This window comes from Alosa pseudoharengus, unplaced genomic scaffold, assembly GCF_046254945.1.
Source record: "Alosa pseudoharengus isolate Yale_2024_CS ecotype anadromous, Long Island Sound unplaced genomic scaffold, YU_APseudo_1.1 YU_APseudo_1.1_scf_16, whole genome shotgun sequence".
Lineage (NCBI taxonomy): Eukaryota > Metazoa > Chordata > Actinopteri > Clupeiformes > Clupeidae > Alosa > Alosa pseudoharengus.
In genome coordinates this window covers 19,791,245-20,079,602 of record NW_027468630.1, presented here as the reverse complement: position 1 = coordinate 20,079,602, position 288,358 = coordinate 19,791,245, and the positions used below count along the sequence as shown (strand labels likewise).

At 44.0% G+C, this 288,358-nt stretch overlaps 12 protein-coding genes, 1 long non-coding RNA gene and 1 other non-coding gene across 21 annotated transcripts in view; 7 read left to right on the top strand and 7 right to left on the bottom strand.

The window, feature by feature from the left end:
- The window catches only part of lrrk1 (leucine-rich repeat kinase 1), a 57,405-nt gene extending 53,298 nt beyond the window's left edge, over positions 1-4,107 (bottom strand). For 3 of the 4 annotated variants that reach the window (XM_076287375.1, XM_076287376.1, XM_076287377.1), the window contains exons 1-3: positions 3,961-4,107; positions 3,430-3,503; positions 2,618-2,814 (exon numbers count right to left, since the gene is read on the bottom strand). In XM_076287375.1, the coding sequence (XP_076143490.1) occupies positions 2,618-2,693 (76 nt within the window). In that variant the 5' untranslated portion in view covers positions 2,694-2,814; positions 3,430-3,503; positions 3,961-4,107. Of the gene's footprint in view, positions 1-1,324; positions 1,532-2,617; positions 2,815-3,429; positions 3,504-3,960 lie in introns of those variants that run through there. The other variant, XM_076287378.1, reaches the window with a different exon arrangement.
- A 293-nt stretch (positions 4,108-4,400) lies between these two features.
- aldh1a3 (aldehyde dehydrogenase 1 family, member A3) lies at positions 4,401-17,807 on the bottom strand. Its single transcript, XM_076287373.1, has 13 exons — positions 17,689-17,807; positions 17,217-17,321; positions 16,902-17,042; positions 15,158-15,287; positions 13,107-13,168; positions 11,230-11,358; positions 10,679-10,792; positions 10,354-10,456; positions 8,585-8,769; positions 8,012-8,176; positions 7,283-7,440; positions 5,588-5,662; positions 4,401-5,409 (listed from the first exon to the last, which is right to left on the bottom strand). Exons 1-13 carry the CDS (start codon positions 17,782-17,784, stop codon positions 5,340-5,342), a joined length of 1,533 nt encoding a protein of 510 aa, XP_076143488.1. The 5' UTR covers positions 17,785-17,807; the 3' UTR covers positions 4,401-5,339.
- Positions 17,808-30,245: 12,438 nt separating this feature from the next.
- Positions 30,246-37,243, bottom strand: asb7 (ankyrin repeat and SOCS box containing 7). Of its 2 annotated transcripts, none has more exons than XM_076287371.1 (5): positions 36,980-37,243; positions 35,713-35,825; positions 35,317-35,568; positions 32,381-32,986; positions 30,246-31,001 (listed from the first exon to the last, which is right to left on the bottom strand). In XM_076287371.1, the coding sequence occupies exons 3-5, from the start codon at positions 35,525-35,527 to the stop codon at positions 30,862-30,864; spliced, it is 957 nt and encodes a 318-aa protein (XP_076143486.1). In that variant the 5' UTR covers positions 35,528-35,568; positions 35,713-35,825; positions 36,980-37,243; the 3' UTR covers positions 30,246-30,861. The 2 variants fall into 2 exon arrangements, with proteins under 2 accessions (XP_076143486.1, XP_076143487.1); XM_076287372.1 differs by lacking the exon at positions 36,980-37,243 and adding an exon at positions 36,761-36,971.
- Positions 37,244-47,548: 10,305 nt separating this feature from the next.
- On the bottom strand, positions 47,549-51,861 carry LOC143125249 (major histocompatibility complex class I-related protein 1-like). The gene is made up of 6 exons (XM_076286590.1): positions 51,852-51,861; positions 51,702-51,716; positions 51,213-51,392; positions 50,407-50,685; positions 49,793-50,074; positions 47,549-47,607 (listed from the first exon to the last, which is right to left on the bottom strand). The coding sequence occupies exons 1-6, from the start codon at positions 51,859-51,861 to the stop codon at positions 47,549-47,551; spliced, it is 825 nt and encodes a 274-aa protein (XP_076142705.1).
- Positions 51,862-52,760: 899 nt separating this feature from the next.
- Positions 52,761-56,099, top strand: lins1 (lines homolog 1). Its single transcript, XM_076288148.1, has 6 exons — positions 52,761-53,215; positions 53,311-53,400; positions 53,583-53,724; positions 53,860-54,423; positions 54,931-55,117; positions 55,287-56,099. The coding sequence occupies exons 1-6, from the start codon at positions 52,859-52,861 to the stop codon at positions 55,990-55,992; spliced, it is 2,046 nt and encodes a 681-aa protein (XP_076144263.1). The 5' UTR covers positions 52,761-52,858; the 3' UTR covers positions 55,993-56,099.
- Positions 56,100-57,818: 1,719 nt separating this feature from the next.
- Positions 57,819-91,963, top strand: cers3a (ceramide synthase 3a). The gene is made up of 11 exons (XM_076287370.1): positions 57,819-57,908; positions 59,704-59,889; positions 60,287-60,404; positions 81,104-81,222; positions 81,369-81,426; positions 83,527-83,577; positions 84,022-84,114; positions 84,228-84,356; positions 84,560-84,666; positions 86,743-86,896; positions 90,426-91,963. The coding sequence occupies exons 2-11, from the start codon at positions 59,717-59,719 to the stop codon at positions 90,549-90,551; spliced, it is 1,128 nt and encodes a 375-aa protein (XP_076143485.1). The 5' UTR covers positions 57,819-57,908; positions 59,704-59,716; the 3' UTR covers positions 90,552-91,963.
- A 2,718-nt stretch (positions 91,964-94,681) lies between these two features.
- adamts17 (ADAM metallopeptidase with thrombospondin type 1 motif, 17) lies at positions 94,682-169,956 on the top strand. Its single transcript, XM_076287369.1, has 23 exons — positions 94,682-94,796; positions 95,336-95,694; positions 99,103-99,268; positions 105,031-105,203; positions 108,239-108,322; positions 108,933-109,090; positions 112,742-112,785; positions 123,131-123,236; positions 128,261-128,401; positions 129,840-129,990; positions 132,578-132,679; positions 132,987-133,132; positions 139,559-139,728; positions 142,031-142,158; positions 147,744-147,864; positions 152,735-152,815; positions 155,020-155,177; positions 156,800-156,959; positions 160,481-160,616; positions 162,779-162,983; positions 163,280-163,432; positions 169,351-169,528; positions 169,717-169,956. Exons 1-23 carry the CDS (start codon positions 94,724-94,726, stop codon positions 169,866-169,868), a joined length of 3,345 nt encoding a protein of 1,114 aa, XP_076143484.1. The 5' UTR covers positions 94,682-94,723; the 3' UTR covers positions 169,869-169,956.
- trnad-guc (transfer RNA aspartic acid (anticodon GUC)) lies at positions 142,206-142,277 on the top strand. The gene has a single exon. It is a non-coding gene; the product is annotated as a tRNA-Asp (tRNA).
- Positions 169,957-205,431: 35,475 nt separating the features above from the next.
- minar1 (membrane integral NOTCH2 associated receptor 1) lies at positions 205,432-218,128 on the top strand. Its single transcript, XM_076288147.1, has 3 exons — positions 205,432-207,690; positions 213,873-214,124; positions 217,931-218,128. Exons 1-3 carry the CDS (start codon positions 205,432-205,434, stop codon positions 218,126-218,128), a joined length of 2,709 nt encoding a protein of 902 aa, XP_076144262.1.
- Positions 218,129-232,440: 14,312 nt separating this feature from the next.
- On the bottom strand, positions 232,441-233,811 carry LOC143126242 (uncharacterized). Its single transcript, XR_012987428.1, has 4 exons — positions 233,780-233,811; positions 233,455-233,613; positions 233,222-233,321; positions 232,441-232,786 (listed from the first exon to the last, which is right to left on the bottom strand). It is a non-coding gene; the product is annotated as an uncharacterized LOC143126242 (long non-coding RNA).
- Positions 233,812-243,854: 10,043 nt separating this feature from the next.
- Positions 243,855-250,963, bottom strand: mthfs (5,10-methenyltetrahydrofolate synthetase (5-formyltetrahydrofolate cyclo-ligase)). Of its 2 annotated transcripts, XM_076287368.1 has the most exons (4): positions 250,874-250,963; positions 249,414-249,627; positions 248,405-248,669; positions 243,855-244,678 (listed from the first exon to the last, which is right to left on the bottom strand). In XM_076287368.1, exons 2-4 carry the CDS (start codon positions 249,522-249,524, stop codon positions 244,455-244,457), a joined length of 600 nt encoding a protein of 199 aa, XP_076143483.1. In that variant the 5' UTR covers positions 249,525-249,627; positions 250,874-250,963; the 3' UTR covers positions 243,855-244,454. The 2 variants fall into 2 exon arrangements, with proteins under 2 accessions (XP_076143483.1, XP_076143482.1); XM_076287367.1 differs by lacking the exon at positions 250,874-250,963 and having other exon boundaries at positions 249,414-249,699.
- Positions 250,148-260,991, top strand: zfand6 (zinc finger, AN1-type domain 6). 3 transcript variants are annotated; one of them, XM_076287366.1, is made up of 6 exons: positions 250,148-250,336; positions 255,931-256,085; positions 258,143-258,257; positions 258,496-258,599; positions 259,787-259,903; positions 260,085-260,991. In XM_076287366.1, the coding sequence occupies exons 2-6, from the start codon at positions 255,935-255,937 to the stop codon at positions 260,231-260,233; spliced, it is 636 nt and encodes a 211-aa protein (XP_076143481.1). In that variant the 5' UTR covers positions 250,148-250,336; positions 255,931-255,934; the 3' UTR covers positions 260,234-260,991. The 3 variants fall into 3 exon arrangements, with proteins under 3 accessions (XP_076143481.1, XP_076143479.1, XP_076143480.1); XM_076287364.1 differs by having other exon boundaries at positions 258,140-258,257; positions 260,085-260,987; XM_076287365.1 differs by lacking the exon at positions 250,148-250,336 and adding an exon at positions 250,361-251,200 and having other exon boundaries at positions 258,140-258,257; positions 260,085-260,988.
- A 241-nt stretch (positions 260,992-261,232) lies between these two features.
- On the top strand, positions 261,233-271,816 carry fah (fumarylacetoacetate hydrolase (fumarylacetoacetase)). Its single transcript, XM_076287363.1, has 14 exons — positions 261,233-261,507; positions 261,723-261,833; positions 261,923-262,044; positions 262,324-262,373; positions 262,954-263,044; positions 263,987-264,084; positions 264,401-264,453; positions 265,100-265,199; positions 267,421-267,551; positions 268,259-268,334; positions 268,848-268,894; positions 269,499-269,600; positions 270,034-270,151; positions 271,139-271,816. The coding sequence occupies exons 1-14, from the start codon at positions 261,343-261,345 to the stop codon at positions 271,213-271,215; spliced, it is 1,341 nt and encodes a 446-aa protein (XP_076143478.1). The 5' UTR covers positions 261,233-261,342; the 3' UTR covers positions 271,216-271,816.
- Positions 271,817-276,701: 4,885 nt separating this feature from the next.
- Positions 276,702-277,544, bottom strand: ctxnd1 (cortexin domain containing 1). Its single transcript, XM_076288146.1, has one exon. It carries the CDS (start codon positions 277,516-277,518, stop codon positions 277,330-277,332), a length of 189 nt encoding a protein of 62 aa, XP_076144261.1. The 5' UTR covers positions 277,519-277,544; the 3' UTR covers positions 276,702-277,329.
- Between the last annotated feature and the right edge of the window lie 10,814 nt (positions 277,545-288,358).

Sequence of the window (288,358 nt, the reverse complement as noted above, 5' to 3'; positions counted from 1 at the left end):
TGTTCCCTGACATCAGTGACAGCGCAGTCCCCACTTAGGCTGAAGATTAAAGGAACCAAATCCCATTAAAAAATCTTCCCGATCATCTCTGGAACATTAGTGCTTCATAGAAAATAGATTATGGGTGGCGCTGTAATGAGATTTGTTAAACCTTAAGTAGTCTCCCAGAGTGAATGTTGACATGAGAAAGGAAGGAGCATCTGCTAGCGTAGCATCCATATTGTATGGATGTCCAAATGATCTCATGGAATTTATTTGCTTGCCTCTGTGACTCACTTATCTGCTTGTTTTTTTTATTTGTGAAAGAACAGGAGAAACAGGAGAAATAAGAATTTAAATGTGGATGTATGGTGCTTTTTAGAGACTTAAAAACGTCAGGGGTTAGTTAATGCTGTTGATTTTTCAGAATGTACTCAGTGCCTCATTAGCAAATAAAAGACGAAAATCTGCTTATTTGTTGCATTCGCTGATTGCATCAAGTGATCAAAAGCATGTTCACAAGACTGACTGAATGTTTCAGCATAGAGGTGAGATCCTTCCTTTACTGGATTGTGTGGTCTTAATTGTGGCTTTGATGAGCCATTAAGGCATACCTGCTATTGACATAACGTCTTTATTAAGGCACTAAGATTTAGGCAGGGATCACACTGACCAGCTGCTGCCTTCTCAAACTGAATGTGTTGTATGTTTAACTAACTGTTTTGCATCATTGCCCAATAAAGGAACAAATTGAAGTTATGCATTTCATGACATAACTTCTTGCTGATAAAGATTTAAAAAATGTTCAATGGTGTAATGAACACCAATAAGCTAATACCAGTAAATGACACAGATCACAGTTCACTGATAATAGTGCTATATCAGTGCACTGATGATATTTTCAACAACCCACTAGAGTTGAGTTACTATCATGTGATCAAGATAAGGGACTGTGACAGTCTTCTACTTCCTAACAAGTTCTGAAACAATGATAAGAATTTGAAGCCTATTTTTTTCTTTTTAAATTTTGCATTCTTAATTTGCCAAACCACTAAAAAATCGCCAAAAAGTATTCATATTTCTCAATACACTCAAGGCTATGCCACAAATACCACAAGCATTCAAAGAAAACAAATCTCCTGGATACTTTTACAAGCATCTCAAAATAGTACAGTTCTACTCAATAGATCCTATTCTGGCAGCTATGAACATAACTAAACCAACAGATTCCAGACCCACAACAAAGAGACCAGACCGCAAATCCTCTACAGACAGACCATGAACTGAACGGCAAGCTTTACGACTGACAATGAGTGCCTTCCCCTCTCATCAAAACACACCATACCTTGTCATATTGTGACGGCAGATCCAACCCTCTCTGCTTTATCCATGGCAGAACGACATCCTCCTGTCAACATCTCATGCCCCATAGCTTGTGGTTTTTAACTCCAGAATGAAACAAATGAAAATGAAACAAAAAAAAGAATCTCTATCGCCAAATCACTGCCATCCCTCTCCCTGTATCCCTCCACTGAAGAGGGGGAGAATGCCTCTGTGTCTCTCTCAGTGTTAGTGAGTATGCTCTCCCTGCCTGTCCTTAATGGCAAGGTTAGCCTGTGCTGGCTGCCTTCAGCCCCCTCTTCCCTACCCTTCCCTTCCCCACCTCCAGCCCCCTTTGCACGCTGAAACCCAACCCTCCCACAGCCTCCATGCACGGCCCCAGACGACTGGTACAAGGCGGGAGAAGAGGGCTACAGTACAGTAAGCGTCTGAATGACCTCAGAGCCTTATTTCATTGGCACGTCTGTACCCAGATGGCTTAAGCCGGCCCAGCGAGCCGATTAGCACAGTAGCCTCTTTATGCGACGTCAGGCGTGGGGCTGCCGCTGCCGCAACCCCCAGCTCTGTGCTGTGCTGACTGGATGGATGGCTGCACGCTCTGCAGAGAGAGTAGCCCTCTAAGCTGCTTTCACTTGTGGCCAATGGCTGCCTGTTTCTCCCACCGGCTGGAGTGGGGCTACACCATCTACTGGACATTGGGTGGTATAGATTGTGTGCTTGTGCCTATGCGAATACAGGTGCCTCTGTGAATTTAAAAATGACCACTGACTGTAGGGTATGCGTCACATAAATTCTGAATGATATATATATATATATATATATGACATGTGGAATGTCTCAGAACACTTGTGACAAGGACATACTTCTATCATCACTTCCCTTGTTCCATTATTATTAACACCCTACAATCGTGTGAGGGCGGGAGCAACCCTAGAGAATCAAATGAAGCCACAAGAGACAGCAGAAACAGTGCAGTGAAAGAGTGAGAAAAAAGTGAGAAAAAAGTGAGAAAAAAGTGAGAAGGCTGTTTTACACTGTAGCAAACCAAACCCTAACTGTACTGGTGACTTATCATTCAGTGCCTATTTACGGACAGAGGAGATGTGTTTCAGTTCTCACTTTTACATGTGGCAGCCCCGCAGGTTTCCTGAGCCCCTTCTAAGACACGTGCTGCGACCAAGACGTGGTTTACGAACATCTCAAGGACCCCGCAATCCCCGCCCCACACACACACACACACACCATCCTCCCCTTTGCTTTACCATTCCGTAATGTGAAAAGTGTCAAAAGATCTCACCATCTTGTTCCTGCTCGCCCATGCTACTTGCCACGGCTCCCTGGTCCTCTGAGACTCCTACAGACCAGTACGACATCTTTCATCTGATTTGCATGCCCTTCACACAACTCAGAGCATCCTCTTTATGAGCAAGTCATCTCATGATATGATGATGTGATCAGCCATGATATGGTACTGATATCCAGAAACCTAGCCTTCTGACAAAGCAAAACATCCAAAATCAGCCAGAGAAATATGAAAGAAAAACAACAGATGCTATTTGCCAAAAAGGAGAGATATTTTGTGTGTATAACATGTAGCCAGGTAGTAGGCCAACTGAATGCTTCCACTGAAAATGGTGTCATGCAAAGTTTCCTTCGGTCATTTACATGTCTGGCTCGCTTTCTGAGTAGGCCTTTGTGTGTATTAGGGTGCCATGGCTCAATGCCATAATGCAAACAATTTAAACCAAAACAACTGCACCCCAGACTAACTGACACTTTTTTTAATCTTAACTAGATAAGTCAGTTTTTGCTCCTTCCTCACCCCTTTCCACCTTCTATCTCATCATGCAGGCTACCCTTACATGTACCGGTATTTATGTATGGAGGGGCATGTCCTCTTCAAAGTACATTATGATTATGACCTTGACTGAAAGTGAACAGTAGAATGGGCTGAAATGATTCATTATCATTTAATAAGGATTTGCCCATATTAGGAATTGTGACACGCGTATTGAGGCAGGTACTGCTAATCCTAGGTTGTAAGAAACAGGTGAGTACAAATGCCTAGCATTGATGGCTGTGAATACCGCAAGAGCACAGCACACTTACAGTTCTGCCACAGTGCAATGAGATTACCAAGGCAGACGTGACTCATTTTTTCTTGGACTGGAACGCCGAAGTCACTGCACAGAAAAAAATATGGAATAAACACTGAATAAAATTGCCATTTCTACATCTTAGACATTTGAGGCAACAAGACAGGAAGATTGCTGTCTGCAACTATATGGGATAGACTAGACCCAAGATTATTCTAACATTATGAAGTTCACGTTGTTTTTATCAAGGCAACGTGAGACATGAGAAAACTTGCTCTTCGCGAAATGGAAAACACGACCCGAACTAACCAATTTTGTTTTCTTCACAGACGTATTCACAACGATCTCTAAAGAGCACAAAAAAGCAACAACTAGTAACCTGTTTGTATGCAGGTAATAAAAAACGGAAACTTTATTTTATAGCCTGCTGCTAACACTTCAACGTTACATTCACTCTGCGTGTTGTGTTAGGAGTCTTGAGTAAATCTTCAGGCTAGCCTATAGGCTTACCACATTCTTGTGTTAGTGTTTGTGAAATACTCACAGTAAACGTTGACGGGCATCATTGCCCTTTTTCTTTTGACATTAACCGTCGACTTTGACAGACCAGACCTAAGACCGTCGCGCAGAAAGAAGAGCCAGACTTCCTGATTTCTCTTCCAGTACTTCCACCTGGTTCTCTGGTTGCACTACACAGTTGTAGCCAACAGCATTGTGTTGAACCAGCAGGCTACCCGGATATGGGAATTGTAGCATTCTACAGTTATGAATGATTTGTGCTTGACCTCATCATGGTGTCAAAGTGGCAAATAGTGATAGCATAGGGTATACATAGCCATGAGTAGGCTATAGCACTTAATTCTACGCTAATGTTAGACTGACACGTATGTTTGACATTAGGCTATTAAGCAATGAATGTCCTTTTTTATGATTTGCACAATAAATTACCTCACCATTGAGTTCATACCAAGAATGTTTTTATTATTATTTTAGCAGTTAGATTTTAAAAGTTTTACAAAAAACGTTAATGACTAATCAATGAATTGTGAAAAAGTTTGCCATTTGGGTTGTAATAGTTACATTACATTCTCTGCAGGTAAAAAAAACAATTTAACAAACATTCTGCAAAGAGCAAAAGTACTTTCACTTGGTTCCAACAAGGTTTGCTGAGTGTACAGCAAATTGTCAAGCTATTAAAATACACTGATGACATCATGACATTTCATGAAGTTTCACATTATATTTGAAGTATCAGTACTAATTAATTATTTTCCATAAACCTGATCAATTTCCTGCCTGAATTAAAGCTTTAACAGATATCACCACACTATTTATAACTGTGGTACGAAGACAATTCAAAGAGAATTATTGAAACTGGTTTCCAACTCAAAGTAAAAACTGTACATTGGATGTAAATGTCCAAAATGCATCTTAGGCTACTTGGCAGTATAGAATAAAACAATCGCCTGGGAGACCTCTAATTATGTTATACATTTGATACAACATAGTATCATGCAATGTGGCTCAATCAAACAATATTAGACATAAACATATTTTCTTTTCCTTTGAGACATACTGTCCACAGTCCATTCACTGCAGGGGAGATAGTTTAACACTCTATAAAAAAAGACTGCCATTTAAGATCCAATGTTTTTTAAAAGATAAAGCAAAAAATACATTTACATTTGTACATAACATCTACAAAGATAAAAGAGGACAGACATGTAGCTTGCAGAGGTAAAGAAAGCGTTGCTTATGAGGAAAGGCTCCATAGTCGTGGTGCAGAACCATGGGCTCCAGACACGGTGTGCCTTAAACGTTCGGACCAAGCCACACTCTCGGAGCTAGTTGATGGTGGTTGTCAGAGGAAGTGCTGGTTTTCTTGCTGGGGCTGAGGGAAATGCAGTCTGGACCTTCACTTTCTCACAGCTTCTCCATGAGTTTGATGGTGACTGCTTTCACTTCAGAGTACTCAGCGAGAGCATACTCACCACTGCAAGGCCAAACACACACTTTAACTGTTGGGACGGTTTTATAGTTCCCACATTCATCCCAAAACACAATCTGGGTCAAATTAAATTGTTACTTCTTCGGGGATAAACAGAAAATATCAAAGTGCAAAGCAAGCATGTGATACATTTTTGATTAGATCTAACTGTAATTCTACTCACAGCTCTCGTCCATTTCCAGACATTTTGTAGCCTCCGAACGGAGCCTGGGCATGGAGAGCATTGTAGCAGTTCACCCTTGGGAGGAGGATGGGACACCATTACAAACACATTAACACAGTCACAGACAGATGTTATGCATTAACTTATTTTTGTGTTGAAACATATTATTTATCCAGCTAGACTTTTAGACTAGGAAAAAGTGCAATGGGCAAAAATAAAAATAAACGATTACACTTTACTTGACAGTGTCAACATGTGCAACCCAGTGACCTCACAGTGGTGTGGTCTAGAAGTGTGCTTCACATGCCTCATATGTAGATGAGTAGATGAGGAATGAGTAGGCCTATCTTAACTTCGGTAACACTTTACTTAACAGTATTTATCACCCGGAGAGAAGAAATACTCTTTTCTGATTGGCTGGCGGGGTGGCCTTTAATTCTGAATAACAGGACACCGTTCCATATCAATGCTTATGAATGGTAACTATAACAACCATAGTAGGACTACGGTTGCAGGCTTCGCAACAATGGAATCAACTGTAAACAAGCTAACTGTCCATGCTATCGGAAGTTGTACAACAAGCTGAACTTGAGCTTCTTTTTAAACGAAACCGCATGTTTCCTTTGCTTTACAGTGGCAACCGGGTGATAAGCGGGATAACTGCCTTCGAGGTGTGTCTTCGAGAGTTAGGTTTAGGGTTAGGTTTAGGGTTAGAGTTAGGGTTATGATTAGGGTAAGAGGTTAGGATTAGGGTTAGGTTTCATGTGTCATGACAGTGACAGCACACTTCTAGACCACACCACTCTGAGGTCACTGGGTTGATGTTTTATTTTTGCATAAGGAAAATCTGTGCTCACAGATTTATAATCCATTGTATCAGTTAACAAACCACACCCATAGAACTGTAAATCTACTCTATCATTTTAACAACCCATACCAAGTCAAATGCATGGATTGTTTACTTGTGGAAATGGATTACTCATAGAACCCACAGAGTGGATTTACAAAGCCATAAGTATGTTAAACATACTATGTAAAACTGTTAAACCGCAGGGGTGGATTACAAAACTATGAGCAAAATGAACACAAATCTATGGGGGAGTAAACCTTTATTGTTTAAACAAACCCATGGGGAAGTAAACAAGTATTAATATAGTGCCCACTTGAGGGCTCTCTAATGTATTTCGTTACAGAGTGGATGGTCAATGAGATGTTTCCATGTGTATCAAAAATGCAATTGTAGTTTTTCCATAGTCTGACCCTGACAGTTTCTTTATGAGCCTTACTATTATGTGGTGAAATGAGGAACCATATTATTTGCTTTCCTATCAATTTTATGTTTTGGTGATTCAAAGCGAAAGCTAAATCCAACATACAGCCAAGCCGTCTATCAGATCATGCACCTCGAAGGATCTGTTTGGAGCTGCTGTTCCAACACTCTGCTCCTACACCTGGCGGAGCACTCCCTGGTTAATTGTATAGTCTGTAAGAGGATTAGTAAGGGGAACTGTAGCACACGCAGCAGGTTTAAGTGCCCACGGGGACCCAGGTTCGATTCCCGCCTGGGGTCAAGTCCTGATCCCACCCCATCTCTCTCTTTCCCACTCGCTTCTTATCTCTCTCCACTTCCCTACCAATATAAAGGCAAAAAGCCCAAATAAATTAAATTAAACAATAATTAGTAAGGTCACTAACCAGACAGTTCCAGCCTGCAGGGCAGATGAGACGCTGAGTGCCCGGTCCACACTACGTGTGAACACGGCCGCTGCCAGACCATAATGTGTGTTGTTGGCCCTCGTGATCACTTCCTCCTGGCTCTTAAACCTCATGATACACAGGACAGGGCCAAAAATCTGCAAAGAGTTGAGCCCAACCAAACACAGTTAGGATACCACAGCATGCACAAATAGAAACACACATGTAGTAATGCTCTTGTTTTGGTCTTCCCATCATCTCTCAAAAATGGCCGGGACCAATTATGCACTATTTTGTTTAAGTTGTCTCATCTCATAAATTGTGACAATGTGCTAGTGACACCAATGTTAGAAAGCAGATGGTTGATGAAATCTTAGATTGGTGAAGTGTGACACTGTGGCTTTTTGGCCGCTAAATTCAGAGAGCTCTGACAGCCTAGTGAAAGACCTTCTCTTGGGTTTCACAAAATAATAAAAGCTGGGCTATTTTAGGTTTGACATCAGCTCCAAAAAACACTGAAAAACACTGTTTCTACTCATAAAACTCAAATCTCCATTGTTTCATTTCAACAACATAATGGCAATTGAAAACAAATGTAATTCTGCTGCCCTCCAGAAGGTGGCAGTATTGTACACACAATGACAACAGCAATTAGTTTCATCCAGCAAACAGTACGTAACTGCATGACCAAAATAATATGGAAAGTAACAGAGCTGCCCACTGCAGTACCTCTTCTTTGGCGATGCGCATGTGATCTTTGACCCCGGAAAAGATGGTGGGCTGGATGTAGAGGCCTTTGCCCTCGGCCGCCTGGCCTCCACATTCCACGGCAGCGCCCTCCCGCTTCCCACTCTCAATCAGCTCCATGATCTTATCAAACTGCTTCTGGTCAATCTAGAACAACAAGATTAAGAGCAAGAAAGGGAGAGATAGAGGGAGAGAGAGAGAGGAAGAGACGGAGAGAGGGAGGGAGAGAGAGAGATTCAGCGGGAATTGTTGGAATTGACAACCAATTTACGCAGTCAGTTAGCCATCACTATCAGGAAAGGAAGCAACCAATGCATTTGGAGCTATGGTAAATATTGGCATTATGAACAGCCTATTATAACATTCAAAGCTCACTTAGCCATCTATGCAGCTGTAGTTCTTCTTCTGACTCTACTGTCTGCTCCTTATAAAACAGGGTCTTCAGGTTTTTTGAGGGCTGTGTTAAAACACTATGAATTAACCACGCCGTAATCTGCCAAAGGCCTGAATGAACGGCCCCTTTGTGATGAGGTGGCGAGTGATAGTCCCCCTCACCTGTGGCCCGTGCGTTGTGAGCGGGTCCATGGGGTCTCCGGACACTATCCTCTTTGCCGCCTCCACGCTGAGACGCACAAACTCGTCGTACACCTTGTCCTCCACGAAGACGCGCGAGGCAGCCGTGCAGGCCTGACCCTGATTAAAGAAGGCTCCCTTCTGGGCCTCCTCCACTGCCAACTGCACTGCAAACACATTTTACATTTACATTTAGTCGTTTAGCACACGCTTTTATCCAAATGAGCAATAACATTCAAGCTACAATGCAGAGGAGATCATAGGTAGTAATTAATACTACATCAGTCAATATCAGAGGATGAGAGGATGCAGAGGTTTTAATCATAGACTGTAAAAAATAACCCTTAAAGGTGTACTGCCACACCGGTGTGAAAGGAATGTTGGAAAATGAACGTTCTAAAGAATATCTGGGTTCATTGAATTCAACCAGGGGCCATATTACAGAAACTTACCAACTCGAAAATCCTATCTTATCTGTTTGGTAACTACGGTAACAAGGGTTAGGATCGGATTTAGGAAAAAAGTCATTACAGAACGGCCGATCCTAAAGTCAGTGTTCTTATCTTAACTTAAGATAGGAAATGTGTATTACAGAAATATCCTAAGTTGCCAAAATCCTAAATAAACTGTTCTAACTTTAGGATGACCCATCAGCTCTCCTCTGTCAAATTAGTGTTACAAAAAAGTGAGATGGCAGCTCTTTTGTTAGTTGTTTGTAGCGCAGCAAAATGAAAATAGACGTAGGCCTAGGCCAAATGGTGATCGACGAAATATGTTTGTACAAAGGCTTTTGAGTGATCCCACGATGTTTTACGTTTCGACGATATAACACTTGTAAGCCGGTACAGGCTTCCCCGGGCCATGATCCTGGGTTTGACAGAGGAGCTACGACCTTTTTTGGAGAGGCCGACGCGCCGTCATGGGGCTCTGTCAGTTGTGAAGTGACATGATCCAACAACAAGTTTCATCTGTTGCTAGGTAACAGACATAAAAGCTGAACGTCGATGCTAGATCGCCTACTTAGGATATCTTAACCTGAGATAAGGTACCTTTATATGGCTATGGGTCTATAAGGCTCTGAATTCAACAAAGAATTTTAGAACCTTGAATTGTTGCGGAACGGAATCTTATGTTAGAATGTTCAAAAACCCACACAGTGTAGTAGACATTGAAAGTGGTAGAAGAAGAAGCAGGTAGAGCAGGGAAGGAAGAGAAGTGCAGGCTAGGTGTGTGATACGCAGGACTCAATGGACTGGCTGGACTACAGGCAAAAGTCTACTTCTGTGAGGAAGGCTGTGCTGACTTTCTACCTTTCAAATAAACACGGAGCATTTAAATGCATAACACAAGCATTTATTCATACATCCCTTTGATGTAGAAAGAAAAGGCTATATGGAGTCACTGTGCTCTGGGCTTGTCTAAGCAGATAGATATTTTTCTTTTCTTTTTGCTTGGTTAGTGTCCACATGGCTTTTTTTGTGGGATCTTAGGCTTTTACTATTGTACTGTCATAACTTTATACAGGCATCCTGCTAATCATAAATCATCAATAGCCTGTCAGCCTACTGAAAAAAACAATCCACCAACGACACACACAGCCCTTGTTAGACACCGATTATATTCATCATGAGTAACAGCATTAATATGAATGTTGTCACCAAACTGCTTGCTGTGGGTGTGACAATGCGATAGCATTTCAACCTTTTCAAACGTCAACACACAGATGTAGTATGACTAACCACATCACTCACAGTCTGAATCAGCAAAGACAATGCAGGGATTTTTCCCTCCCAGTTCCAGAGTCACTCTTTTCAGATTGCTCTTTGCAGCAGCTTCTTTGATCAACTGGCCCACCTGGAGGGAAAAAGCAGCAAGGACAATCCAGTCAGTAAAGACATCTATTAGTATGTCAACGATGACAATGACAAAAAACACACAACTAACCTCCCCCTGTATAAATGTGCACTTTAAGTAAATAAAAGTCTCTCTGGAAAACATTTCAGTGCGTATGCAACCTCAGACACTGGGCTCTAACAGTAACTGCCATACAGTACACAGCCAGATGAAAGAGCTTACTTCTGTGGAGCCGGTGAATGCCACTTTGTCGATGCTCATGTGGCTGGCGATGGCAGCGCCAACCGTGGGGCCAAACCCGGGTAGGATGTTCACGACTCCGGGGGGAAAGCCGGCCTGCGTGGCAAAGCCACAAAAATGTGAGTCATTAGGAGGGGAGCGGGGGCCGCGCTAACAATCATTACCAATGATAAAAGAGAAACGGCCTAATCACTTAAGACCGGGACTTTTTCCATGCACCCAAAAGAGTCCAGAACTAAATTGACTAATGGGCTACAAGTGAACCTAAATAGGTCAAAGAAAATGTCCCACGGGCGCTGGGTTGCTTTCCTGGCTGCTTTAGCTCAATGCCAATTTTTTTTTTGCTCGTGCTTTTATATTGGACAATATGTTTATCCTCTTCTCACTGCAAAAGAATGGCTGGCTATGGGAGGACCCTCAGTATCTGGGAATTATCTCTGCTCTGACTGCATGTGTGTGTGCCCCTACCCTCCCCCCTCCCCCAATCCACCCCACTGTCCCCCTTGCTGGCGAGTCCTGGGGCTTCACCTCACCTCCTTGACCAGTGCCCCCATGTGGAGAGCTGTGAGAGGGGTCTGCTCGGCTGGCTTGATGACCACCGTGTTGCCACAACACAGTGCAGGTGCAATCTTCCACGTGAACATCAACAGGGGCAAATTCCACTGAGAGCACAGACAGAAAAAGAAAAAAAAGAGATGAGAATTCTTATATATATATAGTTTTAGTTGTGTGTGTGTGTATATATATATATATATACATACATAGTTTCTGTGTATATATAGTTTTCCAAACCTCTGTGCACCTAGGGAATATAAGTGTGGCTAACATGCAGGCCCCGTCAGCAGAAATGAGCACGACGGCAACATGTTTACTTTTAATGCATTGTTAACTTTTACAGCATTTTGGATACAGTGATGGCAATTATGGAATTTTTTTAAGAGACTTGTACTCCAGAGAACAGCTTCCTGTTTTTCTCTCATACTGAGTCATAGGCTTTGAGTGCCAGTAGTGCTTTTAGTAATTACATTCAGTGCCTGAGTATGAGTTACACTTTATGATATAATCTCCCATGTCTAACAACAGTTTTGTTCTTTTTGTTGCCAAAGCAACATAAGAAGATACATGGCATTCTTTCACAGATAGACTTGAAAGATCACTTTTGCTCTAAATGTACAAAATATGCTCTTTCAAGAAACGGGTAATGCGATATGAATTGAGCGGAGCCAAACCAAGCCCCGATCTAATTACCCTGATTGCATTCGCTGTGATTATCAAAATCACAGATTACTTGGGGCTGCTAACATATAGCCTTCACAGAAACCACTTGTAATTGTACCCGTTGCTGTTGCGATTAGCAAGAGCTGAGATTAAGACTGAGTTTCAGGGGAAACAATTAGTGTGATGCGTGTTCTATTAATGAGCAAAGATTCCTGTGAAGTTAATACTGTGATGTAGGATCTGATGCACGGTTCTAAAGAGCTATATAAACTGACTCAAGGGGGCCACTCAGCCTGCCTGTGGCCTGCAGTGGAGGTGCGCTACAGGTAAGGATGTGTCAGAGTCGGAGCGGTATTGTGTCCCCCGTTCAGCTGACGCCTGTCGGGATTCGGTTTCAGCGCCAGCCCCGGCCTGGGCTCTGGCGCTGTAAGGAAACACCTGGACCGGAGTTCCCCCAAGTGCACGCAGCGTGTCTCCCTGCGGCGGTTCATGCCCTGATAGCATCGCGGCCTACACAGAGGGTCGGACAATAAGGGTGAAGTGCGGCGATCAGGGAGCAGAGAGAGCCCTCCTGCCCAGGAGTGGAGCGGGGGGAAAAGAAGGGCCTCAGTTACAACATAACTGAGTGTGCCAGCACAACAGGCTGTCTCTTATGAGAGGGAGGGAAGGAGGGAGGGAGAGAGGGAGGGAGGGAGGGAGAGAGAGAGAGAGGGAGGGGGAGGACAAGAGAGGCGAGGGTCCACAGGGTGCGTAGACGTGATGGGGGTGGTAGGAATAGGGTGTGTGTGTGGGGGGGGGGGGGTTGCTGGTGTTGCTGAGATTTGGTGGCACTCCTCCTCTCTCGATTTGGACTCAATGCCATGTGTTGTTCTCTGAGTCAGTCAGCTTGCCCTTTGCACTGCATTCGCTAGGTCCAGTTGAAAACGGGACTGCCTGCAGCGCAGACTGGAACGTTAAAAAACATTTGCATAGGAGCGATCACGACAGTGAGTCTGATTAGGAACCGTTTCAGACGGGATGTGCCATGACCTATCTGATTTGCTTAATTGAGATGCCATGCTTGCGTCACCCTTCCGTCTTCCCTATTACTACGCTACAATCCCCAGACTCGGCCACTCAGCTGGAAGGAGTGAAAAGAAAAAAAAAACAGCTGACAGTGGGTGGAAGAAAACAGGTCCTCTTTCATACTTACAGGAATAATTGCTCCGCAAACGCCGACAGGTTCATGTTTGGTGAAACACACAAAATTTTCATCTGTTTGAAGCACAAGAGACAACACGAAAAAGCAAAATGTTAACCACTGTTTTTAAATGCATTCTCAAACATGTGCCTTTGATATACCCCAGAGTTTTTTGTTTCAGGAGAGAGAGGTTCTTGGATGTGGGCACCGAAACCAAACACGAAAAAAAAAGAAAAGAAAACGCCAAAGCGCATCTCACAGCAGCCCACACAAAGATTTGGCCAGGAAGAGTGTATATATTTTACCAGAGATATAATGTCATGGGAGAGGGATAAAGTGTGAAAGGTGTAGGCAGCGGTTCAAACTCTTTGCGGATCTACCTTTGGCTCTGGTGCACACCTTTGTTCCCTGTCAGTAGTCTCCTTCTCCAGTTCTCCTCCACGTTGGAATCAGATATCCAGCCAGAGGTAATTTAAGGTAGCTCTGCCGCATTATTATTTTGTACTGCACTGTACTTTCTCTTTTGTAAACAGCGAGTTGGAATGATTAACCACATCCCGAGTCCACAAATGCCCAAGTCAAAAAAAAAAAAAAAAGAGTGAGAGAGAGAGAGAGACGCAGACAAATTGCAACCTGAGATCTGGACCTGTTGTGGATTGCGGCTAAATGAGATGTCAGAATTGCCGACATCTTTTCTGTGTTCTGTCTCCGAGTTCAGTGTTTTATGGCGCTAGAGGGGAAGTATTTGGGAGGCCTGGTACTTCAGGCAACAGGGCAGCAACAGCAGGTGTTTGGAAACACCAAGGGCTATAAAAACGTTTTTGGAAAATTGTTTTCTTTTTTAAGTACGTCTGTTGAGGAGAGATGGTAAGTGGAATTAAAGAGCCATATAATAAAAGTTTACAAACTCAATTGCGTCTCTAAATGCCAATTCAAATAAAGCAATATTTTCGCACAGTATGATGCCACATCAACAAAATCAATACACAACAGCCACGTTTTAAATCCTCTTTTCAGCAACAAATACTCTGCACACAAACATGGCAAATGCCAATATGTCAACCATTACAAAAAAAAACCTGACAAACAAAACCAAAAAAAAACAAAAAACATTTCGCCTGTCAGTGCTGATCTGATATATTATCAATACTTTAAATCTATGTTTGAATAACACCTCAGCCCTATTATGTGTTCTTATAGTCTACAGCAACTTCCTGCCTTATAACCTGACATTTGTAGTATCGTCTGCAGCAGGATATGTCAAACCCGTACTGATAATCTGCTAAATCCCGGTCCTCTCCTCTCTGACCTTCTCGAGTTTCTCCGTGCGGCTGTTCACCTGTGATTACAGACGGAGAGTCTCCCTCGCACAATGGCCAGCTCTGACACTCATTATCTCCTGTTTCTGGGTGATCCCTCAATACTGGTTATCAAAGGTTAAATTTACATGTTACCAGGGCAAAATGGCTCCGGGAACATTTAAGGGAAATTATTTTCATAAAATGGATGTGAGTGGGTGGGATTTTTTTTTGTCTGGACTGGGTCTTGGGGCGAGGAGGAGGCCACCGACCAAGAAGGGAAGCCATTTGAGGGGGGAGGGTGGGGTGGGGTGTGGGGGTTAAGTGAGCTGCACTCAAATCACGTCCTGGGTGCCCAATCCTATCAGAGCAACATCCCAGCACTGGCTGATGCACCTCAGTGATTATGATCAGAGCCTCTTCCTTTTCCTTTGTGCACTGGGCCCTTTCGTCTTTTAACACTTTATTTGAATCTAATCGGGAGGAAAGGGCCTAGCCTGTTTTGTCTATTTGATCCCCTGCGGTGTGGTAGAGACACAGTGGAAGGAGGGCGGTATTAGAGGGGACGAGATACCACCCAGGGCTCAAAAGAATTCACCAACCCTCCTGACTTGAGCCAGCGGCCATTAACTCATCTCCTTCAGGCTGCATTGTGGACGGCGAGACGCAGTGGTGCAAGCTGTGCAAGTGGCCACGAACAGAATAAAGCAATACACGACTGAATAGAATAGAATAGAATAGACTCACGAGAGAATGGACACTTACCCACTGGTAGTGATTTGCCATGGATCTTATCTGACCAGCCCGCGTAGTATCTCAGAGTTTTGATGCTCCCATCGAGGTCAATGAAAAAGGCATGTAGGAAGGGTTTACCAGTATCCATTGCTTCCAGGGTCTGAAAAGAAAATGACATTAAATGAGAATCAATCACCCGAAAAGACACTCGACAAATGTATAGCAAGTTACAAAGTATTTAAAATCACAGATGCTAAGTTGATTTGACCGACACAAATATTAAATCCAGGATTACCCCTCAAGTCACATTGAAGGGAATATTTGATAAATGCTTCGTAATGTAATGCACGAAGCGGTTGCTACAAAACAATGTTTTATGTGCAGCGTACATGCCAACAGTTTAATATGCTGCGGGAATTTGTGGATCCAGAAATGAAATAATAATAATAAGAAATAAATTCTTCTTTCCCCCTCAAACAGAGCACAATGGAGAGACGTGGACCAGGACCCAGGCATTAGTGGGTGCGTTTCTATAACCGCTGGCAGGACTGTGGCTTTTGTGGGCCAGGGTTGGCATGCACTGAAAGATTGGCCAACGCAACTGTAATAGATCATGCACTATGAACATCCTATTATTATATGCCCCGAAAACAAGCACCACAATTGCAGACTTCAAATATAACAATAAGGGCCTATCGCCACATTTACATACATTTCATTTCCCCAAAAAACGTATTCACCTGCTAATCTGTTAACCCTGATAACATCTACAACCAGAGACAACAAATGATTTGGCTCTGTAGCCTGCTATACATTTGGAGGAAGTTGACTCTGAATGAATGACTGAACTAGTCTTCTCATGTGCAATTGGCATACAAGTTAGAGTACTTTGCCTGATAATGTTTCTCCTCTTCTCTACATTTTCAGACCTTCCATATTAACCCATTTAAACCACTACAAATTAAGAGATAATCAGTGAACAGCTCACATAACCAAAGAGATCACATTTACCTTTTTGAACAGTCAATCTGTTTTGTATTTCCCCAAAACAGTGCTGGGACTTATTCTAATTAATGACGCGCCAGCAAAGAACTATAGAACATGTTTGCAATTAGCAGTCACATGCGATCCCAAAATATTACTTCACTCACATCTGTAAAATTTCATTCACAAATGTGTTCCCTAATGCAATCTGGCAGTTCAATGAAGTGAAAACTAAAACAAGCAGGGGTTTAATTACAAAAATTGTAATACTGCATTTAGAACCCAAAAAGTCACCAGTGTACAAGGAGAGGCAGAGGGGGTGTTTATGATGTCATGCGAAGAAATGCTGTTTTAGATTTTTGCTGTGCCCTTGGCTGTACCACGGGCTTCATCGTTCAGTTTTTTATTGGACTGGACAGTCTTACTGCTTCTCGTCAAAAAATGGTATTAACATTTGTATATGTGTGTGTGTGTGTGTGTGTGTGTGTGTGTGTGTGTGAAAGAAGGGGTTAGGGGTGTGTAAGGCAGGGGTGTGTCTATCATTTCTAAAAACATTTTATGAAGTTGATAGCAGTTTAGGACTATGAAATTATGACATGCTATGATATGTCAGTGATAACAGAAAGGGCATTTTCAAGAGCTCAATACTAGGATATACTGTGAAACTGCAGGGAAATGCGCTCGTCATGATAGGATGTTCTTTAAAGGTGGATGTTGTAGTACAGTCATTTTATGGGTAACCATGGTCACTAACTCTCTGTGTCGCAGAACACAGGGGAAAGAAACTCACTGCGAGCAGGACCCGGTCTCTCTCCATCAAGTCGGCCAATTTGTGCAGAAGTCTCCCCCGGCTGGAAACATCCAAGGTACGCCATGGTGATCCCCTCTGGCAAGCAGCTTTCGCAGCCTCCACGGCCTTATCCACATCCGCCTGACATTACGTTATATACATACATTAGCAACATGAAATCTTACATGAGCTTATTTTAGGAGAAACAAGCGAGTCACAAAACGAAGTAAGCCTGCACGGCACTTGCTGGCGGCCTAACAAGAATCTTCGGCCACATACACCTGTTGATTCAGAAGTGTGTGTCACATAGCCTACCTCATCTGCCTCCTCAACGTCGCAGATTTTCACACCTGTTGCCGGGTTAACTGTCTGAATTTTCTTTCCATTAACTGAGTTGTGCCATTCATTGTTGATAAAAATCTGTTGGATCAAAAACAGTTCTAACTGTCAATTGTAAAGTTGCCATTTAGAAAGAAAAGAAAAAAGCTTTTAAAAAGTGCTGGCCCAAATAGGCTCACAGAAGCATGAACAACATATTAACCTCTACTTGGCAAGATGAGAATTATTTAGCCTACTTTTAATGGTATGTATTAAGGTACAAAGTCTGGTCTTGATAAATAAATAATATAGGCCATATAAACAAACGGCAGATCACGAGCATGGCTCATGCCATGCAGAAATAAAGTTTACATATCGTCATCAGCGTCTGGGAAATCGAGTTCGACTATTCGTCTGGTAGCCTATTTCATCGAAGTTAAAATAGTAGGCTAAATATGAAACAGCTTACCTGTGTATGTTTCACCTCTAGCACTTTCATTGGCTGAGGAAAAGGGAAAACGTCCCCTTGAGAAAGTCCATTTTCTATAGTTCCGTTCTGTGCCATATTGCAATTGATGAAGACAGATAGTTGTGTACAGGGAGCTGTTGTTGACTGGACACTGTTTCATCCAGCAGGCTTTATAAGAAGTTTTGAGTTCCTCCCTCTCTGGACAAGCGAGTCCCAACCCCGCCCCTGTAAACATATTCATGGGCATTCACCGTTGGAGTCTCTAATAAGCTCAATTTAACACGTGAGTTCAATAAATACTACACAGTGGGCGAACGGAGAATAATGGAACAACATGCAACGAATAATACAAGTTAATTCAATAGTCTGTGGTGATTTTGCCTGAGACTCCCATCAGGTCTGAGAACTTTACTATTTTATTCAGAGCCATAGATGTAGGCTCCATGACTTTAACATGTGGAACATGTGGACTAGACTGTGTCAATTGTTGTTGGGTTTTTTTTTTGTTGGTTTTTTAAAATGCATGTCCAAAACCTTGTTTTGGATCAGGGTGTTTTTTGATGCTCCACACGAAAATATCTTTAATTCTTTACTCTCTCATGAAAACACTCTACAAATGTAGACACAACTATCACAATCTACAAAAACCCTACTGTTGTTCTTCTGTGATGGATGATTAATAACTAAAACAAAGATGAAAAAGACATGGAAAAACAAGCTGATACTGCTATAACTATGCTGGGAGTACCAAAATAGCTTGTCTCCCTTCACTCAGCCCAAAAAGATTACTGTATCCCCAAATTATTGGCAGTGTCCTACAGCCAGGCAATGGAAGTAATGAGTGTGAATTAATTCTTCAGCACAATATTTACATTGTAACAAAGTAGCTTTGATCTAGTTCTGGAGGGGGGATTGGGGGCGACTGCTGGCCAGTCATCAGCCGTGCAAAGGTGTGATGAGTTGTGATGTTCATCGTGAAGTTGGTTTTTGCACCTGGGCCTGGTGAAGTTGAATGGAGTTGAACACATGCAAACAAATGCTTTTGTTCGGGAGGACAAAGCCTTTCCCAGCTTTGGGCTCATACTCAAACACTGTTGCCATTGTTTCCTCTCCATTGCTTCTTGTCACTCTTCTTGTCAAAGTTTAATTAGGACAACGAGCTTTCGCAGGCCTATTTCTCACTTCAGCAACTTTCTAACACTTCCTAATGAGGCTGAGACCCAGAGTGATTGAGCGAAAGGAATGACAAGAAGGAATGGAGAGGGAAAGGGAGAAGTGGAAAGGTGGAGCTGGAAAAACTAATGGGGAAATCAGTTTCCGGCATGGGACAGACACAAGGAAAAGGAAAGGAAAGACGGTGGTATTTCCATTCTATGGAAATTGTAATTCATCTGCTCAATAAGGGCATAGTACAAAATACCCTTCATATTTATATATATATTTATATAACATATATATATATAATATATATAACATTATTATGTTTTATTATTATATATATATATATATATAAAAAACAACCGAGAAAAAACTATAACATAATATCATTATAATCTTTCACTTAATCTGACATTTTTTAAGCAAAGATAGTGGTGTTCAAAGTTATAGCCTAACCTCCATATTGTGGGAAAGTGGAGGCAGGTGCCCTCATCCTCCAAGCTTGGATGCCCTGGGTAATTGGACTTTCACACCTTTTAATGAAGGTCAAGTCTTCCCCCTCCCCAAGCACATCATGACTGAAAGGTTCCTTTGGTCATTAGCAAGCTAATTGTAACGTCTACAGTTGCATTTCTAACGCTACAGTGTTGTTGTGTTTTTTTCTATTTCACCAAAATAACAAATAACAACAAACTCCACACACTCCAAAGATCTTCAAGATGTTTTAAGACAAACAGTGAGTGAGTGAGCAGCTGGTGTGAGTGACTATAACGTCATGGATACTTTTCATAATAACAACAAGGTCCAGTGAAGTCAATAGAGAGAGAGAGAGAGAGTCAGTGAGAAACCTGCATTTGTCTGGTTTTAGTTTTGAGTCACACAGCGTAAACAGGACGGCCACCGTGGTACCCAACCAGCTGGCGCAGCGTGTCATCCTGCCTCTGCAGGAATTGTCTCAATGGGAGATCACTTGCAGGCTCTTAAGGACAATGTGATCACTAATGGGAAAGGCCGTTTCCCATTGCTGGGACTGTCTCTTTGTGTCTGTCTGTGGGACTGGCCCCGACTGAGGGGGTGTACAGCGGTCCGGCTGCCCATTGCTGGTGTGGAAGGGGAGGGCGAGCGATTGAGCGAGGGCGTCTCTCTGAGATAACTCCCTCCAGGTGTTCAGAGTTGGAAACAAAGACCCTTTTCAGACCCCTATGAGAATGAAGAGGTCTCCTGCTTGTTGCAAAATATACAGGATGAGAGGGAAGAGCAAAACTCGGGTAGATGCTAATATTCGGCTACAGTACCAAAACATGCGGTCAAGGAAAGAAAGCCACTCAATGAAAGTCGGCGGTGTCCGGCAACCTCATTAATTAGAGGACGGACAAAAACAAAAAGCATCGCAGATGTTCGTCGGTAGCTCCACTCCTGGGACGCACTGCACATGACTGTAGCCAACATGCTGGACTGACTGTGGACAACTGAGGCTCTTCATTGGGATTTTAATGTAAGCTGGAAGGCCAATAATTTCCACCATGTAAATGTGTTGTCTTCTAAATTTGTTCGTCTGTTTGAAGTTTTCATTTGAAGGATATTTTTTCCCCAAAGCAATCAGAAAATGCTTGAAGTAATAGTAAAATAGTTATTACTATTAGGAGATAGACAATCAGAGATAACACAACAAGACAGTTAACACAGGTCATCATTTTAAGAGCACATTTCTTTACAATGGAGCATTTTGATAGTCTCCAACCCATGTGGTTATTTGGGGATACACAACCACACAGACATAGGCCTTGAGGTCTCCTGGAGGTGTGTCCCTCCCTTTTTATCAGTGTGTATGATCTGTCTCTCTGTCAGGACTCCCTCTCATCCCAGCGCTGCCCTGTCAGGTCTCGGCCTTTGATGTAGGAAGCGATTCTTATCCCCACCATTTCTCACCAATTCAGATACCATCGAGCCGCTTATTCAGACCGCTTCAAGAGTGAGAGCGCACTTTGTGTCTCAGATCAGAGCAATTTGCAAGCTTTATTGAGAGAAAACGGACGAACAATGGGACCTTAGATATAGAATCTGTCATCGCCAGTTCTCCCCAGCTCAAGATTAGGTTTCATACTTGATGAAATTGCTCAGTTGTGAGCTGTAGTGTAAAACATTCCCTCACCATCCAGATTTTATTTATTTTTAAACAAACTGGAAAGAACATTTGTGCACACAAAGTTCTACATTATACATGATATTACTTTAAATTAATCTGACTGTACATGTGTTCCATATGTGTGCACATTTAAGCAATCAAGATGAAAACTATTTTATTCATCTTTGGCTTAAAATAATATTTACCATTGTAGGATTACACATGAAGCCATAAAAGATCTCTTAATCTTGATTGAGAGAGGCCCTTCAAAGAACAAGGAAAGTAGTTGCTCTACAAAGAGTTATGGTGATTATTAAAATGATAGTCAGAATCAACATGTTGTTCTATCTCTTCTATCTAAACAACATTACATTTGCTTTCAATCAGCTCTTTGAAATACGTTTTGCCTTGAGGTTACAGCAGTGTAATCTCGTAACAATGTAAGTGATCTCTAAATCACTTTGAAGAATGCTTTGACTTGGACACATGATTTTTATTTAACATTGTACCATTGAAATGAAGACATGTAATTAATGATTGATCATAGCGTATATCATGTTTCACCAAAAGTATGCTGAAATGTACAACAAGAAAAATAATCATTCACATAAATCACACAGAATTAATTTTAAAAGCTCAAACAAAAATGGATGCTAGGGGTCTACATGATGCCATCTTGATAAACTGATTTTTGTTTGTTCTTTCTTTGCAATTGGCAAAAATTCTCATGCAGAGCAGTATAAATTCAATGCTTTTGTAATACATACAATACAATTTATTATTGTAAAAACATATTTGGATGTTGTGTTTGTGTGTGTTTGATATGTGACTTTTGCAAATGAGTACTCTATCTGGGAACCCGAGTAACTAAGTGTCTGGATTTGTCTAAGACCCTAAAGGTCTGTCTGGCTATAATTGTTATCACATCTCTCAAGTGTGCGGTTCCATATTTGCCTTACAATTAAAACTCATTATCACGACACCAAGAGACCAAACATCTGTGTACAGACTGTTCATTCTGTGTCAATGGTGTATAGTATCTGACATTCACTTCCAAAACAAACATACTGTATTGAACTGTATACCGCAGACTAATTAGTCAGTCTCTATTTTATATACTGGGACTTTGAGAACCACATGACCTTTCAGACCCTGGTGGAAGTGAAGGAAGTTGTCAGAGGACCTGTCAACTGGAACAATTTTACTTAAGGCCTGGTCATTTGTGGAACCCAGCAGTCGGATGGGCACTCTAGACAGCTCGGGGTGAAGACCTCATCACAGAACATGACTCAAGCGATTTCCTGTCTGGTTGTAGACAGTGAGGTTTTTATGAAAACAAATATTGCACAGAAAAAAAAATGATAGACTTCCAAAAGCAATTTACATGCGAAGTGAAAAAAAACCCCACGAAAAACTAAAACATTGGAGGGAGGAGAAAAATCATGATGGTCATGATTGCAGCTGATCACTGAGCTTCACTGAGTGACGTTTTGAATTACACAAACCGTTGTTTTTCTTTCAGTTACCTATATTTGTATGATGGGCAGGGTAGTGATAGCCTCAAAAATGATCACTTCCTCTGCTTTCCGCTACAGTGGTCAACTGTTGGGTTGAAATGCAGTCTGCGAGATAGTGTGTCACGGGTGAGACTGTGCCGTGTCCCAGCGAGAGGCTGGTTATGTGGCCACATTGTCCGCGGATTCAGGGGCTCCTTGTCAAAAGCAGCCATCTAATGTGGAGGATTGAATGACTGAACGGTGTTTACATCTCCCTTTTGGCCTGGCTAGATTGTAAGCTGGAGCACAGGGAGAGTGTGAGTGCTTTTAGTAGCGGCATCAATGTTATCTTTTGTTTAGCGAAGTGCTTACCATGCACAACAGCGTTCGACTTATTACTCCAGCATGACAAGGATGTGGTTGTAATCTGTCTGAGATATTATCCCCCTGAGGATAATGAATAGGTGGGTGACTGATAAATCTTGTCATTAAAAAAAAGAAGAAAAATAAACAGTCAGGGATCGTCTTGATGTCTAATGAAACCCGAGCCCCTTTTCTCCAGATTTCACTCTAATAACACAAGGCTGAAGCCCTGAGATTTGTACGCAGTCAGCCTGTGCTAGTGGCTCTGTGGACCCACTCTACGACCATATTTCTTTCTCGTCGCTCGCAGTGCGCCTGTGGTTTTAGTCAGTGCACTTTAATCCATTTCAACAACTTCTCAGACTTGGCTATGAAATATGATGTTCCTTTTACCATTTTCTGGGAAAGAAATGTGGGAAAATGATGGCAAAAAAGCTCAAATAGTTATGTTTTAATTTCTACAGTTTTATTTAGACATCTATAATCATTTTCAAAGAATGGTTCACATATTTTTTTAGCGAGACGTGTGGCCTGTTAAGTGTTTTGAAAATGTCCATGCATTGTTATGCATCCATCTTATTATTAGTACTTAGTACAATGATGTAGTCTGTACATAAAAATGATAATGTTGACAAATCAGTATGTGTAAATACAGAACATATATTACAGCACATTTATAGCCGTGAAGCACTACTTTTACCACAGACTCCTTGTCTCATCAGGACAGTCAAAAAGTGAAATGCTTTCGCCCGTTTACCTTTTTATTTACCAAACCTAATGTACTGGTTTGCCCTCGATTCATTTGCTGACTGGCCATGTTATAGTCAAGGCTGTGTGGGAATCTGTGCTCCGCAGCACAGGCCTGTTCTTTTTTCATACTTCAGGTTTGTTTGGCAAAGTCAGCACCATGCTTATCTTAAACATGCTGCTCTACATTCAACATCCCTCTGGTTATTGTCCAGACAGGCCATTTCAGTCCTTTAGTTTTCAGCTTTTTAGAGATACATGCATGCCCTTAGATAAAGTTTTTTTTCTCCCCAAACTTGCCAGGAAACACAATACTTTCCCTGCATCACCATAGAAACAGTAACAGTAAATGAGATCAGCCTTTTTTAGTGCTGTAATGTTGGACCTTTTGGAAGGTCTCAAAAACATTCATTTGGACCTGTTTTTCGATGCCTCCTGCAAATCAATACTCTCTTTTTCTTCGTAAACCTAAACCACCCATCTCAGGCGGCGAGCGGACCATCTGGTATGGCATGCCGGTTCTCCTCCACTGTTCAGCTAGAACTATTTTGCTTGCATGAGTGAGTGTCCTGGATAATTGCTCCTAGTGTGGTCTGTCTGGCAGCGGAGATCTCGGGCCTTCGCTGAAACCCATCCAGCGTAGCTCTCACCCAAGCCAGGCCCAGTGCTCTTTGGCACACACTGACTGGGCTGTGCTCCCGTCCCAGGAGAGCGTGGTTCTCAACTGGCCTCGTCAGCCTTCGAGAGCCATGTCCAGCTTTTATTAACACTGATCAAATTATAATGTCACTCAATAGTTTGTCAGCTTCTATGGGAAAGACAAACGCAAAACCTTATCTGTGTGTCATTTTTGTTGTTGTTTCTTTTGTAAAGTAAATAAATAATTAAGAATCAGATTGGGCACTGCTCAGGATAGGAATGAAAAAAACAAAAAAAACTAGACAGACATCAGCCGAAAGACTGAAGGGGGGGCGGGAGGCAGTGGGAAATCCAAGTGAAAAGCAAACAATACTCTGGCTTTCTTGTCAAAAGGAAATCATGTGATCAGGTTTTCGAGGAGAGTGCTCTCGATGTAAAGAAGGTAAGCAAGAAGGATGAGAGAGTGTGTGCGTGGAGGGCCTTGATTTAAAACATATGCATGAGGCATTGTTGTGCAGCAGTGTACAGTATCCTTGATGAACAGGCTTGTTTTAGTGAAAGGGCGTTCTGGGCAAGTACCAACATATACCATTACACTCGCCAGCCTTGTATTTCTGGGCACTTCCTCCAACAAACATTGTTTTGTGCCACAAGGTAGACCGACTGGTTTTTATATTAAACCACAAGACCATGCCCATCAAGGGTGTTTAGTCAGGGTATTTGTGCTACCATATGTTAAAAGAAAAGGCCATTACTTCTCTATTGTCCTCCTATTCACATTTACAGCAAAGCATGAGTAGAAACATGTGTTTGAATAGTCTGCAGTGTCACTTGGTTTCTGCAGTGCAAAGCCATATGCTACCAAAATATGGCAAGCATCAAAAAACTATAATTCTACTATATAGAACATTCTCAAAACTGCAGTTTGAAGGAATATACAAAAAAATTGCTTAATTCCATTTCAAATACAACTTAATAGCTAAGTCAGTCATAAAATTAATTATGTAGCCAGGAACAGAACGATGTGCCACAAGTTTACATGATGAAACTGTGGCAGATCAAATGTAGTTATCTCCATGGCATCCTTATGGAAAACTACCAAAATGGCATGTGCCAGACATGTGGAATATTGAAAGGCAGCATATTTGATCTTCCCAAGCTGTCCTCCATACTTTAGGCACCACTAAACCACTATAACTCATCTATAACGACGTCCACTAATGAAGGGAATAAAGACTTTTCCCAAAGATCAAACACGCCTCCTCTGTGGGGCAACAGTGCCATTCATTTCACTATCTTTTTAACTACTCTGGGATTTTCCCCTCACGGCTGGACAATCAACCATTGAATGGTTGGAAAAGTCTGTCCTGGATTAAAAAAAAAAAAAGTTTTTTTTCTCATCTAAAGGCACAGGAAGTTGACTGACTTGTCCCTTTCAGGTATAGTCTAGTACGTACTACTGCTCTCCGCCAGATCCTTCTGCTCTTGCTTATCATTAACGTCTGCTTATAACTTCTGTTGAAGGACGAGCACATGTACATGTCTGTCGCATAGTCTATCCCTCCAGCCAGTAAAGGGGTGCTTGGGTTTGGCCCCCCCCCCCCCCGGGTCCCTGTGCACCTGTAGCGGGCGGCCATTAGGGCTTTGCGTTACATCGCGGCGGAGGCAGCGGCGGCACACAAAGCCATACAGTGTGCGGGAGGAGAGGAGCGGAGCGGAGAGGAGAGGCCGAGCTGCCGGTCGCGGGGCTTTTATTCCCCGAGCCCACAGCAGGAGGGCATTCCTTGGCCCTGGCCTTTCGCTCTGTTCTGCATGAACACACCGTGCATCTGCGCAGAGGTGCGCGGCTTTCAGCACAAAAATTAGGAGCTGATAAAACGGTAACAGAACAGCTGGGCCACGGTACCGGAGGCCCCCTTAAAGTCCAGAAAGAGGCCCCATTGTGTGCAAGGAGCGGCAGGGGCAGTGCGTCACACCGCGGCCTGGGATACACACTTGTCTCATAAATTTTGGGAGGAGGAGGGGGAGAAATAAAGAGTCTCTTGAGATATGGATGTGGAAGTGGTCCAGAGTGGCCCCTGGAATGTTGCTGCTTTTCTTGGAACCATAGTATGTCTGTTCATTAGGTTATAAAGCATCACCAGTGAGGACATATTAAATCACATCAATATGAAGACAGACACATCACAATCAAGGACCATAATAAAAACAGGCTCTACACTGCAGTAATGGCTCTGAATGCTCTGACAAAATAAAATATGGAACGTAATCGTAATGGCAGGGTTGCATCTCAGACCACACCTGTGCTCTATTCACCCAACAATTTTAACAGCAAAAATACAAATTTCTTATGTCAAACCAGCAATGAGCATTCTTGATCTAAACCTGGTGAACTAACTACCCAAAAGGCATACAAAAAGATTGCACACATCAACAACAGCACAGCTGTCTCTGACATAAGCTGCCAGCACTTTAAGTAGAGTCTTATGGTGATATAGTTGGCAACATCATGCATCATTGCTAAAAACAATTTGGGTCTTGTCCATAGATTGGGAGGCTAGTGGAAAGAGACACAGGTGTGCTTTTAGCCCTCCTTCATATGACCATAGACCATCAAAAGGAATTTGAAGATGACAAAAAAACATACCTTATTAGATGATCAATTCCAGCATACCGGTGCTTTAAGATACAAGTCTGCAATGTTCAAGACATACGAGTATAATTCTGATAAATTCCTGTAAAGGAAAATTAGTATTACTGAATAATTAGTTAAATGGCAGTAAATGCAAATACATTTGACATTTGTCCATATGTATTTTTCTTTTCTTTTTTACAATATCTACATGCAACACAAATATTGTTGCAATGTTTCGGAAAAGATTTGAGTAAGCATTATGTAAAAGAACAAAGCAGACCTCACAACTGATTACAATGTACACAACACTGAAAAACAGCTCTTAAGATAAGTGGTCAGATCTCCCAAATGTCACAAAGATAAAGAACCAAGCCATGATGTCATAAAATCCATGGAATGCCCTTTGCATGCCCCCACGCGCCCCTCCAGTGACTAGTCTTTCCACAAGACTATCACCAAGGCTTTTCCAACTTTCTTTCCAAGACAATCCACCATAATAAGTGTGGGGCTTCCTCAACTTAAAGCCAATGCTGCTGTGCTTAGCATTGAGAAAGGAGAGCAGCTCAAGGGTTCCTCCAGCCCATGTCAGGCCGCTCCCAACAGTGGGCACATTGTTCGCGCTGTCTGCCAGGTTACATGTCTACTGAGGAAAGCCATTGTCTTTATCATGTAATGTTACCTGCGATTCGATCAGCGATAGCTCCCTGTGTTTTTGTAAAGTAATACACAAATACTGTATATCACTGGTGCTCTTGGGTCACACAGGCACACACAGTTTGGTAGTTTCTTGGTATACAGACCAGGGAGACAAAAGCAAAAAGACAAAAAAAAAGTATTTCAATGTAAGTCAACATTCCTGAAAGAGAGGGAGGGAAGGTCTAAAAAGATGGAGAGAAAGGAAGAACTCCCCCCCACACACACACACTGCTCAAAGAGATCCATGTATCATGAAACATATTGACAAACTGCCAAGCTTGTGTAATTTCAGGCATCCTATCCCCTACATGTGAAGAATAGGGTTGTGTTTTTTTCCCCTCCCTCATGTAGTGCCAGCTGTAAAGCTAGAGCCGTTACAATGGGCCTCTCCTGCTCATGGTGTAGTGTGGCTCTTCACCCGAGGAGCCTGGCAGACGTTCAGCAGCGGCAGTGTAGGGGGGAAACTGCACCTGAAACAGGCTTCGCCACGATCACTATCGCGGCCGGAGATTTATTGCATGATGATACGGACGAGGGGAGGAAGCGAGAGTGCAAAGCAGAGGAAACAAACACTGAAGCCCATTCATAAAACGGTCTTATCAGCGCACCACACTGCCACACATGCGCCCCACACTGCTGGAGGATGTCTGATGGGTTTCACAATAGGAAGCACTTGGGAACGGGATCTCCACTCTGCCCAATTTGGATCAAGGTTAAGGAGTATTAACAAAATTGTAGGTTTTCTAAAAATAAAACTTATCTACATCCCCCCAGGTTTTCACTTTGAAATAACTGTTGAGACAGACTTGTGGACTTCAGTGTGTGTGTAGTTTGTTTACAAATGACTAGAAGACAAAAGATTATGCCAGGCTTTTTTTTATTCACACATTTTTTTACATGAACAATTCCGCAAACAGCATATTATGTACATTCAGTAGTTGATGGCATGGAAGACGCGGGATTATTTCATTGACTTTTCCGACTTAGCTCTTAGGTTCCCTGACAACAAATGAGCCATCTTAGGTCCTCCAAACTCTGCAGTGCCAAACGTTACAACAGCAACACACATGCCCCGTGACCGCTTTTGCACACAAAATAAATGCAAAACACATCCATATCTACACAATACACACACACACACACACACACACACGTCTCATACAAAAGCTTACAAAATGCTGCAGTATTCAAATAGACCCACAGGACTGCCTAAACTTTAATTTAAAAAAAAACGCAGTAAGACAAATGAACACTCCCTCCTTGTGACATTCTGTAAGTCTGTATTTCACTGTAATCCTACGCTTCATGCGACAACAATGGCAAAGGCAGCTGGTGGTTAAAGTACTTGTGGAGACGAACGTGTCTCTGAGAGAGATGCGGAGAGCCCACTCAAGTCACCAGTGTCTCGCACGGTTTTTTCTTTCTCTTCGTCTTAAAAATCAAAAGGCAGACAGACGAGCCGAATACTGAGGTTGAGACGCACACGCGGCACTTCGCCCAACAACGCAGCCTGTAACTCAGCAACGAGCAGCCATTCCGAGCAGAGGACAGACTGTGAATGTGGGGCGAGAAAAGGCCGACAGGGGTTTGACCTGTGAAGTCATGACTGCATTTAGTTTGGGTTACCAACAGCATGTGGGAGTAAATCAAAATGAGACTTTGTTCTCGACGCAGTCTATGAACACCATCGAAATATGAGCGACTGCTTCTCTTGTCCCATGAGAGGGTTTTGCCTGAGGGGGCAAAGAGTAAACTACCCATAACACCACAAAAGATGCCAAAGACTCAGCTAAAATACTCAACAAAATCAATATCTTATGGAGAGGAAAATGCAATTAAAGAATCTATTAATAAATCGTTCCAATAGAAAGTATCAATTCACTGTTCAATTTTGACAATGCAAACAAGAATTTCTGAAAACATATATTAAGGATATCCTATATACTTTTTTAGTGTGTGGAAAACAACCCCAAGTCAATATAATATTACATTGCAGTTTTGAAAATGGTCTTAATTCCAATGTCTAACTTTAAAGACTTCAAACAATCACATAAAAAGAAAGAGCAATTATACATGAGCCACACAAGACAAAAAAGCATGAGACTTTCAAAACACACTTTTGAAATTGAGTTTGTTTAAATAATTCTAGAAAAATATTTGCTGTACATATGCGACAATTATTTACATTTTCTTTGTTAATGATTCTAGACATGGATAAACAACTGAGAGATCTGTTAAACATGTGTTTGTTTGAGATTGCATTTGGCCACTTTCAACAACAAGCACTCGCTATGCCAAGATGCTGCTTTTTTAAAATTAAAAGTTAAACAATGATGTTGATGTCTGCTTTCTACAAAACGCTGATTTGGCGCTCGCTGTTTAAGGACAAATGAGCGCTCAAGCCAAACTTAAAACAATGCGATAGCCCCATCTCAGAAATTATATCAAGACAAAGCACCAGAACTGTGTGTAAAGAGATGCACATACTTGGGAAGTGTGGGAGTTCGCGCTCTCTCCCACAAACGAGTGTCCTGAATCACTGATCCATGGCTGAGGCGTATGAGCGGTGATGATTTTTGACAGAAACAGAGGCTTTTCTATACCAAGCTTCAATGTTTCTTTTTTTCTTCTTCCTTTTTTAAAACTCCAAACTCACTCACAGACGCCACCCCCCCCCCCCCCCCCACACCCCCTTCCAAAGATTATCTTTCATGTTTTTATTTAACGCCAAAGCAGCAAGGAGCTCTATAGAATGATCTAAGTCCAGGTTTCTAAAGTAATTCCATTCTGCATCAATAATAAAGCTCTTGGTACCTTATTAATAATGTCTAGTGTTGAGTAAGAGCGAAAGCCCCTGCTGATAGGGCACTAACCTCCTGAGACTGGGAGCAGGAGAACCTCTGGTCTATGGTCACTTGATTCAGATGACTGAAATTCAGACAAACTACACTTATGCTTTGGTGATTATGGAATGACACAAAATTAACCACCTGCCTATCTACTTGAGGAACAGAATTTTGTTGATTGCACTCCTGTACAAACTTCATTTAGGATACTGATTAGTTTCAGTGGTCAATAACGATACTTATCCAGATAAATATCCACACCATCGCAGCAACTGGGCTTAGCCACTTCTTCACTGACTTTTCATTGATTTTATAATCATATAGCTAAATAGAAATGTGCATTCATCTCATTTTGTATAAAAACTGTGCACCTGTTTTCAGAGTTCACGAGTAGAAAGGATAACAGTTTGCATAGTCTTAAGCAGAAGAAATGCTCCAACGCTATGTCATTAAGTGTTTTGGCTGCCATCAGACGTTGTCGAACTTGTGTTTTAAGTAGTCTTTCATGACCTTAGCGATAGGTAAATCCTCCAGGAACTTCAGGCTCTGCAGGCCTATACACTGTCGGATTTTGATTCTGCACATGTCCTGCAAAGTCCTGGGTTGTCCTAAAAAGGCAAGAAAGAAGGAAAATATTACAATCAAGCATCCCTACAAAAACCTTCTGCAACCTTCTGCACAATTACAGTAGAGACCACACATATTTGAAGTGCATTTCAGGTTACATCAACAACTAAAGCCTCCTTTCAGAGGCATGTTCTTGGATTGACTTCAGCACAAAGTATCCAATGAACATAATGCATCCTAGGTCATATATCCAATTAAGGAAAACAGACAGCGAGACAAACAGCCAGGAAAACTCCTCTGTCCCAGAGAGCTCTCAAGCCTCACAGACTTCAAGGCCACTGAACTCCCTTTATCTGTTATCTGCTACAGTTCAGAAGTTACCATGGGAAGGACTCTTTTCCGTAATACAGTATAAAAAAAAAGAAGAAAAATAAATAAATAAAAAAACATTTTATCAGGTTAATAAGGCAGCACACTCTGCTTGCTGTGCCACAGGCCGTACACACAAATGAAGCCAGCTGGAAAACCCACAACAAAGGCATAGCTGAGCAGGCCATCTGTGGGCCCTGTGTAGTGTCACTTCAAATGCTTAATTACATCCAATACCGCCGCTCTGCCAAACAACGGCCACGGACGGCCTGCTCGGAGGCTGGCGTGTCAATCACGTGGACGTCCGGACGGGGGGCTGACAGGACAGGAGACGCCCCCGTGAGGTAGTTAGGATGATCAATAAGCAGGGGGGAAAGATGATCGTGCCGGCCTGTCCAGAGCTGAGTGGGGGGGCTGACTTCACAGAGTGCGTCTGTCTCAGGACTGCGGCTTTGATATCTCGATATCAAAGTTCAGGGAGAACAATTGGAATAGAGGCATTGTGCTTACTGAATCATTAGCGCTTCAGGTAACACGCCGGCTCTCTTTTCACATGGCCGATTGTTCAGCGAGAGAGTGCTGCTGAGCTTTATGACGTTTCCCTTTACTTTCTGCTCGACCTACAATCCTACAGCTCAACGCATGTCTGACCAAAGCTGCAATCATACCAGCCTTTCATGCCGCATCATTACGGAGAGATCTGATCAAACTGCTGCTAAACAAAAAGCCAAAAACCTGCACTGCTGTTTGATGGCTGTTATTTTGCCATTATGCCATATAGACTGCAATGATACACTGTTCTGAGCCATAAAAACTCCAATGTGTCGCAATGTAATGAAAACTGGCTTTCTGTATGCCCTTAGGAAATACATACTTCAAGTGAAAAACTGGAAAGCAGCCAAGAACCCTTCCATCCCAACAGGACAGCATCAGATTCCAAGCCTCACCTGAACCACATACACACAGTAGAGCAGGCCACACTAGCCCGTGAAGGTAAACGCACATGGGGAGAGGGGAGGGGAGGACAGAGCAGGGGGTTGGGGACACCTACTGGTAACTTCCTGCAGAAAGTCCAGGCAGGGCCGGCTGATGCCCGACATGCTGACCGACACGGCCACTGGCGTCTGTCCCTCGTAGTTGCGCGTGTTGGTGTCGGCGCCGTAGGCGTAGAGCATCTGGGCGCAGAGCACGTCGTCGCGCAGCGCCGACAGGTGCAGTGGCGTCTGGCCATCCTCCAGGCGTCCCAGGTTGGTGTCGGCGCCGCGCTGCAGGAACATGCGGCAGTACGAGTGGTTGCCCTTGATGACGGCGTAGCGAAGCAGGAAGCCGTTCTGGATGTCGATGTTGGCGCTGTGGTCCAGCAGGATGCGCACGCAGCTGGAGCGCTCGCGGATGATGGCCAGCTGCAGCGGCGTGGTGCCCTTGTCGCTCAGCGGGTCCACCTCGGCGTGGAACTCCAGCAGCAGCCGCACGAACGAGTCGCGGCCGTAGTGCGCCGCCACGTGCAGCGGCGTCCAGCCGTCGTTGCTCTTGGCGTTGATGATGTCGCCGCGGTGCTCCGACTCCAGCATGAGGCGGGCGATGCGCGCTCGTCCGTGCATGGCCGCGTAGTGCAGCGCCGTGAAGCCCCCGATGAAGTCCTTCACCGTGGGGTCAGCTGCAGACACACACACACACAGACACACACACACACACACACAGAGGCAGGATGAGCTGACAGCCAGATGGGAGATTAAGGGGCCATCATGGGCCATGCTGGTAATGCACTTCAACAATCAGGAAGACCAAAGTGTGAAAGAGAGGCCATAGGTTAAGTCCTGCTATTTCAATTACCCAAGAAACACTCATTATTGCTTTGTTTAGCACAGAGAGAAAGAGAAAGAAAGTGAGTGAGAGGGAGGGAGAGCAGGAGGAAGAATGAGAGTGTGGAGATGAAACCTAGAAAAAAAAGGAGACCTAGAAACATTTTGGGGTAAAATAATTTTCACAAAAAAATAGCAAATATGCATGTTAGCATAGCCTTACATACTTACTCATTTGGCTGATGCTTTCAACCAAAGCCACTTACATACACTCTTACAAGGGCCAGTTTACACAGAGCGGGGTTAGGTGCCTTGCTCAAGAGCACAACGATGGAAGCCGAGAATTGAACCCTCAACATTTCTGGCTACTGCTTGATAGCCCAGCTCCTTAACCACTACCCTACACAGCTTTACACATCCTATACTTCCTAAGTGATAAATCCTGGTGGTATGAACTGACATACCCAGATAAGCACATACACTAATTGTATTGTAATCACTATGGTTTTCTGTTGAAGAGTTATGAGTAGAATTCTAGCCTAGTAAATCAAATTCACCATTTAAATTAGCCAAGAAAGCAGACCTTCAAGTTGCAATGAAGTGCAATGAAAACATCTGAAGCCTCAGTCCAGAACAAGCCTTGGCTGATGTGGAGACAGCAGAATGAGTGGCAGAGCAGGTTCACAGTACCATCTAGTGGCAACAAGCAATCACTACAATTCATCAATTTCACATCAAACCACACCAAGACCGGCTTCCATCCCAACTAGCTATTAGTGACCGTACTTATAAAAAAAACTACCCTGGGGGGGTTGGGGCAGCTTAGTTCATCCAATCATCCAGGGTGAATAGATCAACAATAGGCTAGGAAAATACATGAATTGTTTTGAGCTCATTAATCATTGTTAAGTGAGGGACAACCACTGTTTCATGCGATGAAAGTGAAGTGGTACAACATCATACAGAGATGTATGAATATCTGACGATTGGTTTGTTAGCAGTTGTTCAGAAATGTGCAAATGTGTCTTGTCAACTGACTCAAAAGTGAACATGCCATGACAGGGAGGAAGCTGGCAAGGTAATATTTTCAGTTAATAGATTACTAATGCATAGTTAATACCTTAATAAAGTATTATTTGAGTAATTGAAATAATACACAAGTTGACTACATGCAATTTGAACCAATGTAACTGACCTATAGAGCAATGGTCTGCTAGTAAACTTGGCTACTGACAAATCGACTCTGGACCATTCCAGAGGTGTGGGATTGACCTGGTTCTGATGTTCTTAAAGATTAACAATGCAGCCTACCTTCCTAACTATAGCAGTCACTGTAGCCTCATTGATATGCAATCAAAAACAATGAGGGGAGGGGAGCTATTTCATAACCCATTTTTAATGTACACAGGTTATGTCTGTACATAAACTATGTGTGTGCGTGGAAATGAGTCATTGAGTACCATTTTTTACATACATCCCTGACATGGCTTTTATGTCTTGTACTGACATACGTATTTATTGCTTTTATGTTAAATTAAATCACATGTCCCTATGTGTTCACACAGCCTACAGTCAAGTTCCAAAAGGTTACATCAAGGGTTACTGAAGTTCGCTTATTTATCATTATCATAGCATCATTCAACTTCTCATTGGATTCTGTACAATCATCTGCTGTAAAATGGAAAAAGCCTGCCTCAGATTAGTTTTTGGTAGTACTATATTCTTAAAATTCTCAACGGCGAAGAGCTAGTCAGAGCAAATATTCTTTGGACTGCCAATTAATGACCTGTGTGGTATGGTCTTAATGACAAATACGAAGAATTCCTTTTAAACTGAAATCAGAAAACAACATTATGGTCTCTTACCACAAGTACCACACAAAAAAAGCCTATACGTACCATCGACACAACACCAAAACAGAAAATAAATGTGTGTAAAGTATATAATTCTCAGAGTAAGTCACAAGTAAATCAAAAAGTGAAACCTCCCGAGTGATCCCTTGGGCATTGCTATCTGCTATCTATCATCTTACCACTCACTCTTAATTTTGAATTCTTACATATTCTTATGTCCTGCTGAACCAACATCAGGCAGCCTGTTTGCAACTGACAGTGACGCACGTTGTGTGAATCTACAATAATGAGCGATCTTAACAAAATTATGGCCACCTCCTCCTCCTCCTCACCTCCGTGCTCCAGGAAGACCCGAACACATCTCTCCTTCCCTTTCGCTGCAGAGAAGTGGAGCAGGGTCCAGCCATTGGCATCCCGAATTTTGGGTGAATAACCCTGTTCCAGCATCTTGCGGACGGTGTAGACATCCCCTGCTGCCACTGCAGCTTGGATCTGCAGCTCCTCTTGAAGTTCAGGGTTCCTTCTGCAGTGATGGTTCAGCATCCTGTTACATCTCGCACCAGGAGATCATGTACACCTTTCCTCTGGACATTATTTCAGACATAAAAAGGAGAGAAGGCAAAGGGTCACGTAGGCCAGCATAAATATGCACCAATGGTGAAGGCAGTCTGATGACTGATCAGAGGAATCACAGAGGATTTCAAAATATGAATGCGATCAATTTTCACCTTCTGTCAGTGTCTCTGATGTGTGACAGATCCCCTTGTTCTTGTGTCCATATCTGGTATGGCATCAGCTACTTGGACAGGCCACCCATTGTATGAGAACCGATGACTAGACGCTGTGAAAGCAATATGTATGAGAGATTTGAAAACATATGGCAATACAGGGCCGATCCATGCTTCAACTCAGTAGGCGTAGACATTTTGAACTCTCTCGTTACAAACTGATTCAACTGGGCACTGGACCTTTGTAGAACCTTAGCAAGGGTATCAAGCCTAGTAGGCCAGCCCACCGAATGACAGCTCACAGGATAGGTAGGTAACTAGACAAATAACGTTAACGACATAATGTTGCCGAGGAATAGCACTATCTAGCTTCTAGTTACATCCTAGAATTCTAAGTCATTGGCGTTGTGTTTTAAAATACTGACACTGACGGCTAATTTGCAACTACAGGTTATATTAAGACTCCACCAAATGATACATGCTTGTGCTAACTGTTTAACAAACAAACAAAAAACACACAACGAACTCATTTAGCCTTTCAGCTATCTGGGTAGCTAACAGGCTAGCTTATCTTTGTTGACGCGAGCTAGAGTGGACCAAATTCAACTAACTATGCCATTTGCAGTTGAAAGGCACATATTGCCATGTGCTTTATTTTGAAAATCATCACGCGTTGTCGTGTGGACGATTCCTAAGCTTAACCGGTTGCCTTAAACCAAATCGAGACTAACGTTAATCTGGGGCGAACTACACAGCAGTCGCGATAGATATAGTAGCAGCAACGAACAATGAACTGCTAGCTGGATAGCCAGCTCGCATCAGTCAAATGCTAGCTTCTAGCTAAGTTAGCTGGATAACTAGCTTCTCTCCCACTACCAGCTCTGTGACAATTTACTACTACAGTACATCATGCTATTGGATAACATTTCATTTAACATTTAAGTCATTATAAATAAACTCTACTCTAGCCGAACTGAGCAAAAACGATGAAGTTTTAGCTGTCGTTAGGTGAAGAGAAGCTAACTTGTCAGTAAAACAGATAACTCACCTAATGTTAGCTTGCTATGTAGAAAGGTCCCAATATCGAAGTGGTGCTAACTTACTAGCGAGCTAGATGTAGCAGATAAAGCTAACTATCATGCAGCTAATTTCTGGGCTTTTGTTTAAATTCGAAACAAACGCTACACATGCAAGTATCCTATATTGCTCTCATATGAAACACAATAACATCCCACTAACTGCTATGTATGGATAAAAACATTAATACCTAATCAATGTATGTTTGGTCAGCTAGCCATCCTCCCCGCAGGTCGGCTCCTCCGACACCAAACACTCTTCGCCCAATAAGAATGCATTCATGAGGAATTTGAGTTGTCAAATAGATCCCCACACCAGAGTGGCTGTGCACGTTGTGTTCCTACCCATGGCAGATGAGACCTTTGAATGCAGATATAATGCCCAAGACGCCAAAATAATAGTTGCAAAAGATGACTTATTTCTCCAGACAGAGAAATGTCAAAATAATACAATGTGGTAATTATTAGGACAGTGACCCCTTTGTTGCACACTCCACGTCCAGTTGGGGGCAGTGCCGTGTTGTAAAACGTCACTGACACGCGACAATCAATAATTAAAAAAAAAATTGCATTGTTATTTTCTAGTTATTTTGCAGACGATTTTGTCCAAAGCGATTTACAGGTTATGAACATTAGGCCTACATTAGTTAAAAATAATGAAGTGGAAAAAATGTAGAGTATTGTAGACCTATATTAAGCATAATAGTAATAATACCAACATCAATAACACAATGAAAAAAAAAAAAAAAAAAAAAAAAAAAAAATATATATATATATATATATATATATATATATATATATATATATAGGCCTTTATATATAAAAAACATACAAACCACAACTCTGTAAGGAAATTAATTAATTAAATGTAAGGTAAACAAATAAGTATGGAGCCCTAGAGAGGTCATCGCAAAATGTTTTGCATGTTGAGAGAATGTGCGCTCGTTTTACTACATTGTGCGCTCGTTTTACTAAATTGTGCTCTTGTTTAACTAAATTGTGCTCTCCTTTAACTATATTGTGCACTCGTTTTACTAAATCGTACGCTCGTTTTACTACATTGTGCGCTCGTTTTACTAAATTGTGCTCTTGTTTAACTAAATTGTGCTCTCGTTTAACTATATTGTGCACTCGTTTTACTAAATCGTACGCTCGTTTTACTAAATTGTGCGCTTGGTTTACTAAATCGTGTGCACAATTTACTATATTGTGCTCTCGTTTTACTATAGTGTGAGCTCATTTTACTAAATTGAGCTCTCATTTTAAGCATAGTAAAACGAGGGCACAATTTATTAAATGAGTGCACTATTTACTAAAACGAGCGCAGGATTTACTAAAACGAGGGCACGATTTATTAAAATGAGAGCACAATTTGTGAACATGGTTATAGAACATTGTGTGCACGATCTACTTAAACGTGGCCACAATTTGTAAAACGTGCACTCAATATTGTCTTGACACATGTAAACATGAGCACGCGCGTTATAGTATATTCGAGATCTCGATCTACTAAAACGCACCCACGAATAATTAAAACGTGGGCTTGAAGAAATTAAATTGTGTGCACAAAAACATAGTGTGGTGTCAAGGGGTATCCCCGGGAATGACGTCGGGAGGTGTGTCGCTTGTAGTGACGTAGTGGGAATCTCATTGATTGCAGTGCACCCCGTTAGGTAGGCTGTAGGTGGGAGAGCAGATGATTGTGTGTGTTTGTACAGGTCCCTTGCCATCATCGTCCAGCTGAATGTTTGCCGAAGTTTTGAGTGTTTGTTGAGGTCCAAGTGTATGCAGAGCTGTGGTGTTTATCGCGAACGGTGTGAGCTGGGCTACATAGCCTGAGAAGCTGAGCATCGTGAACGCCACTGTTTATGTCTCCCGTTTCATAGTCCGTATCAAAGCTTACCTCGTTGTGTGCGCGTGGGTTATAGGCCCATCGGGCGCTAGAGGGAACCTTATTGTATTGGGTGGGTATTAGGCTATACTACTAATACGCAGTAGCCTATTGTACCAACAGTAGGTCTACGTGTTGTAATTGTTTGGGAGCTTGTCGCTGTGATGTGCTTCGATTGACTTCTAGACCTCACAGTTAAGTCAACAAGAACAATCCAGGAGACAGAATTTTTTTTATTTGTTTGATATGATTTCCTGTATTCTGGTGCATTTTGGGGATGGCCAATACTAAATTCAATCAGATTCATAGCCTACATCCTGATTTGTTGATATTGAGGCAATGATTCCATGCAAAGGCTTGGGCTTCAGGGCCCCCTGACCCCTTGGGCCTCTGGGCCTGGGCCCGATAGACCCGTGCAGTAATCCATCCCTGACAGAGCCCGAGTAGCCTTTGTAGCCTAGTAGAATTTCCCCATTATGGGTCTCCATAGCTGGCGGTTGACACCACAGTGCCCCTGCTACAAAGAGTAGAAGTCCGTTATAAACCATGACCACCTAAAGTCTTTAATTAGCTGCCTACGGTTATCATCACATTACCAATATGAACTGTTACAGACAGCTGTAGGCCTAGTCCATGTCAAGGTAACACGAAGTTGCCACCACAGCACAGCGAGCGGTGAGAAAATGTCGGGAATTACTAAATGTGAGCACGAAATACATATTTCGAAAGCTCAATTTAGGCCTACAACGGGGTCACGTTGTATTAATTCGAGGGCTCAATTAAAGGAAAACGTGCTCACGTTTTATTTATTCGAGGGCTCATTTAAAGGAAAACGTGCTCACAAATTATCACGACCAGAAACAATATCACTTAAAGTGAGCTCTCCCGGGCTCCGTAGATAAGTCTTGAAAGTCCCAAAACTACTAGAATGCAGAGCACTAATCAGAATCAGACTAATCAGAATCAGTTTTATTGGCCAGATTTGCGTAAACAAACAAGGAATTTGACTCCAGTCTTTGCTCTCAAAGTACAACACACTCAACATATAAGAATAAAAATAAAAACCATAAAAAGAGTAAACAAATAAAAAAAGAACAGTAAGAATAGAATGAAGGGCAGTAGAATATGGCTATGTATGCCTATAAGAATAAATACAGTCTATACATTTGCAGTAGAAAGGCTCATATTGCCTTGTGCTTTATTTTGAAAATCATCATCATGCGTTGTCGTGTGGACAATTCCTAAGCTTAACCGGTTGCCTTAAACCAAATCGAGACTAACGTTAATCTTGGGCGAACTACACAGCAGTCGCGATAGATAGTAGCAACGAACAATGAACTGCTAGCTGGATAGCCAGCTCGCATCAGTCAATCAATCATTCTAGTTATAAATAAATAGACACTATGGGTGGTATAGAGTAATGCAATGTCCCTGCAAGGTTGCCAAGTCGTGGACACCTCAACAGACACAGGCAAGATGTAATATACAGTTGAAAAGAGGGTGGGAATAGTGGAATATCAGTATAGACTGAGATTTAAGATCAAATATAAATATAATGCAAGGCAGTTCAGTGCAACGATAATAACAATACTGTAACTGTAAGATTGAAGTACATATGAGGTAGATGAGCAGAACAGTGTTGATTGACTTTGTTCAGTGTAAGGGTGGGGGCTGTTTCTGCCACCACATTAATTCCACCAAAGAGGAACGACTCTTGATTGTGAACTTTTAACATTAGGCTTTGAATGAGCCTCAGTCGGACTCTGCTTAATGAACTGAGGCCTAATGGAGTGGGGGGAATGCGCAAATTAACAACTTGATGGTCTTTTGGGCTCCCTCCGTCGACTTCAAGGCAGTGCTGCCACCGTCAACTTCAAGGCACCTAATCCTAACCTTAACCTTAACCCTTACCTAACCCTAGCGCCTTCCAGGCAGCGTTGCCTTGAAGATGACGGTGGGGGCCCAAAAGACCATATAACAAAATATAGCTGCAAGCAGCAATGTGGGGGCCAAGCAGTGCGCTATAGCAGGAATGGAGTTGCCATGGCATGAGCAAGCACTCACAGCAAGTTTGATTGCAATTGGATAAAGAATGGCTGAGAAATAAGCTCATTTACTTTGTTATAGTGCCCCTGGAGGCGCAAATTACACCAATGTCCTTGTGCATTCTCAGAATCAGCTACCATGTCCCTGGACTTCATACACCAAAGATGTGAGCTGAGATGTGAGCTCAATTTGTCTATTACAGCACCCCTAGAGGCCAAATGAGACCACTTTCCTTGCATGTCCTCACAATCAGCTACTTTGTCTCTGTATTAAGTTTGGACTTCATACATCAAAGCGTTGCTGAGATACAAGCTCATTTCCTGTATTGCAGCGCCCCCTATAGAGGCCAAATTATGCCAATTTCCTAGTGCGTCCTCAGAATCAAATACCATGTCCCTGTACCAAGTTTAGACTTCATACATTAAAGCGTAGCCGAGATATTAGACCAATTCCTGTTAGGCGGCATCGTCGCCATGTGTGATTGGCTGTCACGGGCAAATAAACTTGAAATTCAAAAATCTGACAAGTATTGTTTGTGCGGCTCGGTCTGAAGATCATCTCTGCCAAGTTCTGTGAAAATCAGATGAAATTTGTAACCGCTGAAACTTTTCGTAGAGTTTGGACTAAATCCAATATGGCGGAGGTCCAATATGGCGGAAAGTGACGGGATAGGGGTTGATGAACTCGGGATGGTCCAAGGATTCAGACGCTACCTCAATTGTGAAAATCATACAAAAGAGTCAAGAATCACGCACCTGAACACATGTCCAGCGTTGAACTGGTGGTGGCACTAGAGTGTTCGATGTATATGCATAAAAATTGCTGTGAGTGATTGGGACAGTGTCCTGACTAATGGTATCGAGTTTTGTTATGTTAACTCAAAGCGTCACCTAGATGTTTGTCCACTTCCTGTTTGGCGGCTTCATCGCCATATTTGATTGGCTGTCACGGGCAAACAAAAATGAAATTGAAAAATCTGACAAGTATCTTTTGTGCGGCTCGGGCAGAAGATCATCTCCGCCATGTTCCGTGAAAATCGGATGAAATTTGTGACCGCTGAAACTTTTCGTAGAGTTTGGACTAAATCCAATATGGCGGAGGTCCAATATGGCGAAAAGTGACTTAATAGGGGTCATTGAACTTAGGTCGGTCCAGGGATTCCAACGGTGCCTGATATGTGAAAATCGGACGCACCGTTCAATGGTCACATGCGTGAATGCAATCCAGGTCGACCCATTGGTGGCGCTAGAGTGTTGGGCATAGAGTTCTGTAAATTGGTGAGAGTGATCATGGGACAGTACTGAATCAGTGTGCCAAATTTCATAACTTTAGACCCAGCAATTTTCGGCCAGATTTTGACCTGTTGGTGGCGCTAGACGGCTGGGTTTAGAGGTCCGTAAATGAGTGTGAGTGGTCAGTGGAGTGTCCCGAAACTTTCTGCCAAAAATCTGCACTTTTTAGCCAGGCGTTCTATGGGCTGCCATATACTCCAATGGCGGAAGTGTAATAATAGGAAAAGCTAGTAACTCAATGGGTGCCTTTGCAGCTTCGCTCCTTGGCCCCCAATTAACACAATATGTGAATGTAGGCCTACAAATTAATGTGAACAAAAAGCCTATAGCTTTTTCGGACTACTAGTCTCTTTTGCCACTGATGGTTAAAGAAATGATGTAATTTCCATCCCTGACTACAATAATTAGCCTACTGCATTATAATATTAATCATGAGATGTTGATGATGTCATTAATTAATGGGGTTCACAGTGACCTTAGGCCTTGACCACCTGTGGAATCGCACATTAACTGTTGGGAGAATCAGTGTATGGGTCGATGCTAATTGTTCCATATCGAGAGAGCTTATTTGTTTTGATGGTTAGTAATTTGACAGGAAATGCTTTAGGTTGCAGTGACATTGACTGTTTTCTTGTGTGTTATATTTTCAATTTGTTAGTATTTTGAAAGAATCTTGTAGAGCTGTTGCTTCCACATTTAGGTTTTTATAGGTTTTTATAGCTCGTCACAAAAACTCTGTCATATGATACCAGGATTTTGTTTTAACACAGAGAGTAATGGCAAATACATTGCCATGGACATCAAGAAGCCAAGGCACAATGCAGGGAAAACTACTCTGACCTAGCTTCAATTCCAAACTCAACTGTTTAAAAGTAAATCGATAAAGTAGCCTACATGAAAACTGGTATACTGGACTGGTTTCTTCGAAGATACCTGAGAGTGGTCAGGCAAAAGCCAAATGTCTTCCTTCTGGTACTGGATGTCTGGGAAACCAGATTCTTTTCCGTCATCGATTTCATCAATGATTCCCGGGTCACCGAAACACAGAGGAACATGAAACTCGGTGGGCATGTAGCCCCACTAAACTTAAAATAAGGAAAATAAGCGGTTAGTTCCCAGGGGCTACCGCTGGGCCCCCCGAAGCCCAAAAAATGCAGTTCTTCCTAAATAACTACCCAAACCGTGGCCCCCACGATGACAACATTTTTATGGTATGTTGGTCTCAAGGGCCCGCATCAACAAATAACCACTCATTTGTAATTTGTAATCCCCAGTAAAAAATGAAAATGCAACAATATACCACTTTAATCGCCCTTATCTTCGGTTGAGATGTTCTGAACTGCACCAAATTTCATGTTTATGATTAACCTGACAGCCTCTGGGGGTATTCCAAGTTTTGTGGAATTTCATTTCATCCATGGGGGGCCATACAATAAATTAATTTAGGTGTACATTTAGTGACCGTACACCCACCCATGTTGAAATGTTTACATTTTTACAAGGCAGGACTGTCTCACACACTCTCTCTCACACACACATAACACATAACACACACACATATAAACACACACTCACAGGCACGCACACGCATGCACACACAAACACACACACGCTCATGCACACACACATAAACACACCCACATGCACACACAGACACTCCATTATCCCCCCAACATACACACACACACACTCACAAGCGAACACGCACACACACACACAAAGAAGCACGCAAACACACACATGCACACTCATTTACATACACAAAAGTTGATGGAGACAAATTGACAAGTGTGATTTATTTTTGCGGAGAGAATGTGCAGGACTAAGCGGTGGTCATATTTTGTACCGCTATGCGGTGCATCTAGTTATTCCAATTATTCAAAGTTTTATCCCTTTACAATTCAAATCACACCAATACACATAAGAGTATAAAGTATCTGAACAGGATTGTCATCTGAAGATTACTGATGATGGAAAAGCTGCTGGTTTTCAGATCAAGTCAAGTGAAGCTGATTGAGAGTGGACTGCCTCCAGACATCAGACTGCAGTGGAGGAAGCAGGATGATGGGAGGGTTTTTGAGCCCAAACAATGGTCAGTTGTAGTCAGTGGACAAGACTTTCAAAAAGAAACAATTCCAGAAGTTATTTTTTAGTCAGACTTTGAGCATTTTCCCGGGACACTGTAAGACCGGGGTACACGAAACTTGGTGGACATGTAACCCCACATGGATAGCATGGAACCATCATTTTTCGTTTTGATCTGTAGCCCCCCCGCTGGACTGGACCCCCCGAAAGGAGGGTAGGGCAGACACAGTTTTCTGTGAATATCTCGAGAACCGTAGGGTTTAGGAGGACCAATTTTTTCTGTATGTTTGCCTCCAGGGGTCATCTTAACCCATTCCATGTTCACACATGTGCATAAACAGATACACACGCACACACATACATTCACAGTAATCATACGTATGACACATACTCACACAGTAGACATATGTACGCATGCATGCACATGCACAAACAGGCACATACGCAGGCACACACACAAGCACGCACACACACACACACACACCCACACACATAAACATCAACATGTACACACACACACACAAGAATTTCTCAGAATTATGAACAGGCAAGATGGGGGTGGGGTTGTATAACATTTTTACATGTGAAATCTATGAACTAATCATGTTTTGGTACTTGTTGTCTAACAGATACCAGTGAGAATTGAGTGTGGATAATGCAATTTAGTGAGACAGTTAGAATCATATAGGCCTTTCAGCGTGATTTATTTTTGTGGAAAAAATGTGCTGGACTGGGCGGCGGTCATATTTTGTACCACTCTGCGGTACATCTAGTTTAAAACACTGCAGTCTTTAATTTTCACTGCTTTTAATCAGTTTATCTGTTAGCATTCTGTGAAGCTCAATTTTTTAAATATTTTTTGGGGCTTTTTATGCCTTTAATTTGATAGGACAGTGGAGAATGACAGGAAGTGAGTGGGAGAGAGAGTCGGGGTGGGATCCGGAAAGGACCACGGGGCGGGAGTCGAACCCGGGTCGCCGGTGTACGGTGCAGGTGCCCCAGCCAGTTGTGCCACAGCTGGGGCCATCACTTACAGTTTTTGTTGTTTTTTTTTCAACTAAGGTTTTGACAAAAAACAAAAATGAAAGTACTGAAAGGTTACAAATGACATCAAGTCAATACTGTACATCACAGTACTATACTTTACAGTACAGTACAGTAAATGCAGTAATGCAAAAATAAAACAAACCTAAAAACAGAAGCACACTATACTGTAAAACAGGCTTAGATGTGGTGGACTCTCTGCCCAGCTTCCCTCATTGTCAGGCCATGATTTATCACATGATCTACCAAAGTTTCTCTAATATCATCTGAAATATTGTTTTGTGCATAGCCTCTTCAACCACCTCCTACTCTTCTCTCTCTTTGTCTTCCTCTACCTCTTGTTCTCCCTGCCTCCATGCTTGCAAAGTTCTCAAAATGGCTCAACTGAGGCCTATTTGTGGCTGGCTGATTGGTGTTCAGTTTTGTAAGTAAGTATTTTCAGATGTGTGTCTACAGTAAGTGTTTTCAATCACCCAATATGTTTTGTATCTTGAATAGATGTGTTGTCCCAATGGTACCCATGAGATTTCATTTATGAACGAAGTGTCTTATGTATGAAACAGTGTGTTGTGTGCAGGAGCAAATGTGTTGCAGAAAGGTGCAGCGCTTTTGTTTAAGGTATGGTTACACTGTGTTTAAGGTATAGTAACAAAAGCTTCAAGTTTTGTTACTTTGGTCTAAGCATGTGTCTATAGTGTTCAAGCAATGGGCAAAAACTGTTATCTAACAATCTGAAATAATATAGTAGTTTTCTATCTAAAATAAGAAAATAACATCTATATAATCCTCTTATGTGGGTGTGCACCAGTGAGGATTTGTGATGTGAAACTGTGAATCTACAGAGGAAAGAAGGGAGATTGTTCAGGGGACATTTTCCTCCATTGGAGATCTGTTGGTTTTTCGTAGTTGTTATGACTGTTGACATATTGTTGTGAGCTCTGTGAACATTTCCTATGAATGTTCCACGATCCTGTTATCCATATGTGATGACAGCTCAGAATGTGTGTCACTGGACGTCTCACTTGGGTCCTCCCCTTAAAGGAAATGTTTCAATAAAACATGGTCACAAAAGATCATCAGCTTTCCCCAAAAAAGAATCAGTGAAATATGCATGTTGTTGTTTTTTCTTCACTTGATGTTTTTTTCTTCACTTGATGTTTGTGTTTGTAGGGGAGAGTGGGGTAAGATGAGACATTTTTTTACATTCTTCATCATTCTGACATGTCAAAGAGGTTTTGTTTTGTAATCTTTACACCAAACAAATTTTTAAAGTGTTCTACTACTTCTGTAATCAACAAATCTTAGATATCTTATACGGGTAAAGACATGCTCTGTACAATAAAGTTGATCTTGTGGCTCAACAATGAGCCTATGTGTGGGGTAAGTTGAGCCAACACAAAGATTTAATGTAAAACATTTTTATTTTCTTTAAATAATAATTTAATTTCTACAAATAGTAACAAACACCATCGTTTTACTGTGAATTTGCCAAATAGATTCAACTGACAATTTGCCAAGACATAGGCCAATAAAAAATGTTGTCGCTTGTTTACCTTTGATTTCGCCCATTTAATTCACTTAAATAAGTCTGATTAATTTGCTGCCTTGTCTCTTTAGCTCTTGGCAACACTGAGCAACCATAAAGGTCACAAAATAAAGGCAAACTTACAGATGCAAAGTAGTTATCTGGTTCAACTTACTCCAGCCCTGGTGGCTCATCTTGCCCAACAACCACCATTTTGAAAGAAAATGCTTCTCACAACAAACTACTGTAATATAAGGTAACATTCATGATTTTATTTAGCCCTCACATCATAGCTTAAAAGGGCACCAATTGAGGTGTAATGCATTTGAATGTTGTTCTATTCACATTTTCTCTAAATCACCCTAACTCTGGACATGAATGAAATCCACTTCGAGAGCAAAAAATAATATTTTTACACATATATTTTTTTACCGCATTTGCCATGTGCTATACCTTTCCACATATTGTAAAGAATGATGCCCTCTTCCTTAAAATGCTGTCACATTTTTACGGTTTTCTAGAAAAAAGGGAAGGCTCATCATACCCATATGCTCATCGTACCCCGTTCGCCCCTATTGCAATGTCATCAGTAAATTCATGTTATGTTATGACCTGTTTATATTTGAAGAGTTCATGCAAAACCCTCTAAATCTCTCTGACCACTTTTCTTTTAAATTAGCATTTTTTATTGGGCTCCTGTAGGTTTTTGCCTATACAAATCGATACTTCAGACCAGGAAGAGAGTGGTATTTAGCAGGTTTTGAAGCTAAATTATTTGATTAACGTATACTACTGTATGTGTGGTGGAGAGCATTCACTCACCACCGTTATCTCATTTTTGATGGTTTTCCATCTGAACTCTTTGTTTACTTTGTCCTCAAAGCTCACCTGGAGTTGCTGTGTAGTTACTCTGCAGAGAAGTCTGGGATCCCTTATCTGTTATACAAAAATGAATATATGTCAGTCAGAAAGTTAGGCACAGGAGGAAAAAAAGAAAACAATATTTTAAGCCCCGTCTAAAAGTGCCTCTCAATTATCAAAATGTTCAAGAATATAGCACAAGAATAATCATAAATTATTAGAGTATGCCACAAACACAAATTAAAAAAAGTATTCACTTGAACAACAAAACTTTTACTACATTTCTTCCAGAAACTTCCCCTCCCTTCCCTGTGCTCATTCTCCCCCCTTATTACACAGTCAAGACACACCTGTTGTTCAGTATGCCCAGTTTCCAGTGTGATATCTGCTTTAGCCAGATATAGAAAGATAAAAAGGAACACAACTCTGGAGGATCCAGTAGGTTAGACTGGAGCCATTGCCATCTTCTGGCTCACTAATACACAATTAGCCTTCTCTGTAAATAAGCACCAGGAGCTAGAAGGGAGTCCTGACCAAAGATTCTAGAACAGAGCTCTGTTCTAGAATCTTTGATCCTGACCTGTGACAGAGTGACCCATTCTAGTCTGAAAAGAGATCTGTTGCTGTAGGATACGGAACACAGCATCACAAAGACCTTTGTCCATGTGAGGGAAACAGGCAGTGGCATGGGAACATATTATATTCCCATCCAGTTGCATAGTATGTTTTTGTTTTTACTTAGAATTTGCTTCCATGTCAACAGAGCGAGGAAAAACTGGATATTAAGTTTCCAAATATTCTTTCAGTCTTGACAAGATGCTGTTACAAAAGGAACACTCACAGCTTCTTTGATACAAAATCAATAGACCACGATGGGCAAACAAGTAAAGGACACAGCAATAATGAACATAAAATTTGACTCAACTTTATGCAGCGTCTTCCCCTGAACAATCGATATCACAACAAGACAATTGAAGTGTCCAGGGCTTACATAATGATCACACTGGGTACAGGTGAGTACTAAACATGGCAGGAAATCCACTGATCTGTTATAGAGCATGATGAAGCTCACCCCCTCCAATCCTCAACCCAAAGTTACACCTTTGTCTGAAAGACTAAGTGATTGTAAACTAAAAGCTAGTTTACAGTCACAGTAGCTGTTGTTTTACCTTTTGTTGTTTTCCTCTTACACAATAGAAAGACCCCAGTAGCAGCTCCAGCCAGGCACACACACACAGTCACCAGTGCAGTGGACACTATGGGTGTAGTTGCTGAGTCCCATTCACTCCCTGCAAAAAAGCAAATCAGGAAAGTAAAACACTGAACAAGCACATCAGCAGTTTTAACTCACTGTATATTCTTACTATATGCCCGTCCATTCAAAACCTAAAACTAGATGTACCGCAGAGTGGTACAAAATATGACCGCCGCCCAGTCCAGCACATGTTTTCCACAAAAATAAGTCACGCTGAAAGGCATATATGATTCTAACTCTCTCACTGAATTGCATTATGCACACTCAATTCTCCCTGGTATCTGCTAGACAACAAGTACCAAAACATGATTAGTTCATAGATTTCACATGTAATATACATTTTATACAACCCCACCCCCATCTTGCCTGTTCATAATTCTGAGAAATTCTTGAATTGTGTGCATGTGTGCGTGTACATGTTTATGTTTATGTGTGGGTGTGTGTGCGTGCATGTGCATGTGCTTGTGTGTTTGCCTGTTTATGTGCCTGTGTGTGTGCATGTGCATGCATGCGTATATATGTCTACTGTGTGAGTATGTGTCATACATATTATTACTGTGAATGTATGTGTGTGCGTGTGTATCTGTTTATGCACATGTGTGCATATGGAATGGGTTTACATGACCCCTGGAGGAAAACATATGCAAAAAATTGGTCATCCTAGGCCCGACGGTTCTCAAGATATTCACAGAAAACTGTGTCTGCCCTACCCTCCTTTCGGGGGGTCCAGTCCAGCGGGGGGGGGGGGGGGGGGTGGGGGGGGGGCTACAGATCAAAACGAAAAAAGGAGGTTCCATGCTATCCATGTGGGGTTACATGCCCACCAAGTTTCGTGTACCCTGGTCTTACAGTGTCCCGGGAATCCTTGACGGAAATTTGGACATGCGAAAAATAAAAATAAATCTGACTAATGCTTCGCTGCGCGGCGGTCATAATAAATGGATATAACAAACACTGAATACAAATACAAATCTAAAGGAGCCAATGTCAAAACCCCAGTTATACCCAAAGCAATATGCAGTTTGTTGTCCAAACTGAGGTGTTCAGCTGTGCAGGTGTAGTGGTGATGCTCCTCTGCGCTGACCTCCAAGCTCTTCCTCATCTGGTACGTCTCATCTCCGTTAGGTAACAGCTCTCCGCCAGTGATCTGGTGGTCAGATACAGGCTGGCCGTCTCTGAGCAGGGTCAGGTTGATGTGACGGGGGTAGAAACCAGTGGCCAGGCAGGTCACTTTGGCCCCTCCAGAGTCTGGGAGTGTCTTCTGGAGGAGCCTGACTCTCGGCTTCACTGTGGAGGAGTTGCATAATGTAGTGGTGCATAAGCAATAATGCAGTACCTTTGGCAATGGCGAAAAATGGCTATGGCGTGGGTGCTGTGGCACAGCTGGCTACAGCGCCCGTACCAAATACGAATCCAAGCGCCCAAGGGTGCTCGAGTCTGACCCGGGTTGTTTCCCGATCCCATCCCATCTCTCTCTCCCACTTCCTTCCTGTCAGTATCTTCACTATCCTTTCTGAATAATGCCTTTATATAATGCCATAAAAAGCCCAAAAATATATGTAAAAAAAAGAAATGGAAAAAAAGAAAATGGCTATGGCGAACAGTGGCCAGTACGGTACCTTTCCTCATGACGCGATTCCTCTGTTTCCTCAGGTATGTCCTGAGGGTCCTGAGACAGATGGGTTGGTAAATGTTCTCATATAGCCACTTCACCTGGCTGAACTGCAGCTTATCCCACATGGCCGGCCACTGCCACTGGCTCCAGAAGCTGTGCTGGTCGTTGGTGAAGGACAGATGGTCTCCAGTCTGCCCGTTGAAGGCATCCTTCACTGCCATTGGACCAGGCTGGTCATCATCCAGCAACTCACACCCTGTGATTCTCTGCTGGACATTGACGCCTGCATGAGGGGGAAAAAGAGAAGGATACTCAATAATATAGTAGCTGGTATTCAGTAACTTTGCAGTAAATTATTAACTTTAAAATTAGTCATACAGCATGACTTTGATATTGACTTAGATGTTATCCAAAGTGAAAAAAATATTTCCAGTAAAGATAGATAGATAGATAGATAGATAGATAGATAGATACAATACAATATTTCACAGAGAAAGCAAATACAGATAGATAGATAGATAGATAGATACTTTATTGATCCCCAGGGGAAATTCAAGAATACACAACAGGTACAAAGGTATCTGGACATATTAGGTTTTGTGTTTTAGTACAATACATGGGTCTTTTTAATGGTTAAATGAGTAATTGTTGATCCAACTTTTGCCTTAAGTCATAATGTAAACATGACCTATGAAGGCCACCACACCCACTCTCAATATGCACAATACATACCACTCGTGTGGTTGGATCGCTGTCTCAGGTTTGAGGCTCTATATTTCATGCCCCTATTTACGTGTCCAAAGACCACACTGGCGTCCTCCTGAAGTACAACATCCTCAGACTCTGACTTAAATCCTCTCAAGATAAATGTTCTCACATCTGAGTCGTAGTAACCCAGCTGGATGTCGTCCAGCATCACAACCGCGCTGAACTCTGGGAACGGCGTGTCTCCAATGATGAATGTTGCAAAGACCACCAAGGAATGTGACCCTGTTGGTTAGGAGGGTTGTACAGAAACTTAGTAATGCAATTATAAATGAGAATTGACTGTGGTAACTGATAAATGAGAACGGCTTGATTAATTCTTGATATAAGTGATAAAAAGTATTCTTATTTATCAAAATAATGTCATATTAAGTGCAATTTAAGATGTAACTGACACCTCCAGCCAATTGTGAACACTAATAGGCCTATTGAGAGTAGAGAATGAATTTTCATGTAAGCAACTACAAATTCTCATAAACATACTGTATATGCGTAAAGATACAGAAATATTCACTCTAAGGCATGTGTCCTTACCTGTGCCTGTCTTCACTGCAAAAGTAAGAAAACCAAGGAGTGTAAGGAGAGCATCCATACTAAAAAGCTACAGACTACAGCAGGTTCATCTTGGTTCTCCCAGGCTAGACTATTGCTATTGAGAGCACTTTCCTTTCTGAGAAGTCTTACTGCGATCCATTTTGGTTGTCACCATAACAGCATGTTCATAGATCGATTCCTATTTTGCTCTATTTATGATTAATTAAAGTAAATCTACTGGAACCCCCTACAGCATTTTCACAGACTCTTGTATGTATGTAGTGTAAAGGTTACAGGTGTTGTAGTGGTTTCACCACGCCCACCCTGCCCGTTTCTCCTCTGAATGGAGAGAGTGCAAAGTCTCAGTGTTGACTCAGACTTATTTTAGTTACAGTTTAGCACAGTGACCATGTCATTTCAGTGCATCACACAATAGTTTACTTCCACTGCCAATAGTACACACCCTGATACAGGCCTATCCAGACTTCACCGCTGTAACCACGGTCTTTAGCGAGCTGTCGGACCATGTCCTTTTCACTTTCAACGGTAGCCAGATCTGTGAACTTCTCTCTGCAGAGCACCTGGGCATCCGTCCAGTTCTCTTCTGACACAAAGTAGGCTAATACTGGCGAGGAATGTATGCCATTATGAACCAGGTGACTGCAGTGAATTAGTTTTTAAGTGGTTAATACACATGACATTATATTATTATAAACATGTTAAACACAGATTACAGTGCAGTCCTGAATAGTAGGCTATGTTAACAGTCAGTCAGAAACTCTAACAAATGTTATATTTGTCCAAGTTTAGGCTACAGAATGTCTTGTTATGAAATAGGCCTAGCACTTTCTCTGCAGGATCAAGTTGTAACAAATATTCTAATTCTAATATCCACATTCTTTAATGTGGTTGGTCACATCACAACTGTATTTTTGCCTGCCATGTCTCTCCTACAGAGGATTTTTCGTTCGTTTACTCTCCAGTCCAGATGGTGGCGGTAATGCTACGTCCGGGTAATGCCACGTCCAATGCTTGTCCAGAGCAAGGTAGCGAAGAAGATGAAAACAATCATGAGGAAGTTGAGATAGCTGGCTGTGTAGGTAGACTATTGAATACTTCTGCAATTATAGGCCATCGTTAGCCTTTTATGCATCTTCATGGATGTTATATCTTTGGTTTTACAAGATGCATATGGCCGTGTGCAGTTGGGAGGACTACCTAGTAAAGATTTTCGGGAATTGGCGCCTGTCATCATTGCGAGTATTAGCAGTCCCTCTGTCACTAGTGGTCTTTCTCCACCTTCCATTGAATCTGATAAAAGTTATCAAAAAGAGAAGGAAATCATATCTCACTGTCATGGAAATGTAGTTTTACAAGTTACGCCTCTGGCTCTCTCACTTGTTGAAAAAATGTCAGTCAAACTCCTGGATAACAAGTCACCACAGGACCTCAGACTGTACATACAAAGTCTGTTTCGGGTGCTTCATGAAGAATTCAATTTAATTTCCAGCACTGTAAGTTGTGTTGTTCAGTGCTCGTCAAAATGTGTGCAGGCTCAGCCTACTTGTTCAACTCTGCCACATTGTAATTCTTTTATTCTTTTCCACAGTTATCCCTTTTTGGCAACAGTAATCGATTGTTGTCCCATTTGGCAGCAAAATGTCTATCCTCACTCTTAATTTGTGAACTTCAGAGTTCAGTGAGTAGCCTACTTGCTTCATAATTACATACAGTATGTCAAATTCCCTATGAGCAATAGTAGGCCTTTCATTTTAGTTTGTTCTAAGGATGTAAGCTGGCCTATTTTTACTTTTGTCATTGCTGTATGTGTATGTAACCTTTAATTAATGTTAGGCTATCAATTCCTCTTATCATATCTAGAATGCACGTGGCATAGTGATGCAAAGGATGTGCGAAGAGGCATTCCAAATGCACAGTTCCTGTTATAAATTGGATGCTGCCATCTGGTCCCTTACGGCTGTGATAAAGGAAGTCCTCAAAGGAAACACTGGGCATAAGTCAGGTAAACTTAGCCCTTTGGTGGACTATTTTGACTATTTAAAAACAGATATTTGTACTAAAAGACAACAGATATTTGTTCTAAAAGACTTGAGTTTGACCATGCCTGGCTCATTCTAGTGCTTGATCTCCTTCTCAGAGCACATTGAAATATTACTCACAAGGACGGACTCAGGTATCACATCCTGGTACTCGTCTCTTCTCCTGGCTGAGGACATTAGAAATGCTTGTGACTGGGAGACAACACTGACCACATTCATGGACCTGCTGGAAGCCCTCACTGCTGTCCGATTCCGGCTGGGCACCTGCTTTTCAAGCCAGAGGCTGTTATTCCTCCAAGCTCCAGTTCTTCTACAACTTCTAGACACTCGTGTAGACTATTTCGTGAAGAAGCATGTCCTTTTGCTCCTGAAGAAAACACTTCTTCAGAGGACTGGTGAGGATTGGCTCTCAGGAGCCCCATTCCCCACAGCCCACGGAGATCCGTACCTGGCTGAGGATATGGGTGCGCTCACAGAGTCTGTGCTAGAGGCAGTGGACTGTGGTTGGCTGAGTCATGTGCCTGTGAGCGCCAGCCCCAGTTTTTTTGGTGGGACCAACCAGTCATGTTCAGAAGAGAGAGCTGATGATGTGATGTTGAGAGCGGTGAGCCTGGTTCTTCTGAAATCTTTGGAACACCAAACACAGTCCGCTCATTCTAAGAGTAAGCTGCATTTGTTTTAAAATCTTGGTTACTCAAAGTGGTGGCATATTCCGTACAGGTGCATCTAAAAAAAATTAGAATATCATGGAAAAGTTAATTTTTTCCTGTAATTCATTTCAAAAAGTGAAACTTTCAGGTAATCGTTATTTATTACACATAAAGTCTAATATTTCAAGGCTTTATTTGTTTTAATCTTGATTATTCTAACCTTGATAATTACAGTTTTACAGTTCGTAGAAATGAACAAAAATCATGTATCTCAAAATATTAGAAAAAAGAATGAATAATACAGAAATGGCGACCTGAGAAGAGCAATGGTTTCCTGAGCCTTTAATCTCTCAATCTGGGCAGGGCAATGGACCTTTCCAATATATTAAATTTTTTGAGATGCACCTGTAGTATATTCATATAATTTGTATGTGCATTCATATACTTTGTAGTGTGGCTGTGTCGACAGCAGGTGGCAGTGTTTTCCTTCACTACTCACTAATAAATTCTGTCTCTTAGGTGGCAGCCAGACCATTCATACGTTGAGGCATTTAAATAAGTTACTTCTGTTCCTGAACCAGCATTGTGTTCAGCTGAGGCAGAGCTGCCATCCTTGTTTTTGTGTGTCACTGGTGTTTGCGGACCAGGATGATGACATGGTAGAGGCTGCCAGGGCCTTAATTATACTACACACACATCAGAAAAGGTAAGACAAGGTCATGCTGTCAAGGGACAGGAGTTCATTCCATATAGAATTTCCTGTTGTTGATAATAAAGTTGTCGTCTCTGTCTTCAAAATTGTATGTAGATTATGAAGTTGTATTTCACTGACAAACTAATGAATGGCTGACTTGTTGTGCATGGTTCTCTTATAGCTTGGGTGTCCTCTCTGCGGCCAGCTCTTGTGAGAAGGGGTTGAACCCCCACTGCCATTTTGTGCTACTCCTTAGAGTTCTAATGTTCGACCACTCTGTGCTGCTCGACTTCCTGATCTCTTCGGAAACCTGTTTCCTGGAGTACATCGTCCGCTATTTGAAGCTCCTACGGGATGACTGGGAGGGCTTCTGCAATTCGTGTCGGCTCATTGAGGGACAGGACGTCCAAAGGCAGGGCAGAGGGTGGAGGAAGAACAGTAGCCAAACGTCAGCTATGCACGACAGATCCACTGTAAGTGAAATGAGAGAATCTCATTCAGGTGACAGTCCGAGCAACGCCTGCTCGGGCCCACATGCGTGCTCACGTCTGGTGGATTATGGGAGTTCGGAGGACTCCGGGGAGGAGAAGGAAGAGGTGGATGTGTGTGCCGGCTCACCTGACACAGGCCGAAAAGTTCCAGCAGGGTCTCACAGCTCAGAGGGAGACAGACAGTGTGTCTCCCTGCCAGACTCCAAAGCAAGCTTGGAACCAAGTAAGCAGGTAGCTCTTGTCAAGTGCACACAGACATCTCTAGCTCAAAAAGTAGTGCTTTGCCTCATGGAACTAAGGACAGTTGTGTCAAGGCTACAGAGAAAGAACCTGTTTCCCTATAATCCTGCCTCACTCATAAAGCTCCTGGCACTAATTGAAGAAAAAGTGGATTGATTCGCTAGTTTTCACTGGTGGATTCCAAATGTAATGCACTTAAACATGTAAATATGATTTCAGAGGTGTCAAATACATCAAATAAAGTCAAAGTCAAAAACATCAAATTAAGACTTAACCATCTTTGCCTAGCCATTTTATTCAAATAAATCTTGTGAGTAAGACAAGTAAGTTGTTGTTGTTCTGTAAAGATATGTTATATAATTTCTTATTTATAGTAATTATGTTAAGTGTTTATATTATCTGTGGTGTGTCATCCATATGAACTGATAAGAACAGTAGTAATGAATGAAATTGTAATATGCAGGCTGACAAAACGATGTACTATTTAGTCGTCAGTATAATTTAACAATTACTTTGCCTTTATAACATTTTAAAACGAAGTTTTCAGCAAGTGTTTTTACGGTTAACTAATACAGATTAATTTCTAGCAACAGTACTATAATGAAAAGGTATGCTAATTAATTGTCATTTAGGGCCTGTTTACATTTGTTTTAAGATGTGTCTTCATCCGATCACAAGTGGTTAGTCGAGAAACCATCGCTGTTTACTCATGTATCCAAGGTGTACAGCCAGAAACCTCACAGACCACTTATGATCAGATTCTGGTACTGCCAATATCACAGTAATTTGAACTCCCATTGTCCGGGACGCACCAAAACGCATTAGCGTTTACACTACAAAGGATTTGTGGTCAAATGCATCTCAGACCACAGCAATCCTGATTGGATCACACATTCACAATGCCCCTTAGTGATTGTTTACACTTGTATTAAAAACAGATCACTTGTGATCGGATCACCCAAAACACGTTTTGAAAACAAATGTAAACGGGTTCTAACAAACATGTTGGCTAATAGCCATTGTTTACACAGTTACATTGGTGTAGTGTTGACACTACATTTGGTACATTTGAGTAAACTCGGGATAAGCAAAGATGATAATTGGCCAGAGTTTCCTTAACCCAGTGAAACAGCCTTTATGACCAGGACTTAACAGCTACTATAAAATATGTTCATATTATTTGTTCAGGGAACTTAATTAGGGCAACTGAGTTAAGGAAGTTTGTTATTAAGTTAAATATAACATGCCTTGTTCCTCTACACAGTTCTTTTGTTTTTTACAGAACATGATTTAAATTGGCACCAGATAATCATGTTTTTCAGAGGCCTCTTTTCCCTGTGAACAAGGAGCTGATCCTTTTGTCCAGGTAGTGTTGGACTGTGATCCGGGAGGGTCCAACCCTCTCCTCTAATTGGATGGCAAGCAGCTGTCTCCACCTCCTAAGCACACACACAGACATGGCTGTTAAAACAACATAACAGATCAAACATGACGCTTAGCTAGTCGGCCTGTAGCAACGACTACACCCACTCAAACACACAGACGACCTGGCAGTGCTGCCTCACTCTCCGTTAGTGTGGTTTCCCACATGCCCTCACATTGCCTCTGGAAAACGCTGAGCACTCCTGCGGTCATCTGTCACCAGGAGAGAAAAACAGAGATATGTGTTATCTGTGACATGCCGATGACATCCTGGTTTCTCTATCAGTTGTTTCATGCAAATGAGTTATGCATGAGGTTGATCACTGAGGCCTGTGTGCACACACACACACACACACACACACACACACACACACATACATCTCAGGACTGCTCCAGCGTGGACCTTGTCATTCACCCACTTGTGGAGAGCTCCTGAGCTGGGTGTGACCCTAAAGAATTCCAAACAAAGAGTGTGCCTGTGAGGAGATCCCTGCTATCAGCCACTGGGCACTTTCCCACCGTAAGCAGCAGTGCAGTGCTACGGGGGGGACGGCCCTCTTTACCTGTGCTCCTGCCGTCCCTCCCTCTTTCCCTCTCTCTCTCTCTCTTTCTTTCTTGCTCTCTCTCCTGAAAACGTGGAGGTAGGAAAGGTATGTTGGTCGTCTCTCGCATTCTCTCTTCGACCTTGTCTCACCTTTTAAATGACTGTTTCTCTATTGTGATAACTTAGTCGAACAAGCGCATTTTACCCGCATTATGATACAAAAAATAGACAAGACTATAGCTAGTGTTTGTTTGAAAAAAGGCAAGTACCTGTTGGGTACCTGGCTAAGATGATAAGACAGCTCTGATACTTTCTGAAAAAAGACATTAGCTGATTCAGGGTTATAATTCATTCTGTGAGGTCCAATTTTTGGATATAGAGTTAGAGAAAGTGTTACAGGTGATGGACTACCTGGTGTCTGGAGGTAATTCCTACCTTTAGGGTACTCTTTTCTGTCCTTCACTCTCCCTAGCTTCCTGAAAGAATTCTGAGAATGTTTTAACGCTTGCTGGTTTGAAAATAATTCACTGACCGGCTACAGTTTTTCCTCCAATGTCATGTCATTGTTCAGCCTGCTAGGCTTAATCTCCAGCTTTTTCTAAAGAATGTTTGTGTTTCTTTGCCAAGTACTCATGGAAACAAAATTCTGGGCAGAAACGGCACCGTGTCTTAGAATACCTAGCACCCCTGAGTGCCCAACCTGATGGTGCTTAATGAATGTGTCGGTTTAAAGCTCTCTCTCTCTCAGCATTGTGTCTGAAGTTGTTTGTGGCACTGTTTGTTAAACTTAATTTATGTTGACACATATGTGGTTTCAGGCCGTTCTGAAGTTACGTTAAGTGGGCATACCATTTCACTAAGACGCTTCAAGAATATGTTTTTCATGAGCTATTTTGTACGTTTCATACTTTCATTTATTGAGGCTTATCCTATCTGAGCCATGACTGTTGAGTCTGCATTCGATAGGTTGATGATAACCTTTACTCTACAATCTGTGTCAGTCAGCATTGTTCTGGAGAATTCTTTTGTTTTGCTTGTTTATTTTTCCAACTGCTTTTCATCTAAGCCAATTTCAACACATTGGGACAGTTTGACAGATCAGGTCTTAATACTGTAATTGCTGTAAAACTGTAATCTTTGTGTCTGGGTATGAGGTTAACTGGTTGATAGGGAGGATTTCTAACTTACTGTGTGCTTTTAATGACCAATTGAATGAAGGATGGGAGCAGGTGTGTGAGGGCTTGTGTGTTTGTGCCACTAATCTTGCCTAAGGCCATACAGGCCCCTATTTACTGTTGACTGTTTCAGCAGCGGTGTTTTTCCGTACTCTCACAAAAAGAAAGACCTATGGCCTCTTACATGGTCAGAGATTGCAGATCAGAGGACTACACAGAGGACAGGCCTCTCTCTTTTTTTCTTTATTTTTGGTCTTTTTGTAAAGTGTACACACACTTTGTGAGGCAGCCATCGTTGGTAATGGTTGCTAGGCTTCGGCATTGACTGCCTGTGCGTTTGTTCACTGCGGCACCATGAGAGAGCAGCTGTAGCAGAAAGGGTTGAGGAGCACTTTGCAAATATTTACATCGGAAATAAGGACTGGAAATACACCTACTCTGGCTTGGGCGACAATCCCCGGTGGTAGACAAATGGGGTTAGTATAAAGAGGTGTTCAAACAGCTGCAAAACAGAAGAAGAAGGGCCCCTCTCTCCCCTGCTAAAGTTGATCTCCCCTGAAGTCCCTTATATCTACTCCCTTTATCAACACTTTTTGTGTTGAAAAGGGCATGAACATGTCCGTTGATGTATTGCTGACAACTGTGTTTGTGTGTTTTTGTGTGTGTGTATATATGTTTGTGTGTGTGTGTGTGTGTGTGTGTGTGTGTGTTTGTTTTGTTTTGCAGCCTCGGTGGCGGGATGATTGAGACGATTAGCGAGTGGTTCTGGTGGGACCGTCTCTGGCTTCCATATAACCTCACATGGAGCGACCTGGAAGACAAAGAGGGGCGTGTCTATGCCAGAGTGTCCCACCTTTATATCACAGTGCCCCTCGCCGTTGCTTTCCTGGTAGTCCGATACCTCTTTGAAAGGTAAGACAGAGGAATGTAAATGCAACAATGAGGTGGAGGAGGACTGCTCTGGAAGGCCATGAACTAGAGTGGTTTTGCCTGAAGACTACTGTCTCGCTGACTGGACATGATCAAAGGATTGGTGCATTGTGATATGATCATTCTGACCACATACATAGAGACATACAATCACTACACATAGTGATAAAGATGTATACTGACAAAATCTCCATATTTTAACTGTAGGGAAATATTAATATGTCTCCATGGGAGAACAGTGTTGTCCTGTGTATCACCTATTTCCTGAGTTCATGATAAATAGATAGATAGATAGATAGATACTTTATTAATCCCCAAGGGAAAATTCAAGATGTGTGTTGTTGTGTGGTCTCTGTTAGCCCGTCATTTTCACCTGCAGGGTTATTGCGACACCATGGGCTGCCTGGCTGGGAGTGAAAGAGCCGGCGAGACTCAAAGTAGCACACAACCCGGTGCTTGAAGTCTATTTCAATTCTCACTCCAAAAACCCACGACAGGTACAGCACACTTTCTTTAGCTGTGTTTGGACTTCCTGTGACTCTCCTAACTTTGTATTTCTTACTAGTGTATAGCTTTAACTTGACCTCCTTCGTTTCACTTTTCTATAGCTGCATATGGACTTCCTGTGACTCTTCTAACTTTTTCTTTCTTCCTAGCGTAGTTATAACTTGACCTCCTGTGTTTTACAGGCTGACTCACACTCTAAAAAATGCTGGGTTATTTTTTCAACCCAAACGCTGGGTTGAGGCTGTTGGGTCGTTTTGTTTGGTTGTTTTTACTCATATTGGGTCATTTCTGTAACCCAGCTTGCTGGGTTGATAGTTTATCACTGCTGGGTTGATAGTTTAGGGCTGTGCTCCCCCCTGTCCCCCACCTGACGTGGAGTACACTACCCAGCACCAGGGTGACTTCAACACAGCTGCATAGTTATTTGAAGGTTGAGAGAAAAAAAATCGGCAGGCAGGCATATTCTTTCAACCGTCCAGTCCAGCAGCTGTCAACATGGAATGGAAATCAGGTGATTTCGGAAGGTATGTATATGCTTTTATTTATTTATTTTTATCCAGACGGATTTTAAAAGTCCACCCAGAGACATACCCTTCGTGATATCAAGGAATATTCTGCCTGCCATTTCGTTCAGCTTCAAGCAGGTTAGCAGGTGTCATTCATTCCAGCTAATATTAGCTACTGTTAATGTTAAATCTACACAAAGACAGACTCATAAAACATATTTCTGTATTCACTGGGTAGGAACTGCTGAACAGAAACAAAACAAACTTTTACAACGAACTACAATTAGCATACCAGCAGCTGGTAGGTAACGTTAGCAGACTTGGAAACTTCATGCTAATTAAATATGCTTCGTGGCTAACGTTTGTCAACTAGAACTAGCTAACAGTCGAAGTAGTCTCTTCACAACACACGTAACTTACGATAATAATCATGCCAAACAACATCTTATTAAATCATTCAGGGTAGCCTCATATGATAGCCATGTAACTTACTGGGTGGTTCTTGGTGGTAACATTAACTTGGATTCACTAAGAATGTGTTAACATAGCTAGCTAACGTTAGCACTGCTGACTGTCAGCCTAATGTTAGGCTAACGTTAATGGTAATGTTACCTGCTAGTGTTATCAAGCTCATCTGACATTTAAACGCACGTTTTGTATTACCGGTATTACAACTCCATAATATGAGGTGGTCATGGTTTCCGAGTGTGTTGCACTAATAATTTGTCTCCTGGTGGATTTTTATGTCTGTCAACATCATGCACTGGTAATGGTTCATGCACGTCTTGATATAAAGTTTTGTAGGCTAACCGTGATTAAAATGCACTCTTTTTTTCTTTGATTGACAGGACTGACCCCCAAAACGGACTTTGGAATCTGCCTGCCTTCATGGAAGTATCACATGCATTTTATACTAGGCTATCTATTCAAAAATAAAGAAAACTATCAAATAAATAATTATGTTTAACTTTTTTATTTCATTGCATGGCTTTTGATGGACATTTAATATAGACTGTCTATATCAGGCCTAAAGCTGTTAACAGAAGGTGTGACTTTCAAGTAAGTAAATACAAACTTTGAGTTATTACAAGTTTGTACAAGCAGAGTATTTTAAAAATCAACCAGTAGTTTTGGGGGGATTTGGTTACTTAACCCAAACGTTATGTAACTTTAACTAAACAGTTGTGTCAACATAACCCAACATATAGGTTAAATGTCAACCCAGTTGTTGGGTTAAATTTAGTAACCCAATTTGCTTGGTTAAGATAACCCAATGCTGTGTTGGACCACATTTTACTCAGCGGCTGGGTTGAAAACAACCCAGTTTGGGTTGTTTTCAACCCAGCATTTTTTAGAGTGCATGACACAGTTTGGCCATGATTTTGACTTGCTGGTGCCTTTGGCGTCATAACAACCGTTGTTGCCTCCTCTGTGGTCATGACTCATGATGAGTTAGTGATAGTTGGTCCACATGTGTCTGAGCACAGGGTCAGGGTTGCCAAGGTCAAATGCGCATGTTTACCCCCTGCTGTGGATGTATGCGCACTGGCCATTAGAATCCCTTTGATGGGATTACAGAGGGGGGTTCTCACCACGAGACAAACACAGTTAGATCTTTCTTCAACCTAAACAAACTCAAGTGTCATGATGATTGCTCCCAGGGCCCCTTGATGAGGGTGCTTGTTGTGTTAGAAGGTGTGCTTGAGGACGTGTGGTGCGTGAGTCAGTGTGTGTGTGTGTGTGTGTGTGTTGCTCTGTATAATACCATTTTTGACTCGTGTTATGTGGAAGTGCACTGAGTCCATAAAAATAAATTGAATTTGACGGTCACTGGGGTTTTGCGTATAGCCTAGACCTCTGAAGTTCGCCTACAAAAAAGCTGCCATCTTTGACATCCGGTATCTGGCGATTGCAAAGATGGCCGTTTTGGATCTTTTTTGTAGGCGAACTTCAGAGGTCTATTGTTAGGGTCAGGTTGAGGGATAACACACACTGATGAATGGCTGCCTTGGGGCCAGCTGACTGCTGGGCGTGGCAGGCGCGATGTTTTAAAAATTGATTACAGGTGGATACCTGGAGGAGCGCGAAAACGCCACTCTCGCGCAGGAGTTTGAAAGTGTGCACGCTACTCGCCAACGCTGACTAGGATTACCTGTTTCTCCGACGTCCCTTCGGACTATTGTGATTTTTGTTTATCTTTATACAACGTTTTCGTCTGGCACCCGGACTTTACTAATCAAAACTTGAACTCCCAAAACCGAACAACCGCAAGAGCTGGCCGCTCTCGGGAAAGAGCAAGACCTGTGCTGGCCCGGTATGCACGCTCGCCTGGGAAGTCGGTAAGCTGGTTCCTCTTGTAGTCTTTAGTCTTTACATATCAACATCTTCACCCACACCACTGATATAGACTCCCAACTCAAGTTACCACATACACGCAGGGCAAGTTGCACTGAGGGCTCAATTTCATCTCGTGCGTGATTGATATTATTGTGTGACAGGCTAATTAAGGCGTTTGTTTGCCTGCATTATACGTTTAAGATACCTAACGTTCTTTTGATTGTTCAGTCAATGGTAGGCCTATACTGGGACATTCTGTGCATTGACGAGTGTTAATATATTCTGTGTGGAGCAACTTTGGCAAGGTAGTTGCATTTTGAATACATTTGGGTTTGGCCTGACATTTTGGCTACTTTTGAATTGACTTTTGATAACATCTTGCCTCCTGGTAAAAATTGAGTTTAATGCTGAGGAGTTTATGGCAGAGGAGGTAACTCTATGTCGGCTCATAAAGCTCACTAAGCCACAGATAGTGCAGCTGTTTGATTTCATGGAGATTGAGCATGCAGAGGACATGAAGAAAATCGGGCTTGTGGATAAATTAGCTTTGCAGCTTGGGCTAACAGATGAGCGCACTAGAGAAATACGCAGAGAGAAAGACCGGCTGTATGAGAACAGCGTGAGAAAAGAGAGCGTGATTTACAACTTGAATTGCAGGTAGCTAGCACAAAGCTGGAACAGACAAAGAGAGAAAGCCAAGATAATCAGCGTCAGCGGGATCATGAGGGTCGCTTTGATATCTGTAGTGCTAGGTGTTTGAAGATCATGCCACGGTTTTGTGCAGAATCTCCAGAGATTTTTTTCGAGACATTTGAGCGCATTGCAACTGAGAGGTCTTGGCCTCATTCGGAATGGGTGACGTTTGTTAGAAGAGAATTCACAGGTAAGGCGCAGGAAGCGTATGCTACATTGTGTAGATAACCCTGTTAAATAAGTGTGTTTATATACTATGTGTTTATACTTTTATAGTTTGTTTATGCAAAGTAATGTTAAAACTTTTAAAAAGGGACAAAGGACTTTTATTGAGCACTTCACTTTAAAAGGGACTTTTATTTTGACATGATCCTACCATGCACTTCTACGGAAGGAAGCTACCTGTGTCAGAATGAACAGTACAGTCAGAGCCCGTCTACGGAGAGCCTGCCACTCCGTATAGACTATAGAGCATCACAGTCCCGCCCACAGGAGTTTCCGGAAGTAAGAATTCAATGCAATTTCTCCATTGACAATTCGGGTATAAGCCATAAAAACTTAACTGCACATGGTAGACTCAAAACCAGCTACGGCTGTACTAAGCGATTGTGTATGCTCATATAGACGCCAAAAGTTCACGGGGCACTAACCTCATTTTGAGAGAAATGTCTTTTATTCGCGATGTCTTGGATAAGTACTTCATTACCCACAATCCTGAACAATCCCACAATCCCACAGTGATGCCTCTGATTGGTGGAAAGGCCATTCAGTCATAGTTTGAAACTTGAATCAGCGAAAATTATTGACAAGATGGCGGAGTCTTTTACTGCCTATGGCGAAAATCTTAATGTGAATAAAAACTTTCTAGACGAACATTGGTACTTGTATCAACAAGGATTGTGGTTTATATATCACACAAACTTAGTCAGGGCCAATACACCATCAAATAGAACACTGTAAATGCTAGTTTGAACACTTAACTTTTCAGGTAGCCGATAGGCTAGCTAATCATTAGCCTTTCAGACATTAGAATGTCATTATAATGCTGCTAACATTAGCCTACATGCTGCAACACAGGTATGAAATATATTATGTTTTAGTGACCTTGTTGTTTCTATGAACATGAATTGTTGTTTATATGAAACATCAACTTAGACGAGGCATAAAAAGCCCTGTATATCCCCATTAAGAACTTAAACCTTTGAACTAGCTAGCTAGCTGATAAAGCTGGATGCTACCACACTGCAGTAAAATGGTTAGCAAACCGTCCATGCCTCTGGCCCGTGAATATTTCAGTTTCAAGGACGAAATCAAGAGTGTCCAAAGGGGTGAAAACCACTTTAAATCGGGTCACATTATTGACTGTTGTGTGTCGAGGGTCAGCTTGTGGGTTTTGTATGGGCCAGCATGAGGAACAAGACCTATCAAACCTACGAAGTTGTGTGGTGAGTTTTGCAGGGAGGTTGGTAATGCTAGTTAACATTAGCTAGGCTACTGTCTGTAGCCTTCATACTGCACGAGCTATATCAATCATTAACCTAGAAATATTTCTTCGTACATTTAATGAACATTTTGTGTAATAATTCAAGTTAATAAACTGAATATGGTGGTCCAAGAGCAGACCCTGCACCGGTCCATGCATCAGGATGGCAGTCAGATACGAAGCACTGCACAATGTTGCTAACGTTAACGTTAACCGCTTTCACACACACGATATAAAATACACGATGGTAAATATAACACTATTATTTACACGATTACTCCTGAAATAACTGCTATTAACTATATAAAAAACATTGTTTGGAGGAGATGGTTCGCTGCTGTCGCCGGTTGGAAATGAATATTTCGCGCTGGTTCGTGCTGCTTATATATTTTTCAGTGAGGCCCGGTGGTTTATGGGATGAGTAGTTCCTTCGCTTGGAAATGAAAATATGTACACAGTCTTGTACCTTTGACTTTTTTTGAACTTTCTATTCGTTTTTTCACTCGAAATGATATGTTGTATGCTTATGAGTTACGCCGTAGCTGATTAGCCTAAGACATGCTCTAAAACTCTTTAGATACGGATTTTTCCAAAACGTCAATGGGAGAAATGAATGGGAAATTTACTTCCGGAAACTAGCTCTCTCGGAGGAGGGGCGGGACTGTGATGCTCTATTAAGTCCCATTGTACCGAATTTTGGTTGCAGTTCCACCATATTTCCACTGGGGGCGATCGCCATGAGTGCAGAATGAATGGGAGTCAATGGAGCTAGACGGCTAAATTTGTCTCTTTCACCTGATTGTCGTTGACAAATCTCAGATTTGATTGTAGTTTGTATAACTTCAACATGGGTTATAGGTCAAAAGTTGAATGAACGAGTACTTATGTCCTTTTGATTTCTTACAGTTTGGGTCGTTGTTGCCCATAACACGCTAGCATTGTGCTAATGAGTGACGTCATTGACACGTTTGAAAGGCTTTTTAGAACAATTAAGTGACTTTAAAAAATATAATACTCCACCAAGTGTATTTTCTTTGCCTCCCCTTTCGAATACAATATTCAAATTACTTGAAAAAAAATTATATCCCGAGAAAAGTGGATTTTGAGGGGTACAGCTCCATAGACCTCCATGCATTCTGCACTCGTGGACGAGCGCCCTCATGTGGAACCACAGAAGGAACTGCAACCAGTTCAGAAACCGGAAGTTTTCCGAGAGTGGCAGTTCTCCCCTTATTAGACATTCTCTGGTACAGTGAAGCTGAATGGAATGCAAAGCTGGAACGGATGCATGTTAAGATATTTTGTAGTTTAAAGAAAAGTTTGCTCCTTTACTGGAGAGTTGACAAGCTCTTACGGTGTTTGCAGGTGTTTACAAGTGGTTAAAGAGTTTATGAAAGTTATTAGTCTACGTATTACGTTGTTACACGGCTTTACTCAACTTCTGTGTAGGCTAATAAACCAAAGTGATCTTCGTGCAACATCAGTCTTCGAGCCATCTTTCAGTAGAGGTAGCTACAGTAAGCGCTTCAACTTCATCGAGTGCTCTGACGCCGCGAAGACGACTGAGGAAAACGGAGAGATTCCACGGTCCTGATTCACCCTACGTTCTCCACATCGTCCAGACGATAGAGCTCCATCTCCTGCACGGACCGAGACCGACACAAAAGGCGACGTTACCGGATCTGCAGTCAACGGGGAGCGCTGTAATACCACGGGCAGCGAGCAGAGGGTCTCGGTGGATACAAGATATGGCTAACGGGTTCGAGTGAACACAACACACAATGGCTAACAGGTATGAGTAGACACGAATTGCTAACCTGAACAACGACAGAAGAGACTATTTTTGGCGCTAAATCGAACAAAGGAAGAAGAGACTTTTGGCGCTCACTTAAACAAAGAGAAGAAACAGTTTTTGGCGCTCAATTCACTGAACGTATTTGCATGCATGAACATTTAAACTGACCTGTTTTGCGTTCTATGGACTCTTTCAATATAGCCTATGCAACATTAAGGTTAATGGTTGTGTTGATATTGATGTGGATGTCGTTGACCTTTCATGGTTTAACTTTTGATATTTTGACATTTTGCAATTTCATATAATTTGACAAATTTAATAGAGTAGTAAAGTTGTTTTGATGTGCATGTTAAATAAGTTAAAATGTCACAGTTAGAAGCATTGGATTTAGAGTCTAATGAGTTAGACGAGCAGATACAAAGTTTCCAAACGGAAATCAAGGAACTTAATGTCACCTTAGAAAGTGAAACTGATGCAGAGAAAATACAAGAACTAGAAGGGAAAATTCAAAACAAAGAGCAAGAGCTAAGTAGCCTTCAAGTGCAAAAACAGAATGGCGATAAAGATAACCAAGGCACACGACACTCTGAACGCTCTCGTGTTCCAACTGAAAAAATCTTAGCTTATCAAAAAGAAGCACAGAAAAAAGAGAAGAAATTTCTCACTGCATATCAGAATTGGAAAGCTGAGGTCCGCAATACACGTAAACAACTAAAATATGACATTACAACAACTCAGCTAGCCATCCTCGTTGATACACTAGAAGAAGTAAAAAAATAATGTGATTAAGTTATATGATGAAATAAGACAACTTGTCACACCTTCATCTGATATAAGGCGACGTGTAGATGCATGTGAGGCTGTAACCGCAGACATTAACAAAATTACATATGAGAGAATAGCAGGTATCGATGACTTTGATGCTGAAAAGGAGAGAAACCGCCTCCGCACGCTACTTGAATGTGATTACGCTCGTTCTATCTATGGGTCCACTGTCTCCAAAGTGAGCCATGAATATAGCCAACACTCTAATGTGTCTTGCTTAGCAGGTAAACGCGCAGACGCTGCAGCAGAGGTTGCAGCTAAAGAAGCGGTATATGAAGTGCTCTTAAAGGAAAGGGAGCACAAAGACAAAATACAACAGTTAGAAGAACAACATAAGAAGGCCCTTGAATCTCAAAAATTAGAACTAGAAAGATTGCAAGCAGAGAAGGACTTAAAAGCAGCTCAAGCTAAATTAAAGGTCTACACCCAGGAAACAGAAAGAGAAATAAACGCCCTACACTTTGATTATGATCTTGAAGTTAAACCGAAAATAGAACAAAATACAGCCCAACAAAACGGTGATATGCCCTCTTTCGCACAAGGATAGCATAGCCCTAAGCAGACTCCCAACACTAGAGCCAACAGTGTTCACTGGTGATCCGATTCAGTTTATAGAATGGAAAGCCTCCTTCATGGCACTTATTGACAAAAAGAACATCTCTGCTGCAGACAAACTCTTTTATCTAAAGAAATATGTGAGTGGACCAGCCCTTTAAACTCTAGAGGGAGCCTTCTACAGAAACGTTGATGAGGCTTATCACGATGCCTGGAGCCGACTAAACAGCCATTCATTATACAGAAAGCTTTCAGAGAAAGACTTGCTAACTGGCCTAGAATCAACTCGAAGGATGCAGTCAATCTTAGAGAATACTCTGACTTTCTGAATGCCTGCCAAGACGCAATGCCTCATGTAAAGGGTCTCAATATCTTGAACGACTGTCAAGAGAACCAAAAACTAGTACAGAAACTACCTGACTGGATCATCTCTAGATGGAATCAGCAGGTCACACAGTCCTTTAAGTCGAAATCAAGAATTCCCAACATTTCAAGAGTTTTCCGCATTTGTGGCAACGGAAGCAGAAATCGCATGTAACCCTGTAACTTCCTTCTATGCTCTCCGGTCCTCAGACACAGTTATGGAGAAAAGAAACCTGAAAGAAAACAACGGTGGGAAAGTTAGAGTGTTAAACATACAAATAAATAATGAGGACCAAAGTAAAACGGAAAGGTCACATGCAAAGCCACCATGCACATTCTGCCAAGACAGTACACATCAGATTTACAATTGCACTAAATTCGCAGCTAAAAACCTGGAAGAGCGTAAGAAATTTGTGCAGGAAAGAAAGCTTTGCTATGGTTGTCTACGACCAGGACATAATTCTAAAGACTGTCGCCATCGACACACATGCAACAGTTGCGAAGACAGGCATCCTACTAGTTTACACGACCACAATTTTGTGAAGCATACAAGGCCTACTCCATCAGTTCATCCACATAAAGTGCCTAATGATGCAAGCGCCACAGCTCTAAATGTAGCTTCAGGTCAGACTACTAATACCTCTATGATTGTGCCAGTATGGGTGTCTACAAAAAACAATCCAAACAATGAAAAATTAGTATACGCACTACTTGACACTCAAAGTGACACCACATTTATTGATCAATCAGTGATTGCTATCCTGTTAGATTGAAGCTGACCACCATGTTAGATAAAGACACAGTTTTGCAAAGTAGTAGAGTAACAGGCCTTCAAGTGAGAAGCTACAGTTCAGCTAATCTCATTGATCTCCCCTACACAAGAGAATGCATACCAGTAAATCGGACTCATATACCCACCTGTGAGACCGCCAAGAGTTGGAGACACCTTGTGGCTATCGCTAAAGAAATTCCACCTCTTCAGGACTGCGAGATTGGTCTGCTGATAGGCTATAACTGTTCAAGGGCTATGGCTCCCAGAAAGGTAATCGTGGGTGGTGATGAGGAACCTTACGGCATACAGACAGATCTCGGATGGAGTATAGTGGGATATTCACCAGCACGCCTTGATATGTCCCAAACAAGCAGTCTATGTCACCGAGTAGCTGTTAAAGAGCTCCCCCCGATCACTCCAGCAGATGTCATTCGTATCTTAGAAAGTGACTTTATAGACAAGTGAAGACAGTAAGAAAGTGTCACAAGATGACATCCTGTTCCTAAACAAAATAAAAGACAACATAAAGAAAAACAGTCATGGTCATTATGAAATGCCCCTGCCATTCAAAGGAAGACCCGCACTACCCGACAATACACAGCTAGCCATTATCAGACTCAACCACTTAAAACGAAGGCTATCCAGAGATCAGACATTCCACAAACATTACACCGACTTCATGAAAGAAATCATAGACAGGGGAGATGCTGAGGAAACTATAGAAGATGGCATTAAGGGAGAGACCTGGTACTTACCTCATCACGGAGTATATCACTCAAAAAGGCCAGGAAAGCTGCGCGTGGTCTTTTGACTGTTCAGCAAAATATCAGGGTACATGCCTAAATGATCACCTACTCCAAGGGCCAGATTTGATCAACAATCTGAATGGCATTCTCATCAGATTTCGTCAACACCCCATAGCACTGATGTGCGATGTGGAAAAAATGTTCCACCAGTTTCATGTCAATGAGCCTGACAGAAACTACCTACGCTTCCTTTGGTGGAGGGAGGGTGACCTAGACAGAAAACCAGACGTGTTCCGTATGAAAGTCCATCTCTTTGGTGCCACGTCGTCACCTGCATGCGCAAACTATGGATTGAAACACCTAGCTCAAGAGTACAGTGATGAATACCCTCTTGGGGCCCAGTTCATAATGAAGAACTTTTATGTTGATGATGGCGTGGCCAGTGTGCTCAACACAGAGTATGCAATAAGACTAGCCACAGAAGCGAGAATGCTTTGTGCAAAGGGCGGCCTTCGGTTGCATAAATTCATGTCCAATGATAGAACCGTAATGGAAAGCATCCCTGCATCAGAACAAGCAGAGGTCAAGGATGTTGAGTACACCTTTGATGATGTCCCATTAGAAAGAACACTAGGCATCCAGTGGCATAGAGAATCTGACTGCTTCAAGTTCAGAATCCAACTCCAAGATCAACCTGCCACAAGACGTAACATATTATCTACAGTCGCTTCGGTGTACGACCCCCTTGGGTTCATTGCACCTGTGCTACTAGGTGGAAAAAGAATCCTGCAGGAAATGTGTAAACAGGGCACTGGCTGGGATGAGCCCTTGCCGCCTGTGCTCAAGCCACGGTGAGAGTGCTGGAAAGAGAATCTCGCCAATCTAAAGGAACTAAGTATACCCCGCTGCTATGCACCTGCTAGTTTTGGAGAAGTCATCAAGGCAGAATTGCACCATTTCTCCGACGCAAGTACTGTGGGCTATGGCCAGTGCTCATACGTAAGACTCTGAAATCTAAGAGGAAACATCCACTGTGCTCTGGTGATGGCAAAATCAAGAGTGGCCCCCATGAAATTGACTACCATTCCCAGATTAGAACTGACAGCCGCAGTCACCTCTGTGAAGGCAAGCAGCATGCTTAAAGGTGAACTGGAATATGAAAATATTGATGAATTTTTCTGGACAGATTCCAAAGTCGTACTTGGATATGTCAACAATGAGGCACGCCGCTTCCACGTGTTTGTTGCAAACAGAGTGCAGAGAATACACCAGAGTTCAACACCTCAACAATGGAATTACATCACCACAGAAGAAAATCCGGCAGATCACGCGTCGAGAGGATTGACTGTTAGAGAGATGCTGACCTCCAATTGGTTTACCGGACCTAAGTTCTTATGGGAAAAGAATATTGATCTCTCTACAGAAATCTCACTAGAGCTGTCAGTAGGAGATCCAGAGGTAAAAGTAGCTCGAGTCCTAAGCACAGAACAGCCGGGTCTAGCAGACCGTCTGTCCAACTTTTCCTCTTGGTCTAGCGCAACCAAAGCCGTCGCTCGCATATTAAGATGGATAAAGAAAGATAAATCAAACCACCTAGCTACTGTAACAGAAAGGAAGAAAGCAGAATGTGTCATAGTTAAGGCTCTACAAAGTGAGATGTACAAAGATGAAATAAACACAATAAGACAAGGAAAAACTTTGCGACAGAACAATGAACACTTGTACACTCTTGATCCCTTCATAGGAGAAGATGGTGTGCTTAAGGTGGGAGGGAGGCTCGGCAACTCCGCGTCATCATATGCCTTTAAACACCCCATGGTCATTCCCAAGAGTCACCCCATAACGAAAATGATCATCGCTGACTGTCATGAGAAGGTTAAACATCAAGGGAAAGGTTTCACAATGACTGAAATAAGATCAAATGGATTTTGGATACAAGGCATGAATAGGGTTGTGGCATCCTACATTCAACAGTGCGTCATCTGCAGAAAACACAGGAGACCCACTGAAGAACAGAGAATGGCTGATCTTCCTTCAGAAAGAGTAGACCCCTCCCCGCCATTCAGTTATTGCGGTATGGATTGTTTTGGTCCATTTATAGTTAAACAGGGACGAAACACTTACATGCGATATGGCCTCCTTTTCACATGTTTTTCTTCTCGTGCAATACACATTGAGATGCTGACCGACCTGTCCACAGACACCTTCATCAACGGGTTGCGCTGTTTCATCTCCATACGTGGTACGGTCAGACAGATAAAGTCAGATCAAGGAAGTAATTTCATTGGAGCTCGAAATGAACTACGTGAAGCGTTAAAGGAAGTTGATCCAGAACGAGTAGCCGCATTTCTGTCAAACAAACAGTGCGACTTCATTATGAATGCACCGCATTCGAGTCATGCTGGAGGAGTGTGGGAGCGACAGATCAGGACAATAAGGGCTGTCCTCAACACCACTCTTTCACTTTCCCCAGGAAGGATAGATGATTCTGCTCTTCGTGCCTTCTTTTATGAAGTAATGGCAATAGTAAACAACAGGCCCCTCACTGTCGCAAATTTAAATGATCCAAACAGTCTAGAGCCCCTCACTCCAAATCACTTGCTTACACTTAAATCCACAGTAGCGCTACCACCACCAGGCAAGTTTACTAGAGAAGATCTGTACGCACGCAAAAGGTGGCGACAGGTACAATTTCTAGCTGAGCAGTTTTGGAACCGTTGGCGTAAGGAATATCTTGCCAATATCGCCACAAGACAACGCTGGCATGTTCCAAAAAGAAACCTGCAAATAGGCGACATATTGATGATGAAAGATGAAGACTTACCTAGAAATGAGTGGCGGCTCGGAAGAGTGTTGGAGACTACTGCAAATAGGGATGGGCTAGTTAGAAAGGTTAAGATACAGTTGGGAGACAGAAATCTGAATGAGAAGGGTGAGCGTATCAGCAAGCCATCAGTAGTTGAACGTCCTATACAAAAGCTAGTTTTATTAATGGAGACTTAAGAATTAAGATTAGAATGTTTTACTAATTCTGCCTACTGAATATGCTTTGTGTTGAAAATTCAGTTCATGATTTAAAAAAGGGTTTGGTTCACAGTGATTTCACTCATGATTTAAAAGGTGTCAATTCATGATTTCAGTGTGTTTAACATGTGTAAAGTCAATTCATGATTTCAGTGTGTTTGACAGTGTGTTTAAGGTCAATATATGATTTCTCAGTGTGTTAATGTATATAACCTTCAAATGTATTCACTGATGTTTTGATTATATTGAATGTTTAGCCAGGGTTATTTTCTATGGAAATCATTCATACCAGTTGTAAATGTGAACTCATGATTTGGTGGGAGTGTAGATAACCCTGTTAAATAAGTGTGTTTATATACTATGTGTTTATACTTTTATAGTTTGTTTATGCAAAGTAATGTTAAAACTTGTAAAAAGGGACAAAGGACTTTTATTGAGCACTTCACTTTAAAAGGGACTTTTATTTTGACATGATCCTACCATGCACTTCTACGGAAGGAAGCAACCTTTGTCAGAACGAACAGTACAGTGAAGCTGAATGGAATGCGAAGCTGGAACGGATGCATGTTAAGATATTTTGTAGTTTTAAAGAAAAGTTTGCTCCTTTACTGGAGTGTTGACAAGCTCTTACGGTGTTTGCAGGTTTTTACAAGTGGTTAAAGAGTTTATGAAAGTTATTAGTCTACGTATTACGTTGTTACACGGCTTTACTCAACTTCTGTGTAGGCTAATAAACCAAAGTGAACTTCGTGCAACATCAGTCTTCGAGCCATCTTTCAGTAGAGGTAGCTACACATTGCTCTCGGGTTTGCAGATAGTGGTGAATATGGGGTGGTTAAAAAAGCTGTACTCAGAGCTTATGAACGGGTTCCTGAAGCTTATCGGCTGGAATTCCGTACCTTAAAGTTAAAGTCTGAGCAGACCGCAGTAGCTGGCATTCGACAAGTGGCTGCGGGCTTGTGAGGTTCACACGTTTCAGGACGTGAGACAATTGCTTCTTTTAGAGCAGTTTAAATCGAGTGTGCCTTGTCATATAGAGGTGCATTTGAATAAACAGCAAGTGACTGAGCCGAGAAAGGCTGCTGAAATGGTTGACAATTATGTCTTGGTTCACCGAGATCCTGGGAATTGTAGGGGAGAAAGCAGGTGGTTGGACTGTAGGCTATATTAGACTATTAGGTTGCACCGTTCAGTTTTCATCAAACACAATCAAGGAGTGCCGGCCAGAGCACTAAAGGCCTGAAGATGTTGAATGGGGGGTTTTGGTTGGAAAGGATGACGCAAGGCGGTTTGAGTAAAGTTGACTTCTTCTATTGAACTTCAGTATTTACAATACATGGGTTTGGATCTGTGTTTGTGTTCGCGTGATCCTAAACACAACAGAAATAAATACAATAAATCAGATGCGGTCTGTGGCGTTACTAATCTCTTCACACCACACTAAGCACTATTCCAGTCATTAATACACATAATTGAGGTAGATGAACTGGATTTACATTGGCAGAATGTGATCTAGGCAGGTTCTACACAATCTACCAAATAACTACAGGATTACTCACAAATATACCAAATATGCATCAATACTAACTTAACTTTATCTAAACTGCAATATTCGGTCACTTACGTTGTTCAAAATGCACACAAACACAAGGATTAATTCGAATGAAAGGAGAACTTTCTGAAGTCAGGTATAACTGAATCATGGCATCTGAACTAAACAAAGATGGAGGAATGTATGATGTCATATCCTGAAACTAGCGATGTCAAAATAAGAGTCATTAAGCTAAACTCAGGAAATGCATTAACTAACCAGGGAAAACTACTTATCAAACTAAAAGTCCATAGCCTTTTCTACAGCCGCCCCCAAATGTACGTGGTACATTTGCAACAAAAAAAAGGCTACTCAAGTGGGACGACTCTCTTCCCCGACTGGAAGGGCTGGCAGAATCACCAGCCAGGCAACAGGTCGGGTGTAGGTGCGGTCTCTGACCTTCACATCCGCGGACCGGATGTGACCACCAGGGCTGGAGTGGATCTTGACGATGCGCCCAATAGGCCACATGGCCCTAGGGAGCTGGGGGTCCACGATCATTGCTACAGAGCCTTCTTTGACGTCGGCCGAGGAAGACTGCCACTTCTGTCTGAGCTGCAGCCCAGGTAAGTACAGTCTAATGAAGCGAGCCCAGAAGTGGTCTGTCAGCACCTGAGTGTGCTTCCACCTCCGCTGGCTGAGGAGCTCGTCTCTGGGGTAGACTACTTGCGGGAGGGACCCGTCGGGCCGCCCCATCAGCAGGCAGTTGAGAGTGACCGGGTCTGGGTCACTGACGTCGGAGGGAACGTACCCCAACGGTTTGGAGTTCAGGATCGCCTCCACTTCAATGAGGACAGTGCGGAGGACCTCCTCCTGAAGGGGTTGAGCGCCTACAGTGGTGTACAAGGCACTCTTCACTGAGCGAATCTCTCGCTCCCACACTCCTCCGAAGTGTGGAGCAGCGTGAGGGTTGAAGTGGAAGTTGATTCTGTAGGGTGCCAGGAGGGACTGGAGATCAGGTGACATGGCTGTGAATGCCTCTCGTAGCTCTTTGTCACCGGCTTTGAAGTTACTTTGTCAGTAAAATGCACTTTAGATCAATTTACGGATGATTGGGAGTACATACGTTGAGTTGACATCCAAATCATGTCATTCGGATGTGTTTTAAGAAAGTTCGATGTTACCGTTTTTAGTCAAAACTCGTTAGCGTGGAAGTGAGAAGGGCATATTATTTTGCCGCTACAAAACACTATTTTTATACCTCTTCTACAGTTCCAAACAACATTACACTTATGTGGTAGTGAGTAGAGGGTCCCTAAAGCCAAACCGAAGTATCCCGAGGTCTTTATGTGGTCGGATAGAGAGTCCAGAATGAATTTCATCAAGCCAGTACCTTTCCGGAAATGTCATCTTTGCTGCCATCTTTAGGGGAAAGTCCGTAGGAGTCAATTGCCAAGTGTGCTCTGGAAATTCACAATTTCGTCGCCGTTTAAAAAAAAAAAAAAAAAAAAACATAGTCCAGTATTTTTGAAATTGAAATGAAGTTGTATGGACTGGATATATGTTTTTTTTTTTTTTTTTTTCTCTCACATGAAGTCTCGTTGCCGGTTGCTGGAAAAGAGGGGCCGTTATGATGGTGTTCAACGGCCTGTAGCTTGTGTGATGGCTGAGAACGAAAAAATTCATGTCTCTGATGAACCGCCATCCCCAGTGAATACACCCATAGGAGTAACATCTGAGGTCTATAAAGGCTTTGTCTCTCAGGGTTCAGTTGCGCCCTCGGAAGGAGAACCTGAGGTACCAGTGAGTGTGTTACGGGACACAGGGGCAGCTCAGTCCCTTTTGTTAGCTGGGCTAATGTCTTGGACTGATAAAACTTCCCTGAAAGCCTCTGTCTGGGAGGTGAGTATGGTGCTGTCCCTTTCCCTTTACAGAGTGTTTTTGAAATCGAATCTAGTCACTGGCTATGTTACCGTGGGTGTGGTACAGTCCCTACCCATAGATGGTGTTGGTTTGCTCTTAGGTAATGACTTGGCTGGCAGCCAAGTGTGTCTGACTCCTGTAGTAAGTTTGGAGCCTTGTGAGTCGTCAGAGACTTTAGCCCTGGAAAAAGAGTGTCCTGAGGTTTTTACAGCTTGTGGTGTTACCCGCTCTCAGGCGAAGAAAACACTGAGTAAAACACATGCAGAATTAGAGCCAGTAGCTTTTTAGAAAGCAGAGATATGGCTGAGGGGTTTTATATACGGGACGATGTGTTGATGCGAAAGTGGAGGCCTTCTGATCGACCAGCCAATGAGGTCTGGAGTGCGGTAGAGCAGGTGGTGCTGCCCAGGAGTTTTCGTCCTGAGGTTTTGCGTTTGGCCCATGAAACGCCTTTGGCTGGCCATTTGGGCATTCGGAAAACCCAGGCAAAAATCCTCCGACATTTTTTCTGGCCTCGGTTACATCAGGATGTGGTGGCTGTGTGCAGGTCTCGTCACTCGTGTCAAATGGTGGGGAAACCCAATCAGAAAATTCCCCTTGCACCTTTGTGTCCTCTTCCAGTTGTTGACGAACCTTTCTCACGGGTCCTTATTGACTGTGTTGGGCCATTACCAAAGACGAAAAAAGGTAACCAGTGTTTGTTAACCATCATGGATTTTACTACTCGCTTTCCCGAGGCTTTGCCGAGATATTAAGGCAAAGGCCATTCTTGACTCTTTAATTGGTTTCTTCTCTCGTTTTGGCCTCCCAAGGCAAATTCAGTCTGACCGGGGCACTAATTTCATGTCCAGTAAGTTTCAGGAGGTGATGTGTGACCTAGGGATTGAGCAGATTACTTCGTCAGTTTACCATCCTCAGTCTCATGGGGCGATTGAGCGGTACCATCAAACTCTGAAGACTGCGATTAAGACGTACTCTGTTCAACACCCTGGGGATTGGGATGTAGCTCTCCCTTTCCTGTTGTTTGCGCTCCGAGATGCGGTGAATGAGTCTACCGGGTTTACTCCCTTTGAATTGGTCTTCGGTCATGAGGTCTTCAGTCCATTGAAAATGATCAAAGAGCGGCTAGTGAAGCAGTCTAGTGAGGGGACTGTTTTGCAGTACGTAGCTATGTTCCGAGACCGGCTATCGACCGCTTGTCAGGTAGCTCAGGAGCATCTTAAGGGAGATCAAGATCGCATGAAGATGCATTACGACAAAAGGACTGTCGAGCGAATTTTTAAGCCTGGGGACCGAGCACTGATGCTTCTGCCAATGAGGGGAGACAGTTTGAGCACTCATTTTTGTGGTCCATACACGATCGAGAAGAGGGTGGGGGACCGAAATTATGTCGTTAGCACTCTGGACCGGAGAACCAAGTCACGGTTATGTCATGTCAACTTACTGAAGGCTTATGTGGGTCGAGGAGATTCTGTTCCCATAGCTTTTGTGTTTACTAAAGACGAGTCTGGTTACACCGAAGATGGCACTGAGGCTGTTGAACCTGTCAGTGCGCACCTTAGCAATTCCGAGGCTTTGCGAACATTTGATAAACATCTCGGTCACTTGAGTCAGAGTCAGCAATCTGACCTGAGAGTTTTGGTTGGGGACTATCCTGAGTTGTTTCGTGACGTGCCTGGTTGCACAAATCTGGCAGTGCACGATGTAGACACTGGTGAGGCCCTGCCTATAAAGCAACACCCTTATAGGTTGGGTCCAGCCAAGAAGAAGGAAGAAATTGAATATATGACTAGGATTGGAGTGGTCCAGCCTAGTCATAGCGAGTGGAGTTCACCTGTGGTACTGGTCCCGAAAGCAGATGGTACAACACGGTTCTGCATTGATTACCGGAAGGTTAATCAGGTCACAAAGGCAGATGCGTTTCCCATCCCGCGTCTAGAAGACTGTATTGGCCGTATTGGTAGGGCCCAGTACGTGTCCAAATTAGATCTCTTGAAGGGCTACTGGCAAGTGCCTCTAACACCTCGAGCCCAACAGGTGTCAGCCTTTGTCAGTCCTTTCGGCCTCTATCGGTGTCAAGTACTCCCATTTGGGATGAAAAATGCGCCAGCTTCCTTCCAGAGGGCAATGAATACGGTCACAGTAGGGCTGACCAATGTGGTCACTTATATTGGTGGCATTCAGTGAGTCATGGGTTGAGCACATGGGACATCTGAGAGAGCTGTTTGTGAGGTTGCAGCAGGCCCAGTTAGTAGTATAAGTATATATACTTTTTTGATCCCGTGAGGGAAATTTGGTCTCTGCATTTAACCCAATTGGTGAATTAGTGAAACACAAACAGCACACAGTGAAAACACAGTGAGGTGAAGCACACACTAATCCCTGCGCAGTGAGCTGCCTGCTACAACGGCGGCGCTCGGGGAGCAGTGAGGGGTTAGGTGCCTTGCTCAAGGGCACTTCAGCCGCGGCCCACTGGTCGGGGCTCGAACCGGCAACCCTACGGTTACAAGTCCAGAGTGCTAACCAGTGGGCCACGGTGTGAACTTGCCGAAGTGTGAGATCGGCAGGGGTCAGGTGACCTACTTGGGACATCAGGTGGGGCAGGGTTTGGTGCTTCCTAGACAGGCCAAGATCCAGGCCATCTTGGATCTTCCTTTCCCAAGGACTCGCAGAGAGCTTATGAGAGTGCTTGGGATGTGTGGCTTTTATAGAAGGTTTGTCCCGAATTTTGCTGCAGTCACTGAGCCATTAACAAATTTGCTTCGCAAGGATGTGAAGTTCAGGTGGTCTGACATATGCCAGTTGGCATTTGACAGGTTTAAGGCTTTTCTGTCTTGTGAGCCAGTGTTGAGGGCGCCCGACTTTGCCACCCTCTTTAAACTTGCAGTAGATGCGTGCGAGGTGGTAGTCGGTGCCGTTTTGCTGCAAGTAGATGATCAGGGTTTTGATATACTGGTTGCTTTTTTTCTCAAAGAAGCTCAATAAACATCAGCGAGCATACTCTATGATTGAGAAGGAAGCGCTAGCACTGGTGTTAGCGCTGCGTCACTTTGAGGTTTATGTGTCAAGCTCAGGTGGGGAGTTGTTGGTTCTTACAGACCACAATCCCCTGACCTTTGTTGCAAAGTTTAAGACTTCCAATGCTCGAGTCTTCCGGTGGAGTCTTGTGCTTCAACCCTACAGTCTAGTTGTTCAGCATATAGCTGGCAAGGATAACATCATTGCAGACACCCTGTCACGAGCCTAGAAATACTGGAGAGATTATGACTTTATAAGTTTGACCCTGTGTGTGTGTGTGTGTGTGTGTGTGTGTGTGTGTATATAAAGTCCATTAGATAATTTTGATAGACTGTGCCATGGTTAAAAAAAAAAAAAAAAAAAGAAAAGGTTATAACTTAAAAAAAAAAAAAAAAAAGTTTTTTGTCTGAGGGGGAAGGAATGTTACGGTCAGGTTGAGGGATAACACACACTGATGAATGGCTGCCTTGGGACCAGCTGACTGCTGGGCGTGGCAGGCGCGATGTTTTAAAAATTGATTACAGGTGGATACCTGGAGGAGCGCGAAAACGCCAGTCTCGCGCAGGAGTTTGAAAGTGTGCACGCTACTCTCCAACGCTGACTAGGATTACCTGTTTCTCTGACGTCCCTTCGGACTATTGTGATTTTTGTTTATCTTTATACAACGTTTTCGTCTGCCACCCGGACTTTAATAATCAAAAGTTGAACTCCCAAAACCGAACAACCGCAAGAGAGCTGGCCGCTCTCGGGAAAGAGCAAGACCTGTGCTGGCCCGGTACGCACGCTCGCCTGGGAAGTCGGAAAGCTGGTTCCTCTTGCAGTCTTTAGTCTTTACATATCAACATCTTCACCCACACCACTGATATAGACTCCCAACTCAAGTTACCACATACACGCAGGGCAAGTTGCACTGAGGGCTCAATTTAGCCAGCTATTGTTAAACCCCCCTAGACTAACGAGCTATCTTGGTAAATTAGGTAGGCTGGCTTTTGGTTTTCGCGTTTGACTTTGGCATTCGCGGAATTCGCGTTTGTGGGTCGCAGGGTGAACCCTCGGTTGTAACAGTATGAAAAACGAAACACTTCACAGCTGACCTGACCTGACCTTTCTCATCTCAGGCAGATATCGAAGGACTGTCCAAGAAATGCAGCTTGACGGCCAGACAGGTGGAGCGCTGGTTCCGTAGGAGACGCAATCTGGACCGACCCGGAGTCCTGAAGAAGTTCAGAGAGGCCAGGTACTGAATATGAAATAATGCAGAAAAGATTCAGATTTCTTAGAAAAGCTTTTATATTCGGACAGTGTTTTGTCTTTTAGTGTAATGTGATCCCATCTATGTTTGTTACAGTAATCTTCCTTTTCATGTCTTCTTGTCCTTTGTAGTTGGAGATTTGCTTTCTATTTATGTGCGTCCATTGGAGGACTAGTGGCTCTTTACGATGTGAGTACATCTTTATCTCTTGTCATGTAGGTAGGGCCCATAATGATAAAAAATTACGCTCTTACACAATAGCATTTTGTACCGTGTGGGTTGAGTGGATTCCTAATCTACAGAATGGACAGGGAAAAGAAGGTGAAAAGCCTCTTCACCAAAAACCTGACTCAGAGCTCTTGGCTTATCTGGAAACCTCGTTTCCTGCTTACCATAATTTCCCAACTATTAGCTGCGGCTTATACATTGATTTTACAACATTTCTTCTGCTAGGAAGGTTAATACACGGGGGCAGTTAATGGTATTACAGTTTTTCTCAGTTGCTTTAGTGCTTTTCTCACATCACTATTACAGTAACATTTGCACAGCAGTTAGTGCATTTCTCAAAACAATTAGTGCAAACTGCAAAACCTAGTGGATAACCTGCAAAAGCATGTCACTTGCTCAAATGGATAGTACATTCCTCAAAAGAAAGTATTTATGTCAATGAAACTTCCAGTGTCATCAAAATGAGAAGTCTTGACACCATTGTTTATGAACAAGATAGTCAAATGGCTTTGTCATGTTTTCATTATGGCAGTTTATTCTCTGTGTTTTCCCATGCAAAAAAAGGTCAGAACTCGGTGTTCAAGACGGCACTATACAGTACTTGTACAGCCATTTGAAAACTACAGTAAAGTTAGAAATTGCTGTAGTTAGGAGAGTAAGTGAGTACAAGACACTGATGTACGTTTCACATTTTTACTATATATGCTCTTTGCAATTCTACAGCATTGTGACAGAATTTGATAACTAGTTCACCAATTTTGTATGTAATGACTCAAGCAATGAAATGAAGACTTAGTTTTATTGGGAACGACTATTCAGCATTCATAGTTCATTTTGACTGACATGACAAAGCAACTGATACATGTCCAAAAGCATGTGCAATTTGTTCAGAGGAAGGAGAAATTTCTACTATGATGTGCACAAATGACTAAATGTTGTGGAGGTTGAACTAATAGATATGAGAATTTTCATTCTGATCTGAGAAAAGCACCAAAGCGACTGAGAAAAACTGTAATATTGTTTTGTTTCTTTTAATTTGCATAAAACTCTGTCCTGCGGCTTATACACAATGCGGCTAATACACAGGAAATTACTGTAGCATTTACATGTGTACCTGTGAACAATATGCCCGGATGCACAGTTTAAGGTGTTGTTACCGTGTTATACACTATGTTGTACACCGTGCAGCAATCGCTGTCGCCCAAGTTGTTGTGCTGCCGCTATTGGTGTGGACAGGAGGGCCTGTGTTTTTTTTCAGGCAGTTCTGACGGGGCAGATTGAAACTGATAGGCACTCCTCTGGGCTGCCCCCGAAGGGATGGCATTTGAGTTGTGTGCTGTGAGAGGTGATGTGATCACTGTGGGAATAGCCTTTAGATAGGCAAAATATATGGTTGTGCTCCACCAAACCAAATGGCTCAGTCCAATTTTGGTGCATATGGCAGTATGAGTAGTCTGCATGCTTTCGATGCAGTTTTTGCTTAATGGAAGAAATGGAGTGCTGTGTTTGAAAAGACAAGCAGCTGTGTTGTTAATGGTCCGAAGCATCGGCCTGTGATGCTGCAGTTGAATTTGTGATGCTTTTGTGCTTGGCTGAGTGTCTTGGCTTACTCAGCATGCCTTGGAACTTATTGTTGTACATGCTGTGAAAAGGCAACAAAAGCTATAGTATTTTAACTTCAGTACATATGTAGTCTATGAAGTATAATAGCACACTGATGTATACTTTTACATATAATCATACTTCCATGTTTTGTGCCCTACCCAGTACCATAGTACTCTCCTACTTTGGGCACTGTGAATTAAGAAGAGTAAAGTCTGATTTATGTTCCTTTTTCATATGAAAATAGATATCAGTAACAAATGTTGATCCATTTTGTCAGTATCTGTAAGCTTTCAGAAAACTTGTAAAAGACGGACAACATGAACACAGATTAAGGACAGAAGGCTCCCTTTGTATCTATATTTAACACTGGGCAGGAGCAATTTGATCTGGTCCCTGTATTACTAAATACTGCAGCACAAAGTTGCCTGTTTTTTAACTGGTGTGTTCTCTCTGCAGAAAGAATGGTTTTATGACACTCGACAGATGTGGGTTGGTTACCCAAAGCAGGTGGGTTTAAATTGTATTTATTGACGGAAGGTTACGTTCTTAACTTAGGCATTAGCCAAAATACCTGATGTGTTAATCTAAAAATAAAATATTTCTTATGTGTAGCCCCATTTTTATAGCAACATGCACATATGAATTTAATCACCTCTCCCCAAGGTTTGATATTTTCATGCAGTGTTCATATTTAGAACAGCAATACATAAAACTCAAGATAATTCTTCTACAGATCCAAATCAAACACTTATTGATTCCATTTTTAGAAGCAAGTCCTTTTCACAATAATAAAGGAATGTGTCTGGATATGAATACATTTTCCCTTCTCGCTTATTGTCAGATTTAATCCAAAGTAATAATACCAGTGATTGGATTGGTTTCAGATGTGAAACTGTAAGGCTGCTTAAATATCAATACATTGTAAATCTGGATATTTTTTTGTTTCTGCAGTCGATGCTTGAATCTCAATATTGGTATTACATTCTGGAGATGAGCTTCTATTGGTCACTGCTTTTCAGCATCACATGTGATGTCAAGAGAAAGGCAAGTATTACACAAGAGTGGTCTAACATTAGCCTTTCACTTGGTTTATGGCATTTGATGACTGGCAGAGTGACAATGTTATATAAAACATATTTCCCCTCTACATTTCACAGGACTTCAAGGAACAAATTATTCACCATTTGGCCACCTTGATCCTGTTGAGTTTCTCCTGGTGTGCAAACTACATCCGTGTTGGCACCCTGGTCATGATTGTGCATGACACCTCCGATGTTCTTCTTGAGGTATGACCTGTGTCAATTATACCAATCTCGTGATTTTGAGTTATGGACTGCATATGCACGGCAACTGGCAGTCATTGCATTGTTTCTTCCATTTTTACACTTGTATGCCAAGACCAGATGGTGGAAGGGGAGTGAATGATGTAATTTGCTTGTGCTATAAATTCTGAGAATTTTAATGTTTTTTTTTTCCTGTCGTGTTGCAGTCTGCCAAGTGTTTCAATTATGCCAAATGGGAGAAAACCTGCAACTCACTCTTTGTCGTGTTTGCAATTGTGTTCATGATCACCAGGCTTATAATCTTCCCCTTCTGGTAAGCACAGCTTATTTGTTTATTAGAGATAGTTGACTCTCAATTTTTCAACTGTGTGGATCTTACATTATGCAGTGGTCTATCTCTAATTTAAATAAGTGCAAAGTCTAAAGTCTAGCTACAGTTAAAGTAATAGCAATACAAAATCTATTAGCATACTTAATACCATGAGCAAGATCTTAAAGGAGAATTCCGGTGTGATATTGACCTAAAGTGTATTGAAACATGATACCGAGTGTGAACGTATGTCTCATAGCCCATCTCGGCTTGTCCCCTGCACTCCAAAATCTGGCGCTAGTTAGCCGATGCTACCAACAGCTTTTTCAATTGTGGTGCTTCGGCATCGGGCTAGCCATGAAGATAAATCACTGTTTTACACCATTTACGAGGCTCAATGTATCTCCACACTTCATTGGTAGACTTCCGAGGGCCCTGACATTTAAAACGAGACATTGAGAACTTTGAAAAAGCACTGGTAGTTTACTTACAAGACGATACAGACAGTATCTTCACGAAGTTTAGCGTTTGCAGCCATCTTGAATTTAGTCACGATAAGTCGAGCGACGAGTAAGAATGAACAGGTATGATAAGGGATCAGATTCCAAAAATAATTCAGTGGAAATGCATGGATTCCAGTTTCTTCCAGTAGCAGCAACTGGACTAAATTCAAGATGGCTGCAAACGCTAAACTTCGTGAAGATACTGTCTGTATAAATCGTCTTGTAAGTAAACTGCCAGTGCTTTTTCAAAGTTCTCAATGTCTCGTTTTAAATGTCAGGGCCCCTCGGAAGTCTACCAATGAAGTGTGGAGATACATTGAGCCTCGTAAATGGTGTAAAACAGTGATTTATTTTCATGGCTAGCCCGATGCCGAAGCACCACAATTGAAAAAGCTGTTGGTAGCATTGGCTAACTAGCGCCAGATTTTGGAGTGCAGGGGACAAGCCGAGATGGGCTATGAGACATACGTTCACACTCGCTATCATGTTTCAATACACTTTAGGTCAATATCACACCGGAATTCTCCTTTAAGCAAAGATATTGGTGGGTCAGCTAAAGACTGTCACATGCCACATTATGGCTTTAGTTCATGCACAAGAACTTTACTCATAATGCTGTGCAAACTGCAAAGTCAGTGTATGAGTAAAGTCTATTTATATTAACTCAGTAGCTAAGGCTTTCTAAGGCATGTTAGGAGCTCAGCTTTAATTATACAGACAGTTTGCCATTTGTAGTTTTCTTCCTTCTTATTGAAAAATGAGTGGTGACCTTTGAACTGGTTTCCTGCATCTATCCGACAAGTTGAATAAGCACGCTAATGTATACCTTTGCTCATAAATAATCATACTTCCATGCTTTGTACTGTTTGCTTTGTAAATACAAAGATTTAAAAGGTCCATGGAGAAACAGTCCTTGAATAAGCACTATCCAGACAACTTGTTTGAACTGTTCTGGAAAATACATCAGATTGCCTTTGTTTTTGGACATGCCCCCAACCAAATACCATACTTGCAACAAGCAAAACTACTTTTGGCTTCGCTGACTCCTCAATCTAAATTTCAGTCTTAGGTCAGATGATGGCATGTCTGATTAGACTAACTGAACCTGTGGCTTGTGCTCTGCCAGTAGGGACACAGAAAGAGGAGTTTACTATGTGGAACATGTCCAGGCTGATTGATGTGCCACTTAGTTATTACTGTGAATTGCATGATGTATTGAATGCTTTGTACTTTGTAATGCTTTGCAAACTCACACCCTTGACTAGATCTTTTGGAATGTGCTCATTCCATGTAATAATCCTTATTGCAACAATTGAGGATGCACGTAGTTTAAACAAATTTATGATATGTGGTTATCTCATCTGTTGCAGAAACAACAATAGGCGTGTTTACTTCACACTGAGAGATAATTTCCCATATATGGATGAAGAGGACTTCAATGGAGATCTCCATTGAGAAAAAGCTCTTAGTAGAGGACTAGTCTTATTCCATGTATGGGAAACCTTGAGCATTGTAGCATGTGGATCTGTTTGTTTTGTTAATCTCACCTTTCCCATATGTTCTGACCCTCTCTCAGGGTGATCCACTGCACATGGGTCTACCCACTGGACCACTACCCCCCTTTCTTTGGATATTACTTCTTCAACGCCATGCTTGTGGTCCTATTACTTCTCCACATCTTCTGGGCCTACCTCATTCTGCGCATGGTGAAGAAGTTCCTCTTTGGCAACGTAAGTTGAACTGTTAATTCAAAGTAGAGCTTTTTCGAATATGCTGCTAGGTTCAGAAATGATAGCAGGTGCCTTCAGGTTCATGTCAGACTTTGGACAGGAGTATTGGATCTTGATAGAGAGAGTCTTGGCAATTAATCTAAGGCCCACAGATACGACTTGTAATCTTTGTGCCTCCTGTGTAGATAAAAAACATTCATGACTTTAGAGGAACAATTCTGGATCTTTACTGTGCACTCCAGATCTTAACTGAGCCGTAATCGAATCTTACTATAGAGAGAGTATTCTGCTGCTGGCTGTACTTTGAGTGGCACCATGAGCTGGAGGTCAAGGCTGAAAGGTCTGGAGCTTTATCTATAGTAGATATGGTGAAGGAAGCTGAAGTATTGGGAGCAATAATTGTCTGCAGAACCAACATGTTATTATTAATATGGTTAAATTATGTAATTAGCAAGACATACAAATAGCAATACATGTAGTAATTGACAACTTGTTAAGCATGCTAAGTAGTCATTTTACAGTAATTACACTTTTGGTGAATTATAATCTGACAGGAGACTGATGAACAATAAATATCTGTTAATTGCTCAGAAACACAGACATGACAATATTCAGACATGACATTTCTGTTTTTTGATTGTCCATCTTATTAAATGCAGTCAGCAGGTGAAGAGTCATTCACAGCCTGTGGCTCAGCTTGATGATCTCAAATGAGGGATTGCTGCCGTGCACGTGGTGACGCGCACACTTTAGTGTGCCGTAATTTTTTAGTCTGTGATAGCATGACAGCTGTGACAAGATAAAAACCATTATTTGTATTCATTAGAATTTATGAGCAGCAATCCAAGCAAAATATGGCTCATATTACAAGTTAAGGATGCCCTCCACCTCTAGGCCAATGGGTCCTGTTATGGACATGCCATCACTAGTTTTGATAAGAGATAATAATAATAATAATAATAATAATAATAATAATAATAATAATACATTTATTTTATATAGTGCCTTTCTCAACCCCAAGGTCGCTTTACATAGTAGGAAGGCAGGGAAACACAATAACAAACAAACAAAACAAGGGGAATAGCCAAGAGGTTTTGGTCAGAGGATCTGAGTGAGCGGGAAGGATTGTAAGGGGTCAGGAGGTCCCAGATGTAGGGGGGAGCAAGGTTGTGGAGGGCTTTGAAGGGGAGTAGTAGTACTTTGTATTTGATCCGGGACAGAACCGGTAGCCAATGGTTGATGGAGAATGGGGGTGATGTGTGCTGATCGTCTGGTATGGGTGAGGAGCCTGGCTGCAGAGTTTTGAGGAAGTTTATTGTCACATGCATATAGTTACTGGAAGTAAGAAATGCAGTGAAATTATGTCTGGTGTCAGCCTATTTGTGCATTAATGGGGGGGGGGGGGGGTAAAAAGTGCAGTAGAAGAGGGGTTTAGTAGATTAAGTGACAAGGGCTGCATAAGAAAGGTGGGGGAGGATTGGGATTGGGGGGGGGGGGGGGGCACCAACAAGGAGCACCTGAGAGCAACTGGATTACCCTGGATTAGACTCTGCCTGGATTACCGGTATGACCTTTGCAGCTTCAAGCCTTTCCTAGGGGCACGGGTGAATACACATTGTGTTCCCACGTGATTAGAGGGGCTGTTTGCTTGAATGAGCAAAACTTTACCTGTTGGCCTATCGCTTTGTAGGCCCCGGGGAGGAAAAATTCTCCCCACATATTTTACATATTTTATCCGCATCAGTCATGGCAGCAGCAGCAGCTCTTGTTTCTCCACCGAAGCGGAAAGAGCCTATTTGTTTAACCAGTGGCAGCTACTGCAGCCACAGCACTGAGATTTAAGTATTCAAACTTTTTTTAGAGACTTGTTATTGTTATTGACAAGATATTAAAAACAAATCTAATATCATGGTTAATGTGAGCTGATGTTTTCTTTGATTGCCTTCTTTTATAGACATATAGCACCCCTGTAAAGATGAGCAGTCTAGTCACTGGATGTCTGTGGTGCTATCTAAAGAAACATTTTCTTTTACAACAATTTTTGTGGATTCAGCATTTTGTTGTGCACATTTAATCATTTTATTTCACAAATATCGTACTGCCTTTTATATGTATATGTAGCATTCCATGAAAAGCACAGGCTTCAGGTTAGGCGGTCTTTATTTGATTGGTCAGTATAACTATTACACTGAGCTGGGAGGGCTGTGGGGGCAGTTGTTTAGAAACTCTGGCCCTGCTGTTGAACTCGCATGGTTTTTAGGGGTCAGCAGATTCTGCTAATTGCCAGGAGTCTAGATGACTTGCACGTGCTGTCCGTTGTCTGTTTTAGTGTGACTGATGTGTTTAAGACAACACAAATGAAAAACATAATGATGTAATTCCGGAGAAACAATGAAAAGTGGCTGAGCGAAATTCTTTGCATCCTGTACATCTTGATATGTTTTATGTGGATCTATTTACATTGTTCAGGTCCAGAGAAATGTAAACATTCTAGAAAAAGCCTTAAGGAGACTAACAGCAATACATGCTCTACCATATTTCTGGGTCATGTCTTCAGAATTGTATCATGGTTAAAACCATCTGAAGGTTTTTTGACAAGAACCTCATATTTCACCTTTAAAGATAACAGAACATATGAGACAGATGATGTTTTACCATTTGAACTACAGGGTTATGGGCATATGGGCTGTTTTGAGAACATGACCATTTTACCACCAGGTCTGCTTTAAACACATGCCAGTGGTTAAGAGAGGAGAGTGGTGTTCTGTACAAAAGAGAAGTTTACGGCTGTTCTATTTGTGTCATTACCTCTACTTTACATCTCTAGACAGATCACAGGTTAGCTAGCCCAGCTTATTTATTGTCTGTCTCCCAGCTCTTGGGGGTCAAAGATGTGTAAACGTTGTAAAACATGTTTTGTGACTATGTTGTTTTCTGCTTAGCTTGGTCAAATTTTTAGAGCATATAATGTGATTGTAATGGGATTGGCAAGGCACTTAATCCCTGACAAATATAATGAGAAAGTTACCAGGTGCAATTATTACACCTAATATGTACAATAATCTGTCACTCTACGGTACCTAATCACTGGTGATTAAATAACACAACACTTTTCACAATGTTATTACTAGAAGGGAAATGGGCAAAATCCATCTGCTGAATGGATTGCCTTTCTCATTAAAGTCCTATCTGCCAAGCATCTTCACATCAGGGCTGGCGTTTGAGCACTTGCGAACAAGTCAGCAATGAATGCCAAGCAAGCAGTCTTCTGTTGGCATAGAGAAATGAAGCTGCAAAGAAGTGAGGAATTAGGAGTGTAACTTGAAGTTACATATAGAGAAGATCAAGATTAGAGATTAATTATCCTCTTTAGTTTCCTCTGGTGAACAGTAAGCAATGATTAATTGACCTTTTTAATTTTACCCCATCACAAGATGTGATGCCAATGCATTTCAGTGCTTCAGCTGTTGTTTTTTTGTCGATATAATTGTCCTGACTCCTCTTAATCCCTGTAATGCTGTGTTGACAGTTGACCAAAGATGAAAGGAGCGATAATGAAGAGGATGAGGGAGAGAGCAGCCTGACTGAGGACTATGATGGACAGCCAAAGGTCACCAATGGCTCCAGTGTTGGGGGCTTCGCAAACCATCACTGATCACCCCCCCCCCCCCCCCCCCCCCCAACTCCCCTCCGAGTGCCAGCTTCAGACTGGCACTCAGTGCCAAGTCTTTTCCATGGACTGTGGAGCACCAGCGCCTTATGATGAAGAAAAAAAACGAATAACCCACAAAACAAATACAGCCGCTTGCAGGCAAACAAAACAAAACAAATCCATTATTACTCGAGAATGGGCCAGCATTTTGTCAAAATCACATCTTTCAACCACATTCAGAAAAAACAAAACCCCACAATACTTTGGGAGTTTCCTGGGAGATGTTTTGTTTCTCGAGAGACATTGTGTTTCTTGGCACGCTGACGCCCGATGCTCATCTCTTTTAACGAAAACAGTGTTGGTAATGGCACAACATCACATGGACGAGCTGATAACTGAGCAAGAACAGAGAACAAATAAACATCAACTGCTGTTTTTCTTCATCAGTCCATCCAATGTGTTTCTCATTGTTGAGGAACACAAACGCGCACCATACGCCATTACATTTGCCCTGCATCATTCATCACGGCCGGTTCCTCATGGTCAGGAGCCGTATCAGCATGGTTCATGTCAGCCTCTGCAGGCAAGAGGAAATTACACATAGACCAAACGAGATGACATTTACATTTTTTTCTCCCAGATATATGAAAATAGCAGTGTGCATTTCCCCTGTGTAGTTTGAGCCCTGTATCTGCACTCTGTGAAATGCATTACGTTGTAGTGGACAGAATCCAAGCATGGGGTCTCTTCCACATATGTTCAAGTACAGTGGAGCCTTGCTCAAAGCGTGCTCACAGGCTCTGATGGACACCAGCGGTGGTGTCTTTTGAAGATGCCCTGTCAACTTTTCTCTGCTGTAAGGAACATTTGCTCATGTATTCTTTAATTCAGCCTGAGTGTCTATAGAAGTGCGTGAGCTTTTACATAATACGTGTCCATGTGACTCCTCAATGAAATGCAAATAATGTCCCAGGATTCTGTAGATGTTATTGAAATGGATGGATGGAGAATGGATCATTATGAAGAATTATGAAGGTGCATTTGAAAAACATGCATTTTGCATTTTTCTGAAAGTGTTGATTCACTTTAAAAGAGCACTGTACAAGTCCAATACATTTTGGCATATAAAACATTTTCTTACATTGCTAAACTTTTTTCATGAAATAGTTGGATTAGATGACAATGAGTCAGTGATCGAGTGGTTGCATCAGTTGTACAGTTTGAGTGTTGATTTTTTTATTATTAATTTATTTGAGATGTACAGTCTTTTAAAATGTCCTCATCATTTAATGTTTGATAATGTTATAAAGTGAAGTGAGGTAAACATAATGTATGGATGTTTTTCTTCAAAGGAATCATCCTTTAATTATGATTTCAGGCTTTGTGCTTCTTGTGATTAAAGATTTGGTTATTCATCACATCTCATTTCCTGGATCAAAGGTCCACACAGCAACTGGGGTTAAACCATCACTAATGACTGGATCACCAGTGGAAGTTTTAGGGTTGTCCGTGTGTGTAAATGCCTTAAAAGAGAACCTGCCAACATGTGCTGTAGTCATGTTAGATGAGTTGTCCAGTCCTACTTTGGTCATTCTGCATGATGCCAAAGCGTTTCTTGGTGTTATATGTAACGTTGTCTACAAGGCAGCGCTGCCTGGAAGGCAATAGGGTTAGGCATAGGTTAAGGTTAGGGTTAGGGTTGGGTTGGGTTTAAGTCAGCGGTGGCAGCGCTGCCTGGAAGACAATGCTGCCTGGAAGACAATGTTGGGGGCATAAAACACCATCAAGCTGACAAAGCTTGGGCTCGTTTTTTTTTCTTCTGGCTTATGCCTCTTTTGACCTCTAGGGGGACTCTGTCACCACAGTCCTGACTCAGGACTGGAAGGTGGAGCAGCCCTGTCTCACTTCTGACAGGTACAGTATGCATGCATATCTCCTCTCACATGGTACCAGTGCTTAAAATGTCCTTCCTCTCTTCTGTATTGCACTCTTTGTCTCGGTATTGCCATTTGTGTCATATAAGGACAAATATGTGTCAGCTGTTTGCCACAGAAATGTCAATTCAGTCTGGTCTGTTATAGGTGTTCATCTCTTCAGGACACTTTCAGTAGGCAATCAGCAGCAGACTGGAGCTAAAAGAAATGCATGTCTTCCTTCCTTGATTGGATTTTTTTCCAGGCTGAAAAGGCCTGTGGTTTTCTCAACAATTTGTCTTTGTCATCCAGAAAAAGGCTGTCAGCTATCAATCACAATTTTTGTTTTCAATCTTTATTTAATCCTTCTCACAAACTCTTGCACAGGGACACTGAATTTCCCTTTTGGTCTACAAGGCTCTCAACTGATTAATCTGCAGATATCTCTGACTGTTGTATCTTAAAAGCATAATCTTACATCTCAAGCTCGCCCCTGAGCCTCTGATGTCATTTTATCCACACCGTTGTTTGAGAAGTCCTTGGGGGAACGTCGTCAAAGAAAGTGAGAAATCAAAGCCACCAAAATGGGATTAGTCCTTTTCCTTGACCCTCCCATAAAGGGCTGCACACATCACTGAGGATCCATTCAGACTCCATACACACTATAGAGGAGGATTACACAAGCCCATATTTCCATGTTAGAAAGGGGAGCTTAATTTCATTCAAGTCACTTCCTCATGGGGCCTGGGCTGTCAGCTTTCAAGCCTGGCGATTCAGGCAGCGCATTCATCAGCCGGCCATTCCCACATCACCCAGAATGCAGCGCTTGATAATCTCCTTCCTTGGCCACATGACTCCACTGTGCTATACAGTGTAGCATGTGGCGGTCATGCATTTATTCTGACCAGTATGCACATACTGTATGTGAACCTGGCCAGCCAGGCAAAGTGCACACAGCTCCCACGTCTTCAAATAGTCCAACGTTATGCTGGGAGCAGTGACCCCCAAGACTAGGCTACTCAAAGGCATCTGATGTCAGTGTCACAGTAGGCTATAGATGTTGAGAGGGACAAGATAAAAGGGGAGAAACCTGCCTTTTCATGTAATAGGCACAGCCCAAAAATATGAGTTTACAGTATAAAAACAGCAAACCTGAGTGTTTGTCAAGTCTAGGCCAGTCCAATAGCGTAATCCACTTTCTTTTGATTTGCCCCATAAAACACTGTCCGGAGCAATTGCAGCAGAAAACGGGATGCAAATGCAGCAGAATTTAATAGTGCAGTGTTTATGTTACTGTGGAGTTGCGTACTGGCTGGCAAGCATAGCAAATGCCGCAATCCATATCATGTGGCAGTAGCATTCACTTCGGACGCAGTGTTGGGATTTGGGGGGGGGGGGGGGGATGGTGTCGTCTGCAATCGATTGTCTGCCCCCACCCCCCTGAGGAATCCATAAAACACTCCTATTGTTGAAGAAGGCAGCAGCCGCCGCGTGTAGGCTATGCTCTGCAGACAGAGAACATCACAGAGCAACCTGAAACACAGCACAGTGTGGTGGTTAAAAGTTACCGTAGGCTCCAGGAGCAGCATGTCTGGGTGCAATTAAAATCATTGTCTGGCTGCTTGCAATTAGGAGACAATCAGCTACTAGGCTACAGTTTAGAAAATGAGCTCTGCCATATTTTCTGGCATGCATTTACAGAGTTTCACGGGGATAAATTGCTCTTACTGACTACGCACTAATAAGATGCATTCATAAGATACTCGCTTCGGAATGAACACTGTAATTAGGTCCCCACGCGTTGCTGACAAACCACTTCCATCCCATTTCCGACAGTCTACTTAAAAGGGGATTGCAGTTACTAAAATATTAACTAACTTATATAATTAATAGGCTACTTTCGGAGTGCGTTACATTGTAACAAAGAGTTTGAGGAGTTCATTGTATTTTCTATTGATTGTAGCCTAGTTCTAAGGTCGCTTTGCAGCATTGAAAGACCACGTGTACGGTTTCAGCCCACCAATGAGATTGATGGTGTCGACGTCGAATTGAGCCCCACAGATCTGTTTTCATAAAATAACTAGTCCAATCCGAGCGGCGAAGAGGAGGTGTCGAGAGTGGTAGGCGTGTCGCTTGCCTCAAGTTCAGTTTGCCTGCAGTTGTGTGATTAATTTCCCAAACTTTCGCGAACTTCGCTTCAGACCGTACTTGCTTTGCCAGCGCGCACGTCCTCCACACTTTTCAACCCTTCGAGTCATTAACATGCATGGCATCCATGCTCTTGAGTTTATTTTGTCTTCAGTGCTACTATGCATCGGATTGAAGGCAATGGCAGGTAAGGCTTAGCACAATAGTAACACCTGCATATGTAACGAAACTGCATCAGGCATCTTCCTGATGTTGCGTGCATGCAAATATTAGTAATAGACAATCTATCACTGTTTTATTACGACTTGTTACGAGATATTTTCCCCTGTAGCCTACTAGTCTTGTACGTGCAGGCAGCTTCAGAGTCAGTGAACAGACTGCGCTGTGACCGGCCGGCATGACTGTTTATTTCTGTGAATATTTTAAACTAAGCCACTTCTCTGTCCGATGAGCAGTTTTCCTCCAGGATCACCCTAAGATTTGGTAACCCAAAGCTTTGTTTTTTTTGTCAAACATAAGTGAAAAGCAGCCAGGGTTGCTTGCACACTGCAATAAAGATGCATCACTCATACAGGAAAAGTTACTCCAAAACCACTGCTTAGAAATTTTGCTGGCAACAGATCATCATATTTTCATCCACGTTTTTCCCTCCACAAACAAACTAGGTTGTTTTGTCTTCTGCCTTGCCCCCTTCTTACCCTTCCCTTCCCCTCCCCCCCTCCACAGCACAGTCTGGGTCTGAGACAGATCTGGTGGTCCCCTATGAGTTAAACGGAGAGGAGGTTCACCTTCTGCAGGAAGCACTGGGGCGGAGTGGGCTCAGAAGCCAGCGTTCAGTCCAACATCCAACAAGTCTGCGGGACAACTTGTTCCTCTCCTTGCCGGCGTTTGGACAGGAGCTGTACCTGCAGCTCCGAAGGGACGACTCCTTTATATCCGATGGCTTTGTCGTGGAAGAGCGTGCGGAGGATGGGACCACCGTACGGCAGGCGCCCACCCTGGAGGCGAGCCGGGGCTGCTTCTACACCGGATCAGTCCTCAACCACACCAACTCCTTCGCTTCTGTCAGCACGTGTGGTGGTCTGGTAAATACACTTGCGTTCATGTGGTCTGGCCAGTGTTGAGTTGTGTGTGACGAGCCACATTGCATGGGATGGACGTGTGTGTGTGGGTGGGGTGGAGGGTCCAGAATCTTGCGTAAGTGTGAATTTTGTCCTGTCAAAATGTCCTAAGTGTAACTTTGTTAAGGTGTTGATGCACAATGCATGTGTTCATGTACATGCACAGGCACAAACGCACACACACACACACACACACACACACACACACACACACACACACACACACACAGACCAAAGCTCTGCACGTACACACAGACTCGTAGCACATCTGACACAGAAAAGGTGTCACACTGACCTAGATTTAGTCAGTCTGACCAGAGATGCGCAGGTCCTTGCTGTGTACAGCGGTGTGGCTGATGTTTGGCTAGACTGCCACGGCAGCGGCGGACGGCGGGGGTGAGTTGGATGTCCTCTCTCCTCCCCAAGGGGAGCGTGAGAGCGAGCGAGCGTCTGCTGGCTCAGGGCCAAGCTGAGGTCAGTCCTTCTCCCTCGCTGCATTCTCCTCGCTGTCGCTGCCCAATCCGTCAACCCGGCTGAAGGGGATGAGTAGCACCATTGTGACAGACGGACAGGCAGTCAGGCGGCTGATTTGTTGGGTCCTGCTCAAGGAGAGTTAAGAAGTCAGGGTGAGGATAGGGTTGCTCTGCCCACCTCCTTCTATTCAGTCATTCCCCCCCCCAAAACCCCCTAAATCTGGTCCTTCCCAGCTTCTCGTTTGTGTGGACGTTGTGTGGATGATCAGACAATTGAGTTGTGAGCTATTTGTCTCCTTCTTGGCTTGTGTTTTGGAATTCCCGTGGTGTGCTGGACTGGAATTGCGCTAGAATGTCTTGCGGTACAGTACTGTCAGGCGAGACTGTCACTTCCATTCACGCATCTTGCACGCCGTGTGAGAGCCTGCGCCTTTAGTTTGGACGGTGAAAGACCGTATTATTTCAGCTTTAAAGCTGCAGTGGCCTCCTATTATGTCTCAAAAGCCTCTCTCCCTTCAAAAGTCACTCTGGGAAGAGTATAACTATCTGGAAAATGAGGTCATGATGCTTGTAGAAATTGTATTCCTGTCTGTCTGGAAGTGCACCAAGTCACGATCACTCACACTGTGGCACAGGCTCAGCTGCAGTCTCAGATGTGCGCAGCCTCCTCGAGCAATCTGAATACCCACTGTGAGTTTGGTCTCGGTTGATTCATAGCTATCTGTACTTATACTGTTACTTATCAGGCTCCGAGGATACCACCTGACGTTTTCACCTTGGTCACATGCCCAATGGAATGAAATGTAGGTCAGAATTGAGAACAGTTGAAGCGTGACCTGTGAATCACAACGGTGGCACTTAGAGACAGTTTTATTTGTGCTGTTAAATCACTTGGTTGTTTTTGGCTGACGCTCAGTTCAAACAAAACCCCTCATAGCTGAGCTCCGTTGGGGGGAAGGCCCAATCTGATCGTATGCGTGTCTGCGGGCACTTTCAGCAGAGAAGGCTGGCGACTAAGTGGGGCCTAATTGCCTGACTCAGGAGGATTCCAGACAATGTCTTCTTAGTAGTCACTCGGCAACCGAAAACCGTGCTATCACACCTGTTGTTCGGAGGGTAAGCCTCACTCTATTTCATGACCGCAAGTCCAGCTCCATCAATGATGTTAAGTAGTGTTTGCTCACTTAGGTACTAATACTCCACACTGCATCTGGACACTTCTCATCTGTGAGAAATGTGTGTTTTGTCTGAGTCGTGTAGTGTGCTACAGGTTAATGCTAGTTATTATGCAACAGGAGTCCGCTTTTGTACTGTCTTTGTCATTATCTCTTATTCACCCAAAGACCATTCACCCTCACAGTCTGTGCTAGGCAGCCTATTTGGAGGTTGGGGTTGTCTTCGAGTGGAAATTGCATGTATTTATACAGATGCTTTTGATTGTTGTCGAGTTTTTTAATCCCAGCATGTCCCCGCGGTGACCTGAGAAGTGACTGCATGGCAACCATTGTTGACTGCACCGAGACAGTTGGTTCATTTATTTAAATAGATTTCCTGGCTGAGTGATTGGGCTTTGCCCACGGGCGAAGTGCCTGGGGCCCGGGGAAAGGAAAGAGACCAATCTCATGCTCGGCTTTTCCCCAGGCACTCTGACATTTATTTAGTCAAGTCTGCGCAGAGATGGAGCTGGGGGGGGGGGGGGGGGGGGCTCCTCTGCTGGTGTGGGGTGTGTGTCACCGAGTGCCAAGACATGTCACTCATGACTGCAGACTAGATCCTCCATTCCTTCGGAGGTTGACAGTGTGTGAGGAATCAGAGCAGCTGTGCTAACTGTTCTGATAAGTTTTGATTGATTAATGTCAAGGGAAACTAGCATCCATCGTGTGGCCTTTATTTTTCAGATTTTTTTTGGAAATCCCATTATTATTTCAGTGTGACTGGCGAAATATTGGAGATGAAATAACACTCTTTTTTTTTAAGCTGTTGCCATGGTAATGATATTTTGGGAAAAGTTTGTCACTATTGATGTAGGCCAACAAATGGTACTGAAAAGATGCCCAGCAGAGTATATAGTGTTAACGCAATTTCAGCTATGTCTTTTTTGGGTCAGTTTTATTCTGTCAAAATGAGCCCATTTTCCAGTATCTTATAATGTTACTCATATATAGAAATAGGATAACTCAACATGCATGTTCAGAGTAATTGAGTATATTTTAGGACTGCATTCTATTTGCAGGTTTTGGCCTAAGCCATCAAGTTTACCAGTGGTCTTCTCTTGCTGTCAGTCTTTTAGTCTGACTGGCTCAGCAGACCTGTTCACTCAGTCGTTGATAGCTAGTGTGATGATTGAAACTCCTGTCCGGTATTGTGCTGAGTCAGGCTTCGATGAAACATGGGGAGTCCTCCCTGCGATGAAGAATCATCTCCAGGGTTTACTGCTCTCTTGACTGGAACTCCACGGGGCTCTCGCTGTTAAGTACGTTAAAAAGGGTCTCAAAGTCGGAGAGGAGTGGACAAGGCCATGTTTTATTTACGGTACTCGAGAGACCCCATGATGAATGGACTACTCTTTTGCTTTTAAAAGGTACTAACAAATCCTGTGTGAGAGCTGGGCTCCTGGGATGGATGGCACACATCCTTGGGAGGCCTGGTGGAATAGCGCTGATTTATTTTTAGGTGCTTGTCACTCCATAACCAACTTCTGAGTGAATGGAAAGGGCCATGGGTGTGTCTGGGAGTGTTTTAGTCGTTCCTGTTCGAGTGCATTTAAGGATCCAGGGTAAGCACCAACACCATGACAGATCACCATTCACATAAGTGCATGTTTAGCCCCCGCAGCAGAGAGGAGAGGGTCTGTTTTGCTTTCCTTGTTGATGACGGGTCCCCTATCTCTTTTGTGCAGACGGGCCTGGTGCAGACGGGCGATGACAGCTTGTTTATTGAACCAGTCAACATCGCGGACGACTCTTTCTCCGGGACGGAGCACAAGGTCACCCGGCACAAACGATCCACCAGAGCCAGCCCACCCCCCACCGACAACCACCCACACTACTGTGACCCCGTGCAAGGTGAGCGTATTACCTGTGTCAGGTTAAAGCAGAAGAACCACAGGGGATCAGCCAAATGGATTCTCATGAGCCAACAGGGGATAAAATGTCCACAGAGACCAGTTAAGAGTGCTTTATAAATCTTGCTCTACTGCCAAATGACATCTCTTTCCTTTCAAATTGCGTTTGGATTTTCTTATTACTCGCACATCTGATAAACCCCGGCCAAAAGGCCCCTGGTTAGGGTTGGTGCTAAAGAATCGACTCCAGTGTAATCCCCACAAACTTCTAAGGTCAGATGGTACTCCGCTCCAAAGGTGAAATTAAATCACAAAGCGTCTCTTTTTTTTCTCTCTCTCTCTCTCTCTCTCTCTCTTCTCTCACTGTTTTGCCCCCTGAGGGTTGCTTACCAAATGCAATAAATCATCAGTTTCATAGCAACGTTTATAGCTGTTGCCTTTGATTTTTTTAGCTCTTGGTTTGACACATGATGAGACATTGAGGGGCAGAGCAGCTGTCTCACCTCATTTCCTGTGATGTAGATCTACAAGCTTCTAAGCATCTAATGTGCTTGTTGAAAGTTAGCTCTTGTTGAAACTCGCCCTTCCTTAGTTAGACACACCAGTTGATAAGAGATGGGCTCTTCCCATTGATGCTTACATTATTGATGTTATGCATACTTTCCAGCCCTGGTGTGTTACCTTAGCCAAGACTGCAGAGTTTTTTGCCAAGAGGAATTCACATTTCGCGGTCTGGCTGCCCATTTTCCAGAGGGGCGAGCGGAGTGCTTCAGATTCGGTGAACACCGGGCTCCCCGACGTTCAGGCGGAGTTCCCTCCCGCAATGAATCATTCGTTTTTCACAACAGATGGGGAGTGGAATACATAGCAACTGTTTTTCAACTTTATTTGGAACCCAACGATAAGAACCAAAGTACATATTTCTGCGGTTTCTTTTCTTTTTTCAGATTGCTCAAGTGAAAAGGTTCCAAAGTCAACGCAATCCATCCACAGAGCCGTGTCTGCAGCGATCTCAGCTCAATGAAGCACAATGAAACGTGCATATTTTACTGCAGCACAATTTCTCCCCCATGCAGAATCATTAAGCATGAGTGTGTGGCCTCGAAAATGCACACCACAACGATTACATAAGTCCTCTGAAGGGAGGACCACCGGCACATTTGACAACCTATATAAATAAATTCTTTCCTTATGTTCGTATCTTGCTCTCAGGCAGTAATTGAAACCTCCTCTTAATAAAAGAATATGTGTTGGGCTGGTCGGCTGCCCTAAGTGATTTGGAAGAGTCCTTTATGGGGTAGGGGTCTGTGGAGATAGGCGTGATGCGGCCCTCCTGCCTAGCCCGAGTGATCTCGGCGCCGCGGTCCCCGGACAGTAAAAAGAGGGCCAGGTGCTTTAGCCATTCCTCGCGGACCTGCACCTGGTGTCTCGGAGCGGGGGAAGCGTGGTGCGGCGCAAGGTGCCAGATTTGGGGGAAATTCTTTCCCTCGCACTCATGTCTGCCGGAGCCTTCCGCGGGGCCTGGCAGATTCCCCTTCCCTGGCGGCCCGCGGAAAAGCCTCAATAAGGAGCGAGCACTGGATGTTTCCCCCTAAACCGCAGGCATCCCAGGAGGAGGATACGGACTGAGACAGACTTTATATCCATTAAACTCCCATGTCCTGAATACTGGAGCCCCCTTCACCCCCCCCTCCCCCTCCCCTTGCCTCCCCCGCAGCCCCACCCCTGCTCCGCTCCCCTCCCCTCTCCTCTCCACAAATGTCTCAGGCCCTTTGAGGAGCAGCTCCGTCTGCATGTGTAAAATCGGATCACGTTTCACAAAAGATGGGAAGGGAATGCAAAAGGCAATCAGAGGAGGTAAGCTTCCTCCTCCTCTCTCTGGCAGGTTACAGCACATACGGGAGCTTTGACATGCAATCTGCTCAGACCCTTTATATTTTTACATAACCTCGGGTCATTTTCGCCTGCAGCACCCGTGTCCTTCTGGGTCGCCTGTTAAAACCGAGCGAACGACGAGGCCGAGCTTCGGTCGTGGATTTAACTCCCCATTGTGAGTGACTGGTGGAGAGGTCGGGGTATCCTGATAGCAAGTGAGGCCTAAAAGTCCGTGGAAAAGTTGCAGACTCCGAGAAGGATCAGAGCACAGAGGAAATGGGTGTGAAATTGGTTCAGCAGATCCAAGCGGCGCAGCAGACCTGGTTTGGGCAGACGGGGCCTCAGTCCTGCCCCGAGGGAGACAGCTGGAGAGGGAGGAGATGGAGGTAGAGGGTCTCTCTGTTTATTTGGAGGAGATTGCAACACGGCTGTTGTGGGCAGACGTTTCCCAAGCAACGAAAAGACCACCCCCTTCCCCGAACCACTGTCGCCGATGAAGAAAGAACACTTGTTAAGACAAGCTGGGAGTTAATTTCTTTGGGCTTTGATTAGAACTGGGCCAGTCTGTGGTCTGGCTCTGAATGCCAGGGAATCGGAAAAATGTTGGAACCCGGCAAAGTTCAACAGAAATGACTTCCAGTTCCTAGACGCTCATTCGTTTCACATTTGGGCTGTGCTCTACCGGCTTCTGACATTTTTGTGATGCCTTGGAATTTGGGAACTTGGCAAATAAAGCTCAGCCCTAGCAAGGGAAGGTGGGGCAGCCTGGCCGTATGGATTTATATTTCCCCCCTCAAGAACAAAGGATCATTTAGAGAACGCCATGCAATCCAATGCACACCTGCCACCCAAGCTCCAGGGATGCCACTGGGCACAGTACTGGGGGAAATGCACATTATTTGTGTGGGGGGCCATCTCTGCATGCTGAAATTACCTCCTAGAGCTCTGCTGAGCATGTGGCACCAGAGTCCACCCAATAACTAATTCACAGTGGACCAGGTCTGCTCAGTAAAATTCTACTCAAAGCCTCTGTGTGCTGTGGGGTGTGTGTCGTTCCCTCCCGGCAGATCACAGTGGCTGATTACTATCTAAAATGTCAGGAAGAGGAAGAAAGACATTCTTTTTTTTTTGAAAAGCTTATAAGCATGAACCGTATTAACAGAGAGTCTTCTCTTTTTCTCTCAGGCTTGTTCTTTTTCTTTCACTCTCCATCTCTCTGTCTCACTAGCTCTGTCTTTCAATTGCACTCCCATTAGATGACACCATAGATTATAGATACCCTCTGAACTCTCCCTCTGCCCAGTTGTGGGTGCATATCTGCTGCGCCGTCATTTCCGTGCCTTCCGCTGTGCATCAAGGAGCACCTGAGGGGCTTTGAAGTCGGTCTTGGGGGGGAAGTGGTTCCAAGGGCCCCTCGGGCGCCTGGCACTCAGACGTAAAGGAAGTAAACTGTTTGCATGATCAGTGGACATCCTGAGTGTAAGATACGGTTAAATCCCATTGTTGGCTCTCTTTACTTTGAGCTGTGCTATAGCTTTAGGTCTCCCTGGCAGTGCCAGTGAATGGTCTTTTTGTTTCGGAACTGGTAAATAGCGGAGGTCCGTACCTGCCAGTATATCTAAGGCCATTATACTATCCCTTTACTTAATCAGACAGCTTCTAAAATTGGTTAGGGCATTGACGAATGGAAGATGCAGCAGATCTAAAGGTACTTTTGCTCATGTCAGGAAATGATTTAAAAGCCTTTCCAACAACAACATTACTGTCACAGTTCATGAACAAGTGACAATTTACCTCTCAAATGTGTAATGATATATACAAAATGTAATGATTAACACCTAATAATTAACATAATAATTAACCACCATCAATCAGGTCTCCCCTGGATCTAACTGACTTAATGATAGTTCTTTAATTTTCAGAATGGAGGACCATAAACACTCCATTGCTGACGAGCGCGGTGGAAGTGCCCTATCACAGCCATTACACGCAGGGTCTTAATGAGGAACAATTACCTCCAATTGGGACCAGTTAGGGCCAATAACAAAAACACTGCACAGCATCCTGTGTCAGGCATTGTGCTGAGAAAACCGCTGAGATATCAAATAACTGCACGCCGTGATGCCTTTGCCAGTACATTCGAATTCGAAAGCCCCTGTACAGTAGAGCTCTGTTTTCTCTCTTTGGAGGTCATGTCTGGCCTTGTAGAGAGCCCTTAGCTCCGGGTAGTTGTACTATTTCTGAGAGTAGGAGATGAGCACATCTATATGTGGAGAAATTGTGCTGTTCGCTCAGGTAAGTGGACTCGGGAGGTCTCCTACGGGTCTGACAGGACAGGACTAGACAGGGATTACTGCTGGGATTCCAGCTTTGAGTGGACGGGACACACTAATGAGAGCTCTACTTAGTCCTGTCTTGAGGTTAATCCCGGTTCAAGGCCCACAGTGCTTTTGAATTAGAGTCACTGGGAAATCAAAGAATCACAACTGATTTGCACAGGGTGTGTTGCAGACTTAAAAAAATGGGTGGTTTGGAAGAGACTCTTGACCTGTTATTGGCAGTGTTTGAAGGAAAGAAACAAAGACCAGAGAAGAACTAATGCACAGTGATTTCATAGCTCCTGGCAAAGCTCTGTGTGGATTGGGGGTCACGCATTCACACTTCCACGAATTCCTTTAAACTTTCTCCAGGTCCTCTACGCCCATGACCACTGTGTCAGCTGCATGGACATAGCGTGTCTGGTCAGCTTCTTCATCAGTGCTGTGTTTTCTCATGCCTCACCATATGGCTTTAAAGTTAGCCAGCCACCTCCTCAGCAGCCTGTGCTGCTCATTCTGAAGGGGCTTCTGGGAGTTGTAGTGCAGTGGACCTCTGGCCCTCTGGGAAGTTAGCAGACATGCAAGTGTAGGAATGAGCTGTCAGTGGTTCATTAGTGTCCGAGCCAAGTCCCAACGGTTCTTTGAAGAAGCAGCCCGAGGAATTTTGCGCATCCTCAGCAATTAACTGCATGTGAGGAGGTCTCCAGAACCGCCCTCTGGATAGAATGACTGTGTGGATAAAGAAATATGTCTTATGTGCCTTGGTTAAGGAAATATTTACATAGATTAATGTTTTCTTGAGGTGAAAGGTTTAATGAAAGAAATCAGTTCTTATTCTAAAATGTACTGGACAATGTACAAATTAAAAAAAGGTTAAGCCAGCGATGAAGCTCTTTCATGGTTTAAATCCTCAATTAATGATCTATGGAAAATTATACAAAATGCTCTGATGTGATAGTCAGCCGACAAGCCTTAAATATTGTAGATATATAACAGATACTGTATACTGTATTTCATCTAGAGCTTCACATAAAATAGTTGATTATTGTGGTGCATAAGGTTTATATCAAGTTGTTTGATGTTGTGGTGCTAATGTTTTCGTTCCATCTTAGAATAAAGGGTCTTATTGAAAGTGCATACTGATTCAGCCATTTTCAGTCACTTTAACAAAACATTGGTTGAAGTGAAACCGCTTAATTAGTGACGGATAAAACAAAATGCGTGTGAGAAACTTTGTGTGTGTGTGTTCGAATGCAATGCCGGGGCATCTGGAAGACAACTGTTGTTTGTTAGTATAATGGTGAGAAGAGAGGCGAGTCTACATTCTTCCTCTTGTTTACCAGACACACCGCTGCCCAGAGACGGCGGCCAAGCAGGCCTGGCTGGAGAGGCTTTGTAAATGTTCTAGAATGCTCCCCGGTCTCACTCCATCTCCTTCTCTCTAGTAAGGGGAGCCAAGGGGCCGCGACTCCACAAAACAACTGTCAGAATCCATCTATCTGTTTGTCCACCTGCCAGTCCTTGTCGAGCTGCTTGCCCTGACTGACTGTGTCTGATTGGCCTGCTCCAGGTAAGAAGAGAGAGCGGAAGCAGAAGCCTGTGGAGGAGGGCAGGGGTCGGCGGAATGCCATCCGGCTGAGCCAGGCGTTCACCGTGGAGACGGTGGTGGTGGCCGACTCTGACATGGTGCAGTACCACGGTGCCGAGGCGGCTCAGCGCTTCATCCTTACCGTCATGAACATGGTAAGCACATGGGCACACACACACACACACACACACATACACATACACAACTGTTCATTTTTTGACACAAGCGCACACCCTTATGCAAGAACTAAAGCTGTCTTCTGGCATGCAAGAGCATTGAGCTGCCTCACTTAGGGTCTTGTACATTTAGCCTAGTTATTATGACCGCCGCGCAGCGAAGCGGCTGTCATATAGGTTTAGTCAGATTTTTTTTTTCTTTTTTCGCATGGCCAATTTTCCGTCAAGGATTCCCGGGACACTGAAAGACCGGGGTGCACGAAACTTGGTGGACATGTAGCCCCACAAGGATTCTTCTTTTGATCTGTAGCCCCCCGCTGGACTGGACCCCCCGAAAGGAGGGTAGGGCGGACACAGTTTTCTGTGAATATCTCGAGAACCGTAGGGCCTAGGAGGACCACCTTTTTTTGTATGTTGGTCTTAAGGGGCCATGTCAACCCATCCCATTACCACTCAATTCATGTATAGCGCCACCTAGTTAAAAATTAAAAAGCAAAAAATTAGGTGTTGTAATCACAATATCTCTGGCTGACAATGTCAAACATGACATGGTCGAAATTGAAAGTGTAGGATCATTATGACACCCTCTGAATGCATGCCAGGTTTCGTGGACTTTCGTTCATGGGGGGCCATACAATAAATTCATTTATGTGTACGTTTAGTGACCGTACACCAACAGTTTTCTGTGAATATCTTGAGAACCGTAGGGCCTAGGATGACCAATTTTTTGCGTATGTTTGCCTTCTGAGTTCATGTTAACCCATTCCACATGCACAGATATTCACACACACACATACATTCACAGTAATCATACGTATGACACATACAGACACAGTAGACATATGTACACATGCATGCACATGCACACACACAGGCACACCCACAAGATGGGGGTGGGTTGTATAAAATGTATTTTACATGTGAAATTTATGAACTAATCATGTTTTGGTACTTGTTGTATAGCAGATACCAGTGAAAATTGAGTGTGCATAATGCAATTCAGTGAGACAGTTAGAATCATATATGCCTTTCACCTTTTGTTTTTAGCCAGCAGCCAGACCAGCAGATACCCTGACTTTGCTGAATTACTAAAGCTAAGCAGGCTAAGTTAGTATTTGGATAAGAAACCTCCTTGGAAGAGTAGGTTCCTTCTGGAAGTGGTGTTGGTGGCTGGCCAGTAGGTGGCACTCTTCCCTGTGGCCAAAAGCCACCAAACAAATATCAATCCCAATGTCCTATTGCAGTGACAGGGACACTGTACTGCATATGTTTTCCTTTGCATGAATGTTAAATTGAGGTCCTGACTCACCATGGTTGTTAAAGATCCCATGGCACTTATCGCAAAGAGTAGGTGGTTCCCTGATTTGTTTTATTTATGTACACAAACACATACATAAAGACACACACACATAAAAACAAACACACACACAAAGACAAGTACACACACACACACTACACATGCACACACACATACATGCACACACACGACACGCACACGCACACGCACACGCACACGCACACAAACACATAAACACACATACACACACACACATGCACCCATACAAACACACCTACAATACATACACACACACACACAAAAAACACACTATACACAAAAACAACCACACACTCTGCACACACTCAACTACAAACACAAAAAAGGAACAACGTAGGAAATGAACACAATTTGACAAGCGTGACTTATTTTTGTGGAAAAAATGTGCTGGACTGGGCGGCGGTCATATTTTGTACCGCTCTGCGGTACATCTAGTTAAATTAGCTTTAGTTAGACTTTAGACTGCACTTTGCCCATCCTTCAAATTAGGGCCCTTAGTGTTGTAGTAGGTGCAAAATGTAAGGGAGATGTAAGTCATCCTAAAGCTTCAGCTAGTCCCACCTCTGAGATAAGCATTGGTGTCTGCACTCATGAACCTTTACAGGTCTGTGACGTGTAAACCTTAACCACTTGTTTTTTTTTTTTCAAAGCATATAAGTCATGGTGATGCGTGCTCCACTAAGTAGGATTGCAGTGTTGCTGTTGGCCGATACCAGTGCCTGTAGGCGATAGGCGCGTATCAGAAACAGTGCCGTTGTTTCACGCCCCGCGGTCCCTCGCTGCAGAACGCTCACACTGGCTGGCTGATTAAAGACACTGAGAGCTGGGCTTGTTAAAGGGGATTGAGCCCTGGCCAACGTGTAACCCTCCCCCTGTCCCAGGAACTTAGAAGGGGGCACGAGGGAAGGGCAAGGTGGGCCAGTTTGTGTTGGCGTGGAGCTTCGCTCATGAAACATCGCTCATGAGATCAGAGGCAGCTGAATTAAAAACCAGGTAGACGTGTTGCACCAGTGTGTGTGTGTGTGTGTGTTCTCACGTCATCTGGGCTCCTGATGTGTGTCATGAATAGAGGTGCGTCGCTGCTTTTTTGGATTGCCTTTTGTTGCATAACCTTCCAGCTGTTGTGGTGAGGTAAACATTGTGTGAATGGTGAGCATTCTGTCCTTTGAGTTGATTTCACCAGATTAGTTAGTTTGACAAGCAAGGGAGTCAAGATACAGTCAAAACGGACACTTATAGATGTTGTAAGATACTGTGAAATATTTTTATATGCAACATTTCTTACCATTATGTGGTCGATTTTATTATCTAACTAGGCTTTGAGGCTCTTAGGTGGTACCAAAAGGATACATTTCATGACTTGGTGTGCTTTACTAATGGAAGTCCCAGACTCTTTGTGTAGCGTTAGTGATGTTGAGTGTTTACTTCGCTCTCTCACTGTATGTGTATGACCCTATTGGCTCCCGGCACTCCTGTCCAGACGTCAGCACTGCGGCCACTCCAGGACCTCATCCAAAGCAAATCCTCCTCTAGCACGAATCTCCCTTCGTCAACATGCACCTTTTTCCCCAAAGCATGCTGGGAGTTTTATAATTCCGGACCGCTTGCAGCCAGCGGGGTGAAAAACACAAAAGGCCCTTCCTGTGCCAATCCCTCCGTCTCTGTCCTCCCCCTGCAGGTGTACAACATGTTCCACCACCAGAGCCTGGGCGTCCGCATTAACATCCGGGTCACCAAGCTGGTCCTCCTCCACACCCGGCCGGTAAGTTCCACCTTCGCCGAGCTTCCTGCCGAGCTTGACCCTGTTGAACCTCCGTGCTCTAAATCCTTTCAAAACGGAGGCCCACCCTTCACCGCCGTATTGCTTCTGTCCTCAGGGCTTGTAATGTTATCTGCCCTTTGTGTATGTGTGTGTGTGTAAGTGTGTGTGTGTGTGTGTGTGTGTAAGTATGTGTGTGAGAGAGAAAGACCATTTTCCCCCCTCTGTTTTATTGCTGGCTCTTTCTCTCTCACTGGGCCCCTGAGATCCAATCTAAATTGCTGTGAAGGGTGTATTTCTTCTCACAAGCTTGTGGAATAAAAAAAAAAACCCTGTACTTTCCTTTGTGTGTATCCCAGCTGAATAGCCATGTCTATTTTCCCCACTAGCAAAATATACACGACCAGGTTCTCACTCTGTAAGTAGTGTGTCTCTGTGTGTGTGTGTGTCTGTGTGTGTGTGTGTGTGTGTGTGTGTGTGTGTGTGTGTGTGTGTGTGTGTGTGTGTGTGTTTGTGTGTGTGTGTGAGAACAAGAGACTGTGAGGTGAAAGGTGTCTGGCGTGTAGGAGTGGTGAGTGAGCAGCTCTCTCATCTGGTGCGTGTGTGTGTCCAGGGGAAGCTCAAGGTGGGCCACCATGGAGAGCGGTCGCTGGAGAGCTTCTGCCACTGGCAGCACGAGGAGTTTGGCGGCGCACGCTACCTGGGGAGCAACCACGTCCCCGGGGGCAGGGACGATCCGCCGCCCGTGGACGTCGCTGTGCTGGTCACCAGGTGCAGACTTTGGCCTGTCTCTCCTCTCCTTCCTCCCCCACCCCTCTTCCCTTCCTCTTCTCTTTCCTCTTCTCCTCGCTCCCTCCATCCTCTCTCCTCTGTAGCTCTGTAGCCAGACCTGTAGCACATAGGACCCCCACCCCCCCACCCTTCTCCCTGTTTGAAATAAACCGGAGCCCTCTCTGCTTGAGTAATGACAGATCCTAATGATCTGTTCCTCTACGTCTCTGTCATCAAGGCAGGTTTGTTCCCGATTCCCCCGCTCCCTTTACTCCAAAGGATTATTGCTGGCATAATATGTAGCATTCCTAATTCTGGATTAGGTGTTATTACCTGATATGATTTTTGAGGCAGAAGGAATCCTTTTGTTGAAATGAGGGCTCATGTAGCCAGGCTGATGGTATCCATTTTCCTGGGCTAGAGGGAGGGCAGGGCAGGGGAGAGAGAACAGAAGGCTTTTGTTCATGCGGTGGTCGCCCGAGTAGGATCTGGCCGTACACATAAAAGGCCTTTTTCTATGAAGATGCAGTGCGCGGGATCAACATCTGCCTGATGTTAATGCCAAGATCAGTCAGAGCTGGGGAGGAAGGTGGGTGGAGTGGGGGGGGAGCAGAGTGCTGTGTACAAATTAAATCATGTCAAGGTGCACTCCGGGATACTTCCACTGTGTTCGAGCTGTCATCGGGGCTGAGCTACGTCCGACCTCCTCCTTAAATGAGAAACGTAATCCTTTCCTATTAATAATCCCCCCACCCACCCCCACACACACACGCACACACACACACACACACACACACACACACATACACATACACAGAGACTTTCAGACACACACACAGATGTGATGTGGTGATAAACTTTCTCCATTTGGCAGTAGGCATCAAAATATAATTAGGCTTGCTGTCTCCCTTGTTTTTCTTTGTCCTCTCCTGTCCTTTCCCTTAATGTACGTGACCTATGACGCACTACAGTCAAGATCACTCCTCGTGTTCCTCTCTCCAGCATCCCGGCTCTGAGGGGAGGCACCTGGAAATGCCACCAGTGCTCCGTACTGTAAACAGGTTGCTGTGTTCCAGCAGGAAAATAGCTCGCTTATTTTCTCTGGACTGCTCTTTTTTGTAAGGCTGTGTCGTGGGCTCCCAGCCCGGCCTTGCAGAACTGTGCCGTGTTTTCGAGACCGAGACTATTCTGGACCGAAGAAAACAGAGCCGTCAGCTCGTCTCGGCTAATTGTGATTAGGTCATGGTAGTTGGAACGCGATGGGCAGCATCTGGTTTCCTGCACCATGCTGTCAGTCTTGGTCCTCTCGCCGGAGATGGATGCCATCTTGTGACAGTTGCGATTCGAAATCGCGCCGGCCTTGTCACATCTGCTGTTGCTAATGGGAGCTAGCATCGGTGGCGGCTCCCTCCCCCTGCTTAGCGCCCAGGCCCCTGCTGTGGAGGCTGAGCTATCGGCGCTGCCCAGCTGTGTGTCCAATCCATTTCGTCTGAGGATGTGATGGCAGGATATCAGATATTCACATCAAAAACCATTTTGATGCAAAGGGAGTAAGGGGAGAATGTGTGGAGCTTTGCCATTTCAACCTGCCAATGTTCTGGACCCATTATACCTCATTAACACTGGACCAATTTAGCTCTAGATTTTCAGTGTTGTTGATATGTTCTGCAAGGACCAAGAGCAGCGAGACATGAGGACTTGGAAAGCTTACAGGTACAATAGTCAGTTATTGTGGGATCTTTGAAAGTAATTGACATTTCTTAAACTGTTTCCAGGTAGAAAAATAGGTCTAAATTGCTCCGAATTGTCGCCCTTTGGTCTTCTTCACCTATAAGTCATTGTTTTTGCTGAAAATAACGTTTATTTTTCCCGAAAATGACCAGGTTTGAGACTCCCTCTGCGGACGTTGGTTCTGGCTTAGCTACATTAACGAGGGGAAGCGGTGGACGGATTTAGCTGTGGAGAGTCTGTGGTGTTCGCCCAGCACTGGTGGCCCAGAGGACGTGGGCACACCAGTCCTTTCTCATTTTGCCTGCCCTTTGTGTGTTGGCTCCGGCCACTTAATTGGGAGTTCAAAGGCATCTCTTGTTTGAACCGTGCGTGACCTTTGGGATGGGCCATTAACAATGTTATGGTAACCCGGGCAGTAAAGGGAGGGCCCGATCTCAAAGGCTTTGGCTACTCGGTGTGCGTTTTTGTGTATCCTGGTTGAGGTTCTTGTCTGCCTGAGAAAGCAAACAGCATTGCTTTAGATGTCTAGATTTAGGAGGTCTGCCCCTCAGAAGTCTTGTCTCTCTCTCTCTGTCTCTCTGTCTGTCTGTCTGTCTCTCTCTCTCTCTCTCTCTCTCTCTGTTTTTTTTCTCTCTCTCTCTGTTCTTCTCTGTGAAGTTCTCATAGGATGGTTTGTTATTTACTGATACTTACTTTACAGCGTGGAGCTGCACTGTAAATGGACTCAGTCCAGAGGTAAGTCCACACACCAGCCCCCCACTCACACACAGACAAACACACACAGACTCACACACACACAACCACACACCCAAACACATACACAGACACACAATGTGTCGCCAGGCCCTTGCAAAAGCTGAGCTGGCTGCTGTCCAGGCATCAACTGTGTTTTGGCCGGCGCCCCAGCGGATGCGTGACTGCGTCTCCTCCACAGACGCCCTGTCCTCTGGCATGCTGGCCTCTCCACGCCTCGGCCCGGCTCTCTTCGGCTGGACTAGGCCCGCACTGGTCATGGTTAGCCCTCGGATCCCAGATGCTGACACGCAGCTGTTGACACCTCCCGCAGTCACGGGACGGATGCATGGGAAAAGGCCTCTCGTGTTTTGACTCTTGCCATTTCACACCCCGCAGGAGATTGGGGGCGCCTCTTATTTATTTATTTACCCAACCTCCCCCCCCCCCACATACACACACACACACACACACACACACACACACACCAAGAGACTTCAGGGCTTTGTGGTTAAGTCACATTGTGGTGACACCCAGTATAACACTGAAGGCTTTGATTGTGTCCAGGAAATCATTTGCCCTTTAGGACTGAGGAGAAAAAAAACATATCAGGTTGCTGACCAGGAACCTGAACAAAGAAGTGCTTGGGGGCTTCTCAAATGTCTGGGGTTCGGAGGGAAAGAATTCACCATGCAGCCTTGTATTTTGGGCACTGTAGATACCAACTGAAGTGACAGATCGATCCATCCCTAATAATAGGGGGAAACGTGTGATTTAATCAGGATGGCTGCTCCGTGCCAGGAGGATTAAGAGAAGGATTTTCAATTGGGAGGCAGGATTATTTTGTCGTTATTTAGAGATGCTCCGACAAGTGGAATGAGCCATTGAGGGCTCCTCAAAACATCTTCCCTCATAGCCAAGTTTCCTTGCAGATAGAAAGCGGTCACGCTAATTAGAAGTTAATGCAGTTCAAACATAGTTCAATTGGAAATCCATGGTTATCAGCAATAAAATGTGAACAGCCGAATGGTTATGAGCCCTAGCCATAATGCAAAACAGTCGGTTGGAACATTTTTAGTGTCTATCATCCCCTGTGTCATCTGGTGTGTTGCAGAGACATATCTTAATCTTTTTCTCTCTCCCTCCCTCTCTCTCTCTTTCTGTTTCTTTCATTCTGTGTCATTTCAGGACTGATTTCTGCGTCCATAAAGACGAGCCGTGTGACACAGTAGGTGAGTAATGACTGCTTGTGTTGCTGCCCAAACCGTTCTTGGAAAAATACATGCATTTCTCTGTTTTTTTTCTGCTAAAACATTTCTGCGCACAAAAGACTTACAAGGCAACTGCTGTAAACTGAAAAAGACCACAGTTGCTGTAATTAAATTGTCAAGGGGCTGTTACGCTGTATATTTAAAATGGCAAATGACTCCAAACAATTTTACACCTCAGGGATTCCTTTTTCCTTTTTTAATGACTTTTAATGGTCTTGCTTATGTTTAAGTTGGTTGTGTATTGTATCAGGTAGATGAATAGAAAGATTTCTCAGAACAAAAACAACATGGGTGATATGTGTGTGTTGTGTTCTGTAAGCTTTCCCTCATGGGATATATATAACAACACTGCGTTTGTAAATTTGTAAGCAATTCTGGCTGTTAGAGCAAACTCTTGGAGACAGCAGTGTTTTAGTCTACCCCTTTTAAGTATCTCTGTAGGGGGGTATTTTAAAAAAAAATAGGTCCAGAGCTTGGCCCTCTCTGACCCCTAAGATTCCTGCCTCTGAAATGGAGAGGCAGGTGACATGTCCCCCCAACCCCCACCGCCCCAACACCACTCTGCCCAAGCCTGGGAGTCCTCCTCCGATGCTGGAGGCCACTTAGGAAGCAGATAATGGCCTGTTGAAATGTCCGCTGCTGTAGATTACTGTAATTGAGCGATGGGCTCTGCTGGCATTTGAGCGAGGCAGGCGCAGCCGATTGCCAGATGAACAAAGCTCGCCGGCCGAGGTGTGAAGTTGGATGCCATTTCAAGCCGGTGTTCACAGACAGGCATGGCTTCCTGTTTGTGTTTATATTTATGTTTTGTGTTGTCTTCCATCTCTGAGTGGTCAACTCCTAGCTCCTAACTTCTAGCTGTTCCTGAGTGATGGCAGCAACTGCGTCGTTGAGGTTTGAGCTATCCGGTGACTATGGCCTGAGGGTAATTGATGTGACATAACGGAGACTCTTTGGTTGCGGTAGAGGGATTATGCAGAGAAGCACCCGTTGGCCTGGGGGAATGGCATTCCCAGAATGAGGCGCCTTCCTGCATCGTAAGGCCCTTGGGTGGTCGCCGGTTCTCCAGGATATCGATCGCTGCAGACCTTAAACCCGCCCCCGGCTGCCTCTGCAGGGCGAGTCTCATGCCCAGGCCTGTTCAGTCAGCCCTCTAACCCCATAACCCAGCAATCCGAATTGCACTTCATACAACGTAGGTATAACTGCATTTCCAGGCTCTTGACTGTATATGGTGATCTCTCAGAAAGTTCTTGAACTGTTCCTAGAATAGCACTACGACTGGGTTCGCTGGGGCTGTGTTGTTGTTTTTTTTGGTCTTCTGACTGCATTCAGGAGAGAGCAGCAGGCTGAGGAGGTGGGCGGGGGGCAGACCTGCTGTGGCGTTGAGCCGAGCAGTGATCTCATACTTTTCAAACCACTTCAGAATTCTCAGATAATTGCTAAAGAATAACACAGTTCCCCACTGAAGCGTTTGGAGAGAGACGTCCATCTGTGATGGCGAGAGCTGAGGTAATGTGTGGTGTCAGATGAATGGATCAAGAGGAGTTGTTGGCCTTAGGCTTAGTGGGCATTGCATCTTGAAGCCTTGAGAAAGCCAAAACCTATAACACACTTGGGGACTTTGCTCAGTCCCCATGAAAAGTCATCATTTTGGATTTCTTGCTCATGTTACAGGTGTTTTTGTCTTTGTAAGGGTGTTTGTTCGGCACATCCTATTTTGTGAAGGTGGCCATTAAAGTTATGATGTGCTCTCTGTGCTATTGCAATGCAAAATTGTTCAGTGGGTTAAATCAAAGGATACCGTATGATGGCAGAAAATAGATGGAATATTTACACGCTATGACATTGGTTTGCAGTGCAGGTCTGACAACTGCTCTCAACAGAGGCATGTCATGCATATCAGAATACTTTCGGCTCAGAAAATGTGCTCTCTGATTTCTATCTTTCTTGAAAACAAATACACCTATTGCATAATATCTGTTTCTCAATATTTATGGGCTTGAAAATGATGATCTAGTATGAATATTTGAAAACAGTACAGTGAAGTGGAGTACATTGCAAACACCTGCAGGTGAACACCAGGTGCTCATGGAACAGGAATGATGTTCAATATCTGCCAAACCTCCAAATAGCAGCGTTAGCTCCAGACTGGGCACAGGTCAGAGTGTTTAGTGCAATGCTACTATCCTGAGTAGGCAATGTGGCAGTGATGTGTGGCCACTAATTGTTGTGTGGACCTGGCCATTTTACTTTAAAGGCAAAATAACAATGCTCTTAGTTTTTTCAGTTTGGCCTGCTTTTTTTCAATGGCCTGATTTATATTGTTTTACAGTTGGAGTGAGTGAGCTTAGTCCCTTGGAATCCTCCAAGTCCCATTATGTAATGTTGGAAAGCGTCCATTTCTAATTTTGATTTATACTTGGGGAAGCCAAAATTGGCTCCATTTCGTTTGACAGCTGAATCAGCAAGCAGTTTCTGTTTCCCCCTTCGTTTGGTCACTGGCTGAAAGGATTTCTATGGCGGTGTATCGAGTCAGAGCGAGAAAAAAAAAGAAAAGAAAAAAAAATCCAACGTTGCAGATCTTAAAGAATCACCTTTTTAGGAAATAACGATGCTAAAGAAATTAAAAAAAAGGAAAACAATCCCAGTCAACCCCTCCACCATCAGCAGATCACCCTCTTTGTGTGTGTTCCGTCCATATGTTTGGGTGGGACATTTCCCTTTGAACGTGTTCTATTTCACGTTGAGTACTGAGTGCGAGGGTATTTCCCAGCAGGTCCGGCAGGGCTGCGGCTGGGCGCGGGCGGGCTCTGTGGAGGTGGAATTATAGAGCGAGAACTCTCTCACTTCTCCTGGGCTTTTACGGGCACCTCGAGGGCAGCGTGTGATGGAGGGAGTGATATGCGTTCCTCTGGGCGGATGTTGTGTGGCTGGGGGAGGCGAGGCCTCCTGTTCTGTTTGAAGTCGTCGGCGGCGTTGCGCGTGTCGTTGCTGTAGATGCACATTCCGTGTGCCTGCGGCGAGCGTTTGAGGACCCCTTTGCGTGTGTGATGCTGCTGCGGGGCGAGTTGATGAAGCCGCGGCCCTCGGCGACAACGCATCTTTTCAACGCGCCCTGCGTGCTCCGCTCCCCCCTGCTGATGTGATTAGGACACGGAACTGGCAGATCGGCGCAGAGCAGCGTTCGCCGTTTTACACTGCAGATGTTTGTTTTGGTGCAGAGCTCAAAATCAACTGTCAGAAGTCAGGAAATGCATATTTCTTATTTTCTATTTGGAGAGCTCAAAGTTTGGCTGCACGCATAGCTCAAGTGGAAAGACAAACAATGTCCTGATATGTCCTCAAAGGCTAGTCTGGCATGTCCGTGTTGGAGAGTTCTTACAATGTTTCTCTTATGGGTTGCAGTCCGAAAATTCCACTTGAATTTTCCACATGCCACTCTGTCTGCAAGGACATTCAGAACACAGAGTGTAGCATGAACAGAATTCTCACATGGAGTCCTCTACACTGTCCTCCATTGCTTATAGTCTGGGTCTATAGAGGTGTGCCCCTTTAAGTAGTACATTTGGTGTGCAGGAGATACCAGGACAGCATGACTCAGCTGACCAATCCAGAGGCTGCTGTTTTTCCAATAAGTTCACTGCTACATCAGCACAATATGAAACTGTGAGCAGCAAATATAATTGTCCTATTACACATTATAGCGCTAGCATCACATCAGCATTCTGCACACTGCCCGGTTGTGGACCTGGGGGAGTGTTGGAGTTTGCCTTACTTTAATTGCTGTAAGCCCTGCAGCATTCTCTTGTGAATGTCTCCAGAAAAGCTCTGGGGCATTTCTCAGGATCCCCCCTCCAGTTTTGACACATCTCAGGTAGGGGACAGGTGTGTGTGTGTGTGCGTGTGCGTGTGCGCGTGCGCGTGCGCGGGATTGTCCCACTGAGCAGACAGACAGCCGACACTCGGGAAGCAGGCGCCACAGCCGTGTCTTGTCCGTTCTGTCTCTGTGCAGGGGCCCAGCTACTTTATCATCGGGGAGCCCTGTGGCGTGATGCAATGGAACTTGTGACGTCCCCGCTGGACCGCTGGTGCAAACCTGCGGCTGCTCTTTGTCTTCTGCGCCGGCCGGCAAGTGCACGAGCGATAACTCATGTGTTAGCCGTCGCACATGGCCCCCGTGAGAAAGAACACTCGTGGTCTTTGTGCGATTTGCACCAACGGCTCTGACCCAGTTTTCCGCCGAACGCTGTTGTAGAGTCCGGCGGCGACTCACGGAGTAAAGAGACCCTAACCAATTTGCGCTCCTGGGCTCCCTGTGAGCGTCAGCAGTTTTCACAAAAATGTGGGCTGTGTTTTGGGGGTGACTGTGAGGAGTTTTTAGTATATTTTGTGTGCCCTAAAAGCTCGCTTTCAGAGTCTCTCTTAAAATAAAACAGTGCCTCGTACTGGATAAATGCTCTGTTTGTCTTTCTCTGGTGTTTATTTTCTCGTAGCTCCTTATCAAAGTAGAAGGACGCGCTCGTTCGCCGGGCAGTATTATTGGGGGGAATTTGGTGGGAGGCAAAGGGGGGCGGGGTGGGGGGTGGGGGCTGACCAGACGTCAAAGCGCTGTACTAGTGATGGAATCCTGTTTCCTGTGTTTGGTATACCAACACGGAGGCGTCTGGGGAGAGTGAGAACAGACCGGTGAGTGGGCCGGCTGGCCATTTCAAGGCAGCCCCGCTGCCACGTCGAAGTCTCTGCTGCAGAGGATGGATGCTCAGGAAAATCAGCTGATTCACTCTTTACAGCGGAACACTGGGTCAGTCTGCAGGCGTCTGTGCCACATGGAACAAACAGCCTGCTGTCCAGGGGTGCGTTTTTCCCGAAAGTGCTGTTGAGCCACTAACATTGTTAGAGGATAGCGAGTCTGTCATTTCTCTCTTTATAAACACAGTGCTTGTTCATACAGTGCTTGTGGGAAACCTAGTTCTGATGAGCTGGCTGTTTTTTCTTTTTTTTTGTTTTCTTTTTTTGTCTTGTTGAGCTGTTTGAGCCTGCATGTGGATAGATTCTGCAAATAAATGAAACCCTCTTGGTGTTTTGATGGCTAATTAACTGTCCTCTTTAGCCCGGTCCGGTTGTGTGTTTAGATCGCGAGCGGAGCTTTCAGGCTCGCTTGGATGGCTGCCTCATGCCGGTATGATGAATCCTGGGATTTGCATTTGATCAGCAAGCCCACCATGCCCCTTTATAACTGCTGAGTCAACCCCGACCACAGGACAGTAGAGCCGGGCTTGAACTTGCCTCTTTGTCCCCCCAGGACGTGCGAGTCATTAGAAAATGAAGCCGCAAATATTCCAGCCATGCATTACCTCACGGGGCCTCAATTTATAGGGCCGGTGGTTGTCGGGACATGAGCAGGTCCTCCTGTGTGCACGAGAGCCCCCCTCCCTCCCCACCACCACCACCACCACCTCCACTCCCCACCCCCCACACTGGAGTCACAAACCTGCTGCTGTCCAGTAGAGGAATAGTGGACTCCAGCAACCCCCCCAAGCAGCCCCCCAACCCTGTTGACCAGCCCCTCTCTTCAGTGTGTTCCGCAGTTCAGCTGCCTGCTACTTTTCTCCAGCATCTAACTTTATATGACACCACATAAACCTGCAGGTGGCAATTATGGCAACTCTTAGGGACCACAGCAGTACGTTAAAATGTGCCAGATGATTATGCAGAAAGGGGCCTTAATGTAAATTGTTCAAAGATTCCACATTATAACTCTGGTGGATGATAAGCATCGCCCAGGTAATTGCCGCTTGTGGCAGAATGTGTGGGTTGTAAAAAAAAAGTTGAGTGGAAAGAAGTCATGTAAGAATTTAGGGGCACATCTGTTTCCAAATCAGACTGCTGGTTTGAGGCTGTTAAAGACAGCCACTGATGTGCTAGTCGTATGTGTTTTGCATGTAACACTTTGCCTGGAAAACACTTCTTTCCCTAATGAACGCACCTATTTTGGGCATGGCTTGATATGTCCTTATTCACTTGTGGAGAAAAGTAACCCCCCTTTATCTTAAAATGTAAACTATGGTTAAATATAGTCACAATGAAGTGAGAGGGTTCCTCCAAAACCCTTAAAGGTACACTATGCAAGATTTTCACCTTAATGTAACTTTTATGAAGCAAATTTAATGGTAAATGAACTTGTAATAGGCGAATCGTTCACCTAGCATAGCTGTACAGCATAGATGTAGCGAGTCATTACCGAGAAAACCAGCCATAATCTCAGCAACTTCAAGAATGGCGGCATTACCTTGTCAGTAGATATAGCTCTTTGGAGATCTGTTGTTAATCCTTCACCTCCACAATAAAATCATTTCCATTGTGTACAGGGGGGACAAGTCACAATAATTTTGCTATTTACAGTTTGCTGAACAGCAGAGTAAAATATAAATATATCGCGACTCTAGAGGAAAAATACCTAAACCTGCATAGTGTACCTTTAAAAATCGAGTGTTCTCCTCTCCTGAAACATTCTAATGTCTGGAGTCCACTGTACACTGGTACGGTATGAAGTGACTCATACCGTATGAAGTAAGACTCTTATTTTGCTCATGAGTGCAGTGCTCGGTGTGGCTGGGGCTTTATGTGTGTGTAATGGTTTACAAACAGCCACACAGGTGCTCTCTCAGTGCCAGGTCCACAGTGGGCCTGTGGAGAACACAGTGTCCCTGGGTGGAGGAGCCGTAAGGTTGAACACAGCAAGGGACTAGCTACACCTCCTGTTGACCCTTAACCCATGACCTTTAACCCACAGGGCCATGTTGAGGCTCATGTTTTGTGGGATGCTGAAACACAGTCCTTGCCTGCCTACAGGTCTGCCACCTCACCTGAAGCATTTGGCAGCTTGGAGAAAAGGACTAAACTGAACAAGCCATTCATGTGTGTGACAAAGTGTGCCCTTCTGATAAAAAAAGTGCCTGTCTTGTTGTACCTTGATTTCTCGTCGCTACTAGTTTAACGCTTTAAGTCATTGGGCAAAGTCGTTGAGAGATTTGTTTTTGGCCTGGTTTGTTTTTCTCCCTTGTGCATTGTGTGTGTGGAGCCCAGCCAAATGTAGCGGCTTTGCCTTTGTTTTAATAACCCAATGCTTCATTAGGTGGTAATTAGGGCTTTAATACTGTATACTCGGTTCAGCAAATTATTCCATTGAAAATATGGTACACAATAGAGAGTGTTCCAGGCCATGGCTAGGGGGGTGTTTTCCATGCGTGTGTGTTCCAGGCCTCCGAGGATGGCTAGGAGTGTTGTTTTGGGATCATTGGCAAATGGTAAACCTCTGCTGTAATGCATTTCAAAGGAGCACAACCCCAGCACAACCTACACTTTTCTGTAATGGCTCTCGTGTTATGGCATGTACAGTACAGTACTGGCCTCTTCGTTTTGTTTTTAAAGGACTGCCCAAGTGCCGTTGTGTCTCCGGACTTGGTTCCAACACTGATTTGCATTTTGTCTGCAGAAGAGACAAAAGGTCTTGAGTGGGTCTTGAGTGAAGTGTTGCCCTCCTTTTCCAGGTGACAGACGAACACATACAAGCATAGTTTCATTTGGGAGGATTTGAGGTTGCTAAACATGCTATCGATTTCCTCACAGTCAACATGGTTTGTCTTTCAAATGGATTTCTAATCCTTACCCAGCCTTATCCTTCTCAAGCTTTTCCAGTTGCCTAAGGGTGCGATCAGACAGGACGCACCTTTGCCGCATGTAAAACGAGAGGTACACTATGTTTTCATAAAAATTTGAATGACGTTGGACGCTTTTCCGCATTGAGTTGAACTTTTTTCAGTTCGAGGCGCTCAGGGCGCCTCTGCAAAAACGTGAGGCGCAGCAGGTGCACAAAACGCAAGCACTCTGGGCCCATAAGCAGCGTGCAAAAGGCTTTCTGCCAATAATATGAAGCCACATAAAAAAGGCGCACCTCACTGCAAAAAATGCGTCCTGTCTGATCGTGGCCTAAGGCAGACCTAATGAAGAGGTGTAGCAGGCAAGCAAGCAAAACCAAACTTTTTAGTAGCCGAGGTGTGTTAGATCTCAATAAATCACAATACACCTTACTGCTATACTATTAATTAGTCTCAAATCCCTAAAATTCAAAATATGATTTTATTTTGTCTCATGTAGGCTGAAAAAAAAGCAACAACAAGCCTCTATTGATGTCCACCCCTAATATCTGATGATTGGCTAAAGACTGTTGGCAGTCAGGACCTGTGCTTGGAAAAATGCTTTCAATGGAGTGCAAACCCAAATAGAAGTTAAAGGTATACTGAAAATTTAGAGGTGCACTCGGAATTTAAAAGTATACTGGGAATTTAAAGGTATACTCAGAACTTCAGCACCAGCTCAATGTTCACTTCTTTTCAGCTGATTTCTGAACGAGCTCCATATAAGGCAGTCCGTCATAGCAGCACGAGCACAACTGGGTTTTATCAGTAAACACCGAGGTGCCAAGTTGGTTCTCTTGTTTATTGGAGTGAGCCCATATCTGGTGCGTATCATCTGTTATCATCCCCAAACTCGATTCCAAGCATTTCCCCCCTCCAAAAGCTGCCATCTGGCCTTCATTTTATTCTCTTGTCACTGATTTAAACGTACGTCTGTCCTGCTCCAAATGAAGCGTGTTGGACAGCGTCCAGCCGGGGAGAGAAAACAGGTGTCTGAGCGGACGCGTAGGTAATATCTAGCGCTGAGACCTGTCATGTGATGTCATCTCCCCTGGCCGATGTGGTGATTGATTGCTTTTCAAACACGGAGGGTGCCTCTTGTGGTGTAAGAGCAGCTCCAGATTAAATACACTGTTTTTCCAGTAGTTTGTACAGTATCATAGTGTGTGTGTGTGTGTGTGTTTGGAGGGGCGGTTGTTGGGCAGTGTTGTTTTAACTCCAAAACAAGTGCTTGTATAATCAATCTCTTTTCAATTCAGTCCCTATCTCCCATCACGTCAGCGGGCGAACTCTGTCCGTGTGTATCGATGGTATCTCTCCCCATTAACATGCATGCATTAATCATAACCTGCTATCCAATAGCCCGGCGGAGAGTTATGTTTCCTCTTGTCTGGCGCGCCTGCCCGAGGCATTCTCCTTAGGTGGTTTGAGGTTCAGGAGTCCTATAGCTGTCACCACACAAATCAAACTCAACTCGCCATAATGATGATGATTCGAATTGAATGTGGTCGGAATGCATTTGCATAATGGCGAAACGCGAGCTCTCCATCTCTGTCGTGCCAGGGGCATGGCGGCTCTCTGCTGGGTTGTGCAACCTCACTTTTATCCACATACACAGACACACACACACACACACACACACACACACACACACACACACACACACACACACACAGACACTCACACACAGTGAAGGTTCACCAGCGGCAAGTATGCCTTCTTGAGTCCCAACTTTTAACAATCTGCTTCTCCAACCAAATGCCCCCTGCATTTTCCCCCACCCCCTCCCCTGCACACAATTGTGGGGGGGGGGTTCATCGTGTTGATGACCCCTGCAGGTGCAGACCACTGGGCAGCAAGGAGGCCTGTCTTAGTGGTGGTTAGTGGCACAAATTCCTCTGACAACTCTCTCCCACGTCCCAAGTGGAGCACGCTCACTCGGGACACCATCCCCCACTCACACGCCGCTGCTGCAGCACCACTTTAAAGCCTAAAGGTTGTTTTCACTCGCTTGACCTTTTTACTTTGTTTGTCTGTGAAATTGCAATCGTGAGTGACCTGCTCCGGTGTCCAGCACTGCAAGGGTTACTGTAGACTGCTGTCTGTGAATCATGCGGCTGTAATTGCCCTGGTTAAATTGGGTCAGTATTACAAATGTTCCAAGAATGAGGGAGGCCAGAAAACAAATAACAAAAGCACCGGCTCCAGATTCCATAAGGAGAAGTAGCTTTTATTTGGACTGAACGTGACACACATTAGCAGCGATGACCTCGGAAACTGGCTCCTTTTGTTTAATCAATGCATGTGTGTATTACTTGGGGACAGAAAACAGACTCGGAGAGAAACATCTGGTCAGAGGAAGAGAGGGAGGAAAAGGCAAAGAGGATTTGTGGTCGCAGCTTTTAACTTTTTTGGCGGGGTGAAATCTCTAAGCTAGCATAAAAAGCTGGTGGTGTGTGTGTGTGTGTGTGTGTGTGTGTGTGTGTGTGTGTGTGTGTGTGTGTGTGTGTGTGTCATGACATGGTGTTGGTGGTGGCGTTGGCAGAGAGCCGCACTCGTCCTACCCTGCCTGAGTCCTGCGTGTCTTCTCGTTCCCCTTCCTGTAGGAATCGCCTATCTGGGTGGCGCCTGCAGCTCCAAGAGGAAGTGCGTGCTGGCCGAGGACAACGGCCTCAACCTGGCCTTCACCATCGCCCACGAGCTCGGCCACAAGTGAGTCCACTGCAGACAAGTGTCTCTCAGTGCTTTGGGTTTTTTTCTGCTCGTTTCCTTTCCTGTCCTCTCCCCTCTTCTTCCTCTGTGCTTCTCACAAGTTCAATTGCACATGCTGTCTCACTCTCTTTCTTTCTCTCTATCTTCTTCTCCCTCCCTCCCTCCCTCTTCTCTCTCCCACTCTCTTTCTCTCTCTCTGTCGCTCTTTCTCTCTCTATCTCCCTCCCCCTCCCTCCCTCTTCTCTCTCCCTCTCTCTTTCTCTCTCTCTACCTCTCCCTCCCTCCCTATTCTCTCTCTCGCTCTTTCTCTCTCTATCTCCCTCCCCCTCCCTCCCTCTTCTCTCTCCCTCTCTCTTTCTCTCTCTCTACCTCTCCCTCCCTCCCTATTCTCTCTCTCCCTCTCTCTCTCTCTCTCTCTCTCCCTCTTCTCTCTCTTCTCTCTCCCTCTCTCTTTCTCTCTCTCTACCTCTCCCTCCCTCCCTATTCTTCTCACAAGTTCAATTGCACATGCTGTCTCACTCTCTTTCTCTCTATCTTCTTCTCCCTCCCTCCCTCCCTCTTCTCTCTCCCACTCTCTTTCTCTCTCTCTGTCGCTCTTTCTCTCTCTATCTCCCTCCCCCTCCCTCCCTCTTCTCTCTCCCTCTCTCTTTCTCTCTCTCTACCTCTCCCTCCCTCCCTATTCTCTCTCTCCCTCTCTCTCTCTCTCTCTCTCTCTCTCTCTCTCTCTCCCTCTTCTCTCTCTCTCTCTCCCTTTCTCTCTGTCTCTCCCTCCCTCTCGTTCTGCATACGTTTTGTGTCTGTTTGTACTGCATGCCATACATTTCTATGAGCAGACCTCTGTTTGTTTTGATGTATTAGGGGGATGACAGGATATGTCTGTTTAACGGTTGACCAGCCCTGAGCTGTAGGCAGTAGCCTGCACTTTGAAAGTACAGTGTCCTCAAATTCTGCTCCAGACCCCATTGCTGTGTAATTGATTGCCCCCCGGGACCCCTCTGAACACTCACACACAAGGGGAAAACTATCCAAAAATGATTGCTTGTGCTTGTATCTCTCAAGAATACACAACCTCTCCCCTGCAATTTGAAGGAGCTCAGAGACACATCTGTCATTGATGGGCTACATCGGCACAGCTCTGTCTGCTTACTGTAGATGGAATGACCACCCCCCCCACCCCCCTCCAACGTCTCTCTTGTGTAATACCAGGACTTGCTCCTTATGCACACGTACAGTATAAAGCCCACATTGATAGAACAATGACGGAGAGCCAGCACCAAATTTGTCTGGAAATGCTGCCAGGCTACATTAGCGAGCGCAGCGCAGTGGAGGCTTTGTGGCCTTGCCAGGCCTCTGTGGAGTTATCGGGCCGATCCTGCCCAGCCTCGGACGTGGCGGGGCGGACGAAGCCGGGCCGAGGCGGCGGCGGCGGCGGCGGCGCAAGCCAGCGGTGGAGGGCGGTTTAATGGCGACGGGTAATGAGCTGGCGCCCCACGCGCCCGACTGGTGCCGATACGCGGCTTGTGTGTGATTACGCAGCCGGTGCCACACAGCCTCCGAGCGAGCGAGTGCCGTGAAAGCCCTCATTGTACAGAGTGCGTTAAAACACCTATTAAAGGGGAACAGAGGAGGGAGAGGTGCACCTTGATGCCTTTTTTATACACAGGCCGTCGCCTGGCGTGGCAACGAGCTCCCGTTTTTCCACGCTGCAAAAGTTTTGCTTGGTGCGCAACTTTCGGAGTGCAAAGGGTTGAGCACACACATATACCTACAGTACACACACACAGACACAAAAAAGTGGCTTATAGTGATAGTAGTGAAGTATAGGAAAGGTTTAAGTATATCTAGCCTATACTTGATACTTATACTCAGTTCAGTTCAGTTCTGTTCAAATACCTTTATTAGTCCCCGAGGGGCTTATACTTAGATATACTTGATATACTGTACTTATACTAATGGAAAAGTCTAAGTATATTTACTGGTACTTGTAGCCAGAGACTGATCTTTGAGAGGCTGCATGACCGATTCTCATTTAATTTTATTCACTTAACTGATTCTAATATTTATACCGGTAAACTTATATTTTACTGAGTGGGTGGCAATAAGTGGCAGTGGCTCAGGAGGTAGAGGAGCCGTCCAGGAACCGGAAGGTTGCAGGTTCAAGCCCAGCTACTCCTGACAAAACACTTAACCTCAGAAGCACTCCCGATGTACCGGTTGGTGCCCTGCATGGCAGCCTATGCCATTGGTGTGTGTGTAGTATAAATGCAGTATATAAATAATATTAATAAGCAATATAAATACAGTTTGTTAGTGAACAGTACACCTATAAGTTCACTTGTAATGCATCTAAAAGTTTACTACTTGTTAAACCTTAAAAATACTTCATACTATAATGAACTAAAAGGTGTGCTAGAAGAATATAACTAGTATCTTCACTAGTTTACTTACAGTATAGTTTTCATTACTTATGAGTTTACTATTATAAACTGAAAGTGGGCCAATTTAGTCCAAAGAAGTATAAACTTAGTACATTTCCAAGTGTACATTTATACTTAACTTACTAAAAAAGAAGTAAACTTGGGAATTATACTTCAACTGTACTTCAGCATACTTGATAAAATGAACTTTAAGTATACCTTTTTTTGGTAAACTGCATCATGATATGATACTTTTGCTTTGAGCACTGTTGTGAACGTACAATGTAATTGGCCAAAGCCAGATAGGCTGGCAACAACACAAACAACAACAACTATGTGAAGGATGTGCGGCTATGAGAGCATACTTTGAATAGAAATATTCTTGCCTTAATGAGGAGTTTGAGAGCGCATTTTTCGTCATGTTCCTCTCTATTACACCGTGCTAGCAATCAGCCGTAAATCTCTTAGGATAGTCAGGAGAAACTTGACCTGCAATCAATAAACAAGCACCTTTTATCCTCACCGATCACAGAAAAACTTCTGTGTGTATGTGTGGGGGGGGATTCCATGGAAACTTGGTGATTCTTATTAGCTTCGTAGCAGGTCTGAAAACAGTACGTCCTTTATGTGCTCCAATGAATCCAAGAGCTTTGGCTCTGACACACCGAGGCAGATAAAAGCCAGACTTGATGTCCTGTGGCGCATTGATGGCCATAATACCCCCGCCACCACAGCCCCAGCTTACTCATTGCTAAAGTCTGTGTGTGACTCTTCTATATTTGAAAAAGAATAGACATAGACCCTTTCAAGAGAGTTCCATTATCAGCATCATAGTTGGCCCCACAAGGCTTCCGTTTTAACATTCCATATGTTATCTTAATGCAGAGGAAGTAGATTGGGAACCAAATAGAACGTTCAAGCATTGTTTTTGTTTTTATTGTTGAAAGGGTCTATTGGCACACATTGCTATCATGCACGGTACAGCCATTATGTGCTTTAGTAGCTGCTTGGAGGAGAGTGTAGGAATATCAGTGGAAGGGCGCTGGGCTGTGTTGTTTCTGAAGCCCAAGCTCCAGCTCCAGCACAGCCACATGGTCATATGCCTAAAGGAAGGCAGCTTGGGAGGAGGTGGGGTGGGGTTGGGGGTCTGTATCAAGACACACAAACAGTAGGCAACGTAAGTGAACTCTATGGCCTGGAACAAGACCAGGTGCCACCGCACTTCCTCTGTCATCCAGCCGTGCTGCTGCGTGGAGGGAGGAAAGGGGTCAATCCAACTGTGCGAAAAAAAGGTTTGACGTCATAATTGCACGCTATCCACATATTGTTCTGGGAGCGAAAAATGCCAGCGGAAGACTTTGTTCGAGTGAGTCATGTCACGATTCATCTGCGGGGAAGTGAACGCCACGGCGATTCCCCCAGCCCCCGTGCAGACGGGGGAGACGTGGAGAGTGACACTGGTTCCTCTCGGGGGTCAGTGGGCCCTGTTTATGGCTCCACGGCTGTCCTGGCATTCTCACTTGGAGTTGATCTGGAACAGTGTTTACATCCTTGTGTGTAAATGAATATTGCTTGCGTAACTGCTCATAGCATGTGGCTCGTTCGGTTGAAATGGAATGGCAGATAGCAAAGCGGGAGAAGGTCAGAGCACTTATTTTAAAAGCTAGCGTTGTATTTTTTTACTGACTGTATTTTCACTGCTCTTTTTTTTTTTTTTTACTCGAACGTCATTACCTTTTGTTTTCTCCGCTGAGTTACTTTATAATCTTTTTGAAAAATCAAATCAGAGTTCTTGTAAAAGCCCTCCGTCAAGCCAGAGATTTCCAAATGAAAGAAATGCACATGAAATATCTATTCCGATTCCGTCTTTTCTTTGTTTTCCGTGGCTCTCCTCGCTCCATCTTTATTGCATTTGTTAAGGGCCGGGAACGGAGAACTCCATGCTGGAAGTCACCGTACTGTTTTTTTGTGTTATTAGCTCCTGTGTTTGCTGCTTCAAGTTCACTCTAGGTTGTTGTTTTTAATTTGTAAATGTAGGTCATGGCTTTAGAGGAAGTGCACAGCAACGCTCAGCAGTCAAAGCCTCTCTCTCTCTCTCTCTCTCTGGGCTGCCCTCAGCAGCTGCTGGGCCCCTCGCTATCAAACCCCTTTCCAACGTCCCCGCAGTCCAAAAAGACCCACGCCGACTCTCTGATGTGGAGCAGACATCAACAGGGCCCTTCCTGTCCAGGCTGCCCCCAAAAGATGCCGTAGATAGGGCTCGGCCTTATCCTTCGCAGCAACAGCCGCTTGGATGTCGGCCACACTGCCACATGGGCAGTACCAAGCAGTCATTCTTCGGGCTTGATAAAGATAAAGAAATCAGGGAAACACCAAAAAAAATTCCTCAGAATGCAGGCAGTTACACAATGCCTTATTGCAGGGTGGCTAGTTAAGATCTGTAAATGAGTGTTGCCTGCAGATAAGCGGTCAGGGCTGGGTCATTTCAGTTCTTTGGGCTGAAATGTGTCAATATTTGCTAGATGTTTGAGCTTGATTTGTATGGGATTGATGATTGGTGCTCTACTTTTTGAATGGGATTGATGATTGGTCCTCTGCTTTCTCCAGCATGGGAATGAGCCATGATGATGACCACGCCACTTGCACTGGACACTCCCACATCATGTCTGGCGAGTGGGTCAAAGGTCGCAACCCTAGTGACCTCTCCTGGTCGTCCTGCAGCCGTGATGACTTGGAAAATTTCCTCAGGTAAGATCAAAGTCATTTTTTTTCCACTCAATGCCTAGCCAACCTCACATTTATCAATGTGAAGGTGCATTCACGGCGGTCCACTGCACGTGTTCTGAACCTCCTTCTGCAGTAGCTGCGCTCTCTCTGCGTGTCTGATGTCTGGAGCCGGTGTGAGTTTTCCTTGGATGGCCACAGCACAGACATTAACTGACATTGTCCAAGTGTAAGATTTTCCCCATCCACTCTCTCCAGTCGGGAACAGCTGCTCTTACTCTGCACTCCACTGTCTCTCTCCCTCCCGTGATCCCTGACTGTGGTCTCGTAGTCTCTGAACCCCCACGCCCACCCCCACCCTCTGGTCGGCCACATTAGACATATCTCAACAGTAGCCAGGATTCCCGAGCACGGTAGTGGCCACAGCTTTACCCACCCCAGTCTGGGCTTCTGATGAGGAAACTCTTCTAACAGCCTCCCTCTCTCTCTTTTTTTTTATATAAGTAACACAATGTTATGAGGGTGGAAAATAAGCCTCATCCCCGACTGAACAGAGGGGTGCAGTTTTCCAGCCTCTCTGATTGTGCTCGTGCGCGGTGGCAGCCTTTGCAGTATGCCCCCCCCCCCCCCCCCCCCTTCTGAACGAGCTCTCCTTTGAAGTGCTGCTAACTGGCCTTGCATGTCTGCGGCTGATTGCGGCGCTCTCATTTGATAAGGAATGCACAAGAGGCGAGGCTTACTGCGGCGAGGATCCGCAAGACTCACGCCGAGGAGTGACAGAGACGCACAAGTTGAAAATACTGATTCAGCCTGGATTTCACCAAACTGATTCTCCATTGGAAGAAACTTGGTGGCAGGAGAAAAAGGCTAAAAATAATTTGTTCGACAGCACGCTACGTTTGTCATTATGCTCTGGTTTTCCTTCAAGCTCTTTATCTTACTGTTGGTCTTTCCTCACTGTAGCTATGATGGTGGTTTGGTGGGAAAGACTCAATCCTTTGTATTTCTTTTCATATGCCACCTCTGGCATTTGGAGTCTTGTTAGGTCATTGTTTCACAACTCAATATATCTGTTGTTGAGCTGCTCTGTTGAAAAGATAAATGGCTTGGTTATAAACCAAGGTGTTAAGTAATATCACCTGAGGCTCATTGTGGGGAAAGTGACATCATTCATGACACAACCCTGCATTTCAAACAAAGTAACCCCAACTAGCAAATTTCTGTAACTGTAAAAAGTTGTTTAACTGTAAATTACTCTTAATATGCCTGTTATGAAGCTGTATCGGCACATTAACGCCTCAGTATTTCAGAGTCAACTCCACCCTCCCCAAAACCAACATGTTGTTTCTGCGTCTCTAACGGAGCCCTTCTCTTGCTGGTGGGAAAACAGTGCAGCTTTGTGCCTGTATGTTTGTGTTTGTTTGTGTTTTCATTGTGGGCTCCCACACCTCCCACCGCACAGGTCGAAGGCCAGCTATTGCCTGCTTCACACGGACCCGCGGAGCCGCTACGTGGTCCGACTGCCCCCCAAGCTGCCCGGCATGCACTACAGCGCGGACGAGCAGTGCCAGATTTTGTTTGGCACCAACGCAACCTTCTGCAACGATATGGAGGTACCTCAGGAACTGTCTATTGCTTTTGTTTAACCCAATCCCTCGCACTAGAACGAAGGAAAAACCCCATGACCCAGGCCCGAGACGCCACTTGTTGTATATTTGGATAAAGCACCTTGGAAAACCCATAGGCCGGTGTTTTATGAGATGGCGTATTCCTAAATGCTTTTACTCCTTATAGTCACGGTACAGAGCTGTTAAACTGAAGTGAACTGTGTTTAATACCCACCCCAAGGGGTTTGCCTGCGTAGCTTTCCAAATGAATGATATACATCAGATTTCTCTCCACAGTCACCCCCCCTACGCTAGGTTCTGTTTGCGCGTAACCACTCGTGTCCTTGGGGCACTTGCGCTCGGATACCATGTTGCCATAGTGAGCCCCTCCAAAATATCAATACATATGGCAGGTGCCGACAGTTCAGGTTTGATTTTACATAGCGCTCTCTCTCTCTCTCTTTCTCCCTCTCTCCTCCACACCACACCGATATTTCCACTCATCACCCCCTCTGCCAGGCCTTGTAAAGCACTGGTGGAGTCGCTGGCCAAATGCATGTGCATTGTCTAGACAACACCTTCCAGACCCAACAGAAGCGAGAGTGGTCTCACATAAAATGCCCCCTTCCCTCCCCTCAATGAAGACAAATTGTTCAGCAACAATAGACAGAGGGAAGGAGATGGCGAAGGTAGAGTCCGGTAGTGACACTTTAATGACCGCCGGGCAAAGCCAGGCACTTGCACTCGACAGATTGGAAAATGTTATTGAATGTGGTGAGAGGCGAGTACCTATGAAAGGCTTCCCTGGTGGAGAAGAGATGGAATGGCTCCTAGAAATATGATGTTGCGCTCTGCCAAAGAGTGCACTTGCTATGTGAGTGATGGTTCCTCAAAATCCCTTCTTTTTTAAGCCAACACGTGAACGTGAATGTGGTTCGTTAGAATGCAGAGCCAGAACAGTTTGCGGTACAAACCGTTTTCTTTGTGCTGCCTCAGTGTTTGCTGACGTCACGCATTCAATAACGTTATTGGATCCTCGTGGATGCAGGCTACTGTTTCATCAATCTTCAAAGCCAGGCAGATCATTACTCCGAACAGACGATGGCCAGCAGACCATTAAGGCTTGTTTTCTACTAATGATGAAGTGAACACAGTGCTTGAGAATTGAGGGGGGAGGAGAGAGAGAGGGAAAGGGAGGGGGGAGTGAGAGAGGAGAAACCTGGCCACTGTCTGTACACTGACAAGGTAACTGAGCCGCTTGACCAAACTGCAGGGGAAACTGGGTTGTGTACGGCATGAGGAGTGATTTAGTGCGTGTCCTGCGCTGGCAGCTCGTGGTGAGGTTTTCCACCGTGCTCCACCTCACACCTCCACCTACCTCGCGCTGCGCTGTGGTGGCAGGAACAGGATACGGCTGCCAATTAAACCATATCCATTTAATTGGCCTTCCTACCAACATGCCAGGCCGAGGCTCACTCGCAGTGAGTTGTGAGTGCAGGGAAGGATTTGTCAGTGAAACGTACCCCTCCCTCACTCTCCTGTGTTGGTGACTGTGAGGTTTATAGCCACAGATGTTCCTTAAGGGTGTGTGGCTGGGTGGGTCATTTGTTGTTGTTACCTACTGTAGACCAAACCGTAAACTTCCATGGTTTTCGAGACATTTCCTTTGATTTCTTTTTTCCATGCAATTCCAAGGGCCATGTTGTGCACTCTCCTTCACGATGCTTGATTTAAAATTTAGAATTTAGAAGTCAGTGAGCTCAGGGTGTGCTGAAAAAGTCATTCAGCATTCTCTTTTCAGTCAGTCATGAAAGGACCTCCGTCAGTGGAAGGGCTACGAGATCTGTACATTGTTCTATCGCCAATTACCTTTAGGGCACATTTGGGGGGTGTGCTGTGTGTTTGATAGAATATTTTATGTGTGCAGACATGGATCTGTGACCTTCAGAGAGCATGCAAAGCGATGTGTCCTTACTGCTCCTGCCAAAACGCCTTTGGAGAAGAAAATGTTCTGAAGTTCACAGTGTGCACACTTAAAATCTGCTCTCTCTCTCTCCCTCTGTCAGTCTCTCTCTCTCTCTCTCCATCTCCCTCTGTCAGTCCCCCCCATCTCTCCCCCTATCCCTCTGTCAGTCTCTCTGTGTCTCTCTCTCTATCTCCCTCTGTCAGTCTCTCTTTCCCTCTCTCTCTATCTCTCTCTCCCTCTCTCTCTCCCTCTCCTTCTGTCAGTCCCCCCATCTCTCCCCCTATCCCTCTGTCAGTCTCTCTGTGTCTCTCTCTCTATCTCCCTCTGTCAGTCTCTCTTTCCCTCTCTCTATCTCTCTCTCTCTATCTCTCTCTCCCTCTCCTTCTGTCAGTCCCCCCCATCTCTCCCCCTATCCCTCTTCCTGTCTCTCTCTCTGTCTCTCTCTCTATCTATCTCTCTCTCCCTCTGTCAGTCTCTCTTCTTCCTCCTTGCCATAGCTCAATGTGCTGCTCTGTTTCAGAGGAACGAATGCCTGACATTCCAGTGGCAGGGCCTGGTTAGCACTGCGCTGCTGTGCGTGGTTCTCGTTGGCCGTTGCTAATCCCACGTCTCAATGCTGTCTTTCAGCACCTCATGTGTGCCGGCTTGTGGTGTCTGGTGGAGGGTGACACCTCGTGTAAGACCAAACTGGACCCTCCGCTGGATGGTACCGAGTGTGGGGCGGACAAGGTAAGGACCCCCCGTGTGGGTTATCCAGGCCATGACTTATAATATCCACCAGTCGAAAGCTGTGCTGGCCCAATACTGATTACTGATTCTAGTTAAGGTAAAATACCAGGTAAAAGGCAAAATTAGACACTTTTGTGAAAGTCGGTAATTTTATGGAAATGTTTGTCTGTATATGTGTGTGTTTGTTTGTTTGTGCGTGCGTGTGCATGTGTGTGTGCTTACATGTGTGCATGTGCGTGTGTATGTATGTGCGTGCATTTGTTTGTGTGTGTTTGTGTGTGTGTGTGTGCGTTTGTGTGTCCATCAGTGGTGCCGTGCGGGAGAGTGTGTGAGTAAGACGCCCATCCCTCAGCATGTGGACGGAGACTGGAGTCCCTGGAGCCAGTGGAGCCGCTGCAGCCGCACCTGCGGGACAGGAGCCCAGTTCAGACAGAGGAAGTGTGACAATCCACCGTAAGTCTCTCACACACACACACACACCCACACACACGCGCAGACACACACACACACACATATGCACATGCACATGCACATGCACATGCTCACGCAAATATGCAAATGTACACGCACATGCGCGCGCACACACACACACACACACACACACATATATATGCACATGCACATGCACACACACATACACAAGTACACACATGTGCATACTGTACACACACACACACACACACACACACACACACACACACACACACACACACACATAATATTTGGCTGGTTGCCCCAAACCTTTACAGATTACTTTCAGGTTCTGATGAGATTACTGTAGTTATTGTTTTTCCTCATAAACCCCACTTCAATCCAAATCCAAAACGGCTCGAGTGGGAGATTGCAATTGTCAACAGGCCTTCCAGTACTTTCATGGTACTTCTAGTGTTACTAAATATGTTCACTCACTTACATTATTAATATAAGCGATTGAGGCTGTAGTCAAGTAGTTGTACAACATATAGGTGAAAGGGCCCATGTTCAGTAACAAGCTTTGGCTGAGCTGACTAGATCCCCATATCTTTAGACTCTAGTCCAGTAGTGGTCAACTCCGTATGAAAAATGAACACCATTGCAGTTTGGCCTTATCGGCCGGGTGAGCTGTAGACCATGTGTTGAGATTTAACAGGTCAAGGCTCTGACAGATGTTTTTAAAGTTTGTTTCTAAGCAGATTATTTGATAGGCACAAAAACACATTTGAGTCCATCAGCAAGCAGCTGCTTTATTGAGTTATATATCAGAGGCAGGTATGAGTATGGGGATGAAGTATATGTTTTAAATAAGATTACCTACTTACCTACTTAGAAATATGTTTAATTGAAGTAAAGAATTCTGTAACTATTGTGATTTCTAGAATTGAAGCCATATGTCTTGACTCTACTATGCACATACACACACACACACCACACAGTCATTAGACACACACCAAAAATAATCTTCAATATGATTTTAAATTTGTGTAAAAACTTTCAAGAGGTTCACCAAATGAGATCAGATCAATGGTGGTCACCCAGTTCAGTCCAGAAAAAAAACGTAATTTGCCTCTCGAAGATGAGCCTGGACCGATGGCAACGGAGGGAACAACTCGCTCACCTCCGCCAAGCTGGCGCGGCCCTGGGAAAGAGCATGATGTTTTTATTTGCGTCTTGGCAGCCGAGCCCCTCTCTCCACTGTACCGATGGTGACAGGGCTTCTAGCGGAGCTCGCTCCAAACACAAAAGCTCTCGGCTGGCCAGCAAGGGAAGGAGGGAGAGTGGGAAGGAGGGAGGGAGAGAGGGAAGGAGGGATGGAAGGAGGGAGAGAGGGAGGGAGGGAGGGTGTGCTTGGCAGAGCATTGTGGGGGCCATCATTTTAAGACAAACACAAATCCAGCCGTGTGTCTCTGCCAGCGGCAGGACATGTGCCATGGACTGGAGCGGGCCAAGAGAACCATGAGTTTGAAAAAACAAACAGGTACTTTTGTTTGTTTGTTTTAATATGGAGCGAGCTGTTTGTGGGGCGTTTTTTTAGTGCCGCCGCACCAGGATGAATGCGAGACTGTGTTGGAGCGCTAATCAGTCCTTCAGCCTGGCGTCCAGCTCTGGCTGTAAACCTTCCTACGCCGCGGCTGCTGCTGCTGCTGCTCCTGCTCCGGCGTTGGAAGGAAGAGAGAGAAAGAGACTGAGGGAGGAGGGAGAGAGGAATGGAGAGCAAGTAACTGAGAGAAGGAGGGGGAGAGAGAGGGTGAGGGGAACACTGGGATCTGTCTGTCTCTCTGTGTGTACCACCTTTAGACACAGAGGGGAACGGGGTCATTCTAGCTCCATTCACAGTGGTAAGAGTTGCCCCTCAGAGAAGAGAGGGGTTAGGGACGGTGTGGATAGAGGGATCGGGGATAGTGGGGAGAGAGGGGTGGGGACATACTGTACATTTAACATTTACATTTATTCATTCGTTTAGCAGATGTTTTTTTCATATAGAAATTATATTACAAGTGACATTTTTCTTGGAGCAACTAGGGGGTTAAGTGCCTTGCTCAAGGGCAACAGTGGAAGGTGGGAATTAAACCCCTAACATTTTAGGCTACTCCATGCTAGCTAGGGATCGACCGATATGTTTTTTTCAGGGCCAATACCGATATCAATTATTACCAAAACAGGAGGCTAATAACCGATATGTAAAACCGATATGTCAGTTGTCAAAAAAGGGGGTAGATAGTAAAGGCGATATGCTGCAAAAATTTCATTCAAAAGCATTTAATTATGCAAACTTTTCTTTCTTCTTTTGATACACAATTGTCTATCAACTTGCATCACTTGCAAGTGTATATCCTGTGTAGGCCTATCATGTTAATCCAAGAGCTGAGTGATAGCAATTATTTTAATAGAGTAGGCCTACACAATGGGCTATGTGCTTGTTAAGGGACCTGTCACAAAGAGGATGCTTTGCCATCGTGTTGGTGAGTGCACGAGAGAGGGAGAGGAAGAGGTGCATGCGTGATGGCAAGTGTTACGGTTGAATAGTTTAACAAAACAGTTTTAAAATAGTTCTTAGGCTATTTAAGCATGCAATTTGTGTCCATATGCTATCTGTACTATGTCTCGTGTTTCACAATTAACGGACGAGGCGGAGGCAGAGAACTCCCAACGCACAGCACCCGAGTTTGTAGGCTAACTAGTAAACAGCATAGGCCTACCACTAACGTGCATCAATCGGGAATTCGCTAAATGAAGGAAGTGGGTGCTTTACTTATAGTGTTAATTTTGTCACCTATTTTTAATTTAGTCTTAGTCTTAGTCTTGTGACGAAAAGTCCTTTTTAGTCTTTGTCATATTTAGTCATTCAAATATCATTTTTGTTAGTCAAGTTTTAGTCGACTAAAAGTCTTGTCATTTTAGTCTAGTTTTAGTCAAAAGAAAACTAAAGGTATCTTAGTCTTAGTCAGTTTTAGTCAAAAAAGTTTAGTCTTTTTTTTATATCAAATTATTTCTGATTACCATTTCAGTCAAATAGTGTTTCACACATCTCAATTTTCCAACAATATTGTGTGTCCACAGGGCTACTCATCTGTTATAATTACTCATTCTGATTTTTTGTCAGTCAGTATGTTCACATGCACAGGTAAGTTGAGCTACAGTTATAGCTCAGCTGGGATTTGACCATAGACAGTAAAAGATTTGACTGGACCACTGTCATGATCTTCGTGGAGTAGACCCAAGTATTAATGTTTTTAATCAATCTAAGCTAACTTGCTAGTGAACTTTCCATATTAGCTTACTTGCTAGCAAACTTTGCATCATCAGTGTAATTAGTTAAATAGTTGACATTACTTGTTGAAAATTTTCGTATGGACATTCTGGGGGATGTTAATTTGTATATGTATGAGAGAAGCTTCAACTTATGGGTAAGTTATGTAGCATTGTGGCATAAAGCTTAGTGTTCTTGTTCTATGTAGTTTCGTGTTGCAGCCACAGGGTTGCAGCAACAGCACATAGACTAGCCTACAGGAAAGCTGCTGCGTATGAACTCGTTCGGAATATTTTTGAAAACGTAACAGCTAGATATTGTCTTCTCATTTTGTAGACGAAAATGAAGAGAGATTTTATCTTAGTTTTTATTTCATGCAAAACATTTTAGTCTCGTCTTTTTTCGTCAACAATAATGCATCTTAAGATAGTCTTAGTCAGTGTTTCAGGACATTAGTGCAGTCTCGTCATCGTCTCGTCTTAGTCATGAAAAAAAAGCTTGTTGACGAACATATTTCCTCTCGTCCCGTCTGACGAAATTAACACTATTTACTTATTGATCCGGATCAAAGAGACAATAGCTTACAAAGTGGTGTTTTTGTAACTTCAGTGTAGATGATTGTGATTCATTGCAACTTCAGCAATGTAGGCTACCTTCCTTACCTTCAAAAAGTAGCTCCGTACAGCTGAAGCCCAGTCTACAGTCTGCCTCAGTGAGAATCCTAAACTTTCTCTGTGTTCAGTCTTCGATCCTGATTGGCTGCATTCGCGCTAACTAACAAATCAGACGGTGTAGTGGGCGGGACAATGCTTTTGACCACAGAGTAGCAAATGCAGGGAGTGAGAGACGCTTTACAGACAAAGTAGCGCGTTTCGTTCTTTATCCATTTTTAATATCGGCTTATCGGTGGAAAAAATGACCGATACCGATTATTATAAAAATGCTTAATATCGGCCAGGCCGGTAATTGGTCGACCCCTAATGCTAGCCCAGCTCCTAGCCACTACGCTACCACTAGAGGTGGGTGGGTCGCGAACAAACTAGTTCGTTCGAACGGGTCTTTAAAATTAACGACCTGAACTGGTTCGCCTTTCCAGTTCTTGTCCGTTCTTTCGTTCGTTGCTGAATCACACTGACCTAGTGCTGCTCTGAATGCCAATAGACATCTCCGGAATAAGTCCCGCCTCCGAAACAGCCGTGTCCACCCAACTTCCGGGCGTCGAAAGTCTATGGGAAATAACATGGCGTTTCGAAATATCACACCGGTAAAACATCTGTAGGTGGCGAAGTAGAAAAAAATGGTGGGCCGATTGGCCTACACACTTCTGCCATCTAGTTTCCACTGGGTTTTTTGATTGTCGGTGCCGTTAAAGTAGAAATATATCAGTAAGAAGCACTAAGCTAACGCACGCTTCAGACGCCGCGACTCCCCCAGTGTTGCATAGCAACGGCAATGTTTCATAGTTTGTCTTCACCGAAATGGAGTTTGTGACACCAGAGCCTGTCTACGGAGGTGGCACTAACCCTGCGTGAAATCATCATGTTTGATAGGTTGTTAATAAATTCTGAAAACGTTACTGTTCTGATCAAGGTCATGCAAAATAAAGCTATCGACTCAATACGATTCAGCCTCTGATTCCTAGTCTGCTTATCATTATCTGTTATTCGTGAAAAAAAATCTCGTCATGTCTTTAGTGTCTTCGTCGGCAATGTCTTTCTTTTTTAAATATCTCAATAACAGCCAACAAACTCGCACAGTCAAACCAAAGTTAAGTCATGTTGAAAAGAGGCTGAACCTTTCAAACGATTTACATTTATAGACCACTGAAACCACGCATGAATCACATGTGAAAATGACCATCACGTTAGGTTGTGACTGGTTGGTTGTGAGCAAGATCTAACGCCCTCCTCAGCCCGCGTACATCGGAACTAGCTCCCGGTTAGCATTAATAATCGTTTACTACTTAAACGGCACCGACAATCAAAAAATCCAGTGGAAACTAGATGGCAGAAGTGTGTAGGCCAATCGGCCCACCAGCTTTTTCTACTTTGTCACCTACAGAGTTTGACAGGTACGATCTTTCGAAACGGCATGTTATTTCCCATAGACATTTGACGACCGGAAGTTGGATGGATACGGAAGTTACGGAGGCGGGACTTATTCTGGAGAGGTCTATGGCCCAGCATCCTAAGGCGAGAGCCAAACCAATCGTATGCTGTTGTCTTTATTGTTTCTAAAATTTCTCATCGAATTAGCCAATGAGGGGCATGAAAGCATAGCAACCGTTTCCATGAAAAAAACAAATGGGCTAGTGAGACTAGTGGGAGAGCATATGATAAAAAAATAACGATAATGGTTTACATTAACAATTCCATTTTGCATTTCAATATTGGCATTTACATTTAAATATCTGTCTAATGGTAAATGCATGGTGTCTTTGCATTTTCTGTGTCATGCCAGGTTAATAAATGTCTCTTCAATCTGTCTCGTTCGTTCGTTCGTTCTCACGCCAAGACCCCCCACCTGTTTCACTTCGGTCTGTCGTTCTCGTTAAGTCAGTCACTCGTTCTTGGCTAGAAGCAGAGTGATTATGGCTCTGTAGCCTAGGCAAAATGGGGACTTGAAACCTTTTCATCAATATAATCTTTCTGCCAAGCCTTTAAACATGTTTGTCGGCATAGCCTACTGGGTCTTTGTTCCTTTATGAATGAACACATTTTTAAAAAAGAAATTAGCTGATCTAGCCGTATACTCTATTTACCTTCAATATGTCAATTTAATGTCAAGGTGAATGAACACATTAGCTACTGGTGTTTTGTACACATAATCATGAAGTTGCAGCTATATATTTGCCGCTACAATTACAGTGTTGTGTTGACCGTTTGCACAAACGAGGAGCTGAGAACCTGCATTCCATGATTCACCGCTGAACTACGTTGTAGGCTACCGGAAATGCGACTGAACGAACGAACGGACGATTCAGAACGAATCATCTTGGCGAACTGAACGACGCAAACTGTGTCATGAGAACGAACGACAAAATCCACCTCTAGCTCCCACCGCCCTACCAGGATGGTGTGGAGAGAGGTGTTGGGGACAGTAAGAAGAGTGTCCAGTCCCAGTGACTGACGTTGCTGTCATTCTCTCCACAGGCCTGGTCCTGGCGGGAAGCACTGCCAGAAGACGAGCGTGGAGCACAAGGCCTGCGAGAGCCCGCCATGCGCCAAGGGCCTGCCCACCTTCAGAGACCAGCAGTGCCAATCCCACGACCGGCAGAGCAACAAGAGAAAGAACAGCATGTTGACCGCCGTCATCAACGATGGTGAGGCTCGAACGCAGAGGACGTCACCAAACACGTAAACACAGATGGCATATTACAAGCACTCGACGAGCGTAACACGATCCCAGCAGTGTGTTCGTAGTACACACGCAAACTTCAACAAAAAGTATTCCTGTGGTGACTCTCCCACCCTGAAATACGCCTACACATGTAAGCGCACACACACATATACATACACACAGACACACACACACACACACACACACACAGCCTGCTCCACCCTTGCTGATGCCAACACACCCTTTGAGTATATTGTTTACACTCATCCCAGAAACAGGATTCTGACATCAGAGAAAGACTTGTCAGCCCAATGTACAGTTTGTACCAGCCCTGTGCCACCATGGCTCCACTCAAGCAAAACAAAATAAAAGCACGTCCCCTGAGATTTGTGGGAGAAGTTTATTGCGGTCCTCAAGGGGCTGGATGTTGATCTAAAGAGATGATGAGTATTAAGTAATGGCGTCCTTCATATGCAGTGGTCTGCACAGGCTTAGCTCATAGCCTCAAGCGGTAAATGTCGTAAATATATTCTTCCTGTCGTGTGTTTTCTGCTGAGAGGTGACAGTGCTGGGCGGTTTCCTTATTTTAATTCCACCCCCAGGATTTGTATTACTTCAGGTTTTAATGAACAAATTTGACATCCAGCATGCACAAAGCTTTTTTTTAGGACTGGAGTGTTCTTAAGCCAGCAATTGAGAGTGTCTCCTATTTAGGGGTGGGGAATATCATTCCTAGAATTCCGTGTTTGTTTTTTCACTCGATATGTGAAACTTTTTAATCAGCCTTCCCCAATTCATTGTCACTGGTCAGGATTATTACAGCTGCTTGCCAAATGTCTTCGCTTTTTTTTACATGATTTTTTTTTCCATAACAGGATGTGGAAATGTTTATCTGAAGATGGTGAAATAGCCATGAGTTTCTCCATCCCCCACCACTGTTTCCCGTTCCCGTTCCCCACCAAAAACAGCTCTGCTCCGACTGCTCCAGAGTAGCTGGCCCACTTCTCCCCTCAGCCCCTCCGCCAGAGTCAGCAGGAACGCTCCAATTTGTCCAGCATTGTCCTGTCTTGGTCCTTAACCCAAACAGGCAGCCCTTTTTTTGCAAACCCAGCATTCCTTCACAATTACTGTAATGTTTGCCTCATAATGTGCCTGCTAGTAAGTAGTTGTAGGTGAGGCTCACAAAAGCGCATCCGTGAAGTTATTTTAATGCCACTGAATTCTGAATGTGATGTTGTCGGTGCTGTTAATGGAGGCTGTCTGAGCATTGGTTGGCCTACCGCTGAGAACAAAGGCTTCTTCTGAGGCCCTATTCACAAGGCTTGCTGCAGTCTCTGTGTCTGAGATTTCTAGTGCCTGGGTTTTTTCTTCTTCTTGGGTGCCAGTCTGTGTCCTTATTCTGATGTCTGCTAAGGAATTAGCTGCAGAAGTGACATGCAGTTTTGATTCTCACGTGCTCTAATCTTTCATCACTTTCATTCAGCCCAAAAGCCTTTGCAGTCTGCCGTTGACTTGGATGTGGATTGCCTACTAGTCTTTTATATGCATACATCACTTCACAAATGCTCACACACATCTCTATCCTCTCCGCAACACACACACACACACACACACACACGCACATCTATATCCTCTCCGCAACACACACACACACACACACACACACACACACACACACACAGACACAGACACACACACGCACGCACAGACACACACACGCACGCACGCACGCACGCACAGACACAGACACAGACTTGCCGCAGCACAGACAGACTCAATAGAAACAAGACCGTGATGTCTGTTTCAAGCTTCACTTAGATCCATTTGGTTCATCTATATTTCACACAGAGTCTTTCATCTTTCATCTTGCCCAGACTCGTAATAAAGAGCAATCCCTCCAGATTTCATGCACCATCATAACTGCCTATCAAGGGCATCAATCACGAGGAGCACCCGTGGTGTTTCTCAGCGGCCTGGCTTCAAAAGAATTAGCTCTTAACCACTCTTCGCCTCGTATGCATAGGTCCAGACTATTGAGCGGGCTGCCAACGGGGCTCCGAGCTTAGAGGCTGACCATACTGTTCCATTGTGTTAGCTGGGAATAGTGTAAATTAGCATCATACTAATTCAGATTTCCCCACTGTGTGTGTGTGTGTGTGTGTGTGTGTGTGTGTGTGTGTGTGTGTGTGTGTGTGTGTGTGTGTGTGTGTGTGTGTGTGTGTGTGTGTGTGTGTGTGTGTGTGTGTGTGTGTGTGTGTGTGTGTGTGTGTGTGTCCTCTCTGCAGAAAAGCCTTGTGCTCTCTACTGCACGCCTGTGGGACGGGACGCTCCGGTGTTGGTGGCGGACCGGGTCATGGACGGAACCCCCTGCGGCCCTTACGAGTCTGACCTCTGCGTGAGCGGCAGGTGTCAGGTAAGACCGCAAAACACCTGCGTGTAGCACCCATACACCTGTCCACATCCTCGTTAGTATAGTGGTGAGTATCCCCGCCTGTCACGCGGGAGACCGGGGTTCGATTCCCCGACGGGGAGGCCACGATTGTTTGGGGCAGTTGTGGCCTACTGGTTAGCGCTTCGGACTTGTAACCGGAGGGTTGCCGGTTCGAACCCCGGCCAGTAGGCACGGCTGAAGTGCCCTTGAGCAAGGCACCTAACCCTTCACTGCTCCCCGAGCGCCGCTGTTGATGCAGGCAGCTCACTGCGCCGGGATTAGTGTGTGCTTCACCTCACTGTGTGTGCAGTGTGTGTTTCACTAATTCACGGATTGGGATAAATGCAGAGACCAAATTTCCCTCACGGGATCAAAAGAGTATATATACTTTGTATATATATTGTCTACAAGGAAGCAGGTGAAGCCGTTGTCCTCCTGCTATAATCGCATTGCCACACCTGTGGCCATATGTGAGGTGTAATTAGGTGAGCTGTTGTCAGGTCAAGTCCTCATCCTTTCTGCTGCTCTTTGTGGAATTGGGTCCTGGCTGGAGTGTGACAGCCCTCGGCAAGAAAGCCCTCTGCCGCCAGTGGAAACTAGACTGTGTGTGTGTGTGTGTGTGTGTGTGTGTGTGTGTGTGTGTGTGTGTGTGTGTGTGTGTGTGTGTGTGTGTGTGTGTGTGTGTGTGTGTGTGTGTGTGTGTGTGTGTGTGTGTGTGGGCTGGCCTGGGAATGAGGAAGGTTAATTGGCCCGGGAGGCAGACGGGGTCAGAGCAGGAGGAAGAGGCCTTTTTATTCCCTCCCTTTCTCTCTTCTCTTTCTCTCTCTCCCTCTCTCCTTTCTTTTTCTCTCTCCCTTTCCCTCTCTCCTTTTTTTCTCTCTCTTTCTCTCCCTTTCTCTCTTCTCTTTTTCTCCCCCTCTCTCTTTTCTCTCTCTCTTTCTCTCTCACCCTCTCTCTTCTCTTTCTCTCCCCCCTCTCTCCTCTCTCTTTCTCTCTCTCCCCCTCTCCATGGATTTATTTATATCCTGTGCGGCTCTTCCTCGGGACGCAGGACATGTGCAGAGCTAGGCGGAGGATGGCCAGCCTCCTCTCGGGGCATTAAGTGGACGGCTGGGCGGATTTGGGCTGGGAACCGTCTGGAGGAGTCCATGCTCCCAGGGGAGGCGCTGGGCAGCAGGGAGCTAATGACATAGTCCCCCCTGCTGAGACGCCACACACGGGCCCATTCTGACTTGTCCAAAGCCGAGCGCATATTACAGACCTTTGGAAAGCAGCAACGCCTAGTGTGTCAGACATGGATGCATAAACACAGGCATCACTATCTCATACATATATATCCACAAAGGTCTAAACACAGGCATCACTACTGTATCTCATACATAAATACACAAATGCACACTAAACATATGGATGATCTTAAGGTACAGTAACGCACAACTTTGGAGCGTGCACGCAAGCAGTTATGCTGACATGCATGCATCGTAAATTCCAGCATGGACCAAGCAGTCTTCAGGTGCAGGAGGAGAGTCTTGCACAATCTCTGTCTTTCTCTCACATGCAGACATGCAGGATGTACTAAACTCCTGCAAGTGCACACAAACACACACACACACACACACACAGACACACACACAGACAGACACACAAACACACACACACACATGCACACACATGCACACACACAAACACACACACACATACACATACACACACACACACACACGCGCGCACACACACACACGCACGCACGCACAGGAATACAGACCTGCTTGGCCTGTCTTGGGTCGGTGCTTGTGGACGAGACAGCTGTGATGGATGTGGCTTCTGCCTCCCTCTCCCCAGGGGCTGGCCTCAGGTTGAAACTTTTATACCTCATAGTCACTGGATGCTCTCAAGAGGTCAAAGTTCAAGTTCCTCTACCCCCCCCCCCCCCCCCCATGCCCCTGGACACCCTGACTGAAAGGGAGATAGAAACTGAGATGGAGGTAGAGAGAGAGTGAGAGGCGAAAAAAGGAGAGTGTCTGTGGCAGGAATTTGTGCTGACTCCGGTCCACAGATTATGGGGAAGTGGGCCCCCCATTTCTGGGTTACTGTTTCTCAGCTAATTTGTGTGTGTCTATGTCCATGTGTGTGTGTGTGTGTGTGTCCATATTATGTGTGTGTGTGTGTGCATGCATGCCTGTGTATGTTAACTGTATAGATGTGTGTGTGTGCGTATGTGAGTGCATGTGCCTGCTCCTTCTCTTTCCTCTTGGAGACCAGACTAACTTTGTTTTCATAGCGTCTGCGAGTTTCCATACAGCTGGCTTAGCATAACAAGGAGATCTCCTTGCTCACGGCGGCTCCACACGGCTCCCCTCGCGCTCCGCTCCGCTCCGCTCTGTCATCTCAGGTGAAATGGATCAGATTTGGGGCTCGGCTTTATTTGGCTTTAATTGCGGGGGCCTTAATGATGTGTCTGGCTATGGCCTGGTCAATAAAGCCCAGAGTCCCATTTGAGGGCGTCTGCGCTGCCCCCGCCGCCACAGCAGCAGCCACGGGACTGACCACATTTTTTTTCGCAGCGTTTACAGATGATCTAAATGCTGGGAAAGATAGTCGCTCAGAGTGAGAGAGAGAGAGAAAGAGAGAGAGAGAATAGGAGACAGAAGGGAAAGATGGACAGAGAGAGAGGGAAGGAGGATCGGAGGGAGAGGGGGATGGGATGAGAGGAGAGGATGGGGTGAGAGAGTCCTCCGTTAAAATGTGGGCCACAGAGAACATTTCATGGACATTCTGGCTGCGTGGCCAGAGACTCTAATAGGAGAGAATGGCTCATATGTTGTCAATGGAACAATTCATGTGCTAGGCTGCGCTTGACATTGGGCACATGGGATGAATTAGCATGTGTCATGAGGCTCACAGGACGACTCCACGCACTCGCCAACACACGTGCGTACGCAGCAGCGCACAAGTCCTCACACCCGAGCTCACCCGAAATCTAACTAGGTTTATTAAGTCATGTCATGAAGTGTACATGAGATTTAACCTGAAATATGGTAGAGAACAGTTTTAAAAGCCTTTTTTCTCTCTGTGAGGGGCTTTTGGCACTGCGTGGACAGTGACTGATCCGTTGTCACATAAAGCTGAAAAGCGCAAGGCGCTCCCGGGCACTGGGCTCGTGTGTCTGGCTCTCGTTCATCTTTTGGGGCACAACATCAACAAATAAAGACTCAAATATCAGGACTAGACTAAAAAGAAAACTTCGGAGCCCAGAGTGCTCGGAATCCAGGGCTGTCGATGAATTCTGTGAGATTGTCGTCTCTTTCACTCACTCTCTTCTCTCTCTCTCTCTCTCTCTCCCTCTCTCTCTTACTTTTACTCACACATTCTCTCTCTTTCGCTCTCTCTCTCACACACTCTGAATATATCTGCTTTTGTTTAGTATGTGTATGTGCAGTGTGTGAGCTTGCTTCTGCTAGAGTGACACTGGTTTATGGAGAAGTGGTTCCAGACGTTTGCTGAAACAAACATGCAATAGGCGGGGTTTTTTCCTGACAGTTTAACCAATTGATGTCGATTACATAGCTTGGATGTATAATTCATTAGTCTGTCTATATGCTTTCTCTGTAGAGGCTTCTAAGTGTGATTATGTGTTTGTATAAGTGTTTATGTGTGTGTATGTGTGCTTTTATATCTCTATGTGGTTGTGTGTGTGTGTGTGTGTGCGCGCTTGTGTGTGTGTGCGCTTGTGTGTGTGCGCGCTTGTGTGTGTGCGTGTGTGTGTGTGTGTGTGTGTGTGTGTGCACGAGTGCCTAGTGTTTTTTGAGGAGGCCTCTGTAACGGTATGGCGTGCATGTGTGTGTGCGTGTGCGTGTGCGTGTGTGTGTGTGTGTGTGTGTGTGTGTGTGTCTGTGAGACTCTACCCAGGATCCGCCGGTGAAATCACTTCCAGACCCTCACACATGCTGCGGCTGCTTCTCGTTAGAGCGCTTCCCCCTCCTCTCAGCAGAGCTCCACGTAGTGCAGATTGATCAGCTCAGCATTTGGCACATTAGCACATGGAAGGAAGGCAGGCACCCCCTCAAAGAGCATTCAGTTGGTTTAGCAGAGTAGTCAGATCTGGCTGCTTTTCTCGCCCTATCACTCTCTGGTCACACAGTAGTGTGTGTGTGTGTGTGTGTTTGTGTGTGTGTTTTTGCATGGTGTGTGTTTGTGTGTGTGTCTGTGTGTGTGTGTGTGTGTGTGTGTGTGTGTCTGTCCCTAGAAGAATAAATATCTGATCAGCAGATCCTAAGTTGACTCTGAGAGAGGGGGAAAGCCTGGAGTCTTCGTTAGCCTCCTGCACCGTGAAAGGGCGCAAACACAGGGATTGGGGTTTCCACAGCGACGGGACTGTATTTACAGCACGATACTCCTCGGTCGGGGAGTGCTGCCCGGTGACTTCACATTCTAGAATTCACAAGGCAGAGAGAGAGAGCCAGAGTCCAGTCCAGCCCGACAAAAGGCTCTGACCTCCGTGTGTGTGTGTGTGTGTGTGTGTGTGTGTGTGTGTGTGTGTGTGTGAGCTCAAGACTCCCATCAGCTGTTGGGAGAAAGATGTTTTTCCAGTTAGCCGCAGAAATGGGTCAGGACAGTCATCCAAAGTGGCCACGATTCTGCACTCTTCACACTGCTGTCTCATTGTTCCACCTACCCAGTCTGCACTCCATATTAATGGAAAAAGTATTTCATTTTGATGCTTTTCATTGACATCTTTTTATGCTATTTTCTGCAAACAGATCCAGAATCATTCAGTATGAATTGGTCTGTCTGCAGTATGATCAAAGGGAATCCGGATGTGTGTTTCTTCACTGGAGGTGTGACAAAGAGGTTTTATTTTCCCACCACCACATATACTGACAGGGTTTAAGACCACAAGTCTCCCTCAGTGGATTTGAACAGTGTTAATGGTTTTCTAATTGTCAGACTTTGTTTGGGAGATCACAGCTGGTTCAGTTCAATTACAATCTGGTGGATGAATTGAAACCCTTTTTCCAAGTGAAATATGGGAGCTCTGCTTGACACGATACAGTCTTCAGAGGTGAACGGAATCTGATGACTTTAAGGGACATTAAGGCGAAATTGATTTACTTGTCTGCACTAGATTTATGTGTCTCTTTTTATGGAGAGACTGTGGTATTGTTTGGGCATTCATCAAACGTACACAAACACAAACAAACACACACACGGTCTCTGTTTCTTTCTTTCTCTCTCTCTCTAGCTCTCTCCCTCTCTCTCTTTGTCTCACTCACTTCTTCACTCACTCCCTACTTCCTTCACTTACTCAGACACACACACTCACATTCACACTCACTCTCACACACGCACACACTTACACACACACACACACACACACACACACACACACACACACACACACACACACACTCACACTCACACTCACACACATATACATTGGTTAGTACAGTAGGTCTTGTCTAGACATCTGGAGGATTGTATGTGTACACTTTGACTTTAATGTGTACAAATGTTCCCATGCTTACGTCACATGAAACAAAGATCTGCTTCATACCATATATCCGCAGAAAATTGGTTGTGATGGCATCATCGGCTCCTCGGCAAAGGAAGACAGATGTGGGGTCTGCAACGGGGACGGCAAGTCCTGCAAGATCGTCAAGGGGGACTTCAACCACACCAGGGGAACGGGTGAGTTGGACGGGTCCAGTCAGAGGGGGCCTGACTGTAGGGGTGGTTTGGTGGGGCAAAAAGTCCTACGCCACTGAAGGGCCTGGGTACTTTTCAATAACCTGGTTCCACAGGTACTCACAGTTAGGGATTTTTTCTAACCCTAGCATCATAATGGGCGCAGACTGCATTTAAGCAGCACTAAAGAAGATTTGCTCTTGGTGTCCCCCTACAGCTGAGAAGCGCAATAATAAATGAATGTCTGTGTGTCTTTGCAACAAACTATAAACATAACTCCGATACAATATAGAGGGAATGTACCGACAGCAGTCTGTAGAAACAGAGCTCAGAATTCCTATAAGTAACCTATGTATTTACCTGAGCGAACCTGAGGACGCTGTATGCGAAACACATGGTTTGATCTGAATAAAATCAAGTAAAGTCAATAGTGTGTGGTAGAGCGATCTTATTATTGCTAACCTATGTATTTGTACGCTACAGTCTATGGCATAGGAGCTCGTTTCCGTTTAGATTTTGGGGCAGCCGTGGCCCACTGGTTAGCACTCTGGACTTGTAACCGGAGGGTTGCCGGTTCGAGCCCCGACCAGTTAGGCACGGCTGAAGTGCCCTTGAGCAAGGCACCTAACCCCTCACTGCTCCCCGAGCGCCGCCGTTGTAGCAGGCAGTTCACTGCGCCAGGATTAGTGTGTGCTTCACCTCACTGTGTGTTCACTGTGTGCTGTTTGTGTTTCACTAATTCACCGATTGGGTTAAATGCAGAGACCAAATTTCCCTCACGGGATCAAAAAAGTATATATACTTATACTTAGATTTTCTAATGCTATTTTTTTTCAACTTCTTAAGGCTATTTTACAAACGATGAGACCTGCTCAGAGTGCGGCAGAAGTTCCGCATGCTAGGATCTATGTATCAGTGGATCTGTGGACCTAACTGCCCTGTAGGTTTGGGCAGTGTGGGGTGGAATGGTGGCCTCCAGTGTAGCTGACTGTTTTATCTGACATGTAACTGAATGACGGCGGTGAACATTTTATGAGCAGTTCAAATGCTTTGTCCAGGTGAAAGGGCATGTGAGCTTTTGGTAGATGCATCTCGTGGATTGGAATCAATCAGGCAGTACCACGCCAACCTCCCATTAAATATATATATATATATATATATATATATATATATATATATATATATATATATAGATCATTCCGAAGCGTGGTGCACCCACACTGACTGGAGTCAGTCATCTTTCAGACTCCTACAACTGCATCCAGCCTCTATCATAGAGCGCTGAGGGTTAATTGACCCTGGTGTCTGTGTGATTATTAGTTGCCAGGTGCAAGAGAAAGTACCTGTAAAAGCTGAGTTCAATAGCAGAGGCTGTCAGCATTCAATGGATAGAGTGCTGTAACCTGGCAGGTGCCTCTGAGTGTGTTGAAATGGAAGGTCAGGGGTTTAGTGGAGCCTTAGTGGAGCCTGTTCCCAGCACTCAGAGTTTATGGTGGGGCTGGGCATCGGGTGGCTCGGGGCGACATCCTCCCCCCACGTTACAGGACAGTAAATGGCATTTCTTCATAGGCTGGAGCAAGTCTGGCTTGACCTCTCGTGAAAATCTCCCAACGAAAGAGCCTCAAGCCATGCCTCCTTTAAATCACCAGGAGCCGATCCATCCTGAAGTTCAGGCCACACTGAAAGGGGAGCTTAGCTGGGCCCAAGCCGATAGGCAGAGCGCCAGCACGCATCTAACGGCCTGTTTGCCATTTTTACTGGGGGCATTGAGCCAGGAACACAAGCTGCCAGGCATTAATCACCACACATAAGTCTTTTATTCCATTTTAATGGATTGCCCCAAAGCCGCTGAGCCCCTCTGTGATGTAAACTGAACAAGGATGTCGATCTGATCGTAATATTATTCATTGACAGAAGCTGTCCCTGCTTTCTTTTGTGTGGAAATTCATTATCGAAAGAGAATAAAGGACTTTCACCCTGTATGAGAATCCTATTTGTTTCTATTTAAAAAGGATCACCACATCACATTAGGCATCTTTTTTCCCCACTACTGATATTGGTAGTCAGATGTGTTTGTGTGTGTGTGTGCGTGTATGTGTGCGCCGCGCCTTTGATGGTGTGTTTGTGTATGTGTGCATATGCCTTTGATGGTATGTAAGAGAGAAAATCCCCATAAATCCCATTGCAGACTGTTTATGGGACTGTAAGAGCACAGTGACCTGATGGTCATGACTACACCGATCACAATGGCGTACTGTTCTCCAGTCAGCCTTAGCCATTGTTATGCTTTTTCTACATGTGTATTGAGCTTACATTTGATAATGTGAAAAGAGGAGCGATTCCCATTCCCAGACAGTTTTAGGGGCTGTAAGAGCACCATGACGCCATGAATATCACCAAAGTCTGCAAAATGGCAATCTGATCGTTGGATAACCTTTCCCATTGTTAGAGGGTTTCTCCATGTCTGATGACAAAGCCCAGGGGCTGGTCTCTCTAGTCTTTCTCTTGTCTGATTCCCGAACGTCTTTTGTCTTCAAATTCCGGCAGACGCTGCCATCTTTTTATGTGGTTCCTCCTGGGAACTGGCGTCAAAAGGGAGAGCCGCCCGTGTGTCAGTGGAAACAGAGCGGTTACTTAACCTCACTGCTCCCATTTTAAAAGGCGAGGGAATTTCTTTTACAAGAGGCTCTCCGCCTCGGAAGAGCCCAGCTACATCACACATTAAGACAGCTGCCTTTTCCGACAGTCTGACTTGATTAAGGGCCTGGGAGATTTTCCTTTTTTTTCAAGCGTTGCCAGCGCTCCTGGTTTGACTCGAGATGCTTCACTTATTTAAAAAGCGCAAAGCCCGGGACTCAGCTGAGGCTCAGCGTTTTGTAAAACATTGTAAAAAGAAGTGTAAGAATGGGTGAGGGCACAGCTGCTGGCTCTGATGTCTCTGACCTTTTCTCCATCATTAGGAGAATCCAGTGGCAATGAAAACAGCAAATGGAGACTCCACAGTCTCTTCACACATGAGAAACAGGTCATTAACCAGTTCACCTCCAACCTGGGGCTGAAGGCCCCTTTCGGTTAAGTTGTTTACTTGATGTAGCGATCCTTTTGTTTGTGTAATGAAAGTGTTAAATGACTGTAGATACAGTAAGGGTAGGGGAGGGTTCGTAATTGTTTTTTTTTATGTCATGATGGTCTAATTGGATGCTGCTGATAACAATATGTGTAGGGACTGGGGTGGTGTTGTGGGTGAACAGAGTGAAAAGGGGTGTTATTTATAAGCTTGTATAAGCTTATTTGTTGTGTACCCCAGAGTTAGATAAGAGGGTACGTACCCTTCTCTTCTCTGTGTGTACAATAACCCATTCTGACACCCTTAGCCTAGCTTAACATAATTCACTGGAAGTAGGCTAGACCAGTTAGCCTATAGCTCCCTTTTAGCTATAGGCTAAGTATAGGCCAACTGGTCCAACCCACTTCCAGTCAAAAAAGCCTATGTGACTGGTTCTCATTTGTCATTTACCCTGGAGCACAGTGTCATGTGCATGAGTGCAAAGATGGCATCGAGTAGAGGGGACACATGCGGCCAGTGAGAGGTACAGCTAAGCTGGAAGTGTCAAATTTGTCAGTATTTGAAATGTCTATGAAGTCTTTGATGCTTTGATGTAAGCGCTGTCCTGTAAAGGTGTCATACTGTAGATGTCCTATAAGATCTTTCAAATTCAGAGGATTCCCGATTCTACCAGCTTGGCATGCAGAGAGCTTCGCTGGTCCACAGCGTTCCTATTACTCTGAGGTCAAATTGGAATGACCCTGTCCACTGATAGAGCTCTCTTTTGAAGTGCTATCATCCTTTAGCAATTACATGAGGTCTGAGTGAACAGGCCGGCTCTTTCTCCTCTCCCCTTAATCTCTGTTTACTCGTCTCTTTATGGTCTGTTTGTGAGGGTTCAAAAATTATGAGTGTTTTCTTTTTGTGTGTGTGAGTGTGTGTGTTTCATTTTGTTTTCATGTATTGTATGCTGGAGCCACAGGGTCAGCATTAAGTGCAGCTATAGTCGCTAGAGGATACTGTAAACAAAAGAGCTGCTTTGTTTTATCACGACTGCCCAAACACAGAGTGGTACCATGCCCCAAAAGGGTGTTTTTGTTTGTGTGCGTGTGTGTATGTGCTTGTGTGTGTGTGTGCGATTGCGCGTGCATGTGTGACAGAGAGGGATGCCTGGGTCTAATCAGAGCTGGCGGTCTTCTGCACAAGGCCCCTCTGAGTCCGATATGACGTATGGACACCTCGCTGTAGCTCTCTCACTGGAGCCCCATATGGAAGCACTCGCTCCTCCGTCCTCACGGCAACACCAGTCGTAGCTTTCAGCGGGGGTGCGCACGCTAGCTACGTGGTGAGAATGTCGAGTCGAGCCGGCCTCAGTGCAGCTATCAGGCCACGAAGTCTCTAGGTGGCATTGCCCCCGGTTGCCGGCGGCGGAGTGCTTTCATGGCTGGCCTATTTGGCAGCCTGTCCTGGTGCTGAGAAGGCTTGGCCTGTGTTCTGTGCCAGGAGATGAGTGACGAGTCGGGCCCCTGAGGGGCCTCTAACAAGGCCTCACCAGAGCTCGCCTTACCAGCCCCATCGGAGTGGACAATGGGAATGATTGAGACATTTTGGGCTCTGATAGAGGGCATGAGTGTCTGCTAAGCCCAGGTCTTTTAGTATTTCACCCTGACATGAGACGCACACACACACACACACACACACAGTTTGACACAGACTAACGTGCGCACACGCACACGCACACACACACACACACATTTATTGAACACCCTTTACACCAGGCTATGACCCACTCATCACCTCTGTATTGCTGTCCCTTCTTTCCCACAGGCTACATCGAGGCGGCCATCATTCCAGTTGGCGCTCGGCGAATCAAAGTGGTGGAGGACAAGCCATCCCACAGCTTCCTGGGTAATTACCTCTCTGGTTGCATTCTAGGCACTTCCCTTAAAGGGGGTTCACACTGGCACGCGTTTTCACCTCCGAACCCTTGAATTCAATTGTTTCCCTATGGAATGGTGCGACTTACTGTTGCAACGCGCCTCGTGTTTATAAAAGCGGGGCGTAAGCAGAAAAAAAATGAGGCTTCTAAAAACGTGAGGCGCTGAAAGTTAAAAAATAGTTCAACTTTTGAGGTCACGTTTTTTTTTTTTCAACATTGGGTCATTGCTTAGCTGCCTGCCTTAGCTAATTTGGGGAGCTAGCGATTTAGCTAAATATAACATATCATAGCAACATGTACACAATTTCCACCTCATATTTGCTACTTCGCACTACTTCGGAATACTCGCGTTCTGGAGGTGAAAAAACTGTCTGTCAGTCAGTCTGAACGCCCCCTTAGGCCTCTGAACGACTCACAGCCCCACTGGACCAAGCTCAGTCAGATGGCTGTTCATATTACAACAGACAGCCCCCCCCCCCCCCCCCCTCCCCCTCTTATGATCCTCTGATGAGTAGAGCAGGCTGTCTGGAGATGACGTGTAAAGCTGCTTATTGCATCCGATCAGCACCAGGCAAGTCTGACTGGCCTGAGGGCTTGCGTGTGTTTGTTGTTGCTGCTGTAGCGCAGTGGCTCTCCGTACACGCCTCTATCAGGCAGCCGCAGCATGTCGAGATCCCAGCCGACCGATCAATCTGTTTGGGTGCCGAGGAAGCGTGGGCAGTGGAATGTCTGGGAACGGATTTATAACGTCTTTGCTCTTTTCACGAGACTCCTTCTGTCGCGCTCTCGCGTGGTTGGGTGCGCGGTGGCGACGGTGGCGGCGGCACTGAAACGTCGGCACACTAATGTGTAAACACGCACCTGGCAGCATCCGAGGGCTGCATGTGTAATGAGAGGACTCAGGCGGCTTCTCTGGAATCTGCACGCGGGGCTGCTGGAAGAGACTTGAAAGAGAGCCCCTCCCAGTGAGATGGGAACATCTGTTCCATCGGCCGCACAAAAACGCTTCCCTTCCTTCCACTTCCCTGTGCATGGCTCTCTCTCTCTGTCCCCTCCTTTCTCTCCACACTCCAACAGTAACCATCCCTGCTGTTCAGAATGGATATCAGCAGAGGCAGTGTAGGACCAAACAGATGGACTATGATGCAGCAACATAGTTTGATACATAGTCTCTCATTGATCTACGAGAACATTTGCTTAGCTTTATTGTAATTGTAGAGTGTAGGAAGGAACACACTCTAAATTGGAAGTTTGGTTAATAGCATATGTTCTATATGTATAAGCAGATTGATATGTTAAATATATGCAAAAGGTTGTCTCATCATGATGGTAGTATTAGTCAGGACGTAACATTTTGATAAAGGTACAAAGCATGTATTAATGTTTGTAGGAGTTTCTTAATGCTTTCAAACAAGTATCTCAGTATAAAAAAGCACAGTATCTCAGTATAGCATAGCACAAAAAAGTAAGCAGTGTATATGCTATACTATTAAATACTGAAATGCAATTAGATCCCTAAGACATTAGACATCTTTAATGGTGAACGTCTTTGCACAGCTGTATGCAGTATAGGGTTCTTGATCTTATCTGAATTTACTGCCATGTCGGCTGTCTCCCACATGGTCGCCTTCTGTTACTAAATAATCAATCAGGCGGAACGGCTACAGGGGAAGTTACATCCCATGATAAAGCATGGGAAACAAAGGTGTCAGGATGCTGGGCCTGACAGCTATGCTCAGATGTTCAGGGACTCTGCTGGTGTTCTGATGTTCTCTTCACAGCTGTTTCTATCCGCAATTACACATAACATACACATGCAGCATTTAAATCCTTCTTAAGTGTAATAAACTGTTGCCAATGCTGCATGTATAGATATTTATATGTGTAGATATTTATATGTACCTCTGGCGAATGAAGACATATGGAATGCATAGATGTTATATGTGCCTTTTAGTTACATCACAGTCTCAGCAAATTGTTGGCATATGCCCTGTACATAAAACAGACTTTTTTCCCCATCTTCTTTTGATATTGACAATGCTGCATACACTCCTGTTATCTATTGAGGCTCTCAATTGCAATGAAGTCACTCTGATGCATTGCCTTAAGACTTGCGGTAAGCCAGACTGGATCCGTTAACACACCGGTAATCTTTGTGCTTTAACCAACACAGCGCTGAAAGACTCAAGCAAGAGATCCATCAACAGCGACTGGAAGATTGAGCTGCCGGGGGAGTTCGAGCTCGCCGGTACGACGGTGCGCTACGTGCGACGGGGACTGTGGGAAAAGATGTCTGCTAAGGGACCCACTAAGACACCTCTGCACCTCATGGTAAAGCCATTAGGTTTGTGTGTGTGTGTGTGTGTGTGTGTGTGTGTGTGTGTGTGTGTGTGTGTGTGTGTGTGTGTGTGTGTGTGTGTGTGGTGGCGGCAGGGGAAGGGGGGTGGAAGAGGGCAGGGGCAAGAATGTGGTCAATCTATGGAGGCATACTCTCTCTTCCGCTTATTTTCCTTCTGATGTTGCGGGAGGATATCCGTTTGTGTACATTAACGCTCATGGATCTAGTGGAAAAGGAATTCATGTATGGGAGACTCTTTGACAGAGAGAGAGAGGGCTGTTCGTCTTTGAAAGAACCCTTTGACCCCAGCGTTGAGTGGAAGTTTGGGCTGCTAGCTGGAACTGGAAAACACATGCAGGGCACAGATGAGTGCACTTGCTTGCTTGGACGTCAGAGCACACAGACTCGGCCTGGTCCAGGGTAAACAGGCGAAACGCTCTCTCAGACATCACAACCTCCTCATTTTGAGGCAATAATTTAAAGATTTCGGGCCAGTCCCATGCTTGAGCTGGAGCCTTCCATTTCAGGGAAAAAAATCTGGAACAAATTTCTTCTGTTCCTCATGAAATGTATGTAAGATTCTTCGGTTTCCTCATGACATCATGTTCCTTCATAGTTTACTAAAAACCTGCACATAAGAAATGGGTAAAGATGAAACCGGATCCTTTTAGCACCTTGTTTCACTTAAGATCGTCCTTATAGCTGGACCTGGTCAAACGTAGGAGATTAGAATCAGTTCTCCTCTCACCCACCCCATCCCGAAAAGATCCTTAAAGAAGAAGTCTGTTAAGTGAAGGAAGCCCCAAGGCAGTCGAAGAGATTACAATTAACCTAATTAAGAAACGAAAGCAGCCTTTAGTTTCTGCCAAGTAAAGAGGTGGGGAGAAGCCCTTTGGATCATAGTAACTTGACTTCAAACAGCTCAAGTGTTTTCATCCCCGCAGAATATTTAGCTAAATTGCAGGCGAGCCTAGAGGCCCGAGTGGAAGCTATGACGCTAAAGCCTGACCTTGAATGAATGCTCAGGTTTGTGCAGGAAAATTCGGCTGTTCTCCGACTTTTACTACGTACAAAACTGGCCGCGGAGCCCCGGCAGGGCTTGGTAAGGTCTGGTGATGCTTTAACTCTCAGGAGTGTCGCGGAACTAGCCTGGATCAGAGCACACCTCATCTGTGGGAGAGAGCTCTCAGATGTTCTGGGACATGCTCATGGAGCATTTACATAGAATAGTCCAACGCTCGAGGACAAAAGTGTCTGATTAGGTATCACCTGAAAAGACCTAGTCCTACAGAGTATCCGCATGCTGTTATCGTGGGGGGAGTTTTCTCTTTAGTTTCACATTGAGTCATTATAAACACAGGTGGTACACTCTTCTTTGAAATTGCGGTCTGTGGTTAATTTAGAGATATACCTCCTGTTCACCCAACAAGGTGGTATGTTCCTGTCATACCATCACACTGTTGTACTGTATGTCTTATATGTTCTTAGCAGACATTGCCACATCTGCCTAAAATAAATTCCTAAATATGAATATCATAAAAATGCTATGGAAATATTTGAAGCTTCAGTGTAAGAGGAATTTACCCATGAGTCTATTTTTGACTGTGTTGTCCAGGTGCTCCTGTTCCATGACCAGACGTACGGGATCCACTATGAGTACACGGTGTCTCTGAACCAGTCCCAGGAGAACCGCAGCGAGGCGCAACGGGAGCCGAAGCATCTCTACTTGTGGACGCACAGCAGCTGGGAAGGCTGCAGTGTCCAGTGTGGTGGAGGTCAGCCTGTTCTTGACATCTATGAGAATCTTGTGGTGGTAGCATTGTGGCTAAACCGCCCCCCCCCCCCCCCTCTCTTTACAAATCTACTGGTTATTCGCCTTATTCCGTACATTTATTTAGGATTTTGGTGACTTAATACATTTCTGTAATACACCTTTCCTATCTGAAGTTAGGAGAACACTGACTTAGGAGCGGCTGTTCTGTTATGACTTTCTAAACATAGGCCATGGTTGTCAAACAGATAAGATAGGATTTGTGAGTTAGGAAGTTTCTGTAATACGCCCTGTAGTAAGTGTTGGAAGTGGCGGAATAAGGTGAATAGAGACCGTACACCGGGTAGGCCTACACCGGGCATAACAGGTAGCAGGCTGGTGTGTAGCTATGCAGCTTGTTTGTTAGGTAAACCTCCCTCCCAGTGTCTTAAGTTAGAGATGCTAGTACCCATGGATTTTAGCTTCCATGCTAGCACAATCGCTACCAATCTGGAGGTGCTGCGAGTTGCGGGTTTGAACCCGGGCAGGTGCAGGGCTGAACCATGCAGTCAAAACAAGTTTATACAAACACCTCGGGACTTGAATGCACTAGCTGCAATGCTAATTGACCACTTTGGTCAAGTAGCCTTGTATTGTTGCCTTTGTGTGGCGAAAAATGTTTCACACAGCACAGCAACGGCTGCCCAACACCACGTAGGCAACATTCTACTGCTAGCTCATTGTAGGTATACAGTAGGTAGACTCTTGCACTGAAAGGAAGTGTGAGTTCTTTTTAAAAAAAGAGAAAATCCTGAAACTTTGTAGAACCTTTTGGCTTTTCTCCATGGAGTGAGTGCCCAAACTGTATTCTCTCTCGTGAATATTTACTTACTGTTGATGAAATTATTTGGGCGTGGGACAAATGGAGACAGGGAACTGGAAATCTTGACGCTTACCACACAAGCAGATGTGCCAAACCATTAGTGGAATTGTTTCCCTGCTATCTCAAACGCCTGATTCCAGCGAGAGACCCAGGAGTTTGTTGAAAAGAATGGCTGCTGTCCTGAAACTCGTTTTTTGGATGGGGAACCTCTCTGACTACACTCATGGTCTCTGAGGATCTACCAGCTTAATTATTTGTTTATGTATGATTCAATGCCTGACTTCTAGCTGATCTGAAAAGCTGAATTCTCACGCAGTGTTCTCATTAAGTCTCCACTGCCTGTAATTGAATCAAGCCGCTGCTGATTTGATATTGGATTTAATAACTTTGGATTGAATTCTGGCAGGATGTGAGCCCTTTGTCTGTTGGCTTTCATGGGTGTGACTGCGCTTGTATGACTCTGGTAGACAGCTGCTTTCTGTTGAACTTCCCAGACAGTTAAGAATTCGTATTAAATTTATATGCGTGTCTTGCAAACGTTTGAGAGGGAATAAATGATTTTTCTTTTGATAAAAAGCAGTGGTGCGCCAAGCTGAAACGGAATGTGCTTCCCAACCAATGTTAAAATATTCATTTTGGTGAGGACACAGGCAAAGGGATTGTTCCTTCAGTCTTTAAAAGGCATCTTTGCACGACCTTGACTGTGGCGAAATGGGAAAAAGAGAACGGATGTCTTGGGGAGAGAGCTGATCAGCGGGGATGGTTTAACGGTTCTGAGGGTCCAGGGTGTGGCGAATCACAACACAAGTCCCCCTTCCCTCCCGAGTCGAGGCTGCTGTTGTGAAAATGGCTTTCATAATCTTGAATGTGCCACATATCACGTGTATCGTGCTGGTGCGCTAATTTGGTGTTCCCAGTGGTCTCTGGGCAATGGCAGCGAGGCTGCACTTCACACAGGCCAGAGGCAAACAGGGGGGCCACGGGCGCAGAGCAGAGAGGGAGAGAGAGCCACCATCCGACCCCAGCGCCGCTCCCGTCCCATCATGCACCACGGCTATCCGTCTGTGCTGGCGCAGAGATAGATCTACTCACACCCCATTTAAACAGTGACTCAGCATGTCCACTTTAAACCAAATATGAGGCGTGCGGACAGACTTTGTCGTTTATTTCTCAAACTTGTGATACTTTAATGCTCTTGAAAGATGATGTTAATGATTTGTTGGATCATCACACAAAATCTCAAAAGCAATATCTGTAATCGCCTGAAACATCTTCTGAAAGCATCTGTTAAAGCTAGCCAGCTTGATATTATATATGGGGTGTTTGGAGGCATCTAATTGCCAATTGATGTAAAATAATAAGTGTGAGAGGAGGACTCTCAGAGGAAAGGAGACAGCCCAGGGAGTCAGTCATCATGGGTCTAATTGTAATGTAAACTGCACGGAGACATCACTGATTTCCTAAGACTACACTGAATGATCGTCCTTGTGCTTTTGGATGTGGCCCTCGGGTTGTTTAGAGATCTCATGCAGACGTGCTTAAGTGTTGGCCAACAGCAACTTGTCGAGATGGAACATACTTCTGAGTTGCCGTGGTTACCATAAATCATTGTTCCTTTTAAGTAACATTTCAGACATAGACTAAACAACACAAAGAGATTCCTTGTTGAATGGGGAGCACAAAGATTCTCTCTGTAGGGCCCGACAGAGAGCGAAGCTGAAGCCGCGCGCTGACGCTCTACTTTGTGTTTTCTGACGTGGAATTCGTGACCGTCTTTTGGCCCTGTGTCATAAAGACTCAAGTTTTGCCTTGGACTGCATATCTACAACCTGCAGTGGGTATATGCTAAACAAAGAAATGCACAAAATGATTGTCAGGTAGTGTTAAATAACAGTTGGGTGTGTTTGACCGGGGGGGGGCTCAAAGAAGCAGACTAACTATGTAATTGACAGTGCTGCATATAAAGCTCTTTGAAAAATGCTTCACCCCCCTGCCACCTGCCATCCAAGTTGGTTTGCCCCAGGTGGCTTCCCAGTATGGGGACAAGATTTTGACTGCTTGGTTTGGCTTGGCACATTCATCACAACAGAAAATTAATGAGCTAATCCCCTAGCCTGGCACACTGCCTCTGTTTTAGGCTAAGAATGCTTTTACGGGCCCTTATTTGAGCCACATCGCACATTGTGTATGAAGGGTCAGTGCTTTACTCCAGGACTAATTTGGGCAGAGTTTAGTTGTCCACTAAAAATAGCCCCCATTTGCCATTGAGGTCATTACTTCTAATTAACTATGTTTTAGTCCATAATTGCCTCTCAATTAGACAAGGCTATGATGCAGATTAGGCAAAGGTTAGCTGGGGCTTTGCTAAATCTTGGCCAGTGGGTGAGTTGCAGTACATGATACCTTGCTTTTCTTGAACAACATGTGTCTGGTCATGCCGGAGCAAACTGTTCCATTACCTCAATATTATTCAATGACTTAAATAGATGAGCACATGTAAAATGACCGAGTTCATTCAAATAGTCAAATATTTTACAAAATATTTAATTGTGTTGGATGACTGTTTACTATGATTGTAATTGTGTTGTCAAGAATCTAAATAAATTATTCTATCAGGAATTGACGGTGTGTTTTGATGACTCTTTTCCTGTTTACGTCCTCAGGCCAGAGAAAGACGGTGGTGTCCTGCATGAAGCTGCTCAACAAGACCATGACTCTTGTGAATGACAGCCACTGTCAACCCGAGAACCGACCAGCACCTCAGATTCGGCACTGCAACACCCACCCGTGCCAGTACCGGTAAGAGCCTAACCAGTGCAGAACCTCAGGTGTGCGTAACCAAGGAAACGCTAGGCTAATTGTTCAGCTTAGTCCCATTTGCACATTTATGAGGGAGAGAAAAGGCACAGAATTGAAGAGCACAGGTTTCCACTCCAAAAGAAGGTGATATATCTTAGTTAGCTGAGACGGGTGGTCTACTGTTATGAAAGTTTAGCATTTTGCCACTTATTGAAGTATTATAGTCTTGTCTTCAATAAAGCCAGCAGTAGTGAACATTATTAAATATAGCCCATTCACCCAACCAAACTTAATAAAGAGTGCAGTGTGCTCTGGTTTTCCTCATATGTTCTCTATTTGGGAAACGTGTCTGGAAATATATTTTTTGAGCTCAGCTTTGATGCAATTAAAGAATTAAACCGCTCATGCAAGATTTTTAATGTGTGCAGCATCGTTAAGTTGTGCACTGCATTTAAATTTTAGACTGATGACAAAAAAAACAGTTAAGAAAAGCTTTCTGACGAAACCTAGCAGTCTTACATAAAGGCCAGTTGAGTTTGTGTGTGTGTATGTGGGCGCATTGTGTGGGCCCCCATGTCCTTTTCCTCACTCCCATTGAGCCCCTGACACGCCGACGCTCCCTCACACACACAGCCTGTAGCCCGTGTTTGTGTGCAGCTGCACAGCTGCAGTGGTGACGTGCGGAAGAGGAAATATAAAAGTCTCATTTGAGGCGCTAATGAATTGCAGCAGTTCGCGCGACTGTCCGCGGTCCGGAGAGAGAGAGATGGCGCCCTGATGGAAGAAACAGAGAGACGACGGTGGCGAGGCAGCAAGGCACGATTGGTCACTTAACTGTCTAGCGGTTAACTTTTTTGTCAATGCCTCGGAGATATGTCGAGGGTTCCGCATTCGCCGGGGTTGAGAGATCACAGAGATGTAATGGACATTGTTATGGGCTCATTCTTGAGGGCTGACCTGTCCTAGAGTGTTCCCATGCCCCACCTGTCACTCACTTGACACGGCTTTGCTGCCGTGGCTGGTGTTTCTCAGAGGATGTAGAGTGCTGCAGATAACCAACAGACTTAAGCTTGTAAGATTAATAGGACTTTTTCCTGGTTCTCTCCAAGGATGGTCTGAGTCAACATTCAGCCACCCGCCTGGAATCTAAATAGTATAATAAGACTCTTTTAGGAGATTCAGATAATAGTGTGTGCTAATCAATGTATTTTGTTCTTGATCGCCTGATGGTCCTTTTCAGTTTGACTGTGTGCTTGGGATAGCGTGTCGAGGCTGCAGGCTCTCTCCCTTAGATCTTTAGTGACAGATGTGTGCAGAAACCTTCCCGTGCTTAGCTTAGCTAGTCAATCTTATTTATGTCTTCCCTCACAAAGCTGCTGAAACCATTTATTTTCCACGCTTCAGAGTCATCACTGCAGATCTACAGATGCACGTGTTGTGTGTGTTTTGTGGACTCTCAAAGCTACGGTAATGAGAGGAAGCATCCTGGATCTGTGGTGAAGACAACCAGAAAGGAGCTCCCAGGCTTAAATGGAGATCTGAGGAAACGAAAGAGAGCATTCCAGCCTTTTGTAGTTCTGACACAGCCATGCTTTATCTGTGTATTAGACTTTAGAGAGAACACAGCTTTCCGAAAGTCCCTCAGATGTTCCTCGCTACTCTGTCATCTCCATAGAACAGTACATGCTGCATATTCTCAAACTTTTGTATTAATTAGCAGCTGTTTGAATGGTCCTGTAAAAGCTTCATGCATATCATAATGTTCTTTTGCATTTGCCCCTAATTTGCGTTTCCATGGTAACGAGGGGGTCAAGTGTGAGGGTCGGTGTGTTTACCTTTTGCCTCCTCACTGTGGCGCTGTGGGCCCCAGTGGAGGATGAGGCTTCACTGAGGTTATTTCCCATGCTGATGGTGGGTGCTTTGTCTTCTACCACGTTGTTTAGCCACAGGGGATGTGCACCCAGCAAAATTTGCTGCATAAGCATGACATTGTGAAAAGTGTCAAATGTCTATTTTGTTCTCTGCTGTTGTTGCATGACTCATTCTGTCTGTGTTTTGTGTATCTCCCCTCACCCCACCCTCTCTCTCTCTCACACTCTCTCTCTCTTTTTCCCTGTTTATTTGTTTCTTGGTTTCTCTCTCTCTCTCTCTCTTTCTCTCAGCTGGGTGACCGGGGACTGGGGGCGGTGCTCGGTGACGTGTGGAAAGGGTTTGCAGCTGCGTGACGTGGTGTGCGTGCACCAGCTCCAGAACGGCTCCTACATCAACACCAGGGACCTGTACTGTGTCAGCGGCAAGCCCTCGGCTGTGCAGGGCTGCGACGGCCGCGACTGCCTCACCGTGTGGGAGGCCTCCGAGTGGACCAGGGTACCTCTCAACCTCCATCCTTTATACTTTGGACACATCCACAGCATGGGCATGGGCTTCCACATATATTGGGGGGGGGGGTGTAACATCGAAGATGTTTCTTGCCAATTTTCATGGTGGCAGTATGGTGGTTTCTGTTTCTCTTTTTCTGTCTCTCTCTCTCTCTCTCTCTCTCTCTCTCTCTCTCTCTCTGTCATTCGCTTGATGGATTCTCTTTTCAGTTCATTAGTTGATTGCTAGAGAGGCTCTAGAGGAGCGCCCCCATAATTGAGTCCCCCCTCCCCTCCTCCACACAGTGCTCGTCAGACTGCGGCCGTGGGACGCGGAGGCGCACCGTCACCTGCACCAACCCCCAGGGCCGCTGTGACCCCGTGTCCCGCCCGGCAGAGGAGGAGGCCTGTGAGGACCACTCCAAGTGCTACGAATGGAAGACTGGAGACTGGTCAAAGGTATAACAATAAAAAAAATGATATGTTTTATTTATATAGCGCCTTTCTCAAACCCAGGGATGTGTAGTCTGCTGGGGGCAGCTGGGGGGGAGGTTGCAGTGTCCATACCACATTCGGATTTGAGTGCCCGTGTCTGTTAGCCTTACAGTAGTTGCACTATTCTCAGTTGAAGGTTATAGCCGTTTGCTCACTGAAACAGTAGACCATGGTCATTATCTGTTCTGACATTCACTCTTGCATCTAACTTGTAGCTGAGCTATTATGTCAATGGAAAATGCACTCTAGAGTATATATATATGTGCAATTGATGCTGACTTGTTATGTGCATGTACAGTATGCACCAAAGCGTCTCGCGTTCTTAGACACACATTGTCCATCAACTCACAGAGTGTACTCAGCAGACAGCTCGAGATGTTGATGGCGCACACGCATGCAGTCCCTCAAGCACTGCAAGCCCTGAAATCGCTATGAAAACATATATTCTATGAGGAGCCATTACTGGAATAGTCATCTCTCTGTGACAGCCTTGGCAATGATATTGAGTGTCCTTTCCCAATCACGGATTTGTCAGCTATTATGGAGGAAGCTTGTCTCTCTGTCTCTGTCTCCCTAAAAAAAAAAAACAGGGGAAAGACATATATCCTTCTCCAGATCATTAATCTACATTTTTTAGGAGAAAATACAGAATGAGAGAGAAAAAAAGGAAGCACTCCTTCCAGCCAGATGTCCCCTTCCACTCGATTTACTCTCCCACGCTCTCCCATGCTGTGGCGGACGCGGACGCGGTGCCAGTTCTAATGCAGGCATGTTGACAAATTGCTCAACTGCACCTGTCTGTTGCGGTAACGGGCTGACGGAGTTCCTCTAAGAAGTCCTGGCCCACTCTGACTGCGTGCCTGCTTTGAAGACACGCCTCAACTGGCTTTCTTGTCTTTCTTGTTTCGGTGTGTGTGTGGGGGGCAATCGCTAGTTGTTGATGCGTTGTTTGATCAGATATGAAATACATTCAGCACCTTTGAATGATTTTGATGAGGGCAGGCACGTCTTTGATACTATAACAGTGTGACTTGTGCTCCCAGCTGTGAGCTGTCAGTTTGAGCCGGTTCCATGTCCTTTGTCTGCAGTGTATCCCCCTTCACATCTTGTGCTGTTTTTAGAATGAAAAACTGCACTCCACAGTCTCATGAATTAGCATGAGATCTAACTGAAGTTCATTGAGAAGGAACATTTAAAAAGTTTAGGAATATTGTTAAGGATACTAACTATTATTGTGTACACTTGCACAGTTAGTTTTTGTAGCACAGATGCTATTTTGAGCTTATGTGTTTTCCTATGGAATGGTCTTACATACTCGGCATTACCCAAAATGACCTTCTACCCAGAGGAGATCTGGTTGCAGATGTATTGACAGTGAGATGCGCAGGGCTGGGCCACATCTGTGCTCGGTGTCTCTGCTGCCGCTGCTGTGGTTCGGTGGAAAGCTGGTTAACTCCATTCTCCAGGGCTGGTTATCCATTGTGGCTGTCACCAGCTTCTGCCTGTGCCCACTGCCACTGCCGCTGCCAAGAGCACAGATCACGGCTGTTTTCCCCATCTCTGTCGCCCTTCGTTCATCGTTCCCCTGAGGATTCTGGGTAATCTCCTAGAACAACATTGCAGCGGTTACTTTTCACTGTGCTGCAGTAATGAGCATCTACTTACTCGGCGAAAACCACCCCTCCGACTGGGAGAGAGGACAGTGTGAATCCAATTTCTCATTAAAGCTGCTAAACAAGGCAGGCGCCAGACTCTTAGAGCAAGGCCCTGTTTGTTGATGAGGAAAACAATGCCACTTGCCAGTCATGTTTAATCCTCAGTCATTCCCACAAGTTTACGGTATTTTCACAAATAGGGTCAAAGAGTCCAGAAAGCACAAAATGGCCAAAGCAACTCATCTGCTGCCTGCGGTGAACTCAGACTTGTTTGAAGGGAAGCGACTGTAGTCTTCTCTCCTGGTTACTGCCGGCAGTAACTCACTGACCTCTAAAGACCACTTAATGTCCAACGGTCACAGAGAGGTCTGAGACTGACACGAGCAGCATGCGTGGAAAAGAACACTAACAGCCTGGCTGGAGATTATCTTCCCTTTATCACCGGTTTTGTGCTGTACTTTTTCAGAAGTGAAAACAAACTGAAAAGGTGTGTTTGGTAAACTGCTATATATCCAGCTGCTCTACTAACAACTTAGTCACAGCACCATAGCTGTGTAAGCAATTGTAAGCTGCAAATTATAATACAAATTATGTTGTTTTTGAGCTCTGTCACTCTGATCTAAATCTCTCAACTGAAAGCCTGTATTGGCTAACATTGTCTCGGTGCAGACATCGAAGAATCTCGTAATCATTCTCGCACAGGGTCATAAAATCGAGATTGCTCTCGACCCAGATGTCATCTTTTGACTGGCTGACTTTTTTGCCTTCGTGCTTGGTGGCTACTTGGTACTGTTTGTGTCTTTTTATGTCTTTCTTTTTTTTTTATGAGTGACTTTCAAGAGCCCGTAGCAGGCGTGAGCCTGAAGGTCAGTCCAACAGGGCGAGCAGGGAGTCGTGAAATCCCCTCCCCCCTCTCTCAGCCAAAAAGGAACTGGAAAACTCTGAGCTTTATGCCTCCCCGTGCGCACTGGCCGAGTGTGGGCGCGCTCACCTTTCAACCTGCCGCCTCGCCCCGCACATCTGCTAAAGTCGTCGTCGACAAGAAAGAGAGAGAGAGAGAGAGATGGAGACTGCTGAAAGACTCGCGAAGGTCGTGCGCGAGTGCGACTGGGAGCCAGAGTTTGTGTGTCAAAGCTTGAAGGGGGGCACACGAGGCCGAGGCGAACAGAGCTGTAAAGAGCTAATCACGTCGCGTGGGGCGGGCCCTTGTGACGTCATTGGCGCTAATGAAATAGCTGAGCGGGCTCTTGTTCAGGAGTGGACCACATATGGTTCTCGCTGAGCAAAATCAAGCCACGGCTGTCCCTATCTCCAGATGACAAGCACAACCCTTGAGTTCAAACAAGTGTGTGTGTGTGTGTGTGTGTGTGTGAGAGAGAGAGAGAGGGGGAGAGATAGACCCATGGGGAGAGGGTGCCCTTATTTTAGAGGACTTTAAAAGACTGACAGAAAGACAGAAAACAGTATGCAGATAAAACTTTCAGCAGAAGCTGGTAAAAACCAAACTTTTCTTTCACCAGGAGGCCATGGTTTTCCCTTTCACACTGATTTCGCAACAGAGTCGTGGTGAAATCAAGCCATTTGTTTTACTAGATGGTCTTGGTAGAATCAGAGTTCTCATTTGAAGCCAAGGCGGTCCTTGAAATGTCGCTCTTCCTGCCAATGGCTGAAATGGGCCCCCTCTTCCTTGCATGTCTTAAAGGCCAGCTCGGGCTGGACTGTGCCCTGTAACAGTATTACAGTATTAATGATCCCCTGGAGAATGTGCTGATCGGGGCTTTAGAGGAGATTACTGTATAGGGAATCAGCATTCGACTAGTGTGATTTATACTGTGGTGTGTGACCTGTCTGCAGAATGGAGATAGTCATGCTGTTATGGGGGGGGGGGAAATAACTTGCGAGTGCAAATAGGATATAAACTGAGATTGTGCCATTGCTTACTCCATGGGATGTTAAAAAATCATGTTGTAAAATTGTCTGTAAAACTGCAACGTTCATTTCAAACTCAAACTGGGTTTGCTCTAGCAGTATCAGTTGTGGTTCTGTGTAAAAGTTTTGGGGTGTAAGGCAGTGAATGAGTGGACGGTCCAGGTCACCAGATGAACTGCTTGTCTCTATCTGCATTCTGTGTGACATGAACCCACGTTCTCAAGGGAATAAACAATGGTGATTTACATGAGGAACAAGTCCCTCTGTCCTCGGGTTGTGACTGCATTGGCATTTTTAATGTAAAGGATTGGAAGCAGTTTGTTTCACTTACAGTACATGAAACCCCAGTATGTCTGTCTTTCTGCCTAAAGGTAGCCTTTCACAGAGTTCCCTGTCATGGTGCACACATCCATCCAGCTCTGACGTTTAACAGTAAGCAGACTTTAGCTCAGGCACCTAGGGGGACCATTAGCTTTGATGTGCCATTGAATACTCTCACAGAGGCCATAGGGCCAGATCTGCTTGTGTGTTAGCGTATGGTGTCATTGCCCATTAATGATGCATGCTAGTCCATAGGAGGGCCGGCCCCTCAGTGGCACACTGTAAGGGGTTTTATGCTCTGCACGGCTGACGCCATTTTACTGCACTCCGATGGTAGGCCAAACGGTTGATCAGTCCAGTCGCCATGACGGATTTCATTTTCACCACTCTGACTTTTTCCCCCCTCGTTCCCTCTCTCCTTGGGTGAAACAGTGTATTGTGATGAAAGGACTTTGGGCTGCTCTTGTTTGCAAGAGCCACACAGATTAATTCTGTCATGTGTGGAAGAAGAAGCTGCACACACATCTGTAATAAATGGTACCGACTAGTTTCCCCCTCCCTCTGGGCCTATTCGGAGTGTTGTGACTTGTTGTGGGATTATTTTGCCTAATTGAGTGGGGATCTATTCAGGGAAACAGTCATCATTGTAAGTCTGCCACTCTCTCAGTGTGTTTGCTTCTGCCAAGCTCATATAATGGCGGCATTCATCCTAAACATATCAAAGAATAAGTTTATTAGAGAGTATTAAAGTATCACTCTGATAAGCCGATTGAATTTAGCACGCCAAGTTATTAGCAAATGCGCCTCCGTGGGGGAGCGAATCTCTCGTGAGTGCGGAGATCACAGCCAAGCCTTATCTGGATTCTGACTGCTGGCATGTCTCATGGGATGCTTAATGAAATGCCTTATCCAGCCAACAATTTTTTTCAATTTGTCCCAATTTCAGAAATGTGAATTACGATGAGTGAGTTACGACGTGTCTGTCTCCTGATTTAGAGGCTTATGCTCGTACACTGTTGATCATCCTGATCAGTTTTGGTTACGGTCTCGCACATGTGGAGAAATAAGCAGCATGATGGCAGTGAATGATTATTATTAGATCATACTGGGATCTATCTGCGAGATGGGCTGGGCATTCTTTGTGCAGTCAAGGAAATGTCAAGAAAACAAGTCTGCATCTTGAAACCAAACATACATGTACATGTGTGAAGCCACTAATTCCTTCTTGGCCCAGTGCATTGTGAAGTTTAAGGGGAAGCCTTTCAACACAGTTTTTACTACCATAATCTCTTACTGTTGATCTGTAGGGCATGGTCTGGGTGAAGTGCACTCTTCCTAAACAACAAATGTAAAATGTTTGTGCTCCTTTGATTCTGTTTTTTTTTTTTATTGCGTACAAGAAAAAGGTGTTTGCTGCACTTCCAAAAAGCTTTGGTCATTGCTGGTTACACCCCTTGGAAAGTGAATGAAAGGTCCCCAGACCCATTCTCAATCTCAGTTCAGATATGAGGAGCGGTCTGATACTAGCCAGGCTGACACAAAACTGAAACGTACAAAAGATTCTAAAACCATGACTAGTCAGCAGTGGAGAAGAGCCCCATTAATTTAGCATTTATTACCCTGAAGTGCCTGGTATGGCTCATTATATCTAGATTGATCATGCAAACATCCTGATGAAATGTACTGTACGCTTGGCCTTTTGCAGTCATAATGATCTCTCAAGAGTGAGAAAGTTTTCCTGTAAGTTTGCTTTAGCAGTCTTGAAAGTATAATTTCATGTCAGACTAATTTGCCTTTCAAGCATTTTGCCCTGAGGCACTGAATTTGGCTGATTTGTTTGAGTATTCTTTTTGCCTTTTCTTTCTTTCCCCAGCTGTATCAGTCAAAAGACAAGCTAGCAATAAAACACACCAAACTAGCGTCCTCCATTTCAGCTCTGAGAGTGTGAATTAACCGTCTGCCTGTGATGCATTGCAGTGTTCTTCCTCATGCGGACGGGCTCTCCAGTCCAGAGTCGTCCAGTGCATGCACCGCGTGACCGGTCGCCATGGCAACGACTGCCCGGCCGTGCTCAAGCCCCCGGCCTACCGGCAGTGCCACCTGGGGGCGTGCAACGAGAAAGTCAACGTCAACACCATCACCTCCCCCAGACTGGGTAAGAACACACACACACACACACACACATGCCTCCACCCCCCATCAAAGCCACTGTGAGCTCTTTTTAAGCTTGTATCCTTGTTTGGTAACTGTGGGCCAAATGCCTATGCAAGTTCTGAGTTATTGCATGAGTCGTTGCGAATGGTGAAAGTGACCTCATGGTATGGTGTTGGCATCTCCCTGCAGCGGCGCTGACGTACAAGTGCACGGGAGACCAGTGGACGGTGTACTGCAGGGTGGTCCGGGAGAAGAACCTGTGCCAGGACATGCGGTGGTACCAGCGGTGCTGCCAGACCTGTAGAGACTTTTATGCCAACAAAATGCCACACAACAGTTAATGACCTCGCAGCAGATGGATAGGGTTGTCTCATTTGGCATGTTCAGATTATTATTATTATTATTATTATTATTATTATTATTATTATTATTATTATGATGATAGAAGGCGTTACTGTTATGTCCATTAATATTGATGGAGTAATATCATAAAAGTCTATAAACTGTTCATATGCATGAACATACATTTCAAGTGAGATCTAAAGCTAAAAGATGTTAAGATGACTTGAAAACACTTTTTTTTGTTTATTTTACTTTTGCTGTAAACCAAAGTGAGTGACTTATAGACATGAGAGGTCACTGTTCAGCCCATCAGGATGGCTGTTGCACAGTGTGAGAACATTCAGCAGGCCCTGTTTTCCAATCACCACTGGCTGGCCAGGAACCCAAGAATGGGCACTGGAACCTTTTTTTTCCCACTTTACTTCCCAAATGTTTTTTTGTTTATTTGTTTGTTTTGTTTTACTGTATGTTTATTATCTGTCTGCTTTATTTTATTGTATTGTATGAAGAGCCACCGTCAAGTAGTATTTTTTTTCAACTGATTTTGGTAACCTCAACACCAGTATTGGTGCTTCTGAACTTATCCTTCAAAAGATATGAGCTAAATGATTTGGGTCAAGGAGCCTTAGGCTCGGATGGGGTAGGTGAAAGAGCTGGTCATGTTAGGTGCTTTCCTATGGTGCTCATTACTTTCATAATTTCTGTCAGGAAAGCAAGTGGTCTAGTAAGCATAGAACTGAAATAGCCCCCTTTTTTTAAAGGAACCTATAGTGAAACCTATAGTATCATCACTTTACTCCTTGGTTTCAATTTATGTATTTATGTTTCATCAAAAAGTGGGGCATTGTACCTGTTCTAGTTCTGAAGCTAGCTAGTAGAGACAAGCGTGTGGAAACACAACTAAATCCATTGCCTTGAGCAATTAATCCGTTATTAATCATTAATTAAGTCTGTTTTTGCACTCGGTTCACAGTTATTCATGTCTCGGAGGCAAAATGTCTCCCTGAAAACTAACGCCATTCCCATGGCTGCAATCAGTCCTGGGTAAGTCACACTCCCTAAACGCTCCCCTTTTAACTAGGTGTCCTTGTGTGTCTGTATGTGTGTTTGTGTGTGTGTGTGTGTGTGTGTGTGTGTGTGTGTGTGTGTGTGTGTGTGTGTGTGTGTGTTCAAAGTCCGAGTTTGATCTCAGCCTCTCAGAGTCTGGCTGCGGCTTGTCAGTGGCACAGAGCTCTGCCTGGCAGGAGACCACCGGGGCTGCTGACACAAGAGCTCAGAGTCAACAGTTGAACCACGGCACTCGCTCGCTGATAAACACACAGCTCAGCATATAGACTAAGACTGAGAAAACAGAGGTCCCCTCCACTGCCACCCCACACCCCACACCCCAATGCAGGCGCTCACGTTCAGTCCAGCTGGTGGCTAATCAATCCGGCCTAATATTGTTTGCCCAGAGATGCTCAGATACGGCCGAACGGCAGACCACCCGCTGCGCTCTCGCGCTCTCTCTCTCCGTGTCGGCCAGAGCTCGGCGTCTCCCAGCGTGAGCTTCCCGATGCTGCTTCCCAGTGAGAGCGCTCAGGGGATCCTTTAATGTGGGAAGGACAGGGATGGGGGGGGGTCTTATTTAATGGGGTCAAATAAAGGTCCCCCCCCCCCCCCCCCCCCCAGAGGAGGTCTTTGAAGGCCTCCCAACCGTTCTTTTGTGGTGCCGGCGTGCAGGAATCGAGATGTGCTGTTTGTTTTTTGGTTTTGTTTTGTTAGTTTCACTCAAGAGAGGTCAATCTAAAATGTGAACGTTGACTACAGGACTGCCTCGGACGCGCAGACCCGTCTCGCATACAGACCCAGAGTTCCATGTGTGTAGAGGCCCTGGTCCTCAGCTGAGAGGGCCCTGAGGGCCACAAGTGGTGCTAGACATATTTCAACTCTATGGAATTTCAGCTCTCAGTGTGTTACATGTTTGTTTGTTTTGTTTTGTTTTGTTTGTTTGTTTATGTTCTTCCATATGTAATTGTGGACATGACTTTTTATTAGGATTATTTAATACTTAATAGATATAGCTACCTTTTTTTATTCCTGAATAACTGTCATTGATGGCTTTTATTTTTTGTGTTTTGTTTATTTTCTGTAGTGCCAATTTCTTGTATAATCATGTACTGTATGTCTTTAGTTGCACAGATGTTTTGGTACATAAACTGCCACTATATGCATTTAATGGTGCTGATTCTGTTCATCATAAATTTTAAGATGTTATTTCTTTAATAAATTAATGTCTTGACATAAAGGGGTTTCACCATCTTTTGTTGCGTTGTACAGATTGGCTCTATTCAGCCCTCTTATTGGAATGTTTAATTCAGTAAAACTGATCACAAAGTTTAACATTTAAGTAGTGATAGTTGTAGTAAATAAAAATGAAATGATGTGATGATGCAGTCCTACAGCTCCGTTTGCATTAGGTGACAGTCAGCTATTTTCACATGATATTCCGATCCAAACAGTTTTTTCTTATCACCCGTCTCCCTAAAGCCCATCTTATCTCACAAAGAAAATCTGGGATCTTCAGTAAGCACTCAAAACTCATGTGATGCAAATATTGTCATGCAAATCAACTTTCTGTGGTGTGAATCTGTCCTTAAGGTCACAAGCAGAGCCTGTTATGCATATTTTGTGCCTGTTTGACTGCTTTCGTTCTTAAAGGAGAATTCCGGTGTGATTTTGACCTAAAGTGTTTTGAAACATGATACCGAGTGTGAACGTATGTCTCATAGCCCATCTCGGCTTGTCCCCTGCACTCCGAAATCTGGCGCTAGTTTCTTCCAGTAGCAGCAACTGGAATCCATGCATTTCCACGGAATTATTTTTGGAATCTGATCCCTTATCATACCTGTTCATTCTTACTCGTCGCTCGACTTATCGTGACTAAATTCAAGATGGCTGCAAACGCTAAACTTCGAGAAGATACTGTCTGTATAAATCGTCTTGTAAGTAAACTACCAGTGCTTTTTCAAAGTTCTCAATGTCTCGATTTAAATGTCAGGGCCCTCGGAAGTCTACCAATGAAGTGTGGAGATACATTGAGCCTCGTAAATGGTGTAAAACAGTGATTTATTTGCATGGCTATGCCGATGCCGAGGCACCACCATTGACCGCCTTGTTGGTAGCATCGGCTAACTAGCGCCAGATTTCGGAGTGCAGGGGACAAGCCGAGATGGGCTATGAGACATACGTTCACACTCGGTATCATGTTTCAAAACACTTTAGGTCAAAATCACACCGGAATTCTCCTTTAAGACACCTTGGCCTCACTTGCGTGATGGACAACAGTGCTCAGCTTGAGTTCTCCTGCGCAGAATCCTCCTTAATGCTTTCAGGCTTTTGGATGCAGATCAGAGAACAGAGGTTGTCTCTGGTGGTGACCAAGGCCATCTGCTCTGCAGTCTCCATCAGCTCTCCGGCACCAGTGACACTGTAGAGGGCAGAGGGAGACCGCTAGAGGTCACAAGGGTCTCCACTGCAGGGTCTTCATCTTCCTCCTCACCTTCTGCAAAGGCTTGGTGATATGAAGGCTGAATGCGTCACAAGCACTGCTTTATTAATACAGATGTAGTACCAGTATGTATGTTCCAATACATTGCATGGGGCATTGTCCCAACATCCATATGGTCAAAAATCTTACGCAAAGCAGTGGTTCCATTTATGTGGAAAACGGCATTGGTACAAACTTACTGAATTAGTCTTAACTTTTAACAACACTATATTAATGTTTCTACAAACATGATTATTCCAAATGTAACATCTTTGATAACATGCATAAGACACGCATCTTAAATTATCAGTCTCTATAATGTTTAATAGGGTATTTTATGGTTTTGGCAGTTCTATTGTGTGAGCAGTAAGACATGGGTAGTAGAGCACCAGAGGGTATTTGCATTGACGCCAAGGACCGTAACTTCACCTCTGACTCAACATCATGGGCTGTACTGGAACTGAGTTGTTGATGTAACTCAAAAGTAACTATTGTTGGCAGGCAATTCTCTTGTGTAATTGAATGCACTGTTGCTATTTGATTATGCAGTTTATGGCATGATATTTCTTTGTATTTCTGTGTTTGAACCTTCCATGACATTATTCTCTACTTCTTGTCGTATTATATAGATAGATGTTACATCCCGTGTGAAATAGACATTCTAATTCGTTTACAATTATGAGAAGCGTGATAACAATCAATGTGAGCGTGTCTCGTACGAGGCATTGTTGAACGGCTTACAGTAAACACTGGGATGATTAATGGGCCCAGCATTTAGCCGAAGCTTTCTGAACGTCCAGATCTGCTGGGTGTTCGGGGCGCACCCGAGGCCCTGTCTGCTGTGTGCTGCCGGCCCAGAGGATAATCTCCACCACAAATCAGCTGTCAGTAAACAATTTACATCTCGGTGTGCTCGCCGTTTCGCTCTTTTTCTCTCTCAAGCCCGAGGAATGGCAACAGCGAAAGTTGCTGTTGAAATATTGACTGATTGCTGCGTGATTTGAAACAGCACCAGAGACAGATAGACCTGCAAGGGGGAAAAAAACCTCCCTCCAGCTGCAATTACAGTCCTCTCGGCCTCACAGCAATCTTCTCTTATGTAACCCGCCGCTACCCCCCGCCCCCTCCCCCCAAATGAAGCACACTGTGGCAGGTGACTGAGATCCATCTTTATCCTGCGGCTGAAAGCTCAGTTCCCCCCACCGGCAGAATCGCTGGAGAGCAGCACCTTCCAGCTCTTGCATTCCTGCGTCTGCCACATTCTAGCCAGCCGAACCTATAACGTGCTGGAATCCATCACAGAGGAGAGTTTCCGACCGCGTCTAAGACGAGTAGCAGGGTGGGAAGAGACCGTGGGTACCGGGGTGTTTATCGAAGGATTAGCGAAGAGGTGATCGCTCCTCAGATCTAGTCACAGGCTAGCCAGACAGCTCTCCCATTACTGTGCTTTTTCAAACAAATGAGGTCATCTCATGGTTAATGTTTTGTGGCTCTCAGCCAAAATGAGCCGGGAGAAAGAGAGAGATGGTGGGGGTGGGGAACTGTAAAGGGAGCCATATGTAACTCTAATTGAAATGGTGTGCTATGGGCCAATGGAGGCTCGCTGCAATGCCTTCACTGCCATCGGCGGCCATGCCTGTTATGTAATTTGCCACACGATCCCCGGCTTATTATTTGGTGGGCTTTAGATCACTGTCATCAGTGTCTCATTGTTGTACCTGCAGTCTACTTACCGTGCTGATAAAGGCTTTGAATATGAATGTGTACAGTGAGTTTTTTTGTCGTTTTGTATGGGGGTGTTGAATGGTTCTGGTACAGCACTCCCTGTTCCCTTTTCATTGTTTCGCATCGGGCTTCAGACAGATTAATGATCGGAAAGGTTCTCCTGCAGAAAGGAAAGGGGGGGGGGGGGGGGTTGAATGTAGCCTTCAGCTGCTGACTGACTGTCGATGTAGCCTGCGTTCTCGGGTTGTGGTTGCATACAAACCAGTTGGGGCCTCAGCTGGTTCATAACACTTCATCAGAGACAGGAAGTGTCTGTCTGAGCGACTCCGGTGAAAGACTAGCGACGGACATTGTAAGTGTTAGATTAATGACTTTTCCCCTTGGTTTAAGACTGTCTCCCTGCAGTCAAGCCCATAATTCACTCAGAGCAATAATATTTCAATCATATTGGAAAAACGTATAAAGATGGATTGTTCTTTTTTTATTTCTACAGCAGGTGTTTGTACTAAATATTAAAATGACCTGTTCTTTCAATCAGCTCACTTGAAGTGTAAAATGGCGAGCCACTGTTAACAGATTAGCCTATATAGGCCTAGGCTACTGTAGTTGTGTAATCATACTCAAGGCCGACTGCAACTTTAGAAAACGGCTGTATTGAATTTCACTCTAATTAATAATGCCGTTGGCTGAATGCCCTGGTGCTCTGCCTTTGTGGTGTGTTGAGAGCGTGTCCGACATTATTGACCGTCTGCATACGTCGGGATTGATCAACTGGTGTGCTGGCTGTGCGGTGGCGCGTCTGCCCTTTGTGTGTGTGTGTGTGTGTGTGTGTGTCACCCTCACTAGTGAGTGCTGGGTGACAGAGACACTCGATTATGCTCAGCATCCCGGAACTGTCCTGTCTCCCACAATTAGGCTCCGCATCAGGGAGACGACTGCTCCTGGACCCTCGCTGTTTCACTGGGTCCCCTGTATTAATTTGCACTTAATCTCCACAGCCCACCCAACCTGGGCAGACCTCCTGGAGAGGGACACCTCAAAGTTGAGCTTTCTAGCCCACATTTCAAAGCACACACACACACACACACACACACACACACACACACACAGAGCATATATATATTCTCTACTGTCTTTCTCAACCTCTGGTTCACACAGGTCTTGAGCCCTCTTCACAGTTGTCTGCTCACTTTAACCTTGCACCTAATGCACTGTCAGAATAGTCCACTTGGCCCCAGCCGTGGCGCAACTGGCTGGGGCACCTGCACCGTACGCCGGCGACCCGGGTTTGATTCCCGCCCCGTGGTCCTTTCTGGATCCCACCCCGGCTCTCTCTCCCATTCACTTCCTGTCTTTCTCTACTGTCCTGTCTCTACATATATCACATTAAAGGCATAAAAAGCCCCCAAAAATATACTTAAAAAAAAAAAAAGAATAGTCCACTTGAAATTTTACCGTGCTGAACTGAACTTTTCCCAATCATATCTCATATCTCTCTCTCTCTCTCTCTGACATCGTTTTCTTTCATATCTCATGTTTAAGTTTGCTCGGCTATGAACAGGAAAGTAACGGTAGTCCAGCCAGGCAGCACTGATGTGTGTGCCGCAGAGGGAGAGAGAGAGAGATGACCTCCAGCACTGCTGAGAGGAATGCTTCCCAGACAGGTGAGTCAGGTATGACCGTGTATCAGGCTTGAATATCATACTCGTGCTCAAGGTCAATGTGCTGGGCTTCAATAACATAGACAATACAATCTTTCAGAGACCTTTCAGCTCTGTCTGAGGTTTAAAGGGCTGCAGACAAGATGGCTCTGATACTAAGGACCTTATAGAATTGGTCATTCATTGCAGAATGGCACATAACCTTTCCAAGGTATAGACTAGCCTGTTCTGGAAGCTTTACATCAGGGAAAATAATTATGGAGGTATGACATGAAAGGGAATGGTCCTTTTGTGATCTATAAAAACCAAGGGCCATGATCCAGGTGGTGGCGACCTGAGTTGCCTTTGTATTGTGTATATTTTGTTATCTATAACCAGTGAGAAGGAGACAAATACAATATAAGGCTGGGATCACATTGACCTGCAGCAAGCAGCAGGTTTTCTATGGTTCGGCAGCAGAACGGTGGCAACGCTGGCGTAAGCTGAGTGTTGAACTTGGTTCAACTTTCAAACTGCAACGCGAGCATATTCAATTAATCAGTGAGTTAAGGCAAACCGTTTGTGTTACCATAGGAACGAGATAGAACTTATTATGGTCTGAGTATTGTGTTACACTTGCCGCTGCCGCTTGTCGCTGGCCAATGTGATCCCCGCCTAAAGAGCATCATGCATCAATGTAAAGTTCTGTCTATTCACAAGTACACATATTTGCATACTGCTGCTGGAATGGATAAATGTAACCCTGCAAGGGGGTGGTGTTTGTGAAACTGTGGAGCTGTCAGGGTGTATAACTGACAGGCCATCTGCAGAGATGAGCCAGCTTCATCCAGATGCTGGAGACAGGCCGCCTAACCGCTCTGTCTCCCGTGTCAGGGGGACGGCTCTGTTGACGGGCTGAGTGGGAGCAGCAGACGGCTGGCCGTGACCTCGACATGAGGCGCTGTGGATGAGTGTGTGTGTGTCCGCCACAAACAGAGAAACCCCCCAGCCACGCCCGTGACAGAGAGAATTACCCGTGTCAAAGTGAAGCCTGAGCTCGCTGCGTTAAAATATGCAAGGCTTCAGCGTGGTGTCAGACTCCACATCATTTTCAAGTCAAGAGCTGCCCTTGTGTTTTTTATGGTGCTTTTTACTCTTGAAAATCTGTGAAATGTTGATGTTTTTCACCTCACAGAGCTCTTCTCCCCACAGTCCTCATTAAATGGAAATATGGCACTCCTACACTGCATTCATTTCAAAGTATGGAAACACGGCAAGCCTTCGCATGTTTCCTTGAATCCCTTGCAACAATATTATGTCCCCATAATGAGGCGGTGTGGACTGGCTTTATGAGTGTTTGTAATCCGTTGTCCACCTGCTATTCCTCCCTCCTAATTAAGAGTGTAATCAGGCCGCCGGCCACTGCTGTGAGGTCCAGTGGACCTGTGGTGATGGGGCCAGAGCAGGTGACTGGATCCAGCTTTCCCAAGAGGGCTGGGGGTGGGGAGGGGGGGCCATCAGGCCCAGCTGGGGCTTGTCCTCAGGGAGGCTGTCAGGACAGAGGGGGCATGGTCCAGATCCACAAAGGTTAGTCCAAGGGGAATAAGGCTCCGATTAGAAACAGAGACCTAACTCTAAGGCGGTGATCACACTGACCAGTGGCAAGCGGCAGGTTTCCTATTCTCTTTGGTTGGGCAGCGGAACGGTGGCAACGCTAGTGTAACGCTAGCATTGGACAAGCTGAGCATTGAACTGTGCAACGGAAGCGTATTCAATTGTCAGTTTAGGGAAACCGTTTGTGTTACTTAGGAACGAAATAGACCTTATTATGGTCTGAGCGGTGTGATCCCTGCCTAAGGATGAGTTGGATCAGCATCTGAAGGATAACACCTCTAACACAATCAGGCATGTTATGATCTACACTCTTAAAACAAATGTGTTGTTCCTATCTGGACACAGAGATGTGTTAAAAAACAATGCAAGTTGTGTTATTTTCAACACATATTGTGTAACAAATAAAAAAAGGAAGCAACACAAACTGTGTTGTCCCTATCTGGACACAGAGATGTGTTAAAAACAACACATTCATTTTGAGAGTGTATTTTATGAATTATTTCAATCCTCTACTGTGTTTTATTCTATGCCGTTATCCATGATTAGTGTATGAAGGAAGATTCTGCATTTTCTTTTTGTGTTATTACCTTCATAAAAGCTATTAATGCAGATCAAATGTCAGGCCCTACGGACCCATTCTGCTGTAACGGTACAGCAACAATTCTGGTTAAAAGTCCTTCCTCTGCTATTTTCATTTATTCCTTTAACACATAGCGTTGATCCAAATGCCATTGCCAATATCCATATCCATATGTGTGCACCCTGGGTGTGGAACCCTTGATTGAAGTGTTGCTGTTACTGTCATACTGTGTATTTCCATATGATCTAGAGGAGCATTTAGATGTCTAGTCTAGTCTCCCACAGATCCCTGCAGTATAGGCAGGCAGATAAGCTAGGATGGAGTTCATTGTCTGATATTCCTCACCAACAGTGATATACGGTAACCCATAAACACTTCAGCCAGCCAGTAGCCTTTTACATAATTTCACTTTGAATGCTTCTGTATCTCTTCATATGCATGCACAGTCTTAACTCTGTAGGCCTTACTCGGAAATTATATCATTGGCCCATGGCTTTATCTGTTCCACAGAAGTGACCAGTGTGTGAAAAACACTCAAGCTCCTCTGCTGTGACAGTCCTCCCAGGCACCCCCTCTGACACACACACACACACACACACACACACACACACACACACACACACAGACACACACACACAGACACACACACAGACAACCCCCCCCCCCCCCCCCCCCCCAAGACAGCCAGAATGTTATGCCTGTCTAACAAGTGTTAGAACAGATCTGTCATGCTATCTCTCTAACAGAGAAGCAGATCTTCAATACAGAAAGTCAACTGACTGACAGTTTGTCTGTACTGGGAAATCTTTAGCTCTTCACTGTGAAGGCTATAGAAGGAAGTCATTCACACTCACAGGACATGAAACTGCACGCGGAGGGAAAAACCGATCCTCCTTTCACAGGTCATGGACTGTGTGTCTATTTATTTTTTACTGTTTGTGTTCAGTGGTTAAATGTTAAGTGTCTGCTTCTCATTAATAGCTGGCTGCTGTAACATTTTAATTTCCTTTTGTGGGATTAATTAAGTTCACCTTATCTTATCTCCTTCTGCATTTTACAATACCTTTCCCTTTCCACTAGCAAGATTAAATGCGCCTGTTATGCTATCGAATTCATTGAGGTATTGGCTGCCCCTATAGGACCTATGTTTGTGTGTGTATTGTGTTTTTTTTTTTTTAAGTCGAGTGGCATAATAGCTATATCACTTTATAATACTTTATAAGACCAGATGAAATAATGAAAAAAAGTCATCTATTGTGTTGGTCACAGATCCTCATAAAGAAGATTAAATTGAGATATTTTGTGATATCATGAAGTTAAAACAAATGAAATTGTTCAGGCTAAAATAATCAGTCTGTCAGGCTGTAATTATCAGTCTTTCAGCAGGGACAGAGTACAGTTGATGACTGTGACAGCCATGTGGATTTGATCCACCACTCCATTTTATTATGACATCTCTACTACAGCGTTTTGTCAGAGACAGCTCCAGCTTGTCAAGCTTGATCTGATATTCCAGCCAGTTGCCTCTTGGGGTGTAGCGCGGTGTGACGTCACTCTGGGCAAACATGGAATGATCTGTGCTGTTCCCTGTGCTCCCTCTCCAAACTGACCCTCAACCTCCCCTGGCGTTGCCCTACATGCATATGTGTATTTGTGTGTGTGTGTGTGGATGGTGCATGGACAGTATATGTGTGCATGTGTGTTCACGTGTGGTTGTGGTGTTGGTGGCGACATTGGGGGGTGGGGTCACATCTTCAACCCCTGCCTCCACCACTTTGCTCTAAGATCTCCAGTGTTAGTACATTGTTTTGGCTGCGCCAACTCACAGCATTATGTCATCGGCGCTCGCTGTGGTAATTAACACTCAGGGCCCCCAGGAGAGAGGTTGCAAGGGAGGAGCTGCTCTCTCTCTCTCTCTCTATCTCTTTCTCTCTCTCTCTTACTCTCTCTCTCTTACTCTCTCACTCTCCGTCTCGCTCTCACACGGTCTCTCTCTCCCTTACTCTCTCGCTCTCTCTTCTTTCTTTCACACTCCTCCTTTCTCTCCCTCTTAGTGGGAAAGCATGAGGACATGGGAAAGGCAGGGGTAGATTGCCACCGGGCAACTTTAATTTCACCAATCAGACCCTGATAATTAACGGCGTCCCACTCTCTGTCTGAGCCTGAAAGCGCACTGAGCCGTGGCCGTCACAACATTCCGGCCCTCGTATGAGGGACCCGGAGACCTGCTGTCTCTCTCCCCCGACGGGCCGCCACTCACATAATAAATAGCCTCTCAGTCCACTCAGCCTGATGAATTGGCCCCTTCCTCACTGAGATGTCCACTGGGTGAGAGCACCACCCCACTTCCTACATCCCCTCTGCCTTCACACACACACACACACAAATACAGACACAGATACACACACACACACACATAAATTCAACACCGTCAGGTTTGTGTGGGATTTTGTACACATAGTCTGCACCACCACCACAGCAGCAGCTGTCTCCTCATTTATCCCATAAAATGACAAAATCACTTGTGGTTTCTCTATCTTGGTTTGTAATTGTCATCAGATCATTACGTGCTATCCCAACATGGGAGACAGCCATTCAGCTGGCCTTCCAAACACAGACCTGCATCTGGACATAAAAATGCACACTATTGAGTCCAGTCTTTTAATAGGGAGGGAATCAGCAGCTGGCTACTTAACAAATATTTACAGTACTTGCATGTCAATGACAACATTTGTGGGAAAAAAACTGCAGCTGGCTTTGAAAGGCCTGCACAGCTTAACCTCCTGTTGTGCACATTCAAAATATCAGTGAGAACTCAATGACCAGGGGCTATGGCTAGTAGCCTACAGGGTGGCTCCTCGTTTTTTGTACAAATGACCTATGGCTCAATGTCTGGACCATCTACAGCCTGTCAACCTCTTTGGAATGATGAGGTAATCTAGGAAGCAGGTTATCTAACTCAGTCTTGTACGTTCTGCCATACGGTTCAGCCTCTATCTCTGCAATCTCTTCCCAGGTGAAAATATGCAGCGAAGATATATCGCTGCGAAGCCGTGCGCAGGCAGCAGCATTAAACGAGGTGAAGGCAGCCATGAATTTGCCTGCCTGTGAGAGAGTCAGCTGCCACAGATTACAGAATGTGGTTTCCTATCAAAGAGGGCGTTCAGCCGAGGAACCGCTCTCCTCCTGAGATGGGTAAAATTCTCTCTCCACTGAACGTGCGCTGTCAAACCCTGCTGATGAGAACACCGAGGTTAATGAATTGTTTGTTTGATTTCTATATCACAGTAAATTGGATGGCAGTGTGCTCTTGAGAAAGTTGTGCTTACACAACCATTTGAGGCGAGCAATTAGCCAAGCTCTCCCAGTGGCGCTGTTGTAGAACATTCAACCCAATCCAGATGGTAGCGCACAATGGCCATCCACTCACCGTCTCGCAGTCTGAAACTCTGTTAGAATAAGCCATTATTTTGCCAAGAAATGTGATTGATCAGTGCAAAATATTTACCTTAAATTGTAGCGAATGATGGATTGATGAAGTGTGTTAATTTGAAAAATGTGCTCTTCTATGTTTGGTTGTCTCTCATATTTTTTGATCATTAGGAATACTAATTATTATCCAAATGTGCTCAATTGCTCATTGTTTATTGAGTTCAGAATCAGATGCTTACTTTATGTAAAAGGCATATTGAGTGTAGCTTCTGGTTCATCCTTGAATCTATTACTTTGCCATCTGGTGGACATTTGTGAAGATGCAGCTGTTACATAAGATAAGGTACACATGGTAAACAGCACATGGTGAAATGGCACCTTGTTACATGCTTACACACACACACACACACCGCTGATTGTCAGTTTGTTCTGTGACATTATTTAATTGCATTGCTGTGCAAATAACTCTGTTTCTGCTAAATGATGTCTCAGAAACCATTAACAAACCCTTTCAAAGCGGATATCTATTCAGACATGATGACTGTCAACACTAAAGGCACATTAGGCAGAGAAATAACAGAATGTTTGCTCACGATGAGAGCCCCGCACAGTGTACAACATACTTAATGATGCCACCAGGAAGACAGAAAACAGCCCACTTCAACAGAAGGTCAGATGAATCACCATATTTCAGAGTGGGGCCACGTTGGTCTGACTTTTTTTTTTTCACATTTCCTAGGCCATGCTGATGAACAGCTTCTGATTTATCTGTGGGCTGCATGAACAATAAGCAGTTATCCCGAAACTGACCTTCCTGGGAATCATGATTTATTTATCTGGTGTGCGGACCTTCACTCTGACCAAGTCCTTCTCCATTATGCATATCCATGGGGCATTCCCATAAAATGAGAGATGAGAGAATAGCAAACACAGAGAGGATGGCAGACATGACTTTGCAGTATTGCTTACCGTCAAAATGTACTTAAAATGCTAGGCCTGTCGGTGTGAGTCCAGCAATGCCATAGCCATCGTGAGCTTGCCTTTTTGTTTCATTTAAAGCTCCAGTGACTGAACAACTCAAATTCAAACAGGAGTCAACAACACAAGACTCAATTGTACTGACTGACAACACTATTTGGTATAGCAGCAAGTGCATGTTGTGTGTGATGTCTGTATGCTACAACTGAGACCTTAAATTTTCCCTTGGGGATCAATAAAGTATCTATCTATCTATCTATCTATCTATAATAATAATAATAATAATACATTTTATTTAAAGCGCCTTTCAAGTAACCCAAGGACACTGTACAATAAGAGAAAAGGATATAGACATAAGAGTAGCATAAAAACATCAGACAGAGACAGTATCCAAGAGAACATAGACATAAAAGCAACATATACAGGGACAGTACAAATAGACAGTACAGTTAGTAAAACACACTATACATACAGCAGGAGACAGACATTGCCAACAAAAGTAGAATAAAATAAAACAGTAATAGAGGAGCAAGTGGGACGGAGGAGCAGTGCCGGTTCAGACCTCCATGGGGCCCTAAGCAAAATCCTGCTAAGGGGCCCTCCTACCTGAACTCTGAGCACCAAAAGGTAACCATTTTTTTACAGTATCGTCTGACACCTCAGTGCTCCCAATACAATCATCCCACCCCATTTTGGATGTCTATGGAAGTTACCAAATATAGTGTTTTTCCCTATAAAGGACTAGGAGAAAGAAACATAATTGTCTGTGAATCACCTTCACACAGCAATAAATGAGTTTCAGTGTCTGGGCTGTTTGCTTTTGATGCTTGCTGTACATATCCCCTTGCAAAAAATAAGTTCAGTTATACCACAGTAGGCTACAGTGCAGTATAGTATTTTCATGTCCAAAATACTGCATTTCTGTAGTAGACTATTTTAAACAATCATTTTAATACTTCATATAGGCCTAATTTACGATGTGCATCTGTTGTCCATGCAGCACAGCGAATCAAAGTTAATACATTAGGCTAGGCCTACTTTCCATTTTGCATACGTTCAGTTGTAGGCTATAAAGCTTGACTGAAACATTGTAAAACAATTAGTTCTTTTTAAAAATGTATGGGAAGAGTGAAATCAACTATTAGTTTCGACGGGTCCTCGCATGTTTCTGCTGAAAAACTGCTAGTTTCATCCCGAGCTGCACGTTATGAACACATTTAAAGATGCGGTCATTTAAAAAAAAAAATGTAGCCAGTCGCCCGCATTCAAACAAACGGAATATGAGATTATATTTCACAACTTTGCGAAGTACTGTGATTGGGAAAGGCTGACAAGCAAGCCGCAGACAGATCAGGGGACAGATCACTTCCCTGTTAGGTAGGCCTATGCTAGACCAGCAACACGCGCTGGAGAGACGCATGTTGACATCAAACCATGGAACGAACGCAAGTTTACCCGACTGCTGTTTCCGCTGTCATTCTCGTGGCGTTTCTTCCGTTTTTCATGCCCTGAATGGTAATTCGGTTTCATGTTCATCTTCTTAATGTATGAGGCACTGTCGCTATAACTGTATAGGGCCTACTAACTTGTCTGTCACTAGCTTGACTCAGAAGAGACGGGGGAGGGGGCCTTCATTAACTGGCGGGGCCCTACGCAACTTGCGTAGTGTGCGTATAGGGAGAACCGGCCCTGCGGAGGAGGCATGGTTATGAGTAGGAAGGAAAATCAAGAGTGAAGAGGTGAGTTTTTAACATGGATTTAAAGGTGGAAGTGCTTTGACGTAGTGCAAGTGGGAGGGAGTTCCAGAGTTTGGGGCCAGCCACGCTAAAGGTCCTGTCACCCATGGAACGGAGATGTGCCGTGGGGGTGGATAGGAGGTGGGCATCAGTGGAGTGTAAGGTGCAGGTTGGTTGGTAAGGGGTCAAGAGGCTTGAAAGATAAGAGGGTGCAAGATTATGTTGTGCTTTGAAGACAAGAAGGATGATTTTGAATTGAATACGGTATTGTACAGGGAGCCAGTGTAGTTGATGGAGGATGGGAGTGATATGTTGCCAGGGCCTGGTACGGGTGAGAACTCTTGCAGCATAATTTTGTATGTATTGTAGCCTGTCTAATCTCTTTCCTGAGACACCAAAGAGCAGGGCATTACAGTAGTCAAGTCTGGAGGTTATGTAAGCATGAATGAGAGTCTCAGCAGTGGTGGGGTTAAGGGACGGGCAGAGTTTAGAAATGTTTTTGAGGTGGACAAAGGCTGTTTTAGTGATGTATTTGATGTGAGAGTCCAAGGAAAGGGTAGAGTCAATTATGACACCAAGGTTTTTGACTTCATAGGTAGTGGTGGTGAAGTAACCAGGGATGGATAACTGTGATTGTTCCAGCTTTTTCAGTACAGATGGTGTGGCAATGAGTATGGCTTCTGTCTTGTCATGGTTTAATTTGAGAAAGTTTTGTGTCATCCAGTTGCTTATGGCATTGAGACAGGTGACCAGATTGGAGGGAGGGAGGGAGTGTGTGGGAGGGCTTAGTGTGAATATAGATTTGTGTGTCGTCAGCATAGCAGTGGAAGTTTAAACCATACTGACGTAAAATATGACCATGGGGGAGGATGTAAATGACAAAGAGCAGGGGACCTAGGACAGAACCCTGGGGAACACCATGTGAGAGAGGTGAACTGGGGGACCTGAAATTACCTATGGAGACAAACTGTTCCCTAGCTGTGAGATATGACCTAAACCAGGAGAGTGGGGTGCCAGTGATACCCAAGAGTGTTTCCAACCTGGTGAGCAGTGTGTTGTAACGGACCGTGTCAAAGGCAGCTGTAAGGTCCAGCAGTAATAAAATGCTGACATGGCCTGTATCAGCCGCAAGGAGTAGGTCATTTGTGACCTTGACCAGGGCCGTCTTGGTGCTGTGCTGAGCCCTAAAACCAGACTGAAACACTTCCCATAGGGCATGAGCAGTCAGGTGTTCTTGGAGTTGTGTGGCTACAGTGCGCTCAAGGAGTTTGGAAATAAATGGCAGGTTGGAGATGGGACGATAGTTTTTGAGATCATCAGTAGCTGCTCCAGTTTTTTTTAAGAACAGGAGTGATAGCTGCAGTTTTGAGAGAGTGAGGGACAGAACCAGTGAGAAGAGATGAATTTATAATGTGAACGAGGAGGGGGCACAGCACCGGCAGGCAGGTCTTGACCAGTGGAGTAGGCATAGGGTCCAGAATGCAGGTAGAGGACCTAGCCTTGGTGGAGAGGTCATGGACAAAGTGCTCATCCACAGGTGCAAAAGCAGAGAAGGACTAGACTGGTAATGCAGGGGTAATGGGGGCATCACTCAGTGTAGCAGCAGTGGGGAGTGGTTGAAATTGCCTGTAGATGGTGTTGTTTTGGAAAAAATCAAGAAAGTCACAGCAAAGATCAGTTGAAGGGGTAAGTGGAAAGGATTTGTTAGGCTGGAGTAGTTTATTGACTGTGGAGAACAGGGCTAGGGTTATTCTGACCTCTGGCAATGATGGTGGAGTAATGCACAGATTTAGCCTCATTAAGAGCCTCTTTGTAGGCCAGTACATGGTCTTTATATGCCTGTGCGTGAACAGTTAGGCCAGTCCTTCTGCTACGTCGCTCCAGTTGGCGGCCAGCAGCCTTCATTTTGCGCAGTTCAGGTGTAAACCATGGAGCAGAGCGTAGAAAGGAGACAGTGTGTGTTTTCAAGGGGGCCAGATTATTTAAAGTATCAGATAGCTGAGAGTTGTAGAGTAGGGCAAGATCATCAGAACACAAGTTAAGTGGCTTATCCACGAGTTGGGATTGTAGTGTGTCTGATAGCCTTAGCTGTGTTAATGTTCTTGGTGTTCCTATATGTGATGGAGCGTGAAGCGCGGGGACAGCGATGAGGCTCAGGAACAGCAATATTAAATATTACAGCTTTGTGGCCAGTGACAGAGAGATCCTTAGGGCAGAGGTCAGATGGAGAGATGCCAGCGGAGCAGACAAGATCAAGAGTGTGACCTTTTGAGTGGGTGGGAAAGTTCACATGCTGGGCAAGATGAAAGCAGTTTAGCATATTGAGAAAATTATTGGCAAAGTTGTTTGAATCATACTTCATGTATATTAAAATCACCCAGAGCAAGGATAGATGGATACAGAGGGCATACAGAAGATAGAAGCTCAGCAAATTCATTTAGAAAATTAGATGATGCTTTAGGCGGCCTATAGATAAGCAAGATAAGTAGTGGTAGACTACCAGTAAGTTTCAGAGCAAGACATTCAAATGATGAGAAATCTTGCAGAGGCACACACAACCTTAAAACAGGAGCGGTAGAGCATAGCAATCCCCCTTCCCCACATCCAGCTGAGCGTGGCTTATCAATAAATTCAAACCCAGGTGGAGTGGCTTCATTTAATGTGATAAACTCATTTGGCACTTGCCAGGTTTCAGTTAAGCACATAAAGTCGATGTCCATATCAGTGATTAAATCATTAATGAAAGGTGCTTTGTTGAGGAAACGTACATTGAGCAAGGAAAACAATGCATTCTTTGATATATAACCATTCTGGAGGGTATTTAATAACATTATGGGGCACAGATTGTTAAAGTCAGCAGTGCGCTCTACAGCGTTGCGTACTGTTTTCCCTGAGTCCAGCTCCAGAGAGAGTCAATGTTATTTGGGTGAAGATAACGGCCAAACTTTCTATGGGAGCCCCTGTGGTTGTATTCGGAGCGACGATGCAGAATGCCGAGATGTTGGTGCAGTATAATAGCCTCGTGAGACCATCCTGATCTCGCGAGCTTCAGGCTTCAGGTTTTCACTCGCAGATCAGTCTGGCAACTTTCCGAAAGAAAATTTGGAGCAGTTCACCAAACGAACGGCCAATCAGTTGGTTTTGAAGCGGGTTTAGGTGTGATGCAACGAACAACATGACTGCATCCACAGATGAGATGAGCATAGCTATCGCGCAAGTTTTATTCAAATTAGAAAGTATTCCTGGGTAAGCTGTGAAGCTATGCGTCTCAGCCATGCAGCTGGGAGGAATGAACGACAGACATCCTCCACGGCAGATTCCAGTTCATAATGGAGGAATATACTTTATTCAGAAGTGTAGGGCCTACCGTGAAAACTTGATGGGAATTGTCGTTGATTAGGTTCATGTCACATACAAATGGTAAGTTAAAAAATGTTAACGTTAGTTACGTTACCTAACTAATTGTATGTTAAACAAAGGCATAGAGAGCCGAAGTCACGCCCTTGACCTATCATTCAAAAAAATATGAACGGGAGTTAATGGAGAGATAACAATTATGTTTTGGTCCAGTTTGAATTGTGCCACGAATTTCACATATGATGTGTGTGAATTTAAAAGATAATTTTTCACGTCAAGAAAGTACTGTTGTTCGATAGACTTCAAAAGTTATTGTAACGTTTAATGCACACGACACCAACGTTGTTCAATGGCAGCTTTATTGGCTCACGAACGAGGGCAGGGACTCAGACACAGATTACAATACACACAGGGCAGGTCAAGGAAACACACATACTACACCAACAGGGGAGGTCCAGCCCCCCACACGAAAAGGAACACACATGAGGGATAACTAAAAAGGGAAACAGGTTACGATAAAAACACCAACTTTACACTTCTAACTTAGGGGAAATACGACATAAACCCGTCCTCGGCAACGACCACGAGGTAGTCAAATGCTAGCGTCGGCGCGCGTCGCCCGCCACTCAGTCCAGTGCGACAGTACCGCCAACTCACGTGGGGTGCACGCGCCGCAGGAGCTCACTCAACGGGGCGCCACGCTGCTAGCAATCCAGTTCGGGCGTGCTAGCAGCCACGTGGCCGACCCGCTCGTCACCAGCTCCCTCTCAGCAGCCGCCCTCAGGCTGCACTTTCCGCGGCGTGTCACCACGGCACTCCTCCTCTCCAGACGGGGCCCTAGGTGGCCTTACAACCGTCGACACTGTACCAAGCACCGGGGTTCGAGGGGGGCCAGATGAAGCTGCGCCAACGCCACTCCACTCCGTCGAGTCGCCGACCAGGACAGACAGGCACCGACTCCGCAGCAACCGGACCGCGCTGAGCTCTCCCGCTGCAGCTACCGTCTTCGGCGTCCCTCCTCGTGTTGCCATCTCGCAGAGCCGAACTGCTCTGTTCCCGGCCCGTTCCACTCCTTCGCGGCCTCGGCGAAGGCACGACCCCCGAGATGGTCGTGCTATCGAACTCCACACAACGAACTTTTTTCAAAAGGCGCCGGCCAACAGGCCAACTAGAACGGGCGCCCACACAGCACGGTGCCTCTCACACGCACCCAAAAGTTAAAACACACAAAAACAGTCACACTCTAGAGGGCCTTTCCGACGAAGCTGCCCCACCGTCGTGAGTTTGCTGCCCTCAGCGGCTCCGCCAACCGTCCATCGTCTAGGAACCTCTTCTTCGCCGCACTCCCTCGGCTCTGCTCACGCGTCGCGGCTCGCAGCGGAGTCAGTGCCCAGGCCAGCGTCGTCTTCTCCGCGAACGCTTCTTCAGGCCCCTCTTCCGGCAAGAACTTCTCCCATGGCCGCAGGCAGCTCCTCCGTCGGCTGTAGCGATAGAAGGCCCCGAGCTTTTTAGTAGCCCTTACAAGGGCTCTTCCTGGATCCTCTTGCGTGGGCCTCCACCCAGTGGTATGGTCTTCCGCTCCCCGCTTCTCTCGCTGGGCGGAGGCCATGTTCGAAAGTCGCTTCTGACACCAATGTAACGTTTAATGCACACGACACCAACGTTGTTCAATGGCAGCTTTATTGGCTCACGAACGAGGGCAGGGACTCAGACACAGATTACAATACACACAGGGCAGGTCAAGGAAACACACATACTACACCAACAGGGGAGGTCCAGCCCCCCACACGAAAAGGAACACACATGAGGGATAACTAAAAAGGGAAACAGGTTACGATAAAAACACCAACTTTACACTTCTAACTTAGGGGAAATACGACATAAACCCCCCGATTGTTCACCCTCGTGTCCCAGCATGCCTTTCGCTAGAGAACGCTAACACAGTCTTTATGCGCCGACGCTACATTATGTTGGTTTTGTGCGAATCCGCTCAGTGGACTACATCTCTCGTCTCGAACGATGTACGTCACCAATGTAATGAAACGATAAGATTAGCTGTTATGCTAGTTAACGGTTGCATCTTGCTGCCTGCTATGTCACTTAACAGTATCTAATGTACAGTCTATGGACGAATACAACTTACCTGATGTGTTTAATCCTCTGACTCATGGTATTTTCATTGGCAAGGAAAGCCCAATTAAGACCTGTTGCTGGTATGCTTGTACAATCTAGTGTGGCTGTGAATGAGCTAACGTCTCTAGCGCGACTGATGGGTTTGTAGTCGTTGGAATCATGATCTTTCACAATGTTGTAATTCAACAAACTGCAAATGTCTTTACATGAAAAATTGTCTTTAAAATTGACAAACATCATATGGGTAATTCAAGGCACAAGTCAACCGGGACCAGAAAAAAAACATTTTTTCGCCATAGACTGGCGTTAGGTCCCATGGAGGCAAACGGAAGGGGCGGGACTTCGGCTCTCTATTAGAAGAACACTTTGTTCATCTAATTGGTTGATTTGGCCCGTCGATAACCAACAGAGGTGGTGATAGACAGATGGTTTATCCAATCAGCTAACCAGTATTTCCGCCCCTTCCCAAAAGTTCTCCAACGGAAAGTTCCCAGATGGACATGCAGAGCAAATGCGAAGCATCCATCTGGCGGAGTCAGGTTAGCAGGCCATCTGGATACTTGTAACAGTTTTTTTGCAGGCTGTGGATACGGGCCGACGAGTATTTGAGTCATGGTTGAGGAGCACAGTAGTTCACAGGGCACGCATGAAGACCAGCGTAGCAGCCAGAGCTCATGGACGAGAAGCCAGAGCAGCCGCGATACGGATGCAGATCGCATAGGGAAGGAGGGTGGAAGACAGGCACGGCCAACTAAAAGGTTCCAGCAGGCAGACGCAGGTTAGCGCTGACACACCTAGCCGATGTCCTAATAATCTAGCACGTTAGCCAGCAAGTGTAACCACTGACACTCTTGGGAGGTAACCAGGTCCCTGTGAGTGTAACAGCATAGGCAAGAGGCTCACCCACTGATGTAGCAAGCAAGACACTACCAAAGCAGTCTCAGTGGAGTATCCTTGAGAGGGCTCGCACAGTGACACATAGGGCAGGCAGGGGCGGGGTTCACTCTTTATTACGACATCCCGTTATTACGACGACCATCTATTACGACATACCGTTATTACGACAAGCCTCTATTTAGACAGAGAAGCCCCTGGCTGCAGCTTGCAGATCGGGGCTGGGCTCAATGTGGGGTGGAGCACAATGTTGAGCTCAGCCCACCTTCAGCACATCTTCTCACGCATGTCCGTAGGGCCTACCTTGTTTCCTACTGTCCAAGTTATATTTCTCAACATAATCTCTTGAAAGAATGCTTAAATCTATAAAAGCATTTCCTCGACTCAAAACACGGAGGTTAGACTCTCGCTGCAGGCTAACAGTACTACTGGGTAGGGTAGCCTATAATGCGTAGGGGAGAGGTACAATTGTAACAGCAGTACAAATGTATTGGTGTTTTATTCTCAAGATATGGTGTAGCTACGGAAACGTAAATAGACACATATCATGAAATTATGTAGAATCTTACAGCCATCCAAATATGAATGGTCTACTTAAATAAGACCAGAGATATTAAGAAAAAGGTGCAAAATTCAAGCATCGCAATTTTTTATTGATTCTTTCAATCGCAACTGTTTGTTTAAGTTTGCTTCGTGAAATTTGAGCGTGTGGACTTCAATCACGTCATTCATATCTTCAGTCCCTCTGTTTCAATTTAACATATTGAAAATAACAGTTTAGCTAGGATTAGGGCTGTAACGATACACCAACCTCACGATTCGGTTTGTATCACGATTTTTGACCCACGGTTTGATACAAACCTCGATTTTTCTTTCCTTTTTTTGGGGGGGGCTAGACATTTTATTAAATAACATTAGAAGACGAGAGGATTACAATATATTGTAGGCTATAATATATCTGTATTATTTTATATCCTGATATAAAAAGATTTTACTGAATATCTGATATTTATGACAGCACACTTTATGCAGATTAGCCTATAGCCTAGGCCTACTATTTTTATTACAACTCTACCTCTTTAATTCAGCTGTCTGGTTGAAGCCTGGAAATATTGTAAACAAAGTAGCATAGTTGGCTAGCTTATCATAGTCTACTGATTGGACTGTTCAGTTTCCCCATGTGTGTTCAAGTTTCAAGGTAATGTTTCTCCTTGGGACAGGCCCTTTTGGGAAACGTTGGTATTGAGATGATCAGTCAACTTGAATGCAAAAGTTTTAAACAAATATGTGCAGCATGCTAATGATGCTAAGCGGATTTAATAGTAATTTAGCTAATCGTCTTCTATGCGTCATTGCTTTCACGATTGTAAATGTTTGGGTTGGCCGCGCGTGTTCATTGAACAGTAGAGGGAGGGAGAGTGACCATACCGATCCACTTGCACGACCCCGACCCGACATACGCATGGTGTCGCGCTGCCTCCCCTCGTTCAGTCGTATGTGGGCATTTCGTTTAAAATGTCAGTTACCAGCTCATACTCAGTTCGTTTTAACGTATCTTAAGTGTTTTTCCACAAATGGACCACAATTTTAGGCATGTACTTAACAGTATACAACACATTAATAACGCTGATTGGACGTTCGTTTGGCGAACTGCTCCAAATTTTCTTTATCGGAGAGATGCCAGACTGATCTGTGAGTGAAAATCTGAAACTCGCGAGATCAGGATGGTCTCACGAGGCTAGAGTGGGACTGCTTCCAGACAAAAGCTGCAGAGTGCAGGGCACACTTTCCATGCTGGAATAAGGCATGATGGGTCGGGGGGGATTGAATCCAGGGATTTGAGGCCATGAGTGAAAAGAAGCTTTCGGGTTTCATTGACTGACTCGACACCGCAGTTCTTACTATACATGAGTACAGTCCAGCGTTTGAGAACTTGCATGTGCACTGATTCCAGTGTGAGGCTGGTTGGGTCTTGGGTGATCAGAATGAGGGTGCCGGTGACTTCTGGGTAAGCTGCCCACGCATTCCATGCTTTTTTTTGCCAATTCCATACATTGCTGATACAACGTCACATCATGTGAACGCCTGGAAGAGGGGCAGTGCTTGACATTTTTGAGGTCCCAGCATTTCTGAGATGTGGTGGATTGGAATATCTTTATATGCCTTCCCTGATCCAAATCCAATCCACAGCTCTGAGAGGCCTCAAGTCCCTGGATTCAATCCCCCCGACCCATCATGCCTTATTCCAGCGTGGAAAGCGTGCCCTGCACACTGCAGTTTTTGTCTGGAAGCAATCCCTCTCCAAAACTCCAGAGATTCCAGACCCCAGTAAGTGGGGTTGAGAATGGAATGACAGAACCAAAGTCTGGGTGCCATATTGGACAGATCTGGAAGATGCCAGCAAGGGATGCTCACTCCTCCTCTACTGTGGCTGTGTGGTTGCCTGTAAGGCCACCGAGCTGGACTTTTTGCTGTACCACATTGTGCAAGTGTGAGGGAGGCTGTACTAATAATGATGAAGAGTGAAACCAAAAATCTTTGAATAAATACATGATGTTTAAGCAAAGTCCTTTTAGGCAAGTCCCTCCACTCTGCGGCCATATTGCAACGCTTTTTGGGCACTCATCGGGCATCCATTTCGGCAGAAATGCGCGTGCTCATGGGTTCACAACACCAATCTTGCTCCAGCGGTGAGATAACAACACATGATTGGCACGATGTCTTCACAACACACCACATTATTGGCTCAATGTATTCACAACACAGCACATGATTGGCTCAATGTATTCACATGACAACATTTTGCCGCGGAAGGGGTGTGGTTTGCGTAGACAACTGCCATATTGCCGTTACAAACTAAGCTCATGCATTTCTATGGAGAATTTTTTTCTATGGAGAGTGCGGTGTCTCCTCATTAGAAAGTCTATGGTTTAAGTATGATTTTTTTTTTTGTGTTATTTGACTAAAATATAATATTGATCCTTAACATGGTGAAAAGCCTTATATACTGTAACTTTTCACTGTGGCATAGTTCTGAATTTGTGTTTATTTAGGGCTTAACAATGGTCCTTTTGGTCACAACATGTGATTTTTGACACTATAGTGATAATGACCTGTCCAATCAACAAAGAAAAGCATACCTTGGAGGTAAAATATGGGTCTAGGGACCTGAGTAATATTTCAATGTGACTTTTTCAGAGATATTGACAGTTTATGAGCCAAATATGACTATGATACTAGATTTAAATGGACTTAAAATAAGAAGAACATATCAAAATTGGATTCCTTGTATCAAACAAAGTAGAGAAAATACATTATACAACAATTTAAGACTAAAGGAAGCTGAGATATAACCTTTTCTCTTTTCGGCGGGGGCCATTTTGGATTTTATGGATAACTGTCACTAGGGGGGCCACCCCAACTTGTATCCATGGATTTTTTAAAACCTTAGGCCTATACCTAACACCCTGCCAAATCAAAAACTTATCCAGAAGTGCCCAATCTTCATGGTTTTTCACATATTCCTTCCCAGCTAGTTGTAGGCTAACACCCGTCTCTATGGCAAAATTAACTGATTTTATCGCGCGAACAATTTATGTAGCCTAAACAATAGGCTATAGAGGCCAATATTAAACAATGATAAAGCCATGTGCAACGCATTTTGGAATTGCAATACCCTCGATATATGTTGGAAAGCTTAGTTTATCGCTTTGATTTTCTTGCACGACTACAAGTCAATTGATACAAGTGCTCGAATCTGCTTCTACGAGTGACGATATTTTTGCTCCAGGCTAGGCGATATAATAGGAGCAAAAAGATTTGTATGTGTGGACGTCGAGCGAATCGATCGAGAAAACAAGGCGGCCGGATCTGGATCCTGGATAGACCCAAGAATAGACCAAACCTAGGCCCTTGAGCACAACAAAAAACAGCCATGTTGTGCTCCTTCACCCATGGAGTTCATCCCCACAGATGGGTTTTTGTGTTACATCTGTCTGATTAGTGCTTCCATTGCTTGTCCGCAATGCTTGTTTTCCACCATTATCTGGTCTGTCTCTGAAATGTAACATGGCGATTTGGACAGCTTTAATTTGTAGGTGCCCAGTATCCATTAGCAGATTCGCTGGACCTTCCCCGCCCTACGCACTTCATGTTTTAATCAGTGTGTTTCTTTCAAAGTACAACACAATTTATGGGGGAGGAGGTGTGATCCGGGCTGATTTATGAGACATATTAGTTTAAGTGGCAGTGTTGGCATTTCCGGGTGTAATGACAGAATGTTAGCGATGACTCTCTGACTCCTCTCGGGCTGCTCTCTGGAGATTAGATTGTAATCCGTGTTGTTTAAATGGCAACGCCACCCCCTTCACACAGAACTTCACACTGTCTGGTTGTCTCAGAAGTAGCCTTGCCTGAGCCTGTCCGATCCTCTTGCTGTTGTGTGCTGAACTTGGCTGCATTTTTTACAGGAGCTGAAATTCTATTTGCATGATCTCCATGTGACAGATTGGTATTGAGACTATTATCATTCCTCTATTGCTGTGTTTGTGTTTAAATAATTAAATCTGAATATTTATTGGGTGCATTTATTGAGGTAAAATGTGCTGCTCTTGGCCAGGGGTGTCTGTGTAAAAAAATCCCTTATTTAGCCCTGACAGGACTGCAATGGTCTTTCAGAGCGAGAGAACAGATCTTTGAAAGACCAAATGCCCCTGGTGACAATGCGGCCTGACAGGCAACATTTCAGCGTTATCTCCCGATGACTGGGCTATGGCTAAAATGGCGATAGTCTGTCATCTCCTGTTGGTCGGGGACGCTACCTACCCTGAATAAATAGGCCACCCGCTGGCCCTGGTGGATTTATATCAACAAAAGAAGAAAGGCCATTCTTCAGCACCTCATCCTCTTCCGCATGAAAACATTAAGCTTTCTCACTGTTTAATCAGACAGGGGACATTGGACCAACTGCAATAAGCCCAGACTAGACCTACAGCATAGACCTATAGCAGGGGGTGGGGGGTTGTCTGGTGATCATTGTTTGAGGTATGTCAGTTTTAGCTTTAACTGGCAGAGATGTTTGGTAATATAGAATTTATGGAAGGCATCCTGCGCACATACAAGTGCGGGGATCTTCAGATGGGAATTACAGTCTTGTTACACCGCCCTTGCCAAACAATAAAGCCACTTTTGCAGACATTTTATTAAAAACTGTCTGGGCAGGTCCAGTGAAAGACAGCAAGAGTTTTTTTATGTCCATCCACTACTCTTGTTACCATTGGCATTTGTTGACTGAAGTAGGGTTTTTTTTTGTGGTTCTGTGGGCAAACATGCTCACAAAGTGTCAAACATAAGGAGAATCATCTTCAGCAGAGACAGCTCGTATCAAACTACATGGACAAGTGTAATCATCAGAGTGCAAGCGAATGCCAGTGGGAGGTACTTGATTGATTTAATCTGGACAGGTTTATATCTGTAAGGATGGACATAAAAACAGACCTCAAAAACAAAACAGAAATATTATCTGTATTGTAGGATTTGACAAAGCCAAAACAATATAGGATTTTTTTGCAGATGTATGATGTATAGTGAATTATTTATTTTTTCTAGCTTTTCTAGTTCTAGCTGAGAATGCTGAGGTGAATTTCTAGTCAAGCCTGGGAAGCTGAAATGCTGTTTAAATGGAAATGTATGGGAAAGACACTAGAGTCTGCATCAAATACTGGTGACTTAATTATGTGTTTAGCTTTTGGGTTTGTGCAAACTATGTTTTTCTGTTTAATGGTAAAGAGGATAAGAACAAGCGTGATGATTTATAAATTAAACTCCAAACATATAATGGTTGTACATATATTTATATATGACATTGATTAATGTATATTAATTATATTTTACCACATGTTTACTACATGATACATATTGTAGCAGGAAATAGTCAAACCCTTTATGAGGATCTTGTGATATTTTCAGTATTAGTATATGAAACTCAAAGTTGTTTGACCTACGACAAAGCTGCAAGAGGCTTTAAGATCTGAAGCCCACTTTACTGGAACTTTGCAGTAGCTGATACCACTGGTGCCAGATAATCATCTGACCCCCCCTCTTTGATAAAGCACTGAACATAAAGCAGTCAGCGATTACAGATCTCAGCTTCACCGCTGTGTAATGGCACATGTTTGCCTTTAGTGCATTAGGTAATGGCACTTTGGACAAAATGGCTCCTTAATAGTGTTATCACTGGCCATGCATGCTAATCACCTGAAGCTTTTGCTAATGTGCATATCTGGCCATGTCACTGACCACATATCCTGTCTATGACTATGTGATACAGATATAACATTCCTTTATATTGCTGTATGATTCCTTTGTGTTACCAAATTAGCATAATGGATTCCTATGCCAACCTCACCATTAGCATTCATCATCAACAACAACAGAAAATACCATGACATTAATGTGATAAAGGGAGTCCTCCTTATCTGAGCTGGTTTGGACAATGGCAGCAGATGCTCAGAGAGCAGAAGGCCTTTGGAGCGCTCGGTTGCTGCTTCTTCTCTGCAGAGACCCTCAGCAGGGGGGAGTGGCCTTCACCACCGCCGCCGGTTGGATCCGTGGTGCTGGGCTGCTGGCTCTAGCCGGCTGCCTCCAGACCTCATTAATATTCCCATCAGCGGCCGCTCGGTCCTCCACCTCACAGGTGTGTCAGACATCTCCCTTGGACATTCGGCTGCTATTGTTCCTCGCCTCTCTTATCGGATTATGGGGGGGGGGGGGCACTTCTGTCTCAAAACACACACCCCCTCGGGACTCAGTGTGTGTGTTTGTGTGTGTGTAGTTGTGTGTTGCTGTGTTTTTCTTGTGTGTCCCCTTTCATGGAGTCTTTTTCCCTTTCACAGAGTTCTCTTTTCAAGTTCTTTGGCAGTGCAAGGTCATCGTATTGGATCTATGGTCAGTCACACAGGCTTTCAATCTGCTCCTTCAGGAATAGTTGGATTGTACGCAGCCACATGCACCACAAATGCTTGGTTGCAATGTTGCAAAGCCTTGCATTATTCAGAGATTTATTCACACAACACAATTGTATCAGGTTCATAAATATTCTCCCTCCTATTGCTGTTGCTTCGAGTATTTCCTTGTGTTTGGTTTGAGGACGTGAGTCTGTGAGTGAGAAGGTTAATCCAAACGTCCTTGTTTCCAAATGCACATTACGAGCTGGCGTCCTTATTGTGTGTGCATGTGCGAGCATGGCATTTTCAATTACCATATATAATCACTTTAGAGAGCATTACTGCAGAGGTATTGACCAGTCCTCTTATTGAATAAGAAGATCCTTTAACCCACTGGAAAGAAATGAAACACCAGAGCCTCTATGTGCCTCCTCACCCTGCCACTGCAATGGAGAGAAGTGCCTGAAGTAGAGTGTGGCAAGCTGGGTTCATGCATAGTTCTCAGTGTCTTACAGACGTGCAGTGAAGCCTTGAGGTGGTGCTGAGCACCCAGGGGACCCAGGCCAAGACACCGGGAGAGATTTGTGAGGTGTCAATGCCTCTGTCTGAAATCCCCAGGGTCTAGGAGGCAGGAAATGTGATGAAGATGAAGGCATGTGCACAGGCCCCTGGTGAATACTGGTACGAGTTACTGATCTCTGCCTTGAGAAATACTAAATGTTTGTGAGATGTTTGTGAACATCTCAAACAGATAATCTTGTGTGTGTGTGAGAGAGAGAGAATTTTATTTACCTCCATGCTCAATAATTATTTTTCGGATAATATTACTGTTTGGAACTATAATAACCTTTGCTGAAAGTTACAGTAAGCTTTGCTTTGTGAAAAAGGGATAATGCAATCTTATCCGTGTGCACTACATTGGTTTGTAAGGGTCTGTGCAACATACCTGTTTAGAGTCTCACCTTCAGTTACCCCCCCCTCTCTCTTTCACCCTCTCTCCCTCTTTCAGGGTGACTTGAATCAGTAGCTGTCAGACACTTGCTGTCAGAGACTTTAATGAAGCATGAAAAGCAATTGAGAAAGACCTGACCAATAAATTTAGGTGTAAGCTCTGACTCGCTCTTGCAGCTAATCTGCATCCAAATCAGTCACAATTAATCACAAATACTTTCTTCCCAACACAGTCTGATAACCGCTGTTTCATATTACACCTGTCTATAGAGCTGTTCCAAATACAGACTGTGTATTTTACTGCTGTTTCTTTGATATCGCCTTAGTCTTGTCAGTTACATTTTCAGAACATACTAGAACCATTTACTACAGCTTGTCAGTGACAGTGAGCGACACATATTTACTGACTGGTATACTCACATTGTCTGAATGAGTACACTAGACCCTGCATGAACCACAGCAGCTGCTGCTGTGTGTATTAAGAGCTCACTTACTTTTCTTAGAGAAAAGAGCACACACTCCACTCTTTTAACAGAAACAATACCTCCTCAAGTTTGAATTGTCCAGGCACAATCATCACATCCCATGAATACGTCACTGGAATAAAACCAACACTGACTAAGATTTCACAAACTCTTACTTTCCACTTATGTTTCCTTTGCAAGCATCCATCTTCTTACATCTGCATTTGACATTTCATGATTTCATTTAATTTGGTAATAATATCTGACAATCCACATAGCAACACAGGATCACTGTCTTTGTTGAATTCAGAGCCTTATAGACCCTTTCAAGAGAGTTCCATTATCAGCATCATAGTTGGCCCCACAAGGCTTCCGTTTTAACATTCCATATGTTATCTTAATGCAGAGGAAGTAGATTGGGAACCAAATAGAATGTTAAAGCATTGTTTTTGTTTTTATTGTTGAAATTCAACCAGAGCCATATAATATAGATAGGCTCTGAATTCAACATATCATTTTAGAACCTTGAATTGTTGCGGAATGGAATCTTTTGTCAGAATGTTCAACGGGGTTAACGACTGTAAGTCTCTCTCCTAGAGCCCACTGACCTTTTAGGGTAACTAACACATGCGGGAGTGAGGGCTCAAGCGTGGCACATTCTCAATTCCCTCCTCTAATGTGTGTTATTATTTCAGCAGGAATCCATTTGCACGGAAGACGTCCATCAAAATAACAAGCTGTAACAACTGTGCATTAAGAATTTATGTTCGGTTGTCCTGGATTTCACTGAACTAAAACTATAGTTTACTCAGACTTTAATGTCCACACATTTATCTCCACATGACTGTTTAATATGATATCCACAATCCTTCGGTTTTCACCCATCTGCTGAATTTGTGTGGGGACTGCCAGGGCACACTGCACATGGTGTTCTCTGTAGTGACTCAGTGTAATTTAGCAATAAAACATCATGACATTTTTTTGCCTCCCAGTCTCAATCAAACTCTCTTGTCTCCAAGAAGAGTGAAGATGAGTGTGGTCATTGGAGGATACTCAAGAGCAGTTATGGTGCATTCATGCAGCAATATTTAGAGTGTTCCCAGCTGTTTAGAAAAAATAGATTTAATGGAAAAGAAATACATGTGTGTGTGTGTGTGTGTCCCTCCCTCATCTAACTTCCAGTCTCTGTAATTTCCAATTTGGGGTAGAAGCAGCCCAACCATTGGGGCCAGGGTGCCTATTAACCCTGATGTATGTATGTCTGGTGAGCTTTGATGGCATTATTTTAGCCCCTGACACTGACATGCGGCATGCAACAGAGGGCATTATTATAGAGACTGAGAACGGAGAAGGGAGCAGAGGAGGTGAAGAGGAGGAAGAGCTATCTGTTCCTCCACAGGAGTACCAATCTACAGAGAGAAAGAGATACAGAAATAGATAACTGGAGAGAGAGAGAGAGAGAGAGAGAGAGGCACAGTGATAGCAACACATTTGCATGTGTATAGCAGTTTCATGATCAGATGGGAACTGAGACCTCATCTCTGTATGGAGTGTTTTAGCTCGTCTGGCAGTAACACCGGCTTTTTGTGCAGGGCAGTCAGTGCCTCTGCAAAGGCTACGGCAGACATCGCCCAGACCCCATGCAGGCGTGCAATATGATAAGTGTAGGATTCCTGGAGGGCTCTGCTTTAATTGATTCATCCAATATAGCCTTTAAAAGCTCTCATCAGGGCTTAATGAGGAGAGCAATCCATTGAACTGCAGAGAAGCAAAACGACTGTACGCGACTGAAGCCAAAAGCACCAGCCATTCCCATTTGCTTCTTTCGGTTCTCACTGTTTACGTCAGAAATAGCCTGATTAGGTTTAATTGACCAAAAACGAACTCTTGTGCAGTACCTATAGATGCCATTTAAAAGTAATTAGATAAATTAATGAGTGGAATTGTTGTCAGAGAGCTCGGAATGTCACATGGAGTGTAATGTACCAAGATTGAATGAAAAAGTTACATATTTTGTTAACCCTCTGTTGACTGTCTTTCCTGTCCACCACTTTTGAGCTTGCACGTGTCTTTAATCATACCAGGATTCAGGTGCGTTAAAAACATATGATTCACTGTGTTAGCAGTCATGTGTCAAATGCAGTCTCATATTCTCATCGATTGTATGAGAGTGTCAGTCATGAATGACTAATGGATGAAAAAACAAACTGAAAGTGGTAAATACTTTTGAACTAAGAAAGTGTCAACAAAAATATTATCTAAATACTTCTAAGTACTCACGCAATTATCAGCATTTTGGTAATGCAGATTCGAACAATTAGTAGTGCTGGAGTGATGATGAATTGCACAAAAGTGCTGCCTCACTCCTCCTCCTAATCCTCCTCTCTGCTGCTCTATGCATTGCTTGCAACGTTCTGTTGATATAGCTCAGTAAACAATTGAGGAACACTTGATCCGTTCCTTTTTGCTTCTGATTATGTTTTGTCCTTGCACAAGTCAAGATAAGCCATTCAAAGTCATAAAAAAGACAACCCTTTTCAAGCTTCCAAATGTCTGTCACAATTTCACAACCCTGGTATTCTGTTGATGTCTTAATGCAGAGTATTGCTTTCTCTTTCGAAAAAAGGGCAAATCCCTGTAATGCTTCAAATGATTAACACACAATCACTCCCTGATCTCTATAGTAACATTGCCATGCAATGTAAGCTCAATATAAAGATACAAATATTTAAACTAATTTTCTTCTTTTTTGTTTACTCTGTGACCTGTTTCTCGATTGTTGACTGGATTATGAGGTTGTAAGATTAGCTTGAAAATGTACATACTTTTGTGTGTGTTTATGTAACTCCAATTAGGTGATGTAACGTGACTTTGATGGAAGGTCAGTGGGGATCAAACTGCCCTTTATTTCTGCCCGGTGACCAGGCCACCATAATTAACAGATTACTCCTCAGACGGTTGGGCCCCACTTACATGCCTCTTGGCATTCTGATAGACTCTTCCCTCCGAGTTAAATGATTTCCTCCAAGTTTGGCCTCAATTAAAACTTGTTTAGTCAGCTGGAAAATAACGAGTTCAGGTCAGGATTCTCTGAGGCTTTGCAGAGGCCCATTTTATCATGTGTGCAAGTCAGGCAGGCAACACAATCATGACCATCAGGGGTTACCCTAACAGACTGTAGATAAGGAAATGTCCCTTAGTGGCCATCTTGTGGAAAGGCTCATGTTAATTACTTTTAGACCTTTGAGAAATTATCATCGCAATGGTGCTTCTGTGACCAATTTTACTTCAGCCTTTTCACGTGCATGTTGAATACAGACGTGACGATGGGTCATGGCTGTGACTCCGTTGCTGCCACTGAAAGGGCACCTGGTGTGCTCACCTATAAATAGTTTATCTGGGGGAGAGATTTTCTTGGTGGCTAATGTTTGCAGACAAACACGGTGGAGATGAATTGCCCAGAGAGTGTGTCCTTGGTGTGACATCACAAGCAGAGTTAAAGACATGTTTGGTGAATCAATGCTGTTTGTGGGTTCAATGGACTAGGTGCAAAATGTCAGGCCGCTGTACTGATTCCCGTCAGTTGACGTTGTGTATTTAAACGACTCCACTTATCCATGGTGACTAGAGTAATTCCCAGTGGAACTTAGACTGAAGTGTCCAATAATGTTCATTTGACATATCTGTGAGCAGCTCTCCCATGCTCCACAGACAACCTGCGCTCAAAATTAAGTGGATGGGAGAGGTATTGATCTGTTCAGGACATAGCACTGTTGAAATGATGTCTTGGAGATCCATACATCACAACACAATGACATAACACATAGTGTCAGACTGAAAGCCGAAGTAATCTTACAAGAGATCTGGGCATGACAACGTAGGACTTTGAACACGTTGCATATATTGTTTACTGGACCTGGTCCTGAGGATAAATGAGAAAGCTTAGCTCTGTTTTCATGAATTAAAATAATTGTGCAATAATTCAGTTGGGGAAAAAAAAGGGAAAGAGGAGATTGTTACATTTCCCTTGCCTCAACCATAAAAGTTATCTCTTGTGACGATAACAATTATTGTGACCCTGATCCTAAATTGTACAAGAATCTAAAATTATGAAACAAAAAATATATATTTCAGAATTTGCAGCCTTTCAAATGAACGTGTTCCCCCCCTCACAGCTCTTTTAATGTTCTGCATGACATGATTAATTGGAATATGACACATCTTGTTGCAGTCAGTTGTCCATTAGGCATATAGCAAAAACAGCACGTAGATAACCTATATATTTTTTCTTCAACTTCATATAGCATGTAGATAACCTATATATTTTTTTTTCTCCAACTTCATACAGTTTCTCTGTGTATGGTTATGTTCTAGTGAAATGCTGCACATAAAAACATCAGATATGTACACATGCACTAGGCTACTGTCCAGGCAAATGCAGCTATACCGTAGTTGGTCGTGTACAGACATAATACAACCTACTCTTTACCAGTCTTTACCAGTTGTTGTTTTTTTTGTTTGCATTTGGCTTTCCTCCCACCCCCTTCATGTTTAAATAATAAAAAATAAAAGCGCGTTGCGCACTACTTTTCCTGCCCGTGCATACATCCTTGAAAGTCAATCGGAATGCTCGAATGTCCCATCCTACTGCAAGGGACACTCATGAGAGTATAGGTAGAAGGGTGGAGACAAGCAGTTCAGATGAAGATTATGATTTTCTGTGCCCCTTTCGTGTCCATGCAGTTGATGCTAAGGTGTAATTACGTCATTCTAGGTGGAAACAAAGCAGCCGACGGTTGTTCAGCACCACACATGCTTCAGACAGCGGACACTTCGTTCCCGCACCGAGAGTAAACGCGAGGCAAAAGAACACAAGGGAATAATTCAAACCAGCCGAGATTTTTTTTTTGGTGATGACCGGATAAAGGATGATCTATTGATCATGCCGCGCGAGTGCTATGGTATGCCTACGGAGTATTTGTCTCTGGAAGAACGCGTGCATTAACTTTATCATCGCATTTTGTTAGTTTCGAGACCACTGCCTAGTTTTCTCCTAGTCTTCGTACGGGCAGCAAATGGAACTGGGTTAGTGCATTTGTATTTTTTTCATTTGAAAGTGAAATGTGTTACTATGGCCACCATTGCAGGTTATGGGCAATTTTATTTAGAGTTTTTGCATTGAATTGTGCCCATGTGATAGTGCTCTGTAACATCAGAGCCACTGCTAAAAAGCAAACGGATACGGAATTCAGATTATTTCCTGTTTTATATGGGCTTAATTTGATCTGCTGCATTATAAAATGTCTACTTATTTCCCTGTCCTGTGTGGATTACAATGTGAAAATGTTCAAATGTAAGTCAAATTATTTTTGCATCTGCACTTGCCATAGAAATAAAACAAATGGCAATGTTTGTACTATTTTTTGAAGTAGGCTGCATCTACACTGTGAGTATGCATTAACACTAGTACTGTAATAGCATAAAAGTAGTGGATCTGTGGATATGAAGCCACTAATCCCAGTTTTCCTTCCCGTAGGGTTTTGTTTTCCTTTTAAGATAAGAATCGGAGCTCAGTGAGATCAACCATGGATGCTGTGCCGGAGTATTCCCTTTTTCTCATGAGGATTTTGGAGGAGCTGGACACCAAGTACACCACCGTGTCCTACCAGGATCTGTGCAAGTCTCTGTGTGCTCGATTTGACCTGGTCCACCTTGCCAAGCTGCGAAGTCTGCTCTTCTACACGGCATGCCTGGACCCAAGTTTCCCTGCCACTTTGTTCAGAGACAAGATGCGATGCTCCGTGGAGGATCATCAGTCCAAAAAGCTGATGGTGGCTGCCGACATTGTGACCATGTTTAACCTGATTCAGATGAATGGCGGCAATGCCAAAGACAAGCTGCCCGTGGGACACAGGCCCAAATTCCACAAGAACCAGTCCTTTGAGTCGTGCCGATCTGACACCGAGGTGTACAAGTATGCTGCTGACTGCGACAAAACATACGACTTCTTGGACGTCAGAGGTCATCGTATTAGCCGCAACTCCCCTGGGTCGAAATCGGACTGTAACAACTGTCAGTCGTTCATCCCGACCTCCGACCCCAACTTCCTCCTGGGAGTCAATAAGGATTTGAAATGCAGAGCAGCCTCATTGGACAAGCTTCAGCACCTTCCCCAATACTCAAGCAGCAGCTCTCCTCCGTGTGAGATGCAGAGCACATATTTCCCCATGGATATAGACAGCGAGTCAACCACGGACCAGGACTCTCTGCATATGAATTCAGGGGTAAAGGAAGTGTTCATTACCAACGCAGAGCCTTTCACTGTGCACTCGTGCGTGCAAAAAAGGAACATTTTCAAGGAAGATTTTCATAACCTTGTTGCCTTCTCTCCCAAAGTGATTGCCAGCGAGGCCAAGGTGAACCTCAAGCCCCATGGAGACCACCACCACCACCACCACCACGGCAGGGAGTACCACAAGCCCGCCACTTTCTTCAACCACAGTTTCGAGCTGCCGTACAGCAACCCGTACTTCGAGCCCGTCAGCTCACCGGTACCGGAAAAGAAGCGGGTGAAGCACGAGAGCCTGGACGACTTGCAGGCGTCCACGTACTTCGGGCCGACCACGGTCTCAGAGTGCGTGAACACCAAGCGGACATCGGCAGGGAAGCAAGGCAGGCAGCCGCACTGGCCTGTCAAGAGCCTGAGTCTGAACACAGAGGAGGGGCCTGACTTCGAGCGGTCTTTCCTGGGCAGCAAGCCGCCAAAAGACAATCATCGCCATAACATCAACAGCATGGACAATGACCATAAACCATATCAGTGTGCCAAAGAGAAGGCCAATGTCTCTCCCTCAGGATTTCCAAAGAAATCCAATGGACCCAAAACTAAGGACATGGCCTCCATGGCTTGTGTCCCAAACGGGGACAAAAGAGACGGTCCAAAAAGACATAAAGACAAAAGTGTCAACTGTACGTCCTTTCAAGCTGGTAATATTGACAGTGCACTCAGTGTTGGAACCCAAACAGAACAGTCTGAGCAGAGAAAACTGAAGGACTATTCTGGACACAGCAAATATGCCGACAGACAGCCGTTCAAGCACTCGGACGAGGACTCTGAGATTATCAGCGACGATATCAGTGATATTTTCCGTTTTCTGGACGACATGAGCGTGTGTGAGTCCCTGGGGGTGGTCCAGCCGTCATGCTACAATAGCAACGGCTCCCTCTCTCAGGTGACCAAGTCGGACGGCGACAGCTCACCTGAGCGGAACACCATAAGGCTAGCCAAGTCGGGTCTCAAGCTGGACCGCCTGTTCCAGTCGCTGGAGAACGACGACGAGCTAAAGGCCAGCGTGTGCAAGCTGGTCCTACGGATCGGCGAGATTGAGAAGAAGCTGGAGTCACTCTCGGGCGTGCGCGGGGAGATCTCACAGGTCCTCTCCAAGCTCAACAAGCTCGACGAGAAGATCCAGGAGCCCGAAGCCAACGGCAAACCTGGTGAGGCGGGCGTGGCTGACCAGATGCACATGGACGCTGGACTGTCGCCGCACGTCTTCCAGTGCCACACCACGGGTCACAATGTGAAGGTGGACAGCAACCCGGAGTGGTGCTGCTCGGAGGCTGGCGGCAGCGACAGCCTGCGGGTGAAGGCGCTCAAGAAGAGCCTGTTCACCCGCAGGTCATCGCGCTCCCTCAATGAGGAGAACAGCGCCACTGAGTCCAAAGTGGCCAGCATCACCAATTCCCCCCGGGACTGGAGGACAGTGTCCTACTCCAGCCACCCAGGGGAGGAAGGGAAAGAGAAGGACAGAGAAAGCAAGGACAGACACCGGAAATCCAAAGAGGTGAGAGAACCCTGGTCAATGTTGTTATGAAACCATCACATTGAAGTGTGTGCATCAGTTGCTGAGCTGTTCACTGTAATTGTGTATTTCAAAATAGTCTGCATTGAGATTTCGATATAACATGAATAATAGTATGGCATAATTGTTTGACATGTTGTCATGTAAGAACATCACTAGGACAGTAAGAGACAATAGCAGCATGCAAAGAGTGTTAGCTGTTGTATCGCGTTAACAGCAACGCATGAAAAATTCTCTCAGATCTACAGAGATTATTCCGTGCTGTTCCCCTCCTGCTAGCTGTGAGACTCACCACAGGCACGGGGCCGCAGTGGAGCTGGGCTTGTTTGGATGCGATAGCTGGGTCACAGGCGTCATGTGGTGGAAGGAATTCAAGAAGCCGTTCTCACCCCAGCTTGCACTGAAATGAGACAGATTTCATCTGAGCTGGGATGAATAGAGAGAAATGGTAATGCCGCTAAACCCAGCCTCAGAACAGGTGCCGCATTCTGGGAGAGCTTTCACTGGCTTTCACAACCCAGGAGCTTACTGCAATCTCCCTAAAATTAACATCTCCCTCCCATTTATCACCTGCAACGAGGAGGCGTCAGGGTGTTGTTGGTAGGTGACACAAAAGCATCTGTTGTACTATAAACCAAATGCACAATTAATCCCATTTCTACAATCATTCTGTGTCTCTGTAAGCTTTATTAATGTAAACAGGAGTAGCAGTTGGTAAAGGCTGCCTCCCAGTCTGATCTTTTCCTTGTGCTCTGGGTTCACATCTCTGCTGGTCCCTTAAAGAGCAAGCTATTCAACAGTTTTTATCAGTACGCTTTTTTTTTGTTCATGCTGGCTGTCCCAGGGTTGCCAAATGGAGATGATGCTAATTGATAAAGGTCTTGACCAGAGCTGTCACACAGCACCATCCCCAGCCAGTCAATGGGTGTCTGGAGGGAAGAGCAGCCTTGTAGGCCAGCTCATTTCAAATGAATTGCATGCCGTCTTTATTCTTGTCACTCGCTGATCCCTCAGGTTTCTGCTGACTCTTAGCCAGCTGTCAGCCAGACACCCCCCCCCCCCTCCCCACGGCCAGCCTTTAATCCCCTTCTCCCCTGACAGAAGACTCGCTGAGGATGCTGGGAGGAGGGCCACTCCCTCATTATTATACCATCAGTATCCATCACTGTCAGAATGCTGCATTTGAACATGCCAATGAATCATCATCTGAAGAGAATTTCCCCCTGGTCTGGGAGTTCAGCTCTCTCACCTTTACTTTAGAGGCTGGCGCTTTGCCCGGGAGGAAGGCAGTAATGTGTCCCCCCGGTGCCCCATAGTTGAGCCTGTCATTTTTGGCGAGCTTTTTTCCCACCTCTTGAATTGTTAAGAGGGTTGTTTACCTATGAATGTCACCTCCAGGGCACACTACTGTGCCCCACAACAATGATAAACTCACTTAGCCAACCCATTGAGCCAGCCGTAACACCATTTGCTCAAGGAAAAACACATGTTTCATAATTCACCTCTTTTGAATTTAGCACAGCTAGCGAGAGGATCCACTGTCACAGAGCATTGAGCCTGTATGGAGATGGGAGAAAGCTGCTGTGTCGGCTCAGTTGAATCTCACCCCTGCACACATGAAGGTCAAGATGAGCGGCGCAGATGGCACGCAAAGGTCCAGAGGAAAGAAAAAAAAAACCCTTGAAAGCACTACACCACATTCTGTTACACCACCAGCAGCAGCTCCTCCTCCCACCTCCACACTTCCCTCCCTTGGCCTGACCTCTCCATCACCACCACTGACTGGCCGGCGAGGCCTGGCCGGGACGTCGTGGTGCCGTGGGATCGCTTGAGGTGTGATGACACGAGGAGCCTGTCATCTGACGCTTGGCACTGACCACGCCACTCTGTCCTCAGCACATGCTGTTCTCTGAAAAAGGCGATGCAAACTGTCCTTCAAGCTGAGCCAAGATTGCACAGCCCTAACACTAGGCAAAGCTATGGCAATTAACAGATACTGTAAGCCTGATTGGCAAGAGCTCTTTTATTTGGTGCTCATCCAGTTACACAGGGACCTGCATCCTCAAATTAAAATTCTGAGCTTCGTTAGGCTAAGGCTTGCAGTTAATGATATGTGTGTGCATTAAAATAACAAGATCAGATGTACCTTGACTATCTCGACAGTGTTTCATTGCAGGGGGAAAGGGTGTTTGTAATTTGACTTTGTTTTTGTTTGACTAATAAATGATGCAGAGCAATCAGTAAAGGTGCCATCCAATCAAAATGGCATTTTTAGCATTTTATTGCTATGCAAAGCTCCCCTGTGAAGCCCGACATTGATTGTGTTCTCCCAACCAAGCATTATGTGAGCGATGCCGCTACAACATCACATTATCTGAAGTGAAAAATCACCTCCTCTTCTCAAAGCACTTTTTGCCCGGTTCTTTTTTTTTTTTTTTTTGCAGGATTTAGGAGGATAAATGGGACTGGAGTCTGTCTTTAGATGACCAAGGCTAGGGGCTCCTTGTTGGAAAGTTGGTACTCTCTCCCAAATTACAAGGCAACTTCACAGAGTTAAGAAATCAATAGAATCAATGCTGTGTGCTGCGGTGGTGTTTTCTCCCTGCCATTGATTTCTGGGAGGAGAGAGGTAACTACGCATGTCAAAGAATTTGCTAATCCCTGGGTACGTGGGTGTTGCTGCTGGCCGTTGCAGTGAGAGCGACCGGCCAAATGCAGTGGCCACAGCCCTGTGTTGTCTCATGTTAGAGTAGTTATTCGTCCTGGCACTGGTGCTTGCCTCTCTGGACTGTGATTGCAAACATGCTGTTTTTTAATTTGCACCTTTGGTGCAAGAGGTGCTTACAGAGGGCAGATTGACCTTGCAGAGAGCATCGAGAGGTGACCTGTCCTTTCCATCAGAGTGCTTTGTAAAACAACACACATTATTGTAACTTGCTGTTACCATGACATTTTTCTCTAACCTGTCTTATCCTGATGTTTTTCTCTATCCCTGACATAACTTGACTCTGAACGGTCATTCTGTTTCTTATACAAGGCCATGCTTATTATTACACTATTGTCTCCTATTCGACTGTACCTTGATTGTTCTCTATTTTTTGTAAGTCGCTTTAGACAAAAGCCTGAGCTAAATGAGGGAACGTAAATGAATGTGCTTTGGGCCACAGATGCAGGCTTAGCAGTGACAGAGAATTCACTGTAGATTTGCTGTCTCTTGTCTTTACCTGATTAAATTAGACAGTCAAACATATGAGACACTAGTTTGAGGGCAGAAATGGTTGGACATTAACTTTTAACTTGTGGTAACAGTAGAGGTCAACTCTATTTTATATGGAAATTAAAGTTTAGAAACCTGGGCTTACTCACAAAGCTGCTTTTAATCCTTCTCCAATTCCCATAGCGTCCATTATGGTATTGTGATGCGAAGGAATGATCTTAAGCGTTTACTGCATCAGCATATTAGGTTCGCCTCAGGTAACTATGGTATTTGATGTCAGGTTAATTAGGTCCCTAATTGCCCTATTGTTTCTGTAAGAATTATTATAGTAGTTTGTCTCCTGCTGCCGTACTTTTGAAGTGGTTCCCATGGGCGAAATGAAATTTGAAATGCACAACAGGTGTCATGAAAAGCATTTGGGGACAAAGGCTTGGCCCTGGGTGTGGCCCAGGAATTCCATAACCGCCCCCCCCCCCCCCTATACAGTATGTCACTGAGTCTGCTGGTTGGTATATAGTTTCACCTAAACATACCACATTTGGTAGGTGTGTGTAACTCCCCAAGACAAATAACTTATTTATATTATCATATTTACAGTCCATTAGCCACGCACAACAGGAAATGAAATAGTTGGGATTTTGTGTGTTGTGACACATGATCAATTTTGATGCACTTCTCTTAGAAGATTCATCCAAATCATGCCAAAGTTGGTATACATGTCAAGATGTTGTTGATTCTAAATTGCAAAGATATTTTTGATATGATATGATATGCTGAAATGATAACCATAAACTAAAGTATAGTTTTTGGGGCTTTTTATGCCTTTAATTAGACAGGACGGTAGAGAAAGACAGGAAGTGAATGGGAGAGAGAGTCAGGGTGGGATCCGGAAAGGACCACGGGGCGGGAATCGAACCTGGGTCGCCGGCATACGGTGCAGGTGCCCCAGCCAGTTGCGCCACGGCTGGGGCCAATGCGATTAATTTAAATATCTCGCCACAGGAGCAGGAAATGTGTAATAAATTCACACACATGTCATGTGAGTGCATTGTTGGATTACAAAATGTCATGGTTAGTGGAACCATAAGAGTTTGGGGCTGACATTGGCACTTGTATTGTATCCTTTTCCGTAGGCTAACTGTAGACTATCCGGGACTGCCAATGCATCTAGAACCCCAGCAGAACTAATCAGGATTGGGTCAATATGAGAGAGTGGACATATTTATTCGCGTAGCAATAGGCCACTGGTGACTGTATGTATAAACATACTGTTGATATAGGACATCCCAGAGATAGGGAAGGATCCTTTAATTCCTTTAATTGAGTGTTGTAGTGTGTGTTGTCACATAGGGATTATCAACATTTCAGATCTGGGCACTGTCTTTCTCGGGATGCCTGCCAAGCATCATTGTTATGGCACCTAACAAGAGAGTGGGGTGCTAAAGCAGCCTGTGGTGGAAGCACCCATGTTACTTACTTTAGCTGCAATCAAAATGTTTTTTAAGTTTTACAGCCAAAGCAAGAGAAATACTTAACCTACAGCATAACGACACATATTATGACTGTTGAACGGTGCTGCATGTAAAATCACGCTTCTTACTTCTCTCCATCCCCTGCTCCTGTAACTCCTGGTACTGTAAACTGTGAATCTTATATGCTCTCCTCTTGGCTGCTCAGTGATTGTTGAAACTCAATGAACATTTCACAAAAGCTTCACATTTTGTACAAAAATATATCACATATGTCTGTATCCACATTGCACAGGTACACTTCTGCCACTGTGCTGTGTTCATATTACGCATTGCTGTAATGTGCGTCTAGATTTGTACCATGTGTGTGTGTCTGTCTGTATACCAGAATGTATTTGTGTGAGTGAGTGTGTTCTTCTGTGTGTGTGCCTGTGTGTGTGTGTGTGTGTGTACAGTATGTGCGTGTGTGTGTGAGTGTAGGCATGGGTCTGCACAAACTTCCGCCACTGCTATGGTGCCCATGTGTGTATGTGTGCATTTGCAATATATGTCAGTGTGTAAACCTGTGTTAGTGTGTGTGTGTGTGTGTGTGTGTGTGTGTGTACGTCTGTATGCTTATGCATGTGTTTGTTTGGGTGCATGTGTGTGTGTGTGTGTGTGTGTGTGTGTGTGTATATATGCATATGTTTCCTATGCATATAACTATGTACAGTAAATCGCTTAGCACGTTCTTCAATAACAATGTGCAGCACGACCACAGGATCTTCTGAGCATATCAGACTCAGCTATATGGAAGATGCTAGCCCAGCTGGGGTAGCCACGCTTAGAGATCTGGTGCTTCCACAATACCCTGGTGTTTGCACAAATTATTTTTGTCTCGTTTACACAGCAGAAACCTTGAGCCCCTCTAGCATCCTGGAACACAATAGTGGTGATATTGCTAAGACTGGGGCTTATTGCCCCCCCCCCCCCCCCCCCCGTGGAAGAGAGGGACAAGATGCTGCTCTGGTGATTAAACCCAAATTAACAAATTAACATGGACGGTAAAGAGAGATCACCCAACCATGCACTGCAAAGACTAGTCATAAATCCAAACAATTTTAACTAAATTCAATTCACAATGAGGTCATTAATGGCAGAATGAAAGTATGGTGACTACAGTATAGTGACAATTCGTTAAGGTCATCAGCACATTATCTGGATTTCAGAATCTCTTTTACAAGAGAGTGTTCAACCATGGTATGTGGTGGTACTGGTGCAACAGAGTTTTGTTAATTTGTGTGTTTGCTCTTTTTTAATTTCACTAATTGTTTTGAATAAGAAGACTAATTGTGTGGACTACTGTGAAATTGGTTCGCTAACTTGGTTTTAATTAGATTTTTGTACCATCCTATCACCCCTCATAGAAACACACCACAGGATGTCTGTAAGTCCCGCTGGCCTGAACTCTGATCATTTGCCATTTGACCCCCCTATAGACGGACCGCCAGTACGAGGTCCCGTCTGCTCACCGCTCCTCCAAACCTCCGAAAGACGCCTACCTGGTGGAGCAGGTGTTCAGCCCGCACCACTTCCCCCCCTCGGTCAAGTCTCACAAGGGCAGCCCGCTCTACACAGACCTAAGGCTGACCAACCTGTCCGAGGCTAAGCGCGGGCAGCCCTCTTGGACCATAGAGGAGTACAAGCGCAACTCAGGAGAGAAGGGCAAGCTGGCCGCACTGGACCTGCAGGTGAGCACCGTCCGACCCCTGACCCCTGTCTCCATGTCTCCCTGATGTCCTCTGTGTTTTTGTGTCTTTGTATGTGTCTCTATGTGAAGCTCTTTGAGTCGGCATTGTGCTAGAAAATGCGCTATATAGATAAAATACTTGAATATTTACTGGCACATGCATACATATCTGAGATGAAAGTGGAGCAGTTTGAAATGAAATTATACCTGCAGCTGCAACCTTTTGTAGATTTCTACCCAGCAACACATTGTTTGCTGATACACCCACATTGGCTATTAGGAATATGCCACAGGTTACACATCTCATTATGGCTAGAACTAGAACAACATTTTGTGATTGTGTGCTCATTCTACTTTTCATACCATTCATTACTGGCCAAAAACAATCTCATATTATGACAACTTTTCAGCTGTTTCTGTGGTGTCTAGGATCGAATGCTATTGTTTATCTAGTTAAGCTCCTGCTATATCTTCCTGCCCCTGAGTGTCTGTTGCTGTAGATGTATATGAAAGGAGAAGTCCAAGAAATGGTATATTTGTGTCTGAAATGCAGGCCACTATTAAGCCTTTGCTTGTGTTCAGAGGATTTGATGAGGTCCTGGAAATAGACCCTCTCCTATTTATATGCCCCAGCCAGCCACACAGATGTGATCTGCTCTTTTCAGGAAGCCTGTGCCGCCCTCTCCGCCTCCACAAATGTAGTTTCTGTATTATTTACTGTAACCTGACAATGGGAAGGTTTCTGTGGATTGCATGAGATTGCAAACGAGCAGTAAGGTCTCGCCTTGAGAAAGACAACGGACCTGTCAGTCAGCAAGTGGAAGAGGTCTGGTTCAGACAGTGGAAGTGTGTGAAGCAGAAAATCACAGAAACAGACTCAGAAATGAGTTGGCAAATCTCAGACTCAGACTCAGAAGTGAGTTGACAAAAGATTAGGAAGGGAAGAGTCTAACCACAATCTAAGCATATTGCAGTGCTAGGTCTATGATGCAGAGGGGTTGGGCATTGGAGGAATTAAGGACAGAATTAGGCCTACTTTTATTTCAAAATTTATTTCCCAAAGCAAACTGTTGTTCATCTCTCTGGTACCCGACTAAAGATATTCAAACATATTCAGGCATTCTTGTGGAGGCATTTCTCCTGTAATTGTTGTTAATCTTTTCCATCAGAGAGCTTATTATTTTATGGTTTGATTGCTTTGGCACAGTTGTTACCTCCTGCACATGCTGTTCTCTCTTTAACACTCTTTATCTCACCCCGAAATAGACACAAACCTTTTTGCAATTAATGAGCCGGCAAACCAATACCTTTGTTTATCGACACCAAAAAAAAGCTCCCCCTTATGCATCATGATCATGTTTAAAGCTGCCCAGACTTTGTCAACTCTTTTTAAAATTTTTAAATCACAGTTAGGGCAACTGGACCAACTTGAACCAGTGTATGGCTCATTTTCTAAACTCCTGCTGTACAGGGCGGGTTTATCGTTTCTCTGCATCTCTGGCTGAAATGAGAGGATGCACTGCATTAGAGCAGGCTCCCAGATATGGAGTGTGTGATAGGTGAAGTGATTTTAATGCGCTCAAAGGCCCATGCGTGTTTACTGCAGCTGTGCCCCTTTGCTTTGTTTGTGTGCAAGCACAAGGCTTTGAACTTGGCAGCTAATGTAGAATTCTCAGTTTGTAGCCTGCTAAACTCCAACATTGGACGCACATGAGGAATAATGTTTTTCAAGATTCACAAACACATTAGTAGATCATTATCTTTATTCAACTGAAAAGCAAAGCAGATCATAGTTTGAGGCCAGTCCTCATGTTTCAAGTGTGCCTTGTATGCACAAAACACCCCTTTCTATCCATAGAAACATATAGCATTGCATTTAAAATATTGTCATTGACAGTAACCTTGTGACTAAAAGAATATTCAGTCTTCTAAAAAGCTTCAATTCATCACAGTCCAAGCCATGGCTCAGCCTGAGAGACACTTAAGGCCCGCTTCACAGCAGACATGGCGTGGACAGATTCAATCTGGAGGGCACTTCATCACCCTCAACAGCATTGATATCTCATTACTATATGATCAACTGTGAGGGGCTTGGAGAGGAGAAAATACAATTGACCTTTGTTCCACATCCCACCAAATACATAAATTACTGTAATCACAGAGCAGACATACAGCTAATGCTCCCTGGTCGCCCACCACCATTGCTCATGGTGACACACACACACACACACACACACACACACACACACACACACACACACACACACACACACACACACACACACACACACACACACACACAGAGAGAGAGAGAGACAAACACAGGGCTGTTTGAGTTGTTTATTACATCCTGGCCTTCAAATATTCCCCTCTTCCTTAAACTGACACCAACCCACTCCGCTTTAAGCAGGAAAAATGCTTATGGTGAATACTGGACACAACCGTAATATATACTTACAGTAAGAAAGGGAACTAACCACACCTATAATGAATAGTGAAATATTGAGTTAGCAAAGGATAAAATAGTTTAGTATTTCTCTTAGTAACCCACCAGTGGACCTTTAAAGTCCTTGTACATAACCTTGACATTATTATGCCTTCACAGTTCTCTTAGAGGTTTTATCTCCAGTAGATGCAGAAATTTATAATCGCATCATCAGTGACTGTTATGCATTTTTAACATCTTGCTGGAAGCCTATTAGCAGTGACTCTGCCACCTTGACATTAAAGCACTATTAATTAAATGCTATGGGGAAGCTTGTCGCAAGGACATGCAGAAAGGAAAAACACCAATTCTGTTCAAAGATATTCAATCCTGACAATCAATGCAGTGCCCCCCCCCCCCCCCAACACACACACACACACACACACACACAATCAATGCAATGCCCCCCCCAACACACACACACACACACACACACACACACACACACACATACACCTTGCCCCCTCCCTCTGAGAGCGGCATCTCCAGCAAAAAGGCAATAAATTCAGGCCGAGTGAGGGGTTTAGCGCCTGGGTTGCACATATCTGCCATTGTCCGTGGGAAATGGACGTCCGCAAGGACACGGCTTACGCTGAAGATCGATGGTTTCTGCAGAGCTGTGTGCTTTATTTTTGTCCTACAGTTGGTTTTTAGATGATAACGCCGGCTCACCCCAGCAGGCTAACAGCTGTCAGAAAGCAGCTTGCTGTTCTCTGTAGGAAGCTCCTGCGCCTCATATGGTGTGCTGTGCTCATCCAACCCCCCCACCCAGGCACCAACAAAAGACAGACAAATAGAGAATAGTCCAGAAGTCCACACCACACACCTCAGTGATTATGCTGCTGGACTCTTTTTCTTCCTCTCTCTTTCTCTCTCCCTCTCTCTCTCTCTCTCTCTCTCTCTCTCTATCTCTCTGGGAATGTATTCCCCTCCCCCTCTCTTGTTTAGGAATGAATTGAATATCAATTAAAATAGCCATGCACACTTGCTGAAAATCCCATTCACGCCAAATGTGTCGCTTCAGCACTCCTTCCTTCGACTATTTTTAGGGGTAGACAAGAGTTCCATTCATCTTTGCCCCGTTTCTCATTTCACACCCTGGAACACATCACTGACGCACACACACACACACACACACACATACACACACACACACACACATACACACACACACACACACACATACACACACACACACACACACACACACACACACACATACACATACACACACTCTCACACACACACACACACTCTTACACACACGCGCACACACACAGGTTTCTTGCCCACTCAAACCCTGTCCTACCTCTGCCCCTAAGACACAGGAGTCCCTGAATCCCAACAACCTGGAGTACTGGATGGAGGATATCTACACGCCGGGCTACGATTCGCTGCTGAAGCGCAAAGAGGCGGAGTTCAGGAGGGCCAAGGTATGCAAGATCGGAGCGCTGATTGCGGCGGCCGCCTGCACGGTCATCCTGGTCATAGTGGTCCCTATTTGCACTATGAAGTCCTAAGGTGGTGTTGTGCTTTGAGGTAGCTGTGATGTAGGTCTACAGTGCCAGCTATGTTAGTAATCAGTGGATATACAAATGTTGACAGGAATATGTGTATAATTTCAATATGATCAGAAAATACATATTTAATGTATTTAATTTATTGTTATCAATGTCTATGGATGATTACTTAGATTACAACCATTTATGTGGCTCAGAGATTGTAAACTTGTTTTTTGTAGGCAAGACTTAATATACTCTATTGTAGTTAGTTTAGAACACATTTTCTTTACTATTTATGACTAAACTACACTTAACAGCAGAGGAATGCGTTTTGTTTTTGAAAGCATAGGATATTTTTATTTTGATATGTCCAAAAGCCTTTTTTTGCCGAGAATTATTTTTGTGAATTAACCTGAATAGTGTGGTAAAATGGATCAAAAGGTTTTATCTTTCTGACAAATCAAGAGAGTTTTACTGGGTTTGTGCAATGCATCGTAAGTTAGGAGTACAGGTTTGAAGGCTGAAATACCTGAATGTATGGAACGCCATTGTGTATTATAACAGGGTAAAGAGATCCCTCCATCCCATCACTATTGTAAATGTACTGAAGATTTTCTCTCTTCTTTATATTGTATTCTTTATTCCAAATAGTTATCAGCACAATGCTGCTTCTCATAAGCAGGATCATTATTTGCCTAGTTAATTCAGAATCCATTATAAATACTTGAAACTCCTCTCAACTGTCACAGTCTAGCCCACTGGGATGTGGTGTCTTAACTGTGTGGAACGCCTTTCGGGATATTAAAACAAACAAACGAAAAGAGAAAACTCTCTTGCTGCCACTCTCTCTGCTTCACGATCATTTCTCGTGTAGACTATTCTCTATATCGAGGGGCCTTAGGACAGCTGAATGAATGCCTGACAATCGGTCAGACGTGCCGGTCAGCCAGCTCAATACATATCCCTCAGCCCAGACACTTGCGTCACTGAGTTGGGCACAGGCAATGCACACGGCATAAACAGGATATTTGGAGGTTTAACTGTTAGCTTGTCGTGGTGTTTGCGTGCCAATCAACAATCCATTCTCCATTTTGGCGCTGCTGTTGAGCAATGACCGTTACCGTGGGGATGGAATTGGCCAGTTGAGGCCAACTGTGATTTGTTTGTTTTCCTTGACCGTGTGGTTGACCAGTCCAGAATGTTTGTTTGTTGCCTTTAACACAGGAACTGTGAGCCGTAGCACACTGTAGGATTTTGTAAATACCTTCAGGATACAAGCGCATTATGTAAACAGGTGTAACTGGAATATAAAAAAAATAAATAAATAAAAGATTACTGTTCTAACTGTTCACTGTGTCACTGCATTGGCTTCCTGTGAATCTGCCCAGTCTCATGACTCTCTCTTTATTCAAACACACCAGCGATTCCCAATAATCTGGTCATTTAAACCTCAGGACATATTTTGTTTAGCTATGCATTATTCATAATCCGGCAATGGGTACTTTATAGCCTTCATATACCATAATATAATATAACAGCGAATCGTTCATCACATTGATTTATAGTGGGGGTGATGCAAGTGTGCCATCAGATAAATGTTTTACAGGCTTATAGCCTACCACTTCCAAACCAATGACAAGGGTCCTTTAATCCATATCCAACCCTTCTTTTGTCAATTCAAACCAAGCCCGGGAACATCTTTTATTCCTGTCAGTTTGGATAAGACCTGGGTCACAACCCAGTAGAGAAGGAACAAGCTCTTTCCCAAAACGCTATATCCACCATTTTAATGCATTTTCATGAATCATTTTTTTAAAATGTTGTTTTCCAACTAATTTCAGTGGAACTGTAATTGGGTTATTTGAAACAACACAACTGCACCTTTATTGATATTACCTGAAATACACAATTACATAAAAATGTTTTCAAAAATGGATTTATAGCATTTTGGAAAAGGGCTCTATAGTAAAACAATTGCTTGTTAGAGTCATTAGCAATCTAGGTCATACCATTCACACTGAAATGAACCCTAGTCGAACCCTTGTCCAATCCACTTTGAGAATTGAAGCCTTGTTGAAGCCTTGGTCTGAAAGGGATTAGTTTCCCAGGGTTTGTGAATGATCATTTCCAGGCAGATGTGAGTGAGATTCACAACTTCACTAAGTAGGCCAGTTTGCTTGACCCAGACTCAGAAGGAACTGGGGCTTAGATTTGGGGCAAAAGGCTCAGCTGTTTACCAAGAACATGGACTCCCAATGAGCGTTCTGATCTGTGAATGCAGTCACACACTCCCTCAAACCCAACAGCACATCCCAAGTCCTCATTATGTCATGAAGTGAAGTTTGGCAGGCTTTGATAGACCTTGGGGAAAATGTCGCTCCTTCATAACCTTGCCATCCATCTAATTGGACTTTGCTGGTGTTCAGTAGGCTCTCCTGAACTGTGTGAGAGCGACTGAGCTAATAAGAACACACTCACTTTTTCAAGCATTGCAATTGCAGTGTTATTACTGAGCAGCTGGGGAATGCAGACATGAACAATTCAGCAATCTGCCGCGTCGCTGGCTGACAATTCTGAACTAATAATAGAGGAGTAACAGATAGAGATGTTTGTGCTCTCTCCATAGTGCCCGCTTTCTGCGGGTAACAAATATGTCAGCCCTGACAAGCAGTCACGTTGCTGCATCTTCTCCTGTGGAAGATCTCCTGTGGAGTACCTTTGTGTTGTGAGTAGCATGACAACGGATGTTTGGTGCATGAGATGAGAAGCAGACACTATAAGGGAATTGTTATAGGCAGGTTAATGGCACTGAATGCCGCTAGGCAAAACCTAAAGCAATTATTTACAATGATACCACATAAACATTCTAAACAAAACAAAGCTAGTGTTGTGCATGCTGCCTGCGTCTCGGTTGAGGATTATAGTCCTCCATAGACCTATCTTGTCAAATCCAGTTTGGTCTCCCATCAACCAGTGTTTTAAATCACAGGATGACCTTTGAGCATTATAAACTACCATAGTAATTGTGAAGGAGACACAGTCATCTTGTGAGGCTGGAGCTCTTGGACAGGACAGTGTGTATTTATTTGTTTATTAATTTATTCATCTGTGTGTTTATTTGTCAAGGCTCCTTTGCTTTCGGGACATGTACAGTTCCGCAGATAGCTGAGAATGTTTCCATAAACGACTAAACATTAAGAGACGCTGCAGTCTTATACGTCTTCAGTGTCTCTCAGCTCTCATCCCGTAGTATCCCATGACACGATCAATAAAACTACTTTGTAAACCCCTCTGCAAAATGCTACTGTATACATGACAGCTAATCCTCTTGTAGGACAGCAACTGAGTGGCCTGATTGTGAGTGTGGATCAACCCATATGAATATTAATGATATCCCCGAAGTAAGTAATCTAATTAGGACTCCCCATCTTAGGCTCTGCACAAAGACATTAAGCACTTATGGCAGGTAAATTAAAGACGTTTTTATCACTAATTACGTTGCCGCTCTTCGACTGCAGTTAGAATAAGCATCTAAGGATCCTCAGTCTGAAAATCTCTCTCTCTCTGCTCTCTCTCGCTCTCTCTGCAATTCCCTGTGGTCACATTATTTCATGGAAAGACACCAGAATCTTTTCTATGCTGTGTGTAGGGATGTCTGTGTGTAGAGATGTGTAGAAATGTCTGTGTGTAGGGATGTCTGTTCGCTCAGTCACTGAAGAGATTCTCTTAATTAAAGAGTTTGCTTTTTAAAGATTTCTTGACAATCTGACCCTTGTCTGCAACTTCCTGACAGACTATTTTTTCAGGGCATATAAAGACGCTCTTCTCTCCTCTCATTACCTCTCTCCTGTTGACTTTATCTGATCAATGTGATATGAATGTTTTTCTTTTTCAAATAAGGGTTTTGTTTTGACCTGAGTTTTCCTCTGTTCCATATCCTGTAATCGCAGACATGGCTTATGCACTCTCATTTGTACTCTATAGTTGTTGGTCATTGACAGGCATGCTGAACTGGAATATTTCCTCTTAGTTTGACATTGACAGCAGTACAAGAATAGAAGAGTCCCATTACTCCTAACTATCCCACATCCATTGCTCATGAAGGGATTATATGGAGGGAGCTATATGCTACTGGTGAGGTTTGGCCTCGCCAAGGGGCTAATTACCTCTGCAATGGCATGTTCTGAGAAGAAAATGGAGGCTGCTAGCTACTAGTTTCAGCCTGTATATGGAGATGCATTTTCTTCTCCGCATAAACTACTTTAAAGAGCTATCTAATTTTCTGCTCTTCACAAGCTTATTATTATGATGCAAGAGATGTCAGATGGCTTCTCAGGCGGACTGTGGACTGTGTACTGTGTGCTGTGTAATTTTGCTGGTGTGGTAGGAGATCATATTTTCATATTCAGTCAGTGGGGACAGAGGGAGGAACTGCCGGTTTATTTCCAAAGCAAAGTTAATAAAAATGCTTTCGTCCATTTGTGAATATTGTAATTTTAAACTATAAAATTGTAGCTGAAAGTACCCAGTGTGCTGCAAGAATAGCTATGTGCCTGTGTACCTATATGACTTTACCTGAAGAATTCTTTGAAAGTGTAAAATATCTCCTCTGTGTCAGTAAATTGTCTCTCTACATTGTCACAACATCTGAGGCAGCTCTTTTGTCATTTTTCTAATCAAACAAGTATTTCAGCAAGAGTTATTAAGTTAGCGTGGGATAGTGATTGTTTCTGAATAACTTGGTATAATTCAGCATCATATTTCTCTGGAATCCCACACACTGTCCTCAGCAACATGAAGACTGATGAAGCTCAGTTATATGCAGACCTCACTGCAAATAGTAATATCTCATGGTTTACAGTTTGTACAGTGTAGCAAGGCAAGTGGTCTCCCCGAGTGACATATAAACTCTGGTTAGGGAGAAGCAAGAGTGCATTTAATTGGGAAAGAAAGTAATAAATGTGTTCTTCTGGTCTTAGCGCTGGTTTTATCACCCAGAATGTGTGACTGCTACCCAGGTGCCTTTCCTATGAAGAGAAATTCAAAGACAGCAAGACAGCACCAAGAGACTGCATTGAACAGTGAGCGTTTGAACTGTTTTTGGTGCACACGCTACTGTATTTCGGTATGAGTATGTATGACCTTGCCTCTGTACCTTGTGTTGAAGATGATTGAAGTGGATCTGTTCTTTTCAGAAATGCACAGAATCCACAAAAACAACAGAATATGTCAAGAGGACAAAGAGGACAATGCTCCTTTGGCTCTTGCAGGGACAATGTCTCCATTACCATTTCAAAAAATCTCTTTTTATAGTTTGACATAAAAATATGTATTCATCAATATGTATGAAGGTGTATTTTGTTGAATTTTAACTCCCACAAGTGTAGATAGGTTTAGGTACGTTGGACCGAATCTGAATCGAGCTGGTGTCGTCCCTCCCCCACCTCAGCAGCCCTGTGCTTGTGTTACTTTGGCCAGTGATTTCTACTTAAGCTTTCATCATCAAACAGAGGAGAATGTCTGTAGTTTGTGCCTGTCGGGGCTGCTGCTGAGTGGTTACCAGGGTGCCGCCACATTCTTCCCTTCAGACCTGTCAAAGTCAGCCTTTTCATGCCCGTCCTTCTCATTTATTTATTTTTGCGCTATTCCTCGGTGTAATCCCAGGTCCTCTGCATAACAATGGCTGACAGTGTACTCAGCACAAGCTCCTTGCACTTAGGTTCTGTTTGACGAAATACCTTACATGTGTAGGACCTGTATTGTATCCTGGTCTACACTACGCAGAAAAACAGGCATTTTTAGATCTTTTTTCTGTTTTTTTTTATTTATTTATTTTATTATATATAGCAGATAAGCTTGCAGTTAGGATGTTTAGCTTATGTATTTATCAGTGTTCTTGTTTCAGCTCTGGCTGCTTTTATACTCAGCTCAATTGTTTTAATTGTTTAATGTGGAATTATTCTTGTGTCTCATTGTCTCCTTATCTGCGTTGCCACAGTGCGGTGCAGTGTTGCCTTTAGAATTAAGTAACAGGCTAATATCGCTCCGGCAACATTATTAGCATCGCTACTGCCACAAACATCCTTACTATTCCACCAAGCTCTCATATCACCAGCTGCACTTTAATTGTGTCCAATAAACCCCACATGCTGGTGGAAGGAATTAAAAGAAACTATTGACATTTGTATTCCCCTGGATCAATGATGCACTAAATCTCTTCAGTGTCTGAAAATGTTGGGGCCCTCACCATGCAGGGCAATTTACCGCGCGGTCTGTTCGGCGCCGTAGCATTAGCCAGTGCATACGTTCCACTCCTTTGCCTTTTATGTTCCTACCAAGCCTCTCGTTCATTTAATCCCCATCTCCAGCGGCAGCCCTGTAAAAGGTAATATTTGATTTAAATGCAACACCCAGCGTTATTCCTCTCTCCCTTCTTTCTCTCTCTCTCTCTCTCTCTCTCTCTCTCTCTCTTGCTTTTGCTCTCTCTGGTTGTGTTCAAGCTTGCTCTGACAGATGAGACAGTCGTGGGAGCCATCTTTATTCATGCATTCCTGGCTATGGCTGTCTGTTCTCTGCTGTGCTGTGCTCTGGGTTTTTTTCTCTCCCACAGACATCCGCCCAAGTGTCACAGCGTGTGACAGTGCCATATGTAACTCACCGCATCTGTGCCTACTCAGGATTTACTGTGCTTACAATACAGCCTGGCATGGACCACAGCTCACACACACACACGCACACACACACACGCTCGCAGCTCTGACGACGACGGATCGAACTCCGAGTGCAGTGACCTTTTTGGCCCCATTCAAGCTTTCTGAGACGTGCCCAGTGCAACGTGCCACACAAATCAAACGAAGGGTCAATGACATCAATATCACGAAATAGCAAATGTCACATGAAAAACTCCTCATTATGCCTGCCCTCACTCTACGATTTCTCTTCAACCTCCTGATATCGCAGTTAAAAAATGGTTAAGGAGCACACAACATAGAGGGAGTGAGTTATTAAGTCGTTATAAATTGTAGTAATTTGCCTGGTGGAAGAAAAAGTAATTTAACAAAAAGACCTGTCTGGTGTAGGCTTGTGTAGTAGCATCTCATAGTGCTTTTATGGCTGGAGTCTGCTGTGATTCTTTGAGGTGGCACATTAGATATAGAGATAGAGTGCAGTGTTAATGGCAGGAGAAAAAAGTGGATTCTCAACCTAAGGTTTTGAAAACCCTGCATCACAATGTTAATGTCCGATGCCAGAGGTTAACTGCATGTATTGCAACATGACTTTTCAGTTCAATAAGGATTTGACTGAGGCTGATATGATATATGTCCATATGTCATGTTCGTTGATTATATATTAGAGATAGTTGTTTGTCTGGGGATTTATTTATGAGAACATCCTGCTGTGAGTATCTTCATTTCATCGACAGTCTCTCAAAACACAGACAGCTCAGTCAACAATGTTCCATAAATCGTAGTTTCGCTAGTTCCCACAAAACACCCACAGTAGCCTATCTAAAGTCCTCTCCTCTAAAAAAAAAAAAAAAAAAACGTCATCACACAGGCCTGTGTTGGCCCACTTCAAACAGGTGCGGGAAGGGATGACTAATTCCCTGTGCACCCACCTCACTGCATCGGTATCATACACAAATGTCAAGGGGTCAGGCCACGGAGGGAGGAAGTCTGGTATCGCCTGCAGAAATGGTTCAGCCTGGAATAGCTATGTGCATCGGACATAAATTATTCAGCCACTCTCCCCCAGCAATCAGGACTTTTGTCCGTCTCAAAGGACACCACCACCACCATAAATGTGTAGGAACATGACTGTTCTTTAAAGACATTTTGCACCGTGTTTCCAATTATGCTCTTTTATTAATTGTTTTTGGGGCGTTGTGAAGCAACAGCATCGTCAGGCTGGTGTCTGCAGCTAATTGAAACAAATGGGGCCAATTTAAAATGCCCCCTCGTTCCCGATCCACACACAACTGATGGAGAGGAATGTAATGGAGTGAAGGGTGAGGTTGGGGAAATGAACAGCCAGCATTGCACAGTTGTTAAGCCACAGATTGGAAATCACTGCAAACGCAATAAATCATGCCGTCATTTTATTTCACACACTGGCTGCTTTTTGCGCCACCACTGGTTTTTCATTGGTCTCCGGCGACCTTGGCTCTGAACTCAGTTAGTGCACATTGTGTCCTGCTCCCCAGCGCTGTGCAGTGCTCCCTTCTTTTGCCCCATGATTTTACCATTTGCTGTGTCCTTATGAGCATCATAAACAGATAAGGAAGCGCTCAGAAGGTCACAGTGCTTCCGGAATACTTCAGAAGATATGCCTTGCCTATGTGACTTAGATGATACAGTTACATGCTCTTGTTCTTAATGCTGAATAGACTTTCTGATCTCCTGCTAATAACTTAGCATCTTGCGTCTACTATCAGTAATATCAGAACTGAACCAGGCAGTCAATGTTGTGATAGTCACGCCATTTTACAGCAGTATTGGAGTGTTTGGATTCAGTCTCTAAGGTCTATACATGAGGACTCTGTCCTGTCTCCAGATGTGCGGTAAATGCCTCAGCTTCTCCATCAGTCTTCTGTACTGCCTCTAAGCATGTGACGGATAGACCTGTCAAGACACAGCCCTGACTCCCTCTCCTCTGCATTCTTTTTAGGCAGCAGTGTTTCTGAAAATGTCTTCAGCCATGCAACAAATAGAACAGAGAGCAACAGCTGCTGACAACAGCAGAAAGACACAAATAAACTTCCTAATATTTTGTTTCTTTTTTGGGGACGGGGCTTTTGGGAACTGCGATCATAACTCTAACCAAGTAATAAATGGCCTTCAAATGAAACCCACAAGAAAATGAATAATGCATTGATTGTTTTCAATAGATGGATGGATTATCCATATTTAGTCAACACCCCATTGATTTCATATAACTTTGACAACAAAAGATTCCTCTGAGGGCTGAGTAATTTGTTTAAATGGAATAATCCTATTTGTGTGTCTCATGCAAACAGGGTTTAATATGCAATGGAATATTTGCATCATATTCATTGTGAAAGCAAACCGTTGCAGCTCTCTCATTGTTTTTGTCTCTATCGATTTGAGGGCAGTGGTAATGTAATGTTATTACCAGTGTAACTCATCTGTGTAATACCTGAGTGGGACTGGGCTTGCGCAAGCCTGGCAGCTCTGAAAGGTACCCTTGACAAGGACCAAAAATCAGATGCCACAGAAGGGACTGGATTCATTTGCAGTAAATTACATCTCATTTTCAGCTGTGATGATATTGCCTCGTGTCTGAATGGATTAAACTGTTCGGTTGCGGTTTGCTAAATTACCATTTCTCTGGTGGAATTCGCTGCTACCTTGAAATATGGAATTACGGTCAATTGGAGACACCACCTCTTGAGGAGAAAGCACTTCCTCCATTTTAGTCATGCCTCACAACGACTGCCTAATTGTCTTGCCATTTTGGACATTATTGGGGTTCATTAAAACCTTCATAGAAAGTAATTATATGAGGCAGGTATAACACATGAGGCTGTGTCTTCATCTCAACTGTTTCGCAATCTTTCCTAAAAATACAAATTGACATTCCTCTAATGGGCTGTATATTGTTGGGATGATAGTTCCGCCTTGTCCACGATTCATTCTCAGTGTCTTCTCCCACAGTTCATTAATGTTGGCCAATAAATAATGATCCCTCTATTGCCATTAAACACTCGTTTGCCTTTAATTGCCTCGTAATCACTTTTTGGACTTGAAAACGTCAAACTTTTCAGAGTCCTCTTTAAATTGTCGTGCGGGAGCAGGGCAGCTGTCCAAGGCGAGTTTTCGAAGAAGCTGTTTTTTGTGGGTAGTTGCCAGCTGACCGGTGGCACCCAGCACACACACATGCACACACTCACACACACACTTACTACCACCCCTTCTTGGCGGAAACAGATGGAGCCTCTGCAGCGCAAACGCTGCTTGTCGTCATCTGGACAAACACAATTAACTGCAGTCATCTCCGGCCAGAATGATGAAAAACCAGAAGAAGGGTCCAGTACCTCTGCTGCTATATACGGATGGGAAAGGGCCACAGACCACAGCATATGGTTTGGGTATCAGCAACCTAGTTTGCACTGCTGTTGGTTGTATGATTTGGTCAATAAGGCCAACATTTTGTTTTTCTTGTGCAGTGAAACAACCGCATCATTTTTATTCCAAGCACCACCCAAGTCCTGTATGGGCCCTACATATGGCGAATAAGCCAAATGATCCAAAATAAAAATCGTTTTGCATCTTAACTGCTCTGTTATCACCATGGCAATATCTCAAAGAGGACTATTTGCGTGTTATCGATTGCCTTTTTGCCACCATGAAGACAGAACTGTTCCCTGGACTGCAATGAAGCCCTAACTGCCTCCTCTCAGATAATGTGTGTGCATTAGCAAACTGGAGCTGAATGGCTGTAGAGGACCGATGGAGGAGACTGCCATTGCATATGAAACGCTTCAGGTTTTCTGACTGCACACTAAGGAGAGATATTTCTGTGGCCAAGCTATGGGTTTTTAAACTAAACATAAGAAGGTAACCATTCTGAGGGCGGCTCGGTTATCATCTGTATATTCATATTTCTCAATAGGAATGAAATATCTAATGGAGTGAAAATACATACATTTTTACCAATAAATACCTTTCTTTATTTTGATATTGTCAGAGTATAAAACCACAGTGTAAAAAAAAAACCTTTGGCTTTAAAAACTGGGTCAGAAATGCTGTGAAAGAAATAAGTGGAAGCACACCTTTGATATTCACCACAGAAGTCACCTAGGAAGAGACAGAAAATCTGATCTGATCTGAGAAGATGGAACTTTTTACTCTGTTGAAAGAGGATGGTTTTGAATAGTGGGAGAAATGTGTATTTACGCACCTGCTGAACATTTTTATAATCCATATAACTACCAGCACACCAAAAAGATATTTGTACTAATATTTTTCATACATGACCACTGAATGTCAAGTCTCCATAAAACTAAAATAGAAATATCAGATAACCTCAATCGAGTATCAGATCATGGGGAGATATTTACAGTATGATGACAAAATGGTATTAGTGCCTATCCGTTCAGGAGGCCGTCTGTCTTTCTTGTTGCTAATAACTGAATTCCACACATGTAGGTGGGCAGATTAATTCAATAAGGAACTGGGGCGGGCTAATGTAGTTAGCTTAGGATAGCTCATTAGAAGTACCGACTGCTAGACTCCAAAAGAACACAAGAAAAGAGATGGAAATGAGACATCCCCCAAAACACACACACACACACACAACTCCCTCCCCCCAAAAATATTGTCTCTCCTGTCTCTAGTGCTTTGAATCAGGCTCAATTAACTGATAAAGCTATAGCGACTGCCTGCAAACTTGTCAGCTGTATGTGTCCAGTGACAGCGTGTGATATGTTAATCAACTACAGATGAGAGGAGAGGAGGCCCAACTGTTGCATTAATCACAGCACAGCAAACATGACTCTAAATCATTTAATGGGCTTTAACCCTCTCCTGGATAGCTAGGGGATCGAAAACATATAGAGACCTATTGATTAACAACAACCTTGGAGGGCCAGGAGAACTGGACACATGCAAAATCAAAGTTCGATGAATTTTTCATGAACCTTAGATGTCATTTGCCCAAAAGTCCCATCCACAAGGCCAGCTGTAATCCAAGCTAAGGCGTCTCCAGGCTAAATCTCTTGTGCGGTTCCACTGTAAAATGGATTCTTCTCCAGCAGTCCTGTGCTCTGTTGTGGACAATGGTGAAATTATATGTCCTTACGAGGACAGACAACCTCCTAGGGCAAATCATGTTTTCCCATCAATAATGATCTTGCTTGTGTTAGATTAAATAGCTTTCCAAATATTCAAATGTAAGACCGTGTGAATTATTCATTATTATGGCCTAGATAGAAATGTAATCTGGCTCTCAGCGGGGTTGGATATATTGGTGTAAAATATGCACAAATGTTAATCCCCTAAAGAAACACGAGGCCGTATACAGTGTAATGTGAGAGAATAAACGAGGATTCGTATTGTTATTTGTTTATCGAGGTGTTTAGCGAGTGTGTATGTAGACTCTGTGGTCTTGACTTTCAAAAGCCAGAGCCTATCAGAGGAATTACAGTGAGTGCATTGCTCAGGCATCCATCACCCAGACCCAGCCTTGAGATGAGTTTCATTCTTCTCAAAGCTTTGAGCAGATAAATCTCTCTCTCTCAATCTCTATCTCTCTCTCTCTCTCTCTCTCTCTCTCTCTCTCTCGATATCTCTCTCTCTCTCTCAGCCAGAGATGAGGTATCAGAAAAAGATATTGCTTTTTCTCTATTTCTCCCCCTCCTCTCTCAACTGTAATTTTCCTCTACTTTATTAAAAGGCAGCTTTCAGTCAAATGACTTTGGTGAGTGGGGGGACTGGATGCTTCTTCGATGTAGGGTCCTGGAAATTAATTGTGCAGAATTTTCCAGGCCGAACAATGTAAAGTTAATGTCATCTAACTGTAGGTGATTATTGAGGTGGAATAACAATTCGTTACCCCCTTTTGTTCCTTTCAGCCCATTTCTCTCTCTCTCTCGCTCTCCCTCTCTTTCTGTCTCTCTGTCTCTCTGATACACACCCACCCACACACAGTCTCCAGATAACACATCCCCCTGTCCTACGGGAGACAGCAGCCATTGACACTTTTTGGCCCAGGGATGGCCTGTATTGACTTTGACATTGGTGCACAGATATACGGCTGCCAGGAGTCCCATCCCTCGCTCGTGGTGGATCACTCATCTGCCTGCGCTGCGCACAGCCATCAATCCTGCCCAGCGTGAGCCCAAGATGGGTCTGGCAGGAGGATGTGTGTGTGTGTGTGTGTATGAGAGAGGGTGTGTGTGGGGTGTGTGTTTGTGAGTGTGAGTGTGTGTGTGTGTGTGTGTGTGTGTGTGTGTGTGTGTGTACGTGTGTGCGTGCGTGCGTGCGTGTGTGTACTCGTGCGTGAGTGTGTGTGTGTGTGTGTGGGGGGGGGGGGGGGGGTGGAGGATGCGGCCATCTGCAGGGGCTAGAGGAGTGTGTGTGGTAAGGTGTGGAGGGAGGGCGCTTCCTCTGCAGCCAGGGGGCCGCGCCTGCGGAAGCCCCGGGCGGTACTGCGGGGCGGAGCCACTGAAGGAGCCACCGCCAACCCCGCCGGGGCGCATCACACCCTCTCCTTCCCGCTGCATGTCAAGTGGGTTTAAAAATAGGCGTGTGCGGAGAGGAAAGGAGTAGCATCCTGTGTCTCACTTTCCAATTAAAGTTTTGACACCAACAGAATAGGAGCAAGGATTCCTGTAGATTTCTCCACCCGCTGTTGTTCTCATGCCTGTTATCTGTACACAGGTGATGAAATACTATAATATATACAAAAACATCATGAGATACATTGGTGCAGGTAAGGAACAATGCACATACAGCAACGCAGCATCATTTAGTTTCTTGGTGTTTTATGCCCCCAACGATGTCTTCAAGGCAGCGCTGCCTGGAAGGCACTACACTCAAAAAAATGATTTGTTGGGGTTACTTAATTTAACTATGACACCTATTTCCACAGATTTGAATTATGTAATTTGAACCTCATACAGGTAAATAGGACCAAAGAGCAGAAGTTAAGCTCAACCAATGAAAAACATTACTTTCATTCAAAGTATTATGAGTAGTTTACTTCAAAACTAATGAGTCTTGTTGAATCAATTGATTTTAAGCATGTCATTTAGACTTAATCTGTTATGTTGCACAAACTAATACCATTTATGTTAACTGGACAACTTTATTTACTTTAAATCAAATTTTCCTCACTCACACATAAGTGAACAGTTACAACTGAATTCTCAAAAAAAGGTGTTTATTTTATAGTCACAGACCAGAAATCAGTTATCATTTTCATTTCAGCAGCATACTTAAACTTACTAATAACTGTATTAATAATAAAAGTGTTGTTGACGCCTCAAACACTACTGCATTTAGTTCTGCTGCATTTCTTTTACTGTCAAAATCCATACAATCCTCACAAAAAGGTAAAAATAGAAATAAGACTTAATGGCAGGGCAGATCAATTATCAAGACTTTACATTGTCACAACAGCCTTACAGTTCCACTGCAAAGCGTCAAATCAATGGACTCAAAGAATGTGTAGGCCACCGTTGAAGACAGTCCACATAGAAAATAAAACGTTTCAGCTCTACTTTTACAATTTTTGTTATACCAGTTTTTGTTTGACATCACATAATAGCTTGTTGGGGAAAAAACAAAAAAAATAAAGATGAACGCTGAATGGCATGGTTCACAGATTACTGGTAACTTACTCAAGCATCTTGTTTTTAAGGGCTTGTACCTTTGGCGAAAGCCTCTGTCCATCCAAGTTGAAGAACACTTTCTGTATAACCTCAAATGAATTTTTGAGTTCACGAAGGTATGAAAGGTTCAATGTGTACATTAATCCAAACAACATAGCCGTTGCCACAGCCACACTCATCACAGAGCAGATGGTTTCAACACCTTTAATGATGACCCTGATGTCCTCTGGCTCATCGTCTAGTTCATGTCCTTCATGGCAAACATTGTAGATCCCCATTACTGTCTGCTCCATATCCTTTTTGGCTGCCAACCCATCACAGTCCTATGCAAGACCAATAAAAACAATTACTTATTTATAAAACTACTACAATGCTACCCACTTATTGCCTAGACTGTGCGGCCCAACAGTCTAATTTGCACCACCAGTCTAAATATTGGCCAAATAATATTTCAACCATATCTGATAAGTATACATGCTGATGTTTCAGTCTTTTATTTACATTAACTTTCATCACGGTCAGTTCAGGTCAATTTTTCTTTAAAAACAATGGACAGGTTAAACGAAACATTGAAGTGTTGGGTATAAGCTAAGGCAAGTGTGTGTGTTGTTGTTGCAACTGTGGTAAATGTGTAACAAATGTCAGACTATTGACCAGCATGTGCAAAAGATGGCATGAGGCCAAGTATAAGTGTGTCAAGAGTACGTGTTAGAGAAAGTGAAGTGTGTGTGTGACCAATTTAAAAGCCGTATACGTACGTGTGCTCACAGTGTATTTCTTGACAAGGTGCAATGGGTCCTCATTCAAGTAGACGCAAAGCACTTTGAGGATACACTCCCTTCAGACGTCAATGATGTTCTGTTGGAAGCACGGACAAACAGAAAACAAAAGAAATAAATGCATGTTTACATTAGCATGACGTCACAACAAAATCTATGCACAGAATAATAACTAAAAAGAAAATTCAATTTGATGCAACTGACTGAACAACCTCTGAAATGGGTTGCATGATGGTTCGAATAGTTCGGCCAGGGACTCCACCTTTGCTGCGGAACATCTTCATCAAGCTGTCTGAGTACTTATCTAGAATCATGTTTAGAAACTTTAATTCCAGTGGGACTGTTGTGACTCGAGCAAACTCATTATTGATCTGTAAAAGTGCAAAGGAAACAAAAAGAACCAAGCTAAGTATTTAAATTCCAAAACATTTCCTGTAAACTGTTTCTCCTTTTGGGTGTTGAGGACAATATATAACTTCAGCTTGAAGCAGCATGATGCGGACCTTGCCGTTTGTTCTTCAAAGAATTTATACTCACTTCAGAACACCCAACACTTCGTTGCTTTGTGCCCTAGTTTGCCATCTTGAATTATTCTCAATTCCACCGGTTCAGTCATTGCCCTAATTATCAAAAAGAGAAGGCACATGCAATCACAGTAAAGAACTAAGTTATCAAATATCAAACATCAGGATTTTTTTAGGGAAAAAAAAAAAAAAAAAAAAAAAAAAGTACCCTCTGTTATCAACTACAAAGGCTTTGGTGGTCACCTCCTACTCAAGTTAGTTACCTACAGTATAGAAAGGCAAAATCAACACTTTAAGTTAAAACCACTTAAAACCCAAAACCTTCATCTCCAATGTTATAACATTTGGTGGCATAACTTGTCTTGGTACATGCCTCCGATATGTATGAAATAATCTTTCTCTGAGGAAAGCTCAGCAAAATCACAAAACTGACAACTGTAGGTCAATAATTTTGTTCCTGTCTGTGAGGGTAATCAATGAGCTCGGTAAACATGGTTTTTCAAGCTATTCCATGTCCTGAAACTACATGGACAACTGGCATAAGTGCACAGGTAACAGGGATTCCTACCATAATGACCATGGCATAATTTACAGTGTTTTAACAATTTGTACCTGCTAGACTGTGAAGCACAGCATAGAACACCATCTAAAGAAAGATCTAGGAAAAGGACAACAGGTTATAAACACAGTTTATTCCACACACCCTGTGCTTCAGGCTAAGCCAAAAGCTTTGAATACTTTTCTACCAAAACAGATTTGTCAAAACAATCTCTAAAAACTTTAATCTTTAACATATCAATGATATTCATGAACAACAACATTGCTGAATCCAACTTACCACATGAGGCGTGGCCTGAATGCCAGGCAAGGCAACACGTAAAATCTGAAAGGGGTGGGGCACATTAATAATGATTTCAAAAGCAACTTTTGCGTCATTACCATATATTAATTAGGATAAATACAGAGTAAGCCAGATAGATAGACAGCTAGATAGAGATACTTTATTGATGCCTAGGGTAAAAAAGAAGAGGAGTTAAAAAAGATGAGTTCATTGGGTCAAATATAAAATATAAAGTATAGAATAAACAACACTTGAACGTTACAAACGACACCAAAAATACATTTAACTACTGCTGCTGTACGTGTTTGAACACTGTAGCTACCAACATAGCAGGGCATCCACCTGCTGCAACACGTTTTGCATTCATTTCTGAATTAGCTATTCATTAATGCAAAACGCCAGCGTTATCACAACCGTAGCAACTAACGTAAGTCTAATATCACCGACCATTTTTTTTATTTAACTTACAACTACCGTTTCTGTAAGGCTGCATGGATTTGACTACATTAGCAGCGTGAACACTGTTAGCCATCTAGACATGTGACTAGCTGATACTAACAAATCACACGAAATACTTGGAATATCATTCAAATACTCACTTAGGTCGAAGTTTTGACAGTTTCGAACAAAATTACGATCTACTTAGCACCAACTATAAATGCTACTCGCAGATGATAAAAGATGTAGTTTACTCACCACTTAGCTTCGTTTTGTCGCTTCCAACGGCACTTCCAGTTCAGTTTACCAACGTCTCAACAGAATGACATGAGCGTGACCAAAAACTTCAGCCTTGATGTCACGCGATGATGTGAAGTGAGCATGCGCGAGAGATTTAATTGCATCAAATCACTTGTTACGTGTTTATTCAACAGAAATAAATTAAACTCCTCCAAATTTCCTGATATCTAATTTGGATTTAATTAAAACAACTATCTACATCTCTCTAATTAATCAGTTTTAGTTATTTCATCATGTTTCATTTATTTCTAACAAACAATACCCAGTTTTCATTTTTTTGAGTGTAGGGTTAGGCATGGGTTAAGGTTAGGGTTAAGGTTAGGTTTAGGAATAGGTGCCTTTAACTCAGCGGTGGCAGTGCTGCCTGGAAGACGACGTTGGGGGCATAAAACACCATTGAGCCATCATTTGTCTGTTTGTGATCACACAGAATGAAGAGGATATTGACTTTTGAGTTAATTTACATAGGTTGAGTTAAAATTTAGTTCAGTTAAAAATATTACTAATGGTTTTCTACATACTCCCTTCTTTTGACTGTAAATAATAGATTCAAGAAATGGCATATTTGTCAAAACAAATGTTAATCAAATGGATTAAAGGAAAGGAAAACAATGTCGAGGATAGTGCAGGAAAATTACATTGTTTGCACAATCAAACACTCCAAGCACTTTTGAGCCATTTTATGTGCCAAAAATCCTTGAAGTGATGATTTCATCAAGTTCACACAGTCATTTATCATAGCCCTGTTGCAGAATTATGCAGCTATTTACTGTCTGTCATGGACCATTTGAGTCAATCAGTTCGACATGTTTGTGTCTGTATGCTGTGTATGCATTTTGTTGATAGAACAACAACATCAAAGACTTCTTGTTTAATGTATTGACAATATATTGTCTTTTTTAGTTTCCGATTTTGGACCTCATCCTGGTGGGCATCTGTGAGCTTGTGCTGTGAAATTGGATGACATTGAAACATATGGGATGTATAGAATCCATATGGGAATTACATGCACAGAGATGTACTTTCCTCTTTGAAGAGTGTAAGTCCTAGGATTTACTGCTTATACGCTGCTACGTGTGTGGAAAATGGTGAGACGTTCCAGCTGTGGAATACCAAATGCAAACTGTTTATTTTTCTCAGCTGCCATGCTGTTATGTCAGAACAGAGCTGAACAAATGGAGCCAGAAAGTGCCTTGCAGAAGATGTTAATTACTTTACCACACATAGGGGTCAAGGCATAACTTTGCTATTTAACATTCAGGTTAGCTTTTCAAATAATTTAGCCATTCGAAACAAATGTTGTGTTTTGCGAGGTTGATGTGATATATAAATCAACAGGAAGACCCAACCAATGATAATTGCTATGATCCATTAAATTGAGCAGGCTTTCCTCAGCTTAACTAAAATTAGTTTCACCTGTCATACTGATTTTTTAAATATAGAGTACATTTTTGAGACAGTGTCATTATCATTCAGCACCTCATATCCAATATTTCATGTGCATAGGATTTAATTTCCTCCACAGCTAAGAGCTATTGAAGTGATCTTTAATTTATTTAAAAACAAAGTCTTAATTATCATCTTTGTATATTTTTTGTTTATTTGCTATGAAGATTGTGGCTGCTGGCATAGATCTTGAATATGCAACTTTTGTCTTGTTTCATTTCAACTGAGAACACAAGCTGTTGTGGAAGTTTCAGGAGTGAACTGTATGGCATCCTTTTTCACGCTTCCAACATCACTGCCCTACGACAGGTTTGTGTAAATCAGTTGTACACCTGGGGATCTGTTTCTGTGAGAGAAAGGCACCTTGTCATTCTGATTGAGAGTCTGTCAATTTACCCCCTATTCCAATCTCGCCACGGCCACTTGTGTGCCCAAGGCATTTTGATACGTAGGAGCTGTGTCTGTAAGCCAAGTCCAATATTAAAACTCATGCAGCTGAGCGGGGTGCAGATTTAATTAAGTTCACCGAGTACTACCGCAGGAACACTGAGGCTCACTGTGCGCCACACATTTGTCTTCTCATGGAAAGCACTAGAACAATAGAAATGGACGCTGAAAATGGGCCAGGCATCTAATTTGACACGGTCTTGGTAAGAAAAGGGAGAGGCGATCTTAAATTACCTAATCACAAGATCCCAGGAGAGAGATTATACATTGCCTATTGAGTTGATTAAGTCTAAGGCAAATAAGGGCTGGCAGTTTCCTGGATGAGATTTGCCATTCTTGACCTTGCATTTTCTCAGTGCTGTGAAGAAAAGGACAGCAACATGAGGACTGTTTTTGGTGATGCTGAATTTTCTCTGCATCTCTTACTTATGCAGCCGTGCTGCCGACCTCACGTGACCTTCCTCTCTCAGCTGTGGACGGAGAGGGTGGACGTGTTTAGGCTGACAGGCCGTGGATGTTCGTGCCAAGTCCGACGCGCAGTCAAACCTCTGCGAGTGTTTCCTTCCAACCACATGCTGCAGCACACGGCGTCTGAAGCCTTCAAACACACACACACACACACACACACACACACACACACACACACACACACACACACACACAGCCAGACACCTCGTCCTAGCAGTCCCCTTCACGGCCCCCAGCCTAGCCTACTGCATCCAGTTAATAGGACATTTATGGAAAACTATACAACATTTCATTGTGTGTGAGTGTGTGTATGGGTCATGTCAGTGTGAGTGTGTATGTGTATGTGTTTGTGTGTGTGTGTGTGTGTGTGTGTGTGTGTGTGTGTGTGTGTGTGTGTGTGTGTGTGAGAGAGAGAGAGAGAGAGAGAGAGAGAGAGAGAGAGAGAGAGAGAGAGAGTTTGTTAACCTTTCATCTAACCAGCCTGCTAGAAATGTATGCTAATGTATTTAAATGAACACGCTCTGACTGGAGTCTTAATTACAAGGAGTTGTACATCATCTGGCTTTATTGGCAATCAAGCTTACCAGTGTTTCTCTCAGTCTTATGAGAAATGAAGTGGAATCATCTTCACCAAATCAGTCATTCAGCCTGATTGGCTGCCAAAGGGAGGGCATGCAACTGATTTACAACCTCAGCTGTTTCTGTTCTTATGCCAGCCTTTATCAAATATATAATGACAGGTGTCTCAACACATATTGTAATCATATTGTACCTGTTCAGGTTGTTGTGACAGTTGTTCTGGTGGTATCATGTTAGTTTGACAGCCTACTTCGCTCTGTGATGTTTTGCGTTTTGTCAAAACAAAACAGCTCAAGAGCTCCCAGAATGACAGAACCATGTCAGCAAAATAGAGATTATCTATGTTGTTTCTGAAAGAACTGTCGTCGCTTTATATCATTCGTGTAGCCTTGAATGCATTTTACAATCATGGTTCCAATTTAAGAATAAGCTTATATTCATATAGATTTTATATACCACTAGTAAACGTCAACTGCTTCAGGTGTGAAAACATGCCCATGTTTCTTGCGTGTTTTTATTAATTTCTCATTTAAACCAACAGCAGGTCTATGAACCACTGAACTGCCTTCTGCTCACCTTGTACATGTATAGCTCACACTATATACAAAAATTACCAATTCACTCTCTGGAACCTGTGGAATTGCTGTTTTCTGGTGATTTGACGACAAAGTATTTATCATTAAAAAAAAACTAGGGTCTCTACTGCAGGCTTCCTCTGCCAGCTTTTTCCCATGTCTTCGGGTCTGGAGCCATCCTGGAAGAGCCACTCCCCTGCGGCAGAGCACTCTCTCCAGGCCCTCGAGACAATCTCTTCCCCTTGTCTCCTTCTCTCCTTCAATAGAGCAATCCCACTCAATTTGCACACCCTCAATCTCATCTCATCTGACTTCCTCTGAGTTATGGCCTGCTCCCAGAGGAACTGGCAGCATCAGTCAAGACAAGAGGCTGTTTGTTTTGTTGTTCTCTCACTCTCTCTCTTTCTTTTCTTCACTCAGAGGTTGCACCACAATGAATAACACGATGAGCAATAGCAGATTTATTTTCGCACATAAACAGCAAAGTGCTAGACTCAATCGAGTGTCAACAAGCACACAGAGGGCAGATGCTCCAGTGGTGGAGAGTTCCTGTGGAGGATGCAGCCATTCACAGAGGCCATTGTGACGGCTAATGTCAGCAGAATGCCAAAGGAGGTGCATGATCCCTCTTCCACATAATTGTATGGAATTACTGGGGATTTAAGGACAACATGACTTTGCAGAACAGTCACACTCGATGGGAATGGAGAAGATAGGGACTGAATGCCGATAATATGTGATTTTCACACTTTATATCAATGTCTGGGTCTGGCTAGTTTGCTTTCTGGGTAAACTGCAAACCCAAGCATTCAGATTTTTTTTTAAGGTAATTCTGTTTTGCAGGCAGATGGCTCTTTTTTCAAAGGGCTAGGGTCTGCTGCTGACAGATAATGTCTATACAAAAAATGGGTTACATTAGTAATCTACAAACAATTCCTGCTTACCAAAACACAGATTCAAAATTCGGCCCTGTCTCTTTCTCTCCACGGTCCATATTTCACTCATGTAGCATCGTACTTGGAGATTAAATGGTGAAAATGAGAAACAATAGATCATCTGCAATGTTCCCTCTTGTAGGAAGTTAGAGAAGGTGCGATGCCTCTCACTACCGTCTTCACACTGAGTGCAATGTAAGCTGTTCTGCGCCTCTGTGATTTCAGCAAGTGGGGATGTGCCGCTGGGATGCTGGTGGCACTACGAGCAGGTCAGCATTCATTGGCTAACCGCACAACGGTCCCCGAAGAATCCCCACTGTGTGTTTAACTCAGCGTCTCCACCGCCCCGTCGCCAAAAGACTGTGTAATCCAAAGCCATTGTATTTTTTTGTGGGAGCAGTTATAAATTGACATGGATAGTTTAAATGCTAATATGATTTAGGTTGTAAAATTAATATTTATGGCGGCGTAAACGCTCGTGTAAAGAGCTGTGATATGACTGAAGAGGTTTTAAATTGCTGAGCACTGAAAGGATTTAGAAAGTGAGCGGTAAAGATAACCTCCCGTCCATATATTTAGAGAAAATGTCCTTCATTCACACAGTCTGCCTTTTCATTTTCTTATTCATTCATTTCAATCCAGTGGCAACCAAGCCAGAACTCAGTTATGGTTGTGATATGTGTCTTACCTTTTTAGGACCATGGCATATTGCATTGTGTTAACTAAACTTCTGCACACTTGCCAGAAAGTGTTACCAAACTTCCTGAGGACAAACTGTTCTCTCTGAAGTGGGCTGCAACTTCTTATCACTGGTCCCAGTGCAAGAGTCCTGTGCCAATATGAACTGCAATTATTGGACGATTATTCATTTCTTTTGTAGTGACACCTCCTGCTTTGAGAACTATTTGTCCATTATATTGTACAGAGTTTTCAGAAAGTGTACTCACAGCAGGGGAGATGTATCCAGCTGCTTTAGGGAACTGGATTGGGAAAAGCATTTCAAAATGACACTGTCGTTCAAACGTTTGGGGGTCACTTGGAAATGTCCATTCCGGTCTATAGACATAACACAAGCTGATTGCTGATTCCCTCCACGCTAGTTGGGACCTTTAGGTCACTGTCCTATTTTTGGATGAAATAGGCTCCAATCAGACGCCATCCATGGGGTAGATAGAGAGAGGACCTTCCTTTTTCAAGGTTCCTTTTATCCTGTACATTACAATTTCTCCACTTTACTACCACCAAAGCACTCCCAGACCCTCCCATCCCCTTCACAGATAGTCTACAACTCCTCCAGCATTCGGTTGGCGCTTCACAGATTGGTCTATCTATAATACCTTTTTCCAGTCTTGTTCTGTTGACTGTTGCCCCCCTCTTAATCCTCCCTGTTTATTGGTCAGGCTGAGAAATGGCTTTTTCGTTACAACTCTGTCTAGAAGGCCAACATACTGGTGTCTTCGGGGACTATTTAACGAAGCTGCCAATTTTAGACATCTCAAACTAGACACTAAAATACATTTCCCATTTTGCTCAGTTGTGCACTGGGGCCTCCAAATCCTTTTCTATTCTGGATGAAGCCAGTTTACACTCTTCTGTGAAAAGAGTAGTAGCACACTGTGTTGTATGAGATTTCTTGGCTATTTCTCACGTGGAACAGCCTTCATTTCTCAGAACAATAATAAATTGACACGTTTCAGAGGAAAGTCCGCTGTTCCTGGACATTTTGTGGCTTTAATCAAACTCAGCCAGTTGTATTGCTTGTTCAATCAGAGCATCAGTTTTCAGCTGCACTAACACAATTGTATGAATGTTTTTTTCTAATGATCAGATAGCCTTTTAAAATTATTAACAAATTAGCAGGCAGAGTGTGCCATTGCAACACACAATGAATAGTTGGCTTGATGGTCTTTTTGGCCCCCACCGTTGACTTCAAGGCAGCGCTGCCTTAAAGTCGATGGTGGTTACTGCTGATAGTACACCTCTGTACACCTTTGTAGATGTTGCATTAAAAAATCAGCCATTTCCTGATGCAATAGTCATTTACAATAACAATGACCCAGAAATGAGCTTTTCCTTCAAAATCAAAGAAAATATCGAAGTTACTCCAAATTTTTGAACAGTAGTTTATTTTGTAGGCCCATATCTGGAAAGTTAATACAGTATCATGCATGCATATTAAGTGGACTTCTGTTTGTTCAAATGCTAGCCGTCTTTTCAACGGTTAAACATGTCCCTCAAAATCCCTAAAACTGATAAACCAAGATCTCGCAGTTAAGGAACTTTAATTGTCGATAATTGATGACATTGTAAATGTAATGCTTGTGTGACTTAGTAAAAGAAAACATAGTCCTGGCAGCCACCTCACCTGTCTACTTTCTAATGAACGTGTTGAGATCTTCACCAAACAAAAAGGGTTAGGCAATATGATGTTCTACTCAGACAAAATCAGACAATAGAACATCATCAAGCTTCCCAGCTCCGCAGAACTCCCTGCCTACGTCTGTATCCTCTCTTGTTCCTCATCTCTAGGGAAAAGCCCACCATCTATTCCTGGATCACTGGGTAATCTCCAAATAGCATATAGCTGTGTCTGCGCCGTCTGTGTCACCAGAGCCCAACCTGTCGTGACGTGAACCCATCCAGTGATGTGCCTTCCATCGTCTTATTAATTCCTCATAATGAGCACTCTTGCTGTGCCTTGGCATCCCAACAGATATATTCTTAATTAATCATTTCTGGGGTCCCACTGTTTTGGATTAAGCTGGAAGCTGTGTGAGAAGGCAAAGAGGGAAAGTATTAATGGGAAAGAACATGTATAGTGAAGGGCTCGTTCATTCCCAGAGAAAAGGTTATTTTCGTCTATGAGCATGCCAATGGTGATGGCAGTTAGTCATTTTTGTTCGGAAATTTACTGTATTAAGATAGCTTGTTCAACCTTAGCAAGCAAAGCCTACATGAATGCTGTTTTCCCATGTTGTTCTGGACCTATCCACAATGTTAAGTGTCATAAGGGTAGTGGATTGAGCTGTTTGCAGAATGTTTATGCTGCACATACCAACTGCAAGGTTGTCCCGTAACAATCAATGTAGTCCTACTGGACAGATTAGACTGTCAAAATACAGACTCGTTAGGGGAAACATTATCAGTACAAACAAAAAAATTCATGACTAATAAATAAAGTAGAATTGGTAGATATAGAAAGTATAGTTGAGCACTCTTAATGGTGCACAGAAAGTATTGCATGTTTATTACAGATTGTGGTAAAATGTTGATACTCCTGCACCTATTAATCCTATGAAATAGTGTATGGCTCAGTCAGAGTCACTTTATTTCTTACTGCAGTGAAGGGAGACAGCAGTCACCCCATCTGACCCCAAATCCGGGTCAACAAGGTTCCAGACCTGCAGCCTGATGCGCCACAGAACCATGTGTGTTGGTATTGCAGTAAGAGTGCGTACTGGACCGTAGTGACAGTAGGCCTACTCTGCCCACCCATTTGAAGAGTCAGGACTGTGTGTGATCACAGTGTTTTCTGTGTGCACATAGAACGGACAGCTATGGACTATATGGAAGTTATCTAAAAGTCTATTGGCACCACTGTAAGTAATGGTTTTATGGAAAATCAGAAAATTCCATGAAATATTCCGTCTCCATTAAGAACCACCAAAAGAGATGATACCGCTCACTTCTTGACAATTATTTCACATGTTCACCATATATTGGGGTGGGGGGGGGGGGGCCTTGACTTAAATGCTAGATGCTAACACAGTTCACATCATATTTAAACTTGTTCATATTGTGGCAGATACATTCCAGCATTCAACTACTACTACTACTCTCTAATCTAACTAATCTAACTACTCTCTCCTCATCTGTGCCACCATGGCCAGGTAGGGCAATTACACCTTTTATCTTTCATCTGGTGTAATGGGACAGGAGAAATTAAACTTTCGGAGCTTATGGGGTGAAATGAGGTACGGGGTACAGTCATTTGAGAACACTGAGGTATGGTTCTAACATTCCTATTCTAGGGGCTGTCTCATCACTGAGCCAAGTGGATATGTATAAATGTTTATTTGCTTTGTGATCAACATGGTGTGTTAACAATTCAAACAGTACAAATGCAAGTACCATGCCAAGAACATTAGACATGTATAGACATTTATAGTGTTAACGGCTGAATGGGATTGGTATGTGTGAATTTTGGTCCCTTTATTGAAGGCAATTCCATAGACAACATCTAAAAGCAAAATTTAGATGATTACAGGTGAAGGTTATAGAAAGTTTATGGAAATTTCACTTAATTCCCCACTGTCTTAATTCAATTAAATTACCATGATAAGTCTTAGTGATGATGGACGTAGGAATTTCACATTTCGAGGATTTCAGGAAAAGGGGATAACTTTACGATAAGCATTCCACAGAGAGGCAGGCCTGGGAAATCTGGATGCGCAAACACAGGCAGCTAAAAACAGGGGGCTCATCTGGAGAAAGCTCATTACATCCAGTTAATTCCACCCTGAGTCAGGAAAACGGCAAAGCACCAGAGAGAGACCAGGCTGCTTGTACTGCTGACACGTCCGGTCTTAAAAAGGCACTTGAGTGGTCTCACCAAGCGATCACTAAAGCACAAGGTGTCTCCGCGACTCCACGAGCAGATCATTCGTCTTCGTACAGGATTTCATCTATGTGGATATCCCGGTCGTCCACTGGTATGTCTGGACACAGTTGCTCTTTGAAGGCCAAGGCAATGGTGTAGGGCTTCCCTTTGGGATGTTTCATGCAGCGCTCCAGGTAGGTGTCGTAGAAGCCCTTCCCTCGGCCCAGGCGGTTGCCACTTTTGTCGAAACCAAGCCCTGGCATAAGGATAAGGTCAAGTCCACCTGCAGCCAGCACAAACAATGGGAGCATACTTCAGCTTGTCATCAGCTTATAAATATACAGCAATAACTGACTACGCTCTTCATAATATCAAGACATTATATAATTGTAATGTTATTGACATAGATTGATCGTTCTGTCGGTAGGTAGGCACTTTATTGATCCCAAGTGAAATTTGGGTGAAATGTATGAGATCAATTTATGGGGTGAAAGCTGTTGTAATTAGTTGCTGTACACCTACACCAACAAGTCAATTTATCTTTAGAGGTAAAAAAAAAAAACAGCATAGCACGGCTGCCTGAATAGTATTAATAATTAATAATAGTGTTATAATGTATTCATGCCTAAAATGTACAGCTGTTGTTAGTGTGAATGACACTACTGCTGGAAACTGCATTAAGCTGATATCAACAGAAAATGTGGCAAGCTGCTTAAGCTTGGATGACCTTCATACATAGTATCATTTCAGGATTTGCTGTGGGCACCCTGAGATGGCCAGAGCAAAAAAGAAATCAATCTCCCCCTAGTGTTCAGTGAGAATCAAACAGCATACAGAGAACATTTTTGTTCATGGCACATGTTTATTTTTACACAACGCTACTTGAGGCAGGGACTTACAGGAAAATAACAATCCAATTACTTTGTGTCATGGGTATCGCTCTGAGCAACGCTTTTTATTCTTTTGACCCAAAACGCCTCATTAGTCAAAACTGCCTCATCGGACTTACTAGATTACTAAGGGGAAAAAAACAACTAAAAAAAACAATGCTCAGCACTGTATTTGTTAATGGGGGTATCTAAAAATCAGGCTCCTTGTGATGTGGAAAGTGATCTTCCCTGCACTTCTGAATGCTCTTCAATATTTAAAAGGGCTCTGTGATTTAATAAGCTTGTGCTTGACATTCACTCATTATTGATGAGCCTTGAGCAGCAGCCCTAACAGTATGTCTTCCTATCGACATTAGACATAAATAAAGAAACACATATGTTCTCTCTATGGAATGCAGTTGTCAGCATGCAACTCATGAATATCCCTTAATTAAATGTTGATAATCTTTGATTAATCTACAATTCACTGCACAGCACTTTTTGCGGAACTGTAAACACAACTCACTGCTTTACACTCAATTTCCAAATGATCAACACACTCCTAGCAAATCTATACACATCTATGGCTATTATTTACACTATTTTGCCAACTCTCTGGCACACTTTCTCATGTGAAAACTGTTTTAGATAATTAGTTCACTTTGCAATCAGTCTAAGCACTATACATAAGCCACAGATAATGTACAATGGGTACAATGGAGGGAGCAGGAAGAGTGAGAAGAGTAAGAATTAGAGGAGGCCAAAGAATAGGACGTGGAGGTGAAGAAGTAAGAGGAAGAGCAGGAAGAGGACGCGGAGGTAAAGAAGAGAGTGGGAGAGGATGACAAGGACAAGGAGGTGAAGTTAGAGGAAGAGGACAAGGAGAAGCAAGAGGAGGACGAGGAGGGGGAAGAAATAGCCCTTTTATAAAGAAGAGTAAGAAATAGCCCTTTTACAGGCAAAAAAAATCAGTCTACATGTGGGGATACTGACCAGGCATCATGTCAGGCCTGGATACGCATTCCAGAAGATATTTTCCCTAGTGCTTTGGACAAGAGGACATTGCATGTGATGTAGATGAAATTTTGAGAAAGATGACACGATGTAGACTTTTTTTTTTCTCAGTGAAATTGCTATTTTGTATTTTGACTTGGAAAAACACACCAATACTTGTATGTTTACAGAACTATGACAAAAGTATGACCTCAAACTGACATAGCCTATCTTGTGCACAGAGAAAGCAAAAGCCAGATTTGTTTTTTATTCATACCATCAAGTGTGTAGTTGGCACATTGTGTGCTTATTATTGTGATGTCTTGTGTTTACTGTTTGATACGAAAACGCCATTTTTACGAAGGTGTGAAGAGTTAAGCAAGGTGTGTTAGCTTTTGCAAGAGAACTACAATGTTTTGCTGATTTGGTGAAAGGTTTTCCTATTTGTGTGTAGAGTTTTGCAAAAATAGACAATAGTTACAAAAATGTGCTTAAGCAATCAGAAAAAACTGTAATTCCAAAGATTTGTCCATTTCATAGCCATGCTCTCTCCTCTCTCTGTGGGCTACTTCAATTTATCCACCTGCAAGGAATATAAGGAAACAGAACTCTTTTTCTTGGTGTCAATCATGCTTCATGAAAAATAGAAGGACTGCCTTAAAGTCACTGTTGTTCTCTCAGCAGGGCATTGATCCTTAGAGGAAGCGGGGTGCATGTGTTTGTGAAAATACTCTCTCTTTTCCAGGTGGGATTTTTCACGCCAGCTTTTCATTTCAGACACAGTCCCCTAACTTCAACAATGTATCTACTGCTATCAACCTAGCAACAATTATGCATTTATAGCGGATAATTTACAGTGTATCTACAGTCTTTTAAAATGGCACAGGTTTCGACAAACATATATTTTTGGGTCAAGTCAGTATAGCTTTGAGTCAAACTGTGGCATTCTAAAGAAATAATAAACAGCTCGACAGTGAAAGATTAGTGCCAATCACCTCTGAAATGCTTTCATTCTTAGCTTGTTTTGAATGACAGCAAAATCCCTCAAACTTTGTACTGACACTTGCTGAGAAATGATCAATGCTGAGTGGGACATCAAACTGTCCAAGCAATAACAACAGTGCTTCTTTTATCCTCTGAGACCTCTGTGAAATAACTGACTCCAGTGTGTAGAGACAAAAACCTTTTGTACTTGTGAGAAAAGTCCCTAGCCTTCCCACTTCTCTGTGTGAGAGAGCTCTGCTCTTTAATCTCTTCCTTATTACAGGACCAGCAGGAGCCAAGACTGGCGGTGCCTCAGTGGGTACAAAGGCTCAAGTTACTCCAGTTTCGGTTTACTACTATATACTGTCCTTGTGCTGCATCTCCTGTTCCATGTGCTGCATCTCAGAATAACTGCTGAAAAGTGCATTGGTTGGGTTCAGAATAACTGCTGAAAAGTGCATTGGTTGGGTTCAGAATAACTGCTGAAAAGTGCATTGGTTGGGCTTGTGAACAATTTTTGGAAGTAGGAATGTCAACGTTTCGCACAATCTCCTCTTTTTTCCCCCAAGTCTCTTCTGGCTAACTATCTGGCTAATGAATGCACACACATAATGGCATGATAATATGTCAAGACACACACAAGGTTTACATAGATCTGCAGTAACTGTGAAAACTGTGAAAAGATGTGGATTAAATTCCCGGCTTCCACCGTTGTGCCCAACGCCAAGTTGCTCCGGGCACAATGACCCTTGTATTATAATTGAAAGTAGCTATGGATAGAAGTGTCCGCTAAATGTGAATGTAAATGTACTGACAGTGCTAAAGTTCTGCACTACATCTTCCAGAGAGCTGCTGGCGACAATGAATTTCACTTAATGGTGATGTATCGCCATCTACTGGCCGAACACCAAGGGGACAAGTTAAAAGAGCACTGCATTGTGTTTAAACCTCATATTCTTTTGTAGGCCTTCTTTGTTTAGGTTCTGGTGCCTGTCTGCAATCTTGAAATAATGCTTAGAAGTCACTGTCTTAAAAAGAACAGAACTAACATAAAATGAGGATGTATTTACAGTGTAATGTGGATTTCCCTCACGGGATCAAAAGAGTATACTTAAAGTTACTATTAAACAAGCATGGTTTAAATGGGCATAGTGTCAACTGACCTGTGTTCAAGGCCTCTTCCCTCTGATTGTCGTCATCTCCAGGCTGGCGAATGTTCCAGGATGTGAGAGGCAATGTGTTGATGTCCTCTAGGCTGGTCACTCGGAGCATGTCCATATGGCTGCTGTTCGTCAGGTATTTGGGGATGAAGCACACTTTGCCTTTCCCTAAGGCATCTTCAATGATCTCCTCTGTACGAATTTCATCATGCATGCTCAGGAACACAGCGATCCGCTGACTGCTGTGGTATTTTGGATGACGGAACAGCTAATGACACAGATAAATAGTCACAATTGTGTCAGCACTTTCTTATATTATTAGCCTAGACTGAATGCTAATCTATTTAGCTGCACATTGTTTTTAAATGGTATCGATTAATTTAAACTGAACAAATTGTATGGTTGAGTCCACTACTAATAGTTTCTTACTACAAATAAATTAATCTTTCTTAAATGACTTGATAGTCAAGAGGCCAATATACTATTAGGCTACTACAAGTCCACTACTAGGCCTACAACTAGTCCTACAACTATTTGTATTATTGTAATGTGTAGGCATATAATAATAATGATAATAATAATAATATTGTTATTATTGTTGTTATGATGTTGTTAATGGTGATGATGATATGTGTTAGCATAAGCATGTGAAGATTATAGCTTGTTCAAATTACCACAGTTCAGCAGGTCAAGAAACATCAACAAACATCACGAAATGCAACAGAAAACAGAAAAAGGAAAGGACTCATTTTAAATGCTTTGCGGATGGGTGGATATTCAAAAACAGCTTTATTGACATAATTGTCAATTTAGCCTACTGTATTGTGCAACAAAATGTACCATCTAAATGCATTGATTTTGTAAAAAAGTTCCTTATGTACGCAAAAGAAAAACTATCACCATGCCCCAGTCAGAAACTTGACAGCTGCAGCTATGGAGCCTGATTAGTGTCACGAGCAGCGAATGCTGCAGCACATGCATGCAAGTGGAGACTTTCTTCTTCCATTTTTACCTTTTGGGAGGCAACACGAGACTGGCGAACCTTCTCTTGATCAGTCAAAGCGGCAACCCGTTTCTTTATTTCTTTTCTCAAAGCCTGCTTGGCTGCTCGTAATGCGGCCATGCTGCTGTCACACTCTCCAAGGGCCGCCGTCGTGGATGTCAGCTCTTCGAAACTCCGGATGTTAATGAATGGAAGAGGCTAGACTGTGGAAGAAGAGGCTAGACTGGACATAAGATTAATGCAATGTCACTGCTCACACAGCAGCCTCTGAGGTTGATCAATACATAGGCTAGTATCTGATCTTACCACATGTTCGTCTAACCACCCCCCCCCCCTCCTCCTCATAACCACATTGGATAGCACAGTGGGCGTGTCTTTCAGCCTACGTCTGTTTTTCTACTGTACTTCCGTTTTAGTAATCAACAGGGAAAGACGCTTGTGCGACGACGTATTAATTTATAGGCAAGACGCCGGTCTACAATAGTGTAGTAGTGCCCCAAGTAAAAGTTAGGATGTTGGCTAATATTCTTTATGAAATAGTCTAAAAACTATTTGGTTCAGAGGAACACCGCGAAATGTATCAGATGTGAATCTCATTTCCTCATATTTGTATAAAACAATATTACTGATAATGTGATCAAAGTAAACATATTATTGTTATTATCTTAACATGACGTATGATTGCTCAACAAAACAATCGTTGTCTGTCCATTTATTGCGTCATCGTCAAGATTACAGTGGGGGTTGGAGTGACAAAAAGTAACAAACAGACTGTTTCTGGGTGGGGGTAGGGAGCAGAGGGAAAACAACCACCCTCTAACACCCTATACGGTTTCCGTCAAAATTCTTTAAACCTACAGACATATTTTCCGAATTTTAAGCACCTCAAAAAGTTGGAAGAAGCCGTCTTAAACTATTCAGGCGTCGGAGAGGTAAGTCGAGACAACTTGTCAAGAAGTTACTTAGCAAGCTAGCATTAGCTTATTGAATTGCTTCTGGGCAGTCACCGAAACCTCCAGGAAAACTGACCTATATAAAATATATCGGACACGAAATTACTTATTTGTCATGAACATACCTTTGACAGATATGTGCAAATCATTATTTTAATTTTCAAATCGAAGTTCAACGTCAAATATTGTATTTTTTTTTGACAATACTGTCAGGGATTTACAGTAGCCTAGTCTTGAAGGGGAAGTTCGCATAATTAAACTGTGTGGTTGATGAGAGAGATGTTTTCATAGCTTGATGGTTATTGAAAGGACGCACTGGGTACGAATATTGGCATATAACTTTAGATGTCACCAGTTGTTTTTGGGTAATGTTAGCCTGTTTCATGACGGACAGAGGAGGTGGTAAACTAGCTTAGCCAGCTTAACACCACGACAGAGGTCTTTAAATGGCTGTCGACAAATGCGTTAGCAGCTAAGTTTGACAGAATTCGAACCAAAGTCTTGTAGCCTACTTACAATGGTTAATTTGTTGCTTTTGCTGAACGCTGTTACAGTAGCCGTGAAACATTGGTTCCCCCCTGATATTTTTAACCTCAGTGTTCCAATTGTCATGTCTTTTTAAATGTAGAAGAAAAATAGAATGTGTGATTGGCTTTACGTTTGTTCAATGGTGATGTGGAAATGGGCGTGATTATAGGCGCGCATCCAATGACAGCACAGTAGGTGTTTACTTTGAGAATTAGATGGTGGTATTTTCTGCTTATGATGTCGGGCTTTATCTGGTGGCACAGACACGAAGAAAGAAAGGTGTAGTAGCAAAGGGGGATTTGGGACAATCTTGAGGTACGTCGGATTCAAAGTTACATTTATTTCACGTGGGAGCAAGTAGAAAGACCGTATAGACACTTATCTGACATTCTATGGTGTCTAAATATGTTCTCTCATCTTAAAATGGTTCAAACATTTGAACAAAAGGACACTGTTTAGACAGGAAATACAAGAAGAATACAACAGCTAGTGTTGTCGCTAACACGACAGCATTCCATGAATATTCTTACATTTGTGTAATAATAATGTAAGTAAAGGTGTTGAAAGCATCGAAACATTCATGTGAGTCCCAATTGCTTGGTGTGTAGACAAGCTAGTTTTGTTAAAGGTCAATTGGTTTACTGAAAATATCTCCAGTCCTAGCAAATGAGACAGGGGGGTAGTGAAAGCTATTTTTAAAGGCTGTGCGATAGTGCAATGTCCTCAATCATATTCAGTAGGCTATAATACTACTAATAATAAGAAGAAGAAAAAGAAGAAGAAGAATGCACAATGGGAGGAGGAATAAAACCCATGCTGTCTCATTTGAATGACCCATTGAACTACTGATCTGCTTGTTATTTTTTGATGGGTAAATGAAAACAATTATGTCTGACATCAAGCTGCCTGCAGAGCTGTCACTTTGTGTTGTCTGGCAGCTTGTTACCTCAGAAACTTCAGCTTTGCCCCTACTGACAGGTCAGTGTCCTTTACATAAAGTGACACATGTGCACCACATGAAGAAATATTAGTAGAATGAATCTATCAAGCCTACAATTTCCCTGGTAGTGGCTTTGGAGTAGTCTGAATTATGTAATCTGGAAAAATATCTGGGATATTACATTTTTTTTAAAAAAGACTATGTGTACTGAATTTATCTATCAGTATCTATGGTTTTGCACTAGCTGTATCCTATCAGAACACTTGGTGCTTTAATACTGATTCAAAATCAAGGATATTATAAATTAGGCTAACTATACCTAGCTGTCCATACATCCTTAATTCATTTTCACCCATAATAGGTTATGGTGATATATGGAGCATTAGGCCTAGTCCTCCCCAGAAGGTTGGAGTTCAGATGGTTTGGGTTAGGGTTAGGCTTTTGTTTATTCCACACAATGTTTCTAAAGGCCTACTGTTACAATAGTGTGAGGTACTCTCTCTTTTGAGAGTGGGTGAACCATTCATGTTTGTTTTGACCCAAGTTGTAAGCTGTCCAAGTTCATACACTGCTCCATCTAAAACCAAACTATGGACTAGAATAGAAAGCAGTTCTGGCATTTGTCTGTTTGTGCAGGTCTGCTTGTGGATACCTTCATAAAGACACAGATTTAAATACCCTGGGAACAAGTATACTAATAACAATGGATAGCATACCGGTACCTACTTTGCAGTCTGCACTATTGTGTAAAACATTGGTTAAATTAGTACACTAAATTTCTAAAGCCTGAGCCCATTCTCTTTTGAAGCAATAGGAAAAGGAACATGCACTGTCCAAATAATAATCTAATTTTGACTACCTTCGCTACAAAGCTCAGTTGCCACATCATCATGTGAGGCTGAGTAGTTTTCTTTAGGGTGTGAGGAAGAGGATGAGGAGGATGTTTTTCATTGAGCATTTACATGTCAGTTATTCATTCAGTTATCATTTCATGTTGAAGAAGAAGCTGGTGGAGCAGGTCTGCTGCAGAGCTTGCTCTGTTTGCTCCCTACTGGTATTGACTGCAGTTCGTCTTTCCTCAGAATAGATTAAATCAGAGTCTTCTTTTGAGACCACTGTTGAGATACATTTGTGTGTATTTGTTGCTCAATGAGACTCTTTCATGACACAAGAGAGAGCTGGGAAAGCATGAGTAACATGAATGATGACGGGTAATGATGACCAAATTTTGGGTAAACTTTTACAACGAGAAGTGTGGAATTATTATGTTGCTACATACTGGCCCTGTAAGTCTGTAAGCTTGTTACAGGCCAGTCCCACTGGTTTTACAGTAGACTGCATTTGGCCTGCAGAGAGGCTTACTTGCATTCAATATGGGAAATAAAGGAGCCTGTTCTACATACCCTACGGCCAGCGCCATTAATCAGTATGTTGTTTAATTGGCCGTGTGTCACAGCCACAATGCCAGAGGCAGAGACAAGTAGCATTGCAGAAGTTAACTAAAGCACCCTCAGTCCTACATTTTATTGTTATTGAGGCGTTACATATTGTGAGTGTGTGTGTGAGTGTGTGCTCTGGCATTAAGTACACTCACCAGTGATACTGTTTGGGAAATGTTGTTTGTTTGTGTGTGTGTGTGTGTGTGTGTGGGGAGCTGTAGCCAACTCGTGTTTATATATGAGTGAGTAGGCTATAGGCACTTTTCTTTTCCTCTGTATCATTAAACAGATTTTAGTCATTTTTATCCAGCTTTTAAGTACTTTTTCTTTACAGGAACAATTAGAGCTGTTTTGAAGTTTAGATTAAAGATTGACTCAGTGAGGCCTCCTCTACCGTGCCCTCCCCCAACCTACTGATAAGGGGCTTATGATCATGTTAGCTCGGCTGCTCTCTCTGGTTTGTTTTGCACAGCATGGATCCAAATGGATTTGGTTCAATCGGCATGAGAAAAATCTTAATGCGATGATGTCTCTCTCTCGCGCGCGCTGCCAGAGGCAGAAGCTAATATCAAGACAAACTTGTTATTATGGTGTAGCAGGTTAAACTGAAAATTGATAACCTTTAAGAGATCTCCTGAGGTTGGGGTCATGCAAGTACAGACTGGCCAATAACAGTCAGTCTTTTGCGAACAGTGTAGGGTTTGGTGAAGTGTTGCTGATGAAAAATATTCTTAGCTTCATGCTTTTGGAGATGAATAAATCCAGATTAAACATTAGCTACAGATTTTTTGCTGATCTCCAAAAGTACAGCACTGACTGCACTACTACATATCTTGATTGAAGTTGGCACCACTCAGATAGGAAAGTACTTCTTTACGCTGAAGTAGAGGCTTGACAAATCCAGCCTGATCTATGTAATCTAGCCCTGTAATCCGTGTAACAGTTTATGCTGCCTCCCCCTCGCCGTTGTTTCCAGCATGTCACAACGCTCTAACTTTTGTGAACTTCAGTCTCCAGGTGCGGTCATCCCACAGTGGCAGAGTGTGTTCTTTCATTGATTCTCTGGCAGCCTCCAACTTTCTCTCTCTCTGGCCAGAGATGACCTCCAGAGATTATGTCAAGGCTACGGCTGGACTAGTTCCCCTGTGACTAAAAGTTGAAGGCATTAATGGGGGGAGATATTGAATATGGTTTTGTTTTCTAAGCCTTGCTTTCAGATGCGTGCAGCTCAGCTCAAGTTGTCCTGGGAGACCATTTCATGTTATCCTAGCCCAGATCTCCCAACAGTTTCCCCCCCCACACTGTGCTAGAAATGCCCACCTGTGTCGCCTCTGTACCCGGACAGAGATGAAATGAAGCCAGGTTCCTGACTTCTTATCAGTAGTCCCCTAGGCAAGACAGCGCAGCTTGGTTGGATTGAGGCTGTTGTGGAGCCCTCTTTGCCAGGCATTTCCATTTGCCCCCAGCAGAAAGTCCAGATTAATCCCTCACCCCCCAACCCCCATGTCCTCCTGCTCGGAGAGTGAATGGCTGAGCACACTGGGTCAGATGCCCTCCTTAGTCCGAATGCTCTTACATCACAGCGGAGATCAGTGTCTCTGACACGCAGCCCAGCCAGCCCTCACTGGACACTAACACCACTAGAATGTTTGTTTATTTGTTTTGTATTCACTTTGTTTACCTTACAGCAAATGCTAAATTAATGGGCATGAAGATAATTGGGAACTGAATGTGCCACTAGGGTCAGGAGTGCATTTCAAAGTCTTACAGAGGGCACTCTTCCATCCTACTGCCAGGGAGAGAAATATGTCACTATTTTTAGCATGGATCATATGGCTGTGTGGATATTTCCAGTCTTAATGTCTTCTTGAGCTGTGTATTCCCCCTCATTAAAGCTCTCCACCAGCTCTCTGTGTAGACCACTCCAAACTCACAGAGAGCCAAAGCCCTCTCATTCAGTGTTGAACTGTCAAATTGTCTTCTCTCTGAGGCTTTTAAGGGATAGAGAGGGGCCTGTAGGCCTGACAGAGATGGGCTTTGGGCAGAGTTATACTGACAGGAAACTGACAGCTTCAGCTGTGACCGAGGCTCATAAGATTAGTATTTCCTCTTCCTTTTAGTGGCAGCATGTGTACTACCCAGAAGTCAGAGAGTTAGGGACTTGGGTGACTCTAGGCTATTATCACTTTAACAGTTTACTAGTTAGGCTATTAAACAATAGAAAATCCCATGCCATCACCAGAATTTAAATACAAAAATTAAAGTGCAGTTAGTGTTTTTCTCTTGTGAGAAAAATGACGTCTTGTAACATAATAGCCCAGAATTAGCTTTTGAGTGTTGATGCTTTCTTTTAGGTGTTTTTATTTATGTTTTATGGGGCACAAACAGAAATTCTCTATTCTGTATCCATGTGTGAATGCATTATGACCTCATAAAGGCTATGATGCAGCCAGTCATCTTGCTTCCTTTAGCTAGCTGGCCTTATGTTGGATTTTTTCCTTTGGCAACAGCACACAAAACTGTCCCACTGTCACTAAGCCTTTATTCCCTGGGTCAGTATGCCCTTGTAAAGAGAGAGAGTGTACAGGCGAGGGGAGGAAACAAGTCTTCATCCAGGCGCTCCTGGTTCACGAAGACACTTTGGGTTTTTGTGTGTTGATCCTCAGGAGGATGGCTCAAGAGACAAACCAGACCCAAGGGCCTATGCTCTGTGCCACCGGATGTGGATTTTATGGGAACCCACGCACGAATGGCATGTGCTCAGTCTGTTACAAAGACTTCTTACAGAGACAGAACAACAGTGGCCGAGTCAGTCCGGCAGGTAAGATGCTGCGTTTGTCACCGTGTGAAGTTCACCAGCACTAAACCCTCAGAGAGACCCCAGAAATCAGTTACTGGCTAGTTACTGAGTAATGATAGTTGAGTGAGTTGAGTGATTGGCGAGCAACTTGTCAATAATGTCTTTGTATCATTCACCAACCAATTGCCATTGCCATTCACCATACCTGTTTTTATGTTTCACCGTTTTATGTACAATCCCAAAACAGAAAAAGTTGGGACATTGTGTAAAATGTGAATAAAAACAGAATGTAATAATCTGCAACTTTCCTAAACTCATATTTAGTTACAAAAAGGACACAGACAACATATCAAATGTTGAAAATGACAAATTGGACTATTTCATGGAAAATATATGTTAATTTCGAATTTGATACCAGCAACATGTTTCAAAAAAAGTTGGGACGGGGCTAACAAAATGCTGGAAAAGTTGTGTAATGATAAAGAAAACAAAAGGAGTTATATTTACAACTAATTAAGGAGTTAAAAAAGGAGTTATACAACTAATTAAGGTAAACTAATTAAGGTAACTGGCAACACGATTGGGTATGAAAAAGAGCATCCCAGAGAGGCAGGGTCACTTACTGTAGAAGTGAAGATGTAGGGATATTCATCACTCTGTGTAAACCTGTGTGCACAAATGATGAAACAATGTAATTTTAATGTTTCTTAAGATGCAATTGTGAAGTATTTGGGGAGTTCATCATCTACAGGACATAATATCATTAGAACATTCAGAGAATCCAGAAAAATCTTTGCAAACGAGGGAAAGAGCTGAAAAACAAATTGGATGGCCATGGTCTTTTGGACCTCAGATGGCACTGCAGACCTGTTTCCAGACCTGTCATTGTTGGGGCTCAGGAAAACCTCTGATAACCATTGGTTATGTGCACAGTTTGATACTCAATTCAAAAACTACAGCCAAAAACAGTCAAAACAGCCAACATTGTATTGAGACATGATACAGAAAATACCACCATCTTATCTGGGCCTAAAATGGACTGAAGTAACATGGAAAAGGGTCCTGTGTTTAGACCAATCAAAATGTGCCATTATTTTTGAAAATCATGGACTCATCTGGGCTAAAGAGGAGAGGGCCTATCCAAGTATCCAACCTATCCAAATTGTTTTAGTGTTCAGTTTAAAACCCAACATCTATGATGGTGTGGAGGAGCATGAGTGCCTACAGCATGGGCATCTTGCACATTTGGCAAAGCACAATCAATTCTGAATGATGTATACAGGTTTTGAGCAGTCCTATCCAGACACTGTATTTTCCAGGGAAGACCTTGAATATTTCAGGAAAACAATGGCAAAATTAATTCTGCACATATTTAAATAGTATTTCTCCATAGATGATGAGTTCAGGTGCTAAAATGGCCTGTCTGCAGTCCATATTTGTCCAATTAGGTGCATCATGGAATGAAAAACATGACTTAGAATACCCCATACTGTTAAGCAACTGAACTCCTATATCAGGGAGTAATGGGACAACATTTCACTCTCAAAACTCTAGCAACTGGTCTCCTCAGTTCCTAAACATTTACAGAATTTTGTTAATTGAAGAGTTGAAGCAGCACAGTGGTAAACATGCTCCCGTCCCAACTTTTTTTGAAACATGTTGCTGGCATCAAATTCAAAATTAACATGTATTTTCCATGAAATAGTCCAAATGTTCATTTTCAACATTTGATATATTGTCTATGTCCTTTTTGCTGAATATTGGTTTACGAGACTTGTATATTATCACATTCTGTTTTTATTTGCATTTTACACAATGTCCCAACTTTTTCTGTTTTGGGGTTGTATGTTTTAGGATGACTACCATTTGTCTGAAATTTATAGTCACTGAAAATTGTACCATCAGTCAAAAACTTTGTTTTTTCTTATTCAAGATGACCCGGTTTATGGCATTGTATACTACATAATATAATACCACTACACTACACTGTACCAATAGTGACATATTAAAAGGCATAAACAGATAGCCATGCTAATCTGTGAAGGGAATGCTTTGCTCTGTGTGTGCCCCGGCAGCAGTGTCGTCTGGAGTCAGTAGTTTGGGAGAGTCTCTTCCCACGCAGTGCACCGACAGCAGCACTGTGGACGTGTCCTCAGCATTCATCCAGGCAGCCTTGCCACTCGAGACAAGCAGGTACTCAGCACTTCTGAATCTCACCGACACAACACACAAATACATTACTCAGAGATAAAACTGCTCTTACTGTTTAGCCCAGTTCATGACTGTACCAGACATTGTCACCAAGGCATGTATTATGGGAATTCTGGCAATGCTCTGTTCTACAGTTTTGGTGTGGTATTTTACCTTGTCTTTATTGCCTTTTAGATGTTTGTGGTGTGGTTTCAATAGAATTTCCTTTGCTTCCCTTTAGCATCGTAGCCAGCCAGACCCTGCTCTCTCAAGCGCCTGTTACACAGTGTGAAAACGAGGAGTCGGCGGGGGCCAAAGTAGACCTGAAAACAGAAGAAACGCAAAGTACAGTGCATTTTCATTACCTCTGCATCACCTTGCCCAACCTCTCGTTACTTTCTCACACTTGAGTTTTCAAAGGACAGGACACTCTTCTGCACAAAGGGAAAAAGGCTTGTATTGTGTTGAAGGTCACTTTGATATGAACTCAGACGATTGCTAAGCTGAGGGCCATTGATAAAGAGCAGCAGCAAATCCCCTGCTGTCAGCTAGGCTGTACGGGGGGATTTTTATGCCCCCTTTGTGGTAACATGACCATTTGCTTTGAGTTCAGTCCAAAAGAGTCTGGCGAACACCCTTACGCCTCAGCACCATCCTGCCCCACAGGCAGCTATGGTGTCCCAGAGTTTGTATGTGTGTGTCTGTCTGTGTGTGTATTTGTCTATATATTTAAACATACTCTATTATGGACAGACTATATTGGACAGTAGTGTATCAGGATCTGCCTAAATATTACATTTATTTTCAATGCCAGTATAGCCTTAAGTCAAAGGAAGAATCAGTTATGTGTGAAATTGATCTTCCTGTGTCCGTGTGTGCGTGCATGTGTGTGTGTGTGTGTGTGTGTGTGTGTGTGTGTGTGTGCACCCATTCCTGAAGTGGGTGCATCTGTGAGCATAGCAGAGAGCCTCATGGATGGAGCAGTTAGCTCAGGGACAGCAGCCGCAGCCTGTGCAGAGGACAGTGTTAAGAGAGGCAAAAGGAAGCTAGACGAGAGCGCTCAGGAGCTAGACGGAGAATGTGGTGAGTGTAGTGGACCAGCCCAGCCCAGAGCAGACCCCACATGGCCTCAGTCCTGAACACCCTTCCAGAGAACCCCAGGATTCCTCCCCCTGAACTCAGTTCCTGGTTGAGGCTGTGAAGATGACGCATGGTCTTGTGGTTTTAAAAAAAAAAAATGTTTATCTGTTTAGGATGAAAATAAGAAAACAGACGAAACAAAAAAAAAAAAGCAAATGGTTAGTATATTTTAATTTTCATTGAAACTGTGCTCATCCTAATGATTTGTATTGAGGATGAGGAGGAGGAGGATGTATTTACCCTGTGCTCGCACTAAGCAAGTGGGTTAATACGCTTACAGCTACCATGTGACAATATGTACACAACATTTATGTGTGTGCTGGCAGTGCAGCAAATTAGGTGCTTCTCTTTGCCTGCGTCTTGCCTCTCACCTGTCCCCTGGTATCCTGTAGCCTCAGGTTCCGACGGGAGCGGGCAGACATCTGTAGATGACCAAGACAAATGCGCTGACAAGAGCAAAGCCAAGAAGAACCGCTGCTTCACCTGCCGGAAGAAAGTTGGACTCACAGGTACAGCTTTAATGGGCTTCTATTTGTTTTTCCACCTGAAGTCATGTGATCCATTTTGACCAATTGTACTTTTTTCAGAAAGACACCAAACAGGGCCACAAAAAGCAATTGTGAGTGTGAAGGCAACTGTCCTTTTTTGTTTCTCTCATTAATCTCTTTGAAATTGTTTTTTTGTCCACAGGCTTCGACTGCAGATGTGGCAATGTGTTTTGCGGCATCCACCGGTACTCAGACATTCACAACTGCACCTTTGACTACAAAGCCGACGCTGCGGAGAAAATTAGGAAAGAAAACCCCGTCATCGTCGGAGAGAAGATCCAGAAGATCTGAAGAGCCATCTCATCATGGGTGCCAGGGAATGTGTGGAACACGGATCAGCGACTTTCTGTTTTTGTTTTGTTGTTTGTTTGTTTTTACCCCCCTTCACTTCTCAATTTGAAGTTGCTCACGATAATCTGAGCCATCTCCAACATCTATTCACCTTTAAATCATGCATGCTACCTGGAAACACTTTTTACCAATTTTTTTTGTAATGTTTTTTTTTTTTCATTTTGCAGTTACTCAAATTTATTTCCCTATTAATATTGTGGATCGTGTGAGCAAATCTTAAATAGACTTTTACAAGGAAATTATTCAATTTTATTATATTTTAAGTTGAGTTACAAATAGGGCGCTACATTTAAGGTGGTGAGACATACTAGAGGGGCTGTGCTTTTCTGGTGTCTTCTTTTCCTCTATAAAAAAAAGTTGCATGTCAACCCGTTAAAGATTATTCTTTTCCACCCTTGTACTGTATGCTCTTCCAGTAAATGAATGTATGCTGAGAATTATTGCAATTTTGTTATGGACAGCATAGAGAAAGAAAACTGCTTATTTCCTCCCACCACCTCTCATTAATATTTTTTGTTAGTCACTGAGTGTATGGTTTTCAGTACAAATGTTTGTGTGGATGTTGTTTTGGGTGAATAGCTTGTATGCACCTCAGTGCTGGTTATGAGTGTTTATGAGAATAATATAGTTCATTTATGAGTGTGCACAGGATGACCTGAGGTGTATGTGCTGTATTTATGTTTGTTTATTCACTGTCTCTGCTTTGATCTGAATAAAATTAAAAAAACAAAAACAAATTTTACACATGAAAAAAAAAAAACTCACAAAATCTGGCCTAATTATGTGGAAGGCCCTTTTAAACACAACAAGAAGCATCTCATGTAGCCTATACAAAAGTAAACAATTAACAAGAAACATCACTAAGACCAATGAGCTTTTATCCAATTATGGTACTGTTAGATGTGAAGAATACTTTAAAGAGGTATGGCCAATTGTGCTGAGTCATTTTCAATCCGTTTTACATTATTTACTGAGCGCCTAGAAAGGGTGGATATAAGGGAAGTTGCCTGATTGGTCGTCTCTTCGGTCTTTGGAGGCGGTAACAACGCATGGCTGCAGTGAACATCTGGAAGAGGTTACTTGCCTTGTTGCTTACTCTGAAAAGTATTCCGGAGTACAACTGCAACTTGAAAATGTCTTTCATAAAAGTAGACGAAGAGTCTGATTTCTCCTTTCATAACCTACCTTATGGCGTGTTCTCCACTGTGGACAATGTAAGTACTTTTAAAAAAAAATATATTAAAAAAATACTGAGGCCTTTCGTAATTGACGTTAGTTCATTCGTACATTTTCACGTAGGCCTACACTTTAGACAACGGCTTTTCTGTTAGATTTAGCATGCTCCAAATAAGACAAGTCTAAAGTCCAAATAGCAAAGACCACGTTATTGTGCGAATTATAAGTGTGTGCAACTTCAAATCAATCTCAGCCAAGGCATAGGATCGGTGCAGGTATTGGAGATCAAATATTGGACCTCAGTGCAATAAAGCACCTCTTCAATGGACCTGTCTTGTCAAAGCATCAGAATGTCTTCGACCAGGTAGACTGGCTTCTTCTTTTTAAAGCAACACACATATAGGCTACTTTTAATGGGAGTAAAGCTATTTGTTCCATGTGCCCATTCCTTAGCCCACGTTGAATGCGTTCATGAACTTGGGTTATGATGCTTGGAGAGAAGCCAGAAGATATTTGCAGAAGCTCTTATCTGCAAATGAGAGTACGCTGCGTGATGACGTGAGCCTTAGAAGCAGGTAGGCTATTTACATTTTTGAAAATTCGAGCTGCATTATTTTTCACCACTAGGCCTAACTGCTCAGAGTTGGGTAGCCTGGTGTGAACTTTACATGAAAAAAGAGTCTTTAGGTGAAGAGTTATCTATGAGTAAAATGTTGATCCCAACTAGAAAAGTTGGGATATTACTATAAGGTTAGCCTCAGTGGCTCTTTTTCAATTTTCACCTTGATACTTATTTCGAATAACTTTTTTCTTTGTAATCTTTTTTTGTGTGTGTATGACTGTATTTTTTGTAGAGCATTTGTGCATCAGACTTCTGCTGTGATGCATCTTCCTGCAGAGATTGGTGAGTTTGGAACAGTCACAGTAGACCAAATCTCAGCTGAGGTGACAGGTGTGAGTGACAAGTGATGAATGCTGTTTTGTTTGCCTGAGGGTTACATGGGAGTGCTATTTTTATCAACTCATATGTCTTTCCTTCCCTCACTCTCTTACTTATTCACTTTACTTCTCTGGGCATCCTTTTTATTCACAAAGACCAAACAAGTATATTGTGATGATATGATGTTGCCATACTAAACATTATGTAAATGAATGTAATTGAAATAGTGATTGCAGTCCATTACTGCCTTACATCACAATACCATCAGAGCTTAGATTAAACATTCAGTGGCTGTTTAATGTACCATATGGGTTGTGTTAAGCCAAGAGAAAAAATGGCCAGGTTTCATCCTACCATTTAACACAGGAGGGCACTGTTCTCCACATGAGCTAACAATGAATGATCACACCAGAGCTCTTCTATGTTTAGCAGCATAGTTGCCACGAGCCTCTAGTTCTTCAGGATATGCGTACTATACTATTGTGGTGTTAATGAAAGCTCTCTTGCTCTACCCTCTTTCCTTTTTCCTCCAACTCTGTCTCAGGTGACTACACTGATTTCTACTCCTCCAAAGACCATGCCACCAACGTTGGGATAATGTTCCGTGGGAAGGAGAATGCCCTTATGCCCAACTGGTACAAAAGCAATTTTATAAGTAATTGGGTAAAAAAGTATAAATAATTGGCTGCAAACTTTTGTTATTGGGATATAGAAAGAACAGGTTTTGTAAGGCTTGAGGTAACTAAGCTTCGGAATATATTAAAAACCTTGCCATTTCAGAACCACACCACCATTTTCTGCCCTATTGTTTGGCTGAAAAAAGAACATTCAGTTATTGCCTCAAGGTGCGCTCCCATTTTAGGTTTTGTACTTGTTCTTTTGTGAATAATTCTCCAGATTGATTTTACACTTGCGCCATAGTAATGAGTTAGCCTCTGCACGGAGCTATATTTCCTGTTTCATTGTTACTTATACAAGGTCCTGGGAGAGAGTGAGACCGTTTCTTTCGCCAGAGGAGACAGAGCGAGGGGCCTCCGCATGCGTGTCAGGGGAGGGCAGGCTCTGGGTTCGGGTTTCTCTAATTGATTTCTGATCTCCTGGGCTCTTGGAAGCTCGTTCGCCCGCAATCACCTCACTGCTTGGCCATTCCAGCAGTCCACATTTCTTTTGAGTTTGGCGAAAGTAACAAGAGCAGGATATGTGGTGCAGGAGTCAGATTGTGAGTTGAGGGAAGGAAAGGAAGAGAAAATAAAGTCTCTGCGGTGTTCACATCAGTGAACTGTCACCTCAGTGACTCATCCATGCGTGCACACCAGTGGAGGAGCCGTGATAACATATTTTCACGTCATGCACAAATGTGAAATGAGGGGTTTTACTGGGGGAGGTGGTGGTTGATGAGTTGGAGAGCCGCAGATGTTATCGGTTTAGCCACCTGCACATCTCTCCTAACCGCACGGGATGAAATAGAAAGAAACTAGAAAGCAAGAGAGATGAAATGGGTGCTGAAATGTGTGTGTGTGTTTGTGTGTCTGTCTGTGTGTGTGTGTTTGTCTTTCTGTGTGTGTGTGTCCTTCCAGGCTGCGGCTGCCAGTGGGGTACCACGGCCGGGCCTCCTCGGTGGTGGTCTCTGGAACGCCAATCCGAAGACCCTCGGGTCAGATGAGGCCTGATCCAAGTATGTGTGTGTGACCCTCACTTCACACTGTTGACGCACGCCAGTGCAGACTCAGTACCTCTGATCACCTGAGGATTAGACTCCTCTCTCTGATAGATGCACTTATTCTGTCAGTCTGGTTCTTTTGCCCAGCCTCTCCTTTTGATGTGTGAGCCTGGACAGATAAGAGAGCCTGTTGATTGAGGATATGGAAATGTGAAATGTAAATGCTGAAGTCGAGTCTCTTTCTGACATCCACTCGAGTGTGTGTTCTGCTGTTCCCTGCTGTGTGTGTTTGCATTGATTCTCTTCCCCGACGTCTCTCTGCCTCTCCTAGCTAAGCCCCCGGTCTTCGGCCCCAGCAAGCAGCTTGACATTGAATTGGAAATGGTGAGTGCAGTAGTTTGTCAGTGAGAAATGGGAGTGATACAGGATATACAGCATCAGAAAAAATTAAGAGAGCACTGTACATTTATGACCGTCAACTCATTCGAATGTCAGTGGTCTCTGAATGTTTTCCAGATGTGTATGTTAACTCCTAACAACTTTTATTGTAGGCTTAACAACTTTAAAACTGTTTACTGTCAATTTAACTATTATAATATTCATATTCTGTAAATCGTTTTGGACAAAAGCGTCTGCTGAATTCCATATCCTAACCATAACCATAACTCAAACTTCACTTAATTTTTGTGTTGTATTGGGATGCAGTTATTCATGTAGATGTTGGCTAAGGAGTGTTGAATTAAAGGTAACACAATGACGAGAAATAGTCTGCCGACACTTGAAAATGTGTGGTCCAGAATGATATAGATTCTTTTGTAAGAATCTTTGGATGTTTCAATCTTTGGATGTTTCAGTCAAAAATTTCAGATGTAGAGCTGCAGGGTTTTTTAAATATTCTTGACTTGACTTGACTTGACTTGACTTGACATGGCTTACAGCATTTGTACATGCATCCATAGCATAAACATCACATTCAACATGTAACTTTAATGAGTCGTCCGTTTTAGCAGAGTCTGTCTCTGTCTCACAGGCGTTCTTTGTGGGAGCTGGAAACACCCTGGGAGAGCCCATCCCCATAGAGAAGGCCCACGAGCATATCTTTGGCATGGTGCTGATGAATGACTGGAGCGGTGAGTGACACTTCTCATCTTCACTGACATCTCCGAGTCAAACTAGTCACCTTCTCAGACATGTTATTCTCCCAGGGCTTACATAACCGAGGCAGGACAGACACTACTTTTATTGTAAGCTATTATGATCCCAGACCTATTGCACAGCTACTTTATTCTTCTAGTAGGGCACCACACCTTGACAGACTTTAACACATTCACTTTCTGAGGTTATTATTGTAGAAATAATTTTTGCTCTGTGAGGTCGCATATGAAGGGGCTAGCTGTTGTTGTTGTTGTTGTTATTTTATGACTCAACCTATTAAATAAAATGTACTCTGTTGGTATAGTTACATTGTTTTTTTTTTCAGTCTTGTTTGATACCACCTCTGATATTATATAAGAGGCTCAAGAGTTCCAACAGACTTTGAGAACCCTCGAAAGACCAAGAAAAATAACCTCCTCTTTCCCTTCTTTCAATGGATCACAAATATCAGGCTCCTTTCATCTAGACTTATTGCCTTTTGAAGTTACTGAACCTTTTGCAGTTGGACTTGAGATATGCACAAAATGACCCCAGGTGCAGTCTAATAGATCACACACCAAGAGGACTTCAGACACAGCCAATCTCTATGGAAATAGATGGAACCAATTGACATCGCCGGAGATGGCCTGTCTCTCTTTCTGAAATAGAAAACCTCACCTTTCATAGTTTGGCGATCTTTTTTTTTTCCGCTCTTTCTTTCCCCTTTTTGAGAATATATCTCATCCCGAGGCTCTCGGAGGCCTTTGCGATAGATAAAAGCCATGGAGATCTGTCTGTGCCTGGGATTTGAGCTGGACCATCTCTGATTTACGGGAGTTCTCAGACCATGCCAAGTGGCATCTCAGAGTAACAAGTGCCGTCAATTTCTTTTATTATTCCATCGCCCCAAACCCACATTGGCGTCCTTTCGAGCATACCCACCGATATTGCTTTTTTATGGCCTATCGGTAAGCATCGACGGAAATGAAAAACACCTGGGGAAAGAGACACTGCAGAAAGTGAACTTTTTTTTTGTGCAAGACAGTCTAATATTCAGCCTCTGGTGGTGCTGCAGTTTTTATTCCTCAAGATAGCGCAATCCTACCTGTCAGTGTATCTGACACACACACACACACACACACACACACACACACACACACACACACACACACACACACACACGCTCCTTCTTACAAAACATTACACAACAGCAACCAGCAAAATTATATGAAAGAATTGAGGATGTGGTCCTATCACACTCTCTAGTCATATAGATTACATGAAGGTTTTCGAAAACCCCTCTAATATATTTGATGTATGACTTTTTGCATCATATTTCATAGAAGACATTGGTTTCTCCACCCTGTTCTGTCTCAGTGATTTTGTCTATGTGCAATAAGAACTTGTTTTTTTTTCAAAACCACAGTGTATTTTCAGACAGGCTTCATTTATTTGCGAAAGAGCCCTTCACAGTAATGCAGAAGTGATTGGTCTCCTTAATTTCTCTCGTGCCATGTCATCTCTCTGAACTCATTTCTTGTAGGCTTACTGTACTGTGTATCCTTCTTACCATGGGCCACCTCTGCACATTTCCTCAACTTTATTGCCATGCATGGCGTCTCCTAGTGGGAAGTGTGTGTGAGTGTGTATGTGTGTGTTAGAGAGAGAGAGAGAGGGAGAAAGGGAATGAGATAAGCATCCTCCTTAGATATATAAACATTTTATACATTATATACATTATGTCTTTCTCAGGCAATTGGGCTTGGCAGTGAGTCATCCCTGTCTAATTACGGAGGGAGCAAACAGTAGAGATGATTTTCCAGCTGCCTCTCCAATCTGAGTCTCTTCAGTCTCATGTCTCCACACAGACATGAAACTGCCGGGATTTGTGCATGCCAATCTGGGCAAGTTCGCCTTGACAGAATGTGTGACTATTGAAAGACATGTTATCATTAATTGTATCTCTGCTACATGCATCAAGGCACTGTCATGGTAGATGCGTGTTTGAGCTTGCACATGGAAATATGCTTTGCCATTCATATTCATGTTTGGTTGGCTATTGGATTAAAGAATTTGTTTTTTTTTATTAAATATATGTATATATTGAGATTTCAGCTAGGATTCGCATGACTGCAAGGTAATGAGAAAGCAGATTAGTTTGCATCTGAGCCGTTCTGACACTTTTCCCTTATTTCTCATGTACCGCACATACTTCAGCTCGGGACATTCAGGCGTGGGAGTACGTGCCACTGGGACCTTTTCTGGGAAAGAATTTTGGGACGACCATCTCCCCCTGGGTGGTGCCTATGGAGGCCCTCCTGCCCTTTGTGGAGCCCAATGCAGTCCAGGTAAACCCATGTCCACTCCTCGCCCTCCAGAGTTTCTCTTAAAGGAAAATTCTGGTGATTTTTCATATAGATCTCTGTTTCTCGAAGTCACTGAGTACTGTCTGTATGAAAAAAAATGAAAACAATTGGTTCTACCTAGCTTGAGTTGCTGCTGCCAGGCTGCTACAGTGCTACACTCTGGGGGGAAGTTCATGAGCTCCCATGATCATGCAACCCGATTGTAGTACTGTAGCTGGTGTAACAACAACAGAGGGTCTATTTATGGATGATAGTGAGTAAAATGTTTTATTTGAGACCATAACGACATCAATCGGTGTAGTTTTGAGTAAGACCAGCATTTATAACTGAATAGTAGCATAGCCTTTGGGGGCAACTTTGCTCTTAATCCTCAATACGGCTGATCTGTAAGCAATATAAGTATGGCAAGAGGAGGGTAACTGAGAGCCAGCATACCCTATACAGTTCCACACCCTGTTTTAACACAGACACTATTAGCTGAGCTCCGCTGTCTGACCCCGGTCTGCACTGATTGGAGAATGTATCCCAGAGTTCTTTGTGTGCACGTTATCTCTCGAGCCTGGCGGCGGCGAAGCTTTTGCTGGTTTGCGGCCAGGCGTGTGACCTTGCGCTGACCCCCCCCCCCCCCCCAACACACACATACATACACACTCACCTCTTCTCCTGTGTTTGGTGCCTTTTTCCTCCAGGATCCCGAGCCGCTGCCTTATCTCCGTCACGACGACGCCTACACCTTCAACATCAACCTCTTTGTGTCCGTGAAAGGTACAGTGTGGGCATTGCGGCGGCGCTGGCGTCCCCTTAATTAAAGGCATTGTCAGAAAAAGAGGCACGGCGCGCTCCAAGCTCCGGGGCGCCGAGGAGATAATGCATTAGAATTAAGCAGCTCTTACTCTTCCCACTGGCAAGGCTAATCACCGCACTCCCCTCCTGTACAGTGCTGCACACTGGCTAACCTCAAGCTTGTTTTTGCAAATCCCATAAGTGTGCTTTCTCAAAACTAGAGGTAAATATGGTCCTCCAGGACTGACAGGCCAGATGTCTTATCTGTTCTTGTGTCCGTGGCGACACAATAGGGACAGGGGAAAAAAGCACTCACGCGCATCAAATTCCTAGCATCTGGATTTGCAATCTAGCGACATTTGGAGTGGAGTGGAGTTTTTTTTCATCTGACAGTGAAGCCGTGCCAAATAGATTTGCTTGTGTGATAGCGTTCAGAGTGATTGTTCGGTGCAGAGAAAGTGACAGTCAACAGTGATTCACTCTGTGTTCCACCAGGCGAAGCAATGAGGGAAGCCTCCACCATCTGCAAGTCCAACTTTAAGGTAAGTGTAAACAACAACAAACACAGCAACAACAACAGCAGTCCTTTCTTGTGGAGGAGCACCATTACACAGAGGGGATGGAGAGGACTGACATGGGACACCCTGTAATCCTACTGCACTTGGTTCATGCTCATTAAGCTCCTCAATGTCTCCACTGTGTCAGTGCTACCTCCGGAGATTGCTAGCTTTCCTCGGACATGGGTGATAGACTGTCTGCTCCCTACGTACTGTGTGATGGAGAGCGGAGATTAGGCCTGTCCTACGGGGATGGGCTTTGACTGATGAGCCCGGTCTAGGCTGAGGTGTGTGTGTCGTCTCTCTCTCTCTCTCTCTCTCTCTCTCTCTCTCTCTCTTTCTCTCTTTCTCTCTGTCATCTCTCTCTTTCTCTCTCTCTCTCTCTTTCTCTCTCTCTTTCTCTTTCTCTCTCTTTCTCTCTCTCTTTCTCTGTCGTCTCTCTCTCTCTCTCTTTCTCTCTTTCTCTCTGTCATCTCTCTCTTTCTCTCTCTCTCTCTCTCTCTTTCTCTCTCTCTTTCTCTTTCTCTCTCTTTCTCTCTCTCTTTCTCTGTCGTCTCTCTCTCTCTCTCTTTCTCTCTCTCTCCTCTAGTACATGTACTGGACGATGAAGCAGCAGCTGGCCCATCACACGGTCAATGGCTGCAACGTGCGGCCAGGAGACCTGCTGGCCTCAGGGACCATCAGTGGACCGGTGAGGGCCTCGCTTGAGTTCCTGCTCTGGGTGCTATTAAAGCTCGCTTACCAGTGAGACTGTTTGGGAAATATAGTTGTGCTGTGTGTGTGTGTTCGTATGTGATCTGGGTGGCATTAGAGCTTGCTTACCAGTGAGACTGTTTGGGAAATATAGTTGGATGTGTGTGTGTGTGTGTGTGTGTGTGTGTGTGTGTGTGTGTAGGTAGGTAGCTGTAGTCGTGTTTATGTGTGTAGCTAACTGTACCCTTACTTACATGCTTGTTTGTGTTTGGGAAAATTAAACATGATTGCAAGGTCAGGGTGATACCAATCATGTAGTGATTCTGTGCCAAGCTCACTGGTGGCTCTGTTTGTGTTGTGTGTTTGCATGTGTGTGTGTGTGTGTATGCACATGTGTGTGTGTGTGCGCGTGTGGGAACGCATGCCCCCAGGAGCCCGAGAGCTTCGGCTCGATGCTTGAGCTGTCGTGGCGAGGATCAAAAAGCATCGATCTGGGCAGTGGCGAGAGCCGGACGTTCCTGAAGGACGGCGACGAGGTCACCATTACAGGTACGAGAGACGCATTGCCACTCCTGCGTTCCATGCCCTAGCTCCGCGTTAATAATTCAGTATACCAAAATCACATCGATTATTTAGGAGACAAGAGTGTAAGCCAGTAGGACAGATCAGGAGAGGATCTAGTTTGGGAACAAGACATCTCTGTTGTGTACCTGTGAGAACAGGTGTGAGGTGTCTGATCTGTGGGGACTCCAGTCTTAACTGAGAATGCTGAGAATGGCAAGTGCATTCCAATACAGGAGTCTGTTGCCTGTCCATGACATGATCAGAGAGGTTATTGAAAAAATGGCACAGTAGCTCAGGGCTTTGAAGAGTTCTCTCTTATGGAGTGTGTGTGTGTGTGTGTGTGTATATGTGTGTGTGTGTGTGTGTGTGTGTGTGTGTGTGTGTGTGTGTGTGTGTGTGTGTGTGTGTGTGTGTGCGCGTGCATGTGTGTGCGTGAGGGTGCGTGCGTGTGTGTGTGTGTGTGTGTTTGTGCGTGAGTGTGTATGTGCGAGAGAGTGTGTTTGTGTGTGTGTGTGTATTTGTGTATGAGTGTGTGTGTGTGTGTGTGTGTGTGTGTGTGTGTGTGTGTGTGTGTGTTTGTGCGTGTGTGTGAGTGTATGTCCGTGAGTGTGTGTTTGTGTGTGTGTGCATGTGTGTGTATGTGCTTTCATTTTTGATGACATTTTCAAAGCTGAAGTTGGGCTGCATTCCCCAGGTCTGGTTCATTTAGTATTCTGCAGCAGTCTGCAGACTGTTGTGATGCTTTGGGAGAAACCGCTCATTGACTCCTATACCCGAGATATTATTGAGTCAACTTTTTTTCCCATTGCCAGGCCTGTCAATCAAACGCAACACTTTATATAAAAGTGTATATATATCTTCTTGCCTGACAGTCTCTCTCTCTCTCTCTCTTTCACTCTTTCTCTGTAATGTCTGTGTGCGTGTGTGCATGCGTGCGTGTGTGTGTGTGTGCATGTGCGTGTGTTTGGTCAGGTTACTGCCAGGGCCGTGGCTACCGTGTCGGTTTCGGTCCGTGTCGGGGAGTGGTCGTTCCAGCACTGCAGCAGTGAAGCCCGCGCTGCTCCAACAGCGGCCATCTGTCCTCCCCCCAGAGAGCGCCGCACAGACACCCACGGACACCCACGGACCGAGAGCAACGCAGAGAACCACTGCAGCGCCAGGCTGGCCAACACCTCACTCAGTAGCCCTGCTCGTGTACTGTGGTTCAAAAATGAATGGCCATTTTTAATGTCTGTTGACGGAGTGTCACCACGCAGGGAGATGCAGTTACGTTTTTTTTTTTATTTCTAGCAGTATATAAATATTTGGTATGAAATAGGAGCCATTGTGTATTGTTTTCTGTTGTGTTACCAGAGGCAGTATTATGTTCCACTGTGTGTGTGGGTTCAGGACCCATATTATAAACGCTCTGATTTTCACACGAACAATGTGTTTTTTTTGTTTTTTGTCCCCCTCTTTAACCGTTTAACCGAAAAGTTTTGCCTAGACTTTCCACTGAAAGTGAGTTACAGTAGTTTGGCAATTGAGTTAAGGTTTATAATCTTCTTTTCCCAGAGTGTAGTCAGTTATTAACACTCTGCACCAGTAACTGTATATATGAATGGCAATTTGGACTCAAATGACGTTAGCCACTTTGAAGTCTCTACAGGGGGAGTGCAAGTCTGAGTGAGAGCCACTGAAATTCATAATGTGCTCATCTGTGTGTGTGTGTGTGTGTGTCTGTGTGCGCGCTATTCGATATAGCAGCACTGGGGAAGCTAATACATTTACATGTAAATAATATGCATCTCAACTTGTATTGATGAGTTGGGACTTGCTAAACCAGCCAGAAGCTGAACAGTACACAACCAACTGGCACTCCGTGTTTCACTGCAATCCAACACATTTGGCATCAGACAAACAGCCCTCATGTTCAATTAAGCAGGTGTCATCTATTTTCCACTGTGGACATCGTGACACTGAGCTAACCGTCGTGTTCTTTTTCCCCCACGTCGTGTGTATGTGTAAAATGTTTGCAGGTAGCAGGCTGTGCTGTTTGCCATGAATGGATTTTCAATAGTTATGTCATGCCACTCCATTAGCCTGTCACGGAAAACGCATGGGAACCATCCTGTTGAGGCCGCACCATCCAGCATGCGGAGTGAAGTGCACCGAGAGCCCTCTGTCACCATGGCGATGCGGTGTGAATCACACACACAAACACTAAAGAGCACTGGACCCAAGATGTATTGGCTCTCTGTGTGTGTGTGTGTGTGTGTTGCCAAATGTGTTGTGTGTGTGTGTGCACGCACACGAGTGTGTGTGTTTCAGCAAACATGTTTGTTGTTACGCTGTGACAGTGGTGAAATAGTGATAGTTGTGATCGTAGACCCCCTGCCTTCTTTACCCAGATGGAGTAGTAAAAAATGACTCTCTCTCTCACACATCCTCTCTCTCCTTTATTGATGTAGCGCAGGTGGGAACTTCACAGCAACAATGACCTCAAAACCCAAGTGAAGGGTAGTGAGAAGGCAAGGGAGGTTTCCCAGGCACAGCCCACAGGCATCCTCCTCCATCAATACGTGAACTGCACTTTGGAGATTTTCTTGCAACCAATTTCCTAGGGCAGGCATCTCTCTGCCATGTTGAGGTCACACACTGTTCCCTTGATATAAATAAATGATCCATTCCGCATACACTCAGTTATCAGTGCTTCCATTTGATTCCAATCTAATTATTCCCTTGTGTGAAAATGCTGTTGCAGCATTTCCATCTTTTAATGAGAGTACAGCTAAAACCACTATTTGCTCTCACAAAAACCATAGGGATATAAAATATTAGGGTTGTAATTCAGACCCTCAAATAAGTTTTACTGTTAATGGAGTAAGTGCAGTCAGCACCACAGAAATGAGTTTCGGGGCTGTGCTTTATGACTGTGGAGCGGGCAGTGGCTCAAACATCACCGTGGCGCCACTGGGATTGCGGCATGCAATATTAATGCCATCTCCATTTGTGTGTTCCAGTGTTTTCAAACACTGCTAATCAATGGTGTACCCCGGAATCACTGCTGCACACTGAAAATCCATGCCGATGTACTCGTGCGCTGGCGAGAGAGGCACAGACCTGCTGATGCAAGAGCAGGTTATAAATGCCAGCTCATTAAGAATAATTGATTCCCATTAATATTATAGAGGAGGGAGGAATACAGCGAGGGGGCCATTTGTAGCTCTTTCAGTGTTGCTGTGTGTGAACACCAGGTTCTGCTACACAGCCTTTGTAGTGGCTGTTCATTGATATTACGCAATGCTTCATTACACTGGTTATTTATTTATTCATTTTTTTTATTTATTTCTTTAGGGAAAGGGTTGATGTAAACTCATTATTTTACTTGGCCATGTAATTGTCAGGCTGCAATGTACATTGTTTTCGCAGAGCTCCTGCAGTGCAGAGGGGCCTCCAGTGTGTTCTGCAGTGCTGCAGGAGATGTGCTGTGTGGACATATGGTGGAGTCTGCGGCGGATGAAATCTTTTGTGTGGTGATTTCTGTGCTTTGTGTGGATGCACTCAAGCACAGGGTTGGAAAATGGGAGAAGTTAATGATTTCTGAAAACGTGGCCTTTAAATGGCACCGGCGAGGTAAATATTGATCTGGCTTGGCCTTTCTTTGGGCAGTTCTCACTTCCCCTCTTGCTCTTACTTTAGGACAGAGGTTGCCTAGGGTCAGGGCTCTAACTACTTTAGGTGCTTCCAGAAGTTGCTCTCCACACCCTTGAGGCCGAATAGGAACACCTGAATGGAAAGATCCCAGACATATGCATATAACAGTGTCTAAAAGACAAGAGGCCTCAGCACATTGTACTCAGATAGCAGTCAAAAGGGAGGCATTAAATATTAATGTGTTCCCTATCTTCAAATTATTTCCTTTCATTTGAAAATTATTTAATAAGATTTGTTTTATGTGCATAGATGTCCCATATCTATTAAAAGCCCAAGAATTATAAATGACTCCAGTCAAGGAATTTTTGGCAATAAATATGGGAATTATGCAATGTATGTTAATCTCTTCTTTGGGCCTAAGGTTTTTTTGGAAGACAATTAACAGTTACCTTCATTTTCCCTTTACTTCATCAGAATACATACATTTTTCTGAGGAAATGATAGAAGGAAAAAAAGGAAGAAAGCATTATTCAGTGAATATTTGGGGATGGCGCACTTAGATCCCCTCTACTAATTGACATGTCACATAGTATCAGTGAAGCACAGACGATGGAAAAGCTCATTTGAAATACAAATGCAGACCGTTAATGCAATTTACAGTCCAAACAAACTTTAATAAGCTCTAACTGAAGTGTGCCCTGTGGTGCCAAGAAAACGACAGGGCTGTTTGCATTTAAATCAATTGGAAAAGAACCCAAAGACTCGAAGGCCTCTTGACTTGATTAAGCAACTGCTCCTGCCATTGGGAGAACTATGTTCAAAAAACCCTCCATTTTCCTCTCGAGAAAGTGTGTCCTCTCTCCATGGCTGTGGTTTAATCACACACCGACAGCGCTGGAGTCGGAGGGGCGTACAGCTTATGGTTAGTGGAGGGCGAAGGACAAGCCTCATAGAATCCCCACGGGGAAGGACACTTCCAGGAGCTGCACGCTGCGCCTGAGAGAGTGCCCCCACCTTGCACGCACGGCCGGTAGAGGAGTCACTCACCTTCGTCTTACACGGATGCTTTAATTGGCTGAGGTTATTCCCCCACCGAGAGGCTGCGGGGACCTTAAAACTGTCAGATTCTCTCTCCAGCCCTGCTGGATGTGTGAGGCTCTCAGATCCAGCACCACTGATCACTACCGTTACTTCACCGCGGGGCAGCGGTGGTGGTGGTAAGCAGCCCAGGCAGCCCAGCTCTCTGTGAGAATGAGAAATCGATGGGATCACGTGGAAAAGCTGTCCTTATAGAGCTCAACTCTCATCCTTGACTGAGTCATTTCCACACACCACCGGGCAGAACACAGGCTGAGAAATTTGATAGGCAAACAAAACTTTCTCTCATGCCCATTGGGTTGGGTTGGGTTGGGGGAGGGGGTTGGCATGTATATTTCATTAGAGCGCTGAGTGACAGGGGCTCAGAGAACTAGAGTGAGACACAGAGAGAGAGAGAGAATGCAGACTGACGCGTGAGCAGAGGACACAACTGCTTGGGATTCTTTGTAAGCAAATGAGTGGTCATTGGGATGCCAACATGCAAAGTTATCCTACTCTCTCTCTCTCTCTCTCTCTCACACACACACACACGCACACACATGGGCACACACACACACTCACACATCAGACTGTCAGGGCCCAGCCTCTGCAAACGTGGGGTCATTGGGATGCCAGCATGTAAAGTTCTCATACTCTCTATCACATACACACACACACGCATCAGACGATCAGGCCCCAGCCTCTGCAAATGTGTGGTCATTAGAATGCCAGCATGTAACATTCTCTCTCTCTCTCTCTCTCACACACACACACATCAGACGGTCAGGCCCCAGCCTCAGTGAATGTTAGGAATGAATGGTGTCCTTATGCTGCTCAGCTCAGATTAGACTCCCGGGTGACTCTGACCTTTTCCATCAAGCCTGTGGTTACTGGAGACAATGTTCCATGTGGAACAACAGAGCTCTAATGCAACACAGGCACCACTCGACAACAAAACGCAATCAGCTCTCGGGCTTCACGTTTCAGCTTGTCAGCAAGGACTTATGTTTTTTTCACTGGTCTATGTCTTCGGTTTAAAATGGTGGAGGTGCCACAGCAACAATAGCTTAGTTTGTAATATGTTGTTATTCGTTGCTGTTTGAAACATTGGCTCATTGGCCAGACTGTGGAGTGTCACACATTTCACCAAATTAAAATTGGTGCACAATACAATACTTTCATTTCATTGCAGTCTTTTATTAAGAGTAACTATAAACAGATTAAAATGAGCTCTATTCTTGCCCCTCCCTTATTGTGGACATTTGTAAAATAGGGAAACAAGTCAAGACAATCTCTGTGGTTTCAGCTGAGGCACTTAATAACATGCAGTCAAGACTATAATTTCACACTTTACAGACATACGTACAAACTTCAGTCTAGGCAAGGAACTAACATAAAGGCAAGAAATCAAATTCCTCAGCGAGTCAATCAGATTGTTCAAGCTACAGCATAATCAAAGACAGCTGGGCAAACTGAGCAGAAAATGTTTGTATGGAGCTAAAGGGGTTTTTTGAGAGTGTCCTCTAAGTCAGCAGTGCACTTTTGCGGTCGTAGGGGTTGGCTGGAGGATGACTGAACTCCCAGTTTCCAGTGGCGCACCGGCACCTGTCGCCTACTGAGCTGCTCTGACGTGATAAATGAATTAAGAGGCACTGCTGTTTTTTTTTTACAGCGTAACTTCTACAAGGCCACCCTGCGAGACCCGTTATCGGGCCCCACTGGTCCTCCCACTGTCCGAAACCCATCAGTCAGCATTTGGGTCAGCATATCTCCATCACCGTAACTAGAAAATGTACAAAATGTAGATGACTCTATTTACTTGGAATTCATTTGAAATTAAAGGTTCTTGCTGTGATTGTTCCATACTATAGTTCAGTTTGCATTGGCTATTGGTTCAGACACAATGTTCACAATGGGAGATGTGGTCCTGCATCTCTGGATGGAAAATCCTCTGACAAAGCACAGTACACACTGTGTGTGTGTGTGTGTGTGTGTGTGTGTGTGTGTGTGTGTGTGTGTGTGTGTGTGTGTGTGTGTGTTGTCTTCATTCTGGATGGAATGTACGCCAGCCAAAGAGGCTGAGCTCAGTAGGTAGTTTGAGATGTAGTTCATGTGCTTGACTGTTGGAATGGCTAATGTTCCCCGTCCACACCAATCCCCCACTTGGCCAAACATGGGAGGGCTTTAGTGTGGTTCTTGAAGCATGTGCATTTGAATGCATGCTTGTGTTTGCATGCATTACACGAGCGAAGCACAAGTGCAAGGGCGTATACATATGTTAACACATCCTATAGCATAGTTTTAATTGTATACTGTATGTCTTCCCTACATGTCTTCAGACTTAAGTGCTATTTTTTATCTTTAAATGGAGGCATGATAGTATTTGTGTGTGTGTGTGTGTGTGTGTGTGTGTGTGTGTGTGTGTGTGTGTGTGTGTTTATGCATGTGTGTTATGTTGATGTTGTGTCCTCCAGGTGCTGCTCCTCCCAGGTGGAGGTGGGGATGGCACTGTACGGGTCCATAATGACCTTGGCGCAGCGGATGATCATGGCGACCAACAGCAGGCAGAGGAAGGCGATGCATGCCAGGGTCAGGCCTTTGTCCACATCCACGAACTCGGGGTCCGGCGTCGTCTCCATCGCTGCTGTCTGTCCTCACAGAAGCATGTCGCCGTGGCGATCATCCTGATCCCCGAGCTTGGTGTGAAAGAGAGACAAGGACAAAGGACTCGCGTAAGGACTCTTGGCACAACACAAGCTCCCCGTGTGAAAGACAAGACATTTTTCCTTGGCCTACTGTAACTACAGTACATACTGGCGGGCCTGTGATATTGCCTAATGTATTCAGTGCTATTTATAGACCCTGGTCTTTTTTTGGGCTGCAAAATGGCAGTGCTCTGCGTTGACCTTGGTAGTCAGTCATATTCAAATAGGTTCCTGCTAAGACAGCGTCATAATGTGCATTTAATGCAATTTTGACCGCTGCTTTAGGTCTGGAGGTGGCTTGGCTCTGGGCACCTGCTTTCTGCTTGGCACCGTCCCATTCTCCCTCTCTGCCCTGGCCTGTTCAATGAATCTCCTCCAAGGCCCTCTAATTGATCCTTAATGTGCAGACACAAGAAGAACACAGCATTGGCAGGGGTCAACGAGGTTCGGTCTGGCTATTAAAACAAAGGAGCACGGATCAATTATTCCATCCCGCGCCCCCAGCAAACTGTGCACGGTAAGCAGAAGCGCCCTGACTGACCACTTAAACGGCCAGCTCATTCGACCGTGCCCTCATAATCAGCATGACCCTCTGCCAATGCAGGAAATCCCACATCTTAAAACATTCAGAGAGAAAACTCTGCCAAGACCACATTCGACCGCTCTGATGCTACAAAGGCTACTTCTGTGCGCCGAGATGTATGGATAAAAAAAGGAGGGGAGGGTTGAGGTGGCGATCGATAGACATTTTGTTTATACTTATGGAGAGTGGAGAGGATTCTGTCAATACCTAGAGCCTGGGGCATCAATCATTTTTACAGTCCGGACACGATCGGAAAACTTTAGTTCATAAATCCTCCATTAGCATGAATATGGTTGATTACTTCGTGGTAATTACCCTTGTCCATTCGGAACAATTAATAAACGGGCCACATAATCTGATTTGCATCAAATGACGTGATAAAAACGCGAGCACCGTAAATGGTGTCAGGGCCCCCGTCGATCATCAGGGAGGCTACTTTGTGGAAAAGTGAAGCGGAGTGACTCATCTCCGCTTTCCAACACCTATACCGATAAATCCGGACAAGGCAAATAAGAAATGTAATGCAGCCCTGAGTATGGCAATAAAACACAGTTAGAGAGAAGGACAGACCGAGGTCTCAGCAAATATCTCCACTGCAGTCCGCCAGCTGTCAACAGGCTTCTTTCAATTTCATAAAGGCCCACTGCATGACTGCAGGGCCTATTGAGGGGCATGGGCTTTTGATTTAAACCCTCATTTGTAACTGTTGTGCTGGAATCGTGGAATCGAGCTGCCTTGGCACAGCTCTAAAGCTCCTTTGTTCCACTGATAGGGCTTTTTGATATGTAGGAGCTACTTTTCTAGGCTCCGTCCAAGTAGGATAGCTAATTTTAGGAGCTCTGACATCCAAATCCTTATTGTGTCAGGACTTGTGTCAACCTCCAACAAATTCCTGATGCACTTTGTTCAACAGATCATCATGATGGAAATGGAAAAGTGCATACCCCCCCCCCCCCCCACAACCACAGTAAGAAAGAGGTTCCAATGCGATCTGGAGACTTCAGCCCCGTACTTCTAGCCAAGTTCATTTTGAAACTGAGCTGTGTATTTGCCTGTCCATCTATCACCTTAATCTACTGTGAGGGTCTGGAGCGAGACAGCCGGCGCAGTCTTTCGCCGCCACCGCTGAACCATTTAGGAGCCGAGTGGCTCCATTTCGGTGCTCTCAGACCAGACTAATGATATGGCCGTGTAATAATATACCTGGACCTGCGCTGATGGGACAATCACGCAGTCGCAGCAGGGCCTCTCCTGTTCACCTGACTCCCTCCAACCAGTGCTGTGTGAAAGATGTATGCTCAACACCTCTGAGATGGGCTGAAGTGTTCTTTTTTTTTTTTTTAAAGCAGCCTCTTTGTCCTCTCTGGCTAATTAAATCCTGAAGCTAAACAAGTGACAGCACTCTGGAGCCAATCATTTGGCCTTGATTGGGCCGTTAAGTGCAGAGGTGCATCTAAATCAGCCCAGTCGGCCGTGGTGTTCCTCCTCTGATGGAGGGGGCTGCGTCTGGCACTTGATCTCCAGCTGCCTGTAAAGTAGCACTGAGGCCTGATGTGATCTACGACCCACGCTCAACGAAACATCATGACGTAATGGGATTGAGTTCACTCTCCACATTGAAGGGATTTTACTGCCCTATGAACCGGTGCATCCCCCCAACACACACACACACACACACACACACACACACACACACACACACACACACACATACACACATTCTGCATTTCCAGTCAGAGTGGTTCATTTCTGAGCCAAAATAACATCTCAGTATTACTGGCCCTGGCCACATTAAGCTCATAGGAACGCTGAACAATCAAAATCAAGAGGGACTTCATAGAGGGCCAAGTTCATTTCTAATGCTGTTGATAGAGGAGATGATATACCTAGCATGAGCCTGGTGCTTTTGTTTCCTAAGCTCTGAATTGAATGTTACTTGATGTTATGTAGATTTTGGCACCTGCGAAGATGTGTGCTTCCGATCTGCTGCAGTACTGGCTGTGTAATTTCAGTTTGTTACCATGAAGCAAGTTTGGGGTCTCCGGTGAGAACCTGGCAACACATTACCCTTGAGGGGGAACTTTTTGGCAGGCGCAGGCCTTTTCCCCTGACGACCAGCGCACAGAGCTGACAGGCACGCTGAGGAGCCCAAAGGACCTGGGGGGAAGTAATCACCCTTAATAATGCATCTCGGCAGGGCCGTAAGATTTGAAAGACCCCTTTGATGGTCGACCTTAAGGATCACTTCCACACTTCCAGTTTTTACCATGTCAGCATATTTTGGGATGCATTGCATACTTCACAGTAACAAGCAATCAAACCTAAATAACAGAATGTTGGTGTGTGTGTGTGTGTGTGTGTGTGTGTGTGTGTGAGGGGGGTGCTCTTACCCCTCTTGTTATTGAACAGCAATGCTCTCCCAAGGACTGAGGCAACAGTAACCTTGGTAACGCCATTAGCAATTTAATGGAGAATTACATCTGACTCCGCCAAGCGAAGACTCCAGAAAGGGAAAGCTTTCATCTCTAAATTAACTTGACATGGAGCAAATGTGCTGCACCACTGTTTTGATAGACTCTCTGAGCCTTAAAAGAAATAGACTCAGACATTAAAAAAAACATTTCAGATCTGTTATCTCCACAAAATGAACAGATGAAATGGAGTTTGCTCTGTGCAGGTACTAGCACATAACAAGCTGCTGTCAATATTAATACTTTCTCTGAAATACTAGCTTTGATAAATGAACCTAAATACAAATCGGTATGAGAAAGTCAAGTCAAATGTTTTGCATTGTGAAGATGTTTGATGAACAGAGCAAACAGGTTGACTGGCTTCTGTCTACACTCTGCGCATTCAAATCACAAGGGCCATCATTTACCAGGCCCGTATCATCATGGGCTTCATGGCAGAGACGACATGACGTGTCTCAACCCTGTGTGATCAACCCTGTGGGGAAGAAATGAGGCGCACAGAAGGATTATGAAAACTCAGCACGGGCCCGCAACAACTGGAGTGTGCTGCTCCAACGCACTGGCGCGGGCAGCGGTGGCGGCGTTAGATGATGAATGACAATCGCGCACAGCTTTGGGCTTCTAATTAAGATGATGAATTGTCTTTGTGAGGCAGTGACTCTGGTCAAAATCTCCCAGTCAGGGCCCGCTGTTGATTCATCATCGCCACGCGTAAATATTGATGAGTAATGGGATCGCTAAGAGACCGAGAGAGGGGGACCCTGGGCGTGGGTGGGTTACGGTGGGGGCGTCTTCAGCAGTCGGCTCTTCTGTGCGTGAATTAATGCCCCAAGTAATCTCCCCTTTAGCCATTCTCATCAGTCCAAGCCCTTTATTCCTTGCCAGAGCAGATACATTCCTTCCCCCATAGTGTTATCGTTTAAGCCCTGCGCCAGCACGACACCGAGCGTATACTCATAATTGCCCACTGTGATTAAGAGCCTAATCGTGGTGTGCCGGGCGAGAGTCGACGCTGGCTGTGCTGATAACCGCTCTCCCACACGCCACTATCCACGCTGATGTGTCACTCACCAGCAGAAAGCACAGATGAGGGGAGGCTCTGAGACTCTGGTGGAGCTTCTTTACCGCCTACGTTAGACACGTTGGCATCCATGTTTCAGTTTTAAAAAAGTTTTTTTTTATTATTATTTTTTTTTAAACTTTTATTCTGTCTGGTGGCAGAGTTCTGGGGCATGATTCCATTCATCAGGACCCCATCAGGATTCATGATTCCATTCACCAGTCATCAGGACCCCATCTGCCAGAGAGCATCTGGTGTGTTCACTGGCTACCCTCTCTCACACACACACGCACACACACACACACACACACACACACACACACACACACACACACACACACACACACTCATCACAATGAAGCCAGATGGAGATCAGAGATTCTTCAGAGACACAAGTGGCACCACCAAAGCCTTCTTGCATGCAGCCTTCTCCTCAAGGGCCTCACTTCTATCTCCTCAACATCACAAAGAGACCCAGGAACTGAATGGCAACAAAAAAAAAACTAAAACCGCTCAAGTAGAGCAACAGATAGATGGGAAGTGGCACCAGCAATTGTAACTCGCTAACCCTTCAGACAAGGTCCGATCATCGATTGCAGAACATGTAGGCCTTGCAGGAGCAGGGAACAAATTAAAGGGAGCTGCTGATGTGGCATGTATTTGAGGTGGGAGAGAAAACAAGCTGCCGGACCATAAATCCACGGCCAGCGCCTCGCCATGACAAGTCAAGTCAAGTCAAGTCAAGTTTATTTATAGCGCATTTCATACACAGAGGTCATTCAATGTGCTTTACATAAACAAAACCAAACAATAATAACAAATAAAAGCATAGAAGGGCAATATAGTCAAAGAATAGTTAAAAGGTAAAGATCATAATAAAAAGAAAACATAAAACACAAGGTAAAATCATTTAAAAATAAAGAATAATTAGTAAGCAAAATTCAAGGCAAAAGAAGTAAAAAAAGTAATAAAAGACAAGGTAGAATAATTATCAAGGCAGATTCAGAATTTGTAACTCGGCACAGTTAGCAGAAAGCATCTGAGAACAGTTTGGTCTTAAGTCTAGATTTAGTTGTCTAGACAAGTCCAAATTGCTCCCCTGATTCTGTTCCCCTGGCTGACCTCCGCGGGAGGAGCTCCCCTGCAACCCGGCCACGCTTATTGGGGTCCACTGTTCTGCACAGACTCGCTGTGGCCTCCAGTGAGATTGGACTTTTGAGAGTACAAGTATTGTTCAGAAGCGAGGTCCTGTGGCAAGGTCTCATGGTAGGTAGTTCAAAAGACATGATGTTTAGTTGGGAACTGGAGGCACACATTATTCACCCCCCGCGGTTTTCATCAAAGGAATATGCTGACGTGCAAAGTCAGACATAGAAATGATTTGAGTCTCCTACAAGCTCTTTTAATGTTTTTTAAGAATCATTTTAATTTTTTTATGAACAATTGTTCTCAGAAAGTAACTTGAGTTGTCATAATGATTAATGAATGGGAGATGTAATCTTGTATTCTTGGAAAAAAAACTGACAGGAAATCAAACAGCAAAACTATTTTTTCCCTTTCTGTCCTAGACAAAACTACCATATGTTCAAAACCACATCCAGATTCCAAATAACCATGGTTTACAGGGCAAATAGAGAAAAAAATAAAGCCATCTATTCCACTCAGAACGTACCTGAGAACCTCTTCAAGGTGGCCTTGCCTGAGGGATTGCACTGTAGCTCTGCATCATAACTCCAGTGCTCTACTGCCTCTATTAATATTTATGATCATCCACATTGTGGAGACCTGGTTCCAAAAATCACCCTTGTGACAGCACCAACACTCTTCAGGATTAGAACATCACTTCACTCTTGTGACAGCACCAACACTCTTCAGCATTAGAACATCTCTTCACTCTTGTGACAGCACCAAACACTCTTCAGCATTAGAACATCTCTTCACTCTTGTGACGGCACCAACACTCTTCAGCATTAGAACATTGTATATCTCTTCACCCTTGTGACGGCACCAACACTATTCAGCATTAGAACATCTCTTCACTCTTGTGACAGCACCAACACTCTTAAGCATTAGAACATTGTAAATCTCTTCACCCTTGTGACAGCACCAACACTCTTCAGCATTAGAACATCTCTTCACTCTTGTGACAGCATCAACACTCTTCAGCATTAGAACATTGTAAATCTCTTCACCCTTGTGACAGCACCAACACACTTCAGCATTAGAACATCTCTTCACTCTTGTGACAGCACCAACACTCTTCAGCATTAGAACATTGTAAATCTCTTCACCCTTGTGACAGCACCAACACTCTTCAGCATTAGAACATCTCTTCACTCTTGTGACAGCATCAACACTCTTCAGCATTGGAACACTGCATATCTCTTCACCCTTGTGACAGCACCTACACTCTTCAGCATTAGAACATCTCTTCACTCTTGTGACAGCACCAACACTCTTCAGCATTAGAACATTGTAAATCTCTTCACCCTTGTGACAGCACCAACACTCTTCAGCATTAGAACATCTCTTCACTCTTGTGACAGCATCAACACTCTTCAGCATTGGAACACTGCATATCTCTTCACCCTTGTGACAGCACCTACACTCTTCAGCATTAGAACACTGCATATTTCTTCACCCTTGTGACAGCACCTACTGTACACCCTTCAGCATTAGAACACTGCATATCTCTTCACCCTTGTGACAGCACCAACACTCTTCAGCATTAGAACACTGCATACATGTATCTCTTCACCCTTGTGACAGCACCAACACTCTTCAGCATTAGAACACTGCATATCTCTTCACCCTTATGACAGCACCTACACTCTTCAGCATTAGAACATTGTATATTTATTTGCGCTTTGGAAGAAGACCCTTTGTGTTTTATATCCCCACTCCAACATCACAGGAGGAGGTAGAGAAGAATGTCTGGGCAGTCCTTCAGCAGGCGGCCATCGACGGACGGCGCCACATGGAAGCTGCCTCGCCTCTCCCCCACCTCCAGAGCCACTTGGCGGGCTACCTGCCACCAGCATCCATCGGGGATTTGTGAGGGCACAGTGGGGCGTGAAATAAGAGACAGAGGTAGAGCGAGAGAAAAGAAAAAAATGATACACTCTTTTCCATCTATACAGTAGGTCGACGGCGTCAACAGAGAAGGAGTGGTCACGAATGGGCACCTTGAGGCCAAAAGAATTGTCAAGGGCAGTGTGTGCTGTCAAGAAAGTAAAACTGTGTGTGTGTGTGTGTGTGTGTGTGTTTGTGTGTGTCAGTGTCCCTCTTTATTGAGTCCCCCAGACAAAAATAAAGCCTATTATTAGTTTGTTAGTTTGTGGTGGGACCTGTCCATCAAATATGTCCCCCTGTGCTTATGTGTGTGTGTGTGTGTGTGTGTGTGTGTGTGTGTGCCCACAACATTTCCAGTGACTCACTCTCTCAGCAGGGTGGAGCTGATCTGCAGAATGTTGCATATGCTCACAAAGAGCAACGCATACTGACACTGACACCGAAACTCTCAGAAGTTGGAGAGAGGACAGACGAAGACCTTGGGTCTCGCTAGGCAAAGACCTTGGATTTATAGCACACATAAGACAGACTTATTGAGTGAAGGCCTGACACTCCAAACAACTTGGACTTGAGGAGTGTGTTCTCAATGTCCAGCGTAGCTCGCTGGTGGGCAGGGGTCCAGCCAATGCATTGCCTACTGAAAGCAGCCCTGTTCTGCTGCTAGACTGAAGTCTATGTGAATTTATATTCCAAGTGAGAAAGGCTCTGCTTGGCACAGAGAAATGGATGCACATTATTGATTCCCTGACGTCTTTTTTTTTTACTTGGAAACAATCTGAATATCTTCTAAGCGATTTATTTAAAGTATCTAATGTATCCATTTAGCACTGAAGATGATTATTTGCTAAACATAAAACTATTGCTATTTAAAGATTTAAAGCTTTAAAGACAGCAACTCAATACTGGGATGACAATCAAGTAATCACAGAGTAATACTCAGAATCAACAGCTGTGCAAGGCAATGAGCAAAACTGTTTTGGGCTGCAAGGGCAAGCTGTGCCAATAAACAAAAAACTGTCAAATCATGAATGTGGTTTCTTCTTTGCGGCTTGTTGTACTGCTACTTGTATTTCACACCAACTTTGGTGGCAGAGATCTCTCAGAGGTCTGTCAGAGCGGCAGAAGTGTCAGTACACGCTGTAATCATTTCTAAATAGCCCATTGATCTTGATACAGATCTGTCCTCTTGGTGCCAGAAGATGCTGCGGGCTGCATCCGCCCCCCCCCCCCCCACACACACACACCACCACCCTGTGTTCTCCCCGTGCCGATAGTCTCTCCCGGTCTGCCAATTTCTCTCTGACACTAAGAAAAGAGGACATGGAGGAGCCCACCCCCCACCTCCTCTTCCCTATCCCTCCTCGAGCGATTGCTCTTGCAACTGCATACGCCTCATTCCTGGCTGAAACCGCACAAAAATCCACACAGCAGTGCCCTGCTGACAGCAAGTTCTATTGACTCCCCAATCTCCATAAATGCCCATCTTTGTCAGCAGTGGGTATTAATAGTGAACAAAGTGCCATGCTAAAGCCCCGGCTGGCCCTCTCAGAGTGGAGTGATACGGCCTTAAATGACTACAGTATCCTCAGATATATTTTGCTTTGTAGCACAAACTGTAACTCCTTGGGGAGAAAGAACAATTCATTGTGAAAACAATAGGTTATTGCTGTAGCAGTCGTTATGGAAGCATATCTCCTTGTCATTGCTCTGTTAAGATTTATATTGTTTATCACCACATTCACTCTCTAAGGCACAAACTAATAACTTTAACAACACATTACTAGACTGGAGGACTGAATGAATGAATGAATAAATGAATAAATGTGTAAAAACAAATTTAAAAAAAAACTCAATAGATCTGGAGGAGGAACTAATGAAACTGAGATCTATTGAATTTCAGTGGGTAATTTCTCTCAACCCAATTAATTCGCTTTAAGACTTCAGACTGGGAAGATTTACCTCTGAGTAGTTTTGGCCATTGTATCCCCTAGCATAAGAATTTGTGGATTTTAACAAGTTATCGGTGAGTAGATTCGCAGCAGAATATTATTCAACATTTTTGTGTGAAATATTGTTTTGTGATATATTAATATATTTTTGCTATTGTCTCAGTGCTTTCAGGCAAAGCTCCTTGAAAATATATGACTACAAAATATTGTGGAATATACACAGTAGAGAAACACTTTTTTACACCAAATTATTGCTACTTTACATGCATTCAGTGATGTCTTGTCTTTGGAGTTGAAACCTGACTAAAAATCAATCATTATTTCATCATCGCGACTGCTGTAAACTTTCAGCCCTCAAGCTTATTCACATATAAAACATACAAAAAGACAGCACAAGACTTCACCTCTGCAGCTCAAATATTCCATAACCTCTGTTATTAAGAATTATGTACTGAACTTTGAAAATGAACAAATGAAAAACCACTGTCCCAAAAGAAACAAACACAAAAAAAGGCAAGCACTCTGACCACAAAATGAACGGACAACAATCCGAACTCTTTCACTTCCCCAGACCAGACGAGCCACTCTCGCCTCCCACATAAGTCTGAAAAGAGAGCACCTGCTGGGCTAGGCTGGGCTGGACTTCCATGTCTGACTTCCCGCTCCCTTCCAGATCAAAGGAACAGCAGCACAGCAGAAGCAACATTCTCACACAGATACACACTCACTCCCTCACTCTCACACACACACACACACACACACACACACACACACACACACACAGAGAGAGAGAAGAAGAGTTGTCGGGATGGTTGGCAGAGAGGATCGCTGCATACCTGCTCTCCTCACATGTTGGTGTGCGGAGGGTGGACCGGCTGGCTGGCTGGCTGGCTGGCAGACTGGCGTCTTTCCCGACTGGGGCTGCAGGAGCTGAGGCTGGAACAGGAGCTGGAGCTGGAGGAGCAGGAGCAGGAGAAACAGGAGCTGGAGCTGGAGCAGGAGGAGCAGGAGAAACAGGAGCTGGGAGCTGGAGCTGTTGGGGGGAGGAGGGGGGGCAGGGGCAGCTGCTGCACCGCTCTGCCTCTCTCACCCTTGCTGCATCGCCCCGTGTGTGGAGAGTGGAGCCCAGGGCAGCAACAGACTGCCTTCTCCTCCGACTCCACATGCACAAACACACTGGAGAGAGTGGAAGAGAGAGAAAGAGGAGTAGAGAGAGAGAGGGAGAGAAAGGAATAGAGAGAGAGGGAGGGAGGGAGATAGATAGATAGAGAGAGAGATGGAGAGAGAAAGGGAGTAAAGGGTGAGAGAGAGAGAAAGGGAGAGAGAGGGAGTAGAGGAGGAGAGAGACAGAAAGGGAGAGAGAGGGATAGGAAAAGAGAGGGAGAGAGAGCGGGAGAGACTCGTGCAGCCAGGCACAGCAGCACTCGCACGCACACTCAATCACCACCGGCACACTCGCTCTCCAGCCTGCTGCCTGTCCTGCTGCCTGTGTATGTGTGTGTGTGAGAGAGAGAGTGAGACAGAGAGAGAGAGAGAGAGAGAGAGAGTGCTCATGTCTTTATGCATAGTGTTAGTCTCTGCATGTGTCTATATGTGATTCTGCATCCCAGTTTTCTTTTATGCATATGTATGCATGCAT

Excerpts from the sequence above, each read along its gene's own strand:
- aldh1a3 (XM_076287373.1), bottom strand. The coding sequence starts at position 17,784 with ATGGCACAGAACGGAACTATAGAAAATGGACTTTCTCAAGGGGACGTT. Across the intron at positions 17,322-17,688 it reads TAGAGGTGAAACATACACAG|ATTTTTATCAACAATGAATG; the intron begins GTAAGCTGTTTC and ends TTGATCCAACAG. Across the intron at positions 8,770-10,353 it reads TGTCTTTGCTGATTCAGACT|TGCAGTTGGCAGTGGAGGAG; the intron begins GTGAGTGATGTG and ends ATGTGTTTGCAG.
- asb7 (XM_076287371.1), bottom strand. The coding sequence starts at position 35,527 with ATGCTGAACCATCACTGCAGAAGGAACCCTGAACTTCAAGAGGAGCTG. Across the intron at positions 32,987-35,316 it reads GGTCTTCCTGGAGCACGGAG|CTGACCCCACGGTGAAGGAC; the intron begins GTGAGGAGGAGG and ends GTGTGTCTGCAG. Across the intron at positions 31,002-32,380 it reads CTTTCTGCAGGAAGTTACCA|GACAACCCAGGACTTTGCAG; the intron begins GTAGGTGTCCCC and ends TTGCCTTTTTAG.
- LOC143125249 (XM_076286590.1), bottom strand. Across the intron at positions 50,686-51,212 it reads TGTACTTCAGGAGGACGCCA|GCGTCAATGTCCAGCAGAGA; the intron begins GTGTGGTCTTTG and ends CCCCTCATGCAG. Across the intron at positions 50,075-50,406 it reads GAATCGCGTCATGAGGAAAG|TGAAGCCGAGAGTCAGGCTC; the intron begins GTACCGTACTGG and ends ACTCCTCCACAG.
- lins1 (XM_076288148.1), top strand. The coding sequence starts at position 52,859 with ATGGATGTTATATCTTTGGTTTTACAAGATGCATATGGCCGTGTGCAG. Across the intron at positions 53,401-53,582 it reads TTTGTGAACTTCAGAGTTCA|AATGCACGTGGCATAGTGAT; the intron begins GTGAGTAGCCTA and ends TATCATATCTAG. Across the intron at positions 54,424-54,930 it reads ACAGTCCGCTCATTCTAAGA|GTGGCAGCCAGACCATTCAT; the intron begins GTAAGCTGCATT and ends TCTGTCTCTTAG.
- cers3a (XM_076287370.1), top strand. The coding sequence starts at position 59,717 with ATGATTGAGACGATTAGCGAGTGGTTCTGGTGGGACCGTCTCTGGCTT. Across the intron at positions 59,890-60,286 it reads GTCCGATACCTCTTTGAAAG|GGTTATTGCGACACCATGGG; the intron begins GTAAGACAGAGG and ends TTTCACCTGCAG. Across the intron at positions 86,897-90,425 it reads AGAAGTTCCTCTTTGGCAAC|TTGACCAAAGATGAAAGGAG; the intron begins GTAAGTTGAACT and ends CTGTGTTGACAG.
- adamts17 (XM_076287369.1), top strand. The coding sequence starts at position 94,724 with ATGCATGGCATCCATGCTCTTGAGTTTATTTTGTCTTCAGTGCTACTA. Across the intron at positions 112,786-123,130 it reads CGAGCCGTGTGACACAGTAG|GAATCGCCTATCTGGGTGGC; the intron begins GTGAGTAATGAC and ends CCCTTCCTGTAG. Across the intron at positions 142,159-147,743 it reads GCGTGAGCGGCAGGTGTCAG|AAAATTGGTTGTGATGGCAT; the intron begins GTAAGACCGCAA and ends ATATATCCGCAG.
- minar1 (XM_076288147.1), top strand. The coding sequence starts at position 205,432 with ATGGATGCTGTGCCGGAGTATTCCCTTTTTCTCATGAGGATTTTGGAG. Across the intron at positions 207,691-213,872 it reads GACACCGGAAATCCAAAGAG|ACGGACCGCCAGTACGAGGT; the intron begins GTGAGAGAACCC and ends ACCCCCCTATAG. Across the intron at positions 214,125-217,930 it reads TGGCCGCACTGGACCTGCAG|ACACAGGAGTCCCTGAATCC; the intron begins GTGAGCACCGTC and ends TCTGCCCCTAAG.
- mthfs (XM_076287368.1), bottom strand. The coding sequence starts at position 249,524 with ATGGCCGCATTACGAGCAGCCAAGCAGGCTTTGAGAAAAGAAATAAAG. Across the intron at positions 248,670-249,413 it reads CTCGTGTTGCCTCCCAAAAG|CTGTTCCGTCATCCAAAATA; the intron begins GTAAAAATGGAA and ends CTGTGTCATTAG. Across the intron at positions 244,679-248,404 it reads GGAAGAGGCCTTGAACACAG|GTGGACTTGACCTTATCCTT; the intron begins GTCAGTTGACAC and ends TGCTGGCTGCAG.
- zfand6 (XM_076287365.1), top strand. The coding sequence starts at position 255,935 with ATGGCTCAAGAGACAAACCAGACCCAAGGGCCTATGCTCTGTGCCACC. Across the intron at positions 256,086-258,139 it reads TGGCCGAGTCAGTCCGGCAG|CAGTGTCGTCTGGAGTCAGT; the intron begins GTAAGATGCTGC and ends GTGCCCCGGCAG. Across the intron at positions 258,258-258,495 it reads TTGCCACTCGAGACAAGCAG|CATCGTAGCCAGCCAGACCC; the intron begins GTACTCAGCACT and ends GCTTCCCTTTAG.
- fah (XM_076287363.1), top strand. The coding sequence starts at position 261,343 with ATGGCTGCAGTGAACATCTGGAAGAGGTTACTTGCCTTGTTGCTTACT. Across the intron at positions 265,200-267,420 it reads GCTGATGAATGACTGGAGCG|CTCGGGACATTCAGGCGTGG; the intron begins GTGAGTGACACT and ends CACATACTTCAG. Across the intron at positions 270,152-271,138 it reads CGACGAGGTCACCATTACAG|GTTACTGCCAGGGCCGTGGC; the intron begins GTACGAGAGACG and ends GTGTTTGGTCAG.
- ctxnd1 (XM_076288146.1), bottom strand. The coding sequence starts at position 277,518 with ATGGAGACGACGCCGGACCCCGAGTTCGTGGATGTGGACAAAGGCCTG.